Source organism: Poeciliopsis prolifica, unplaced genomic scaffold (assembly GCF_027474105.1).
Source record: "Poeciliopsis prolifica strain line A6 unplaced genomic scaffold, Auburn_PproV2 SCAFFOLD053, whole genome shotgun sequence".
Lineage (NCBI taxonomy): Eukaryota > Metazoa > Chordata > Actinopteri > Cyprinodontiformes > Poeciliidae > Poeciliopsis > Poeciliopsis prolifica.
Genome location: NW_026562428.1, coordinates 3,072,576 through 3,275,633, shown reverse-complemented (window position 1 = coordinate 3,275,633; position 203,058 = coordinate 3,072,576). Strand labels below are relative to the sequence as shown.

Below are 203,058 nucleotides of genomic sequence, written 5' to 3'. Positions count from 1 at the left end.
AGAGGGTTCTCCAACATGAGTGCCAACAGGAATGTTTTACGGAGCTGTCAGGTGTACGAATCAATAACAGGGAGGTTTGGCGCCGGCTGTCATGCAAGTCAAAAGGGCTGGAAATAATACTGGGTCTGATAGCGGTGGGTAGCATGTCGGGTCTACGTTGACAGAACCAATATGTCAATCCAGGAAACAGTCAGATTTAAGAATCTCAAATTCAGACACAAGAAAGAAAAAAAGAAAGAATGAAAAGAGGGGAAACTTTTTATTCAGACACAAAGAGAGCTAATGAAGAAGCTACGCCACATTCAAGGTGCACACCAGGTGCATTCAGTCAGCATCAAACAAAGCGAGATAATGAATAAAAGAGCAGATTTCAAACTGAGTACAAAACACAATGATTTCGGAGCAGTTCGTCTCTCCATGGACACAGATGGGAAATTACATATCGTCGAGCACTGCCTGATTGTTAGCTGAATCGGCCAGACTCAAGCGTCATTGCTCTCTTCGCTGTCGTAGCATCTGTTCCGCTTGATTATCTCCTCCACTGTCAGGCCTTCTTCCTCCTCAGTCCAGACAGAGGTGTCACACCTGTCTGTGCGCTGCTCTGCTCCAGAGCCGACGCCGCACTCCTTCCGCCTCTCATCTCCCATCTCTATCCCGAAATCCAAAAGGTCATCTAGCGACGACACCGCTGGCCTCCCCCCGGCAGGCTGACTGAAACTGTCGGAACCAAAATCAGATTGCAAACCGGAGCTGCCGCCGGCGCTCAGGCCGGCGAAAATATCCTCCAGGAAGCTTGGTGTGCCAATCTTTTGCTCCGCGGCTGGCTGTTTGAAAGCGAGCCCTCCCTCGGCTGCCTCGGTGAGGAAAAGCGCGTCTGAGTCGCAGTTTGTGGCTTCGGAACGTTTGGCATCTGCTGGCACAAAAGCATCATCCCTCTGTGCCAAAAGTAGCAGTTCACTTGGCATCCAGTCCGGATCGGTTTGAACAGAACCTGTCGTGTCGTTCTCAAAAAGAGACAGCTCTTCCTCATTAAGGGCCTGACCCAAGATTTCCAGGTCATGGAAGGTCTGACTATTATTAGCATTATTGTTATTATTGGAATTTCCATTTAGCTCCTGTGTTACTGCTGTCTCCTCGTCTATTAGCGTGACCTTTACTGCCTCCCCGTTGTTCAAGTTGTCATTATTTCCCTTATCTTCCGCCTCCCGGTCCTCCTTCTTAAAAGCCGTGCTTTCCACCTGCCCGTCACGTCCATTCGCTCTCACTTCCTCTATCTTCTCTGCACTCTTCTCTTCATTTGCCTCCAGCACCTCTACGCCGCCCCCACCTCCGCTGACATCCTCTTTGTTTTCTCCTTTCTTCTCCACTCCAACCGGCACTTCAGAGTCCATTTCCGAGCCCACTCGAGCCACAGCATCGGAGGCGCAGTTTGATTCCTCGCTCTCTGGAGTATGAGCATTCGGCAGTGGTTCCATGGGGGCGCCGACGGCAGAGCTCGGAACGTCTAAAACCGGAGGAGACTCTACTTTCGCGTTGTCACCTTTGGCTTCCTGACATCCATTTGGTTCTTGAACAGCAGTCGCATTTAATGAAGGCTTTGTAGGTTGATTTGAGAGGGAGTTCTCTTGGTGTGGTGCATCGGGAGGGGGCCATGACGGCTTAACTAACTTCAGCTCCTCCTCGACAGCGAAGGATTTCTTTGGCGAGTCCACCTGCGGAGGCCAAACCACAGAAATTTTGCTGGTGGGCCTTTTGTTTTCTTCCTCTAATTTGTTGACAGTCTGCGTAGAGGGATACGTGGCGTCTATGACTTTCTTCTCAGGTGTTGGTGATTTAATGGGTGAATTCTTCTGGTTCTTGTTATTCCAAAGTTCTCTGTGTGGCTTTTGTCCAAATCCTTCATCATAATTTCCTTTGGACTTGAACAGTTGCTTGTAGTGTGGCTTGCAGTACATTCGTCCATGGAGAGAGGCGTAGTTGCCGAGGCTGTTAGAAAAAAATGATTAAATTAGAAAACAAAAAGTATGGTAAAAACTTTTGCCTTGCGAGCATGTTCTACCTTAGTTTGCCTTTGCAGTGTTCACAGCGAAAACAGTTTTTATGGAAGTTTTGTTTGTCTGCGATCAGAGACTCCATGGGGTACGCTCTCTTCCGACACACCTTGCACAGTTCGGACTCTGGAACTCGAATTTTCTGCGAAGAGAAGCATAACATTTCTTGTCTGGGCATGGAAATTTCTTACAAAATCATGGGTAATATTCTGGGTAGAATTTTGTAAACTTAAAACCAAAAAAATAAAATAAAATAAAACGGTTCTTTGAACTGAAAATAATTTTCCAAATTGAAAAAAGTGGCCTTGATTACAAACTCAGCCCACCTCTGAGTTTGTAATTAGAGATGAACAAGTCACAGTGTTCAGCTTCGTCAGGAGGTGATAAGTTAGTTTTGTTATGATGTCACAGTCTCTTCTTTTCCTTCAAAACCTGACGAAGGCCTGATTGTGAGTGCCCCCCAGTGGCCAACTCATTCATCAGCAAAGGCAGATAAAAACTGCTGAGCACAAATAACCTTTATAACAGTGCATATTCACGTGAATTCTCACCTCAGTTAAATTTCTTTTTAGAACTCAAAATTCCACTGATAAGGCAAAAGAAAAAAAATTATTTAATTCTGACCAGAATATTTCCCATTATGGTTTTAGATTATTAGTTGAAACAAAAAAACAAAACATTTTGTCAAAGCAAAGCAATTTCATTGCCTAGTTGTAATTATTTCAACAGAGTTTAAGTTCCGCCTGGAGCCACAAAAAATATTAGTATCTGAGTTGCAAAACATTTTATCCGGTTTCTTTCATTTCCTAAGAAATGTCCAGAAGTGCTGCTATTCAATTCTGAATGAAGCTAAACAAAAAATATTTTCGTCATGCAGTTTTCTCTTTCGGTCGGAGAAATCAGCTTTGCACACTCAGGAAAGAAAAACATTAGCTGGATATGTCGACTTCGTTGCCGGCTTCACACTTCAGAGGCATGAATAAACAGACAGAAGTGCGACCGGCGAATACAAAAAGCTGTGAAACTGCCAGTTGCCAAACCGTGAGCTACTCCAAATAAATAAAAAAAAAGAAACAAGAATAAGAAAAACAGGTGCCACAAGCAATATGAACGTGGGAAGAATTATTTTAAACCAATGTAACACATCCAGTTCTTTCACACAGTGTAAGTAACGTCTCAAAGCAAGTTAAACACACCAGGCCCTTTTAGTATCCTCATGCTACACAGTTAAGATTACCCGCCACAAAGGTCTCCTGCTGGTGTGTTATAGTTTGGGAAGTCCTCTGCTCGGTGACGCTGAAGCCCAGGTTCTGGAAAACTCCTTGGCTCTCGGCCCATGACTGCTGGAAGTTTTTCAGCATTTCCTCCGTGGAGGCTTCAGGCGGTACAGAGACAGTTGGAACGTTACCCCTCACCACATCAGCATAGGATGGAGGGTTACCGCGAGTCAGCAGGCTCCCAGAGTGCGTCTCACTCCTCGTCTCCCTGGTCACGTTACCGAAGTCGTCAACACTGCAGTACTGCTCAGAGACTGAAGTTGTTTCGCTGTGACCCACTGGCTCATGTTCCCGCCGTTCTATTTGTTCTCTAAGCTCTCGGGCTGCTTGAGAACCGTGCTCTCCGGTCTCAAAGACATCCTTTATTGCTTTGACATTGAAAGTAGGGATTTCTTCAGTTTTTGGTGTGTGCGCGTCAGCCTCTGGATCCTCAGTATCACTCCCCAGTCTCTCTGATATAACAATAGGATCTTTTCTTGCATATATTTTTGGTTTGGGAGACTCAAATCTGTTCACCAGTCTTGATAAATCAACCCTTGGGAGATCTTCTTTCATAAGGTCTATTGTCATAGGGTCTGTGGTTTCCTCAGTATCTGGTCCCAAACGTTCAGGGATGTCAATGGGATCCTTCCTGGTATACATTTTCTGCACTTCAGCCTTTTGTGCCTCCTCAAAGAAAGACTTTTTGTCCTTCACCGTCATCATGGAATCCACCATCTCCGTAACGTCCACCACTCCACGCTCGCTTCCGTCAACGCCGGTCGCCACGCCACTGAATGAGGATGTGCGCTCTCTTTCAGAGACAAAGTACTCTGGTACTGGCATGGGAGGGGGCGGAGTCATCCCACGTGAAAGTTTCGAAGTAGTATCCCTCAGCTTCATGAGGTTTTCGGAGCGGCTAAGAGTGGGAGATGGCGTGGCTCTGCTGAAAGTAGATGTAGGGGTGTAAGTTCTGCGAGGAGGGGGTGGTGGTGTCCCAACTGACTTGTATGGGGGAGGGGAAGGGGTTACTCTGAGTGGGGAATCTACTCTCCTTGATTCAATTGTAATAAAAGTAGGCGATGGTGTTCGAATGCTCGCTAAGGGGGAAGAAATTCTCTGATCAGTCACTTCCTGATGGACTTTGCTCTCCTGAACAGACCTTTTCTGTTTCACCATCTTTTCTATTTTGAAGGAGCCACCGACAGGCCTGGCATTTTTCCCAGCTGTCCCACAGATGACGTTCCTGTCTGGCTCAGGTGGAGGTGAGGAGACTTGCGGAAGCTTGGGTGGCTCTTTTTCTCCTTTAACTTCCTTTTCCACTACTGTCAGGTTTTTCTCCAAAACTGTGAGTTTTGTCTGAATAATATGCTTCACATAAACCATCATCTCTTTCAGCTTTTTCTTGCTCTGCTGTTTAGCAAGTTCACTGAAATTCTTTTTCTCGACTGAGCCCATTACCCATTCAGGGACTTCCTCTATAAGTATCCTGATAGAGTTGGAATCTATTTTGCTTGGTGCATCCTCAAGTTCTTTTATTCTGGCAACCAGCTTCTGGATCACAATACATTTATCTGAATCTGTAATCTCTTCAGTATGGGTTTCATCTTTACAAGATAATTTACTTATACCTTTCACCAACACTTCCTTTGACTCATCTTTTGACTTCCCTGCCTTTACCTGCTTTTTAGTTGTCTGTGTTGCTTGTAGTTTAGCTACCTCTTGTTTCTCAAAGTCCTGCTGTACCACTCTCTCAGTCACGACAACCTCCTTGTGTGTCTGAATGTGCTCCGTCTTCATGCTCTGCTGACTACGGGAGACAGACACAAGGTTTTGTCCTTGATGGATTGGCACAGATGTTACCATAGCCACCACATTTGCTGGAACAGTAACCGATGGAGACGGCTTCACTTCAGTTTCACTTTTTGCCAGCTGCTTTCCCTTCTTTGTGTGAGCCTTCACTTCAGCCTTCACGGGTGGCGGCACTTGATTTTTATTCTCTTTAACTTCTGTTTTCATCTCAGTTCTCGCTGAGGTAAGCTGGTTGCTTTCCAGATGCACTTTTGATTCAACTCTCTCTGACACCTGACTTTTCTCTCTTTGTGAATGAGTTTCACTTTTCATTATTTCTTTTTGCCCCAAACTGTCAGACTTCTCGTCTGTCTTCTCTATTGGCATTTTAAATGTTTTTACTTTGAAACTCGGAGTTACCTTTGGAATTTTAGTTGGCAGAGAGGGACTCATTTTTCCCTCCTGTGTCAGAGCCACATTAATATTCTTTACATCCTCTGTTTTCAATGTGACCTCAGCCCGGTTGTGAAGATTTACATTATCCTGGACAGCGTTCTGTGAGGCAGTGATAGACTTGGTGCTGGATTTTTTAATAAACTGCTGCTGCTCTGTGACAGAGCCAGCGACCACGTTCGCGCGGGACTGGATTTCTTTTTCTGAGGCCTCGTGATGAAACCGAGACACGTCAGATGATGTGAGGGATTTTTCAGAGGCTTCAGTGCTGGATACTTGCTTTTTATCTAAGGACAGATTTGAAGATCCAAGGGTTGACTTTTTATTTATTACTGAGATTGTCGCTTTGCTCAAAGGGATTTGGGAAGGTGTTTTCTTGACAGGTGAATCTTGTGCCTTTATTTCCTCCTCATTCTTAGCTTTTGTGATACCCAAAGCTTCTTCTTTTTTACTGCCCTCTGGTGCAGACAGTTCTGCACTGGTTTCTGAGGATTGTATGTTAATTTGTGGTGAAGTTGGAGTCAGGACTTTAATCTTTTCTTCTTCCTCTTTCTCTTTTTGCAGGCGGTACCTTTCCTCTGCAAGCATGAGAGGGGTTTTAAATTTTCGAGCATATGGTCGGTCCTTTGGGGCTGGAACAGGGTCTGGAGGTGGAGGAAGTTTGAGGGGAGGGACAAACACTTTTTTGGGTGGCTGTGGACTTTGTTTTTGATCTGGTTTTACAACTGGAATGTTTGAAATTCTTGTCAATGACTGATTCCATGCTTCAGTCTGTTGGATTGCTTCCTGTTTCACTTGTTGAGCTTTAACCTCCTCTTTATGGACAGTCGACACTGCTGTTTCTTGACCAGGAGGAAGCTGGGGGGAAGGTGGAGGAGGCGTTGGCTGTTTTTTCTGCCACTTGGGTTTGAGGTGTGTGGGCTGCTTTGGTGGTTCTGACTGCTTGGGGATTTTAAATAAAGGCTTTCCATTTGGCTTCCCTTGTTTTGCGGGAGGAAGTTGAGGCATTGCATTAAGCTCTTGCTGTGATGGAGGAGGAGGAAGAAAATCATGGCCTCCAACAGAGGATGGTGCTGGTGGAGGGGGAGGTGGTGGGAAAAATTCAGGCTCAGACTTCATGCATTCCACAGGAGGCGGAGGCGGTGGGGGTGGAGGTGGCAGGTCACTGTCTTGTCTCAAGATATGAGGCCTAGAACTGGACAATGTCGGGCTCTCCGTCACTGGTGATGGTGGCGGAGGGAGGGAAAGCTCAGACTCTGATGGTGGAGGTGGGGATGTGGGGGGCGGGGGGAAGTGAATCTCCGGTTTTGACTTTTTAATGACACCCTTCCCTTTCATATCCAGGTTTCGGTGATCATTCTTCAGATTTCTGAAATTCTGCTTTTGTCCTAGAGCCTTGTTCTCCATCTGCCTTTGTGATGTTTGCTCTGATACCGTTACGTTTTGTTTATGCACGACTGTCTTCTCAGTCACCATGGTCTGCACCTGTTTGATTGTTTTTGTCTCACACATTTGCTTGCTTGAAATATTCATCTGTGTTGTGTTTTGCACCTCTTTCATCACAGTCACATCCGCAGCTTTATTCTCTGTTTGATCATTAATAGTCTTCTGCGTATTCTTTATCATAATAGGCTTCGGAGCTTGTATTTTGTGTGGGGGCAGCACTTTGTCTTTTTGTTCTTTTATGCTCTTCTGATGAGAGGACCCAGCAGGATTGTCTGTTTTGACTACAGCAACAGAGTGGTCCTCTTGGGTTATTACCTGTGTTTTCAGCGATTTGCTTTCATGGTTCCTCTGTGTGTGCCTCTGTGACTCACTGCTCTGAGAGAGGTTTTTCACAGTGGGGGTTGGAGTGAGAGCTACATTCTCACTCATGGCTTCATGTGAGCTTTCATGCTCCACTTGCTTTCCACTTGATAGATTTTTCACGGGCCCTTTTGCTTTCTTGGCAGGATGCATACGCTTCTTGTTTGAATACTGTTTCCTTTGCATCAGGGACTTTATTGCCCCTTGAACGTCACCTTTAACAACTTCTTCTTTTTCCACATGTGTCGCTTCCTGGCCTTCATAAAGAGATTTTATGGATGTTTTTATGTCTCCTTCGATGCTTCCTCTACGTTGCATTTTTGGAGAGGTGGTTGGCTCAAGCAGAAGCTGAATGGCGGCTTTAACGTCCCCTTGTTCGCTCACTTGGTGCTGGTAGGTCTTCTTCTCACTTGATGCCTCATGCAAATTTTGCATGGCGGTGAAAATGTCTCCTTTAACTATCTCCTCTTTCTCCAACTCCTTAACAGCTTGCTTAGCCTCCTCTAGGGATTTGAGGGTTCCTTTGATGTTGCCAGGAACTAAATCGTCAACTGTTGCTTCTGGTTTTGAGGTTGCAGATTTCTCCAGTGATTCAAGAGCACCTCTTATGTCACCTTTGATGATTTCAGGCTTTTCCAGTTCTTTGGCTTGACTCTTGGCCTCCTCAAGAGATTTCAAAGTGTTGGGAATATCTCCCTTTACCACCTCCTCTTTCTCCACAACTACTTTCTGGTTGATGGCTTGGGTTAATAAATCAAGGGTTGCAGTAAGATCACCCTTAACAATGTCCTTATCCTCTCGGTTTTTGAAGGCAACAGTGGGCTCCGTCATGAATACCTTAACAATGCTATGAACGTCACCTGGCACTATGTCATCTTCTGCCACAGTGCGGCCAATTTGCTGCTGATTCTTCCGCAACAAGAGTTTGGTTTCTTCAATATCGCCACCGATGATACTCTCCTTCTGCACCTCTTCGTGAACCTCATCAGACTCAGACTTAAGCTGTTTGATGTAGTCCAAGGCTCCAGACTCAATGCATGTTGTGTAAAAGCTAACATTACCCCTTTCAGTGTCCCCAATCCTTATCCTTTTAGAGTCCTCTTCTCCTGAGTTGGATAGAAGACGCTGAAGGGCTTTGCTGACATTACCTTGAATTATATCCTCTTTCTCCATACTAGATTGCTCCACTTTATTTAGGAGAGAATAGATTGTCATCTTAACATCTCCTTTTTCATCTTCTTGAATTAGAATTCCATGCTTAGAAGAGCCTTCATTCTTCAGTAGGTTGCTTATAGCCTCTTGGATGTCACCTCGAATAACTGCCTCTTTCTGAACATTTGTTCCCCTCTCCTGGTTGAACAGCTGTTTCACTGTGGTGTTGATGTCTCCTCGCTCCTCTTTATCAATAGTTATGACCCTTTCAGTCGTCTCTGTGCGATTCAGTAGGTTCATCATTATATTGCTTAGATCTCCTTTAATTATCTCCTCCTTTTGGATTTGAGGAACCTCCTGGTTCATGAGTTTGTACTTGGCCATGCGGACATCTCCGATTTCATCTGCCTCAATGAGGATTCCCTGGGAGTTTACCATTTTCTGACAGTAAAGTTCTTCAAGAGTCTCCTTTATGCTCTTACCGATTATTTCTGTCTTTTCCATGCTACTTTCGTTGAATTCATGAAATGGAGTCGTTTCGAAGAGCCACGTAGTCGTCTTCACATCTCCCTGTGGAATTTCCTCCTTTATCACAGCAGGCTCTGTGCCATCAGTTTCTTTGATTCTATCTAGGGGTTGCCTCTCAAAGAGCCAAACAGATTGTTTAACATCCCCTTTCATCACTTCCTTCTTTGTCACCTTCTCCATTGCATCGTACTCTTCGCTATCACCGCGTATCTCATCAATTGTGCGGGTTTCAAACATCCATGTTGCAGATCTAACATCGCCTTTCTGAATTTCACTCACACTTACAGTTCTAATGTACTTTTGAGACATCTCATCGGTTTCAAATCGCTGCTTGTTTGTCTTTACATCGCCTCCTTGGATATCCGCCACTGTTTTTGACCTTACTTTTATCTCCTCAGTAATTTCATCCAGGGGTTGTGTTTCAAATTTCCACCTAGCAGAGCTAACGTCTCCCTTATTAATGCCTTCCTCAGTCACTGCTTTAATAACATATACCTCCTCTGAATCTCTAATTGAATCCAAGGGTTTCGTCTCAAACAGCCATCGAGCCCCCACCACATCTCCTCTTATGATTTCCTCTTTAGTTACAGTCGTCACTTCATGATAATGCCCCTCCTTATCACGAATGGCATATAGAGGCTGGCTTTCAAACATCATGGTGTAATTTTTCACGTCTCCTTTTTTAATCTCATCTCCAAAGATACTAGTGAGTTTTGAAATATTTGTCTCTGCAGACTCATCTTTGATTTGATCCAAAGAATACGTCTCAAAAATGAAACGGCCCTTGTCGACATCCCCTCCCTGAACATCAGTTACGGTGCGGATCTCCCTCACCTTTGTGCTGTCGTCACATATAGCATCCATTGGCTGGTTCTCAAACTTCCAGGTGCAGTTGACCACGTTTCCTCTTTGGATGTCCTCAGCCTGCTGCTTCTTCAGCTTCAGCATCATTTCCTCTGACGTAGAGCTCATAATGTCAGAGGAACGATTCTCAAAGATGTATTTCATTCTGGAGACATCGCCAGACTGGATGTTGATTTCTGTGACCCTCCTGAAAGAACTGTTGTCCTCACCCGTGATGTTTTCCAGGTTCTCGGTTTCAAAGAGGAAGCGAGCCATTTGGACATCTTTACCCTGAATGTCCCCCTGCTTTACAGTGCAGGTTTTCAGAATTGTCTCGGTTTCTGATTCTGAGTGATCGCGAATGTTGTCAAGAGTCTGGGTCTCAAACAGCCACGTGCATGTTTTCACGTCCCCTTTTTGCACTTCCTCCACTCCTGCCTCACTTTTTTCCACCTTTTCATACAGAACATCCATCGGCTGGGTCTCAAAGAGCCACCTGCATGTTTTTACATCCCCTTTCTCAATCTTAATATCTTCCTTAGTCTTATGTTCTTGATCCTCAAAATTACTGAAAAATTTAATAGCATCAAGTGGCTGAGTTTCAAACAACCACTTGGCTGTTTTGACATCCCCAGATTCAATTTCCTGCTTCGAAATCCCTTTTATTATCTGGAACTTATTGATACTTTCATCAAATTCGTCAATTGGACGTGTTTCAAACATCCACCTGCAGCTGCGCACATCTCCCTTCACAATTTCCTCACGCCGTACAGTCCTCACCTCATGGTAATGACCCGAGCTGTCCTGCATTGCATACATTGGCGTGGACTCAAACAGCACTCTGTTGGACTTAACTGACCCACTTGGGACACCTTCTACCTGGATTCTCTGTGCCCCTTCACATTTACTTAAATCTAAGGTTTCAAACCTCTCTTTGTAGTTTGTCACATCTCCTTTGTCAAGGGCTTCAATGTTCACAGTTCTTGTAATCTCCTTTTTTTCCTCCTGTATGCTCTCCAGTGGCTGGCTTTCAAAGACCCACTTCTGATGTCTCACATCACCCTTCTCTTCCTCGGAGGCAGTCACCTTCTTAAGTTTTCCGACTTCAGGTAGTTCTTTCAGGTTTTCTATGGGTACTGTTTCAAATCGATGTTTGGTTGATTGAACATCTCCTCCTACAATCTCCTCTGGGGTCAAAGGCCGAGCGTTGGCATTATCTTTCAGTGTATCCATAGGCTGAGTCTCAAAAACAAGACAGTGTCTCTTAACATCCGCTCCAATTATTTGCTCCTTCTGAGTTCTTGAAGTTTCCCATTCCTCATCCTTAATAGTGTCAAGAGTCTTTGTCTCAAATAGCCATCTGCCTTTGTTCACGCCACCTTGCGTATTGTCCTCCATGGAAATACCACATATTAGTTTTACTTTTGCAGGATCTTTGTTGATCATATCCAGACGCTGGGTTTCAAACATCCATCGCGACGTCGTAACATCTCCTTTCTCAGTCTCCTCCCGCCGGACGGTAGTAATTTCTAACATTTCACCAGAATCCCCCCTGATGACACACATGGGCTGAGTCTCGAACATACGAGTGGTTGTCTTCACATCCCCCTTTACCTCTTCCAGCTCAGACTTCAGGTTTAAGAAGTGACTCTCTTCAATTGTTTCTGTTTTACCCAGAGAATCCAGATGCTGAGTTTCGAAGAGGTACCTGGCAGTTTTCACATCTCCCCCAGTGATGTCTTTGGTGACCACACACTCATTCTCCTGCTCTTCCTGGTAGATCCTATTCAGGCAGTCCAGGGGCTGAGTTTCGAAAAGCCAGGTTGCAGTACGGACGTCTCCTCGTGCGAGTTCTTCCTGTTTCTGCGACTCTTGGGTTGCATCTGCAGTCTCTGCCCCTAGAGCATCCATGGGTTGAGTCTCAAACATCCAAGCTGTGTACCTGACATCTTTGCCTGCAATAATTTCCTGCTGGGCAATATTTCTTCCCTCACCTTCATCTGGGGAGTCATCTTTGATCGTATCAAGTGGCTTGTTTTCAAACATCCACCGCATTGATTGCACTTCCCCTTTGAGGATTTCTTCCCACTCCAGGTATTCTCTATCTGGGCTTGAGCATCCACTGGAGCTGCTGCCGTCATTTTCAAACATATAGCATGTCTGCTGAACGTCACCTACTGTTTCCTTGCATTCCAAAGCTGCCTTTTCTGCCTCTGTAAGCTGACTCATGAAGTCTTCCTCAAGGTTCTTACGCACTTCTGGATGTATGTGCTTGTAGAGGCGTTTCAGCTCAGCCATGCTTTTGTGTTTGAAGTACTGCTTCTTGTCAAGGATAAACTTCTGTTGGGATCCTTTTTCCTGGGACTGAGAGGAGATGCTATGTTCTTGTGCTACCTGCATTAAGTTTGCAGGTGGGGCAGGAAATTGTTCTGCTGCCACATATGTCACCGATGAGGTCGATGCAACCGCAGAAGCAGTTTTTGTAGTAGAAAATGAGTCATAACTAGTTACAGTTGACATTTTGGATGGTGCCCACTGAAACTGGTTGAAATCAACATCAACCTGTGGTTCATAAGTTATTTTATTTATGGAGAGAGGGACAGTAGAAAGATAAGAAAGTGGTTAGAGAGGATTTCTTTTGTCTTTAAGTGATATAAAATACAGAGAAAATGACAAATAAAAACTGTTTGATACAACTATCAAGCAGACAACCAATGATCTATCTGATTTAAGTTTGAATAAACACAGTACTCACTTCACTTTTAATTTTACACAATTTGTCATGGTAAAGCCTAAAAATTCAATGCATTTTTTGGGGGGTTTATGTGATCCACTACAATAAAGTAGAGTAACTGCAAGAAAATTTTCAATTGTTCTTAAAACTATTCACAAACTATAATCTGAAAAGTGGTTTCACTTCCAGCAGGACAATAAAAGAAGAGAAAACTACAGTGGTCAGTTCAAATTGAAAAAATGAAACTTTTTAATTAAAAAAAGTTTTATTTATTATTAACATTATTAGTAGTAATATATCAGCACTACTAAGGAACACCTTTATTCATTGTAATATTGCTATTAAATCTGTAGAATTTAAAGAATTTTAAATATGCAGAGCATAAACTGTGTTCCAATGTACATTTTTATATTAAAATCTCGAAATCCCTCCACTCATGTTTAGTCTTGACAATGAAAGCAACAGACTGATTTGTTGCGATTAAACGTTAGTGAGAAGTTATATATGAGAACAATCTCTGCATGTTTGAAACACAGTTTGAACACGATTCAGCTGACGTTAAGTCTGGAATTGCTGAGTTTACGAAGCGTCTGCTTCTGAAAGTGGTGCTAAAAAAATACATCACCGGATGCGATAAACTCGGAAATGTTCGGCCTTGCTTAGAGAGGGAAAATCATTTCCAGAGAGCCTGTGAGGAACACAGATCATTGAGACAATGACAGAAAAATCTATGCAAGCTGAAATCTGAACCCTGCCCAGAAGTATGAAAGAACGAGGCTGAAGTTAGTTGCTTGGATGACAAAAATAGTTAAATTCCTGTTTAACAAGTGACTATGTAAAGTTTTCGCTTTGGACCACAGCATTCTGATCGGTGCAAGAACATGTTGGAAATCGGTGATCTAGATCAGGTCATAGTGGTGTTAGAATGATTACAGCGGGGTAGAGATATAAAATTAGGTGGAAATCTGTTGTGAGAATTAATATCCACACTTCCTTCTCACAGTTATGCACTTTTTTATGTTGATCATATAAAATCCCAACAAAATGCATTGACATTAAAAAGTGTAAACATCCAAGAGGTGTGACTAGTTTTGCTAAACACTTTAAATTCACCTACTTTCAATCTGCCTTTTTAGTGATACTAAAATTATTTCTAAACTGCAAACCTTAAAAAAAATGATTGTTTTAGTGAAGGATTTTTCTTTAACAGGGGGAAGAAAATGTTCAGAGTTTCTGTCAGAAATCATTTTTTCAGTCTAATTATTTTCCCCAGTATGCACAATTTCCTTTTGGATGATTCAGTAATGCCACTTCATCTTTCTTTGGATTCTCCATTAAAACAAGAAACTACCATCGGTTTAAATAAACAGACAGGATCATTACCTTAATTTCCTTCGCTGGTGCCGCTTCCTCAATCGTTTTTTCGTACTGCTGCTTCAAAGCCTGGGTGGAAACCTTTGGTAGGTCCTCTCCGCCGACAAGCATAACTGAATTAGACATAAGAAGAAGGCTGCCTCATTAAGTCATTCCAAGTGAGGAGGCTCAGGGGAGCGGGAAAGAGAAATAAATCATTTCATTAAAAACCTGAGTAGTTTTCATTTTCTGAAACCATGCAGCAGTGATTGCCCAATTTCCACTTTCCCATATTTTACCTCCCTGACTTTGCCCTGATTAGATTTGCCGCCATGCGCTGAATGGAGAATCATCTGCTCTGTGACTCGCTTTGAGAGCTCATCCCTTATTCAGCCCGGAGTGTCAAACAATCATTAACATACAGGACCATAAGCGGCGCTGTGATATATATAAATATATATCTATATATATATAAAAAAAATGGCCCAAATTACAATATAAAAGGCATCAGCAGAATAACCTGTTTCATCGTAATGGTTCCCATAACCCGCGGCCACGTTGTTATGGTGGACTCCTTGATCGAGGATCACCTGGGAAGGAGCGACATCAAACTGTTAGCGCTCCGACATCTTTCTAATCAGTCACCCGGAAATGACTAGAGCCGACATTCATATCATAATACACTATTAAGGACAAGATCACTAAAAGGTTTTACTGATCTTGTAACAAATACCTCTTGTTGCGAAATGCTTGTTGCTGGAATCGTCTCTCTGGCGCTGCTTTTTACCGTCACCTCGGAGGAACTTGACACTTCCTGTTAAACGTAGAACAATGGTGTTATTGACATGGAACGACTGGCACAAGAAAGAAAGTAAATAACATTTAGCTGTGTAGTTAAAATACGCTTTTCACGAATAAAATCCCAAAGTGCTTCAGGGTCAAAACATTTTCTCAATAATATAACTGAAAATACCTTGCAATGCTTTAAATTTATTTTTTTGAAGAAAAGTTCAACACTCAAAATGTTTTCTTTGTTTGTGGGTAATGGCTTTTTGAGAGCTCAGAGACACACAATTTAAAACTTAATGTGAGAATTTACTTTTTTATTTAGGGCCAAATTAGCTCAGATAGTTTATTCTCCTAAAAAAAATAAGTCCTCATTGAAAAGTGTGTGCAATGAGAACTTATCCTCTTTTAAAAAGGTTAGAAGAGGAATACAAGACGCATTTAAGTTTTGGATCTCACTTGAGTTTTTTTGTAATATTAATGAGAAATTGCATTTTCATTAATTGGTACGCCTGATTTGAGAAATTGCGACCACAGTTTGAATGATTAAGACCATTAGCAACCTCTGGACTGAAGAGTAGGAGGAAGAAAATTGAAGTTCGCCAGTGATGTTTTGAGGCATATGTATATTTTTTGATGCTCTAAAGTTACAATTTAAGTTTTAAAAGGAGTTTTAACATTTAAAAATAATAGGATTTATGTTGGCTCTTTAATTTGTTCAACTAACATGCATTTTGAATCCTCTTAACTCTACCGAATTGACTTGTTTAAACATTTAAACAAAAAATTACATGGTAATCGCCTTCAGTTCAGGTTTTGATACCGGGAGAATTTATACACATTCCATGAAATGATTGATGAAAGCAATTTCAAATTAACTGTATGGAGTTATTCTCAAATGATTAATTAAACAAATTGTAACAGTCATGAACATAGTGTCATATATTCTGTGAAAGTTTAAATATGTAAAATGAGGAATGAGCAGGGCCGACTACGCAGCCTTGAGGAACCCCACGAAACAGAAATGATTTCTTTTTCTGACGTGACCAGATTTAGACGATGAAAACAGACAAGGCTGGTTTCATTTGACCAATCAGCAGAAATCACTTCTTTTAAAGTAACAGGAGCAAAAAAAAATTAATAAAAAATGAATAAAGCAAAAGCGGAGAGAATGAACACAAGGCTCCACACACAAAAGCACCCAGCACTGCTTTATCACCTCCTGACTGCGAGCTGTAAGAAACAGTGGGCGGGTAAGTAATTTTTATATTGTGGAGAAGCTTAATAAAATCCCCTTCTGCGGCTGGTAACAAATGTTTTTCCATTACCGCGCTGCTTCCAAAGGGAGCTGCTAAGTTTGAATTCTGCCAAAGGAGGATTTCAGCGAGAAACAGCAGTGGATTACGAAGAAAACAGCACAAAGGCGTTTGCTCCTTTGAGATTCATGCAATTTGAAGGAGATGAAAGAGAAATGCATTTCCGCTTGTATGAACGCTGTTAACATGGAAGATACATGGAGGGTCGTTGGGGGCGGGAGGGATGTCCTGTGCTCCTCAAACCACCGGCACCGCATTTCGTTTCCGTCCTGCTGTAAAACAGAGACTGGATGTCACCCGTCACAGTTGCCGCGAAAGAAGCAGCAAGTTGATCAAACAAGTTCTGACGGTTCACCTCGTGGACCCCGATGTAAAATTCACGATTCAGCAAAGGTCCTTTTGCACTCGACGAATCAGGTCTGCCTCTTCGCTTGAATAAGCAAATGGGGGAAACGGGCCTTACTTCGCTAAAAAGAAAATAAAAAATCTGGCTGCAGCCCAGCGCCACCGCTAACACGTTCTGGCATTTTCCTCACGCACAGGATGACAGATTCACACAGCTGAGCTAAGTTCAAGGTGCCCTCTTTGAGCTGATGCGCTGGGAAGGCCTCCGCCGCACCAGCCAAGATTTGTTCATTAAGAGCCGAATGTAAATCATTCATATCTCTCACTTTATAAACAGAGAAAGAACAACAGTAATCTGTCTTTCTTGTTTTCTTCAAGGGAGGAAAAAAGGCCCCACTTTCACCTGCAATCATCAAAACACAATTTTCTGTTTATGGAAATGCTGGAGGCTCTGCATCATGTAGTAATATCACATATTTAGGATCTCAACGTCTATCCGTCGCTGTTAGAATGACAGGCTCTCATAAAATATGAGTCGACCTTTTCCAACTTTGATTTGAAGTTTGCGCACAAGAACTGGGAACAAAGCGAAATTAAACAACCTTGAAATTTCTTTTTGTTACATTTTGATTTTAATTTAGCATGTTCATGGTTTTTTTTTGTGTGTGTTTACACTTGCCTGCACTTATAGAAAATCTGAAATAAAATTGCTGCCCTCGATGAGGCTTTTGGAGATTTTTTTATGCGCATTCAAAGGTATCAGTCAGGATCAGTCACAATGTCCTCACAACTTCAGAGAGAATATCTGGTAATATTTCTTCAGGTGACAGTTGATTACTTTCTGAACATTTGTAAATACCAAATGTCCGCTAGAAAGTTGAATGTGGAGAATTTTATATTCCATTGTTTCACAAGGATTCACAAAAAGATGAGTATTTGGAGTCTGACTCAGTCCAGATAAGAATTTGATGAAACATGACATAAAGACGACTGTAGACAACAGATGTATATATATGTAGCAAGTATATATGTAGCAACACTAAAGACAACTGAAACCTGAACTTAAATTAAAAGGTGATTGAAACTGTTTGGAGTTGAATAATCCATTTTATTGATTATTCTACTCTGACTAAGAGGCAGTTCAGAGGCTGACTAGTGAGAATTTTAAGATTTTGTAAAATGCAAACTATTTTGAAGAGCTAATAAAACTCAGGAAGATCTGAAGCAGATGTCTGCAGTAGGTTGGCTAGTCATGGGAATCACACAGTGCGTACAAATCACTTTTATCCTGCCTGTCACTTTGTCGTCTTGTCTTTTTGTTTCCCATAGAGTAACCAAAATGTTGCCTCAGATGTTTTCAAAGTGGTGGGGGCTTCTTTAATCTATCTGTAAAGTTTCACTCACACTGTTTGCTGTTGTGGAATGTACAGTAATGTATCTAGAGACACATTTTACAAGGGTCTAAACATGAAGAAATGCACCGCATTTTATCTCTGCATCATAGGAGGAATAATAACTGTTTTGTATAATAATGCCTGCATTTTAGGATGAGGGGTAAAAATGTTATCATGCAACAGCTGTACAACACCAGCATGAACTATATTTAGTGTCTCGAAGTTGTGAGTCGCAGTAATTTCATATTAACACTGCCGGACATAAATCGAACGCAACGACCTCGTCACAACAAAGCCGTTCCATGATTACGAAACACAAACGCAGAGATGGAAGACGGTTCAAATCTCACCTGGACTGTTCTCTTCTGAACATGGTACTGGGTGACGGCGGACTGGGAGGACGAAGAGCTGAACTCGTGGCTCTCGAACTGCCTCTTCACGGTGGCCAGACCTCCAGGCAGCGAGCAGGCCTCAGACTCGTCCATCGCCTGTGAGCAGACACAGATACCAGGAGTTACCCACAAAAAAAACACAGTTACAAGCAACAATCCAAGATACCTTCAGATGTTTTCTGGTTTTCCATTTTTCGTCCCACTTTGATGTTTCAGATCAGAGCTAAATAAGAGTGTGGATTTAATTTGGTGAAATTTAGCTTTTGTGGTATTTTTGCAAACTTGTGAGGCGCCAAACACCTTCTGTTGATTAGATGAGGCTGTGGTAAAAAAACATTTACCTTCTTTCATCACCGCCTTGAATGCATATTATCACAGGGCAAAGCCTTGATCTAACAAACTGCAGGCTTTTATTTCTAATAGATTTACTTTATCAATATTATTTCTGAACCAGAGGAACACAGGAGAATAACCTTCGCTAAATTATTCACATTACAGCACTAAAATGCTTTGATACGCCTCCTTTTAGTTTATTATAACATGTCATATGTGAAAGCTTTGTAAGGATAGCAAAGAGCTGAAGACGACTTTGATATGGAAGAAGAAATCTTTTCCCTGTGTGATTTGGGCAATAATGCACTCTATTTGATACAATAATCTCCTTTTGGTTCAGTCAATTACAGCCCTAATAAAAGATTTATGTGCAGGCTTCTGCGTATGGCTTCAAGGAAAGTGCAATATATATGAGACTTTCTATGAAACTTTTCACCTCTTTATGAATATATTTGTGAATTAATACATTTTATATGTGTTTTTTTTATTTTTATTTTTTTACGTCTTTCGTGTTGTTTTTTTTTATACCAAGAAACAAAAGTGACTTCTTTATTTGCAGCAGAAAGCAGGGTTATACATGTTTAGAGGAGATTACTGTCGTGTTCGTACCATCACCCTTTGCATCTCTAAAAGTAGACAAGAACTTAAAGGAGACTTGATGTGAGTCCCAGAGGAAACCTGACCCAGTTCCAGCCGTTTTGTCAAGAGGAATGGGCCAAAATTCCAGAAAACTAACCTGAGACAAAATGTTTGACCCAAATTGTACAAGGCAATTTTAGAAAACGAGCTGAGGAAATTCTCTCGATTCTTACTGTGGAATTTAACAAAGTAAAAAAAAAATATTTTGATAGTCCCGACTGACCTAAATCAGGAAACATTTAGTCCAACTTAATGTCACCTTGTGGCAAAAGAATAAGTTTATTTTGACAGAGAAGCTCCATTCACTAAAGCAGAAGGAAATATGGTAGACATATTTACATATTTTTGCTGTTTATCAATATTAACAGAAAAAAATTAGAGTTGCTGGTGAAAGAAAGTGATCTTTATTCTAGCCGTCACAGGATATAGATTTACAACATCAGAATTTGTCTTTCTTGTAATTTAGCCAGCTGACTGGATAATAATAAATAATGATAAATATTGACATATTTGACCTATCGACGGTTCAAAGTCATTTCACGGAACCCCACTTTAAAAATCCTGAACGACTCCTATCATGGAAAATACGTAAATATGTTTAATAATCCAACTTTTTTCCCCTACTCATTCAATTAACAGAAACCTTAGATTAGTACTAGTATGAGCATGTATTACACTCAGACATGCAGACAGCAGCTGTTTTCAGTAGAAAGCGTAAACCGCGACGTTCTACTTTCCAGACCCCCACTAGTATTCACATATATCCTTCCAAATCCCCCCCATGTCTCCCCTCAGACACATATGGATTACCAACATCAACACTCAGCTGTCTGTATGCACCACATGCTTTAAGGTGAGGCTCAGCTGAGGCTGCCACGCTAGCGCCCCCTACCTGCAACTCAGAGAGCGTATATCAGCGAGTCCTTCCTTCCCAAAGATGCTTTCCCAGAAGGCCAGAGCTCATCTGCTCAGTTTAAATTTACAAGTGCATTGGATTTCTGGCTGTTATTTAAAATACCCTTTTGCGCAACAGGCCTTTTAAAAAAGCAACAAGTCACTCGAGGAGGAAGTTTTAGATGATACTTGGTGTGCCGTGGCCGGAGCTGCTTTTTAAACCGTGTCTTCTATTTGCAGTGTTAGCATTTGCAGAAATAGCTCTCAGAAGAAACCTGCGCATCACCGAGGAGGAATTTTCAGCCCAGCAGAGGTGCTAACTAATATGTTAGCTGCTAGCCCTAAAGCGCTAAACGTAAACATTAGTGCCACTAACCCTAACAACACTTCTATCTTGTTTTCTAGTGTCTATGTTTTTTGTTTTGTTTCTTGTTTGAAATGAAGCTTTAAAAATATATAAAGAGAGAGAAACAGGAAATAGAACTGCTGCACCCACTTCAAAATGAAAGCATGAATATAAACATCAAACTGATTGAAGAATTTGAAAAATTGTAGAAAGTCCATCACCAAAGCTTCGACACTGATGTCAAATTCAAAGTTTACAACCCAGGAAGATTAATTTAGGTACATATACAAAGTGTTTTCAAAATTAGCAAATGCAGATGTGTGCCCACCACAGCAACCCACTTTTCTTTACAATGTCGAAATATATTCAGAATATTCTGAACATCTTTTCTTTTGAAAGTTCAGAAAATTCAAATTATTTACATTCCTACATTTTAAAATCCCAATCAACAGGACTTTAGAGGTATGTCGTAGTTTACAAGTCCAGGAAACACAGCAGCTGCCTCCAAAAAGGTGGAAGGTCGACGTCTATCAACACACCTGTGGGGTCAACAGACGAAGGAAGTTTTGACGGGGAACTAGATGTTGCTGAAGCTGATGCAAAAACATTTAAATTGGGTTATGAAACCAAAAGCAGAAGTTTCCCTACAGGTAAAACTGAAATTCAAAAAATGTGGCCTTTTTTTTTGCCTGACCTTGTTGGCTCATGGTGTTGAATTATTTCCGGCTTAGAGCACAGAGGCTCTGCAAAGTCATCGAGGATTATTTTCTCGTCCTTGACGATAAATAATGACTCCAGTATTCAGAATTTCTTTTTTTCCTGCTGTTGGTGCGCTCAGATAAAGGGGAAATAAAGTGCGAAGTTCTGCTTTTATTGAAAAGTGGGGAGGAGTGTCATTCAAACTTCCTCAGAAATAGAGAAAAAATAAAGTGGTGTAACAGCATGAACTGCCATGTTACAGTTCAGAAATGCGTTTATCCACTTGCTCCTTAAAATAATCGAGACCTGGACCCTTACAGGTTGTTATCTTGCTGAGAGTGGATTCCATATTGAAACTTCTAACCTCGCCCGTCGGGGGGTTTAAAACGAAGCGGTGAGGGGAGCTGGGAAAGCAAAAACATATGGAACAACAAACACAAAAGCCCTGCTCTGTCGAGAAATATGCATTTTACTCCAAGTAATTTGTTTGTAGTGAGCACCAATTAAATCAACAAGTTGTGTTTTGAAAACGCTTCATTATGCTTTGGCGCCACTGGATCAATATTCATTGTGCGAGTTTGTGCGTTTTCTGTCGTTGCCATTAAATGCAGCGAGGCAGAATTTCTCTAAATTCCCTCACGTCGTTAAGGGCTCCGATTTTCAAAAGCCGTTCGGAGTGTTTCTGAGCAGGCGGCAGCACATCGAGAGGAGACAGCAGTCGACGGTATCTCGGCTTTGAAAATCAGGGGACAAAGACGCCATCTTTAAAGGCCCCAAGGCTCAAACCTTCAACTCACTCCTCTAGAAATACTCCATTTTGTCAATTTATAACCACAAATTTCACCAGATTTTCATGGGATTTTATTTGATAAACAAACACAAATGACACCCCATAGTAAAAATTTCTCACATGACTTTTCAGGATTGCCCTGAAACTGGAAGTTGGTGATATGGACTCAGTTTTATAAGGATATTTTGTGTTGTTATTATAATAACAATGAGAAGAACTATTTATTGCTTCTTTTTGAGGTGGAGAAAATTGTAAAAATGTTCTCGACAATACAGATATGATCAATCAAAATATGGTAAGAAATGTATCATGACAAATGATACAATAAATGCCAACCTTGATCTAAAACCAATATAACAATGAAATATGGGGCCTGCATGGGGAGGAAATGGTGCCGAAAAAACGATTTATAAATGACAACGCTTGGCAGAAAATGTTACTTTTGTGTCTGATATGTGTTGACCAGCTTGAATAGATTTTCTTTGATCCCATTTCAGACAAAGCTAGGTGTTCAACTTGTTTTAGTTGGTAAAACCATAAAAGAAGGCCAGGTGAGTGAAGGCCCGTACACAAGTTGACTTGAATTTATCTCCTTTCATTTCTATACTTTAATCTAACAAAAAGGATGAGACACCGAGCCCGTGTGCCTTCGGCCCGACTGCTCCCCACATCCGCGCCTCCGTCTCCAGTTACATACAAGTGGAAGTTCTCGTCTTACCGCCGCAGAGGAAGCGCCGCCGCTCTCCTTGCTGGACACGGCCGCCTGATACATCGCCAGGCGCTCTTTCACCGACACCGGCTCGGCCTCCTGGTTCTCGGCCCTCTCCTCTGAAGACCCGGCTCTACCTGCGGCTACACAAACATGCAAAACATTAAAAAAGTAAATAAAAAAACCCTCTAGACTAAGATAAGTCTTTCATAGGGCAATCAAAAGGAATTTAGACTTAACGGGACTCCTGGATACCTCTCCTCAAAGGGTTTGCTGATATTTGCTACCTACTCATTGCTCTTTTGGCACATCAGGGAAAGCTGTGGAGGAGCTTGCCATTTAATAATTGGTCTTCGGGGACAATTTTGTAGAAAAAGGCCTTTGGTTTTAATAAACTACAACAAGCTGAATAGATGGAATTGATTTTTTTTTTAACTTAAAAAAAGAGCAGCGTCCTTTCAAAATCGTCAAGATTTCTAACTCCATGTGAAGGGGAAAAAAAAGTATTTGCCTTTTGTTTGAAACCTGAATTTGATGAAGACGTCCTCTAACGTTCAATGCTGCACATTCAACAAACAGAACAAGACGCAACAGAGAGGAACATGGCAGAAGAAGAAGAAGAAGAAGAAGAAGAAAAAACAGTCCGCATTTCTTTTTGCGGTTCCGAACGTCCCCGCGGACAGCCAATTAGACAACAGTGTTGATTCTACATTTGACTTTTTGAGCTACAAAGCATCATTAGGCACCAGAGAAGCCTCTGTAAAGGCTCAGCCTCCACCCACACCCAACCTTTTAGCTCTTGGCATGTTATCTCGCTCTGAGCAGCAGCTTCCCCGGGATGAAAGACGACCCTAAATAGAAACAATTCGTCTCCTTTACGTACTCGTCCTTTGACTCGCTGAAACGCTCCTCCTCGTTTTGTTTTGAGGTTTCACATGTTGTCTTTTTCCACACACATGTATGTTTTCTAGTTGAAGGAAAAAAAAAAACAAGGAAAAAAGGAAGGAGTTTTACGTCTTGAAGCAGCAGGAACATCCCCAAAGATGAAAAGCTCACAAAGAGCAGGCAGAATCCTTCGTTGCTTTTTCAGTAATACGAAAAAAAAAATCTAAACAATGAGGAAGAGGTCGCCCTGTTCAGATTTAACGAACACAAAACCTTCTGATCTAACCTGTACCATCCTTACTGCAAGGCATAGGGGTGGCAGAGTCATGTTGTGGGACGAATGGGGATTTTTTTTTTCCCCCAGCAGAGACAGTTGATTTAAATTTACAGTGTCTGACCATTACTGTACTAGTAATGGCCAATACTGTACTGAAGTTTGACCACCAACTTATGTTGCTTGTTAGATGTATGCGTGCAAGTTTCAATGGAAAAACAAGCAAATACACAAAAATACCTCAGCTGTAATTGTTAGGATCTCCACCTGTCTATGTAACATATCTGAATTTTGATGTGGATTAACAGTAAATTCATTAAATAAATTCAAAATTACTCCAAATTTCTCCAGGAGGAGGAGAATGCAAGATCCCGCTCAGGAAAAGTGAGAAACATTAAATAGTTCCCCAAATCAATATCACAGGAGTTGATGCCTAATCAAATATGTGATCATATTTAGATTAGTAAGTTTAATATACACCCCACCATGTGTTCATTTCTCCAATGTAATGTTCTGGTAATATTTTTTACTTGAACAATCGTGTGGTTAACTACAACAGCTGGTCACACCGAGATTAAATTACGACAGTTCCTTTGTTCCTCTACAAATATGGACAAAATGTAGAGGTACGAAAATCTTTGCAAGGAGCGAGATGAGGAGACTTCAGGGTGCTTTGCGGTTTCCCCGATTTCATCTGGATGTCACGTGTTAAAAAAAAAACATCCCATCACACCACTTATAGCTTTTTTGCTACTTTTGGCAAAGTAGTCCAAGGGAACGGGGGCGAAATAGACTGTTGAAGATAGCAGCATCCGCTAAATCCTATAAATATGAGTCAGAAATCCTACACCTGAGGCTGTGGCGCATCCTAATAACGGCTTGGTGACAGAAGCACAAGGATGAGTCCCTCATTTATCACCTGGGATAAATGTTCGCGTCATGGTCTGCCGCTCTAAAGCACGGGTCAGCCACGTGAAGGTTTGAAAGTCTACATGCGATGACAACAGCCTTTCGGTTATCTCCGGCTTTTCAGAATGATAAGTCATATGCAGAGCCGCCATACCACAGAGTTGAGGTAAGCAGGCTTTCGGGGGTTGGGGGCTGGGGGCGGCTGACTGGAGGAGAAAAATAAACCCAGCCTTTTTATAAACCAGCTCTGTCTGCAGCGTCATGTTCCCCCGTAACAGGCAGCTTCATGGGGAGGAGGTGTGTGTAGGAGTACATATGTGGAGAAGAAGAAGAAGTGAGCGCAAAGATTAGTAATATCTTCTGTTAGGATTTTAAACTATTCTCCATATCCAATGTGAGAACTAATTGGTTCTGGCGCCGGCTCATGCTTCATTATCCGTAATACAGGCTGCGTTATGCTTAATGCACCTCAGGATAATGAGGGCAAAGTCTCTGGGTTCAATTTTTTTTGCAGGATTTGTCTTTAAACCGGTTGAGTTTCTTTATTTTTGCGTACTGTTGGACTGCAACCAATTAAATCGGGTTAACAATTTAAGTACAGTTTCTTTAGTGTAGATTTTAATCAGTATTTTTGAGTGACAGTCGTTAAAGTTTAAGACAGTTAAACAATTACAAACTTCTTAAAGCTGCTAAATCACATAAGTTAGTTAATTACTTCCAAATCATTTAGATGATTTTAATTATGGGGTTATATTAAAACAAATGTCAAAGCATGAAAAAGTATTTGAACGCTTACTGATTTCTTCCATTTTTATTTTGTCAAATAATTTTTGTACATGCCTAACATATCCTGTGGGTTTTTATTGAAGATGCTCAAAACTAAATAGGCCTTAATGTATGACAAAAAGTCATTGCTTGCTTGCTTGTTTTTAGTTTTATTTTGCAAACTCAAAAGTGGACAGTATTAGACCCGAAGAATCACTGAAATACAATTTCACTAACAGCATGAAGTAGGCTGAAAGGCCTGAGAAAGCAACTGAACAAAATCCAAGAACAGATGACAAACAGTCGTCTAGGATTGTGGAAGGTAACATCTATCTATTAAAACGACTCCAAGAGCTAAATCACCCAAGAGGTTTAAAATCACCAAGAACAACTCCTAAAGCACCAGAGACCTCACAATATTTAGGGTAAGGTATTTTCATCTCTCAACAAAAAGAAAGAGACCAGAAATGGTGTTCATGGGGGAGTTCCAAGACTAAAAACTATGGCTGGCCAAAAGTAACAAAGACCTGTTTCACATTTGCCAAAAACATCTTGATTATCCCCAAGATTTCTGGGATAATGATCTGTGGCTGTAAAAATATTATATGAAGCTGGACACAACAAAAATGATTTCTCAACAACTCTCTTAATCTTTAACTTAGTTTCTGTATTCATTCATTACATAACCTCTATTTTAATGGTAACTATATTGAATTTTCACAACAAATGTAGTTTTTACCATGTAAATTCACTCGCTTTTACGAGCAAATAGATTTTTCACTGTTTAGATTTATATCCCCTTTGACCAAACACCACAACCAAAGTAATAACACTGGCTGAGAGGGTAATGGAAGTGGGGGAAGGCCATGACGAGTCAACAAGGGAGGCCTTGCTGCTGACAGCGTCCACGACTCGGCGGTTATATTGAGCTTAGCTAAGGCCCGCCAACCTCTAGACCCTGCCTCCATGCAGACGGCTCCTCTAAAGGGATTGATTGAGAGTCGTTTCACTCTTCCCTGGCTAGTGTTGAGGCAAAAGGTGAAGAGTGAAAGATAGGATCCACCAGACTCGAAATGTGAAAGCGATTTCGGTGTTTAAGGACCTGAGAGGCAGTACGACTTGGCAGCACAAAGAAAGTTCAAGGACCGTAGAACTGTAAAAGGCAGAGGCCATACACAAATCACAGAAGCGCCCCCTCCCAGCTTCTCTCATGTGCCCTATCCTCATAATAAAAGCCTCTGGCAACGCAATTTTCTGTTCAGTACTTACTGGCCAAACCTTTTGCCTGGTGAGATTTGACAGGAAAGCAAAAAGAGCTACACTAATTGAAATGTCAGCCTACAGAGGGTGATTTCTATCTCACCGGCAAAGTAAAACAGGCACAATAATTAAGCTGTCAAATTTATCAAAATAACTTCTTTACAAGGAGAGTGAATTGTCCTCAAGCACTTCCTCATGCCGGCTTGGCACTGCGTCTCTGATTAGATGTGCTTTCAGAATATTCCAGATCAGAGTTGCTGCTGGGAATTGCTCACGGAAGGGAACACGAAAAGACCCATGTATGTTTTATGATGATACGCAAATCCTTGTGGCATCATGGACGCAAACTAAAAAAAAATCATTTTCCACCAATTTTGAGCCATGTTGAACAGGGGCAGTACATCAGAACCTTCATTCTCTGGGGTGTCAACCACAGAGGCAGTTCAAGGCACTTACCTTCCAGATGTTCTTTAAGGGAAATACTTATAGAATCCAATGAAGTAGAAGAGGGCCTTGGGTTGTACAGAGAAAAAAACAAATGGAATTAGTTAGCACCCTTCACCCAAACAAAAGAAAGAAAGTGTGTATTGGAGACCAGCTCCAACAGTGAGTGGGACCCGGGCGTCTGGTGACAGCTGACTTTATTTTAGAAGCTCCCCTCTTGAAAAAAAAAAAGGGATGGACTTCTGGGAGTCAAGTGGAGGTGGGCTTGCTTTTTTAAATGCCAACCCTCGAGGTACCCTACATTCCTTTGACGTTATGTCATGGTAGTCTTATAGATATGAATCTCCCACGAGATGAGCTAGAAAAATCACTCACGCTTAGTGTAGCTCTTATTTACAGTTGTGAAAACAGGAAGACATTTGACATTCATAATGTCTTTCAGTTGGATGGAAATCAGAACTGAGCGTCTGCACACTGCCCTGCAGAAAGTATTCATGGTCAGTGGTGCTTCGATGTATTTTATGTGATTCACCACGCACAGTGTAGTTTATTTAAAGATTATTTACAGACAGAGCATGGTTTAAAAAAGAAAATTAAAGCCAAAATATTTTTGACGACATGCTACTTCCACACTAATGTTTGCATAGTAGCCAATCCAGGAATGCCTTTCATTTCTCATCAGAAATTTAAAAGTTTAAGTATATTACACCGGCCACACTATAAAAGCTGACTGAACCATGTTCTCAAAAATAACATAAAAGCTGCAGACGACCCAACTTAACGATAAGGTCAGAATAACTCCTGTATGATCCAGTTTGCCATAAGTAGAACTGTCTGTTCTTGCAGCCAAGCATTATGATTTGTCAACAACAGGGACTTCTAGTGCTTGTCTAGAAAAGGTTTCTGTGTACAAATCACTTCAAAACTCTTACAGGACAAATATATGAACGCTGTAGTGTTTCTAAGAACCAGACTGAGTGTTTTGTTTTTTTTTCCTTTTCCTTTGCTACAATAGGCTAATTTCCAGTTATCATGCAGATGCAGGACTGGTATTGATCCTTCTATTGAACTCTTAGTTGGAGAATCTAATTATAAGAATGTGATTGCAAGATTTGCTGGGAAAAGAATGGGAAGGCGTGGTGGGGATGTTGGAAACAGTAGCTGCTAGCGGACTGGGAGGTAAATGTTTTAATGTCAGCTCTGAACAACTGCTTGACATTGAGTTAAATTAACCCGACAATATGCATAAGCAGTCATGACTATCGTAGATCAATACAAAACAGAACAACCTGCACTTTTTTTCTCACAACTCAATGGCTAAATTGTAAACATCAACCTAAAAACAAACAGAACAAACAGGAGAAATTGATTTGGGGATACTGATGTAAACGATAAAGAGTATCAGCTAAAACCTGGGGCTTCAACAATAATTATTTTGATGTGAGAAAGCTGAGGTATTTGAAGATCTACAGCCACATGGGCTCAATTGAGTGAACACCTCTTACGCAACCTGCTCAACCTTGAGCGATCTCAATGGTTTAAAAATATTCCAACAAATCGTGAGGACCTCTCGTGTTGAAGTTTGTGTTCCCTCTTCGTCTGGTCTCAAGAGATCTTTGAGCCAATTTCAAAGGCAGCTCTTTAGATAGAAAAGCATTACAGCTAATTCAATGGGAGGGTATTCAGCGGAAGGCCTCTGGTGCCCTAATGCAAACAGTAACAACACGAGTCCTCCTCTTTGGCTGCAGTCTGTTTATTTTCTATCAGCTGTTCTTTTCTTTCTATCTGAAGGGATTTCTCTGAAAATTTCATTTTGTGTTTAAATGTTCTGAATATTAAACTCCAATCTTGACCATTTAACCTCCAAGACACCGTGTTCCCCCAGAAGGCCACACCGGAACGCGGCACAGCGAGGAGAGGAAAGCGTGAGTATCGAGCCGTCAAGATTATCCGTCGATAATCCTGCTGAAATTGCGCATGGATCTACGATTTCCCACAGTGGAAAGCAAACGCTTGGAGAACATCTCATGAAAGGGCTCATGCGGATCCTCAAATTAAGATGCGGAGGTTCAGATTTTCCAGAACGTCTCAGAAAAATTGAAGATTGCCTGAGATTTGCATGTTGAATGTGAAACGCCGACTGCTCTCACCGCGAAACTGATATGATCGGAACTAAAAACTAAAGCTGCTTTTCCCTGGTTAAAAAAACAAAACAAAAATCATTTTCAGATTATGAGACAGTAATAACGCCTCAGGACGAGCAGAGAAGACTCACAGTTTTATTTAATCAAAAATATGACAGCTGAAACCACTCTCTGTGTAATCCGCGTTTGAGGACTACAGTCTGCATTTGTCATGTTTCAAAGTTCATCATCAACATAATGATGAAAATGAATTTTTTTAGCCCTGATCTTCTGTGAAGGCAGATTTTTATTTTTTTTTCTCTTACACATCAAAGAGGATGTTGACACACTTCCCATTTGTTTGTAAGGCTAAATGTTCTACCCGGTGATTTTACTCCAGCATCCAATCGTTCTTTCACGTTCTCAGGTAAAGTTTTTGTGAGGCTTAAATGAGTCAACATGTCGGCGCTCACACAAGATACATGATATCGCCGATTTTCAATTTCTAAACGTTTATGCGTTACGGGATCGTTTGCATCCTGTAATATCCGCTAAGTGGATCATGTCTGAAATTAACAGCCAGAAAATTGTTGTTTTTTTTCCACGGGATCCATATTAAAAAGACATCATCGTTTGGCAGACCAATCTGGCAGGAGATTAATCAAAACAAAAACAGCCATTTGGGCAAATCTGTTTCCAGCTGTCAGAATTCAAACACAGGAAAAAAGAGAAAAAAGCTCTTTTAGCACTATCTCCTTCCTGGATATGTAGAGATAGAAAATATATAACTTCTGAATGAAAAAAATGAACAAATTTAGATTTACACGGCGCTACTGCGTTTGCCACAAAGGCCCATCACGGCTTCATGCTGTTATTCTGGTGGTACGCGAGCAGAATGCGTGTAAACAAGGACGCCCGCTATGGAGGAGCCGCAGCGCGGAGATTTGGAAGTGAGCTTTGCATCTGTTTAAAGTGCAGTCACTCCGCGCTTGCGCTTTATTTAAGCGCCGCGGATTTGAAGGAGGCAGTTCTGTTCCTCTCGGATCCTTTTCCTCCTGCTGTCAGTCACTCCGCCTGGCAGAGATTACACGGTGTCTGCGCTGCCGGCTTGCCCGGCGCGACAAAAGCTGTCGCTCGGTCAGGACAACGGCGGGGATCATCAGCCAGCTCTAATTTTAGATGTTGGTGTCGGGGAAGGCAACAAGGTGGATGATAAGGATAGAAGGATATCAGTCAGCATGTATAAATATCAATAGTATCTGTATGTGTGGATGAATTTATGAACGCGTGTTCAGGCGCGGGATTAAGACCTGTCAACAAATCATTTCACATTCTCACCCTCGACTATCATATTGCTCTTATTTCATTTTTATCCCACAATGCGTCTAAAAACAACCGAGATCTGACCTTTCACCTCCAAAAGTGCTCATCTGTTGTTATTTTCTATTCAACAACTCAGAGAGGCGACGCTTCTATCGATATATTGCGTACTGCTAACTTCTTTTGAAGTAAAAAAAAAAAATCCTGATCGACAAGCAATCAGTTCTTCTCTGCCAGTGAAAATAATGTTAACTTTGCCTTTAAAGTCACTTTATATTCAAAGGCCTGTGATTATTTATGAAGACATGTGGTATTTAAGGTGACGACATTCACACTGAGCGCTCTGTGGAAATGTGGATTGCAACAGCAGAGCGCACTTTAATACGAGGATATGTCTTGTCTATGGTTGGTGCATTTTGGAACTGCAGTCTGCAAGATTCATGTGAGAAGATTTTTACGTTCCCTCCGTAGTGGTAATTAAAACAGAAATTACATCCTGCGCTCAGCGAGGCCTGCTGCTCATCCCATAACTCAATTTCTCTTTTAGAGCACAGTCCTGGTGGCTTAAAAGAAAATATTTAAGTTTCTTCTCAGCAGGAAGACTTTTTAATTCAGGACAGGGTATGAGCTCATCTTACAATTTCTTTTGTATCAAAAAAATGTCTTATTCGTCTCATCTGAAAAAAAAAAGTTAAACTTTTCATTCCTGAAAATTTATCATACAACTAGTACATACTATTTTGGGTTGAATGTTGCTAATTTGGATTTTATTGGTGAGCTTTTAATCAAAAACCCAATATAGAAGGAACAAGAAGCTACAAGTTGCTGTAATGAGCCTAAATATGTAGGAGATATCACTGTAAATCCTTGATTACTGATAATCAGAGAAACAAAAAATAAACCAAGGACTATGTAGCGTTTGAAGGATGAAATGACCAAGAACTATACGTAACATTTCACTGTCTCCCTATTATATCAACGCATCTGAGGAAAGAAAGGGCAGCGCCTCAGGCACCTGTCTACCCAGTTCTTATGTTGTTTGTTATTTGTTCTTTGGTTGGGATGTATTGAAATGTCAATCCCCCCCCTGAGGATTAATAAAGTATAGTCATTTTTTCATAAAGATCTTTTTAAAGGTCCATAAAATAGAGATACAGTGAAGAAATGCTCACTAATCCTTTAATGAACAAGTCCATGGATTAATGTGAATTCTTTGAAAATTAATTAAGATATAATCATATATATATATGTTTATGTTCTTTTCAAATAATTAAAACAGGCTAACAACTGATAGTACTCAATTTCTGAATGAATGAAACATCAGATGCTTTTATTTTGAAGGGCCAGAAGAGTCTAGGTAAAATTAGGGCCATTTTGTTCTCAAACCACAAAAGTCGATATGGGCAGCAGTTTTGGAAAATTACATGTCGTCACCGGTGTGATGCTACAACAGACATAAACATGTTGCTGTAAACCAGCAACAGCAACAAGACTTCCTGGTTCACAAATCAAACACACCCTTCTTTACCAGTCGGAGCTGAGGTCTGTGGTTTACTTCCTGTAAAAGCTTTTTACTCATTTTCACATACTGGTGAGAAGCATAACAGAAAACCTCTGACATACTGTGCATGTCATTTGCACACAGTGCGGTATCCCAGAAGTGACAAAATTTATTATTTGCTCAAAAGTCAAGATTCAAGATTCAAGTAAAGTGGCAAGTGTTCAGAGGAAAGTGTTTGCAGATTTTTTTTGTTACACAGATGGACATAAACAAAGGCAGTACCTTGCCTCAACTCCATCTGTGTTTTTTATGGTATCTGCCGTCGGCGGAAAATAAAGTGGAGGTAGCTACTGTACTGGTTCTCTGCCAGAAATGGAATTGCAGCGTCAAGGGAGCGTCCGGATTTTCAGAAAAAAAAATAGAAATAAATAAAAAACGCCAGCGAGGCCTTATCTGGAAATGAACAATCTAGTTTTTCAAAAGCCGCTTTCCGCCAAATGTTTATCTCCCAGAACAAATGGCACGAAACATTGCGTTAACCATCCCGAGGGCTCGGCTGCTCGGCTGACGGAACAGTGTAACCGTGATGCAATCGCAGCACTCAGACCCAATATTAGATCCAATCTTTCAGTAGGATAGCTCTCACAAAGTTGCCAGTCCTGAAAAAAATTGGAAAAGAGTATGCACACTGCGTTTATATGATTCTCAAATACACAAAATCACAAGCAGAGAAAATGAGTTGCAGCTCAATAAATGGAAGTTTAAGGGAAATATGTGGTGTAATAAAATGTTCTAACTGATTTTCAAAGGCATCCAAAGAGTCAGCGAGAATAAGTTATACTAAGTAAATCTACTTTCACATAAAATGTGCGCTACTTTTTTATTGTTGGAAGGACTGATAACAAGCAGATTTTTTTAAAAAAAACTATCACTACGCAATTGACTGAACTATACTATAAATATACTTATTTATATGTGTGTTGATGAAGAAAAAGTTATCTTAAATTCTGCATGAACTCAGAGTGCTCAATATGTTTTAATATAAAGCAATTAGAGCAATTTAGGTTCAGAAATAATCAAAGGTATGCAAAACGTTTTTTCGTTGTTTTTTTTTCGGTATTTGCTCAGTGCTGTTCCAGACCTTGGACCTTATCTCGAAACCAGATTTGGGCTTTTAAACATAAAGTGTGAAAAGCCCACAGTGGAAGGTTGTTGAAAAGGGTCACAAATTGCTGTTTTAGATAATAAAATAAAATAAATACTCACCGTGGGTGGCGTCCTGGGGTGAGGCCATGCTGTGATGTGTTGTTGACGGGGCAGTCTGAGCGAAGTCGATGGATGTCACTTTTTTGGCTGGAGGAGTGGCTGCCACTTCCTGGTTCAGAGAGAGAGAGCGAGAGAGAGAGAAAGAGTGTGAACTATCAGAGGAAGCACCTGGACTGTTTCCACAGCATGGAGAAGAGGCGACAGAAACAGCTGGCACATGCTAACACATGCTAACACACACCTGAAGTTTGGAAAATGACACCACTTGGCGTTTGATGACATTTTAAACTCTGGATTCCAGTGACACACACACACACACACACACACACACACACACACACACACACACACACACACACACACACACACACACACACACACACACACAGCAGGGCATAATCAAAGACCTTGAGCACAATGTGAGTGTTAGGCATTGACTGGAAAGCAAACAGCACTTGGCTGTATTTTAATGGAGCAGACTGGCTAAAACCAGACATGTTTTCAAGCTACATCGGAACATGACATGTCTCTCTGCACGTGCTCAGACACACGTTTTACTTTTTTTTTTTTTAACTAAAGCAGAAGTCAGCTCCAACAACGCTGCAAATCATTCCCAAGGAGAACAAACACACCTGTGTCTGCGTGTGTTTGCAAATGTGCAGGTGATTTTTTTTTTTTTCTGCCATTTGCAAATCAAATGCGTTCCCCTGTGGAGCTTTTTTTTTTTTTTCCCCTTTTCTTTTTTTTAACGACAGCTTCTAGCTGAGTGGCAACACAGAGCGATAGAAAACAAACTCTGCACAGCAAAAAACACACGGTGCAATAGGTCCAGTCGGGTTTCTGTTCGCCGCAAAAACTGGGCTTTTGGACCCAATTAAAAAGTATATATAAAAATAATAATAATTTTTTAAAAAATGCAACACAACAAAAAAAAAATCCCATTTAATCAATCCCCAGTAGATCTGACAGGGATATTTTTGAACACATTCACACATGCAGTTGATATAAAAGTAGCAATGCCATTTTTTTTTTTTTACTATCCTCTTCAGTTATGAACTGACATCTGGACCGTAAATTTGAAAAATAAATTCAGCTTTCAAGCGGGAAACTCGAGATTTTTGGTCAAAACTGTTTTCGAACGATTGATTCTAAAACAATCTTGATTTATCAAGAAAAGTCTGATACTGCCACTACCATGTTTCACTGTGGGTAACTGCTTCTCTCCCTGATATAATAAAAATTTTTATGAGATTGTAAAGAGCAATGCGCATGAGTTATCTTCTAGTTACCGGCCGACACCGGCAACATTTTGTCGTTCAGAAATAAATCAAAAGTCATTGGAGAAAGCAATGATTTTAAGGACGATGACTCCTGCAAACAGGTCATCGCAGCTTCTAAATTTTACCCTCTAACAGATTTGTTTTTCGACTTGCATTGTGCCACAGAAAATGGGTAAAAAAAAAAACAAAATAAATAAAAAATGTAAATTATCTTTTTCGCTCCCCGACGTGGAACGAAGCCCAAACTGGAGCAGAGCGCCGCTTTGAGACTTCACATTAAACCGCAGCGTTTATCCAGCCAAGGATTTCGCTTCGCTCCGCAGCTGATTGACAAGCGGGAGTGTTTTCAAAGGCGGATGCTTGACGAAAGGCGGCGCGTCCGTTTGAGGTGGCGCGAGCTCATTACTTCTCGACAGAACAGCGGAGAATGCCGCCGTCAGAACCACTGTTAAACGATTCAGATGTTTAACCTTCTTCACTTGTCAGATGGGTTCGTTTACCCTTCGCGGACGGCAGGCGTGTGGGGTGAATTATTATATACAGTGGCTGTGGAGGCGATTTAATGGATGAAAAGGCTGCAATTTGATGTAGAAAAAAAAAAGTTATTTATTTGAGAAATCAGTGTTCTTGACATTAATTTAAATCAAACGCTGCTCAACATTTGATTCTTTTTTTGGGGGGATTAGATTAATAATTAATAAAGGATTTCCAGTTATTTGACTGCTTGATTTCGAAAGAATATATAAGAGATGTACAGGCAGCGAAATAAAGAGGTGAAGAATAATGTGTGCCTCCACGCACTAAATAGCTTTTCCATTCATTTCCGTGACAGGCACCAATTAAAGCACTAATCCAAAACACTCCACCTTTTTTTTGGATAATTACTATGTGCTTCACTTGAAGGTGCTGTGAGCATGTGAGCTTAAATTAGGAACTGCTGCCGACTAAAAAAACAAAAAAAGTGACCTTAACTGTGAAGGATGAAAATAACTGAGAAGAGTTAGTTTTCAACTTTTTAGAAAAATCTGGAAAAAAAAGTACCAAAAGGTTTATTTATGCAACTTTGCCTGAGCTAATCCGGTTTGAAAATAGAATTGAGACAAGATTTGAGCAAACAACAAGAGTTAGAAATTGACCTTTAGTTCAGGAATAGGGACAAGGAAGACTTTTTCCTCTTTCCTCAGAGGATATTGATTTGAAGGTAGCATTCAGAATAAAAAAGGGGAAAAATAAAGAAGAAACTGAAGTGTGGAGGGATGCTCTTCTCCAAAGCTGACTGAGGTTGAGCTGTTCCACGACAATCGTTTCGCTCAGCAAATGTGGCAAAGCTGGTAGAGACGGATCACACACACTCCTGTTCTGCAGAAAAGTAAACACCTGCCCCAACAGCGAGTCTTTTTTTTATAGAACTCAAGAACCTGATCAGATTTGTTCTCAGGATGCACCGAAACTAACAAAAGCAATGAGCTGACTTCCTTGTTCAAAACGTGTAAAATTAACAGCAACAAACTTTGCGGGCGTTGAATAACAAAATGAAATTCTTATTATTTTTGACTTTATGAGACATAGCAAGCACTACAGGGAGCAAGCAGCTTGATGGTCCGATGCCTCATGCAACTGTCAGCAAGTGTTACGGAGCTTTGAATCACCGCCATATGTTCTTTTTGCACACATCGGCTGGATTAAGAGGGGAACGGCTGAAGAGCGCTGCTAGACGGGTGAAGGGACAGAGACCCTCTGCATATCTCTAATAAGAGACGCTGCTTGGAGAAATCTGTCAAAATGTTTCTGGCTGGCCCGTCGCACAAGATAATCCCTGTGGGGAGAAATTTAAAAAAAAAAGAAAAAGAAAGCGAGAGAGATCACTGGATCCTCTTAGATGAAGCTTCGCTAATGAAATCAGTGCTGGCCATCTGGGAGCATTTCATGTGTGACAGACGCCTACAAAGGGGACAGTCAGAGCTGTGACGGTGGAAACCATGGTAACTGGAAGTCCTACCACATGGGCCGGCACTGTGATTCCCGCCATGTTCACGTCGGCGCCTATTAGAGCGGCGATCTTACCGGCGCCCGGGCCGGACTGAGGGGCTGAGCTGGGTGTCACATGTGAAGGGAGCGCTTTACATTTTCCTCTAATCTGTTGACACGTCTCCTAACGAGGAGGACTTCAGAGAGGACAGGTCTCTGCCTCGTGATCTGCCCCGTTTCCACGCCGTCATTCCCTGTTAGCAGAACCTATCACTGAGTTGAGTTTGGTAGACATTATGCAAGTCGCTTGAACAGGGTCTACCTTTCTATCAGGTGTGGAAACAGCATTGAAGCCCCAGTTCCTGTTTGGACAGTAGTCCAGAGCCTAAATTCCTAAAAAAATATTCTCTCAATTTGTCCCCAATGGTCAGATGCCATTTCAACCAACTCCATAAAATTGTTTTGTACAGAAGTACAAACATCTACCAGACTGTAGCTGACTGTAGGTGTCCATCCAACGTTGCAAAATCATTTTTGAAAGGTCCTCTCATCCTTGACATGTGCAATAACTAATGGACCTTTTGTAAAATAAACCTTTTTAATAAGTACATTTGGGCTAAAACTTTTAAGTCAACCTTTCTGATACGGTTACACAGATTGAAAACCCATTTAGGACAGGATGTTTGTACCCATTCTCAGAAAAACTTAACATTGATAATGTAAAAGGTGTTCCTTCATTCTGCAAGGAAATGTTGAATGGAATCTATTTAGAGTAAAGAGCGTTCTCTCAGTTCTCAGTTGAGGAGGTCACTGTCAGTCACACACAGTCAAGAGAGGGTCTCCAGTTCATCTTTTATATCAATTGAACTGATGCTGGATCCACACAATCAATGCAAACCCAAAGCACTGAATTGGTTTTACTACAACAAATGTAAGAGCGCAGTATTCTTTATTTACAAAGACAAATGCGCTCTCCTCAGTCTCGCTGCGTGTGCCGCAACCTAATGTTTATTCCCAATGTTTATTTAGTTGATTTGCTATCGAATAATTGGATCAAACCCATATCGGGAATATTAAACTGCATGTAAGTATGACATATATGATTTTGAACTGGATCTCTACTCGCCTCATGGAAAGTGTATTTTTTTGTTGCTATTAAGTGAAAACATTTGCACTATTCATGCAGAAGTTCCAGAATTTCAAAAGTAAAACGGATTTTTGTAACAAATCAAACTGAATAAGGTAAAGTGTGAGGTATTCACTAGTTGCTGTTGGATTTGTGTGCTTATGTTTGGAAATCATTGCTCATTACTCGTTTCAGGAGAACTCAGCAGCTTGCTAAAGCCTCTATAAAGGCTGATCTATATGCTGCTCCTCACTCCTTTGAACTCGGACAGCTCAGGATTTGCTCAGAGGGGTTTTTGCTGGAGCTCCTGGAAGCTCTCGCAGTTGTTCATTCAGAATGTAAGAGGACTCTCCTGAATAGGACACATTGAACTGTGTTGTTTTGGATCACAAATCATTTGCACTGTTACATCTGCATAATCTAGTTTTCCTTTCCCTTGCTTCCTCTATTTTTGATGTACTCTGTCTCTGCAAGAAATTTGTTTTTCTGATTATCTTGTATTTTTGTCACATTAAATCCCCCAAATGTCAATGTATTCTATCAGGATTTTAAGTGACAGATCAGCTCAAAGTGGAGCGTCGTCGTTAAGTGGCTGGATGGCTCTCAGAAATTCTGTGCAAGTTAAAAAATTCAAAACAATCCAAGAAAACCAACCTGTTAGAGGAAAACCACAAACCCCTAACAATAACCAATTTCAGAGACAAACAACACACAGGCTGGCTGTGTCAATTTAAACAAGATTCTTTTTAAAATCAGAAAACAGTACAAAATGAAAAAAAAAAATAAAAGGATTTATCCACTTGAAGACGCATGCAGTGTTTCAGCCGCATGCAGACTCAGTCCAGTCTTCACAAGTCCTCTGGCTGTGACTGCGTTCTTATGCATTTGCTGGCGTGCATTATGGGTGATGGTTGTCCAACAGATCGCTGCTAGTGATGGAGGAAAACGGTCATCTGAGCACGTCTGATGCCTCGCCGACAAGTCACAGTGTGTAAGAGTGCAACAGCGCAGCGGTCAAATGAGTTGTCTGTGCCTGACTTGGCAGTTCTCCATTTGTTTTAGCAAACTGTTATTGTTGAATGATCTAGTCTTTGTCTGCTATCTCCAGAAATGACGTTGTGTTACTAACGCACTACCGTAAAATGCTTGTTTTAAAATCAGTTCATTTCGACTCTTCTTCTTAGGCAATCAATGAAAACAAGACAGTGATTAAAAAAGCAACAGCTTCCATTTAGTGGCCACAATGAAACAGTTCCAAATTACATATATATATATATATAGAATATATTTAAAAAAAACAATACTTGGTTGGACTTACGTCAATCTTGTTACAGCTGCTGCAGCTGCATCACCAGAGGTTCAGCATACATAATCCCAACTGTCTAATAATAACACTAAAAGTTACAGTTTGAATGCATTCAAGTATATACATATAAAAAAATGTAAAAAATAATAAAGAAGTTCCTAATCAGAATGTTATTTTTTAAAATTACTTGTCTGCCTGATTAATCTAATAAATACTGAAGTAGCATATGCTTTAAATTTCCCAGTTTTTACATAATTAGGTCTAAAACTGTGAGCCCATAAAGCAGCCCGAGATAATTAAGAAATAATTCAGAGTACGTCTGCGCTAAAGGGGACGAATATGTGAGAAAACCAAGTAGCCTGTCAAGAATGAAAGCTTTTTAACACAAGAAGGGTCCCTCCACCAAGTCCCAGGAATTGCTAATTGGCCTTTGAAAACAGTTTTATAATGTCTTTAATGTTCTCCGAGGCTCTGCAGGAGCTTAACAAGCCCGAGAAAACGGGACTTTGGAAAAACAAATTCACAACAAAACCACCCAACAGCAGCCAGATTTACACGAAACTGTGTGCGGACGAGAAGGGAGAAAAAAACAAAAATTTGCTCTCCACATTATTGCCTTAAGACCGTCTTGATTTTGGCCCTCGTCTAAGACGTCCACTTATGCACTTCCTGTACATGAGGAAATAACAACCATCTGCCCAGATCCTGCAAGCCTCCATCGTCAGGAATCAGTGTGGAAATGGGCCGCTTTTCTTTGCAGAAGCAAGTAACAATATTACAAAAGAACCACCACAGAATAAAACAACAATATTATTAGAATTCCAAAAAAATGAAGCTGTATCATCTTGTCTACCAAGAATAGTTTATTTCAGCTGATGAGGAACCTTTGACATTCCAACTGGCATTCTTGTTCAATTTTTTTTTTATTTGGTAAAAGAAACTTGAACTTAAATGCATTAGCAAACAGCTAATATTTCAGAGCATTTATTTATTGGCAATAATAGCAAACAATAGTCAATATTGACGTCATGGTTAGATTTCCTCCTGGTTCGTTCAGTTTTATATCTTGTTGACCCATCTGTCCACGCTCACCTCCTCCCAACACAGAGCGTGTGTGACCTTTTCTCTGCATTTCCTCCTTTTTATTTATCATTATTATTTATAACGGTGAAAAACAAAACCATATTTTCCGTGTGCTAAAGTTTCACGCTTCCTCAAACTGTCTTTTATTGCTTTTATTATAATGCAATGCTTGTCCAAAGCTCCCAGCCATATTTTCTAAACAAAAGTAATAGCCAACTGTAAATCTTGCGCTCAAGCTGTTGGTTTTCACAGGGGAAGGATTTATCAACATTTACTGCTTCCTTGTTTCGCGTATCCGCCAGCCTCTGATTTGGTTTGAGCTTCCAGCTGCAGAGGTTGCAGTTGGCTGGAGACGCTGGTTTCTGTCTCAACCTCTAGGCTGTGAATAAATAGATGGGTGAATGAATTCAAGTGTGGCTGTGGAGCGCCCTGGGTAATTATGTGAGGTAATTGTCACACTGAAAGGCACAGCCACTGCACAGGGACGTTGATTTGCACAAAAAAGGAGGATCTAATAAGACTCACTGAGTGATTGGCCGGTTCAGTTTCATCAAATTGATGGATCACAATTACGCCAACAATTGAAATATGTTCACTCGTGTTCTTTCATGAGAACATATTTTTTTTATTTAAAAAAATGAAGACAGTGGTTAGCATGTCGGCTCTACCTGCTAGCAACTCTCTAAATGGTTCTGTTTAACGCTATCACTTCACTCCCAACCATCAAAAGCATAAGTATCCATACTCCAAGTGTGGCTCAGTCTTGACTTTCACGCCGCTTCTCGCACCCGCAAGGTTAAGAACGAAAGATGAATCAAATGCTTCACATCGAGCCAGACACTGGGGAGGAGAGTGTTGACAGAACAGAGCCACAAATACTGCCGAAGGAAAAGTCTTGACTGAATGTTGCATCATGCATTCAGCGCAACCAGCAGGGGATGGGATCAAAACACATCAGACAAGTGTATTATGTCACAAAACTGTCTGAGAGGCAACTGAGGCAGAAGTCTCAATGACCAGACCAGTAATTTACACAAATGTATTCTTTGCTCATATACGAAGACGTTTAAATTGTTAAACTTGTGTTTTGCTTGTGATATTTCTGCGGCCTTGTCGAGTCTATCAGAACGCGACACTTTTGACTGTTTGCCTATTTGTTTTGTAGGTGATCCATTCAGTCTTGACTTGGCTTTGGGGGAGATGAAGCCTTCTGAAGCCCTCTCTCACTGTTCTCACTGTTTTGTATTCCAACAACAAAAAGCCAGCAGTTTCTTTTCCACATTAGTCTTTTTTTTCCCTCCCCTCCCACCTTGTGTCTGGACCGCGCTTTTTTGTGGCCTGAAATCTTGACGTGGGCAGTTCACGCCGCTTCTGGACTTCGTCAAAATCTGAAGTTTGAAAACTTAATAAATTGCTTTTTAACGACTTCTCGGATTATGTAAGGGAGAGTTTGAATACAAGAAGACACAGGAAGGAGGAGTTAATGAGAATCTTGAATGACCTTCAATTGTACAACGGATGTAGCTGCTCTGTGGATTAACATGGAATGGGGAAATGGAAGAGCAGAAAATGTAAAAAGAAAATGAGTGCAGTCTCTGATTCTGTCAGAACAACAGACAAAAAGGGGAGGGCCCAGCAGAGTACATGGTAGTGCTTATTTAATGCGTAAACATCCACAATAACTATTTGGTCAAATATTGAGTCAAACAAATACCATAACCTTTTTCTCGCTCGTCTTTTGAGGGTGAGACAATGCAAGTTTTTCTTTTTAAGTTTCAAGAATAGCTCAAACAAATTCTGATCAAACAGCAGAAAGAACACTAAGTGCAAAACATGCACTTCCTGTCTGCTTGACCTTTACATGTTGTCTAAATTTAACTGCACAGTTCACTGTTTTGGAATCACATATTTCCAATTTAGAAAGCAACATTTTCTCAACCCGGGTTTGACAGAAATTGCTGTTTGAAAGTCATGAGGCCCACGTTTTACAAAAACTGACAGGATGGTTAAATTACTGGCTTATTGGTTAAAATCGGTATCCCAGCAACACCAGTTATGGTGTAGTAGATCCGGTAAAACGCTTCAGCATCCATGTGATATATTTCACCCTTTTCTAAAACAAAACAGTAGTTGGGCACAGACTGCGCTTAACAACACAGCCTTATAACGTTACGCGTCGCTGAAACTATTGCAGAGAGGAGCACTGAATCTGTTGCGGGAGACAGAAATCAATCTATAGTATTTTTCATTTCAGCAGCAACGTGAGCCTATTTCCTGTTTTCCCTATAAATACTAGGCTGCCGCTGACTTCAAGGCGCCAATAACGGCAGGAGTGAGTCTTTGGGTTCTACCTCCAGAGTAGATAACGCTTTCTCATTATAACGGACTCCAATATAATCCATCACATTGACAGGCAAGCTTTATTTATAACGGTCATAAGAGTCATCTTTCGAAAAACTTCAGGGTCTCGTAACGCTGAAAGTGGGAGCGGCAATCGTCAGTGTCTTACAAAAACACTTCATTTGTACTTTTTCATATTCCATAACATTACACACACAAAGAGTGGAAGTTAAACTCATAAAAAACTAACAAAAAAAATCTCACCCTTAGACATGTTGGATAAGAGTTCTGACTATAAAATATGTTCCCATTCAGTCATTTAAAACACCACAGACAGGGAATGTTTTGGTAGTGAAGCTATGTTGATGAAAAATGTAATAAAAGCGTATTAAAGAGCAACCTTTGCTGTGTAAACAGCAAACTCACACGCAGCAAGATTAGACTGTTAAGTGATTTTATTTTTTTTGGATCCATGACAGAAAATCCTTCAAAAACAGAATTTGCATCAAACAGCTACAATTTCAAACACATCCACTGGGTGAACGTTCAGAGCTGAAAGCGCCTTGCTCCGGGACACAATGGGAACACTTAGTCACCACAACTGGGTCCACTTGCGAGTGACAAATCGGGCCCAGGTCTTGTTTGCAGGAGATAATTCAAAGCCTGATAGACGCCCGGGGACTTTGAATTTGAAAGCTGAATGTCAGAGGCTCACTGTGTGTTCCCACAGCTTCAAACCAGCATAAATATTAATGGTTCACCGAGGCAGGCTGGAGGTGTTCAGCAGTTTAACATAACACTACGAGCAAATTACTATTAGATTTCTGCCAAATGTGTTTACATCAGAAACAGCAGCTCGGCATTTGCTACATCCAAAACGTTGAATGTAAATTAACACCGTAATGAGTTGGAAATACTGTGAGATAACCAAACATGACATAAGCCTTTTTGTAAAAAAAATAAATAAAAAAAAAAAGATATGCACTCAACCGAATGTGTTTACTGTGCGTCTCTGGCAGAGGGGATGTATAATTACAGTGCTAAAAGCTCCAGTTCTCCAGGATTTTCATGATTGCCCAGAAAGAAATCTTGCCAACACACCTTCAGGTGAATTTCTAGTAAACAATTTGACAAATGGCAAATTGTTTACTAGTAAAATTAAGCACTGCTCTAAAGCGGAAAATTGAAGCATTTTCTGGTTACTTGTGCTCAGCCATTTTGACGGCTTCAGTTTCATTCTGTATTCCACTGTAAGAGCTAATGAAGCAATGAGACGTTCTGTTCTGGCAACTAAGTTAGAAACAAATTGGAAAACATTTGCAGTTAAAATGTACTTAGATATTTCTCTTGTAGCTGTACTAACAGATTCTGCTTTACTTTTGCAAGGCACTACTTGTCTTTCTGTTAAAATGTAGAATATTATAGTCCACATTTACTAATCATAAAACATTTACAGAGATGTGAAGGAGACTAATACACATCTCTAAAAGTATTCATTCATTCATGCATTCTTCAGTGCATTTGATCTGTAACAATTTTGACCATTCTTCTAGAAGTGTGTTTATGAGGTCAGACACTGATGTTGGACGAGGTAGCCCAGCTTCTCCACCCTATCTTATTCCAATGCTGTTCTGTTGAGTTGAGGTCAAGAATCTGCAGGCTAGTTAAGTTCTTCCACAACAAATTCACTAATCCATATTTTTATGGATCTTACTTCTGCTATTTTCACATGCTCAGTTGCTATTTTTCGCATGGCCGTTCATATTAACTAGCCGCAAAGAGAATTGTGTGTGAAATGCTTACTTCGCCAAAGCGACCCAGAAAAAGGACATTGACGTCACACATTATGTTTGCATAATTGATAATGGAGGGAGTCAATTATCACAAGATTATCACAAGATCATAATACAAAGGAAGCTGATAAAAAGACTTTACTTTTTTTTTGGTGGAGTTTTGACTGCAGTTTCTGTAAGGAAGTCTGTTTGGATGTGTAGTCAGAGCCAAAACTGGCTTGATTGTAATGTGACACACTTCAGTGAAACAGACTTTTTTATTAAGATCATAATTATAACTTTCGGCCACTGTTTACGTCTGGCTTCTTCTGGAGTAGAATTATGAGCTGGCAAGTCTGAGGTCAATGATAAAAAAGTTGTATAAAATGCGACATGACTCTGAAAACAATAGGACACGTATCCCAATTAGTACCACATATAAAACTTTTTAAAAGATTGCAAATGGGCCGTTCAGAATGTGGCAAAAAAAAAAAGTCAGATTTAGGTATCATTCGGATTTTTCATTGCAGCTGGTGATGTAAGGCTCTGTTGCAGAGGGAAGTCATAAAAACAGATGTTTTTATGACTCAGTGGCTGCTGTGATTTTATGTAGCTGAGTTGCAGTTGCTTCCTATTGCCTTGATTCTGTTGTAACACCGCTAACATTTAGTAGTGCAGAAATTTTACAGCTGGGCTCCTCTGAAGTCCCCGAAGTGACTGAGTGGCCCGTTCTTTCAAAAATGTTGTCTCCTTATGCCTTGGTGTTGGATTTTACACACCTGTGGACAGAGAAGTTATTAGATCACTTGAATTTAAGGATTTGGATGAGCGTGCTTTAAACACGTTTAAAAATGTAGTGTATTCAATAATTAATCTCTGCAAGAGACGGCCTCTGTTGACGTAGCTCGCTGTGTTCACTTTGTACAAAACACAGCGACTCCACGCTTAAATCTCTGATTGTCATTCTTTACTCTTGTGAATTTCAACCGGGCTCTTCTTCATTTGCCTGGAACAGAATAAAATCCCCTGATAAAAACGGCATCCTACTTATCTCGCTCTCGTGTTCATATTTAGTCCTGGCGTGCAGCACGGTTCCCCGCGCTGCACCCTGGGCTTTCCTCCCTCAAATTATCGGCGGCCTTAATTCAGGCCGAGACCTGACACACATTCGCTCACGCCCAAAGAGAAAACATTAGAGGCAAGACTCTCCGGGCGTTGAAGCGCTTCATAAAGCTAATTATTACTGAAGTATGGGGTGTAATTTGCTAATCACATTTCTGACCTGACTCACCTATTAAAGCATGAACTCGTTTTTCACGTTGATTTTCCGTCCCCCACTTGTTCGCTCTGAATCACTTCCCTATCTATCTTCATCTTCATTACCATCTGCCGTCCCTCTTTCTGAACTCTCTTCCACAATTTGGTCTCATGCTCGTTGAATATAAATCACATTTCAGTCTCTTTCATCAGGCTCCCTTCGCTCTAAATGTCCACTGAGCATCACCAGGCACTACTATTTTTACACGGCTGTTCTAAAGTGGCTCGTCCTCCGGCTCTGTTTTCAGCTCCTCCAAATATACACCCGGCCACCGGACTGACATCAGCCGGCATTCCGCGTGCCTCGGTCATATTCAGGGGATTTACGTCTATAATTACGCGAGCGTGTAACACAACCTGATACAGGTGAACAAACTTGCTATTAATGTATAATGAACCGAATGTGAACTGAGCCTCACGCAGAAAAACCTAGTATTTATTTTTTCCAGGGACGCTGTAAACTCATTAATACCAATCCCTTCCAACTCATTTTTATGAATTTTCTGACGTTCTCCTGAATGATAATTACAGCCAAAAAGTGTCTCCTGCTCTTCAGCGAACCTGCTGCTCGTTGTCTTCCTCCGCTCTTTTAGACTCATTAATGGGCTGCTTTGATGCCAATTACAGGTAGGGCGATACTATTCTCGTCTATCGGCTAATTACTCTGTCAGCGATCATTCAGCTGGATGCCAAATGCAATTACAGAATTCATCCGGTATTTTTCTAGGATTTGTAACAATTATATTCAAAGAACAAGCTCTCATCTGAATTCACTGACATCCATCTGTCTTTAAACGGTAACAAGTTCCTTTCTCAGGGTTTAGAACTCTAGAAGACCACAAACCCAAACTTGGGACAGTGGGGAACCGTCACAGGAGTGGCAGTCATACAAAGAATGGCCTCTCGCCTTACTTCCAACAACTCTACTTGGATTTTTATGACGCTGACGACTGGCAGAGACGGTCGATAGCATCCTGGTGCCCTCGAAGTTACGCAACACCACAATGAATGATTGAAACGGTAGGCCTTGAAGTCTTTGGCTCATTCTCCAACACATATGGCCTTGTTATTGTTTTGTGTCAAGCTGTGTTAGAGATGAGACCATCTGAGTCACACAAAAAGACTGCATACGGAAAAAGGCTTGGAGAAATGCATTCAGCTACGGTAATGGATTATTTTACATTGGAGTGAATATGCACATGCTACCCAGCACAGAAAACAAGAGCCCATTCAAAAGCTGACAGCAGTGCATACGTTTGTGTCCCTAAGCAAATCGCACGGCGGGTGTGGGCAAATGAGGCTTAGTTCAAATAAGGCAGGGAGTTTCAGATCTGCTTCCTCCTGCCAAACCACATAACAGAACAACTGTTCTCATATCAAAAGGAGACGAGCAACAAGTCAGGATTGCACAGCAGAAAAGCAACGCTGCCAGCTCCATTAGCAGATCTGAACGAGCGAAACTGAGGCGACAAGGAAGAGTTAATGGAATTTTTACGAGCTCAATGGACTTTAATGAGGACAGCGGTGTTCTCATCGAGTCTGGATCAATTTCTTGCAGACACATTTTAGCTTTTAGGTTATTTAACATTTAATTGACTTTCTTTGGGTACGCTGGTGCATATTGATCCAACTTTTTTTTTTTTTCATTTAAAGTGAGGGCGGTCCGATTTTTCATCGTTTAACCTATCATTTAGCACTTTACGGCAAAATCATTAAATGTGGCAAACTGTCAAAAGTACTTTGCTTTAAAAGCTGGAAAAAGAAAAGGAAAAAAGGGTGACATTAAACAGTTGCCGCCTTTTGGATGAGATGCCACTTTTGAAAAACAGTCGGCGCATTGAGAGCGTATTAGAAAAGCTCCGACTCTCTTTAAAACCCTTTCAAATGGCAGGAGAGTGAGGTCGTCCAGGTGATGACTCACGTGATGAAAATAAACCAGACCTGTCTGAATTTATGCAGACACCCCAGTCAGAGTCAGAAACCAAAGAACACGAGACCAAAAAAACAAGAGAGATCCCACCTCTGTCTTCAAGCATGTGTGTTATCCTGTTACCCAGGTGTGACTCGGATTATCCCATTTTATGAAATCCTTTTAGACTCTTTCATGCCGTGTTTGAAATTCATCAAGCGTGCCAGCATAAGACGTCTCACCAATTATGCAAATTAGGAAAACCAGAAAGGGTTGCGGATGAAGAATTTCAAGACTCCTTCGGGCTTAAAAATAAATAACTAAATAATCCTAATTAACACAGGTGATTAGTGATTGTCTCACTGCGATACAGACCTGATTGGGGCATATCTATAATCTGCCTTCACATGCAGCCTAAACACAAACCAGGTTTCCTGAATCACCATCAACTGTTAGGCCAATCTATGCTAGAGTGCCATCCACTGGCTAACAGCAGCCACTACAACAAGAAACCTTGATTGACAACATAAAAAATGCAACAAAATAGTTTGTAATCATGTTGACTGGATATATCTGATTAACAGCTAGGAGGCAAATAAATAAATTAAATGCAAAATAACAATTGCAAAAGAAGTGACTCCTTTCAATGTGACGAAGGAGAAACAGACACAAAAAATAACAAGGTAATTCAAAATAATGAGATAAAAGATTGATTTAGCCAAGTCCCTTGATGAAAACAACTTTAAAAAGCCCTGGTAAGAGTATTTAAATGTCTGCAAAAGACCAGCTCTATTATTTTTAGTGTCAGTGTAATTATAAACCACAAAAATATGGGAATTTTGATCAGCTTGCTTTGCATGTGGCTTAATATTCTTGGTGTACGTATTTTTCCTCATGTGTACAGTCCTGACCAGAAGGTCGGACAGAATCTGGAGAAAAACAAACCAGAGTCCCTGGAGGAGAAGTCGACTGCTCTCTGTTCTCTGCACACAAGTCGAGCAGAGTGCATCTCTTCACAGGAGAGGATGTTGGAACCTGCCTCCGTCTCCTCCCAGCTCCTCTCGCTGAGGATTCTGGCTGCGTCCGCGCCGCCACCTGGGAGTCCGTCGGCCATTGTTATGGCTGGCCATCCGTTCCCGTCGCTCTGCTTAAATAAACTGAATGGGGCACAGACGGAAAAATACTGCGCCCCATCAAATGTTAAGCTCTGCAAAACAGACTATCTGGAAACAAGGTCAGGCTTTATGAGCAGAAGGCTGCAATGTGTCTGTCCGCTTCTCTCTCTGGGAATATGGAGGAACTGCCCATATGCTCCGCTGACACCAACTACACCTTTTTTTCTTTTCTTTTTTTTTTAAGATGAGGCACATAAATCATTTATGACAATGCCAGGATAAGGAATGTGTTGCAGTGGCATCTGACATTTTGGACAGAAGGACAGCTTGTTATTTATTTATTTTCTAGAGAAGAAACTTAAATATAATTTTACCTCCTTTGGGTTGTTAACACTTTGAAACATAATAATATAAAAATAGAGAGGAATTTTTGTTTGTTTGTTTGCAAATGCCGTTAATTCAGACTGCTCTTTCAAAAAAAAAAAAAAAATCACAAAATTCAAACAAATTTAAGCCTGGACTTTAACTATACCATTTAAAATGTCAAAGGTTTTATAGTATATGCAAGATTTCCCTCAGAAAACTTGCTAAGCCCGGTGGTTGGAGCGCTCGCTAATCATTCATCTAGCGGCTTGTCCTGTTTTTAGGTTAAAAATGGTCAAAGTTGACAGGAAATTTGAAAATAACACTTGATAATTATGTGCTATTGAAAGGTTGGAAGATTAATATCTGAACATCAAGTATAAAGTCTTAAAAAATGCAAACATAAAAAAAACTTAAATAAATATGCTATGCTAAGCATGGTGGGGGCACTAATAAAGCCAGGCTTATAATACCCTGATAAGGTCATAAACTTAGGAACTTCTTCATAAATTTTGTGGTAAATAGCAAAATTATTGATTTCCCTCATGTGAACTAGATGAGATCTTGAAACTGTAAATTCGCCACAGACCACCATTATATTTGACTGCATGTATTAAGTCATTTTTTCTGAAACGTTGCGAGCTTTATACCACATCTAACAGGACGCACACCTTTAAAAACTTGAGGCGTTCGTCTCTTTGAGTCCAAAGATGTTTTCTTGGTTTTTTTTCTCCAAAGTTTTAAGGATCTTCAAAAGGTGTTGTAGAAAATGTCAGGCAGACCTTCGTGTTCTTTCTGCTCAGCAGTGTTTTCTACCTCAGACCCAGTGATGTCATTTCCCCACAGTCTATTATTAAGTCATAAACACTGACCTTAACTTAGGTATAAAAAAAAAAAAAATGTTCTCCTCCGTGGCGTTTCTTTCTTTCGTCTTTGTATTTCAGTAGTTTCATGAGTTGTTGAGATAAATGGATAGTTTAATCTACTGAACAGAAATGTGTTACAACCTTTTTCCAAACGGTTCTGACCTGTTTGGTCAAGTGATTCTCATGAACTGTGACTGGAACCGTCTTGGGTTGTATAACCACATTTCCTGACAAAAACCCATGAGCTGAACGTAGAAAATTACTTAATGTCACTTTAGGTTGGAGACAACCCTTGGTAATAAGGCGAAATGACAAATGGGGTTATTTATTAACATTAATTTATAAAAACCTTTACCAGATTCTTTAGGTAGTAAATGCTACATTGATCAGATCTCTGGCTTTACTTTTGTTTTGCTGGGATTTTTCACGAAAACACAATTTAGGTAGAATTGAGATCAATCTTATCCGTTGTTTATCCAAAAACAAACCCCAAATTGGTTCCAAGTAGCTTGAAGACGATGTTCTTCTTTGCGTGCAGATCCAAATTATCTGTAATAGAGCTAAATCAAGGCTCTAGTCGTCCAGTCTTAAAAACTGAACTTCAAAGGAAGCCATCATTTAATCTTGGCCAAAGTAATAATAACCACAGTATTTTAGAAAATTGTTTGATCTGAGGAGCCAAATATGCTTCTGTCCTGACCAACAATGGCGGCTCGGTATTGATGTTTCTTAAACATGTTTACACGATCGCTGTGAGTCTGGCCCTTGCCTTTCCACGCAATTCTGCTTGATTCTCTAAAGGCAAATTTGAAACGCGTGTATATCTCTCAGCAGGTTTTCTTCCAGGATCCCTCTGCTTTATGGTCCATCCATCTTCCAATGAACTGTCTCAAACCTCCCCATCCTCCACAGCTGACATCCTTCAACCTTTAGATGCTCCAACATGCTTGAATCAAATGGCTAATTTACCTCCTTAGCAGGAAGTCAGGCTTCACAAGATTCTGCTGGTGACCTAATTGTTAGATTAAGGCGCGCTGGAGCAGATAAATGTGTGAAGCTGCAGGTCACTAGCGGCCGAGACTCCCGATTGTGAAAACTGAACCGAGCTTGACCCAGAACTGGATCTGCATCCATCACTTTCAGCTCTATCTGGTCATTCAGTCTGTTTATGTCTGCATTCACTATATCAAGCTATTGCACATATCACTTTCATGCTAACTCAGAGACTATAATTCATACTTTACGAACACTCCACACAGACTTTGCCATATATGTAAGTGAGCAAATATAGACAATAAATATGTATATCTCATTTGCCTTTCATTGTTTAAACATGTAATTGAAAACATTGTCATTATTTTTTATTAAATAGAGGAAACGTTGACAAAGAATTACTTTCTCAGACCACACAGCATAGAATTAGACTGAATAGATCTACCCCAATGGTTCAAACACAGTCACAAACACGTGATCGAGAATTTTTTCAATATCAGGACCGATGCAGACACAGCAATGCCCGTCTTTGTGATGCGATGAAACGTTAAGAAAACCTTTAGGGGTGCCAACGCTTTCACGAGGCACGACCTCTGCTCTGATACAGAAGCTTGCAGCGGCACACCGCACTGCAATTACAGGTTTATTTTTGAAAACCTGCTTCACCATAAAGCGCCCATAAATAGGTCTTAAATAACTGGGTGTCGAATGTCTGCAACTCTGTGGATCGCTGCCACCAGTTGCCGCTACTAATTGCTCCCGACTACATTCCCCATAATTCCTTGGCTCCTGTGGATTTTTTTTTTTTTCATGCTGAGCCTTTTGGCAGGATGAGGTAAAAGGTTCCAAAACGTCTTCACTGGACGGGCTCCGACCACATGAGGAGAAAGAAGTAGGTCATCCTGGCTGATAATTGGGACATTTTGGTAACAGAGACTCGTAATGGAACGAGTTCGGTTCCAGCAGAGTTAAGATTTTCCTTCTGGAGAAACCAGCAGGGACGGAAAAACAGAGAAAGAGCAAGAAGGCCGCCTCTCAGCAGAATAGGAGACATGCCCTCCTGTTTAGGTTTAGAAGATTTTGGGAAAAAGGGAACAAGAAGCAAATGAAACGATCGTCTTCAGTCTTATTTTCTATGTGAGTATAAACCAACTTTTGTGGCCTTGGTCAAACTCAAAGTTTACACTTTCTATCTCTCTAGAAACCTATTAAATGTAGGATTCCCAGAAAAAGGAATTTTTAATCCAAAATTTGAGAGGTATGACTTACAGTCGTTGATGCAGCTGGCTTCTCGAACATCCTCTTCAGGCTGTCCAGCTGAATGTCAAACCTCTCCACCCTCTTTGCAGCCTGCAGGTCCTCCCTGAGCACCGACTCGTCTGATGTCACTACCTGCGGCCCGGCGGGAGCGCAGGAAACGAAGCCCGAGGTCACGCTCGCCACCTCCTCTCCATTTCCTGATTGAATTTCCATTGTCGTAGGGGAAACTGGACACCTCTCCGCTTTTCCCTGCAGAGTGCTGCTGCGCAAGGTGAAGCAGGAGGAGAAGGCAGATGTTGCAGGGAGTCCTTCTCCGAACGACAGGCTTCTCTGGCATTGAGCAGAAGTTCTGAGAGGTTGTAGGAGGGAGGAGGAGAAAGGAAAGAAAAAAAAAGAAGAAGTTTTTTTCCCCCCTCACTCCTGTGCCCTGTAATTACTCATGCACATGAAGGCCTATGTAAGCTCACATGTGGGTTTAGGAAAGCACGTTGAGGTACAAGCAACGGGCCGAAGCGGTGACGACAGGCCAGCTGAGAAAACCCGTTTTAAATTTAGGCATCTTGTGTTAGTTCAGTGGAGTTTTTTAGGGGTAACCGATGAAAAAGGTAAACAAAATTGCAGCGTTTTTCAAGTTATTTTCGATAAAAAAAATTTAAAAAATAACGAAACATGCATTAGTTCCCCTCTCCTTCACAAATAAGTGGAACTCAATACACTGAGTTCATTAAAACAAATTCTTAATAATATAAAATCACATTTTGTAACCAGGCAACATGTTCGACTGCTGTAGTAAGAGAAGCTACAATTACGAGAAAGTCATAACACTACAGAAGTGAAGTCATTCAAGAATAAGTTTGAAAAATATTGCAAGAATAAAGTCTTGAAGATCATCCAAACAAGAGCAAAGTCGAACTAACAAAAATAAAGTTAAAGCATGACTTTATTTTCTTTAATACAGCTTTGTGGTAGATATGATAGATGGCAGAGAGAAATAAATGTTGCTATGGACTTTATGCAAAAGTCAAATTATACAGTATATAAGATGCTTTAATAAAATACCACAAGTTAGACCGGGGAATAGACTGAAGCACATGTTGCCATTTCAGGAAAAGAGAAAGTGTGAATTCACGTAGAAACTGTGAGATTAGTCGTGCGCCACGTATCAAACTCAGCAGGATTCCAGGAAACTGACTTCTTTCTCACCCGCTCCTTATTAAACAGGAAAGAGCATCAGCGCTGAACAAATCAAGGCAAGGCCCTACAGCTTTAATCTCTCTGGCCTGCAGCAGGGATTTTTTCCAGGAGTACCGGCTCTGAACAGAGCGTTCTCCGGTGACGGGGGCTCAGCCAGAAGTGAGAAATTAACACGTTGACTTGGTTTCCTGCGCGACTCGGAGACAGGGCGTCTCATCCTGTCATGGTCAACGAGTGAATCTGTGCAGATCAGGGCGAGTCTGAATGTGACGCTCGGAGAATGAGACGCACCAAGAGACTGTCAGGAGGAAGATGACGGAGGAAAAATCACAATACACCGGCCCCTAAGGGATAAGACTGGTTGGAACCAGTGGAGTTGCTAACTGGGGAATTCGCACTTCGACTTAGATTAAAAAAAAATTAAAATTAAATAATTGAAGGGGAAATAAAGAGCGAATCAAAGAATTTGCCCCAAAGCCCCATTGCGCCTTCTCCATTAACTGTCATTTTAATCTCTGAACTGTTTTAATTCTGTCATATTGGGGCATTATTCATACCAACTCAATAAATAAGAATATTACTGAAAAGCCCATTTATTTCTGGAACGCTATCACTAAGTGAAACTCATTATATAGATTAATTACACACAGATGGATGTTTGAAAGTCTATTTTTCTTTCCTGTTAATTATGACCATTTTCTACTTGCAGCTAATAACAAACATGATATTTAAAATTAGATTACAAGACACCAATGAAAAAAAAGTTAATACATAATCGTGGGCTTAGTTTATTAATTGCTTTAAGGATGATTTTCTAAAAGGTACTTTTAACAAGCCTCATCAGAACACATTCTAATTTATGAACTACTATAAATTAGAGCATGGACATCCTGTCTTAGGCCACTAAAACCTTCGCTGTGCGCTGATGACATTGTCTTTCCAGAGAGCCGATTTTTCCTGCTAATTGACAAGATGGTTAAGCAGAAGGGCATTCCCAGAGCATCATACTTCCACCACCATGTTTGCCTCTTAGTATGATGGTCATATTCTCAACGGCGTGCGCTAAATTTGATTGTTAGTTTCCCAAATGGTCATCCAGACTGCGTATTCGTTTTTTTGGCCAGCATTAAATATCGATAGATGTAAATGGTTTTGTTTCTTATGTCTTGCTGTTTGAGATCTTTTCATCTACTAAAAAGGAGGTAAATATATCATTTACCAAAAAGACAGGGGGGAGTTGTTACTTTTCACAAAGTGCCAGGTTGATTTGAACAGATTTTTCCCTCCTTTTAATCAATAAAATCATCATTTCAAAACTACATTCATGTCAAATGTGCAAGTAAGAAAGGCAAAAGCAGAATAAATCTTTCAAAGCTGGCATAATTAATATAGTTTCTCATAGGGTTGGGGAGAATGGAAAGATGAAGCTTTCCAAATCCAATCTTAGGGACTGAGTTGTCATGATATATGCCTCTGATAGCAATTTGGAGAAGCTGGAGGACACCATATCACTGCATTCACAGCAGCCAAAGATGCATTATTCAGAGAGGGCCACAGGTTTGTGTCACTTTCAGCTGGATCCTGTTTCCAACGAGGCCACTCGCCTTACTGCAGTGACTCACATACCAAGAAGACATACATTATGTCCACTCAGGGCCGTTTTTTTTTTTATTTTTATTATTTTTATTTCTGACATTTCTTCCTACTCTAATTATTTACTTAAGGAGAAAACAGGCTCTCAAAGAGCCTGTTTTCTCCGACATGCATACTAAAGACTATGCATGTCGATTTGCTGTGTGGTGAAAGCAGCAGGGAGACATTGTTAAAAGTGAAGTGCAGGATGAATTAGGCATGGGAGTGAACAGAAAGAACTGCAAACCAGAGTCCAGACAAGCTGTTATTTTATGCCAGAAGACAAGAAATGGTGCTGTAAAGATTCAAGACTGCTTTTATTAGGTGAACAGCGGCAGGTTCTTGTTACGTTCCAGTCCCCATTTCTTGAATTTCTCACTATATCTGGCTGTGCATGAATTTCACGAGACAATGCACTCCAGAGCCTTTTAAAATTACTTGTCTTTTAAACCAAATGTTTGTGCTGCTGCTGTTCAACAGTACCAGATGATCAGCTTAACTTTTATTTAGTTTCTATGATAACATAATAGGTTTTTGTGGCATCTTAAAATGTAACAAGGGTACCAATGATTTTATCATTTCACGAAACAAATACATGATAACAGTAAAAAAGTAAGAAGCTGAGTAAGACTGCGCAGCCAATAGCACAACTTTATATGTATTTCAGGCACTGTGCACACAGAGAGGAGTGCGGTGCATTTTTGCCAACAGCTGAGGGGGAAAAAAATGCAGCATCACAGAAAATGATGTAGTTGGTATGCCGGGCCCATCGGTGGCGTGCAACACTGACAAAGGACGACACAGAAAACACAGAACGGCGCCATGGTTGTTGTTGGCGAGAATAAGGCTCAGGTGGGAAAGAGAGAAAGAGAAAGGGAGGGAGATTCAGGGTCGTCGTTATGGCCACACAGAATCACAAAACAGGCGCTCAAATATTTATCCACTCCGGAACCCAGTTTGAAAAATTGTATTGACTGCAACGCTAGCATTTACTAAATATCTTCTTTGTTCAATTATGAGATGCATTTGACATCTGCATTATAAGAGTGATATTCTCGATTTTTACCTGTAACAAACCAGTTCCAAAATAAGTCTGACTCAGATCTACGTTCTTAATTTGAAGAACCAGATTGTTTAGCCACACATAAAAACAGAGATTATTGCACCAGTTTAATTACACCAGAATTAAGACTGACCTGAAGTTGACAGCAAAGGAGAAAGTAAATGAAGAAGACAGGAGAGCAGGGAAAGTACTGTTCTTTGAGATGAAAGCAGGTTGTAAGGGACAGATCTTTATTGAACTTATGCCAAAAGCTTCATTTAGCAAGCATTTGTCAATACTGAGTTGTCAATCGTCTTCCCAATACACTTGGCAGGAATTAAGCTCCTCCAGAGAATCAATAATAAAGGCAGTGCTGCTCAAAAGCACCACTGGATCTCCATTCACCCTGCCCAATTCCTCTACTTGTGGTCCTGGCTACATGTTAGCGGATCTGCTGCTCACTGGAAATATCCGCAGTTATTTGTGGATATTTCCACAAATAAGCATTTGAATTTCATGACCTTCATCTCCATTTTCTTTCTAGAAACTCATTTTTGTGAAACACTGAACGAAAGCCCGTAGTTTTCTACAGATTTACATTGCTATTCTTCCTGCTTATTATAACCTTACTCTTACTAAATCAAATAGTTTCATGCAATGTCTCATTTTCCAGACACGACAGGGTTTTGGGTGCATAATAGTGCAACCAAAGCCCAGTCTTAGTCCATGCTGTGCAGTGAAAGGTTACCTAATTACCTCAGGTGAGGAACTTGAGATTATTGTTGCCTCCTTTACAATCTGGAAATGAATCCTAATGTAACACAAAAACAATGATGCACATTTGCTCTGTGATGCATGAGCATGACTGAGTCGCATAATAAAAGTGTGGCTCTGATGATACAAGGCAAAAAATAAAACCTTGTCTTTAACATTTTATTGTTCTGCGGCAAGAATGAGTTTAATCTGTTGGAACAATATAATGTTTGAAGACAGCTGGTTGTGCGAAATGCTACTTAGGAGAGTCAGAGTTTTTAGATTATTTGTAAAAATAATAAAAGAAGTTGGCTTGTTCCAAAAACACACTGAGGTTTGGCGCTGCAAAGTGCAATACTTCCTAATCACTCTCGAGGCAGACCGAGATGGTGAAGATCAGATTACAGAATCTCCACTCCAGTTACCGAGCTTTTTATTTCCTGCCTCAGTTTCATTAGAGAGCAGCAGACCATCTGATAAGTTCCAAGACCAGCATGGCACTAGATCAGCGTTCTGCGGCACCAGTGATACGGCTGGAAGCCTCCAGGGCCAGAAATTATCTCACGCGGACCCAAACTTGTTTCAAAGTTGAGGGACTTTGCAGAGTGTGAGTGGAAGCCACAACGTCATCCGGGCCGGTGTAATTAGAAGCTTCGCCTGCAGCGCTCTTTAAACGGGCCAGACAGACGGGGAGGCCATCTGCTGTCCTGACCAGTTCTCAACCTCCTCATCTTCTGCCTCCTGTCCGTGGAAGAAACAAGCTCCCAACTCTTAGTCACATTCGCTCCAACCGACAGCCATCTTTTATACCCCACTATGCTATGTACCATTTAGTACTGAGCAGAAGTGGGTAGAGTAGCTCTACTTCAATATCCTACTGAAGTAAATAAAAGCGTTTTTCCCCCACATAACTAGTTATTACTCACCTCTGGAAGGAATGAAACTGACTGCAGTAGCTTTGACCTAAACCTCAATATGGGTTAATCTGGTTCTTCATGATGAGCACAAGCCTGTTATAAAGGACAACTGTGCCCTCTAGTGTTCAGTTGCTAGAAGCACAGAAGAGACTAACAGTGAACAGATACTTGCATATGCTAGAAAAAGAGAAAAAAACAAAACAGTATTTTCACATAACTGGTGACATCAAATTGATGTGGATGTGGCATAACTTTCCTCCAGCCGAACACAAACAAAACTGAAATTGTTATTTTTGGGTCTAAGAGGAACGATCTAGAGTCAGCACACAGCGTCAGTTGTTACAGCTGGAAACGAGAGATCAGGTCTGACATCTGGGCGTAATGATGATCCTGAACCTTCAGATTCACTTAAAGATGGTTACAAAGTCAGCCTTCTATCACCCAAAGAGCTTTTCCAGTATTAAAAGGTCCTTTGTCCCAACAAGATCTCATCCATGCTTTCCCTTTGTCATGCTAATTTCTCAAACACTGTCTTCACAGGTCTGCCTCAAAACATCCAGAATGCTGCTGCTTGCATTTTCACTAAAACCAAAAAGACAGAGCACATCACACCACTTCTAAAGTCCTTACACTGAGAGAACAGATTTTAAAATACTGTTGTTTCTTTATAAATCACTGAACGGTTTAGCACCACAATAAGTTAAAGATCTGTTGCTGTTGTAACAACCTTCCAGACCTCTCAGGTCTTCTGGTTCTGGCTCTGCTCTGCATCCCCAGAACCAAACAGGGAGAAGCAGCTTTCAGCTTCTATGCTCCACAAATCTGGAACAAACTTCCAGAAAACTGCAAAATTGCAGAAATACTGTTACAATAGCTCATTCTTTTCATAGTTTAATTTTGATGTATTTTTTCCTTCCTTTCATTTTTATTTTCTTTCGGATGTGTTGATCACAAAGCTTTATTTAACTGTTGTTCTTGAACAAAACGTGAAAAGTTCAAGTTTTGTGTAACGTGCAGTACTTTTCTAAATTCAACATCAAAATGGAATTGGAAATTTTTTTACAATATTTCAAGCAAGAACAACATTTTCTCTTTGATGGGACTTCTTTGGTTTCGGGAGCAAAGAGAACAACGAATCATTGAACAAACCGCACAATCACACGTCCATACAGTGCAAATTTATCTCTGTGATCACATGAAGTTCACTGATTTTTACTCTCTGATGATATTTACAAGCCTGCTCCATTACAGAAAATAGTCTGGCTCATTAAGCTTTGTTTTTCTGTTTTTCAAGCTGAAGGAGCTCCATACATCTAACTTTATCTCCCTCTCTATCAGACATCCGGGCACTAATCTGTGGCTGATGCTGCAGCGAGACAGCTGAGCCATTCGTTTGGGTCCCAGAGGTATCAATTACACCGAGCCAGACAGCAGAACCAGACAGGAGCTGGGAATTAATGATGGTTTCATGACTCGGGCTGGAGCAGAACACACTGTGGGAAAAAAAAAAAACACTCTCTGAGCGATAACTCCCCCTGGTGGACGCTGGTCAAACTGGACTGATTCAAATCCTTATTCTTTTCTTTTCTTTTTTGTTAAATTCAGTGCTTTTAACTAACCAAATACCCAAATTAAATAGCTGAACTCCCTTCAAAAGCACAAAATTAACAAAATAGACGTAGCTACTTGGAAAAAGACGAACACGAACAGAACCCGGAGCAATGATTATGATAAAATCTAACAAGAAATTCTTAATTCAAGGCTAAAATTCTAAATATGTTCCAGATGAAAAAAATCTATATGAAGAACAAGTCCAGGACCACTATAGATTTGTGCCTGGCCACTTTTTACCGAATTTGTTACGCAAGTCATTCATTGTTACGTTTTATGGATGCCAATGATTTGGTGACAAATAAAATTTGGATGCAGGGGGAAATCAAAAGCGCTCATGTTCATAAGAAGAATCCGTCTCCTGCACAAAAGCGCAGATTCAGTTGAAAGGTGTTATCAATGAGAAAATGTGAAAACCAATTTAAAAATAAAACCTTTTGAACGATTTGGGGATGTTTTCTACAAAGTCCAGCGCTATTTGTATGTAGATTGATTGTTGAGGGTGAAAGTAGAGAAAAAGGTGGATAAATGAACACAGGATGAGGCCATTAGGTCAATGTTTAAAACAAATCCCTAGCTTCATCTCAACTGACCAGAGCATCTTCTGATTTTTACCAGTCGCCACATTTAAGTTTCCTGGTTTCCTCTACTACCTGAGGCGTTGATCTCTGCAGCTCCTCCAGAGTCATGTCAGTTCAGACGGTCGGCCACGTCTTCGTCCATCTCCATGGATCTGTGCAGGACATATTTAGTTTACACGCTGACACACTTTTAATGTTCTCATTTGTAAATACATAAATAAAGAAGAAATTAATGCATTCTTATGCACAATCTTTTGTTGATCTATCATAATGTCCAGTGAAGAACATTGCAGACATTTTAAGGTGCTGCATAAAAAATAAAACCTTCATGATGGACCCACAGCACAGCCCCCCTCCTCCATCTAGCCTCCCCACAGCCCCCCTCCCCCCCATGGCTCGTTGCCATGGAAGCTGATTGGATGGATCGCTCCGTCTCCCCTGCACATCGGTGCCGGAGATGAACAGGACAAATCAGAGACCAAACCCGACAGCCGCTCAAACCAAACAAAACTCTTAGACTCTGAATGAATTTAATATATCATTCAGATTTTATACTCATCTCAACACGCACACGCAACAAGGACAGTTTCATCTCCTTAACAAAACCTCATTTGCTCATTTTCATTTTAAAATTGATATCCTTATTTCTAGGCTTTATTTAAAATCGAAATATGTCCATATTTTTCCTTTTTTTTTTTTTTTTTTAAATAAGGTTGTAAAAATGTATTTGTAAAACCATTTCCTCAGAGTCTGCACTTCGCTTGAATACGAGCAGAAGAAGAAACGCCGTGTTCAAGGCTGCGCCGCTTTAATGAGAGGACCTGACGTTCCAGGTCCAGCATCGCTATGGCAACAACATGTGTGGGGGCCGAGTGGTTAATCATATCGTTTTCATTGACATTGTTGATGTCAGTCATACGATTGATTGATTACAGAGTTTACATTAACTTCAGTTTGGACGATTAATCTGTTGTGAACACAAATGCAAAATGGAGGTAAATTCTGGAAAGTCAGGAAAAAGGTGACAGATTTAAAAGAAATGTTTTACTCTGACGGTGAAACATGGCGATGCAGGTATCATGCTGTGGGACACTTTCTTATGCAGGGAAAGGGAACCCTGGTTCACTTAGTTTTGGAAGTCTTGATATTTTTTTTCTTCACATTTTTCTTTGCAAATTAACTCAAGGTCTGTGTTTTCACCGTGGAGAAAATAATATTCTTTTAATCCCAAAAATTCACAAACTTCGTCCAGTCCACTGGTCATACATTTGCACTTGTGACAGACAGAAAAAAAAAACTACTTAGTTATTTAGCAAGGGAGCCTCAACCGACTACTCATGTAATGTAAATGTCTGAGTGGGACTCAAACTTTTACCTGACAGAAAAATCTGATGAGAAAAGAAAAAAATTACTGAATATATGAGATTAAATAGTCCGTTTGATTCTCTTTTTTTTCAGGTTTTCCTTCTGAGTCTGGAAACTCAACTTTTAAGCAAATTAAAGTTGAGTTGTTTTTATCTATTTGAACAAGCTCGTGAAACTGTTGGTGTGTTTAAGTGTGATGCACTGGGGCAGAGTTATGAAATAAACTTTCAATTTGGTACATTGTTTCTTGTGTTTGAAAGAAAGAAAGATTTTAAGACGATTCAGCATTGGTTTTCTGTATCTGACTTGGTACTGGCGGACACTAAACCTGAGATATCGGTATCGGAAATGAAAAGAAGCAGATCGGTGCATCACTAGACATAACCCGTTTCCTCTTATCCTTTTGGTTCCTGCCTTTGATTTCAGATTCAACGCAACAAGAAGAGTGATCGGATAAATAAAGCCCGTCGCGTTTGCGTTCTAAAAACTATTTCTCTTATTTCCCCTCCCTGCCTCACTGAGCATCCACACTCTCAGAGGTGGAGCAAGATCTCAGCGAGCTTGCTTCACCTCTGTCAGGCTCGAGCGCTTCCAGCCGGCAGCAGCACCAAGCTAACAAGTCTTTGTGAGGAGCGAGGGAGAGGAAGAGGGGAAGGAGGGGTTGCGGAGCAGGAGAGAATCAGACGGCGAGGGAGCTGACAGCGCGAGCACAGAATGAGGGTGCAGCGGGAGCGGGCATAAGACAGCGACGGAGGCGGCACAATAGTGCGAGGCGCTGCTGGAAAGAGATAAATAAGGAAGAGCAGGCATCATGACAGCGCTCACTCCATCGTCACGGCACATGGGGAATTCTGGCCGCCGCTGCTGAACATTGTGTGATGCAGAGGAGAGAGTCGGGAGGACCGCCGGGAAACCAGAAGCAAGAGACGGAAACAGGTCAGTGAAGACGGTCAGAGCAGCAGGGAGCCGAACCAGCTCGGCCTCCGGGAGGTTCGCTTACGTCACATGGTGGCACTGACTTCCATTTGTCAATGAGGAAGATCTCATGTCAGTGTTTGGGATGAGGACATGAATGAGTAGTGGGAGGCTGTGCGTGCATGCAGGCATCAGAAAGTAACGGGGCTCAGTCACTCAATGAGGGATTTCGGGCTAAAACGGGCGCATGGATGGGGATGGAAGGTTTTAAACATACAACACTCATCGCTGATTTATCTACGACGCCGTCGTGCCCTTTCGTTTTCTTATACCTTCGAAAACGGGAAGCGCAGGGACTTTGCACTGATAAAGAAAATTGTATAACACTGTAGGAGGCAGACAAAGCCGGTCCAAGAGGAAAACCTTGGCTCATCATTCAGCCCTGCTGCATGTGATGTAATCCTCAACCAGCCCAATGTCTCTACTGAGTGACTGATTCTGACTGGAAATAAAAACAAACAAAAAGTTGACGAGGGTTGCCCTAAATAAGCCCCTTTTTACGCCCAACAACTGACTGCGTCTAGAACTGCTGTTTCATTGCTCATCAACATAGAATAGGATGACATCTGGTTTGCCCAAATCTAGGTAAGATCATTGCATCTTTGACATGACTCGTTTTCTATTTGCAAGGCGTCACAAACAGGCAAGGTCACCCAAGAACACTCAACGTCTATTAGTGGAAAACCCATTTATAAAATCAGTGTACGAATAAACTCTGTTCTTGCGTAACTTCAACATATTTCAATGAGATTTCAAGTGGTAGACCAATAGAAAATAGAATGTTATATTGAAGCAGAAGGACTGGTTTTCAGGACTTTTCTGGTTCATTTGTGGACAGTGAGGTGGGGAGTCTTTAAAATTTGGAAATGTGTCAGAGGAACATGCTGCAAGACTTGATGCTGCATTTTCAGAAGTCGGTTCCGAGAAAAATAATGACCATGGGGAAATTAATACAAATATACTTTCTCGGCAATTGTCAGAACTTGCCCACAACAAAATCTGGAAAAAAGTTGAAAGGTTATGAATATATTTGCAAGGCGCTGTCTGGACATAATTCTGCCATGCTTAATTCAGAACATTTACCTTACTAATTACTTTTGATGGACTGGTAGTTAAGACAAAGTTTGTTTATGTTTTGGAAACTCCAAAATTTTGATGTAGAAGCATCACATGCCACTACAAGTTTGAATTCACCACAGTTATGCAACGGGTAAACAAAAAGGTGTTTTATTATTAGACTGGATTATGGTGCATTTACTTTTTCTTAATTTTGAAATGTCCAAATACTTCAAATGCGAGCCAGAAGGCCAGGAAAGGTTTCTGTCGTTCTCCCGGTTTAACAGGCTAACCACTATTAGCAAAACATGCCAATAATGATGCCATATCTCAAACAAATATGCCTTTAGATGCTGAGCAAATTGTTCTGCAACTGAGGATGTACAGTGTGTGCAAGTATCAGTGCATGGTAGCAATATTGTACTTTAAGGTCAAACTTATTAACTAGAATACGCAAAGCAAAATTAAGAGTTTTTATTGTCAAAAGCAACAAACTGTATGCTTTTTGGAAATAATGTAGTCAAATATTCACCATTCATAACCACATTATGCTCTTTTGTAGATTTATAACCATGAAATTGGTCTCTTTTCGCAGATAATGTTATGCTACATTTGCTTGACTATCGCTACCTTTTGTTGTCAGTGAGTTGTTGGGAGTTTTGTGGCTCAACAAAGCTGCCTTGAGACAGTGATGAAGATATAAAGTTGTATACTAAAACAAACAAAAAATTTAACAAAAGGACAAAAAGTTGGGGATTTTCCACCCTTTGCAAGCTACACGCTAGCTAGATGGGTAGCTTGTTGTTTGCAAAGAAATATGCTTGATTTTAAGCTAAAAGAGAAAGAAAATGATTCCGGTATTCTGTCTGAAAGGTTTCAACAAATTAAAAAGTTAAATAGGTTTTTGAAAAAAGTTGTGAAGTTTCGTCAGTCTGTTTTATGTCAATGTGTCTGTCGCCCAGGTGTGACCAGCAGGACCTGCTGCAGGATGAGTGGGATCCTGAAGAGAAAGCTGGAAGAGGAGCCCTCCTCTTATTTGTCTCTGCAGGGCTCAGAAGATGACGAGGTTTCCTGCAGCGACAGCGGCAACAGCAGCGATAGTCTTAATAATTCGGTCCCCTCCGGGATTCTAGATCGTAAGATCTCACCAACAAACCTTTCTTGTTTTATTAACCTGATTGGTAAAGGTTTTAAGAATTCAGGAGGCAAAGAGAATGAGCTTTAACAGCGCAGTACATCTGTAGGATACTGTTGAAGAAGTGAACAATTATGAAGTGGAATTAAAGCAGTTTATGAATAAACTATTTTATTTAGTCAATTTTAAACAATTGACTACTTTCTACAAATATAATTAGCGTACATCTGCTCAAGCTAAACTTACTTGTCATAGTTATTTCTACTTAAGCTAAAATTATTATTTATTTAATATTTTAATTTTGAGACTTTAATCAAAAATGTAACGCGATGGTTTGCCCATGAAGAAAAGACAACAAAATTATCAAAATTAAGGTAATGTTGATTGTGATCCTTTACTTTCTAGACAATGACTGTAAATGTTTTTTGCAAGCAGACATACTTCCAATTATCAAAATTTGGTGTTTTGTTGGTCATCTAAGACTGACAGCAACAAGTGGGGGAGGGAAAATGTTACCTTGCTTTGTCAAACGTTGTTCTTTTGGTAATTTGTCTGGCATTTCATTCAAAGTATTTTAAGCTTTATCCGTGGCTTCATGGAAAATGTTTTAGTATTTCTCCTATGAAAGATTTTCCGTTTATGCCACACATTGATGTTTGAGATTTTTCACATAATAACTTTCATTTACTGAAAAGAAAAAGCTCTCCAATATAACATGAATCGGTGTTTTGTTTGGACAGTGGGGAAGAGATAGAGGCATCCTGTCAGACCGTCAGTTCCTGAAACCACAAAAAAAAAAAAACGCAGGGTCCTGTTGGGACCACGCACAGGGTAAAAAGATTAGACCCCAACCTTTAAAGAAATTCAGATGAGACAGATGAGACGGTCAATGATTTCAAGCCATTTGAAAAGAAAGGACACGAAGCAATGTCACAGAATTTGGGACTTTAGTAGACCACAGTAAGATTCACTAGCAACAATTAGGAAATATTTATGTGCAGATATCACAGCACTGTAAATACAGTATATAGAGAATGCATGTCAAATGCCCTTTAAAAAACATGTTTTGCGTCTCCTAAATAAGCGTAGCCACTGCTTCAGCTTTATCATGGATTTGTGTCTCCCTCTTCTATGTCTTACTGTTAGCCTCTGTCCAGCGGCAGTCAAAGCGACTGCGGGGACGTAATGTGCACTTTGAGAGCGTCACCGTGTACTATTTCAGCCGGCGCCAGGGCTTCACCAGCGTGCCGACGCAGGGTGGCAGCACCCTGGGGATGTCGCCGCGTCACAGCGGGGTGAAGCGCTTCACCCTCAGGGAGTTTGCCATGGAGCAGAAACGGAGCCATCGGAACATGCTGAGGGATCATCTCAAAGAGGAGAAACTCAACGCCATCAAACTCAAAGTGGGTGAAACGACCCATCGCCAGCTTTCAAATTTAAATACGTGTAACATTCTCGGTTTCGTATCTCCAGCTAACCAAGAACGGCACGGTGTCCTCCATGGAGGCCGATAGCCTGACACTTGACGACATCTCAGAAGATGACCTGGATGTGGACAACACGGAGGTGGACGACTACTTTTTCCTCCAGCCCCTCACTACCAGGAGGCGGCGCGCGCTCCTCCGTGCCTCTGGGGTCCGCCGCATCGATGTGGAGGAGAAGCACGAGCTGCGCGCCCTGAGGATGTCTAGAGAGGAGTGTGGGTGTCGCTGCCGAGGGATATGCGACCCAGTGACCTGTGCTTGCAGCCTGGCCGGCATTAAGTGCCAGGTAAATGGAAATGTGGTGAGGCACATCTATAATACTAAAGTTTTGTAAATGTCTGTCTGTGTATGAAAACGCATCGAATATAAAATGACCTCTTAGAATCAGGAGGATTTGTTTGTGTGTCCTTACAATTAATCACGATGCAATTATATATGGATCTGATGAGATGAGAAAAAGTTTATACTTTCTTTTTTTTTTCAAAACACAAACTAAGCTGCTCCGCATCTGCCTTTGTTAGCATCGTGTTCTGAGGAACTCGATAAAACAATGTAATTCTACCTGGAAATTTACAACTCTTGTTCCAAACTGAACTTTACCTCTGATGATTTCAAGGTTGTGTCTTGTACTTAGTGCACATGAGTTTTTTCATGAGTCTGGACTATATTTAGTCACATGGAGTTAGATATCGAAAATACTGAATAAACCTGAAATGGATCATTTTTTAAAGCTTTTATAGGACTTTCAGTTATTATCTCAAATATAGACAATAACCAAGGTCACATGAAGATGAAGATGATCAATCTGCCATTTTTAAAAATATCAACTGAATAAAAATCACTCCGAACATGTTTGGACGTTTTGGGTTTTTTTTTTCTGTTTAAAAAAGATTAAAATGATCCTTTCCTTCAATATTTCCTTCAGAATTGCCCCAAATCTAAAACATCAGACAAATCCGGCAGATTTCACAGCAGATTCTGAACTTCTCCCCAACTCATGCCTGGCTCTGATTGGCAGCTGCCTCTCCTGTGTGTGTGATGTTTCCTCCCTTGTCCTCCTCCCTCCAGGTGGACCGCATGTCCTTCCCCTGCGGCTGCACCAAGGACGGCTGCAGCAACGGCGCCGGGCGGCTGGAGTTCAACCCGGTCCGCGTGCGCACCCACTTCCTGCACACCATCATGAAGCTGGAGCTGGAGAAGAGCCGCGAGGAGCAGTACCAGCAGACGGAGCAGCAGCTTGTAACCAGTGGCAACGGTTACCACGGCAACACCACCTTGATCCAGCAGCAGCAGCAGCAGCATAACCCTCAGTCTCTGAAGATGAACAATCCCATCATGCATCTCCAGAGCACGGGTGACTCCGATTCGCAACTAGACGAGAACGAGGAGGAAGAGGAGGACGAGGATGAAGAGGAGGAGGACGAGGCTTACGACGAGGACGGCAGCAGCGTTTGCAGCGGGCTGTCGGACTGCAGCACGCACAGTCTAGAAACTCTCGACCCGGAGGACGCAGAGGAAGACGACGAGGACGAAGAGGAGGAGGAGGAGGACGAAGAGGATGAGGAAGAGGATGAAGAAGATGATGAGGAGGAAGACTGGGAATGTTCATTGCACGGACTGAATCCTCCCTCGTACTCCGTGCCCCTCCCCTCTGTTCTGAGTTACACCAACAGCCCCCTCGGTCTCAGCGGCCCGTTCCACAGCGCCCCCTCCCTGCAGCCCTACCAGCTGGACGGCTCGGCGAGCGACACGCCCGCCTTCCTCAGCGAGACCCTGAACGCTGCCGCGCCCATGCTCCCCTCGGTCGAATCCGCGCTGGAGTCCGAAATGGGCGCCGAGCCGCAGAACCGTTTCTCCGAGCTTGGCCCCGGCCTCCGCAAAAACCCAGACTGCGCCGACTCTCCGCCAGAGCAAGAGCCGCCGCAGCCAACGATGTGTGGAGACATCAGCCACACAGCGGCCTCAGAGGACGCCTGATGAGGAAGGACTGACATGGATTGTTCTTCAGAGAGGAAGTGAAAACATGTTCCACCCATTCCCTTACAGATTTTGTTCACTTTTTACCTTTTTTTTTTGTCGCATGTACATGCTTCAAGATCAAACTAATTAGTAAAACCTGAGTAAATACAAAATGCAGCTCTCAATGATGACATCACAGAAAGAAACTGTCCAATGAGTCACTAATCACTCTTGAACTTCATCACCGAAATGATTCCAAAACATCAACACAGGCTGCGTTTCCATTACAAGGGTGGGCAAATCTTTGACTCCATTTCTCTAACGTCGAAAAGACACAACTTCACAATCGTGGTGTTTTCATCAAGTAACAAATTATATGAAAACCAGGTGTAAATAAGCTTGTTTACGCAATAAGACATGGTAGCGACAACTCCATGAAGCAAATGCGTAATTCAGCAATGGCGCCAGCTGCACTGTCTGAAAAAAACTATTCCAAACATCCTCCTCCTACCACTTCCTGTTACTGCCAGTGGTAACATCTGTCACAGTTTTGCAAGATACATTTATTTCGATACAGCCGACAAACCACAGCGCAAAAACTCTTTTTCAAAAACAGTTTTTTGTTTATTTTGTTGTTTTGAAATTGCCGTTTTTCCATTAAATACATTTATTTTTCTATATTCAAATTGTGCAATTTATAGTTAACAAAAACGCAGCTAATTTATTCAGGCAGTCACAGAATATCATCTTTCATTATAATCTTAACTGGTACTTCTTGCAATAACAAAAAAAGTGACAATAGAAAGTATTTAAAAATACATTAAAGTATTTTTTTCTGTGATTAGATCTTAAGGTTATGACTTAATATCAAACACATCCATTATGAAAAAGGCTGCAATTTGTACTTACTCAGGATATCTGATATCAATATTTCTTGAAAAGTCTAAGACAGGGATGTTCAAAGTGTGGGCCCCGGGCCATTTTTGGCCCTGGAAGTGATTTTGTTCGGCCCGTGACAACCTGTCAACAATGGTAAAAATTGTTTATGACAAACAAAAATGGAGAAATGGCTGTTCTTCTTTTAATAAGGCAACAGACTCAAGCCTTGTTATATTTTGGATATTTAAAGACATCCAATTTTTGTAAAAGCAAACAAACTAAAAACAATCTAACTATATTTTGCATTTTAGATTTAATGAATTTTGACACGCCAGTAGTTCAATTTTAGGTGGTTTGTCAAAGATTTGGACATCATTGATCTGAGACATGCAAGTTTCACTAAATAAAAAAAAACCTGATAACAGTAAAAAGGCAAAGCCTTTTTCACAGCTCAGTACCTATAGAAGTTTGCAGTACCATTGATAAGTGCACTTTGAGGGACGGTCACTCATTTCAACCCAGTATGCACCAGGAGTTGAGTCAATCTAGGTTGTCCTCAAACCCATTTACGATCGTGTAATATGACAAACAAGGAGAATAAAACAATAACACAGTGGTTAGGTCTGCTACTTTGTATTTGCACTCTGTTTTACCGTTTGGGCTCCGTTTGCGACGTGTTTGCTGCATGTTTTCCGGTTGTGTCGGCATCTGTGACGAATCAGAACCGGATTTTGAGGTGCTTGTATTGGTTCGGTATTTTCTGTTGTGCTACTGTTGCTGCCAATGTTTCTGCAGTGCTTATCTGTATCGCATGTGTTCAGTTTACTGGAGATGTTCCTCGGTGTGCGCACTCTGTACGATTAAACATCTGTTGCAGGTGAAAAACACACCTCTATTGTAAAGACACACACCGGTCAACGGTTCGGTCAGAAACTTTGCAGTGCTTTGCGAAAGTATTCGCACAAGTTGAGCTTTTTCATATTTTGTCTCAGAAAATGAATCTAGAGACGTCATATAAAGCCACAGTAAAATACAGTAAAGTTGTGGTGTAAAGGTGACAAAATATGAAAAGGGTTCATATTATAAACACTTCTGGAAGGTACTATATCTTGAACCCATCATTAAAGTGTCGTCGTTTTCCAACGATATCGCTTTAATTTATTTCAACTAATGTTCTTCTCTCCTAAAACCAATCCAAACTGGCTTTATTTAGCCATGTCCTTTGTTTCCTGAAAGGTGATTTAAAAACAGACGTAGCAGGGTGAACTTTACGGTCATTCTATTTATAAAATTAAAGTTCTTTTGTAGAAAGAATGCTAATGTTACTAATACAGTCGTTAGCACTTCCCTCCATCATCAGGTTAAAACAGTGCAGAAATGTCATCGGCATCTGCTTCTGAGAATATTCTTCACATGTTTAAATGTATAAAAGCTCAAGGAAATATCTTGTTATTAAGCGCTGAAAGGAGTTAGCTTTGTGATTAGGCACAACATTTAGCAAATCCCAGTTTGCCACTAGACAACCTCTTGGACGTGAACTAATTCCAAGTTTATCCTTTCAAAAATCAAGACAAAAGGGACACAAGGCAGTTTAGGACGAGACTCATTCCAGTGCTCGACATCTTTAACAAGCAAGTCGAAGCTCTAGTCAATGCAAAACCTGACTAGCTAAGGTGCTAGTCGGGGTTTTAATGCAAATTAGTTAAGTTGCATATGAAGTGTTTGAGCAAGGAGTTTAAGCAAAGTTAAAATCACACTAACTTTTACATGCTCGCCAACAACAAGGTCTGAATGCATACTTTTTACTTACTACTCCAGGTTATGTAGCGTCGCTGACAGCTGCCCCATTCATTCTCCATGGTCACCTATAAAAACACGTAACAGCTTCAGAGGCTTTTACGATTCTTCAGTCCGCAGAGTTGTATCCAGGTAGATAAACTATAGGCAAATAACCTGTAGAAACGTTGGCGAGTCTCTCAGTCTCAAAATGTCGCTAAAAACAAGAGAGAGAAGATAACGGCACAGAAAGAAGCGACCAGTGTTGACAGTCGAGCGCATGCGCAGTGCATATCGGAGAATCAGAATCAACAAGAGGAAAATGTGGAGTCTTGACTAATATCCGAGAAAGACACGCGAATAAAATGGCTGCACAAACTCTTCACATGAATAAAAAGGTGACTGTATATCTACGGACACATTGGCTTACATATAAGTCCATCTGAGCTTGCAGATAAAAGCTACCAGTAGCTAAGCTACCAGCTATTCCCTCTCAGTGTTCTGCACTTTCTCCATCCACGACTTCCAAATTTCTAGTAACACAGATTTATCTGACATTATAGTGTTACATTATTATTATTATTTTAGTTTTTAAACTACAAGAATTTGCACTATACCTTTGTATCTTTGTCTGTTTTTTAATTCTTGGACTTCCGAAACTTCACAACGTCGAGATAAATTCGTACTGTGCTGCGTTTGAGTGCACCTCGAAAAAACTAAATACTGCACCATTGCGCCGGTCCCATGAGTGCGCATGCGTGTTCCGATGGACATATTGCCAACAGTTACTGAAATAATATTTAACTGGTGGCTTTGGTGTTAATTATACCTGAAAAAATAGAAGTTTGCTCTAAAAGGTATCGAGTATTATTTATGGAATGAACAAAAAAAAAAAAAAAACACGTGATTTTTCTCAATTTTTATCCAGCAGATGGCGTCTCACTCCTATCGAACCACTTAATGACGTCGTTGACGTCATTAAACGCGAGGGCACGTAAATTATTCTTCTTGACTTAGGTGTGTTTCTTCCATTGCACTGTTTCTAAGTTACATTTTCAAGAACCTCCAACTGACTGTTACACATTTGCCCACACACCGCAGGGTTCTTGAAGTGATGTTTTGTGGGCCTGTGATTGGGTGTTGTTACGCCTAGGGGCCTCTAGGGTGCACTGCTGAGCTAACCACAGTCATATGGATCCTGTGGGTGAGGCTTGTTTGACCAGCTTGTTTTTAAAGCACTTCATTTATGTATGCCTCATTGTACAAAGCAGGTGATGTGCACAATATGAGCAAATAATGTCAAGCAAAACCAGCCATATGATCCTCCAATGGCGTAACTCACAATGGATTTCATTAGGAATACAAAGCCACCATCTGACCGCATATAATGCACGTCCGGTAAGGTGCGCTTGTTTGCCTTTTTGTTTGCAAGGTATTATGGGTAGGCAGGCTGCTGATCAATCACAGGCAGCAGAGCTGTGATGTTGGGTCGCTAGGCAACAGGAAGGGAGAAGAAGCAGAGGCAGAAGCGTTTGAAGGGAGCATCAGGGTGGGGGGTTGTCTCAGCTTTTTGTCCCCCGTCTCCTTCCTGCCTGTTACTCCATGCAGCTCCTCCTTCACCATCAACATCTGTGTGAGTCTTTCTCTGGATGATTTGTCCACCTAGAAATCTAATCATTCTCAGAAACAGAAATGAAGATCGAGGTAACATCTCCATCTTAATCTAAATCCCTGATTTGATTAAAGAATCTCACAAAAGTGTGCACCCGTTTCACCCTCTGGCAGGGCTGATTGACCTACTTTCACACTCCCAGGACGTCTACATTCTCCACAATGTCTTCATGCCGAAAACGCGGTCAGAGTAAACCCATAGTGTCTTGCAAAAGTACAAAACAACAAATATCTTTCACCTTTTGTCAAGTTAAAATCACAGAACAGGGAGGTGTTTTATGAGAAGCAACGCAAAATTGCGATGCAGAAGTCTCACCTCAATGTCAAAAATGTCACACCTAAATCACAAAATGCCTCTCACCTCCTTCCGTCACCGCTCTCTCCATCAAATGAATGTGTCTGGCATGCAAAACAGGTTTTCCAAAATCAGTTTTATTTTGGAATTCTGGATTTTGTGTTTTGTTGCCACATCTTTGGTTATAACAAATAAATAAATAAAAATAGTCACTTGTCACATTTTGCAAATCGATACATAGGTGCAAGATGAGATTGAGTCACATGAATGACCCTGACTGACCTCTAAAGCAATCGCATTTCATCACGCTCTGGGACTTCGACGAACTCAAACGTGATGTGGGAAATTAAAAAAGGAAGGAGGGAGAAAATAAATAAAACAAAGATTTACAAAAAAATATGTTCTTTATTCTTTTGGCTTGAAAACGATATCATGTGAGCGGGGGAGCAGTCACTTCCTGCATGCAGTTCACTAAAACACCACAAGCGCAATGAGAGATGGCGACGGATTGCTTCATGGCTCCTATCTACAGACATGAGGACCAAACATGTGTTTCATCAGGTGTTACAGTGCAGGAAAAGGGAAGATATCACCTCATAGAAAAGAAATCAAAAATGAAATGCAACGACGTGAAAATGCACTCATATCTACATGAAAAATGTTTTGTATAATCGGCAGAACAGAAGCGACCATCAGAGCCTGGTGGCACACAAATAAGAGACGGACAGTGACATCCTCGCCGAGTCTCGCACAGATGCGGACATGGGCGACAGCCACACGTGGAATTACATAGCAGTGAGGATAAAAAGTGCTCTTACATCAAATGTAAGTGTGATGCATACTGTGGGCCCAAATAGCTAATATTTACAAACCGAACCACCACATTAAAAAAAAAAAAACATTCGCTTTCTCAATTCAAACAACATGAGTGGCGTACAAACATTTTGTGATATTACAGCTTTTAATTGTGATATATTGTCATGTTCTCGCTTGAAAGCAGGTAGAAAGACATCTCTTTTTTTTTCTTCATTTAGAGTCTGTTTCTTAATGACATTTTGTTTTCCATGAGCTCTGTAGGATGGAGAGAGCAGGGGGTCTGGGGGACAAACGGGAGCACAGTGAATGCACCACGACAGCGGGTGAACAAGTAGGTCGGGGTGTTGCCTTAAAAGACAGATTTTTGGGGGGAAATTCGCTTAACTTTGCTGCCAAGAGATAGATGAGGATATTAATACCACTCCTGCAATGGCACACAGTGGAACCTTTTGTAGGGAAAACAACAAAATATTCTACATAGAAAACCACTATTATCCATCAAGGTCTGGTTAACGTATCTGGCACGAGTTGCATCCACCTATTGCTGAGAGGTCTAGTTTCAGTATTTCTTGCCAATATATGAGATGGTGCCAAAAGAAAAGCCAAAATCTCTGACAAGATGTGCAAACTAAATTAGGAAGACCCATTCTTTAATGAACAGAAAATTGCATCTCAGCTGCCTCAGGTGCTGGGGCATTTTCACAAGTTTGCCATTTTGTACCCAACTTTTTGTTTTGCAGGTACGAAACGAGCCGTGAAAGCGCGGGTGTCTCACACCAATTGTGTTTGAAATAGCTGCTTTGACAATCGAGTAACTTTATCATTTACATACATATCATTTACAGAGTCTGCTGTCAAGAAATCGGGACTGTTTTTGGTTTATATTTTCTAAGAGCAGGCAAAGAGTCTCCATAACCAAAATCAATGGAAGAGTAATACAAAATCTTGAAACTAAAATACATTTAAAATAAATTAGTTGTATTTGTACTTTATTATTATTATAATTTGTAAAAATATCTAAGCAGAAAGACAAAGAAATGACTACACAATGGATTAAGCATATTTGTTGAAGGGTACAAAATGGAAAAGGGATGGATGGCATGGTTCTGAAATAGTATAACAAGGATTTGACCACTTTCCTAGCTAACTCTAGCAGCTTTAACTAAGGTCAATGCTTGAAATAAGCAAGACTTTTTTACTAAGTTGATCTTCGGAAAACACAGCTCAGCTGCTATTGGTCAGTTTGCCTTTAACTTTTTTGCACCATTGGTCTTTAACCACAGGACTTTAAATATGTAGTATCAATCTGTGCCCACCAGGGGTACGTTCGGTATCCACTTGAACAACCAAGAATCTACTTATACTCTAATGTAGGGAATTATAGCTATTTGACTCCAGTAAATAATATCTGGACCCATTTAATGTGGTCCAAGCAAACCCATAAATGTTCACACATTTTAGTCATCCATGCACGTGTTTGATATATTCTCTATTTCTCCTCTTGAGCTTCCAACCGCATTCACACTTTGCTTAATCAGAAGACAAAATGATCTCTTCTATGTGTTTATGATGAAATTGAGTTTGGATGGTAATATAAACAACAAGATATGCACTTATGCTAATGACAATAGCAACATTTGTCAGGGTACCTGCCACTCATTAAAAATATATCCACAAGTGGTCGAGCCTTATATTTGACAAAATTCTTGATTGCAGCCACAGTCTGAAACACGAATACTAAACAACGCCACAAAACATTTATCAGCAGTACCTTACTGCCGATAAGGTAGCTAGTACTCGCCAGCAGTTCTTAGAAAGTATCATTTTACTGTTTAAAAAAGTGGATGGTGGTCTTCTTCTTTTTCTCTACACAACTACAACAACAACACCGATGATGAGAAGTGTTAAACATTCAGCACTGAACCTTTTGACAATCTCAAAGTATGAAAATATGATCCAACTGACAGTTTCCATAAAGCAGATATGCTAATGAAGGGAATCCATTATTGCGGTGAGTTCAGAATGGCTCAAAACAATCCATAGTTTAAACCATTACAAAACTAAAGGACACAAAAAGAAGAAGAAGGGGAAAAAAACATTTTGGTGTATGAATATCAACACCTACTGTTAAGGACAGACACATACTTTGACATAAAGACTTGTTTAGTTTTTTTTTTTTTTTTTTTTTACATTTAGATTAAAAACAGGCACTCTGATCAGATCAACAGTCTGATTTAGGTTGAATTCTGCCAGACAGATGACAGATGGGAACACTCCTGGACATAGCTTACCTAGAAAGTCTAGCCTAGGCACAAGAGTGGTGCCAATTGTATCATCAAAATCTTGGCAAAAAAGCAACCAAGAATATTTCCCAAGTTTCTTTAATTGTGTCTTTTTCCTCCAGATTGCATACATTCAGCTTCTCTGTTTTTAGAGAGGGATTTTTCTACTGAAACTGGAACATGGCATTAGACAGTGATTTTAGCAATCACCAATGGGACACAAGTGATTACCAGTTATTCACTCATTGCACTTCGTCGGTATGTTCCAGTTTCACATACTGTAAGAGCCAAGAGCATTTTGGTACTGACCCTGCACTGTGCGAGTTTCAGACAGTTGTAGTTTCCAGCATCGACTTTTTCTGCCCTTGGTGATTGTACGTGAGTGAAAGCTGTGGAGACATTCTCAAAAATAAAGTAGAAAACATTCTTTTCATTAAAAAAAAGAAAATTCTGAACTGAAACAAAAGACAATGCAGAGAACTTGTTAAGTGATACAGCAATTTTTCAATTCAAGACACTGGATTTATAGAAGTAGCAGCAGCACTAGCTACAGACAAATTAACAGTACACTCAAGTGTCAGATAGTAACAACAACCAAAAGGAAAATCACAAGCGTTTTGCAGAGAGGCTGCTCTATGTTCCACTCAACCTCTGGCAGTGTCTGCTGGATAACTTGCTTCCACTTTCCGTCTCTGGGAAGAACCCACATTTTTGTATTTATTATAACAGCGCTCCCATTCTAGGCCTCCCTGGCACAGCGGTCCTCATCTCCAAACAATCAATGGACAAGCACACATCTATCTACCTCCTCTAGAAGCTGTAAACAAATTTCCCCCATATGAACTGATGCATTATTTGTTCCGTTTTGTAGAAGTCTATTTTTTTCTGTCTTTCCCTTTGTTTTCCTTTTCCCTGTTTTCTTTTTCGTATTTGTCCTTGTCCGACTTCGTCACGCTATTGTAGGAGGGTGGGGAGGCGGTAGACGGAGTCATGTCTGTTTTGTCTGAGGTGGAGTTCTCGTTGAACTTGTTGATGACCATCACATCTTTGTCTGGGTCACGGACGCCTTCCTTTAGCTGCTCTTTGTAGAGAGCGGAGGCCTTTTTCATGGCCTGTTGGATCATGTAGCGCCGGAAAGCTCTCTGAATAACTATGGCCGACATTTCCTCCTGCTTGCGGCGCAAGGTTGTGGTAATTGGCTCGTAGGACACTTTCGAGGGGTTGGAGGCCATGAAACGCTCCTCCATCTGTCCACGCAACATGTCCATCTCCCCACCTTCGCCCAAAACTCGTTTGGTGAAAGCGAACAAGATGTCTAGGCAGTGAATGCGTTCGCCACTCACCATTGGCAGATCCATGGCTACGAGCTGGATCATGTTGGGTTTGGCAATGCGAAGCGGTGGATCGAGGGCATCTGCAAAGTCCGAGAGCTTGTTGTACTCCACAAACTGAGTGGCATCAGGATCAAAGCGCTCCCACACTTCGTAGAACATCTCAAAATCGTCCTCGCTTAGAGGTTCGGCGCTCTCCTCGGTGGCCACGCTGAAGTTCTCCAGGATGACGGCGATATACATGTTGACCACAATCAGAAAGCAAATGATGATGTAACTGACGAAGAAAAAGATGCCTACTGAAGGGTTACCACAGTTGCCTTTGTAGGAGTTCCCAGGGTGCTCTATCTTGCTGTCACAGTCTGGCTCTCTTTTGTTCAGGATGGGCGCCAACAGGCCGTCCCACCCAGCTGATGTTGTGATCTGGAACAAGCAAATCATGCTGTTCCCAAAGGTCTCAAAGTTGAACATGTCGTCGATCCCTGACTCTCTTTTGACATATGCAAAGTTGGACATTGCGAAGATAGCATAGATAAACATAACCAAGAAAAGAAGAAGGCCGATGTTGAACAAGGCAGGGAGTGACATCATCAAGGCAAAGAGGAGCGTCCGGATGCCCTTGGCACCTTTTATAAGGCGGAGGATGCGGCCTATCCGGGCGAGTCGGATCACTCGGAACAACGTAGGGGATACAAAGTACTTCTCGATAACTTCGGATAGAAACATACCTGCAAAAGAAAAAAATGATCAAAATGGTCCAAGCGATTTAAAAAGAAAGAAAATCTATGAAAAAGTCAAATAAATCTGATTGTTCTCTTACCTACAATTGAAAGAATCACTACCACAAAGTCAAATATGTTCCAGCCAATAGTGAAGTAAAAGTGTCGCAGAGAAATCATTTTGAGTGCACTCTCCCCGGTGAATAGCACAATAAAAACCAGGTTGATCCAGTAAAGGATTTTGTCCATTTCCTTTGTTTGGTCATCCGTCTCCACCATCATCGTCACCATGTTAAGGCAGATGAGGATCATGATTACAATGTCGAATGCCTGCTTTGTGACACAGTCAAACACAAAGCCTTGAAATGCATTCTGAAAGAAGACAAAGAAAGCAAAACCGTTAGTTTTTCACACCAACATTTGCAGGCCTTTCATACTAACTGAGCAAAGTATAGCCTTACCGTCGGCCGAGGAATCGGCTTTTGTGGCTTCTTTGATCCCAACTTCTTCATGGCATTGTAGTATTTCTTCTGTTCTTCTGTCATGAATATATCTTGACCTCCAAAGTAAATGAGAAACAAAAAAAACTGGTTATAAGCTCACTCTGTAATGTTTCCCATTGCAAAGTAGAAAAGGGACAAACATATAAGTGAGCTAAAAGTAAACGCATTAAAAAGGTGTATTTTCAAATGAATTTTCACAAAGTCCACCATCTGGACGATCATTCACCACCTATTTGCTAGTCCTCTGTTTTGCATTTCGAAAGTATTTGTACACTTAGAAACGTTTAACAATTTCTCTGCTACAACCACAAAGTTTGATGAGTTTTCTTTGAATTTTATGTGAGGGGCCGACACAAAGAAGGAATGCAAAACATAATTTTCTATTTTTCCTTCAAATGAATAACCAAAAGTGTGTGGATTGTTCCCAGTTTAGTTAAAATCCTATGTTAATAATAGTCTTAAGACATCAAAATAGTGTCAAGCAAACAATGTTACAAGTATTAATGGTTTAGCATTCGATATGTTTCGATCCTAAGCAGGCTGATCGGTGCACATTGAGGGATTTCCAGGAGAACGTGTTTACACGGCCAGTTCAGAAAATCAGCTCACCACAAAACTCAGGCTTTCTAATCCACAGCTATGCCTGCTTCTCGCCAAGCTGTATAAATAATTAAATGAAGCATGAATAATTTAGTAGTGTTGACTATATAAGGGTGATAGTGGTGTTTTAGGATGAGATTAACAAAGGAAGTGTGAAAGTCAAGATGAAGCTGGCTCACATATCAAGAGAAAATGATGATTATAACACATTTTTTGTTTTTATCCAAATAGAAAATATGTTGAATTTCTAGGACCTTGGGACTCCACTTTGTATCTACTCCTGTTTTCTTGATCCAAAGGGCAGCAGCATGTTTTTACCAGGCATGTAGTGCTAATTTATAGCATAATGAAGTAACTATACTACCTTTGTTTCTTATAAAAAAAAAATCATATCAAATGTAATTTAAAGAAATTTAATTTTAAATTGGGCTCCTGTCTCTTTAAAAACTCTTGCTCTGACTCAGGAAGACATCACAATATTAACTATGTTTTTACCAGTGTGTCACTGAGAAGTAGTTCCTATAATGAACTTAGTAGATGCCCAATTCCCCCAGGTGTTTGCTAATTGCTGCTGGCTAGTCTGAAGGGGGTGAGTTGGGCAGGAGCGGGGGAAGGTTGCTCTCTGAAGTGGAAGCTTGAAAACCGCAGCTCTGAGGAGGAGCTGTGTCCGGAGGCGGTGTTAGGTTCACCCAAGCATTTTGCACAGCTGTATGGCTGCCACGGGAGATTTAAGGATTTGTCAAACATGCATTGAAGAATAAAAGGAGCAACACTCCAGGTCATTTTGATGCGTGAATAATATTATAACACGATGAAAAGCCCAAAAAAGTCGATTTCACATAATATTGCCCCTTTAAAACACACGAGCATGAAAGAAAAGAAAAATCTGTAAGAAGAAAATACTTTTCCACTATATTCATCTGGCGCACATTTCAACCAGCGCAGAAACTGAGCTGTCACTAATGCAGTTCACGCAGTGCATGTCTGCAGGGAGGACTGGTGTCAACCATCTGTGTGAAGCCGTGTCTGTGGGGTTGGATGCTCCATTCTGACTGATCTTGACTCTGTTAAGTCATCCGGCCAGCCTGCAGCAGACACAGAGCAAGCCCTCCACCCGCCTCTCTCTTCACCTCCCCCATCACTTGGGCGTCGCCAGTCCTTCTTGTTAGGTCCTGGCTGGATGAGAAGACATAATGCCAGACTGCATTTGCTGTTGGGGCTGCATGCTTGGAGGGCACGTGGGGTGTCTCTCAGTGACTCATGCGTCCTCGGTGATCCTCGGCTGCTGCAGGTCCTTCTCTGTGCAGCAGCCGATCATTAGTTTGTGTCTTTCTTGAACACAGCTGTGCATCTGTGAGCTAAATTTGGGGCGCAGGCTGCTCTGTGTGGAGGCTGCTGCCTCTGTTTGGCCCTGAGTGACGCAGCATCGCTACCTGCTGCTGTTTCGTTTCGAAAATGGCAACAACGCAGAGTGAAATAAAAGGCGCCCGTGTCGACGTTAATAGCAGGTAAGCAACCATTTGCTCTTCAGCGTGTTGTCAGAAATGCCAGACTTTTCAAAACTATTGCTGCCTCTGCCCACTGATGTTGGGAACAAGAAGCAGTTTTACCATAGCACTGAAATGTAAGGAGTAGAGATGAAGAGATCTCTTGTGGCATCAAATTTTAACTGCACTGCAAAAACACAAAATCCTACCAAGAATTTTGTAAGATTTTTGGTAAGAATCTTACAAAATTCTTGTTTTTCAGTAACAACATCCACTCTAGATGTCTTTATCTAGTTGCAAATATCTTAATTCCAGTGAATTAAGATATTTGCACTGGAGAGTAGACAAAAACACTTAGTAAGATTTTGCATGAATGCGTTGTATTTTAACACAACAATCAAACAATGATTTTTTTTTTTTTTGCATTTCTACAAAGTAAATTTACCAATTCCTTTACTGAAATATTCACCAATTTGAAATCTTCAACTCAAATTAATTTGTGTTCTCATTCACAATAAACTAATATGTAAATTTTCAGATTTGTAGATAAAATTCAGTTCTGTTTCTATTTAAATCAACTTTCCCGTGTGTGACTGTTAGGAAATGCAACTTATCTTTTTTTTCTGCTGGTTGAAGTTGTCGATGATGACACCAATAAACAAATTTAGAGTGAAGAAGGAGCCAAAGATGATGAAGATCACAAAGTAGAGGTACATGTACAGGTTCACTTCATACTCAGGCTGCTCCTCCAACTACAAAGGAAGAACAAATGAGAAATGATATTTAGAAATTGTGGAAGGTAAAAAGCAAAAGTGGGGTCAGAAAAAAAGATAGACTGAATGTACTCGAATTAAGAGCTGCACTTTTTTTCATATTATCAGAATAGAATTTCAGCACTGGCATAAATGGCATATTTTTGGTTTTTAAACATTATCAGGAGTGAGAAATGTGAATGTTTTAGTGAGTACCACATCAAGCAGCAAGAGCCTTACATTTCTAGAGTCCACAGCAGCATACATGATGTCCATCCAACCTTTAAATGTCGCCTAAGAGCCAAAAAAGGAGAAGACTAGTCATTTCTGGTTTCACTGTGAGAACAAGACAAGGTGACTTTTATTGTTTTATCATTGCTACCTTCTTAGGGAGCAGTCTCACTCCATCTTTTAAAGAGATTGTGTGCACTTTTCAATAAATTAAGTACATGTAATTTAATACTATGCTTATAAGTAACACAGTAAGTCTATTCTTATCTGATTTAATGAGTCGAAAAGAAACAGAAAATATTTTTGTTACATTAATTCCATGTTTTTTCTACAGGGGAAGAGGTTTCTGAATAAAACCAAAATCTGATGAACAAATTTTAGAGTTCACATAAAGGTAATATGAAAAAATACAGTAGGTATTCAAAGTCAAGTATCTAAGACATCTGGGTATAATAAAACATGTAGGCATGTAGAAATAAAAACTTTGCAGGAACTTCTCTCAAATTTGACAAAAGTGACAAAGCTTACAGTGCACAAAAACTGATTGCTCCCAAAATCTTTAAAAGCGATATTAGTCTGTGTTCTGAATAGTAAGACGGGTGGAGCATCTGGGAGAGGAGACGTCACCAGGTCTGCTCAGCCAATCAGACGTGGAATTTAAGAAACATCCTAACCACATCGCAATACACAGAAAATAATATCTTTCTTTAAACTCAGAGAGGAGAATGGAAGATAAGACAGGATGTTGAAGACACAAGTAAGGTCATTTATATCCAAAGGACACTTTGACATAAATTTACAGCCAATCAAAACAGTTCTTAATCATAAATCAGACTTACCACTTGCAGCAGAGCCAGATAACCAGCTCCGACGTTGTCAAAGTTGATTTTGACGTTCTTCCAGCGGGCGCTGTTGTTCACCAAATTCAGGCACTCTGTCTTGTTGTTGACGACGCTGATGGGGAAGAGCTCGTCTGTGGTGGTGTTGACGCAGTGGTAGTACTTCCCCGCAAAGAGGTTGACGCCCATGATGCTGAAGATCAGCCAGAAGATGAGGCAAACCAAGAGCACGTTCATGATGGAGGGGATGGCGCCAAGCAGAGCGTTCACCACAACCTGAAGGCGATGAAGTACATGCCTGGATTTAGTCGTCTGTAGTGGCTCAGCTAAAAGTGATCTGATTTTAAAACTTTGCTAGTTGATTTCGTAGAGCCACAGAGTATATACTTTACTCACAAACATCAAAATTATGCAAAGATTTAGCAAATTATCCAAAGCTATTTGTCATCTATTTTGCATGGACACATAAAGCACTTAACCCCACACACAGATATTTACAAAGGAAAATTATAGGTGACAATTTGAACAAAGAAGGTGAGCAGGTGAAAAAATCTTAACATTTTGATAGGTAAAAAAGCAAAACAGAAAAAACCTTAGAGAGGCGGGATGAAGTCACAACATTTTGTTTGACTGTAAATGAAAAAAAGACACACAACAAAGAAAAAAATACAGGTTAAAGGCACAACACAAGCAACATCAGAAACCAACGGCCGAGGACATCAATAAACAGTAGTCCATTGAGACAGAGTGAGCAAAGTCATGCATGCAGAAGAGCTGTGTTGAATTGCAAGGAGAGGAAATGTGTAGCAGAAGTAGCAGTAGGCATGCAGTCTTACAGGCAGGCGCCCTAACGAGCCATCTAAAAACATTCTGTCTGGAAAACAGGATGCCACAACGGAGATCAAAACATGAGAATGAGAACAGAAATTATTCAGTGTCGTCGTTCCTTTTTGTGGATGACAAGCAATTGCTAAGAAACCGGATCGAAAGCGTTGCGACATGGAAACGGGATGATGTGATAGGAATGCTTGGTTTTGTGATAAAATGGTGGGCGAACGAAAAAAAAAAAAAAAAAAAAAAAAGCAACAAGCAATCTGGCAAACAGGTTAACGGGTTGAAAAGTTACATTGTTAGAAATGAATTCAACAAATTCAAATACTGTGGAGATTATGATTGTGGGCAGAAGCTGTTGTGATATTAGGTTAAACTAAACTACAATTACAATTGTTTATGTTTGATTTAAAATGAGTTTGTTTCAACACATGCCAGCTTAACCCTGGGTGTCTGGAAAGCTTTGTAGTTGATTTAAAAAATGCTTTCCCTAAAACCTTTGATAGAAACTGTGGCTAGTTTATTGGTCTGTGGTTTGAGAGAATCCAAAGTCATTTTGAAGTAAATGGGTTTGAAACGGTTTGATTTAGAAAATGGAAGCTGAAGAAATGTCAGCACAGGGTACAAATTGGAAAAAAGTCAAATTGACCCACAGTCTCTAAAGGTTGAGTTTTATATCTGATAAAATACATTTTAGTGGACATTTATGAGTCATTCTGACTCAATAATCACAAACAGATTAAGTGACAGTGGAGTGTATATTAGAAAGGAAGAGACATAAATAGAAGAGAAACATATTTTCAGTTTGCTCACTGACAATTGTTACAGAAAAATGGTTCTGTGCCGCTGTAGTCCCTGCTGTTCTTACCCTCATGCCCTCAAACCGAGACAGGGCCCTCAGGGGCCGGAGGGCTCGTAGTGTCCTCAGAGTTTTGATGGCGCTGAGCTCAGAGTAGCCCAGAGCGGTTGCGACGAGGCTCACCAAGGACACCTGGGAGACGATAATGTCACAGACAAGCAGGGTGAGGGATCAAAGGAAGCCGTTCGTTTTTCTGAAACTAAAGAATAATAAGATCCTGTTGAGCATCAGGTTTTAAGTCTAATATACTTACATCTACAATGAGGAAGTCAAGCCAGCACCATGCGTTGGTGAAGTACTTAACGAAGCCATATGCCACCCACTTCAGCAGCATTTCCAGGATGAAGATGTAAGTGAAGACCTTGTCTGCGTACTCCAGCACTGTTTTGATGGTCCGCCGCTGCTCAATGTAAATGTCTTCAAAAGCCTGGAAGATTGAATCTCTGGGGTGTAAACTTTGACCTAAAACACACACCAAACAACAGCCCAGAATAGAGAGTTCAACACTCACCAGCGCTCCACTGCTGAGAAGGATCATGAAGATGATGAAGGACTCAAACCAGTTGTGCTCCACTATGATAAAGCAGGTTTTCCTGAGCGTCCACCAGCTCTTGAACCAGCCCACTTCCTCGCTGACCTGGCAGCACTGGAACCTGCTCACACAGCCTGCAGACAAGTACGAGAAATTAGATGACAGGCATTTGAAAAGGTGCAAGTTGACCTAACTGACTAAAGCCATCTAAAAATCCCCACAATTCATGTTATATTTCCTTCACTCAGCAGCAATCTGCTACAGACAGTTGTACAAATCTTGAGTGACAGTGAAAAGCTACCTGCTATCCAAACATTCCTCCATCCACGTGAAGATGCTTCTGCTGGGATTTACGTGTGTGTGTGTGTGTGTGTGTGTGTAAGGTGAGTGATCTTTTACGAAGATTGCTGTATGAAGAAAACAGCTGTGAAATCAGTGCCAAAGCCTTTGGGATTCACCATGCTGCTTATGGTCACGGTACAAGCATAGAGATAAATTGGGGCTAAACACTTTTTCACATGAGAAATCTTCACATGGGAGTGAGTGTGACTTGTGAACTTCTGTCCCCAAATGAATCCAAATTATCATATGAAAATAGCTTTATGTGTTTATTCTTTGTCTGATATCAAAACATTCAAGTGTGGCAAATCAGCAAAAAATAAAAACAGAAGAGATCTGGAAAGCAGCAAGTGCATTTTTGACATTTGTAACACAAATCAAATTCACTGCAGGTGTTTTAGACAAAATGTCATCTTTCGTTCCATCCTGGTGACTATTTCTTGCCTGTCTCGCTGAGCATTTGCGTTCACTGTCGCTCAGCTGCAACAGGCCGCACCTAGGCTAAAGCAGTTATAACGATTTCCTCTTTGACATAAAATGCGCTCACCTATCCCGGTCTAGAATCCCCCGACATCCTTACCTTCTGTAAAGCAGGCCTCAGGGTCCAACGACTCCTCTGGCTCCAGCTCCACAGATTCAGCCCCGTCTCCAGGGGGTCGAATATCCACTGTGCTCCCCTCTGACGAGCTGAGGGGTTGGGGATCTACGTCGAGCTTCTGCATGGACGGAGCAGAAGGCGGTAGGACAGTCACACGATGCTGCTTGGGACCATTGATGTTCACTGGTTTTAGGAACCAACCGTGTGAGCTGCTAATCTCCGTTCATGTGCTCTCCATTGCGTACCTTTACTGAGAAGACTCTCATAGCTCACAGAGTTGGGCTCTTCTGAAACTAGCATCATCATCGTCGCATGCAGCATCGATCAAATGTACCGACAGGCTTTGGCGTTAGCTTTGCCAGATGGCTTCGAATTAGATTATGCGCTGAGGCAGAAGGTTGGGTTTACGGAAATGCACTGTGGGTACGTTTGATGTGACCTCAGTTTGAGGACGAGTGCATGCAGTATTCCAGTGCATCATCAATCAAAGCCTGAAATAGTACCAAGCAGAATGTGGGGTCAAGTATTTTCATGTCCACTGAAAAAGAGATCCCAAATCTTATTTGTTTGTTACACCGATTCCAAAGGTTTCCGTGGCTTACATGATGGAAAGTTTTACCAAGTCTCTTTTGTAAATCTAAAGCCACTCCAATGAGGATACAGAGCTCTTTTCTCAGTGACATGAAAACACATCATTTCCATTCCTTGAAAGCAGTGTAAAAAAGCTTCTTCTGTTTGAGTTGAAGTAGACGGATAACCACATTAGCTTACCAGCAAAAACCAGTACTGTGCACTGTTTGAAACACAGCATGTGCTGTGCAGTTGGTGTTGTGTTTCCTGTTTGGAAGACCTACCGAATTAGCACCGATGCAGACCCAGAAACACACAGAACCTAATAGAGGACTCAAGTACTCATTGGTGGTAGTAAAGGTAACACATAAAACGACAACAGTGACTCCGAGATTCAGGCTTTTAAAAAAGTTATTTTAAAGCCTAAAATACTTTGACTAATGTATAATCTAATATCATCTGCATATTGTGAGACATTTTGGTGACGTGAGGCCTTCTGTCTGTTTTCTTTGGGTGTTTTTTGGCCTCATGTCGGGGGTCTCTGATGTTGAGGGTATTGGAACAAGTAAACCTAGACAGTGCAGCAGCCCTGATTGCCGTGGGACCCAGCTAATACGGCATGGGAATGATGGAAGCATGCTGCTTGCAAGTGCATTGTTTTCATGTAAGGGTTTTCCCCTCCAACTCTCCACTTCTCCTTCGGCACAAACAAATCTGTTTTAGCTGTTTGCCTCACATTTACAGCTGAAAACTAGCAGATTTTTAAAATGTATTTTATTTTTTTAGGAAAGTACCTTTTTTTAACATGATGTAATCACAGTGAGACAAAAGTGGATAACACAAGGATCAAAGCCAAATGCTAATTAATTGTGTTTACATAATTTTTTGTTTGAGATTCTTCTTAATACTCTTGTCTGTAGTATTATAACAATCAGCACTGTGTTATCTCTTTTGAAACTCTGCAAAAAGTTTTTTTTTTTTTTTAATTCATGTTTATGAAAATTTACTTGAATCTTTCATCATTCCACTACAGTTCAGGTCACACAGGTAAATACATACAGATTTTCAATGTGTGTATGCATGGGGTCTGAGCCAGACAAATGAATTTTGTCCAACCGCAGCAAAATTCATTCCTCCATTCCTTCTTGTCTACTGCACATTCTCCTCCGCCTCCTCTCTTCCTTCATTCTCAAGCTCAGAGTGTTGGATGCCAATCAAGTCCCAAAACCAAGTCAAAAACCAAGCAATGAAACCAAAAGCAAACATTATGCTTGATGGGTTTGTCTATCAATGGATATAAAAAGGTGCTCATTCATTAAATGGTTTGTAACTGCAATACAGCCTGATGCCTTGAGGTTAATTATGAGAGGGGAAAGGGGATTAAGGGAAAAGAAAATGATCACAGCATTGGGTGTGCTGCTGAATGGGGCAGGGGAGGGGGATAATAAAGCAAAGACAGTGAAGGTGGGGTGGTGGGGTTGGGGGGGACGGAGGGCAGACCAGGCAAAGAACGAAAATGGGCAATCCATTGAAGGTATGAGAAAAATATGTTTGTCTGTAAATGGCATAGGCAGTCCTCATGGTTAGTGCAATAAAGTGATCTTACAATTCTCTTCTCACTGAAAACCTTGAGAGCGTCTGTGAAACAGCTGGAATAACAAACGAGGAGGGGTTAAAGAGTGAGTTATACACACCAACGCCAGCACATAGCCTCATGACACTGGCCGTACTATAAGGTAACAGTTAGAAGATTTAATCATCTCAGAGACACAAATAGAAACAAAATCTATTCACTGGTTATATTCAGTAAACACATGCTGGTGTCGCTAAGCAAATACACATCTTTTAGCATACACAATGTAAAGAGCAGCAGTGAAGTCAGACAAATGATCCATGCGTGGCGCGTGTGGTGTCATGGCCAGAAATAGACTCCTGGGTTGTTTTGAATCACAGGGAACTGGCACCACACCCACAGTGACAGATTCCCGTCACCAGGGAACTCAGTCCCGATGCTCTGTCAGCCTGACGACGCTCGACAGCAAATCAGGCTTTCAGCTCGGACACAAAAGGCAAGCAGTGGCAAAAAAGGTTAACTGGAAAATGTGTCGTATTCATCCTCCAGAAGTTTTACCTACAGCACAGCCACATATTTCTATGCATCTTCGACTTTTGTGGGATATAAAGCAGTTCAGAATTGTGAAAACCATCAGAGCCACCTGACTTTACCTCATGTGATCAGTTTAACTTTTCACAATTATTCTCTACTCTGTGATGGTCTGACACATAAAATATAAACAGGGACATTTGTGGTCATATTGAGACAAATGTGAGAAAATTTATTTAAACATAAAGGCATAAATCACTCTAATTATGCCGTTAGATAAGACTTAAATATGTGTTTACAAAGCTTACTGGTAAAGCAGCCCTCTCCAAAACAGTGAGTCATGCAGCTTGATGATAAAACATAAACCTGTTATTCTGGACAAAGACTAATTTGAGTCTCTTTTTGGCTGTCATGGCTGCCAGGAATCTAGGCTTGAGATAAGACTCCATTAGCACAACATGATGCATGTACATGATTCAGCACTTGTGTTATTTTCAAACTACTTGACTGTCAGATGATTGTCTGAAAAGGCCATTTCTATGCAAACCTTTATGTATTCACGCTCTCATTTGTATTACGCGTTAAATGATGCAGATTTAATCAAGCTTTAAGAAAATGTGATTTTCTAAAACTGACGGAGACGTCAGCCGCGTGGTCAGCTGTCTTACCTCTTTGCTGCCCTCCACGTCAGAAGAGTCGCTGCTGAAATCCTCCGTGTTCAGGTTTTCAAAGTCCGACTCGCCCACGGCGATGGGCACGGTCACCGTAAGGCTGGGGTTGTGGATAAAGGACATGTAGTCGCATTCTTCCATTGGGTACTTGACCGTGGTGTCTCCGCCCACCCCAACCACCAGCCCCCCTGGCTTCCCGTTGCCCTCCATCATGTATACCCCACTGGGGTCTTTGGTGATCTCCAGTGGCGTGTGGTTAGAAATGCAGATCCCCTTTCCGTTGCTTTGCAGGTCGTCCAGGGGTTTGCTCTCTTCGGCCAGGCCGGAACCCTTTCCGCCGTCGAAGCAGAGGCTCTGGAGGAACTGCCGCGCTTTGGCCTTGACGTAGGAGATGCCCCGCTGGATGCGGCCGACGGCGACCTGGAGGTTGTTCATCTCGCTGTCGTCGTCGGTGGCCGCCAGGTTGTCTGCGCTGAACGAGCTCAGGAGGAGGGCCAGGAAAAGGTTTAGGACCTGGAAGGAAAGTTATAGGTGAAGAATAATGGTCACGAAAAAAAAGACTAAAACCTACGGAAAAGGATTAAAATGATCAGAAATGATTATTTTTCTGAAGTCTGAGATTAAAGAAGAAATTCTATTTAAAAAATGTCAGATATCTGAGAAAAAAAAAATACTGTTTTTTTTTCCTTTGTGCTGCCCTAATCCTCTTCTGAAGAGATCAGAACCTTCAACACAGAAAACAGTTTGTACCACGAGGTTTCCGATCACCATGACCATCATGAAGACGATGATGCACATCGTCTGCCCCGCCACCTCCATGCAGTCCCACATGGTCTCTATCCACTCCCCGCACAGCACCCGGAACACGATGAGGAAGGAGTGGAAGAAGTCGTGCATGTGCCAGCGCGGCAGCTCGCAGTCGTCCGCAATCTTGCACACGCACTCCTTGTAGCTCTTGCCGAACAGCTGCATGCCCACCACGGCGAAGATGAACACGATGATGGCCAGCACCAGCGTCAGGTTGCCCAGAGCGCCCACCGAGTTACCGATGATCTTGATCAGCATGTTCAGAGTGGGCCACGACTTGGCTAGCTTGAAGACCCTCAGCTGTTTAGAGACACAAATTACAGTTCATGTAAGGGAGGAATATAAAGCAGTCTTTCAATTTTACATGACACCTGTCGTCATAGATATTTAAATAAAATGCTAATCTTACCAATCTGAAGGATCTGAGCACAGACAGGCCTTCTACATTAGCCAAGCCAAGCTCCATAAGACTGAGACTGACAATGATGCCATCAAAGATGTTCCAGCCCTCCTGAAAGTAATAGTAGGGATCCAGGGCGATGATCTTGAAACACATTTCTGCCGTGAAGATCCCTGTGAACACCTAAAATGAGCAGAAAGAAAAAGCTGAGCCCAAATCTGCATTTAGAAAGGAAGGCAAAAAGATTCGCAAAATTCTTTACGACATTAAGTGTAGCAAACACTCACTAGGTTTCCGATTGAAAGGAGGGTGTCAAACTCGTCGGTCATGGGATAATGCTCCATGGCCATGAAAAGAGTGTTGAGGACAATGCAGATGGTGATCGCTAGATCCACAAAGGGATCCATGACCACCATGCTGACAAACTCTTTGATTTTAAGCCAGGCCGGACAACAGTCCCAAATCAGGCAGGTGTTGGCGAATCTGTACCAGCAGGGTGGGCACTTCTGTCTCGACTCCTCCAGCTCTGGAAAAGGAGGAGTGTTCTTTGAAAATCAATCAACAAAAAGTGAAAAAAGTAAGCTTGAAACGAGAAGCGCAGAAAGATGCTGACCTTCCATGGTGTTGGTGAGGATACTGGCCACGCTCATGGCTCTCTGGCGCCCCCCTGGTTCATCTAAATAGTCCTCTTTCACATAAGGCTGGAGGAATCCCGATCGGCGCTTCTTCATCTCAGTGTCTGTTGTTGTTCCCTATAAAAAAATAAGAAAATCTCGATCAGCCCAAAACTGGTTTAGCTGTTGGAAATTAGTAGAAAAAGTTGCAGTAAACCAACGCGAACAAACCAAATGCTTAGGAGGGAAATGTTAAAATCATAACCCATAAAACAATAAAGTCACCTCAGGCAGCAGGAGACCTACAGGGGAAGTTGTTACAGGTGTCCCACCGACCAGCGACACCACGCCGTTGCAGTCTACGGAGCAGTGCATCTTTCCGTTGGCGGGCAGCACGATCCGTGGCGCGCCCAAGCTGGTCTGGCTGACGGCGCTGCAGCGCCGCTCCAGGCGCCGCGGCACGAACAGGGACCCTCGGCGACTGTCGTTCTCCTCGAAGGTGCTGTGCTCGTCGTCGGCGAAGTCGTTCTCGGAGCCCATGTCGCGGGCTCGGCCACGGAAGCTGAAGAGGCTGGCGCGGCTGTTCCTCCGCGGCGAGAAGAGGGAACCGCGGATGCTGAGGAGAGACTAGAGAGACGCAGGAAATGTGGAGTTACTGGGATTTGTAGGCCAGTCAAAATCCAGTTTGTGCAACAGGTTGTTGTAAAAATCTTTCAAGTCAGAATACAAGCACAAATAAGAAAATATTATTTCAATATTTGCATCCTTAGCTGATTTTTTCTGTTTCACGGTTCATGTTAGTTTCTACAATCATTTATTTGTATGTGAAAGAAAGATTTATAACACAAAATCCTGCCAAAAATGAATAAAAGGTTGTGGCTGTGACATGAAAATGTTCAGGGAGTGTGAATACTTTGCTGGGATTTGTCTTTTCACTTGTCAAGTTTCATTAAAACAGCTGATCCCTGTGGATCTGCCCTGTAAAGTTGGAACCTACCTGGTTGGGTGAGGAGCATCGTTTCTCATAAGAGAGGCGGTTGGCATCGATGGAGAAGCGGAAGCTGGACCTCTTGATGCTGTCCTCGGACATGGACTTGTGGAACTTGTCGCACATGCCCCTCTCCTCCTCCTCCTCGCGCTGCTTCCTCTTCTTCCGCCTGTTGCGTCGCTCCTTGGCGCTTTTCGAGCTCAGCTTGGACGTCCCCGAGGAGGACTCGGAGGTGGGGCCTCCTCTCCCGCTGTACTCGGCGCTCTCCGTGGCTGCTGCCGCGGCAACCTGCCAGCCAATCAGAGCACAGAGACAGTTGTCATGGAGACCCGGCGCCTGTCTCGGAGCGGAGGAGAGAGCCTGGCATGAAGAGCTGAATCAGCCTCAACGCCTTTCTATAAATGGACGTCTTGAACGTTTTCACCCAAACCAAAACATTTGATACAGATGGTGAGGTACAACAGTTTCTCTTTGCTTCCGAAAAACAAGAGAGAGACAAAAATCTTAGGATCAAAACAGCATTGAACAAAACACCACACATATTTTCCTTCTGATTTACTACAACGTGGAAAGAGCCTCGACGAAATGCCAGAAGCTGCTCCCACATAAAACTGAAGCTGGAACCTTCAGCTGCTGTGAAAGTGAACGCACTGCCAAATATGTCATGCACTTCTTCAAGTATTTAAGCATTCGCTGCAAGAAATGTGTTTTTTTTCTTTCTTTCTGTGGTTCAAAACACAATGCAAACAAAGCGAAGGAACGAGGATTTAGATGTCTGCCCCCAGTGTGTGTATTACAGGTAATGACACACCACTGAATTAAAGAAGCTGATGTTTTCAATACGTGCTAAACTAGAGAGTCAAGCAGATACGTGTTTAAAATTGATTTTCCCTGCAGTATCTTTTCCATTTTGGCTCCATCTTTGTTTTATAAACAAAGATGGAAAATTTTTAGAGTATGTTTTGTGCACTTGGGTTTAATTAAATACTTTCACAATCTGGTAAACATCAAACAATAAAGCCCCGGGTCTCCAAGGCAACTCTGCCTCACGGTGAAAGAATCAGCTACAGCACTTTGCATCTACTGAATACTAAACAAACAAATCGGAGCACTCAGTAGGTTCTGCATACGTTCCGATTTTCAAACCAACAAAAACAAAATGTCTGCCTTGATGTAAAGTTGAATGTGGGGGCGGGGGAGAAGAAGCTTCCTACCTGCGCCTCCTCCTGCTGCCTTTTCAGCTGGTCCAGCATGGCTTGGAACTCCTCCTCCTTCTGCTGAGCCTCCTCGATGGTGGCCTGGTTCTGTTCGTCGTAAGCCATGGCTACCACAGCCAGGATCAGGTTAATGAGGTAAAAGGAGCCCAGGAAGATCACCAGCACAAAGAAGATCATGTAGGGCTTCCCTGCGGCGCGCAAAGTCTGATTCCACCAAAGCAAAGCAGAAAAACTACGTTGGCTTTTATTCTTCTTTTACGTTTCTCTACATCATTTCAGAAGACGATGATGTAAGCGCTGACGGTGAAATGTACTTTCTGACAGACCTGCTGGTAAAGGTTTTCCCAGAAGTCCTGCGTCATGAGTCGGAAGAGGGAGAGGAAGGCCCAGCTGAAGGTGTCGAAGCTTGTGTAGCCGTAGTCTGGATTACGGCCCGTTTTCAGACACATAAAGCCCTCTGGACAGAGTCTTTAAGACACACAACGGATAAGTTACAAATGACTTAATTTGAAGCAAATGCCAGCCAGATTTACAGGAAACCCAAGCAACTCCGACAAAATAAAACTATTGACACCGTTGGTCGCATTACCAGTGGCAGTTTTTGATCTTGGCAGCTGCGCAGAGTGTCATTCAAAGAGGGGGCGCCTAATGTGTAAACAAAGCCGCCCCAAGACATCTGTGAGGTAAGCAACCGCTTATGAATGACAAAGCATCTGGTGGAGACATTTTGGTATAGGGGGACCAAATAAAAATATGCTTGGGACCCTAGAAATGCTTTGGCCAGCCCTGTTTAAAAATATAAACCTGTGCCCTCAACAAGTTTTTTTCTTTTGAATGACCAACTGTAACTCACACTACTTCCATCTCTGAAGCAAAGCCATGTTTTATCTTGAAAACAAAAGCTGTCTTTCTACGTATGAACCAGCAAACCCAGTACATTAGAACGAGTCAATATTAGCCAGTAGTTTGGAAGCTTGCTGCACTTTCTGGAATCCACTCTTAACTCGGTCTGCTCCGCTTTGCTGTGCGTCTAATTGGCCACATAAATAAAACATGTCAAGTCTTACCCGGCGCCGCTGCCGTTTCCACAGAGCAGAGCATCCCTACGGCCAGGGAGGTGATAGTAATTACCTACAGAGGAGGGCAGACAGCGGGACAACAGTCTGAGACGCATCATACAGGATATTAAAGAGACAGAGCTGAACAGGCATCCTGCGGCTTTTGTGAGTGAGGATTAATACGCAGCTATGCAGAAATATTATGACTACTTCAAGCGTCTTCACGTCTTGTGATGTTTTGAAGTGTTTCAGTTGAAAGATCAATACAAGCAGCTGAATGAGAAGAAATTAGACATGGTTTACAGTAAAATATTAAATCTGAAATGTGCCTTTTTGTTCAGCCAATATCGGATCAATTACATTTGCTTCTTTTGGGCTGTGTAAACCAATTTTTTGACATCTAGGAAAAATCTAGGAAACATCGTCCCCCAAACACTCCTTTTCACTATACGGAGAATGAATTTTCCCAGAGCTGTTTGTTGCGTTTCTTGGGTCTTTCTGATTTATCCTGTGTGTCAGTAAACATTTATACTGGTACACAGAAGTGGACTGTATTTATGAAATAATTGATTATTCAAGGCAATTTGGTTGCAGTGGGTTTAATTTAAAGTTTTCAGAATAAAGGGGGCTGAAAACAAATTAATGCCACATTTTTTAAATCGTTCTTTGTGAAGCAATTTTAAAACGATGTCACATTTTCTCACCTTCCTAAGATAAATGGTTTAAGTCATATTTTGGCCCCCCAAAAAATTTTTTCAAAATCATTTTGGCAAAAATGACTTGGAACATTATTTTAGCAAGGTGAGTATTTTCCTTCCACTTCATCATCACGGACTATTTTGTGTCGGTCTGTTACATAAAATCATTACATGAAAATTGTGGAAGAAATATCAAGAAAATCTGAATAAACTCAGCAGATGTAAATAATTTTACATGCAGATCCACTTTTTATATCCGCGTAGATTGGATTTCTTCTTAGAATTTTCTTGTTTCTCTGGCAGTAAATTAAAATCTCGGCCCGCTCCAGCGGCTGAGCTTCATCCCAACAACTTGGTTCTAATCAGCTTTGTCTGCCTCTGTCGCCTTGTTTTCTGCAGCTCTGCCTCGGCTTGTCAGTAGCCGGTGCGTGTCTCCTTGGTGTCCCGCTAGGCGGTCAGTGACTCACTCTCCTGCAGCACTTTAGGCTGCTCATGCCACACAGATGGGCTACGAGAGAATGACGGCTGCTGGTGAGGGGGCGAAGAGCAAAGGCTCTCATTGTCAGGACGATTATCCGCCCGGCGACTCGCAAATTGCTGCGTCTAAACTAACGCCGCTGCATGCTGGCTTACTCTCATCGCTGATGAACTCGGTCCAGTTCAGCGTGGTGTTGAACAGGCCCGTGTCGTTGCCCGTGATGCTGGAGTTGCTGCTGCTGGCGTTGCTGAAGTTCGGCACGCGCACGCACTTCTGCCTCAGGTTGCCCATGAAGAGCTGCAGGCCGATCAGAGCGAAGACGCTGAGGCAGAACACGGTGAGGATCATCACGTCCGACAGCTTCTTCACCGACTGGATCAGAGCGCCAACGATGGTCTTCAGGCCTAAACCGGGAGGTCGGGCAAAGTTAATTAATCGCAGTTTGACCAGAAAAGACATAGTTATGAAGAAATTACAGTAGCAGGCAGTGAATGTTTCTGTATGAATTATTTGCTGTCATCCAGGAATCAAGGTGACAAAGTTTTTGTTTTGCTCAGTTTTGTTTTTTGAAACTTATAAAATATTCCAATAAAATCCACTGATGGATCTAAAAAAAATAAGTGGAGGTCTGAATACTTTTGCCCTCCAGTATTGACTCATTTTCCTTCTCATAATGTCCTGTTGCTACAGCTTCTATTGGTTTCTTAATGTAGAAAACAAATGTACAGGTTCTGGTTCTGTGTGCTTTGTAGTGCAGCAAAGCCAAAACCAAGAGAATTTAAAGTCAGACTAAAGCAAACGTATAGGTTCATGTGATTAAACGTCCGTCTATGTTCCTAAAAATGCTGATAATCTAAATTACTACCTCTAAATATTTGTTTTAAACAGCTATTTAGTAGATATTTGGTTACAGTCACCTTTAAGGAATGATCTAACGCCGCGTTACTGGGCCATTCATGAGGTCATACACACTCATCAAACATGAGTGTCACTGATTGGGAGTCATACATGATGCACTCGAGTTGCTTTTTTTCCCCCTCGCAATTCAATGATGATGAATTTTCAAATATAGAGTTAGATGTACAACTTCTTAAACAAGTATCGAGGGTGCATGTACTTGTTCATGTGTATTTTTTAACCATTTAAAGATCACTTGTATTCAATTTAAATGAAACGATTTTATTAAATCGTTTCATTTATCTCAAAGACGGAAAAAAAAGGCTGAAATGCATCATAAGACAAAACCTATCATGACACCCAATTAATGTATGAGTATGTGAACTTCTGGACCTAGCTATGTGTGTTGTGTTAGTTTGTGATGAGAAGTACCATTTCGTACCACTCACTGTGCATTTTTACAATAAAAACACACAACATTGAACAAGACATGCACAGGAAAACAAGGTAAGGAGGAACCCTGCACACACACAAAAGAGCTTGCCACAAGAAAATTGGTTTTTGCAATGTCTCATGCAAAAAAGGAAAGAAAGAAATAGTGCACAAACGCTACTTGGAAGGCTCCCAAGGCAAGAATAGATTTCAACCAAAAAGAATTCTGCCTTAAAGGATGTGTCTTAAAAGCCGAGAATCCTGTCAATCTGTGCAGATTGGAGCCAGATTCCAGCTTTTACTGGCCTTGGGACGAAGGCAGCATGAGGGACGGCGACAAGCGTCGTCAGGCTTAGCTATAGTGAGATGAGCTGAGAGGAGGGGGCAGGGGCGGGGCGGGCGCATGGGTTTGAATGTTAGCGAAATGTCGGTTAGCCGTTAGCGCTGTATGTTAACCTTATTGGGCTTTGATGGCTCTCTCACCTGGGATGACTGAAATTGTTTTCAGGGCTCGCAGAACCCTGAAGGTTCGCAGTGCTGAGACATTGCCCAGGTCCACAAACTCTGTGACATATCTGTAAGGGAATGCAGTGGAAGGGAAAGGGGGAGGTAGGAGGAAGGGGAGGACGGGTTTTGGTAGGAGGGGGAAAGGTGTAGGACACACACCCCACATACGTACGCACATACACAGATCAGACATCCACACACGAGGCGTTACGAGACAACAAGGAGGACCACGGGGAGAGGAGGGGGCAGGAAGGAGGGGGAGGGGGACGGCAAACGGTCACACACAGAGGACAAATGGCAGGAGTTGCTGGCAGCAGGCGCTGGCGCCCTTACCTGGGATTACTGAGATAGTTTTCAAAGCTCGCAAAACTCTGAATGTGCGCAGAGCTGAAACATTGCCTAGGTTTACAAACTCTGTTATATACCTGCAGGATCAAATGCACAGTTACTGCAAAGCAATGCACAGGCAAACCTACTGCTCTAGTCATAACACATGGGAGAAATAGTCCAATACAAATGTGCACAGAATTTGGTGGAAAAAATACAATCTTGCAATTGTGGCGTTGCCATTAGATAATTAAAATCACTGAAAAACATCATCGCCCAACTACTTTCTGTCAACTTCGTCTCTGTGGTTTCCTCCAATAGTAACATCCGGTTGTCAATCACGTGACTCGTGTGATGTGAAAAAAGAGCTTCCATGGCAGTTTTGTAAAATAAACCATTTTCAGTACAGCCCAAAAAAAAAAAACACTCCTCCATCCTCGAGCCAAAACGTTTCAAAATTTGAAGGATCCTCTTCAACAAATTTATCAGATTGTGAAGCTGTATGGTCAACGGAAATGCATTAGCGTTAGCGTCTTAACCTTTGAAAGCAAACTCCCAAGAGATTTGAAATGAGCCATAAAACTCTGATCGGTGCATCTCCACATGGTAGAATGTAGGAGATGCAAAATCTTTACCAACAAAAGAGCGTGACTGTAACACTCCAGGCTTTGTCTTGCACTTTAAAGACAAGTAGCTGGAATCGCTGAGGCGTGATTCAAATATGGGCCGATGTGCGTGCTTTAGGGGCTCACATCCATTATGACAGAGTACATTTATGATTCCTAGCCATGCTTTCAAAAGCTCCACTACAAAGCTTCAAATTACATTCTCTTTGCAATTTATCTACCTATCTATCTTCTGGGTCGATTAGCATTAAAAACTTTTGACTGCTTAATCTGTGGCAGATCATTTTAAGACGATCCTAACAAGACTTCGTGGTCATACTTACGCCATGAGGATGACGCTGAAGTCCAGCCAGTTCCACGGATCCCGCAGGAAGGTGAACTTCCCCACACAAAAGCCCCTGGCCAGGATCTTTATTAGGGACTCGAAGGTGTAAATCCCTGTGAATGTGTACCTGGACAGCAAGGTGAGGAGGAGAGGAAATGAAAACACACGCAGAGAGAAAAATTGGATCTGGCTGCAGCCGGCAACGAGACAGAGAGAAGCTAAGTCAGACACAGAGCGGAATTCAACCTTCGTGTTGCACACGGTGCGTTGCAAAAGAATGCATCCCCCCTTTTGACAATCACAAATTTCAGTGCCAAGTACTGGGAGATAATGTCACAGACCAACACAAAGTGGTGAATAAATGTGACGTGAAAGAAAAATGATAAAAATCTAAAAAGTGCAGCATGGGTTTGTTGTGTTGATTATAATTAATATTTTGTTAGCTAATTACTTGGCTTCAAACTAAATATTTTGGCAAGTTGAATATTTTGTTACTCTCAGTAGCTGAGTAGTTCACAAACTAAACACTTAGCTTGATGTGACATTGATAAACGAATGAGTGACATGTTGAGAAATGTAAACCCATTTCAATCTTAGTGGACATCTGTGTACTTACTCTACATTCTTTGCCCACTCTGGGGGGTTACTCAGGGTCATGAAAGCACAGTTGGTCAGGATGGTGAACATGATCAACATGCTGAACATCGTAGAAGCAAAGTCAAGGTGCACAAGGAAATTGACAGATTGAAAGAACAATAAAACCAGACAGCATTTAAACTAACACTGATGAGCTGATCAACAAAGCATTCGGAGCCACACAATCTTTACCGGCAGCTCCTTTAACTCCCTCTTTTGTCTCATAAGCCCCTTTAATCCAAATCGAGCCGCGTCCACCGTAAACTCTGAAAGGATATGAGTGCACTAAAACTTTAATAGCTATCCTCCTCAGAGGGTTGAAGGGGTTTAGGATGTACAAGGCAGAAGTGGCATTGAAACGGAAGATTGTCTTCCCACGATTCAATACTATGAAGGTCTGAAAGACAATAAAAAAGACCCAAATGATTAAGATTGCATTGAAAACATTGTACAGAATGTGATGCACAATGACCGTAAACACAGACACCTTGCACATGTCCTTAATCAGAAGGACAAATGAATGTTATGATGGGAATGCGTTTTCTCTTGCAGAGCGCGAATGAAACAGACCTTCTGGTTGCTGTAGAAGGGGTCCAGGTCCTCCAGAGGGGTTGACACCAGGCCTGGAGGGATGTCCCCGTAGATGAGGGGCAGGGACTTCCCCGCCTCCAGGTCGCTGTTGGGCCTGGGCCCGTTTTCATCGTCGTCGTCGCTGCGGCGCTCCGCCCGGGGTCGCCGGGCCTCCTCCTCGGCGATGCGCCTCTCGATGGCCGCCAGCGACTCGGGGACAAAGGGGCGGAAGCTGTCTGGTCCGGGCGGTACAAGCAGCTGCGCCATCTTGTCATCCTGCTCCTTCAGAGGGCAGCGAGGGGCTCAGCTATGGAAGAGAGCTGCGAAGAAACAAGGGGGGGGGGGGGGTGCAAAACACCGGGTTGTTGTCATCACTGCTCTATTAAAAGCTCTTATTTTGACAAGAGAACCTGCCACCACAGATATTAGGAGTGAGAAACAAGGACGCAGTGAGCCGGTTTCACATGCTAATGCTTCAGAGTGACTAACACTCTGGTTGCCTTTCTGTTGAACACAACGATCTGAACATGTTCGGTTTCATAACTGATGACTGATGATGTGAACATGAACCGCTTCGCATTAGTCTTACTGAGGAGAAATATTATACAGTAAGTTCAAGTGTATTTGTATATTACATGTCAGGGACCATTCAAAGGACATTTTGTCCTCCAGTAATTAACTAGTAGACGGCTTCAGATTAGAACAGGAAAACACTGAAACCACATCAAAAACATTTAAAATGAACTGGCGCGGTGAGCGGCTGCCATTTTTGTGACCACTGTCAACACCCAGGCCCGGTTTTCTCCCGCAGGACATGTGGTGAGAAGACACACAAACAAGTTCCTCAACAAAAGAGCAGAAAAATAAAAACCCTAGTGAGCCATTATCAGCAGCTGCTTGGTGCTTCCCCTTGTGTGTGCAGTTTTATTTCTAGAATCCTCCCCATTGGCCAGGACTCAAAAGAAGTGATCTCTGCTTGATTCGTCGCACGCCGTCAGTCAATGGGTGTTTCTGTTTCAAAGACAGACAGACAGCCAATACGAACAACCAGACGCAGTCAGTAAGTGATCAGCAATCGATCCATTGAGCACATCTCAAATGAAAATGAGCGTGAACCTTCACAACAATCGTCAGAGATGCTCCCTTTTAGTGTTGCTGAAAAGCCGCCATTTTGAGATAGTATTTGACAACCAGTATGGCACTACCTGCCACTAGTGCCTGTTTTTCCTGTTTAAGATGAATAACTATTATTTTTTTAAAATACAAATGTGGTCACAGACATTTCGTAATCCATTTTGATTATTGTTGTTTTGCTGTATTTCGGATATTTAAAATGTTTTCTGGTTTCTGCTTTAGAAAGCAGAAAGTTGAGTGGGTGTACTCACATTATCATGTTACTATATTGGCTAAAAATGATCTCAAAATGACAACATTATCATTTATTGTAATCATTTCCAGGACAATTTTAACAATTTCTTTTTTGTTATTTTGGCATCTGATAATAAATACATAATAATTGTGTGAAAAGGGTACATACAGAGTCTCGGGGAAGTCTTCCTCTCTATGGTTTTCCATGGACAGATGGTTCGCTGTCCATGGTGCTGAAGAAGAGGAAAGCAGCTGTCTCCCAAAACAAACAAACGGAAACCTCGATTAAAGTCGCTTATTTTTCTGCTGAGGCTTTGCCTCAACCTGTCACAGACACCCAGCACAGATGGAGAAGAAAAAAAACCCCGGCTAGGTGCGTTTAATTGGCTGAATTTAAGAGAAAGTGACCTTAGAGCGACTTTCACAACGTTTCCACACGCTGACAACACAAGCTAGCAACCAGGCAGAAACTCCGCGCGCTCATCTCTTCCAGAAAGAAGAAAGCGGGACGATACCTGAGCAGAAGCTGTCGCCATGTTGTTCACCTCAAAAGCGTCGCATTCGCCACTAACGAGAAGCGCCCTCGGGATGAAGCGTCCCCACGAGTAAACACCCCATACAGCTTAAAATAAAAAAGGCCCTGTGAGCGTGGGTATTTGCCACGCGCACACAGGTGGGAGACTAACCGAGACGGAAGCAGACAGGCTGTATGGCAAGCCGTTTTAACAAAAATTCGGTTTCGTCTGACTAACCGTAAATACGTTCTAGATATCTAAAAATCCATTTTGACTACTTAAAATTCCTTTCAAGATAGCTCAAATGATCCAATTTGAGCTCGTTTCCGGAATTATGATTTAAGATATCTTGAACGAAATGATCAATAGTCAAAATTACAATTTTAGATATCTGAATTGAGAGTGACGTGAAGCCCCTTTGTGCTGTCCAAACAGTTTGATAAGTTTATATTTCCTGCACAAAATTGTCCGTAAAGAGCTCGGCAATGTTGGAAATGCAGAGAACGCAAAACTTCATAAACTATAAGACTGCTAATCATATCTGCAAAAAATCCTGTTTATTCATTTCCGACGAACCGAATGTATTTAAAACAGCTTTGAAAAGCTAAAATTGCCATTGTCAATCCATTTCAACATGAAAACAGGTTTATTTAAAGCCAGCTAGAAACGGGCTTTAAATAAGCTGAGAGAATTTGGGGCAATACAGGAAGTGGGCCCGAAAAAATAAAAGTCCTTAACCAATTACGGGTTTCACTATTGTCAATCCATTTTTCAAACATCTTTTTTCGTTTTTTCATTATTTTATGAAACTTTCAAATTGCCACGTAAATCAGTGATGCTTTGACTAGACAGATTGCTAATTCAAGATTTCAATAATGTCATTTCGACTAGTCAGAATGTTAATTTAAGATATCTTAAATAGAAAAGTTGAATAATTCAAGATATCTCTAATTTAGTTTTTGTCTAGTCATTATTTGCTTTTAAGATATCTGTAATTTAATTTCCACTAGTCAAAACTACATTTCTCCCATCCAAAAATACATTTGAGATATCTTGAATTATGGACTAATTAGAAATAACTTTGATTTGAATTATGACTAGTCAAAACTACAATCGAGATTTCTTGAATTTACTTTTTGACTAGTCATAATTAAATTGTAGATATCTGAAATGTGTATTTCAGTAATTCGTCGTAGAAATCTTGAATTGAAGTCTCCATACAACTCAATGGTAAATCTGACGTCATTTTGAATAGTCAGAATCTAATTAAAGATCTCAAATAGGTATTTTGTCTACTCAAAATATAATTAGAGATATATTAAATTGCTAAAACGTCTAATCATAAAACAATTTGAGATATCTGGAATGTAACAGCGAAAAAACCTAATTTATGTTAAAATGGCTTGCCATACAGCCGGGTCTTTTTGCCTCCATAGTTATGAAAGTGGGTGAAATAGCCCTTTAAAGGAGCTTCGAATCGCAAGCCAACTTCCCTGTCCTCTAATGAGCTGATCCGTAAAACCCAAAGAACGTTCTTGCCAAGCGGACAGAGAGAGAACCTTATTTATGATACTCTAAACTTAACCATCATTATGAGTTTAAAGATGGCGGCTCTCAAGAATGACGAACAAGGGAAAAAAGCGATTAGTTTATAAATGAGTGAAGTGGACGTGTGGAAGGTGATCTCCAAGTGACAGTAGAACCAGTGGTTCTGAATGGGTCTGGGCGTGGCCTTCCCAGATGTGCGTGTCATTTCCTTACACGCGCACGCACGCACGCGCACTGATTTTCCAAAAATAGACGGAGGAGCTTTTTTTTTTTTTTTTTTTTTCCTGTCACCTCACTCACACGTAGGTCTCGCCTACCTGTTCGAAACCTGGATGAAGCCTCTGGGTCACACACCCTCGGGTATAATTTCAACAAGAAAAAAAAAAAGCAAAAAGATCTCGACAATAATTCTTCCCCAGCACGCGCACGTCTTTATTTTTTCCTCACACAAGGTTTGTTTGTCACGACGAGAAACAAGGGGGCCTGTTTCCTCTTTAATGACTGACAAATAAATACCCATCCACCTTTCGTTTCACATTTTAAACCTCATCACCGACGGAGAAAAATATGAGCAGGAACAATGCTGGACGTGCCTGGCACGCGCGCAATTAGCGGAGGAATATCATAAGGAAAAAAAAAAAGATAAAAGCACCGAAGCGTCGACAATTGATGGATTAATTTATATGTATAAAAAAACAAAAAAGCGCTTAAGGATGACGTCACACAAAATTGGCAATTAAAATGGGAAAACACATGTTGTTGAGTCCAGATAAACTGTCAGGCGGTTATTTTGTATGTCATATAAAACAATATGCCATACTTACCACCATTACGGTGCCCAGCAGGTGGGGACCCTGCAGGCAGATCCCATATCCAAAAGAATAACACAGGGATTTAACGGGTGGCTCAGTCAAATCCCGTTAGGCGAACGTATAATCATCTAATAAGCGACTCTTTGATGCTTTTTGTCCCCCCTCCCCTCCTTTCTTTTTTGGGTTTTCTTTTCTTTTTCTTTTTTTTTTAATCCGCCCTTGCTCGCCGTGGAGAAATCATTCCGCGCTTCCGGTCGGTGAGGCTCGGCTCGGCTCGGCTCGGCGGTCTGGGAGTGAAGCGTCGTTAACACGGGGACCGTCGCGAAATGGCCCGGACGTGCAGCGCTTCTAGAACATTTCTGAACCGCGGTTCGAGATGCGAGCAACCTGTTGTTCATCACCAAAAGCACAAAAAAAAGACCAAACAAAAAACAACAGAATTTCTCAATATTTTAAAGTTCATATTATTATTAGCTATTATTATTATTATTATGTTACATTTTTTATTTTGCTTTCTTTTCACTCATAGTTTTTGACCACATATCTAAAAAATCTACATATGAGTTATGATGTGTCAATGCTGATTTTTTATTATTTTTTTTTCTGATCATCATAATTCACAATGGTTCAATAACGTGTTCGGTGTTTGTTTAGGGTCTTCAGACACGTGCAATCTCACGTGGCGACCACCTGAGTGTCCACAGACCACTCTGTCCATCTTTTCTGGAGAAACACTCCCACCTGCCGGATGATTTGTGCAATTACAAAACCTGTGATTATTTCAATGTTGTAGCTGAAAGGAAACATGGTATTGAGTGACTTGGACAAAAATAAACAATTCTATATCTGTAAAATGTACTAACGCATATTGGAAGAGTTTCTAATCAGTCTGAAACTGACCAATACACGATTCTCGACATGTTTTATATTGATGAGTGCATTAAAAAGCAACTCCGCTCTGCAGCCTACCAGTTATTTGAAGTCCTTTAGTCCCCACTATGCAGGGAAAGTAGGGAAAAAATAATAATCTAGACAGACGCTCTAAGAGCCCACACCATTGTTTCTGAAGCAATTGTTTCTGCCTATCATCTTTGCACACAACTGTACAGCTGCACTTGTGCATAAAGTACTGTGCCTACAATAATAATACCGAAAAAAAAAAAAACATCCAAATATTTTCAGTTGAGCAAAAACACTGTTGCAGAAACAGGGAAGCATCATCCTCAGGGTGGACACACACCCTTGTGCTCAGTGGACCACGACCTTCTCACACGGGTGAAAGGAGTTTCACTTCAGTATATTTGACACCTCAGATAAACACACCCTGATAATCAGGTTTGATGAATGCATTTCAGTTCATACTTTATAACCTTAGACCGTATCTCAATTTTTGCTGCTGTTCTAGAGAGTCATGGGTACAGCAGTCATTCAAAAGTAAGACTGGAGAAAGTATACATAGTCAAAGTCTACAAAACACCACATTTCTGAGGTATTACTTTGTGTTTTGCCGCTATACATAGAACTGTAAGCTATCAACCCCCAAAACATGTCATGTCTTCCTTGATCGTCGTATTTCACAGCTTTTTGTGAACTTGGAGTTTGTTTAATTAGCAGCAGTAAGAGAAATTTTGAAGCCTTGTTCAAACTCCAGCTAAAAGTGGTTTGTACTTCGCATGTCATCGTCCCCGCTGTCTGCAGCTTTATGTACGTTTGAGAGGCTTAAACTGGAGAAAATGTGGAAAAAGACAAATCCTAATATTTACATTGCTAAAAAAAAGCATTTACAGCCTAATATTTAGAGAAAAGCTGGATTGTGGAAGAATGCTGCAGAGAAAATATGAACTATTAAACCGCTTTGGGCCTTTTTAATATTCCATATTTATTTGGGAGGATTTAACAAAAGGGGGTTGAATAAAGTCGCATTCTGCCATTTTCTGACGCATGTCTGTGTGCATTATCTATTTGTTGTGGTGCTGTTCCCAAGGAGAAGCAACAGATTTAGCTGTGACACATGGAAGCAGCCTGGACGGTGACTAAATGGGCTCCTTGACTATTTCACAGTCGTCAAAGAAAGCTCGTTATACCAGACAGTCACACAGAGATCCGTTTACCACAGCCAGCCCCTGTGGAAACCCACCGGATCTCCAGAGACAGACTTCATCACGAGATTATGAGATTACAGCAGGTGCGGGCATGTGTTCCTCACACTTGATTTGATTAAAACAGCTACTTAGAAACCCACATGTTCTCAGATGAAGATCACTTTGTGTTTATGTCCCACAGCTGGACGTCCTTTTCCCCCCCTTACTCAACCAGACTGTTGAACGTTTCCAGTATCATTAACTGAAATATTTCCTTTCGACTGTGATTATCTGTGGTCTCCGCATCATGATGGTACCACCACATGATTTGTACTCCCCCCCCCCCCCCTCCCCCCCCCCCCTCCACTCAGTTGCATTTTTAAGAGTAGAGCAGAGCTTTGCTGCTCTGGGTCACCAGGGGCAGACGCAGCTCACTCTCCACAAACACAGGCATGCAAAGTGCTGTCATGTGACTGGGCAGGGCCTCATAGGTGTGGTAGCCTCAGACTGCTAAACAGGGATTAGGAGGAAACAGAAATTTTCCCCCGTCTCCCTGGACCAACTCTTCCCATCACTTAGCAGAGCAGAAGAGACAGCTGAAGGAGAATGAGAGCAATCGGCAGGTGAGTGACCAGTGCGTGGATGGATTTGTTGGAAGAGTTTCTAAGTGAGACAGCATGGAGAGAACGTCTTCCTGCAGCTCTAATCCCTCTAAGAAACACAGTAAGCTTATTTAGAAGCTGGCTTTACAGGGAAGCTAGCTGTGCTGACAAGAGTTTATCTGATGGTGTTGGTATTTTCAAATATTTCGCTTCTTAAATTTGGTACATTTCTGTTTAATCCTTCATCCAGCTATATCCCACATCATTTAAACTTTTTCATATATATATTTTTTTGTTCTATTAAAATTTTAATGAAGCTTTATGTGACCAATTGCGAGCCTTTTGGTCTCTGTGCAAAACCAACAGATCATCACAAAGGTGGAGCAGGTGGAGCACGGTGGAGGTAGGATTATGCTGTGGGGATCATTTTCCCCATTGAGGCAAAATGATGTTTTCTCCTACATATTATGATGTTTCTAAGTTATTTAAGTGCCCAAAGGTCTGTATTATCATTATTATTATTATTGTTTTCATTTTTCAAATATGATCAATGGGATCATTTTCCCCATTGAGGCATAGAGAAGTTGGTCAGAGTTGGAAACCATGCAAGTCAGAATGTCAGAATGTTCTATGTAAAAAAAAAAAAAAAAAAAAAAAAAAAAAAAAGATATATAAATATATAATTTAAAAACGACTTATTGCCCTTCTTTTTTGCAATTAAGCGCTAGTTTCTGCTGGTCTGTTGCAGAAAACCCCTCTCTATAGTTTGATGTTTGTGGCTTTGTGGCAAAGCGTCACTGATTTGCAGCAATTTGGAAGTTTAATAAAACAATGAAAAATAGAAAAAACAAAAAAAGATGTTTGAAAAATGGATTGCATGATTGGTACGAGAAAGGTATTCTATTTGTAACTGACTTAATGGATAGTAATGGTGTTTTGTTAAATCAAAGAGATTTAACCCACAAATTTAATTTGAACTGTTCTTGTAATGAATATGTAAAAGTATGCAAAGCTATTCCTGTAGCTCTGCTCCATCTCATCCAAAACACCTTAAGATTTTCAACTGTTAGTTCATCTTTACCTAAAATGAAGATTGAAGAATATATTGTGACTGATAAAAAGTGTAATAATGGTACGCTTGTGACTGTCTTCAAATCTAATTTATTTAATGATCACAACAATAATATCTTGGTAACAACTAATTTGTCTTTAATTGAGAAGGCGTTTTCCATGTATGTTAAATGGCCGGTTTCACCCAAGGTGAAAGAGACTCATTTCAAAATTTCTCACAATATTTACCCAGTGGCTGAATTTTTGCACAAACGATTTAAATTTGATTGAACATGTTGTGCCTTTTGTGAATGTGCAGACTCGTCTCTTTTTTTCCTGTCCTTTTTCTTTTAAACTATGGAGAGACATTAAAAACTGGTTGTGCCTTAAAATTGAAGACATCCCTGAGATAAACATCACCCACATATTGTACTATGCTGATGGCCTTGATAATCAAATATCTGATGTGGTAAATATTGTTTTCTTGCTTGTTAAATATCATACACATTGCTGTAAATGGAGAGGTCATTCTCCTTGTTTGGAGAGGTCATTCTCCTTGTTTTGACTTTTTTTTCTTAATCAGTTTAAACTGCATTGCATCTCCCTGAAACATTTGAAATCTGCGTATGCAAAAAAAGTATCTGAGAGTATCTCTACTTTTCTTTTGTTGTAAATCTTGCTCTGTTTTTTATTCATTTGCCTTACTATTTGTTTTTTGTCTTTATTTTTAGCCCCTTGTTTTGTTTCTTTTTTCTTTTTTTTTTGCCTATGTTGCAATGATCTTTGTACCTCTACGAGTCTTTGTATACTGATTGTTTAATAAATAAAATAAAATAAAATAAAATAAAAATAAGGGATGACGGGTGGTCGCGCGCGCGCGCGCGCACTCTGGTTTCCGTGGAAACGGGGCGTGCGCTGATTAGTTGAGGTGACGCTCGCTCGTTCGAGTTCGACCTGGCACGCGACACTGAGCTGACGGAAATCTTGGGTAAGTCCAGTGAGACGGACTGTTGGGTTTAACCGAACCGAACCGAGTTTAAGCCGAGTTCAAAAGCTTAAACCTTCCGAGGCGGCCAACGGTAGGTTTTCCTGGAAACGCTCGAGTTAGCAGCTGCGGTTTGCTTGTTTAACTTTTGAGGAAGTTTACAAAGCTAACATAGCAAACTAACATATTTATTTTGACTTGTATTTGTATAAGTCGAGGAATCACTTCCTTTTCTTGGAACAGCTGCAGTTTAAGTGAAGTCATAGACTTTATGCTTGATTTGTGTGAAGGGCTACATTTCACAATATAAATAATTAGCTTTTCTTATTGAAGTAAAATTATAAATACTTAAATATAAAACATGTCTAAGTTTCTTCAATGTATATAAATAATGTTGGGACTTGCTATTCAAATCATTGAATATATGATTGAATAAATTGCTTCACATTTAGTATTTACTTTTTGTTTTTACAGTCTGCCTTGAAATAATTTAGTCTGTCACTTTAGTTTGTCATGTGGACAAATGGAGACAGAAAGTGATGCATTTTGAAGTTCTTGAAATCCTTTTGCAAATCTCACGTTCTGTGTATGAACTGCTTTTTATTAGGTGTGCAATCTGTGTTTCAGGAGATTAACCTGACACTGGATGCAGTCTCGGATTCCCAGTGGCCCCTGAGTGCTCTGTCCGTCCCTTGAGATGGATGAAATGAATCCGCTGGAAAGGGAACACTCGCTGTGCGTCGTTCTCCCAGCGGGGATCGAAAAGAACATTACAGTGCATGGAAGGTGAGCTTTGTGGCTGGAATCTGTTAAACCTTTATGTGCTACAGCAAATATCACAACTGCATCTTATGTAGGGTGAGAACACCTAATAAAATGAACTTTTTGTTGTTGTTGTCTCTCCCTCTATTCAGTAAGCCGGTGATGGACTTACTCGTGACACTGTGTGCAAATTACCATCTCAATCCTTCTGATCACACTGTTGAGTTCCTGTCGCCTAACAAGAACAACATCAGCTTCAAGCCTAACTCTCCTATCGGCTTGTTGGAAGCCGAGAAGATTTTGTTGAAGCCAAAAGGGACCGAAGAAAAAACGAAGAAGCCGTACATGCCCGAAGTAGGAATTATTAAAAACAAGGCGGGGGGATTCAGATGCAACATGTATTATCATTTACTTTTTGTTTTTACATTTCAGGCAACCGTACGTTTACTGATCAACTACAACAAGTCCCATAAGACAGTGTTGCGGGTGAATCCCAGGGCGCCGCTCGAGACGGTGCTGCCGGCAGTGTGCGACAAGTGTGAGTTGAACGTGGAGACGACCATCTTACTGAGAGACCTGCAGTCCAAAGAACCGCTGGATTTGACCAAGAGCTTGAATGACCACGGATTGAGGGAGGTGTTCGCTAAAGACACAGCAGCTCAGGACTGCCAAAACAAGACAGCTGGAGGAGGTATGTTGAATAGAAGACACACAGAGACCCTCCCCTCTTTTGGTTTTTATTTAAGATATAAGGTGTGTATACCTTGCGTTCATGCTGCTCACCTCCCACCCTCCGAAGGCTAGTTAGCATTGCCACTGACGACGACAGATGAATGTTTTTTTTCCTGTAACGTTGAGAAGTTTCTCCACCATTAGCACATTTATTAGTGCATTCACTATGTTGATTAACAGCGCTATCCTAGTTCTGATTGTTTTGTTTTTTTGTCAGTACCACTGCATTTCTTCAGACGACATTAGTAGAAGCTCCTTCTCTCATATGAAACTGTCACAACGTTGTGTTGGTTTTAACAAATATCTTTTTGTTTACCAACTTGTACTACAGGTTGACTTATGGAAATTAGAATCTGTGAGAAGGAAATTGAAAATAGTCAGACGTTTCTTGATGGAAAGCATAATTTTCTATTTTGAAGAAAAATAAAACCTTTTTTTTTTTTCCTTGTTTTCCTGTTTCCTTGTTGTAACAGCAGGGACACCAACAGAGGTCATCTCACCAACTCCATCACAAGGTTGCACACACACACACACACACACATCATGACTTAACATGCAGTACTGCTAATTATTTAGTGTGCAATATGCCAGCATTTTCTCTACTAATTTCTCAGACTTGCAAAGGAAGGAAAGGAAACAAAGGAGAAGAGGCTTCTTTAGCTTTTTCAGAAGACGGAAGAAGAAAAACGAAACGGTATTCTTTCCGCATTTTCTGGGACGTGACTGAAAATGTTTTGTTTTTATAAGCTCACGTTTTACTTTTCGGCAGAACGGGTCGGTGAGTGCTCCGACGTCTCCCGGCCTGGGGAAGCAAGTGAGAGTCCGTGGGAATTCGGAGAGCGTTTCGTCAACTCACACCCTGCCGGCCGACACGCCTAAAAAACGCCCAGCGCCACAGCCGCCTGTTGCAGTCTCCCAGAGCGTCCCTAGCAACCTGAGCGCCTGTATTCAAGGAGCACAGGTATATCAGGAAATATGCATCCTCTTCCTCTTTTTTTAGCAACTCCAAAACATTTTTTTATTGTATTTTGAAATAAATTCAGGCAAATAAAAACTATTCCCCAAAAAATGTCTTCTGCAGTCATCGGGAGAACTTACCTTAAGGAATACGAAGAGGAAAGCTCCACCGCCCCCCTGTGCAAACACACAATCTGAGCAGAGAGAAGGAACTGATGCGGGAGGTAAGATTTCCCAGTTCTTGTCTTTATTTGCTCCTTGGTGTTTATCAATAAATACCGCTTTTACAGTATTTAAAAATAAATTCAACGGGTTTCAAACTCTCTGAATTACCGACTTTTCCCTCAAAACCTCGCAGCGTCTCTCAATGCCAACAGACGTGACATTAAATCAAGATTAAATGCCACTGCAAATGGCATCAAATTGAAGATTTAGCGGCTAAATCCGTAGCTTTTTATCAGTCCCCGACAGTTTAACCCCCGTTTAGGGCAATTAAAGTGACCCTTGTTCATAGAGCGTATTGGTTCCTTCCTGTTTGGAGATAAATCCCTCTATTGTCCACGCTTTCATTCCCTCTGTATTAATCTGCCTGCTGTTTCCCTACTGCTTCCCCTCTGGCTGCATTGATTCGCTTTTAGACACAGGAGGTTTTGGTTTCCACGAGAAACATTTGATCGTGGCAGTTTTTCCAAGAGCTCCAATTAGCGACCTAATTGCTTGCAACTCCAGCTTTGTTTGTGTTTGAACCAACGTGTCGCTTTGCTTTGCTGAGCTGGTGTTGGTGTAAGTCTGGGAAAAGCGACTCCCAGCCAAGACTTTAAACATCCTCCTTGCACTGTGCAGGCCTCCCGTAATCTAGAACTCCCTCTCTGTAGATGGATTAGCTGGTTATTTGCTGCTGCTTGTTGGAGGTTTGTGAGCGTCTTCATGTTCAATGTGGAAACCTTTCAGACTGAAGCTGAGCTCTTTCTCCTTCCTGCTGCAGACTCTGTTCCCTGAAGGGGGCGATTTGAGGGATCTGCTCTTCCTCTTCTCCTTCCACCACCCCCCTCTTCCTCTCTCCGTCTACTTCCTGCGTTGGCTTCTTCCTTCTTCCCATTCGTCTGGCTTTCATGGATATTGCCTTTACATCATAAAATCCGTTTTAAACCTTTATGCCCTGATCATATCTGATCTTTTTTTTACTTCAGTTTCATTATGATGGGATTTTACAAACGCATCATGGTGCCTCTTAATCAACAATTTTGACAAAATATGAGAGCATTATCATTTCAAAACGATACATATTTCTTCATACAATTCATATTTACTTCTGTCATTACAACTTGTCATTTTAATTTTTGTTCTTGATTAAAAGTAATTTTTTTTTATTATTATTTGCTTTCAAAATCAAAGTAAACAGAATTTCATTAGTTCAGATAACGCGAATGCCTTTGTTTTTAATTTTTGACAAAGTGTTGAATTGGCAAGCATCTCTCCTCCATTGCATTTTTTTAAAGATTTAATTTCAAAACGAATTGCTAAAATAACAACTTATTGTGGCAGCAAGCAAAACTGGGAAAAAGCTTTTCTTTGTAACATAATTGTTGTTGTTTTTTAAAGATTTTTTTTCAATAATGTCTCTTTTTTTAATTTTTCTTGCAACTTTTCCATAAATACCAAAATGTTTTTAAACACACACTGGACTCCTGATAGGTCATAAAAAAATAAAAGGTGTGAAAGCAGTAAAAAAAAAAGAAGGTAATTCTATCGACAGTAGTATTTAAATCACGAAGCTCTTTGTGGAAACAATTTCACCCAAATTGGCAACATTTTTTTTTCTTCCAAACTTCCCTTTTCGAGAAGAGATCATATTTCACTAAAATTCTTCAGATAAGTGTTTTCTGCTTTTAACCTTTAAGCGACTTGAAGAGAGCTTACTGAGAACCTTCTAAGGCAATACAAAAATAATTTTTCTTTTCTTTCCTTTTTATAAATTGTCGATTTTTCCCACAATCCCTATTGTCCAAAGAGTCCCTGAAGATCCTGGAAGGGCTGAGAGAGACTGACGATTCCTTGTCCTCTTCAAGCCCATCACTGACTCGTCTGCAGGAAGCGCCCGACTCGTATCGGCCTTCGTTTCGAGGGAGAGACCTATCCGACGCCCGCTCGGCTCTCGCTAAAGTCCTCACGTCCTCCGTCTCCAAAGGGACGCTGGTGAGGCGTTTGAGAAACTCCGCCGCCTTCCCGAACTTTAACGTTGCGTCCTGCGTGTCCACAACTTCAAAGTGTCTGGATGAGGGAGACCGCTGTGCAGAGCACGAGTCTGCTTTCAGATCTAACCTCCCGACTGAGAACGAGTGGACGGAGCCAGAACACAGGACTGGATGGACTACCTTTAAAGTCGTGCCCCTGAAGAAACCGGCTTCCTCTGATCAAGAGGTGATGCATGACACTCAGGACTGCTCCGACTTACCTGTAATTGATGACAAAGAAACAAACGAGAAACGGAAGGAAGTAGATCCAGAAGATCCTGCGCCAGTAGATGGTTGTGATAACTCAGAAAATCAGAGCGAGTCTGGTTTGAGTCCTGACGCAGACGTTGTTCCATGTAGTTCATGCACTGTTGGAGAGAATGTTTCACATGAAGAAATTGAAGAGGATGTTTCACATGAAGAAGACGAGGAAGCTGTCTTCCCTCCCCCTCCTCCACCTGTTGTTTTTACAGAGGACATGGAAACTGTGGAGAAAGAAGATTCCCAAGCTAGTCCCGTCTTCAACGGGCACAAGAAGGCATTTAGCGTAGCTCACAACAACGCTTCCTCCGCTGCATCTGACCAGCCGACTGTGGCGCCGTCCAGATTTGCCCAGGCTGTAGCCCTGGCCGTGCAGAGGGCCCGTCTAAAGAGACGGGGCCTCGGCGAGAGCTCAGGCCCTCAAGCCTCCAGCGGTCCAAACGGCACTCATCCATCGCCTTCCAGGTCCTCATATCAGTATGGTATGTTCCTACCCGTCAGTGCCTTGCAAAAATATGAAAACCCTTTTTCAGTATAAAACAAACTTCATTATTATCTTAAATGCAAAATGTATATTTTGTAGTTTTGGCTTAATTGCTGCTCTGCATATGTTGCTTTTCTGGCAAATCTCCTTTTGTGATTCTGTACTCTTGTTCACAATTAATTGATTTTATAATTAGTTGACCAGTATTTCAATAATTAATCACAATTACTTCACTGCTGTATTACCTGTTGGTTGACTCTCCACTTCTTAAACATGTTAGTTTTCGTTTGTTTTTTGTTCTTTAGGTGCCTGACCTGCGTCTGTGTCCAGCTTTCAGCACGGACGAAAGACACCGGACCCAGACCAGCTCATAGTTTTCAATAAGCTGTGCAGTTTTTCTCTTTTTCTTTTTAGTTTTCACTTAATGTTCATGTGTTTAAACACAAATGCTTTGCTCTGGAGAATGCCAAATGTACAGGTTAGAGTTGCTCCTATATATATATAATTATAATTAAATTTTTCATGTGCCAAAGTGGATGTAATGCTGATTTGAGAGCTTTTTCTTGTTTATTTAAAACAAATGAGAAGTAACCTGTATTAATAGTATTTTTTTGGAAAAATATTTTGTTTTAGGGTGGTTTGGTTTTCAGCCAGCAGGTGGCAGAGGAGTGTTTCTTGTAAATTTAAAATCCAAACGTCTTTTTTTGTTTTTGTTTTTTTGTAAGATTTTCATATCATCCATTCTAGTGGATTTATCCCTGAAAATATGCCGCACAATTTTATTGCAATTTTAGCCAGAAATGATTTGTTAATTGTTTTCATCAAGGAGCCATGAAAGCAACCTCTGTTTCAGGGACACGCCTACAATAAAAAGACTCCAACAACGAGCTGCATGTATTATTGCATTTTTGATCATTCCCAGCAACAAAATAAGGGGGAGGTAAAAAAAAAAAAAAGAAACTCCAACATTCTTGTTGGAAACATCAGTTTTATGCCAAGCATTTCATCGCCCTTGTGAGTAAACTCGGTCCACTTTGCTCACATGCACTCGCTGTTGTCTTTAGCGGACCCATACCTTGGGGCAATGCTGCGCAGCTATACTTGGGTGCCAAAAGAATCCGCGCTACTATATGTATTGATCCAGCCGTGGCCTTGGAGGAACAGCAGGGAGCTGTGTGAGCTGGAGACCCAGCCAGAACCGCCTGTGGCTAAAGCTCCCAGTTTGCCAGGCCTGGACTGAGTGGGCTCGCTTCAAGACTCCCTCTTTCTCTCTCCTTGCTCTATCTGAAGGCACAGAGAGAAAGAGAGGAGGGAGGGTTGCAAGAGGATGATGGGAGGTGACCATTGACCCTGTCGTGTTTCTCAAGTGCTCCCCCCAGAGGGGGCGCCTGGCCCTCAAGGGCACAGTTGTGTTGCACTGCCGTTGTCATGAAGAATGCCATCATGGCCCCTGAGGAGGAATGCCACACCGAGCATTTTATTTAAGATGTGTGTGTAAGTATGTGTTTTGTGGTCTCTGGAGCCTCTTTATACTTGTATCTTGGTCTAAACATGTGAAAAAGTTTCGACTTCCAGCTCAGAATTATGACGTCCAGCGTAGCTGACAACTTTGGCATTATCGTTTTACGCATGAAAAGGTTGAATCCCAACATGAGCACAACTATCTCTGATCATACAGACACAGGAAAGCCTGGTCTGTAATGCAGGAGAACATTTAATGCTGCCCTGTCATGGAGGATTACAGGAATGCTACTAATTGATGAACAGTACTAAGAGCCTATTTAAGAAATTGAGTTAATATCAGGTGAAAAATCTCACAAAGTATTTTTGTGTAGTTTCCAGTGCAAATGCATTAGTTCACCTGAACTAATAGAAGCTTGTTTTAAGTCTTTAATATTGATCCATTGGCAGATTATTTCACTTGCAACATGGGGAAATGTGATAAGTAAAATCTTAAAACAAGCTCCTATTTCTTGCTTAAAAGTTACTTGTAAGTCAGTTTTGTCTTATTTCAAGTCTGGTAAGATATTTGCACAAGAAACTAGACAAAATATATTGAAGATTTTGTGTTTTTGCAGTTTTTGGATGGACTATTTAGATGTATAACAAGGTTTTTGAAGAGTTTCAGATAACAGTTCTGATAGATTGGATTCCCTTCGGTGAAATGTCAACTAGAACGTGACTGAATCCCTTTTCTCACCTGTTGCTGCACATTGCTGGTCAGCTGGTCTGCTCTTTTTAAATATCTTTGGGTGGAAAAAAAACAAGGAAAGTTAAGAGTAACATTAATCGTTTTGTTTTCTTTCGCTTTCGTCTTTTAGGGTAATAGTCTTAAAACTGTTGTTAGCATGCCGTAAGTAGGATGGCTTTAAATTAACTCTCTGCAAACTAAGTTCTACTTGTTCTCTTGAAAGTGTAGAAGAGACAAAACAAGTTCTTGAAAACGAATTAATGGAAGATTGCATGCTTGCGATCACTGCACTGGAATCTCATGTTTTCATGGACAGGAAAACCTGTCCATAAACAGTGAAACTAACTTATTTAAGCTCGCTGTAGGAAGCTGCACCACCTCTCTCTAAATTGTAAAGATTTTCTGTTGTAAAAGTTTAGAGGTTATTTTAGTAAAAAAAAAAAAAAAAAAAAAGGAAAAATCTTGATTTGACTCACACACTGCGCTGTGAGTACTCTCCAAAATCTCGAACTTAAATCAATACCATAATAGCCGGCCCACACAACTTTAACCCATCAATACACCATTAATGACAGTTTATTTATTCCTTCATCTTTTCATTCATCTTTATTTAGTTCTCCATCTGATGTATCTGGCTTGTGGTTTGAGAATGCCCACGAGCTGCTTGGAGTCGGAATCTGATTATAAAACAGCAACCAGGCCCGGGGCGCGCTTCGCTGGATCCACCATGTCTGATGTGTGTCCGGGGCGCACATGTGCAATCCGCAGACTGCTAATATATGTGTGTTTACATGGCACCTTCCATGCCAGGGTAGAAATAATCAATAGATGAATCACCCAAAGCAGTGCAGCTCTCCCCAGGCAGTGTGGTGCAGCTTAATGCTATTCTTTTCATTCACCTTGGGAGCGGCATCCATCAGGCCTCCCCCCAAATTGAGGCGCTGTTGCCTAAAACATCACCAGCGCTTGAGGGGCTGCTTGGAAAGTGATGCAGGGAGAGCGCAGTTGACCTCTCACCTCCTCCATGTTTTCGCTTGCTTCCCTCCTCTTTGGCGGAGCGGCAAATCACAGAGTTCCAGCCTCATTGGCATTGTCAGGCGCTTACAGTAGTGTTTCTCCGTATTGTGCTGGTGGTTAACTGGTTCAAATGTTATGGAAATGATATTTACCTCTTCTATGATCCCGTAAACTCCAAACAGGCAGGCTTCGTTTCTTGTTTCTTTTTTTTTTTTTTCTTTTACCCCCAGATGAGGGGGGAAAGTGCTTAAAGGAGGCACTATGTGTATGATAAGAAATAAAAAAATAAAACAGGCAGGAAAAAATAGAAACGGAGCAGCGTGGCGTTGAGCAAAAATCAAATCGTTTGTGAAACAGGCTCTGCAGAGTCTTGGAATAGCTATTCATACCTTGTTAATTTGTCCAAATTATGTTGTTGCAACTTTAAATTATTATATAATGCTACGTGGCTCCTTTTTTTTTTTATAGATTAAAAATCTAAAAAGCAGTTTGGGGTTGTAGCCCCGAATAAAATCCAGTACAATCATCTGCCTTCAGAAATCCTTTAATTTGCTTAATTACACCTTATTTTAGTGCCATAAAACCGAGAAACAGAAATTGACAATATTAATGATAAAAACAGGCTTTTAAAATTCAGTAATACAGGCTGGGATTGGTGGCAATATTATTTAGAATAAACTGCAAAAAGTGAAATTGCAAATTGGTTCTTAAACATATTAGCATTTTTTCTTTGGATGGAGAGTTGAGAAAGTATCACTTATATTTTATATCATTTTCTTTCAGGAATCCATCATGTCCCAAAATGTTTAGGGGGGACTGCAATTTTTTTTTATAGTAAAAGTATATACTATAAAATATAGTATAATTTATAGTACTACAATCTGTCCTTTCATTGAAACAGGTGCCATCTTGTTTATTTGAAACTGAATCAAGAATAGTTAAAATGGAGAAACAAATGTATTGATATTTATCCAAATAACTGTATTCTAGCCTGCTGAGTCAGATCTGGTTTAAAACTAACTGTGCTTATTTTGTCCTGAGCTCACAATTGGAATATCTGGAATAAGGTAGTGGCAGCATTATGCTGTGGGGATCCCAAAAGTCCAAACCTAAAACCCAATAAAAATCCGTGGTAAGGCTTGAAAGCCCCGTCGACTGATTGAAGTTGAGACAATTTCACAAAAAGGAATTAACAAAACTCCTTCTTTGATTTGAAGTGCATGCCACACTTTTCAGATCAAAATGTTTCCTAAATATGAACTATTTGGTCTATTTAGAGTCCCATTAAGGGGGTATGAATGTTTTAGCTAACCACTGGAAATCAAATTCCAGTTCTACCTGCCGGTCGTGTCAGTTTGGACCGAGAGTTTGATGGCTGCACGTCCGTGGGCCAGTCCGTGTTCTGGTTGACACACTTTATCGCTCAGTCATTTTTCCTCATACATCCCTTATCACTGACTCCTCAGAGAGAAGGAGAGGGGGGTAAACACAGCTTTCCTCTCTGATAAATAGGTCTGTGTCTCCTCTTCTACGCAGTGACAAACTGACACAATCATGGCAGTTAATTTGTCACCGGCAGCTCCTCCTTTGATCAAAACAGATGCCCCTGCCCTCTTATTCTGTACAATAAAACAAATGAGCACTCGAATGCAAAACAGTATCCTTCCCCAATCCCCCCCGCCAAGCCTCTTTCCACTCTGATGTGCCACCAGCGCGCTGTATCTTTGATTCTAATCACTCTGTGGCCGACTCCTGAAATCATTAATCTCTCTGAGAGCTTGCTGGGAAGCTGGACAGGTCGGGTGCAATGACGGTTTGCAGCCAAAAGGTGGCACAGTAATCCCTGGTTGGGATTTGGTTTACGTGGGACCGATTCAGCGGACCGTTCAAGCACAGGCCCGGGACGGCTAAATGAATGAAATATGAAAAAAAGTTGTTACATATTTGTTTTAGATTTGAAAGAATTTCTCCTGTCATCCTAAAATCCTTGTTTTCTGCCTTATTAGATATTTTCTAGAGATGGGATCTGCCTCAGTCCTTAAAACACACACACACACACACAAGAAATCTTTATTTTGTTTGTCATCATTAATAATTCATCTCCTTTCTTGGATACTAAAACAACAACAAACAGAACAACAGCTCGGATAATGTATTCAGTCAAAAGCTCCATGTCTGGGGGAGGCGGCGAGGGGGGGACAGCGAAAATGTGCAGCGGAGTGAGACAAGAGAGCACCCCGACAGGGAGAGGCTCAATGTCACTCCGCAGCATGGCGGGAAGGAAGAAAAACAAACGCCAGAGGGGGAAAAAAAAGAAAAATAATAATAATAATAATGAAAAAAGAAACTAAGAGAGTGGAAGACACAGTTTGTAAGTCATAAAAGCCCAATTAGAAGCTTTAGGCTCCTCAAATGGAGGATTACAGTGAATAATTTGTGGCTGCAATTTTTTCCAGACTGATTGTGCCATTAATGTGGCTGACAAAAACACATTTATTTTTTGAGGAGGGCTCGCAAGGAAAGCTTTCAAAGCAGAAGAGGGGGGGGCGAACAAAACAATAATTCAAGGTTACATGTATGTGGTGCCAAATCTGCACCCCAGCTGTCCACTGACTCAGCCTCCTTACTTTAAATCTTGTCAACCTCCCCCTTCACACACACACACGCATCCAGTCACCCCTTCATTTGGAGTAGCTCGACCTTGAATGTCTCTGGTGTGAACCGGTGCCCCGGCTTTCACATTACGGCAGAATGGATCCTGACTCATTCAATTTAAACCCATCAAGAAAGCACAATACAAGGCAAATTAGCTGCCATTATTTGGACACGTTCTTAGCCCCCAACGCGAGGTTGCGTGACAATTAGTTACATTTGTCTCCGATGTCTTCTTGGCTGTCCGGTTCTGCTCTAACATCTATAAGCTGCTAAGATTATGACCAGATTTTGGATTATGCAGCATAAGAAAGGCTTAGAGCCTAATTATCACACTTAAGCCCATCGACCTTGCTTTTTATTTTATGTCTAAAAAAGTAATTCACAATCTGTGAATTTGTCATTAATTGGCTCTTGCAGGTGATTGACCGGTCAAACACTGACCATGTAAAATTTCAAAAACCTGTGTTGTGCTTAGAGAGAAAAAAAGTAAAGAATGAAAATTGAAAAAAAAACAACGACAAAAAAAACTTTTTAAATTGTTCTGTAGAAAGAAAAAGAAAAATCCAACTTTTGGTGAGCACATCGTCAACACTGCCAAAACAAAATCTTTCCAAGTTTGGTCTAGTTTCTAGTGCGAGTATCTCATTATGTCTGAAGTAAGACAAAGTTCACACAAAAGCAACTTTTCAGCAAGTTTAGAGTCAATAATCCTTAATACTGATTGAAAAAATACTCACTCCACTGCCAGATTATTTCACATTTAACTTGGGGAAAAAAAATTTCCCCAAGAAAATAATCCACCAATGGAACTAACATCTTTTTGTTAGTATTAAGGAAATGTTTACCTAAAACAAACTTCTATATTTGCTAAAAAGTTACTTGTAAGATAGTTTCGTCGCCATCCCAAGTGTACAAAGGCAGACCGCAAGATGCTAAAAGAAAGTCTCCAATACCTATAATATATTACCACTGTGTCAGGAGTTCACCATCATAATATCCACCATGAATGAATATGAAAAAAAGAAAAAAAATGTAGTTGATCTGGAACTTGAATCATGACAGTAACCCAAAACAACTGTAGAAGATGCAGTGCTAGAGAATGCTATGTTTTCTATGCTTTAAAATTTTTATTTTTTTTTTAAGTATAATTAAGGCGTTTTCTTTCCCAATTGCTGGAAAAAGGAAATTAGAAATGGGTATGTGAACCTTTTCTGAATAGCATCTATTCAGCATATCGCAACAAGTCAGTCAGCGTTTGAAATCATCCCATTTCTATTTATCAACAGGTCAAATGCTGCAAGATAAATAATTTCTAACAAAAACCACAAAATGCAGAATTACTAAAAACTTTTTTGTCACCAAGCAGAAAGTTCTCTGGAGCATGTTTTGTTTTAGTTTTGTGAAAATATGGCAAAGGTTAGGGACAGATGCTTTGATAAATAAATGGGACGTCCTTGGATTCCTGTTATTGGCTGCTGGATTCAACTACTACTTGACACACATTTATTCTTTGTATGGTTTGTGTTTGCCTTGTCAAATTATTCATTTATTTTTTTCGGTAAAAGCCTGATTGGTGCATCCATAAATAATCGGAGTACAGTTTAGTGGAGATGGAGCATAAAGCTCTCAGAATGAATCACAGACCACAAAAAAAGATGGAAAACAACTTTTTCTTTTCTTTCCTTTTTACAGGAATATAGATATAGAACGTTATTTCTTCTGTATGGTGAGTGTGTTAATCATATTAGCTGATAGTCCAGGAAAACATTTTAGCTCCACCAAAGTAAATCAGCTTTTAATAAACACCACTAATTTATCACCGTGACAAATTGTTCTGGACTATTTTGTGATAAATGATAATATTGTCGTTTTGACACCATTATCATCAAGTTCCATGATGTTAATGACGTAATAATCCATAGCTTTATTATACATTGTGAAACAACTACAATAGCCTTTCATTCTAGAGTGGCGGTCACCAGCAACAGGTGTGGGAGGGGAAATTGAGTAGAGGCGTGTGTGTTGTTGTGTTCTCCTTCATTTGGGTAAGTAAGTGTTATATATAGACCAAAGATCATGACTCTAGTTTGAGATTTATTCCCTAAAAACCTCAGACTTGACTCGATGACACTCGAGTCTCATCATGATTTATTTAGTTTTTTATTTCCAGTCAACCTTTACAACAAGCATCTATACACCTGTTACTTTCTTTTCTTTTTGTTGTTGTTGTTGTTGCTGTTCTGTGGAGAAACGCTGGTAAAGCTCTCGAGTTTTGTTGAAGAAGAAGAGCCGTCGGGGGTGTGGGGGGGCGCGCCATTAACAGCGCCTGTTCTTTTATGGACACTTTGGGTAAACAAACATGAAATCCATGCAGCAGCGGCGGGATTCTGCAATTCTAACTCAAACGCACTTCCAGCACAAAATTGTTCCGCATTATCTGGGGAAGCTTTTAGAGTTGTGGCACAAAAAAAAAAATGCTATATGTTGAAAAAGCTGTAGTTGTTGGGGGGGGGGAAACAAGCAGACGGTGTCTCCGCGCATCTGTCAGAAGCGTTTCGGTGGAAGTTAAATCTGTATTCATGATTTCCACACGCCTTGTTTCATCCAGGAGGAGTGAGCTCGGCCTAAACGCTTCTCCTTTCCAAAACCATTTCCGGCTTGAAGATGAAACCTCCATCGTTTTCCCTCCTCTTAAACTCCGCTGGCATCTCTCCCCCTTTCCTTTTGTCGCCGAAAAATAAAAATCACATTATCGGGAGAGAAATAGTTAGCAAAGGAGCCATTAAGAGATTAGATGTTTTCAGGCGCTCGAAGGAAAACCTCTCTTGCGTGCCCTTCATTTGTCAGTGTCAGTAAAAAGAGATGTTTTCCCAGCCAATTGAGTGATACATGCTGGAGCCATTGATTTCAGAGACTACAAAAATAGCACCTGGCTGCTTGTGTGCGTGTGAGTGTGTGTGTGTGAGAGAGAGAGAGAAAGAGAGAGAGTCTTTACGTTTTGTCCTCGCGTCTATTTTCAAGGTAATAACTAAAGTTCCACATTGAAGCACGCGCTTTGAACTCGTTCTTAATTGTACGTGTTTTTTCGGATTATTGTAAAGATGGCGACGCGTCGAGAAGGGGGAAGTTGGCTCTTTCTGTCTCCGACGTAATATGAATTCATGGTATGATACCTGGAGTTTATTAATTCAGGGCCGGGGAGACGGCTGAATAATGAAATTTAATGAAAATTTTAGACGGACTAAAAGTCAGAGTGCTTCTGTCATTAATTTTAAAAGCTCACATACCGTCGGGCTCCGCTCAGTAATGATAAATTCCTCCTGCAGATCTCATCCTATATCCTAACACTTGCCAGCATGTATTCAAGGCTTTATTAAGATAAAAAATAATTTCAAGAAAATTACATATTTGAAAACGAGTCACCTTACAGAAAGGTTAGACAAAGAAAAGTATTTGTGACGAATCTGCCGCTAACGCTCTTTGTGCTTCTTGCACTTCCACCTGGAAGTGTCTCTTCATGTTCCAGCTGGGCAAAGTTTTATCCTTCAATAAAACATATTAAGTAACTCCTAAAACAACAGACGTCCTCTCTTCAATACCTTGTGCCGTATTTATTCCTTTGTGTTTAATGACTTCGTTTACATTTTTGCTGTTTCTCGTACTTCCGGATTTACCTCCGTTATCTTCTGACTTTTTTCCTTTAGCTTGTTTCTTTGAGTTAGGTCAGCTGCCTCTGTTTTACCTGTTCCTTAACTCCTCTGATTAGTTAATCTGTTTCTTTTATCACTTTTAACCTTTGCCTCAGTTGGTAGTTCATTGTTTTGTTACATTTTTCTGTGACACTCACTGTGGTTCCATATCCTGTTTCCCATATCCTGTTTTCACAATTTAAAGAAACAAAACAAAACAAAAAACTCTTCGCTTTCCTGCCTGCATTTGGCATTTCAAGATGATTTCCTGATACAAAAGTCCTACAAGCTTCCATATTTATTCAGTCAAATATCTCACGTAAATGCCATTCAAGGGATATATTAAACTCAATAAAGCAAAGCAAATGGGATCCTGAAAATATGAACAAATCAACTAATTTCGCCATCCAGTATTATAAAACTAGCTATCAGCCTTCAACGTTTTTAAATTAAAAATAAAGGTGCATTCTCTGCATTGCACGCCTCTCCAGTTAATGGGGTTATCAGCTTCTTTTCACACATGTTCAATTGCGTTCTGATTGAAATTAAACACCTTTATGGCTGAAGCTTCCTCCTCAGTGCCTCACAAATAACATTTCCCTTGTATACTTCTTTTTTTTTTACCCTTTGCTAGCAGGAGATTGCAGCTTGTTGCATATTATCTAAAAGCACCACCTTCAAGTTGTCTGTTTTTGCTATCCCTCTTTGTCTCATTGCTTCATGTAAGATATTGAGCCCATCGTTGACCAAAGAGGAGTGTAAATCCAGTCAGATCCCTGTGGTTTGATCATCCCATCTCATGTCCCGCGTATTCGCCGCTATACCTCAGCCCCAGCATGGGCCGCATTCAGCCAGGCATGGTGCTTTTGGACCGGCCACGGAAACCCGAGGTTCTTTGACCCCAGAGGAGATTGACTGCTCGGTAGCCCCGAAACGTATCGCTGTATGCCTTTGGGGACCGCAGTACGACTCCATACAGTGGGACAATGTGTTAGTTGTGGAGACGTAACCAAATAAAAGACTCAGTATGGGGATAAAAGATGATCCTCTTTGCTTTTTTTATTTTTTTAACTTTTTTATTTTTTTTTATCATGGCTTGTTGTTGTAGTGGATTAAGTACTCACACTGGTAGTGTTGTTCCTAGAGAAACTAATTATAAAATTAGATTCAATCAATTTTTGCTGCAAAAAAGCCCCAGGGAAATATGTTGGACCAAAAGTCGTCTTCTGTAAGATGCGCTGTAGTCTAGAAGGAAAGCTTTTAGTTGGTTTTTGATATTCAAATTAATCTATAATTTATATCCAGATGTGAGTTCCTCTTCAAGTTTTGACCATTTTGACTTTCTCTCCTCTAATAATGTCTTTGTGACCAAATAGCTCAATCTTTGCCTCATATGACCATAAACATTTTGCATCCTGGTCTTTTTTTGTGTTTGTTTTCATTAGGTTTCTCTCACTCCAATGTGATGTGCAAACTATATTCCTATGGTGAATTACAGTAGCTTCCAGTTAATGTCTGGGTGTTGGTTCCTATTTCCAACAAATTTGATTCAGTCTAAGTGGTGAAACATCTCATAAGTTTGTGTCAGAACCAACATTGGACTCAGGAGTTGTTCAGAAATACCTCCAAAAATGTTCCCATCTCAAATTAGTTAGACTTCCTCTAACTTCTAATGTATTTGTTTAGTGCAAATACCTAGTTGTGTGTATTTTTGCCTTCAAATGTGAACTTCATCTCCACAGATAGCGGGTTCCTCTGGTCACCCAGGCTTCCTTGTCACCACCACCAACACTCACATATTCACAGCAAGTACCCCTTTTATTTTTAACAGTCTGTTAGGGAGGTGATGTTGCTTTAAGGCTAAGCCTGAATGGAAACCGAGCATTCTGGGATTTGCTGATCACCCAGAATAACAAAAACATTCTTCCATGAAAGAGTTGCAGCAGAAACATTTTCTAGCTTTTTTTTTTTTTTTTTAAAGCAAAAGCGGAGAAAAAAGTTGCATTCATCGTCGATGTGATGTTGAAATTTAAGTCTGATGTCCTGGAAGAAATTTTATTCAGTCAGATCTTTTGAACACGACTGTTTTGTTCCCCGCCCAGAAGATTTTCTTTGTGACTGCTGTGAACGTTTGTCACCTCAATTTTGCCATGTTTTTGAACACGTTCAGAGCAGCTATAAAAACTACAACGCCAAGTCAAAAGATGTAGCAAAAAAAGATTTGCAGAGGTGAATGGAAATTATTTGTTTGAATCTGAGGATGACAAAAGTCGAGAACTAGAGTGAGAGAGAGTGTCTTCCAGAACTGATTATGCTTCTTTATTCCACTACATATATTAAAACAATATCTGCATTTTAAAATTTCTGATGATATTTACATTTCATTTATTCCCTGCCTGGAAATGTTTTGGCACTTAAATCATTAAGATTAGGTTAAAAAACCTCACGTTTACCGATTAGAAGGTTTTGTGAGGGATAAAGTGGTTTTTCAGCCATATCAAAATAGATTTATTTTGCTCACATTTGAAATGGAAAGGCAGCCAGTGAGACAGTGTGTTTACTTTGAGTCTTTCTCTTGTGTATTTATTGTAAAAAGCGATGATAGACTGCTATATTAGAAAGTCAGTCGTACAGTAAGTTGAGGTAAATCTAATCCAAATGATGTTTGAAGTAAACTCTGTTTTTTTTTTTTTTTTGAAACATAAAATTAGCCCGTCAACTCTGTGTACATTTCGCAGCAGATAGGTATCCCTACACTTAGTGGGTTCACTGTCGGTTCTTTTGAAGGTGTTTGTCTATGGACTGTCAAATCTGTCAAATGATGTTGTCACATAAACATGTCACTAGCGAGATCCCATATCTCGCCTTCCCCCCCCAAACCCCATCCGCTGGCTGACAGAGCGACGCCTCCTCTGTTAAATCCTCGCCTTGGCAGCACAGTATGACTCTTCATAAACAAACAAACACAGACAAAAGACGGCCCAATTTTTACATGTTGAGACGCGGCTCTTTGAACGCCGAAAAAGAAGGAAGAGCTTCCATGTAAGCGACCGGGCAACTGTCTTCCCACTTAGCTACCCGTAGCTTTTGAATTGCATTAGAATACATGAGGACTCAGAGACAGAGAGGTTCTCTCCCCTGGTTCCTAATGTATGACTATTTCATATGGACAGGAGAGGGAGGTGTTGAGAGGGGAGCTGTCTATGGGGGTGATTGACATGGGCCCACATTAGGAGCAGCTTTTGGAAATGGGTCCGCAGAGACTTGGCGGATGGGGTCTGCCGAAGGAACGGCGTCTCCGCGAGGAGCCGTGCCTTCTTAACCCCACTCATTGGTATGCCGATGCGCGGGTAGCGGGCCGTGCTCCAAACGACACAGCCTTCCAGACTGCCACTACTGCACCCCACCCCGCACCACCTCCGCCTCATTCCTTCCTCACATCCTACACACACCGCAACTTGGACACAATCCCACTGAGTACCGGGTGACGAAACCCGGCGCGGAATACTGAATCCAAACACGGGCATCGCTAATCATGGCTCATTTTGAGGCCTGCAAGTAGCAACTTTCAGCGGGGAAAAGTTTGACACACACACGCACGCACATATGCACACGCAAGGCGTCAAACACGTCAAGTTTCAACTCAGTGCGAATAAGACGACACGGGCCCTCGAGCGCGTCCCTCCCACATGTGACAGAACAGGCAAAGTAAAAATGTTTAAATTTGGTTTCAGATCTCACTTCTGGTCTCCAGAATGAGAGGAATAACATGTCAGCATTGAGACATACTCTGCTGTCAGCTCAGAAGACAGAAGCTCACTTTACCCTATTGTGACTTTGAACTATATGACGGTAAGCAGACAGATTGTTTTTGTCAGAGAACCAACTGACCTTGAACCCGACTGTTCTCTTTTCAAACTCTTCCTCCGTACATCTAAAAATACTCCCATCAGAAGCAAACTGATAGAATTTACAAGACCTAATGTCATTGCAAAGAAGTATTACCACAAACATACAGTACATATTTTTGTCTTTATCATTCGGAGGGAGTTATCATTTAGTAAGCTCCGAGGTCCAAGGTGAGACAGGATTATTTGAGTACGCCTAATGAAAGGCAATATAAAAGGTGCCTCTCGTGTTGTTTGAAATCAGCTTGTTTTGTTTTTACGGCTATGTTACATGTGCTGGCACTAATTATACAAGCTAGGTAGTCCTCGCATATTCAAAAAAGAAAACTCGACCATTTTTGACATGTTCATTTAAAGTTCCTAATCAGATGTAAATATGCAAAGCAGGTCCCAATGGGATTTCTTTGATATGCAAATAGAAAGTGCAAACAAAGGTGGAGGAGATGAAGGTTTTGTTCTTTTTTTTTTTAAAGGGGAAAAAAATCCCTGAGATGTTTTTTTTTTTTTTGTATGACATTCTGCTTGGAAGAGAAAAATGTAAGATTCTACGACTGATAGTATTTTTGTAAGACCAAAGTCCAGTTCTGGATACATTTTGCCACTTTACAACTTTTGATTGATAAAAATCGGAAAACTGTGGTGTGTGCACATGTCCCCTTCTTCAATTTGAAAACCTATTTATAATAAAACCCAGTGCAATAAAATGCTTTGGAAATAAACTGACATGGGGTGGAGAAAAAGAGAATTAAATGGGGTTTACAAGATAATACCAGAAAAATGTGGTGTGTAGATAAATTTAGTCCATCTTTACTCTGATGATAGATAAAATGTGCAACCAAATATTTCTTTTAATAGAGTGCATCTACTCTATGGAGGCCTCAGAGTTTGAAAAAAATGATGAGGAATATCCATGTCTTAGAATGGTCCAGTCAAAGTCCTAACTTCAAATAAAAACCTTCAATTGGTTAAAGAATAAACAGAAACCCCCCTAAAGTATGGACTCAAGTCCACTGCAAACAGTCCATGTTGTGTTGGTATTTTCTGAGATCAGTATCCAGTTCTCGGTACACAGGTCCAAATAGTGCACTATGAAAAATTCGCCAGCAAAACATAAGACGGCAGTTCATAAATCAAATGGTAGCATTCGATATGGATCTAGTCCTGTTTGCCTTCTGGCTACGGCACGACATGCAAACAGGCATGACAGTGATCTTACCCCCCTCCTTCCAACATAGCAGCAACTTACTGGCCGGTTATCTGTTTGATGGGATGTAAATGGAAGGTCAGTGTTTCCATAATTTACTCCCGCACCATAAATCACATTATATGATCTCTTCTGCACGTGGGAGCTGGCGTGTGTCGTTGATGAATGCCGAAAAACAACCAACTCACCGAAGTATAATGGGATACTTACAGGCCCAGGTGGAGTATTTAAAGGCTTTGTTTTCTCCTTTGTGTCACTTATTGTCAGCTGGCGTGTTCAGAGTAATCGGTGAAAGCAGTCGTCATTTTCTGCATGCGGGCACGACGCCAGCCGTCCTCCTCTCTTACTGTACGCCGACAGAAGTCCCTTTGTGGTCAAGCAATGGGAAGCAGTGGAGGGAAACTGACTTTTATTGACACAAGGCTGTCAGAATGGAGACGGCACCGCTGTTCATTTCCAATTTCAGCCTGCAGATTGGAATCTGCCACTGGGCTCTCCAGTGTCTCAAGCACCATTTTCCGAACCTATGGTGTGGAAAACATGATTTAATTCCTGTTCAATGCTTTTCATCAGATTCTCCATCTCTCCAAATCGTCTTTCAGTGGCATCATTTTGAAGGAGTAATTGTGCATCACTGTGGATGGAGGAGTGCAACATCCTCTGGTAAAGCATAAGGTAAAATTACAGCTGAATGCCAGGAAAAGGACATAAGAAAGTATAAAGATAAAGAGAAAAGTTAAGGCTTCATCTGATATTTCAGACCTTATTGTACACTTTTCTTCGACCTAATGATATTCTTTTTCTACTAAAAGTGACTCAGAAATTGGAAAAACAGGAGTGAGCACAACCATAACTTATGGATCATTTTTGACCATATTTTAAATATATCTCTGCAGAATGATGCATTAAACTCCTTCACCAATTACTTTTAGGAAGAAGTTACAATTTTTGTAAAGATGCACTTTTGTCATTCAAACATAAAACATTTTTGCACGACAGTTTCTGAACAAAACGTGAAAATGTGATCGTTTCACTGTTCTATAATAATCAACACCAATCTAAGAATTGAAAATTAAGAGGTTAATTGGAATTTACCAGCTTAAAAATTATTATTATTAGTTTTATTAATAACAATATTAATATGGTTAATATTAATGTTGTTATAATTATTAAATAATAGGGTAGAATCTAACATTTCACAAGAGAAGTTGATTTTTCTTAAAGGTATACCTTTTTATAGCTGCCGATGTTAGCATAGTAAATGAGGGGCTTTCAGGTGCTCCAAAGCCCCTTTTGTGGTAGCAACTTCAATCAACACTGAAATGATAAATGTTATCCTCTGTTTTTGTCCAGTTTTTGTTCCTGGTTCAGTAAAAGCTAGCAGGAGTGCCAGTTTAACTTAGCAGCTAAAGAAAGTTAGCAGTGAGCCACTTTTTCTTGAGGCTGTTTGTGATTCATCAATTGATTTTTGCCATTTAGAAACCATTGTGGCAGTGAAGAAATTATGATGTGTCTTTTATAGCATAGCTGTTGGTGTGGATGTTGTTTGAGCATTGATCTTTATAGTTTCTCCAAAATTAGTGATAGCTTGCTTTTTTCTCAAATGAAATCAATGCAATTACAGATAATTGTGCTGTGAGCATTTCCCCAATACCAGCGGACTGGTACAAGTGTTTACTTGATTCAGTGGAAACCCATGGAAATTGTTTGATCTTCAACAGAATGTCAATTTGATGTGTAGAGCCATCTGCCTATCTTGTGGGAATGCTTTCCTTCTCCAGGGATAGAGAAGCTGGAAGAAATACATCATTTAAGAATCATCTAATATATTACTCAATTTGGATTAAAAGCCTACGTCCTGAATGAAGTATGGAACTAACATTGTGTGTTGTCCTACTTGTTGACTTACTATTGTGGCTCTGCCAGGCCTGGAAGTATAGGAAGAAAAATAGAGAGAGGGATTTATTATCCTGTATTGAAGTTCACCCCAAAAGAGCTAGCATTTCACAGGAGCTGCATGCTGACCTTTCCAACAGCCAAAAATGTCATTGAAGGTTTAAGGCAAAGAAATCCAGTCGTATTTAACCAAGCCTTCAAAATCTTTGACATTTCTTCTGATGTTGCCACAGGATGGCACCCTGAAGACTGAGTGCTGGCCTCCTCATAGAGAGCTATAGCTTTCTACACATACAGGCTTCACATGGAAGCTGCTCTTGTGCAAACACCAGTCTCCTCTATGAAAGGAAAGGATTTAGAGATATGGCATTGTGGCTGATAGGAGATATGATTTTATTCTTCTCCTAAAGCCTCTCTTTGTCCTTTTCTTTTCTTGCCTGAATGGATTACTAATTACAACAGACTTTGAGTGTTTTAGAGGTTTTATATTTCTGCTGTCTTTTCTCTTTTCCTTTGTAACATACAGTCTGTAAACAAACTTAATATTTACCTTACAACTTTGTTTTTATTTTTGACTCTCTCAGAGTTGATCCAATATTAATTACGCCTCTGAGTCTGTCTGAGAGCCTCATATTATGTTTACCTTGGGGAACAAATACCATTGTTTCACAGCATGAACATATTCAGACATCTAAAATAAAAAAGGACTATGTGATCGAAAAACTTTTATTTAAAACAAAAAAAAGCAGCGATAAAACACAGCCAGAACTGCAGTACAACTGGATTACTACAATTATAGAAACGTTTTAAGATTAACCCAAGCAAAAATGTAACATATAATTAGCTTTAAAGTCCATTTATCCATCCATTGCTGTCCACTTTCCTGAGATTGAGTCATGAAAGTAACTGGTCTGTGAGGGAAACCCCGGCTTCTCTCTCCCTAGTGCCGTTCTCTGGCTCATATTGGGAGGTACCAATGGGTTCTTTGGCAGGAAAGCAAAAGTGGTCCCTCCAACTAGTCCTGGCGTTGTACTAGAGTGTCCTTCCAGTACGATGTGCCCTGAAAGCCTCAAAAGGGAAGTATCAAGGTTAGATTCCTGTACCCAACTCAGCAGATTCCTTTTGATACAGTAGAGGAGCAAACTATTACTAGAGCTCCTCAAGATGATAGAAGACATGGTGGAAAGTGATTCTATCTGGGATCTTATTCTTTCAGTGATTATCCACATCTCATGTCCGTAGCTGAGTCTGTTTTTCTATGACAGAGTGAAGAAATGCTAGCAATACTGCAGATGGGACCCCAGTCTGCCTAACCATTTCACATTTTGTCCAACTATCACTTGAGACATTTGAACTGATCCCTTGACCCAAAGGAAGTAAATAACCTTTCTTCCTGGTAAAAGACGTTGAGAAACTGACTCTCATATAACGTCTGTGTCAACCTCATGTCCCTGGAACATTTCCCATGGTGTAAGATTTCTTCAAAACCCAAAAACACATACGTTAGACAACAAAAAATAACCCGCTTAAACAAATCTGCATTGATTCCCTATTACCTTTCCAGGACAAAAGCTGCTGTGATCATCATACAGTCCGAGGTTGGGCAGTACAAGTTGGTTATTTGTTTACTTCGATTGCCTTCGTATCTGTTTCACTTACAATCCTATCAATGTCCAGAGCCTTCAGCGTCTCAGGGTGAATGTCCACTCCTGTGTCCCTGTCAGCTTCTTACAAACCTCTGTAACCTTTCCATGGTGATAGACTCGCCTTCCCCCGAGACCTCGTGCTGCTTGCACCACCTAACATTGTCCTCAATAAGATGTCCACTTCCCCCACAAACCATGCCAAGAACAACATGGTCTTAACTTTCTTGTCTTGTGTCTGTCCAGAACTTCCGTAAGGCTAACCAAAAGCCTTTTTCTGTAGCTTTTCTGTACACAAGAATTAAAGATGGTTATTTAGTCAGACTATCTGTTGGGAAAAAGGACGTGCCTCTTGTTGTTGGTATTAAAATAACTTTGTAAATGATGGGTGGTGCTTTTTTTAGATTCTAAGTAATGATGTATATTTTGCAATTGGAAATATTTTCAAACTACTAAAGTTGTCTTTCTTGTAAGACAAGGCAAAAAAGTGTTTAAGCATTAGTTCAGCCAGCTGACCAGCATTATGCAGCAACAGGTGGGGAAGGGGCAGCTCTTCCCTGAACAATAGAAATTAAGTGATGGAAATTTCTACCGGTTTTGAAATTGTTTTGCTTGCGCTTTAGTGTACCTTGATGTCCGTTACCGTGGCATACTTGTCCATGCCTTCCCACCTCAACCGCCTCCACCCAAAGAAGCACACACTTACAAAGTCTCCCACTGAATCAGTGTGGTGTCAGTCCGCATCTTCCCTGCCACTCACTAAATTGGAGAGAGAACTGCTCTGCGCTCAGGCAGAACTAAACTCGGATGTGCTAAAGCTGGAGGCAGAAACAAGGGATGGCGATGGGGGAGACAGGAGGGGAAAGGGTGGGTTGTGAAAGAGAACAGAGGGGAGGAGGTGGTGAAGGTGGAAGAAGAAGGAGTTGGGGCGGGGGGGTGACACACACTCTCAACACCACTGGATACCTCCACGGTGGTCCCTCAACGATTCACATTCCCCTAATCTCAGTTGGCAACCTCTTGGACAGGCACACTAAACGCTGACATACACACACACACACACATACACACACCCACTCACAGACACACTCACCACCCCCACACAGTTCTAACTCTCTTTCTCTTTTAGAAAATGAAAACAATGGAGTGGATGCTCTAAGGAGAGGCAGAGCTGCAGATTGAAGTCTTTCCTCTTGTGCAGTAATCTCATAGGATTGAGAACAGCTCAAAGAGACTGACAGCAAGTGACAGAACCGCTGAAGAGTTAACCCTCAATCAAAGAACATTTAGTATAAAGCTATTCATCTACTCACCTACACACAAGCAAAATACTTTTTTCATCTTTAAATTTGTTGACACTCTGCTGTTGTCATTGTTAGTTGGATTTACCCTGTATAGTTTTTTATTTTTATTTTGGATGTCTGGCAGCAAAATCAAACAAACATATTTTTTAGGTGAGATTTCGATAAGCTCAACCTCTTAACCCTCACCCTAACTCTCTGCATATGTTTGGTAATACTGTCCATTTCGTAACTGTGGCCTGCTTGAGTTTTCATCCCATACCTTTATTCTGATTGATAAATTAGAAAAGTATTATGCCAGATATTTTTATATTTTAGCTGTCTTCTTTGACTTCTTTATCACATATGGAGTTTCTCAGGGCTCCATTTTCGGGTTACTTTTGTTTCCATTGCTCAGCTTATGGAGTACTTCAACATATTTTATGATGCATATTGAGTTGACACTCAACTTTCTATTTCAGTTCCGAAGAGTCGCTGAAGATGTATGTCCATAATGTCAATTAGTGGCACTATGGATAAAGCTGCATTTTAAACTGTATGACTTGGTTCAAGCACTTAGTGTATTATTCTACATTGCGGAATTTTGTCCCAGTTTTCTTGACAGGGTTGTAGGACACTTTGCTTAAATATTGACACATCTGTAGCTTTCATGCTGATGTACTTCAGCATGTCCAGATAATGTTCTGTCCTCATGATAGTTTGCGTTGTACCTCAGAGCCTCCTGCAGCAAAACAGCCACAACATGATGCTTCCAGCTGCCAGTGGTGTTCTGTCTTTACATTTTATTGTCATGACTTCTTCTTTGCTGACTGGTGTTTCAGCTCATGTGGGTAAATGACTAGTTTGACTTTGTAAACTGGCTTTTTTTTGTTTTTTATATCAACTTTAGGTAACATCGTACTAGCTTTTTTGTTTTAGCTCTGGGGTTGATGTGCACTTTTTCTACCAAACACTTTCACTTTCTTCTTCTTTCTGAAAGCTGTGAAGACTGTGTTTAAACTTTAGAAAATCCACTTTAACAAAAACACTTTAAAAAGTTACAAATGTTTTCATAAAGTCATGTGTTTCTGACACAGAACCAGTGCAGAACTTGCATATTCAGTCTAATCCTTAAAATCCCACTTACCCCATCCTAGATATTTTTTTTTTTTTTGTATAAAGATGGAACGTGTTAATTTTTTCAAAACAGTATGTTGGCATCGCCAGCTTCCTAAGTGTGTCAAAAGCACAGTCTGATGCTGTAAAGGCAAACATAATCGTCGAACTACCACAAACACACAGCGGCAGCCGTTCAGTCCAGTGGCCTTCCTGCAAAATCTATCACATCGGCTTAAAAAAAAAAAATTGGCTTTAATCAGTTCATAGGAGGTAAAAAAAAAAAAGAAGCTAGATCTGTTCTCTGAACTAACGGGCAGTTTGCCTTCTTCCTGGTAATCAACATCTTCCAGTCATAACTTTTGCGATTTGAGCTTTTCATGTTGATTTCCTCTGAAGTTCTCCCTCATTTTGGGCAGCTTTCTGCCCCCACACTGTACACAACTGCCTGTGGACTCTCGCTGATTACCATGCCGCAGAAACCAAGCTACTGGCACGGCTCATCCAGCATCGGGATTAAAACGGTCCGTGTGCATCTGATGACTGGACATCGAGAACATATTGTTCTCCAAGCTCTCTTTTATTTCCACCACACACTTTGGACGGTCACGTCGACTCCATTGAGTATCCACAAACCCTCACCCTGTAGGCCTACGGGTTTTTGGCACAAGCAGACTCGTGTTGTGCTAATTAGTTGCTGTTACTGTAGCAGCAGAATCTGTGAGCCAACTGTTGCTCAATTGAGCTGTTTACTGGGAAGTGCTGGAGGCGCATTTTGATATTTATGACTTCACCAGCAAAACAGCTAAAACCTCGAACTTTTTCGCAGTGTGTCTGTCACTTTGCAACTCTGACCTTTTGTGGAAGAGTGGGAAGAAGGAGGCCTTTGCTAAAAGAAACCCACAAGGGAAAAAAGTGTTCTGGTCAGATGAGAGAAGTTAAACATTTTGGAGAATATTGCGGAGCATTGGCTAGCAAAAAACTAATGTGTTCATTTTGCAGGAACACCCCATTACCATCCCCAAAGGAAAACATAGTGGTGGCATAATCATGATTTGAAAAAGGGTTTTCTTCATTAGTGACAGAGGAGCTGATCAGATAGGAAGATGAATGGAGCTAAATACAAGGAAATCCATGTATAGCCTCAGCGAAAATATTTATTCAGATTGGTATTTGTAAGGTCACCTTCCTAAAATGATGGCTTTTGATAAAAAGTGATTTTGGCAACAAAAAAAAAAAAAAAAAAAAATATATATATATATATATATATATATATATGTATATGTATATATAAGTAAGTATAAATAAAAAAATATCACCAACTTTTTCTTTCCAAAAGATTTTTCAGGCAATTTTGGCAAAAAAAATAAATAAAATAAAATACTTGAGCCATTATGTTAGGAAGATGATGATATGATAGAGTGGGCTAGTCAAAGTCCAGACCTATTTCTAAATTTGCAGTTTTTGATTCCTGACTCAGAATTTTTATGAAATCCCAGTAAAATGTCAAAATTGAATACTTTTGAAAGGCACTGAAGATAGTTTTTTTTTTTCAGTTTTCAAGATATTAAGAATATCTTCTTTCCTTTGTGTCGTGCCAAGGAAAGTGGCTTCAGACTTGATGGATCCATCACACAACAAACTGCGTAAAAAGCCTGTGTTTTAGGGATTAATGTCAGGACTGTTTTCTTAATTAAAATGGATACGAGGTCTGACAAAGTCCAACGCACACCTGCAGGCTTGGCTCCCTGTCAGGAGCGCTGACATGCGGAGACACGCCAGTCTCACCCATCTGGACGAGCTCTCGCATCTTACTTTACCTGCCGCATCTTTATTCCCGTTCAGAATCCCAAAACTTCCGTGATCGTATTCAGAACCCGACCGCCTGCACCAGCTCATACCTCGGAGCTTGAATGCGTGACACGGCGGCGCCTAGAAAGCTTCGACTTGAATACATATACATAAATAAGAGAAGGCATCATAATTGAATTTTATGCGAAGTATAGGGTGTAATTTTAACATTTTTGTCCTTTGCAGAAACAATAGCCAGACGAGAAAAAAAAACAGGCCAGATTGTTCCCTTTTGATATAGACAGTTCGTGGCCAGTCATTTAGGCAAAGCTGGGAAAGATTTTCTATATGAATTAATTACAAATGCTTGGAAATGTCAAGTATAGATAAAGCTTAATACCCTGTCTCCTCCCTTCTGCAACAGAGAAGCTTTTAAATGGCTCTCTGCCAGCCCCTATCTGCCAAACGACACCAAGGTTACTGGGAGAAACTGAAATATTCATAATATATGCAAAACCACCGCCGTCCATGGACAGTGTTCATTGGAATTCAAGAGCGAGCTTCAAACCTTTGACAACTGCTTAAGTAATTAGTTGCTGGGAGAGCGAACGAACCCCTCCACCCCTCCACCCAACCCCTCTTCCAGCTCCACCAACCCGGCTCCTCTCCTCCCCCTCCCTCCCCATAGTGCCTGAATCTGGCAAGTAAATATTAGAGCATTTTATCTTTTCAGTTTGATAGCATAATTGAATGTGTTAAAGAAAGGTTGTTAGGCATCTTGTAATCTAAATTCATCTAAAGATTGTTTGATACGAAACAAGCTGCTGTTTAGGGTCTCAGATTAACTGGCTGAAGGGACTCCGCTGATTTAAGTTACAAAGATGGCAGACATATTTTCAACATTTTTTTTTGAAGAACTTCAAAGAGACGCTCATTTGTATTCAAACTTAAATATGCGATCAAAGTAAATGACTGGAATTAGCAAATCTGCATTTTTGATTAATGGCGGCCATCTTAAAAAAGAAGAAGCAAACAAAAAAAAGTGTCCCCTGCTTAGTGTTTATTTGACTTACAGATTTTAGCCAATGTATTATTAATAGAAGACAACAAAGAACAGCATGTTTTTATGCTGCAACAATAGCAGAATCCGGTGTCAAACAGGGCCCGGTAGGCTCGTCTGCTGCATCTTCACCCCCTACCCAGCCCACCCTCCTCATCCTCCTCCACCACTGCTTCTCACCGGTCACTTTCGTCAAGGCTGGGGAGCCGCTGCTCGCACAATGGGAATCATGCCCGAATTGGAGCCGAGCCAGAAGCCCATTCAGAGCAACTCCCCGTGCCTAAAGCATTACCCCGGCTTATTAATCTGAAGAGATCGTGGCTTTTTTTTCTTTCTTTCTTTTTTTTTTGGGTGTGTTTACTAAGCACGATTCGCTCCTAATTACAGTGAAATAATTATACTTCAAAGGAGCAGGGAGGCAGGATAACTGTTCAAAGACGAGAGCATCTCTCGATTTGCTCGCCACAACAATACGGGGCAGCAAAATTAATCACATGGCTTGCCAGGGATATTAAACACTATTTAGTACAGTAACACAGTCAGAGAAATTCTTGTAACAAACACCTGGACATTCTAATTATTCCACCGCCCAGCCTTATAGCTATTAATAATTATGATTTTATACTAAGTTAGTATAAAATAGCCCCTGCAGATTTAGATTTAGAATTATGTTTGTTTTTGATAGAAAATCACTCCAAAAATAATAAAATAATGAAGTTTCCTTAAAAAAATAGAAGAAAAAATCGAATTGATTAAACTCCACTCTGGCAAGGCCAAGACTATCAATAAAAGAAAAACTTGTACAACAATTGTTTTTTCTATAAATATCTGCAAATAATTGCTCGGGGCAATTATTAAATGTGCAAATATTGTGCAAAGTTGAGATTCACGAGCTTTATGTCATGTTATAATGCCATTCCTTCATCAAACACATAGACAGAATGTTGCTTTGAGTCATTTATGCCTGTTCAAAAAATGTTTGAATCTCCCATAGCAATCGTTCGGTGCTGCCTTACCGCTTGCTCATGCAGTGCACCACCTATGTACTAAAGCTCTGCCCTGGCGCTTCCGTTCCCAGCAGATCTCCTGCCCCTTTTTTCATGTTACATGAGTTACATGATTAACAACTGGATGTTACTTCTGGCACAAGCCACAAAGAAGATGACAGGAAGTGGCGTGTTTTTTTTTTTTACAGAACAAGCTTATTCGTGTGTGATTTTAATTGTGTTTAATTGCATTTTTTCAACATTAGCGGAATAACAAATAAGTCTTTACGTGCATTTGTTATGGAGACACAGCAATTGACTGTTGCAGGCAACAACCCACTAAATGTAGAGGCGCCTTAAAATTAAAAAGAAAAAAAATAAATCTGCTGAGTAGGAGGTGACCAATTGGGCATAACACAGACATATTAAGCCTAAATCCAAGGCTTCATTCAGCAGCCACGGCTGGTGTGAACAATCGGACCTCCCCTTTTTATGAGCACAAGTGTCCTTGTCCTTGGTGAGGCGAAGGTCGATGCGTTCCCTCCTCTCTCCCCTGCTGTGGTGCTTCCACTGGCCATTCAGTTGGGCCGGTGATGGCTCTAATAACATCTTCATCGCATTAAAGCCCAACCAGGCTGAGGAGATGTTAATACTCCCCTGCACTCGCTGCCGGCAAATTGGTCATGTATTACAACAAGTGCTTTTTAAGAGCTGCCGTGGCCAAGTCTGTGGTAGCGACAGATATTCTCGGCTGCCTGTGTGTGAAGCTCTTAACACGGTGGATTTTCAAGTTGTGACAGTTCAAGGGAAGTGGCGCTGTTAACATATTCAGAATGGTGCTGTAGCAAGGCCATTTCTCCAATTCCTCTTTGCATCTCCTCTGCTCGTCTGACAAGGTTGCCTGGGCTTTTTCTTTTTTTTTTTTTTTAAAGAAGATTACACAGGAATGCTTAAAGCACTCAATTCAAAGGCAGGGACCTTTAACAAGCTAATATTAAGGTAAAAAGATAAAGACCATGTCAACTTTCTTATACTTACAGCAGATTTGCTTGAAACGTCTTTAATTAAAGGTATATTCAAAAATGTAAATTTGCGAATTAAAAAAATTAGAAAAACAACATGTACAATATTCTCAATATTGTTTTTAAGGATCACTGGTGGAAGTGCCCAATCCTGCCCATCCTGGAAATGTTTCCAGTCCATAACAAGGCACACAAAACCAAGGAGTATGCACACACACACACTCTCGCACAGTTCATAGAGACTTGTTAACTTAAGAGTCATTTTTTCAATCTTGTGGGGTGGGGGGTGGAGTACTCAAAGAAAATGCTTGAATGCACAAAGAGAACATGAAAACATCCTGCAGAAAGATTCAAACTCGCTACATGGCAATTTTTTGACCAACTGCATCACTGTGCGACCTCTCCCTGCACTTTGTGTGCGTCTCTAAAATGTTTGGATTTATGGATATATAATATATATTAGAGCATTACTGGAAAATCCAAGGAATGTACATCAGAAATAGAACTAAAACTAAAGAAAACCTTTTAACAATTTCTACACAATCCTGTAAAAAGTTGAGAAATCAATTGTCACAACTCTTCCCATTTAGAAATGGCTAAAACCAGACACAGGTGTACACATGATGAAAACATTGTTAATCAGCATTTTGTTGAAGGTTTGTCCTGTTCAAACCCGACACATTTACTTTGGTGAGCTCCTGATTGTTGATCTGACAGTCAACCCCATGATGAGACTGAAACGACTGAGATGACTGTAGGATGTGTTTAGCAAAAACAAAATGTAGCGTTTCAGAAAAATAACCTATTGTTTCTAAATGCTAACTGGGAAACATGGAGTGGAGATGTTAGGGTTTGGGGATGGTTTACTAAAGTCGGACCAAGCTAGCTCACCATCATAGAATCCACCATGTGTCATGACCTGGCAACCGTGGAGTCCACTGAGACAATAAGCTCTTGTTATGGTCAAGGAAGACCTTGAAACAGTTTAATTAGTATGAATGGTGCATTCTCCTGCTGGGAGTGGCCATCACATTGGTACATAAATGTGGCCATAAAGGGATGGATGGTCTGCAACATAACTCAAATAGCCAATGGCGTTTTACCAATGCTCAGTTGGTAATAAGGGACCCAAAGTGTCTCCAGATAATATTCCTCACACCATTACACCATCAGCAGCCGCTTATATGAGTCCAAATCTACGACTAGCACTGACCTTTCTTCAGTTTGTGGAGTTTATCATAGTCAAACATCTCTTCACCACCTCCAAGGTAGTCTCAGACTTTAACTCTTTAACCATGTGCTCACTATCTCAACTCCTGATCAGGAATATGACTTTGTGATTAATTAATTTACAGTGTTCATCAGTAATCCCTGTAGTTTTTCATTTAATGTACAGCCTGATACAGAAGCCGTCTGTGAAAAGCTAAAGAGATTTTTTCCATTTGCTTGTTTTTTTATTATAAAGAACTGGCTTTTTTTGTTGCTGTTGCTTCCATTAGTTTGAGGCTGTGGTCCTTGGCTAGCTGTCACTGACGGTCACCATGGTGAGGGAGGGATTGATGGCACCCGTTTGCTAGTGAAGACGTATACATCATGTTGGTCCAGGGCTGCTGCCTCCAGATGGACCTGGGCCATCCATTGTCTGTCAGGGACACAGCTGTCTGAGGAGCTTTGTCCTCCCTTCTCCTTCTTTCTTGTGCCGCAAACGAGTCTTTCATTCGCTGCGTATGATGAAGTCATGGAGACTAGAGTTTTTTTGTTGTTGTTTTTTTCCCATTTCTGTCAGTCTACAAGGTTTTTCAACATTAAAATGTGCTCCTTTGGTTTTCTGACATCTCTTTACATCATCATGGCTACATTTTGTTGCAGACGTTTTAAAATCTGAGTTGTGGAAGAGAGATTAACATTTATACTGAAAAAGCTTTGAGTCACGTTCCACAACAATAAAGCACAGCTAAGTGGATTTTTTTTAAACCTCACAGTGATGCTCATCACTCGAAAATATCACCTCAGGGGTCTTGTTTTCATACAATGAGCCTTATTTATTTGGGATAAATAAAACAGAATCCATAGTGTTAAGGTGATAGAGCGATGATGTGGTGTGTGTTTTGGTTAATCTCATTCACATAGCACAAAGTTTACAGGAAGATGAATGAAGAGAATGCAGAAGACCCAAAACTCGGGTGGAAGTTCAACTTCCAGTAAGACAACATTTATAAACATACGACCAGAGTTGCAGTAGAATAACTTGGAGCAAACTGTATTTATGTATACCATATTCATACATTCATCATGGATTATATTATTTTGTGGGATCAACCAGAGTAGAAAAGTCTGGGTGCTCTATGATGATTCCTTACTTTCTCTTTAGAAATAACAACATTGCCACTTCTAACCTAAACCATAATATCATGACACTACCAATAGTTCCCTCTAATTCTTGCCAAGAAATTGAAGATCAGGCTTAAAACGTTGAACCTTTTCTTTAACAGAAGTATGTGGGATAACTGTAAACACACACACACATTCCAGCCAGTCAGCCAGCCAGCTAGTTCATCGCTTCCCCCCATGGTGTGAGGTGGGACCAGGGAAGCATGGAGTTATTCACTGTCTGCCTCCTTGGTTCTAATAGTCTGGCACAGCGTGACTGACGCTGCCCCTCTCAGCCGTGATTGAGTGTATTGATCCTGAGCTTCTGCCGCCAGCTCGCTCCCAGGACGCCATGCGGAAGGAGACCGACAATCAGATCCTTCACTGGGGGAAAAAGCCCTCCTCATCTGCCTTAATCATCCGATCGATGATTAGCGCGCCGGCCCACTCCCTTCTTCCTCTCGCTGACAAAGACATCTCCTCAGCCTCTGCTCACTGTTATTTTCTTAAATCCCCACTTCGCACTGTTTATTTTCTCCTCTCTTCTTCTTCGGTTGGCGTGTGTATGTGTGTGTGGATCCTGACGCTAAATAACAATATTCTTCGATAAGACAGCCTTTTGCTGACCAGTGTATTTGTTTGAGTGAAAGTGAGGATGACAGAGAGAGAACTTGATTAGGATGGGGGGAGGATGGAGGAAAACCAGGCAGGTAACGATGAAGAAGGCTATTTGGGGGTGTATGTGTGTAATGAAATTTAACAACAGGAACTGTTGAATTGCCTGCTGCTTTCAGGGGCTGGGATGCTTCCAATCCCCTCTCCTCACCATCCTCCCTGCCAACTGTAGCCACTGCCGCAATTCTCCCTTGTTCCTTCGCCGTCGATTGGGCGGCAAATTGCTCCCATCACCTGGCATTACTCACCAGTCAAATCTCTTAATCTGATCATTATCTGGGTACTAAGCAGTGGCGCCACAGATTGGGTTTGCTGGAGCAAGACGCTAGAAATGATTGAGCGAGGTGCGATTTCCAGCTCCATCACAGCAGAGCCGTCGAAACGTGGGGACTAGAAGAGGCTGGTCTTGGGAAGTACCTGCTTCCAAATCAGTTTCAGCGTCGAATGTGTTTTGTTATGTCCCTCTTTCTCATATGAAGTTCTCATCCGACTCTCTAGCTTTGGGGTCCAGACAAAGGGGTCTTTGGGTTTCATTCAGGATGTCCCGGAAATTGATTTTTAGCTTGCAAAAACTGAGCTGACACTTTATCTAGGGAAGGAAAAAGCGCATTCATTCAGTTTTGATCTTTTTTACTTCTTCAACCATGTCTTTATGGGGTGTTATGTGACAGATTAACATAAAGTAGTACATAACTATAAAGTGGAAAGAAAAGGGTATAGTTTTTAGAGCTGCACAACATAGTGAAACCCAGCCATTGTAGCTGCAGAACTGCAAGGATGCAATATTTGGTAGACTATAATATTTAATGTCCCATGCATTCAGACTCTCCTCTTCAATAACATATTCAGGCATTTTTTTTCAGGCCTGGCATACATTTGAGAGAGAACATGGTGCATTTCAAGGAAAGTTTTTTTTTTTAAAAGAGAGAAGTAAAAAGTGTGTTAATCACAGTTGATGTTGGTATTGTGAAAATGTCTGACAATAAAACTCCAAAAGTGTGGAGTGGGTCACTTTCAGAAGCTTGGTGAGTTCCAGCATGGTACCCTGATAGAATACCAAGTTACTAGCTACAGACGTTGAGATTAGCACAAGAGCAATGTCAGGACACCTTCATGGAATGGTTTTCCATAATTGACCTGCTGCATCCAAGCTTTACATTATCTAATGCAAAGAGTCAGAGGAAGTGGTGTAAAGGAAGGGCCACACTGCAGAACCAATTGGAAAATGTTGGCCTCATTTTCGAGAGTTTACCTCTGCCTATTGGTTCTAGTGAAGGAAAGTCAAAGTGTCATAGCATACCAAGACATTTTGGGAAATTTGATACCAAGTTTGCTGGAACAATTTCAACAGAGGCCTCTTGCTGTTGCAACATGACCACAAAGGCATAGATGACCAAGTTTGATGTGGAAAAACTTGACTGACCAATACAGCATCCTGACCTCAACCTGATAGAACACCCTTGGAATAAATTAGAGCACTGTGAGCTAGGGCTTCTTGTCCAACGCCAGTGTCTGACCTCACAAATAGGTTTCTGGTAGTAACACCCATAGTTCCCCAAGCAGTTGTAGCCCTAAGGAGTGGCCTGACATCCACATTACATGTGGAGGACACTACCTCACTACCCCACTACCCTATATCAGGTACAGAATATAGATGATGGATGGATTTTATGTTGAGGGATCAGAATAACAGGGCATGAGTACAAATGCATAACACTTTTAGATTTTCATTTGTAAAGAATATGAAAAATCCTGCATCAAACAGAACGTGAAAAATGTTCAAGGAGCATAAACAGTTTTACAAGGTGCTGTAGCAAGACACGGGAAACCAGTGGAGGCACTGACAGATTTAGTAGAAGTGCTTTGTCTGAGACACCCACTTAAGGTGCTCCATCATCACTTTTTGTCACATTCCAGTGAAACTTTTCAAGGCTGTTGCTTTTTGCCCAGGCAGCAGAGACAAAAAAAAAAAAACTTCAGTGCTACATCTGTGAAAGAAAGTTGAAGGAATAAACACCTGCTTTCTTTCTTATTACTGCTTGGTACGAATGTGGACCCACACAATCCTCAGTTCCCACTAATGAGACCTTCCACTGCATGCTGAGTACAACAGAGCACATGATTGCTGTGGCCCTTCATCGTGCGCAAGGACAACATCAACCAACGGCCTCTAAGTGCTCATTTCAATTACTTTCTATTAGAAATTCCAGCATGTACAGGCCCCAGCAGAGAACCCACTCCTCCTGCCCACCCACTAACCTACCCACTCTCAGTTCGGCACCCGAACAGGCCAAGAGCCCGTGAAACATGCCGGCCGGCAGAACAATGTGTGATGTAAGTTTTGAGAGCGTCGAGTGCCACTTCACGGAGAAAATCAGCCCGCACCGTCTCTCGAGGCGTAAGGGCCGCAGGGTGGGGGGAAGACACAGGGGAAACAAAATGACTGTTTTTAGAAGATCCACTTCTTCTTGATGAAGCAAAATCATTCTTTCCCTCTGTGAAAACGGCTCTCGTGGAACCAGAGGATAACTAACACTAGAGATGGGTTGTAATTGTTCAAGTGGCATTCTCTAACTTGCAAATAGCCCCTCCAATCTGGGTGGAGGGCTTTTTTCTTGAATATAAATGGTGAAGTGCTCCCTCAAAGCAAATGAAGTAAAGAATTTAGAAGCAACAGTAGACAATGGAGATATTTGCAGAGTGTGAGAAGTTAATCTAACACTTGCTGGAAGCAGAAGCAACTGATGTATGTCTGTTTTATTTTTATAATGAGGCCTGAGGTGTGGAAACCTAACAAAAAGGAAGATAAAGACGGAGCAATGGACAGAAGTGGACCTCCTTTGTAATTAAAGCGCAACTGCAGTCTTCCCTTGTGTGACAAGGTCCAACCATTCTGTTGTTTTTACACGCCGCTGATTGCTACATGGTTCCAATGACAGAAAGGAGGCTGGGGAACTCATTTACTCAGATGCCTTCAATATTTCTTTAAATCACAATGAGACTCAGACTTGAACAGACTTAGCTCAAGTCTTCCATAGGGATATAGTGTTGGGAAAAAGTATTTGCCCCTTTACAAATCTCTTCTCAGCTTTCTGAGAGGGCTGAAGAGATGCAGTGTATAGTAAAGATCGAGGTGGCAAAGGCCAAATGAAGGGTGTATAATGACCTGTATGTTAGGGGAGACTGTAAGAATGGAGAAAATGATTTGTACAGGTTGACAAGGCAGAGCGATAGAGATGGAAAGGATATGCAGGGGAACTAAGGATAGGGATGGAAATGTACTGACAGGTGCTAAGTGTGTAACGGGATGATGGAAAGAATGAAAAAGAAAAGTGATAAGAAAGAGAAATGAGAGAAAAACGAAAAGTACAAAAAAAAAAACAGGCAATCGAATCATTCAGGAGGTCAAAAAAAAAAAAAAACTCTCCTCAGTTCAGGCCAGAGTTGATTATTGAATTATAAGAAAGAAATTGGGGAAAAATGAGAGAAAACCTCAAAAACCTTAAGAAAGAATATTAAGTACATCTTAGTGATCCACAGGAAAATATTCTGAAGTGGAAGACAAAAGGGGAATGCTTTAAAATGTCTTCATCCCATTTTATGTGGTGTCCAACCAAAACAGTGTGTAAGTAAACATGGTGGTCAGGTCTTGAATAACTCCAGATTTGTTCAGCAGCTTAAATTCCTCTTGTCCTGTTGGAATAAATTCTGGAGGATGAATAAAAAGGTTCATTTAAAGAAGTAAAGAGATTCATTGACATTTCTCGATTACGATTTATTTTATATCAATAAATTATTAAACTAAATCAAGGATTATAAAAGAAAAAAACAACACCAGAGATTATCTTTTATTGTTAGTCAAACCTCTTTCCCCAAAATACATATCATGTTATTATTATGGATTTCTTTCAGCCCAAATACAAAACGGTTAACTTTAAAAATGCTGCCTTTTAGTTTTAAATGCTTTTTTTCTTCTCTAAGAAATCATCTGCTGGGGCTGTTGCTGACTTGCTGGACTTTGCTGTGGAAATGGTTCACCACATATGGCAGCTGCAAGCTCATGGGCCGACTTGCTGAATTTGATGGATAGTGAAAAGGCCTTTGGGCGCCGCTTTTTTGGCCCTCTCTGCACCGAGCATCCGCTCCCCTTCCCTGTCTCTGTCTCTTCCTCTACGACTTCCCCTCTGCGCTTATTGATTATCAGAACTTCTTCCCAACAACTTCCTCCTCTCCTCAGCGTGTCTTCCCTCCGCTCCGACTGTTGGAGTTTCTCCAGCTCCCCCCGAACAGGTCTGATCCCTAACAAAGGTGAGGGATGGGGAGGGAGGGAGTGGAGGCTCGAGCTTGTTGTGTTCCAGAACGGCACAGACGAACGGAGAGAGGTCTGTGTTTCTGGCACATGATTCCTTCAGCACACTGTCATGTCTCTTCAGCTCTCCCCTCCTCTGATGTTACCTGACAGGTTAGAAAGTGTGCACAGGTGGGTGTATGTGTGGATGTTTCATGCATTCTGCAGTTGGAGGGGATGGGAGGCGGGGGGGCATCAGTGAGGAGGACTTGGGGTGAGGAAGGAAGGGAGGACAAACATCAGGATATGGACGGGGTCGAACTGGAGGGGGCACAAGAGGAACAGATACTTGGAAGGGATGAGGTGAGAAGTATGCCGAAGATAAGGAAGTGAATACGTGCAGTGAGGTTGTATGTGTAAGTGTGCGGGCTTATGTGTGTTTGTCTATTGATTTGTATACTTGCGTGTGTACCATAGGCAGGGTGGGTGTGTGATGGCAGCGCCTTCAGGCTCCTCCAGGCGTAAGAATCAGTGAGCAGGTGGAGCGCACCGGCGGTGCTGTCTTCTGACGAGTCCCCGCCGTCTCCTATTTTGTCAGGACCCCTGGAGCGAAGACCGGTGGAGTGTGTATGTGTGCGTTTTGCGTCCGCGCGCGTCTGTGTTTGCGCGTTGCGGCGCTGAGATCTGCTGTGATCATTAGGATTCGCAGTGGCTTTGACAGCAGGACTCTGGAGCGGTGGACACAGCATATGTCCAGGGAGATAACTGGTTGGCTGACTGGTTATGTTACAGACTGGCGTCTACGTTAACTGTGTCCACCAATAAATCCGAAGCCTTTGATTCCAACAGACTTCACTCTGGATGCGAGGTCAAGGCCAGGAAAAGCCCATGAGTCTGAATTATTTGCGCGCTCTCGCAGTTGTGATTCATTTTGCAGCAGCCTCGCTTCTCTTCAAGAGATTTCAAAGCAACGGACAGGAAGCACGTTTTTAATTTTGTATCGTGGATATTCGGAGCGTCTGCAAGAACATAAATTAGGCTTCAAGTTCGTCCAAAACACTTAAAGCAAAGGATTCAGATTCAATATGTTTAAACATATTGATCATATTGTTTGAGTTGTATGAGCTGGTTTTGCCTATTGCTCCTCAAATAATAATAGAATCCTTGAATAATGACCAAACTGAGTACCACTCCCAGTGTTGTTAGCTGTCAGCCGTATGTGTATTTTTGCCAAACTAGATAAACCCCAAAAACTTTGTCCCCCTTTCAAGAAATAAAAAGTTGTATGTTTGGAAACTTTTATTGCAGGAAAAAAAGAAACACTTTTCATATGTTAATGCAAGACAGAAAGCAAAATTTCAAATACAGAAAAAAAAAGTAATTTAGTGTCACATGCAGAGCCAATGCAATGTCAAAATTAGGCTTTAATTTTTCATTTAAAGTGATAAAAATATCAGATTCAGAACAACTTTAATTTTCCGTAATAATGTTCCAGTGGTATATGCCCTTTTTACTTATTCCTACTCTAATAAAGAAATTCCTCAAACCATATGCAGCATTGGTTGCTACTCCCCTCCTCCCAGTGGCGCTGGCTGTCAGTCAGCTGTGTATTAAAGCTAAACTAGTTGCACCCAACAAACTTTTTCCCCTCAAAAAAAAAGAAAGAAAAGTTGTATATTTGAGAACTTGGAGTACAGAAAAAAACACCTACACACTGTCTACAAAAAAAAAGCTAATCCAGGGAGTAAGATGCAAATAGTTTTCAGCTGCAGGATGAAAAGTTAAATAAATAAATATGTTCATGCGTTCAGGTCTGTTTTGTTTGCTTGCTCTTGCAGAAATGACTATCTTCCAGTAATTTCACCTCTAATGAAATAACACGCAGAAAGCTGTTTAGTTCGTCTTTTATTTTTGGAGCCACTGTAACAAAAATAAGTAGATATTAAGGTTTAATAAAAATGTTTAAAGATCACCAAATAAAAAAAAACTACTTAAATTTCAGACCTACCTTTTCATAAGTATAAATTATAACTCAGGACTAAGTCTTGCTATTGCTGACCCTCTTTGTACGTCTCAGGAAAATATTGCCTAAGATGATGGAAAGTGCATTTTGTGGAACATCGAGTTTTGGCACAACTCTAAAGTCTGTGTTGCGTTTGACTTACAGTGATTCTGTTGTGGAGGTGGGTTAGCTATCTCCAGCTAATGTTCTGAGCGAGAAGCACACACACTCATACCTAGGGAGAATTTGCAGAGACCAATAACCTGACAGTCATGTTTGGGACTGTGGGAGGAAGCTGGAGTACCCAGAGAGAACCCCTGTATTCACAGGGAGAACATGCAAACTGCAGAAAGACTCCAGGCCGAGAATCAAACCCTGCAAGGCAACAGTGCCACCAACTGCGCCACTGTGCAGCCCTCCTTTATATCTAGTTTGACTTTTTTTCAGCCATTCCTCATTTGATACTCAAGGAGTGTTCTCGGGAGTTAGCCTCTGCTGTTTAAGGAAGGAACTGCATTAAATAGCGTAAAGTAAAAACAGAAATTTCTGGATCTTTTCTATTCTTCACGGTCGTGTGGATCAACTTCTATTTATGAAAAGCAGCTTATTGTATTTCTACTTTGTTGGACATTTAAAAACCCCTCTCTGAAAGCCAAACCTTTTTTTTTCTTTCTGTAATCTAAAAAATAAACATTTGTGCTCTTGATTGAGCTACTGAAAGGATTCGTGTCGCATGGCCTTCTTGTTAAGAGCTTTTTTTTTATTATGATTTAGTCACTTCGGTTTAAAATATAATTCAGTTGCTTGCTCCTATATATCACACAGTTTAATGAAAGCCTTGGCACTCTTCTCTAATAAGTTGATGTGATTGGAAATATTTCAAATAATTTTTTGTCTTTGTGAGCCAGTCAATGTTATATTCTCTCTTTAGAAAGAGACTGTTCTGATCCACAGCAACAGGTAGAGAACTTTCTTCATCATCCCATTTAAACTGAGTTACTTTTTTACTTTTTTTAATCAGATTTGATGCATTTGAAATATTAATTTTTGTGTTTGTACCTAATTGAGACATTTTAGCCGTTCTGTTTTTGTAAAACATTTTCACAAGCTTCTCCTGGTCCATCTTCACCACATAGGAATAATTAATTCCTCTCAATAGAAGAGACGTCTTTAATTTTGCGGCTTGGGCAAGAAGGTGACCATCCTAAGCCTGTAAGTGGCTCAGGTGGTAAGGAAAGGACATCCTGATAATAGCCCCTTGTCTCCAACTGGTCCACAGGCTGTAGCCGTATCGATCCTGCCTCTCCATCCTCAGCAGCAGCATCGTTATAGACCGGATAACTGAGGGTTTACTCTGAATCCTCTCACAGTGCGGAGCAGCAATTTCTCCGACCCGAGCGGGGGTCTTTGGGACAGTGGGAGGAAGCCCACAGTTCCCCCCCTCAGGGGGCGGAGGAGTTGGCGGCCGCGGGGTTTTTTAATTGTTTGTACTGTTAGCCGGCCACGATGGAAGCGGCGCTCTCTGGGGGACGAGCCTCGAGCCCGGGGTCCCGACCTCGCCACTCGCATGTAAACACCGGTGACAGCAAGGAAGCACTAATTCACACAGTGTGTCGAATAAATACGGAGGCAGGACGCGAACAAATACAAATATACAAAGTCATATTCGTGATCCGCAAAGCTTTTCTCACAAAGCATTATTTCTATAGTCCCTTTATAAAAATTTTTTTAATTGTGCAAATTGTAAGCATTAACATTGATGATGTTTAAGTGCTTCTTAATAGTTCAGGAAACGGTACCGATTCGCCGTTTGAATCCAAATGGATTTCTCAGTAAAGAACATCTAAAATCTTCAATGCACTTCACTATTTTTTCCCCCTCATCTGCACAAGTGGATGTTTTATCCTTTGATCTACAGTACATTAAAGTAATACTGATGGGTTGAAAAACCATTAGATGGCCTTTTGCAGGGCAGCAGGTCTCTTTTAAAAGCACAATGAACCTCTGTACAGATCGGGTTAGAAACTTAGTTAAAGGCACAATAACACATAGTCTCAAATTAGTCTTAAATGGTGTTAGCCCTCAAATAAGACCATTGACTCTTGACCTGTGCTGCTGCAGTCCAATTACACCTACGGCTTTTTCCCGGGTTTTTAGCCGTTTGGAGCGAGACGGCGAGTACTCGGATTAAAATATGCACATGTGGTGTCTTTTGTCTCTCCGCCTGCCTGTCTTGCTGTCTTGCTGTCTGTCTGTCAGCGTGGCAGGTCTTGTTGAAAAGAGAGCGGGTCATCTCCCTGACAGAGCTCAACTGGTAGTTATGGCAGCCTTGCCACGGCTGGCTGGCTTCACACAGTCACCAGGAGACAGGGGGATCATCAGGTCTGTCCTCCTGCTGCACCACACACACACACACACACTTCAGGGTCCATGTGCTGTCATAAACACACAACATCCACCCGTAATTGTCCTAAACTCCCTCTGAATGCAGCACTGGGCAAAAGTTTAAGATTTAGAGATGCTGCATCCATCGTCCTTCTGGACGTGGAGACAATTCTGGATAGAAACATGTGAGAGGCGGCAAAAATGCCAGCAAAACTACAATTTAATAGTTTGGATCACAATAAGTGTGGAAGGATGGCCAACTCAAAGTTCAGGACTAAATCCAGAAGAAAACAAATGTTCACAAACACCCTGTCTGATCTGACAGGAGAGGAAAAAAATGACAAATAATAGTTTTGTTTGTGAAACAATTTGAAACTTCTGTTTTCCTTCACAATTATACACCACAAATTTTTATTGTGTTCTAAATGTACAATTTCAATAAGATCCATGGAAGTTTGTGGTTGTAGTTGGAACAACGTAAGAAATATTAATAATCTTTGAAAATAAGCAATTGCAGCTCAAAATAGCAGCTCTTAATCATTTGTGTTCGATTACGTCTCAAACTGCTCTTTGAACTTAATCTTCTCTCACACTTTGTAAAATATATCTATTATTTTTTAGCATAATTTGCTTTTTATGTAGCACCAATATGTGACTTTTTAGGCTCACAGCATTTCCACATTTATTTCTCAACTCAAATGAAACCGTTTTGTGCACAAATCACCGCAAAATTTCTGGTGAAAATTCAAAATTGGGGGAAAAAAAGAAAAAAAAAATCTTGAGTCCTTTTAAGGAGATTGATTGATTGACTTTAGTCACCAACGTCTGACAGCTGATACTAAGTAGACTCTTATATCAGTGTTTGCAGGCTAAACATGATGATGTCCTCCGTTTCACCCGCGTGTGACTTGACAGTTTGTTGACAGCTGACAATTGGAAAGCATCCCCCAAGCCTCAAAAGCTGGGGGACTGAAAAAAAAAAAAAGGCTCAAAAGTCGCATGGCATTATCATAATTCATATTCGCTTTCATAAAAAGCGAAGAGAACTAAAATTCCAGCTTGACTTTAATATATTTTGATGCAGGACGCGTTTAAAAGGGGAAGGAAAATAAAAGAGCCATAACTCGGCTGGCGAACGTTCCAGTTATTCCACAAAGCCAATAGTGTTTTAATATTCTTTGCCACTTAATGTCCCATTTAAACGTTCTGCAGCCCTCAAATATGAATCATGAATATCTACACCCGGAGGTTGGCCGGCACAGTCTATTAGAATACATCACTACCCTACCAGGGGACCACTTTGTGCATCCCACTAAAATGTATCATATCTCCACTGTAGAGAAGGAGACATGACTTCATGTGTCTTGTGATGTAAGTATTATTACAATTCATGAAATTCAAACACTTATGGCAGGGCCATTAATTTGAACCATAAGCCATTGGGGAGAGATTTACAGTGGAGTTAAGGGCGATCACACCATTAAAGGACTGGGGGAGGAAGACGGAGAGAGATTAAAGCCGGAGTTCGGCAGCGGCCGCTCCAACGCCTTCGTGTGTTCGGCGGCTGGCGAGGCGCAACACGTCGCTGATGAAACGGCTACATTTTGGGGATGTAAATAATTTAGATATTCACCCCCGTCTCTAGTGCAGTTTACCTGAAAAAACAGATCTTAAAGGAAAATTTATAAAAAGGCGTCAAACTTGGTGGCAGGCAATTGTGAGAAAACTACAGGGACATCCTGAAAATGTTCAGTTCTTTAAAAAACAAAATGTTCACATGTTGGTGTCAAATTCTTTCTTATTTTTCTCTGGAAAAAAAAACTTTTTTTTCCTTTTTGTCACCCAAAAAAACCCCAAAAGATATCACCAAAATGCACGTTTCCTAGCTTTTTCTTTGCTTTGATACCCGGTGTTAACCCCCGTGACTGAAATGACACTTGTTGCCATCTATCAGTCTAAGCTAAGTGTCTTCCACTCTTCATTTTCAGCTGTTCAAACGGTATCCTTCATCTGTAGCCAGCCTCCTTTGATTCTATGATTTGACTAGGCCCAGACTTTTTCCATTTCTTAATTCTCAGACAGACTTTGATGGATTTATTTGTGTGTTTTGGGTCATGTTTCACGGTCCAGGTTAGCTTTAGTTGTATATTTTTATTACAGATGGTCTCACCTTTTTATCAAGCTGTGTCTAAATCCCAGTAGAATTGATGGTGGATTCTGTGATGGTGAGTTTGCCATGTCCTTCATCAGAGAAGAGTCAAATATAAGTGATGTAATTGGTGAAGCTGAATCAGAGGGTGCTTTGACAAGTTCAGGATGCTTTGTCACATTTAATGTAGGAAAAAGTCTGGAGAATGATTAACTATTGTTTTATTTCTTAAAATTGCTTCAATACCAGAAAGACCTGGCATTTTAACAGGTGCGCGCGCACTTTGCAGAGCCGCCAGAAGTGCAGCAATTAGTATTTCTGTTTCACGCTCCGAGGTCACCTTTCGGGAAAATTACGGCTGGGATTAGGTCGGAAATTGCTGAGTTCTGAAGCTTTCCCAGTTAAAACATGACCCCTGCCTTCTGCCTCGCCTCCCTCTCAGTGTACGTACGAGAGCGCTGAATTTTGCATGAGCGCCTGAGCGTATAGCAACTGGAACCCTATAGTGTTGTTTACTGATACTTCCTCAAGGCGTCTCATTCGCGCAGTCCATTCTGATAAGAGCGCGAGCAGCTGAGACCCGTCTCCCGTCGGTGCTGCGTGATGGTCTTGTTATACAGCCGAGCATGAAGAAACAACGGGCAGAGGTCAGGACATGCAGGCGTACTCCTCTGCTTCAAAATGGCCAATCAGGAAGTGTGCTCCCAGCCAATATTTAGTTCTACAGAAGTGTAACAAATTGACATGTGACTCGCAGCAGAAACGGACCGGGCAGTCCTCCATAGTGCAACACAATTCCTGCAAAACTTTTTTTTTTAAATTATGAACAATCACATAGTCTGACAAAGTAATTTGTTTTAAAAAGGCAAAATACAAAGAGTAACTTATTGGTTGTTGTTTTGAACCTTGAGATATTTAGAGTATTCAGAACTATTAGCCAGATAGTTGTTCAGGTAGATAAAATGGTTTGTAGTGGTTTATCTTCACTAGGGACAGGGAATCTGGTCAGAATTGACAAGAAGATGGATAGAACTAAATGCAGAGTAATGTTGAAATAAAATCTGGAATGATGGTAGAAATCCAGCTGGATATTAATTATAAAACATGCATCCAGAGCATATTTATGTATGCCAATGTCAAGATCAATATTTTGCAAGAGTTAAAGAAACAATGTCTCTATCCAATCAGACTTAGTTTGAGGTATTTTACAAAAACAATTTAGGCAAAATTTCAGATATGTAACTCCACAACATGCTTAAGTATAAAAATTAGGTATGTTTTTATTACTCTTTACAATTACAAACTACTTTCTATTCATCTACCACATTAAAGTCCAGTCCTTTTCTACAGATCATTTTTGTATCAAAAAAATGACCTGAAATGTTTCTGTTTTCTCATGTATGAGCCTGACTTTAATTATGGCACTGCAGTTGCTATCAAAACTATTAAAGACGGCCAGATTGCATGAACCGTCCCGAGGACATTCATTCATTCAACTTAGCTTAACTTTGACGAGCAACAGAGGGACTCCAAAGAGACTTTCTGCGCCTTTTTTCTCTCTCTCTCTCTTTTGAGAGAAACAGATGTTTCAAAGCGACACAGTGCGTTTTGTGCAAATTCCCATTTCAACGATCACAAAAGCATCATTTATGGCCACTGATGGAAAATACGTCAGGTTGAAATAAACTGAAATTATCCTTGAAGGTTACCTGACTTGATGGGTTGTTGCAGAAATACAAATAAAGTGTGGTCAGCTGAACAGGGCCGAGAATGTAATTGCAAACATGAACAGTGAACACCTGGAGCTGGAAAAAGAAAGCACCTTCATGGAGAGGGAAGGGGGAGGGGCTCAGTTTGTGTCCATCTGACTATAATCTTCCTCGAATGGCTCAGGCTCTGTGTTTGCTATCATTTGTCACATGGGCACAGTGTTATGGGTTCAAACAGAAATTTGCAATGGCTCAGTGCACTCCAACAGCACGGTTTTCCATCTCCGCTCTCCTCTAGCCCACTTTCATTATCCTCAAGGTATTCAAGGAGTAATGGCTTCTTGGAGTACGAACCTACTGGCCATTCCAAGTACTTCGGCCGGACCTTCAAAGTTATTGTTCAATACCTGCGCGCAAATGTTTGGAGAGGCGGGACGGCCCCATATGTTGAAGTCCACGGCATCCTTTTGTGTTATTTGCGGTGAAAACGCTGTGATATTTGCTTTATGCAAGTATTTCCTCCTTTATGGGTTTGACGAATGAGTCGTTTTGCTACGCTGTGGAGGAATGTTGGCCCACTCATCTTTGTGGTATTATTTTAAAGCAAACACAAAGGGTTGCTTGCTTGGCCACTCCAAGATTGAGGTTTTATTGCTATTTATAGTTGAACCTGCCGGGATGCTTTAGTTAATTGTCCTGCTGCATATTCAGCTAAATAAACCAAATTATTGCTGTTATTTTTTTTATTTTTTATTGTTTAGGTTTATAAATGTAATTGGTTTCAATTTAAGTGCTTTCCTGTCAAAAACTAAACTCGCCTTTCCAAAAAAATGTGCTTAATCAGAGTTAAATTACCATTTGATCAAACGGATCCTGTATTTAGTCAGATTATCTTTGTCTGATATTCTAATTTGTTTTATCTGAAACATATAGGGGAGACAATAAAGCCAAAACAGACAAAAACTAGATTTTTGCAGCGCTATATTTATGTCCGTTTGCTTTCAATTACACCTGTTCTTCCTTTTCTTTAGCTTCTGAGAATCGCCTGATAATTTCCACACTGAAGAAACAACAACTTTGCTTTCTTACTTACTCTCCACCCACTGACATAAAGCGTGCTTTTTAATTTAGAAATCTGCATAATGTAGATAATAATCCGTTCACTCGTCAACAATAACTGTATTTCATCAAGATAAACTATCTTTTTTTATGTGGTAAAAATTCAGGTCTGTGTTGTCTTTACATGTAAACACCGTCTGAGAACCAGCCTGTGTTTTCTCAGAGGAGCTGCTGTTGAGTAACTTCAGCTCCACTGAACATCACCCTTCACTGGGTCTGAGGTATCTGATTGAGTCCGTCCATGTGGAGCACTATTGAATCAAAGGAGTAAACCTCAAGGACATGGTCCGCCACACACACATACACACACACACACACCAGCCGTGTGTGAGCCAGAAAAAGTTCTCACTCATGTAAATCAGAGTCTATGAAAGTCGGTGTAAAGTGAGCAAAATAAATGTGTTAAACAGGCATGGGATGTTACTTACTCTTTGGTTAAGAGAAGGCAGAGAAGCAGGATCTGTTTATCTTTTAAATGTATTTCTCTTTGCTGGTCAGCAACACGGATAATTAAAAATGAACGGAGAGATGGTGTCATCAGCACATAGATAGGAAACGTCACCAATGCATAGCTGCTGCAAATTGGATGTTTTTGAACAGCAAGAGACATTTTCAGTCCTTACTGCCATTTGTGATATATGTTCTCTCTTTTCTTGCTCTACTGCTGGAAAAGAGGTACGTTTTTATCCCTAACGGGGTCTTTTACAGCACTTCAGAAAGTATTCGCAACCATTTCATGTTTTTTTCTTTGCTGAAGCTGTGACTACAGATGTTCAGTTGGATTTGGACCATAAATGTACTTTATTTTGGCCATTCTACTGCACATAGCTAAACAAATTCTGTCGCAAACAACTTTAATAATGTCATGTGATGTTTGTACATCAGCGCATGTACTCTGATTGGAACATCCCCTGGTGCCTGTTCTCCATCTCACTTACCAAGTAAGCAAAGGGAAAGGTTGTGCGAAATACACCCAAACACAAACAATGGAGCAAAGAAGGAAGGACACGGTGATGCAAGGCAGGAAAGAGAGATGTGAAAAAGAACACAAGCAAGAAAGGAAAGTAGAACAGGATAAAATAAAAGCGTGAGGAAGGAAGAGGGGACAAAATGTAAGTCAGAAGGAAGGATACAAATAAGTGTGGAAGGACACAGAGAAGGAATGGAGGAAAGAGAAAAGTTGGGTTGTAGGGAAATACACAAAGGAGGCGGTAAGAAAGAGAAAGAAAAGATAGATTAAGAGCAAGATAGGAACAAAGGAAGGACCTGAGGAAGGATAAAGGATGATAGGGCGCATATATTTTAGCTTTGCCATGACACCAAGTTTTATTGAAGCGTTTTTCTGAATTTCTTCCATTGTACAATCCAGCCAATTTGTCGGAAAGGTTCCCCTGCTTAAAAAGTAATTCTAATTAAGACATTTCTACTGTTTGATTTCAGATTCTGTTTTTCTTTTCTTTCCCCCCCTCAAACTGCTGCTTTTGACTTGGGAGTTGTACGACAGCCTGTGATTTATCATTTATTCCCAGCATGTGTAATCTGTTCCTGTGCCGCCGTGGTGAGATCATTTTCTGATAATTTTATTACACTTGATTGTCAGACGTTGGCTCGCATTAGCGTTACGAGGGAAATATTCCCACTCTGAGGGAGATTTATCTAATTTCAAAGAGCCAACAGAGAGAATCGCAGAGATGGACTGGTCAGCAACAATCACCGCCGCTTTCCCCGCTGCAGGACACAACGGAGAGCCACTGCAGACTCTGCTACACCTCTCAAGTGGTTAATTAAATGAATCCACGCACAGAGCGCGCACACTACGCTTGGTTTACCATAAACAATGTGATTAAAGCGTCTGTGGGCCAGCCAGAACACAGAGTTGGTGAAAAAAGGAATTCAGATCACCATGGAGATGTGTGAGGAAAAAGAGGTATGAATGCAGGCAGGGATGTCATTATTACTTTTTTTGTTCATTATTTTCATAATGACTATCATTATGTGGAGGCTCTGATTGAATTCTATTTTGTTAGTCAGGTTTGTGGTGAGCAGAAATAATTATCACTTAAGTGATATTAAGATTCATGTTGAACATTGTCGTAGTCGGAGCCTGCGTGTTTGGCAAATAGGTTCTCGCTTTCATTGAAGAGACGAGGAAAGTATCGCAGATGAGGGGGAAAAAAATCCCCAGAAAACTCAAATGCAATATTTTTCTATTTTAATTCGATTGCTGCATTCTGACCTCATATACCAAATTTTAATATGGTATAGAACTCATGATTACCTCATTGGGGATGGAATCGTCAGCGGACTTATTCATTTGCAGCACGTGAAATATAACAATTGATTAAATCTGCGCAGCGATAAAAGAAGATAATATGGCCTATTAGCTGCAATGAGACTTTGTGGATCTGACAGAACAATCCAGGGGGAAATGGTTATTGACGAACTTAGAAAGTTTAGACTCATAATCGCTCCTTAGCTCCACATCCCTTCCTTATTCCTTAGCTTTTTCCTTTACGAAAGTAAAACTAGTTCTTGCTGTAAGAAGTCTTCTGTACTTACTTACTTACTCAACTTAGAAATTAATGTTAATTAATTTTATCAATGCGACTTAACTTCTTTGCAGTTGATTCACAGATATACCGCCGCACTCAATAAGTCTGCGTGTGACTGCCGTTCCATCTTGTCCCATCTCTCTCCACCTTGAAGAGCGGCGGCAATAGCTAGTGGGGCCTGCCGCCTAACAATGCGCTCTGTTGGGTGGGGGTGGGAGGGTGGTGAGGATTTGGCCGGACTCTAATCAATCACTGACAGATTACCTCCAAAGCCACTTCCACGGCCATTAAAGTAGGACAAATGCAGAATTGCAACTGAACAAGTTGGAGTTTTTAAGGCAACACCAGGACTTCCTGGTTATTTGTCAAAGTCAGTGCAGCCGGGCCGCATGAGTGGCCGCGCTGGTGTGTGTGCGGGGCGGCGAGCCGAGCCAGCCAGCCGTTCACACTGGGTGTCGGGGAGAATGAGCGAGAGAGCAAGAGACAGTAACAGAGTGAGTGAGTTATTGTTAGTGTTTTTATGCTCTCAGGCGTGTGTGCGCGCGTGTATGTGAGTGTGCAGATGCCGGCGGCTGCGTTGCTCTTGGCCCACTGGAGCTTACAGTAAATCACATTCCCTTCATTGCCAAATTTAGCAGCTTACGCTCAATAGGCTCTGCTCAAATCTACGCCGAGTCCCATCAGGGCGCTAGTCTGGGCTCATGAAAGGGGATTGGCCACACTTGAGCCTCTAAGCACAGGCGACTCATCCCTTCTTCTATTTTCCTACATTATTCTCTCTCCTTTATCTGAGCTGCTGGAAACAGTGTCTGGGCTTTTCTAATCTCTCCTCTTTTTTTTTTTCTCCCCATGGATTTCCTGGCTTTGAGATTCCTCCTCCATTGTCCCCCCATTCACGCAGGGCTTTGTTTACATGGGGGTATATTTGATAGAAGGTACTATGAAATTGGATATCATCATTTTCATTGCCCGTATTACCAAGGGAACACATCCTGCTTCAAATGTAACATAAGAGAATAGGCATTTTATCCTATAAGCTCACCTCGTTATCCAAATGGATTCTGGCATTTTTACGTCTTGGCAGACATGACAGGTTAAGTGCTGATAATTATTGGGAAGATGAATAGAAAAGATGAAAAACAGAAGAGGCGACATCAAAGAAGTTTCAGTTTTTTCTCTCCCCTCTTATATGTGGCAAAAGGTAGCACAGGTTTGATTTGTGTGACGTTCGGGGATTAGACGTTTTGTTTCTGCCTTGCGTTTAAGATCATTCTCCTCGCGGTGCTGCGCTTTCGTAAATAAATCCGATCTCTGTGCTTTGCGGTCTGTTTTTAAACTGTGCGTCTGAAGGAAATTTTGCTGGTCATGTAGCTCAAGCAGCCCCCTCCTGTTTTTGACCCCAGATCGAGGGAGTGAGGTAGAAGAAGGGCGAGAAAAGAGAAGAAGAAAACATTCACCACAGGAGGCAGAATTGTATCTGTAAGTGGATGTGTGCACTATTTATATATATATATAGATAGATATATATATGTAATCCTATTCATATATAGATGCGTGTGTGTTCTTCTACCCCCTCCTATTCAATTAAGAGCTTAAGCTCATTAGTGACAGACCTACATCATTACCTCTCCAACGGCTAATGAGTTAGAATCTATTTAGATTTATGTTGTCATTAAATCAGACACACGACGCATCACAAATCACAAAACCTAAAAGTATTCTGACACAAGGCTTTTCCATACCTGTGTGGGAGCCTTTTATAGCATAACTGCATATTCAACACTCTCGAATTATACCTTTCTGCCTTCAGTATGGAAATCAGGAAGGACGTAACGCGGCGCCCGCACACCGCAATATAACACAAAGGGCTGTTTCCTCTCGCTTAAACATTACGCGCTGAATGGCGGCTAATGTTTAGCAATGCGGTACAAAAAGAAAACCCCTTTTCATGGCGCCATTAGAGGGCCATTAACTGAGTTTTCAATCAAATCTAACTACTGGCAAATCACTGTTTGCATTGTGGGCTGGGCTAATTTAAATATAACAGCAGAATAGACATTGAAAGAGGTTCATCACTGCGGTCGCAGACCTTCATGAGTCCTTCAGGACAAATGGAGAGTTGTACTAATAATCCATGGCATTGGAAGAATACAAATGTTGGTTAAAATCAATCGTTTCCCAAAATCTGTGCATTAAGTGCATAAAATAATATCACTCTGAAGCAGGCTCTTTTAAAACCCTTGTGTTGACTGAACACTCGATTACCAATTCTTCTGCCCATTTGATGCATGATTGGTGCAAAAATTCCCACATCCAGGTCCAAAACAGCAGGTGGCTTCGCTTTGTACCTGAATAACAAAACAACTCCCGATGTGTTTTAATTCATGTAGTTTCCAAGCCTGCTCAGTACATCTGGATTGAGTATTTTACAACTTCGTATTCCTAAATTGCCTTCTTTTGAGACGTTTTAGGGAGTCTTTTCATGATTTATTTATTAAATTAATCATTAATTACATAAAGAACGTGGGCACATTTTTCTCATTTATCCAATCCTGCATTTTTGTCACGCCTTCATGATCAAAATGATGGGCAAAGAGAAGCAGGTGGAGAAATAAAAGGTGTAAGAAAGCAAATCACCCACTCGGGGTAATTCAAGGACATCATGCTGAGATGCGTTTGCCCGCATGCTGACCTACGCGCTGATAAACAACTAAGCCAAAAAGGTACCTATATATAAATATGTATACTTTGTTTGTTGTATTAACCATATACAATTTTGCCATTAAGAACTTTTCTTCTTCCTTTCCGCCACAGAACCCACACACACTCGCAGGCTGTCAACCTAATGGGGGTGTTACTTGTACCAATGAACTGACAGCGCTTCCATCTTTGATATCTTGTTCAAACCTGGTCTCCCTGCTGATGCTTTGATAAGCCACTAACTGGGACATTTCCATTCTAATTAGAGCCTCATTTGCTAATTCCATCTAGCCTCGTTGTAATTATCACTGGGAAATATATGATTTAGGCTGCCGCCGAATGGTTTTCTCACCTTATTCTGAGGTAAGTGCCCATGCTTGGCTTATGTAACTTTTTTAATGCAAAGATTACAGCACCCACATATATTTAAATTTAGATGAAGACTTGTTGAGGTTGATGAAAAGGGCGAAACCTTTGGAAATATTTATTATTACTTATGCGCCGATGATATTCAGTTATTCGTCGAATGCTTTGCCAAAGTGCAGAGACTTTGTCAGAGAACATCCTTGTTTGTTCTTGGATAAGAAAAACTCTTGGACGTCTCGTCTCTCATGCTATATTCTATAGGGAACCCTCGGGTTTATTTTGATTAACATTTTGATTTAGATCAATTGATAGATCATGGTGTTACCATCGTGATATCCGCTTTAGTTGGTTATGAGCTTTAGACTACATTTTAAACTCTTTATTCAACACAGACAGGTTATTGACGTTAAAAATTGCTATTTCAAAAGCAATAACGTTGTCCGTCTTAACAAAGAGAGACAGGTTTTTGTCCGTTTGTCTGGTGAATAGTGGCAGTCGCTGCATACTACTGATGAGCTGGCTGGGAAAAAATAGTTATAATCCAAATCTTATCCAATTCAAGTCTGGATAAGCATCGTAAGAGTGCGTCATCTGTTCACCCATCCATTAATAAAAAGAACAACAAATTTAGCAGTTTCTAAGTGTTTTTTGTTGGACTTTTATATAGCAGTTCAAGGGCAAGCAGAGTTACGCGCTCCAGATCTTTTCGATCTATACGTCTCTGAGATTTTGTCAGCAGGTCTGGTTGAACACAAAGCTCAGACAGAGCTTCTGGAACCTTATGAAATCCAGAACTTTCTCAAAATAAGATTGGGATTTGTAGATTAGGCATTTTACTGGAATCCTGAATTATATTTTCCAACCTGTCAGATGTTTTTCACTTTCTTTTGTCACCAACTACCTTCTACAAGCCTTAGAAAATATTATAAGTGTTAGAGAATCCTTTTTCTCCTTTCCTTTTATTTAATGGTAATTCGATATTTTACCAGATAACAATCGACTAGATTATTCAGTGTTTTCCCCTTTAGTATCTCATTTGATACGAGAGACTTTTGAAAGTCATAAACTCATGCATTTATTCTATAAGCATTTTTCATTTTGTAGATGATGAGGGAAATATATTTAGCTGTACTTGACGGAGTGGGCTTTCGAGGAAACAACCACAACTCTGAGGTGTTTTGGTTTCCATCTGTGTTTATGTTTCGATTATTTATTTGTCTTGCCTTTCCAGTTGATTCCTTTATATTTAATTTATTTCTTTGTTAGTATTCTTTGTGGTACGGTTGGTTATTGCACACTTTCCTCTCAGCTTTCTTCATGTTAGCTTTCTTCCCTCAGTCTGTCTCCACCATTGTTTCATACTTGTGTCCTTGTGTTAACTTTAGTAAGACAGCTTACCATTTGTTTTTGTTTTTGTCATTTGTCATTGTTAACATGCAGTGGCCACAGAAATACCTACGAACAAAAATTGTAAAAACGATCAAGAATCTTTTTGTTTCTTAATATAGTCGGCCATCATAAGGGATTTGGTTTGGAAGCACGTAAAAAAAATAGTACTTGACACTTGAATTTTCAACACTGTTTCAACTTTTTGACACAACACAACAATGATGGAAGCATCGTGATTTTTTTATTTTTACTATGATTATTTTTGTTTTTATTTTTGCTTGTTTTGGTCGGTCAAAACAGCCAATCAGTTGTGACCCAAAACCTTCTAGTGTCTCCTAGAAAGTTGTAGAAGAATGGAAAATTCAGTTTTCTGCATTAGTTCATGAACTGCCTAACATGATATAAAGAACAAAAATCTGCACAAGAGATGACAGATTTAGGAATGCATATAATAAGGAATGTGTAAAAAGAATGATTGCTGAAATGTGAATTAGTCAAAGTTTAAGACGTCTGCAACCAGGTTAAGCTACTTATTCCCTTTTTTTACAGTTTAAGTTCTTGTTCAATTGCATAGGATACTAAATGTTTCACAATCTAATTTCTTTTTCTCATCTTCAAAATTGAATTTCAGTCATGCCATGTGTGATTTTTCGATCCATTTTTGCCTAATAAGATCCCTGTTACTCTGTTATGGCTTTTGGTTTCGGTTTGACAGCTAAAGATTATTAGTTGCTCTCCTCTTCACATCTCTCTCTCTCTCCTTCTCTCTCCTCTTACTGGCGCAGGCGCATGCGCACTGGGCAGCGCACTGGTCAGTGTGAGAAGCAGCTGTTCGGGGCTGGTGAAATTCCAACATGGCAGTGGCTGTGGTCAGTGTTTCCTGCGTTAACTTGGGATGGTTTCAGCTCGAGCGCAGCCCGGCTTAACCTCCACACCCGGCAGAAGCCCCCTCCTCGGGATCGATGCGACCTCAACTCACCCCTGCGTGAGGGGTCAACCTGTCGCTGAATAAGAAAAAAATATATTTATTTAAATAAAAAAAAGGAGGAGAACACGCAGGTAAGGGAGGACGGTCCGGCTGGGCATCCGCCGCTGCGGCGAGCGCGCGCGTCTGTAGAAAAGCTGGAAGCGGCGTGCGCACGCGGCTTAATTCGGACTAGTGCGCGCACGGACAGGTTGGCTATTTTAAGAAGTTTCCACTCGCCTCAGGTGTGCTAAATGTTTATATATATCTTTTCCTTCTATTTAATTTATTTAATTGTACCGGTTCACCTGCGCGGCGGCGAAATTAGAGGACAGACGCGTCTAGACGCACTGGCCGTATTCTGTGTGTGCGTGTGTGCGTCGGCCGCGCAGCTCTCTCCCACTGGAGCGAAAGACGGAGACAAATATCCCCAAGTTGTGGCTTTGGCTCCACCGCGGACAGAGCGGGCGTCCAGGAGGGGCTGCAGCTGCTGCGGCGCGGCCACAAGTTGCCCCGCTCTCCTCGCATCGAGCCTGGACATTTTGAGGCGCGTCATGGGGAGATTTAACTCCGACCTGCGCCGCACCAGTTGATTTATTTCCCCCTCCTGTCGCTGCCTGTCGCCCCGGTTTCCACTTTCTAATCATTTGCATGTAGGTTCGAGTTGCAAGGGCCCACCTCGCACATCACACACTGCTGCTGCTGAAAACAGCAATAAAATGTAATAAAAATATATATATATATATATATATTTTTTTTACTATAACATGCTTTGTTGTTTTGTCTTGAAATGTATTCAAGTTGTCCCCCTTTTTTTGTTTACAGCACGACATGATCAGCAGCAGCAGCGTCTATGGTAAGTGATCATTTACCTTTTCATTCCTGTATGTATATATAAAACTAATAATAATTAAAAACAAAAGAGTGCGCTTGCTGGAAGAAAATAGCTCATTTTTTACTCATACATGAAAAATGCATTGTGCTCAAATATGTGTACGTGGAATTAATAATCAGTGACAGTACGTGTGGTGCAGTTTGCTGTAATCCAATTAGATTTTTGCAAAGCAACAGAATCTCACTCGGGAAATTGGACAGTTTTTAGAGAAATCGTCAGACCTGGATCTATTTTTCTTCTTTTGTGGTATTAAAACATCCACATTTCCACTAGCAGGTGGGTTTCTTTGAAAGAGGCCTTGGCTGCTGCAAAGAATTTAAAATTAATCTGTTGTATTTCACGAAACCTTTGCCCACTTATCACTTCAAAACATCCTCACGCGAACTAACAAAGACTCAGCAGTAACATTTACGAACAAAATCGCCGCTGCAGAAATCTGCGCAATTCTGAGGGGCAGGTATTTTGTGTGTGTGCGTTTAAAAAGAGACGCTGCTCGGTTCCATCCGTCCACGGCGCCCTGCTGATAGCGAGACGGCTGTACTTTTTGGTTTGCAGCGGCCATTAGCCGAGACTCGACCTCTCACCTTTGATCTCACTTTCTCCTCCCGCACAAACATATTTATTCGCTTCTTGACACGAGCTCTCACCTGCTGCTGCTCCTGTGCTCCGGTTTGTATGTTGCAACCAGCGCAGCAGCACTTTTTTCCGCATTGCCTGGTAACCCTCCTGTTTTTTAATCATACGCCGCATATTATCGTTATTATTATTACATTCCTCCTTTTAAGTGTAAAATGTAGCGTGGATCTTCCGGGTTTGAGAGAGCAACAGGTTAATGGTGAAGGATTAAAACTGCAGCTGCAGCTCTGACTTGTGGACATTTATTGGGAAGACTTTGGCGGAGTGACGCAGAATTTTTAAAGAGTGAATAGTTTATATATATTTTTTGCAGTCCCTTTTAAAGAGAAGGTGACTGCGCCTTCTGTGCACTGCAGGTCAGCTGGCTAAAATCACGTTGCGCTTACGTAGAAGGGAGAAAAGTTTGGCTCTTGATGTGTCACAGAAAGATGAGTGGAAGCTAAGAGCGTGGAAGTGGCAGCATCATGCTGTGGGGTTTAAAGCAACAGCGTATCTAAGTAGTTTCATATTAGTACTAGATTTAGGCGACATGTACTTAAAGTTTCATGATATTTTGTGGTGTTATTGTGATAACAAATGATGATAGTAACTATTTTATTTCTTTTTTATATGCGTTATATGAATGCATGAAGCAGCTTTTATAGTCCTACAAAAGCAAATGCTGTTCTTAGAAAACAAACTCTTTTGTTTTGCGCCTCTTCAGGACACCAGTCACATAAAGAAGTGCAATTTGTATCACTAAACAGCACGCAGTAACTGAAATTAATCATTTTCTCAAATTTATTGATACTTTCATTGAACAAACGGCGGCGGAAATATTAAAGCTAGCAATTTTGACTTTGAGGACATTTGTTGGGGTGCATTTAAAAAAACATTCATTGGAATTTATCAAGACAACGCTAAATTAAAATTCATTTATAATAATAAAAGATGAACGAAACAACAAATGCCTGCTCCCAATTTGAGGATGTTAATTTATTAAATATCTTCGTCTAGTTGCTGCGTTGAAAAGGAAAGCAGTCAGATGGTGTTCCAGATTTTTTTATTTTTCGAAATTACTGGCCGACTGTTTTTACTTGACATTATGAAAATCACCTGGTGTGACGGAAGTGTTGTTTTTTTTTTGTTGTTGTTTTTTTTACGTGGACAATCCGATTTGAGTTTGTTCCTTTAACTCTGACCTTCCGTGGCTTCAGATCTTACATCTGCTGCGTGTGAGTGTACCAGTGACAGTAGCAATAATCCCCCTCATTATACACATAACGTATTGCCTCACATCTCTGGCGGACCTCCAGTACAGTTAATAGGGACAGAGGCATAATAGGCAGTGAGGAAAAAGTGCCGCCTTTATTTATCTAAATGTGGACCCTCAAACGAACACGGAGAGAGAGAGGGTGCCTCGGCGTTTCCCAGAGGGGCCGTATAAATAAATTATTCTGACACTTCCTATCACTCCGTAATGTTTACCGTTAAAAAGCCGTTTCACCGTCCCGGAGCCATCGGCGCGTGTTGTGTCGCCAGCCACCCATGGGACTTGTGGCGGTCGTGGGGAAATATTGTGTTTTATTTTATTTTATTTTATTCCACACACACACACGCAGATGGAAGGAAAACCTCGGCCGTGTCCGTATCAGCATCCTGACAAAGGGGCCCCTTCAAACGAGATCCAGGCAGGGTTGTCATCTTTTAGCAAATATGTTAAGTGTTATCTTTTGTGCTCTCGGCTTGCCGAGCCGAGCCCGGACCCCCATGGGAGCCCGGCGCATGCAAATAGAACAAATCCCTCTCGGAGCTGTCTGTCTGTTTCACTCTCCTCCGTCTCCCTCCTCGCTGCCCCCGTCTTTTTTTTTTTTCCTCTTTCCTCCTCTCTGCATGTTTGCTCGACAGTGCGTCAGCCTGTCTTGTCTCCTCGCTGTTTCCCTCTTTGTCCACTTATTTCCCCCTCTCTCCATCCCAGAAGACAGAGCCTGGGCTTTGTGTCAGCTAACTGTAGCGAGGCTTGCCGTTAGCCTGCCCCTCTCCACCCTCTTCGCCTCCCTCTCCTCACCGATCTAAGTTCTCCTTCCCAGAGATGGCAAGCAGCTGTCGGTAACACCGCCACCTTCGCTTGCTTCTTCGTAGCTGAGCGAACGCCAATTCCTAAAAATCCTTGACACCGTGATCCTCTCTTCTTCCCTTTCACTGTATTTTATGTAGTTTCCTGTTTGTCATGACAGCTTCTCTTTCTCTTTTCTTTGTTTTTTCCCTTCTTTTTAAACCATTTCCACACACTCCTCTCTGATTTCAATTCATTACTCTTTCACCACTCTCTCTCTCTTTTTTTCTCTCTCTCTCTCTCTTTTAGTGCTGACAGGTCAAAATCTGATGGCTGTATTTAAAGCTCAGGGTATCTGCACCAGTCCGGGATAAAATAATGCTGTCGGCTTACCTCAGAGGTACGTGTAACCTCTGACGATTGGTGCCACGACATCGCTTTAAAACTTGAGAAATCGGGTCGTTTTTTTAATTTAATTTAATTTTTTTTGTGCAGAATTCCCTCTAAGTTGTACAAAAAACATTTAAGATCACTTTCCGTAATTCCCATTGATCCCCACATTTTTCCTCCATCCCACCCAAATTTATTGCCGTGTTAATTTCCAGCATTATCTGCCTCTCTTTGAACTCCCGATTCCTTCTGGAAGGTTTTGAAGTCCCCCCGTTTTATGCAACGTGTAAATTTCGTCTGGTTTTAATCAAATCAAAGCGCCGGATAATATTTTAAATATTTCTTTCTCTCCCTCCTACCTTCTTTTGCGAAGAGCTGCCTTTTTTTTTCTCTTCTTTTTTTTTTTCTGAATTTTAAACAGACCCCGGCTCACCTCCCTTTTACTCTTCAGCAGCAATCTTCACCACCCATGGCCCGGATTCTCTGGTAGATATTAAAACATTTGGCTGGTGAAAGTGTTAAATATGCTAAGGACTTATTAAAAAAGGCACACAAAAAAAAGAAAAACTGAATATTACATGGCGGCAAAGAGCTTTATCCTTTACATTGTGGCTTCAAATGAGAAGGTGGCGTTTCTAATTAGGTTATTGCCATGCAAGTCTTAAGTTAAATTGTGCATTGATATGCGTAGAAGCTTGCCAGCCGTTTGGCCCGTCGACGGAGGAGGCCGTCGAGAGTCTCTCTTCCTTTTTTTTTTTCCTTTTTAAAGGAAGACCCACAGGAAAAGACAGAAAGCGAGAAAAGAGATGAGTGTAATCTCCGCTGCTCCTCTCAGCGGCTCAGGAACGTCTGATGAACAGCGAGCTTTGGAGAAATGTCGCCCCCCAGCCCCACTCGCATCCTGATTAGCGGATGGCACAGAAAAGCTGGTCACTCATTTCTTTTTCAGCATTTTTTGTTGATGAACGTTGTTTTGTTTTTTTCTTGTGAATTTGCTGGATTGAGGCTGAATTGCTGCTTCCGATAGGCCACTTGTTGTGTTGTTCTCCAAAAAAATGATTATGTAGTTTTGAAATTAGTTTATCCAAAAATATACTTCTTGATTCCGCTTTCTGCACATTAGAATCCATTTCTCTTCCCTCCATTATGACTATATACTCATAATGCTTTTCACCTTCCACTTCTCAGCCACATTGAGTCCAAAGTCGACTTTTTTTTCTATGCATTTGCAACTAGTTTTTTTCAGGTCAAAGGTCATTTGAAGTATTGTCGGTTTTATTGACTTTTTGGACCGCGACATCAAACAATCTTTAAATTTGTCTTGTTTAACTACTTTATAACTACTTATTTTTTCTTTTATTGGTGCACATCTCACCTGTCACAACCAAAGAAATTCTCAGTATAACATTGTGTAAAAATACCTTAATATCAGGCAAAAAAGAAAGAAGCAAAGCATCTGCAAATATCTAAACTACTTTAGAATAATCCATTGTTATTCTAATATCACTACCTATGATATTTTAGTGCTAAGCAATAGAATAAAAAGGTGAAAAATGTTGATGAGTTTGCCTTACCTGTTTGGTGTCTTTCCACCTGATGACCGGCAGAAACAAGTTGGGGGAGGGGCACTGCTGTATTGCACTACTCTCCATGTAGTTGGAGAGAGAAAAAGCAAAATCCAGTAATTGCTGCTCTTTCTGACTCGCTGAAAGATATCAACCGGCGTGAATGCTAAAAATTCACAGTTCTGATCCCAAAACGTTTTCAAATCTTAGCGTACTTTAACACCGTAACCCGACCTACATGCCACAACAAGCAATAAATCAATTAATTGCGTGATAAATTAAATTATCAGAGATATTATTGGAAAGCTGCCATTTTGGGAAATGCTGCAAACATTTGACACCAGTATTTAGTTAGTTTGCACTACCTGTCACTTGTGCCTGTTTTCCCTGTCAAAGCTGAATAATTACTGTTTTTCAAACTACAATTGTTTTTTTCTCAAAGACTTCATAATCCATTTTAATTGTTGTTTTCTTTTATTTTGGACGTTGTAACTATTTGGAAAAAGGAGAATTTTTTTCCCCATTTCTAATGGTTAATAATACTGAAGCCACTCCTTTTGGGAAAGGAAGGTGTTAGTATTCATACACGTGATTATGTTGTTGTGTGCGCGTGCGTGTATGTATGCGTGTGTTGGGCAAGATTCCCCACAGGAAGCAGGCGAGAGCATTAGGATGTTTCTTGTATGGCTCCGCTGGCAGGACGGACACATGTGGTACATAGCTAATGATAGCACGCAGCGCATAATGAGATCCTACTCTCCGTCTGTCTCCACTACCTGGCATCATGCATTAACCATACCAGAGGAAGAGGAGGCACGCATGGTATTGACTTTTGAGTGGGTGTCTGCTTGTCCATTGCTGGGTTTTGTTTAGCACTCGGAGGTCAGCATGGCTGCAAGCGCCGCACATTTATAACAAGTTATTTATTTATTTATTTCGGTGGTGTTTTCTGGTTTTGTTTATGCATTTTGTTTCCTCCCTTTTCTCTCTTTCTCTCCTCATCCACACCTCCTGAGCTCTGTTAAATGGTTGTAAATTGATTTTGGATGCGATGCAATGTGTACACTTAACAAGCCAAATGGGTTCAGTTTGCGGGTTAGTTTGTGTGGTCGGAAGATTATGCTATTAATGTATTCCTCGCACTGTAATCCACAATATGTTGTGTGAAGGAGGGGAAGGCCCTGGCAGCGCTCCATCTTCTTACCCAGTAACATATATTTATCCTCTTCACTACACAATCCTCTAGGCTGCTCAAATCCCTCAGGGGGTCCCAATGACATGCCTACTAATGTGTGCTTTGGAAACCGAGTGCTATTGTATCCCCTAAATCTCACAAAGCACTGTATGATTTGCCCATTGTCGCTAAATCGCTTTGCTTGTGCCAAGTACTTGCATCTCACAGAGGCTTAATGCTTTGAGGGTTTCAGGGACAGTTTCGAGTTCCTCTTTTGTTGCTTTCGGGGAAAAGTGCCAAGACTGCTGCGCTGAATATTGTTTTGAGTACTGGGGGGAGGAGGGCCACTGCCAAGCGACGGCATTGAGCCTCGTGAATGGGCCATTCATATTTAGGAGAATCACCCAGATGCCATATTGTTGGCTCAACAACGCTAAATATTCTCCAACAAGGATTGGATTGTAACAGGTTTCTGAATTGTGAAATTGTGGAAGAAGGATGGATGGATGGTGGGGGAGGAACTCAGAGGAACTCTGTCAGAAAAAGTAAAACAGAGAGCTTTTTTTTTGTGTGTGTGTGCAGTTGTGTTCCAGTAGTGGGAGAAAGCTTTTTGTGCAATAGATTTGTTTAATCCTCATAGTCCAGTATGAGATTCTCACGGTGCGATTACATTGATTCAAAATATAGTACAAACAGGAAATTGAAAACAAAAACGACTGAGTTATGTTATCAGAAACATTTATATTGATCCTGGTACATAGACGGAAGAAACAATTGGAAGAAAATTCTGATTTTTCTGATACTTAGATGTATTTTCAACTGCAGGAATGAGAGGGAATACATTATTTTAGCCATTGCGAAGCTTTTACTTGAAAAAACATTCTGAATCTCTGCTATCACGTTCAAAGAAAAGGTAGGCGCACTGTCAAAATAATCCATTTCTCGATATAATCGATACTAGAGAAATAAATTATTCATTTGCATCAAAATCAATGCAAACTGACCCATTCACATTTGCCCAAATTGTTGCACTTCGGCCAACAGGAGGAATGTAATAGCAATCAACCTTTCCGTTCACCTGTTCAAAGCCGAGAGCTGCTGAACATTTTAAACTCAGTTGGCCCCAACAAAAGAAAAAAAGTCAACTGGCCTCTTTAGCTGCTTTGGTTAGACTTTCTCTGTGAGGCAGATGGACTGGAAATGCTGAAACTGTGCTAATACTACAAGCTAATGCATTGACACTAAGAGCAGCTTAAGAATGTAAAGTTCCTGCATCTGTGAACCTCCCAGACAACTTAACCCCTGCTACCTGGTTTAGCATTAGCTTCACGGGTTTGAGATCCTTCGTCTGGAGGTCCTGAATCCTGCAACGACCCGTTCTGCTGTGGTACGAATAGATACGCAATTTCAAACATTGATCTCCTCAAGAAAATGTTTTGCAAAATTGCCAGAAAGAAAATTATACATGGCAGGTGTTCAATACATCTGCATGGACCAGATATTTGTTTGTACTGCGAAAATGGTTTTGTTTGCTCCAGATCCATGTTTGTTTTTGAAACAAACATGAAACAGTTCATTTTTAGCATAAAATTTGCCCCTGGCAGTGAAAAAAAAAAGTCACAATATATTAGTAGACAGATGATACTGTGAAGCACAGGGAAGATAAACATTTCTAATAAAATAAACTGCAGAACTGAGTCAAATGTACACACTTCCTTAAAGGATATTAACATTTATATTAACTTTTTTGGATGAATGGAAAGAAACTTCCTGTCATTCGGTTCCAACAGTCACTTTGTGTAAGATATCAGAGCGAGTTTTCTGTGGAATGTCACTTTTCACACCTTCATGTTGTACCTCAATGTTCAAAATTTGTGGACATATAACTGAGAATGTCAGTCAAGTTCATATCTTATTTTCCAGTTTCAGTATTTAGTCGTAATATTGATCTGTTAAAGACAATAGAATTGAGGGCGTGCCGGCAACCTTTGAGGTAAACAGACGTACCGGCGACATTTCACACCCAAATCTGCAAGCCTGGACAATATAAAGTTTACAGTGTTTTCTTGAGGCTCTAAAGTAGCCACAATATTGTCCCCGAACCGTTAGCAAAATGTCATTGTGTTCCTTTATGTCTTGCATGCACCGGGTATTAATCACGGCTGGATCTGCGCCTGAGAGGCTGATCAAATTTATTGTTTGGCTGCATGGGACAGTAATGGGTGTTTAATTACTCAATAAAAGCCCTTTTATAGATTCCTAGCCCTCCTGTGTGTTGAGCAAATGGTATTGATCTGTCTCTGGGCTGCAACACGATAGGCTGTGAAGGAGAATTAGAGCCGCTAGCCTGCTAGCTCCCTCATTCATTAGTTGCATTAGCCAGAGGGTGGTTAATACGCAGCATCGCCGTTAATACTGACGTCTGCCTTGTGCCGCAACGTGCTCTCTCTCTCGCCAGCTCATTTAGGGGACTCTATATCAGATCAGATGAGTGATAATGTCTGGAAAGAGAGTAAATAATTTCCTGGAGTCATTTTCTTTTAAACTTAGCCATCAGTAGAGGCTTGTCACTTCAGTAACAACAGTGTAATCCACGGGACTAAATGCAACAATGCTCTTTCGCTGAGCTGTGAGCTGTATTAGTCGGGCTGCCTTCTAGTCTGCATGTTTAATCCCACCACTTCCCCTCCCTCTAATCTGTAATCTGACTGCTCCTCCTCCTCTCTCTCCTCATAAGCCTAATTTCGGATCTCTGTCCTCCGGCTCAACTTTCCGTCTCAACACTCACAAGAGTGATAACAACAGGCAGTGATGTTGAGTTTCCCTTCGCTTTTCTTTCGTCTGTGCGTTTGCAAAAATGCAGGTCTGCATGGTTAAGCCTGTCAATGAAAGCAATAAAACAATTAGTCACACAATAAATTAAGATTAGCACGATGATTTTCATATCCACAACCATCGTCAAAGAGATGCTGCCCTTAAATATTGTTGAAAAGCCACCATTTTGAGAAATGGTCTGATGTAGTTTGTCGGCGCTACCTGTCATTTGTGCCTGTTTTTCCTGTCAAAGCTATTTTGTTTTTTTAAATACAATTTTGGTTACAGAGGCTTAATAATCCTTATTTCAATTATCATCATCTTGTTTTAGTTTGGATATTTAAAATCCTGCATATGTATGTACTTGCATTAAAATGCCATTATTATTATTTCATCAGTTGAAAAAGGCAATATTACAGGCCCATGCACAACACTTTCTGTTGTTTAGTTGTTGTTTTTTTGCATAACTGCATCTAACCTTGCATCCATTGTTCTTTTATGTTCAGAGCATCTCTCTTCCTCTGTGAACCAGCTCCACTTTTCTTGATGCACGCTGAAACCACTGCAACATCTCCCTTGATGTCCCTATATCAAATGAACGTAGCCTATTACAGACGTGGCGGAGTCAGTTGGGTGGCTTTGTGGAGCAAGAAAAAAAAAAAGAAGGGCCCCACCAGGGACCATGAAAGAGACATTGTCCGACACAGACCATACAGTCGCTTTGTAGATAAATGGATTTTCATGCTTCTCAAGCGGGACAGTAACATGAGTGAAAACTGTGGAGAATGTGGGATTATTCTCTCTGTTCGCTCGTACACACGTACAACCGGAGCTTCGAGAGTGTGTGGTCTCCTTTTTTGTCTCGGCGCAAGTTTTTTTTTTGCGCTCGCTGCTAAAAATCACACGCTGTTAATGCAGCAAACTTGCGACACGAAACATCAGCTGTACGGCACGCATGGGTTTTATGATTTCTGTGGGGAGCTTGTATTTCTTGAGTGTCATTGTGTAGGAAGCAAAAGTAAACAAGACGATAGATGACAGTGATGAATTTAGTGAACCGTTTAATGAAATCTGAGAAAGTATGACATAATATCAAAGAAAATGAACATCTAACGCCCACTGCTTTCATTTCCAAATGAAAACCAAGAACTAATTAGCGAGTCAGAGCCCAGATAATTAGTTTGTTAAACTAAAATGGGCTGGTTTAGATTTTTTTCCAAGCTCATTTCACCAGAGAATGCTTTAATTAGGGTTGTTTATTTACATAAAGTGACGTCACTTTTTCTTATAAGAATATTTGGCTCTGATGAATTGAATATTTACCTTATTGAAGTCCAATTAAAATAATTACGTCATTTTTACAACGCAAATATGTATTTTTTCTAATTTCCTTACTTTCATCAACACCAGCTTCAGCAGAAAGCCTGTGACATAAACCATGTAGAAACTTTCAGCAAATTAGGACAACTGCAGACAACTGTAATTTATGTCTATAATTTACATTGTAGACTGTGAAAAGTTGTGAAATGAGATAAAGTTGCTTAAATTTTAGGAAATTTAAGCTTTTTTTTAGCTTTTTTGATGTCAGCTATAATGTTATAAAAGGCACTGTATTCAAACAAAAGACTTTTTTTTTAAGTGGAATGTAATATTCTTACTATTAAGACAATAAAATATTGTATTGGCGTATAATACTTGTACGATAATACTTATGAAGAAAACAATAAAATTCTGGACAATTTAATCAGGAAGTTTATATTTTACATACATACATTGTTTGTTTTTTACTTTGGTTTTTGAGAAAGCAGTTAAAAAACAAATATAACATTTTCTCAGGATTGATATATTCATCAAAACTGTACAAGACCCAAAATATTAGCGAGGATATATTAGGGAAAGAATCAGATCAAGGCAGATTTCTATATTAAAATCGCCCAGTTAAAGTCGAGCTGAATCCAATCGGAAATCTGTGGCGTTCAGTGACACACTTCATCCAATATCACTGTCTTGGAGTTGTTTTTTTTGAAGAAAGAGGAGGAGAAAACGTCTCAGTTTAGCTGGCAAAGACTTGAATTTGTAACGGGGAGATTTACATTTTTTATGAAAGAAAACATCTCCAAACATATCTAGCAGTACACAAGCTGACCCACACACATTACAAACCCTGTCCACATTCTGTTGCCCGTGGGGCGCGAACAAGAAGCGATGTCTACTCGATGCAGAGCCAGTGATCTAGGTAATCTGCTTGTGCTGTGGGACAGGTCTATTGGTCCACAAATCAATTGGCTTCATGTCCGTACCATTAGGCTAACATGGTGCTGCTGAGGCGCTGAGAGCAGTAAGCAGCCTGTTTAATTCCCCTGGACGCAGGCCAGGTGGACACTCCTCCCGCTTCTTCCTGATCCCTTTGCTTTGCTTTCCTCTTTCCACCCCTCATTCTATCATCCTCTTACACTCCTTCCTCCTCTCCACTTCAGTCAATGCGGTTATTCTCAGTGGACGAGTGCTTACAGGAATATTGCTTGGAGGGATTGTGTGAGTGTATGTGCGTGTAAAGAGGAAAGATTTTGGCCAATGAACCCTTGTTGTGCTCTGTCCTCCAGTACTGTGTCTATACTGAGTAAGTGATCCCTTGGGATGCAGAACACACATCCAGCATCCCTCCCTATCTCTCCTTCTGTGTCTCCATCTCCCTATCACTGTATGTGTTTGTCCGAGTCTTTGTTTCTCTCCGTATATCTGCTTGGCATTCTGTCTCTGTCTCTATTTCTCTTCTCTTTATACATTTCCTACCCATTGTGTTTTTCTTTCTGGCTCCAGACAGGGAGGGAAAACAAGTAAAGTAACGCAAAAGGGGGCTCCATCAAGCACAAACGCACTCCTGACCGGAAAAGGCTAATTTAGGTTTGGGCTGCAAGACGTTTAAGCTGCTCAGCTACTCCAAATAAAATATCATCTTTGTCCTGTTGTCTGCTGTTGGTTTTCCCTCTATGACGAGGACTAATGACTTGGCTTGTTCAGCGTCAGCTGGTCAATTTAAACTCGCCACTAGTTTGCTGTGCTTTCTATTTGCAGCAGATCTGCAACAGTGTGCCTGAACGAGTGCGTTGTTTTGCAGAAAGGCATAAGGCAGGATTGGATTTGTCGATCATATTTGCTGTGAAGTCACGGATTGACCTATGAGATAACTTTGCAGGGACTTGATGTGCACCATGTCAAGACAAAATGTCTGCACTCACAGCTTTCTTCACAAGAAGAGCCTGAGACATGAAATGTCATAAAAACACAGCTGGTCAAATAGTGTGTTCCTGTTGCTGGTTGTCATCAACTCCTAAAGTGTTTGCTTGTTAACTTCCACCTTTAAATTATTTAGATATGTTCTCTGTGGCTGGTGTTTAATGCCGTACACACAAAGAAGTTGGTTATATTTGTTTGTTTACTGTGCAGCAACAAATGGAGTACAAATAACTTAAAAATGTCAGCATACAAATTCATCAACGTTTTCTTTTTGCGCTCTTCTCTGCTCGTCCTAACAAATTTTACGTTTCCTTAATATTACATATGTGGACATAAAAAAAATGTTGAAACAGAAATGATATCTGCAGCTCCTGCTGTTTGTTGTTGCTTTTACGTATTTGTATGAATTTCATTTATCAACCTCATCCCTGTGCATAATCGGTTAATCTAGCCCTAAAAATACAGGCTGGCCTGAGCGTCGGCATCATCTGAAGTTCTGCTGGCCAGTAAAGTCCAACAAATTACAGCATTGAAAGTCGGATTCAGGCTTCAGCTTTGCCATAATGTTTCCCAGTTGCTAGGAGACGCTGCAACCCTTGGACACATCTGGTCAGTCGTTAACACAAGTTGTTGACAACAGTCGGGGCATCTGCAGCAGCTCGATATTGTTTACAAAATGAAACTGTTTATATACTGAATGTCAATCCGTTTTCTGTCTCTGAATCCATGTCTGCAGCTGGAGACGGTGTAATCTTTAATAAATACAACATTTTTTCCCGCTACCTTACCACCCAATCATATTCCGATCTTCTTTTTAGTGCACAGTTTGCCCATTAGAGTCAGAGAAGCAGTACAGAAAAACCCCTTCCAGAAGGTACCAGTCAGCTTAAAAAGACACACTACAATGTACAACACTTGGCTTCACACATCCACACAGTTAACAGGGTCTTGGGACCTAAGGGAGAATGCAAAGTTGTACTAAAATCAGATTTTCTGTTTCTTCTGTGTTGAGAAGTGATTCTCTCCTGAAGGGATGTGTTGCTGTTATGGTCTATAATGGGTCTGGCTTGGCTTCTACCCTTTACCCTATTCACACACAAAGCTGTTGTTTTGGCAAGGAATATGTTTTAGAAACTTGAATAAATGTGAGGATTAAACTTTTAAAAGCTATAACATGGTCTAAAGTTATAAAAAAAAAAAGTTAAATATAATGTATGAGCTTACTCTGCTATGAGATTAGGGATGCATGATATCTTTTTCAACACTTTTCTACAAAAAGAGAGCGCCTTCAGTCAGAGGCTTCTTTATATTTGCTGTAATACAGACTCCTACAGGAGATCCTTCTTGCCTTCTGCCATTAGCATCTACAATAACTATTTGAAGAACTTTAAATATAAATTACATTTAATTTTTCTTTGAGATCAAGAAAGTATTTTTGAATTTGAAATTACAATTATTAAAAAATGTCCAAAATTTCCATTTTTTAAAAATTGTTTCTAAAATAAACTGACAAATGATCTATTCAATACTATAAACAATAAAGTTATAAAAATGATAACACCAGTGATTTGAAACATTTAATTAAGTTTGGAACAACAATGTCTTCATAGAACTTGAAAGTCAGTGAATTGCTTTGAAGGATGGAAGTTTTTGCTGATATCTTCTTGAACTATGGTCCACTTAGAAACCTGCAAGTCGCATAGGACAAAATATATACGATTTTTAATGTCCTTCTTGACGCTAACTGTGAGGGGGGGATCGTCCAGTATAGGGTTTGCACCTGTGCAATGGGTTTGCAGTCTGGACATGGAGGGAGCCCATCTAGCTCCAGCTGGGAAGAGAGTGCTGCGCGAGGATTCAACCATCTGGAGAGCTTTGGGACTGGGAAGAGCCGCTCGGCTGGTTAGGAACACTAAAAATGATGTTTTCACCAGCCTTCATAGGTTTCCTATAACAGATCTGTCACTTTTAAAACTCCTAAAATGGATTTTCAAATGATTGGTTACATCACCGCAATAAACTAACAAAATTAGCATGTTTTTGTTTTACTTTCTATAATGTTATAGATTTAGCAGAGATGTTTAATTTAATATGGTTGCTTGTAGTATTTAACCAAATGCTCCCTCCCTAAGAGCCTCATCTCAGCCCATGCATAGTTACATTAGCTCTACTGTTTTCATTAGCCAAAATGTGACAAGTCATTCCCAAGAGTTTGATTTCATCCACGGTGGCCGAGCCCACGGCGAGACTGAGAGCTTTTATTTACCGAAGAGAAACTCTGTGCGTGTTTTCATTTCCTCGCCGTCGCCTCCGCCCGTAAAATCCGGAGGGGGGGGGGAATCGGACGATAAACCGAGAACCGTACGTGTGTGCTCCACCGCCTCGTTCCCCCCGCCCCTGAATGTGATTACAGCTCCTGATCGATACAGAATGACACGATGCTGCTGGATGACACCTAAAGTAAGAGGGTGGGTGTGCGTGTGTATGTGTGGACGCCTCAGAAACAGAGAGGGCAGTGCATTCGAGCCCATATGTTAGTGTGTGTCCCTCCATATGCTGGGGTGTGTGTGCGTGTGTGCACCTCCCGGTGTGTGCGCATGTTGAGCCTAGATCCAGCACGGTAATGTGAGATCAGACGTAGCCTGTTACATCTGCTGTCAGCCAACTCGCTCTAACTCTGTTAAGGACGTTATTGATTGCTCATTATTACCCCGTTCCCTGAAAGATGAGCGTCCCCTATGATCACATTAAATCTCTCCCTCGTCCAATTCTCCCGAGACGCCTTCTGCTCAACGGTGCCCATCAAATTTCTCCTCCGAGATCTGATATCAAGAAGCAGCCCAAAGTTCTTTATCGTCTTTTTGCTCCGTTTGATTTTTTTTCCTTCCTAAATAACCGTCTCCTTTCTTGTCGTCGCTTTAAAGAGCTCCGGCTTGGCTAATTGACGTCTTTTGGTCTGCGTAATGGAAATCAACCGCGTTACAAATTATTTGTTTTCAGTCGCGGCAAAAAATCCGCCCGAGGTTTTCATGTTAACTTTGTGATCCTCGTTAAATGCCTTGATTGCAAACAAAGAGGAGCTGACAAGAACGTCGTCACGTTCTGCCATGTTTCATCAGCTGCGAAAGGAACGTCTGGACGTCTAAACTTGGCTCCCTCTCGTGTCGTTTTCGCTGACGATAAGCAGTCGTTGAAGGTGTCAGGCATCCCACACCCCCCCAACCCCCGTCTCACCTCCCTCTGCTCGCTGAAGTTTGGGACGGCTGAAACCCAGCCCTCAGCGAGAGGCCATCTCATCCGTCCCCCCCCATGAATAATGCAGAGCTATTGACTGTGTCAGGAGACGCGGCCGGCAGCCAGCTTTGTATTCTGCCGCCGAAGCTGACTGGATGCCCTCACTTTGAGACAAACTGCCGGCAGTCTGCTCGGACTCCTACAGACAGGACCCGAATCTGCTGGTACGAGATGAGGGCCGTCGTCTGTGTGGAGGTAAAACCAGGCGTCGTCTTCTGAGGCAGAAGAGTCTGTAAATATGTTTCCAGTCCTCAAATGTGAAATAGGTGTTCATCAGTCTGCACTGTGTGTGAGAGTTCTCCAGCAGGCTGCTGCAGAGAGCTCTAGTGAGAATCTCCTGGCCCCTCGACACGACCAGTTCAGTCTCAATGCCGCCGATCGATCGGTCGTATTGATCCGCTGTTTGACTGTTTAGACAACCTGTGTGAATTCCAACATATTGCAAAGCCACAGTGGATTTAAAGATGCATGTGCAGACTTCGCTGGCTCATGTCCGCATGTGATGCACCATTTTGGTTTATAAAGTGTCGTGCCCTTAAAGTATTCCTCCTTGAACCTGCTGCTGCACACTGCTGGTCAGCAGGCTGAAGACAGAGGATCAGAAAATGTTTCTGATTCCGATGTTGATGCGTCATTTCCTGGATGTCAGTAATATATTTATTCTGTTGGAAAGACTGACCATGCTGCATGCCCATGGTCAATGTGATATGGATGAAAGAGAAAGAAAAGAAATTGCGAGTCATATATCTATTAAATGCAAAATAACGTCAAACTAATCTTCAATCTTTAAGATCATTAGGTGCAACTTTAGCAGTCAGCTTGTCGTATTATTGCAGTAGTTGAAAAAAGCAATGAAATCAAATTTAAGTATTAGAATAATATCATACTGTAAAATTAGATTATTTTACCTGATACCACAAATATCACTGCAGCAAATTTAGCAGTTAAAAGCTCAGTGCTTACTGCTGTGTTTTTTGTTGTTGGTTTTTTTTTCATTTGAGAACTAAAGAGGAAGCTAATTTCTCCAGTTTTCGCGGGTCAACCCTGAAACTGCGTCACACGTTGCGTTGTCAGTAGCCCTTGTCAGAAGTGTGCTTCATTTGATACTTGAAACACGCATGTGCATGAGGGATTCTGCAAGTTCACAGGCTGGGGGTGGAGGTTATCCCTGCAGGCCTTCCTCCGTAATTCACACACTAGGCCCGCACGAACACGCACACAGACGTGCAGCCTCACACGTGCACCACTCGGCCGGGGCGTTAATCTCCTCCAACTGCTGCGGATCTCTAATCTGCCTAACTTGCCAGGTGTTAAATTGGCTGCAAAATCCATCTTAATGAGTTGAAGAAGTGTTTTTATATATATATATATATATATATATATATATATATATATATATATATATATATATATATATATATATATATATATATCGGTTTTTGCTTGTGTGACCAAAATAAAGTTGGACTTCTTCTGCTTTGACTAGAGCTTGAAAACATGTGTAAATATGAGCAGAGCAGCGAGGGTACGAGAGGTCTGAAGAGTCAGAGCGCTGACTGGGCTGTCGTCCAGTCTGCTGGGGTTGCTACGCTGTTTTAATGTCTCCAATTTGACCTTTGTCTTGACAAATTCGAAGGAACAAACAAGAGAAATCAATTCGCATTTATCTCTGATGTATTTCTATAGAGTTATCAACCAAAAACCAGTGATGGGAGAATGGATAAAAGGAAGGGAAAAAATAGCAAAAGAAAGAGGATGATGACGGAACAATGTAAAGCAAGAAAAGAAGAGGGAACTAAAGTAGGAAAGAAAAAGGAGGAAGGATGGATTAATGTATGAAGGGAGGGAGGCCTTAGTATATAAAATGTCTTTTAGCGAGGCAGATAAGATCAGTGGTTAAGATCAGTTTCCCGTTTAAGTATCAGCCAATCAGCGATCTCCCAAAATAAAAAAAAATCTGGGCCAATTTATCGACGCACCACTTTTGGAAAGAGGGATGCAGCTCACCGGTAGAAACCAGAGAAACCACTTTTACATACAAACATTTCAAAATATTTCCACCTTCCACCTTAAAACTCAAAAAAATATTCCAGACTTTTCCAGACTGTGTAGGAACCCCCTGTCTGCGTGTTTGCACGTGTGTGTTTGTGTGCGTGTGTTCCATCTCTGCCGCCACCACAGTTCGCCCAAACACACACAAATAAGCCCACTGCAGACAGACATAAATGAATCCACAGATGGTGGCTCTCCGGCAGTCACTCCTGGACTGTCTGTCTACGTGCCAGCGATGATAACGCACACACACACACACACGCGCGTGCGCGCACGCTTGCAGATGCCTGGCGGCCACAAACACAGTGATGCATCATTGAGCATCGGCTGGTTTTTCTCTAACTGCTGAGGGGAAATCAGTGTGGTGTTAAGTAACCGTTCATGTGGAGCCGAGACCACACACAAACAAACATGGCACCTACTCTTCTAAAAATACATCCGCCTCCCTCTAGAGTAGCGTTTTATACAGGCTGAGGAAAGTATTGACACCCTCGCAGATTACTTTTGCTTTTGCTTTTTTTGGTCACGCTTGAGTGGTTAAAATCATAGCTCGATGAACTGAGTAAATACCAAAAGCAGTTTTCAAATATTCCAACTCAACCTAGCTCTGTGGGAATAAGTTGTCGACCGGGTTTTTGGGAAAAGTCAGGTAATATTTATACGCTTGCCAGATTCAAAATTATTTTGATTCAAGCAAGAAGTTTGATTCCTGGTCGTAAATAAGATAGGCTTCTGTAAAAGGATAGTAAAACAATAAAAAAGAAGGATTGTCTGGAAAAAATTTTAATCATGTTTTTTAAAAAGTCATGTCAAAAATGATCACCTTCCTCCATAGCCAGTGGAAAAATGTTTACTAGCATTACAGCAGTGAATCTCTTCTTATAACTAATGGCCAGGTTCTTTAGGTGATGATTTATGCTGATGATTTGCAAATCTTTGGCGCTGAAAGGCCTCCTTCAAACTTATTGATTATGTTGTACGTGGGAACTCAGTCCAAACCGTTAATATCACCTTAGGACTCACAAAATATATTAAAAGCAACAAGAGTGAAGAACTGAGTATGCACCTAAATCCAATTATGATGCTGCACCATGACCTTAAATAGGCTCAAAAATCCTCAAATTCCTCCACAGATGAGTTGCCAAAATTGCTCCACCATCATGCGAAAGACTTACAAGTATCACAAACTCTTGCCAGTAATCCAGATTTGTTTTTATCACTCAGAAGTGTGACTAAAAAGCAAAACAAACAGAAGAAATCTGCATGGTGATTACTTTTTTCACAACACCGTGAGATTGAATAAAGTGAAAGTTTTCCCACTCGCCAGACTCGTGTTTGTGCTGCCTACTTCTTCTTCTTCTTCTCGCATAAGTGATCATTAATATGTTAATACATCTCGAGTGTCACCATTTCATCCCAGTGACAAATATCTCTTTCAAATCCTAACTTGGATTGTGATATATTCATTTGTTGATGCATTGTTAATGCCTCCTCTCTGGTTCAGAGCGTGCTGTGCAGGTAATCGCCCACTCTGGGGCCGCCGCGCCGACTGTTTGTGATGTGGATCTTTTCTGAGGATTGTATTTGAATAATGAGGGAGGCTGGAGCGTTTCTCTTGTGCGGAGTGTCTCAGCGCAGCCGCTGCAAGTGACCTCTGAATAGTTGTTTTGGATTAGCCATCAAAGTCTTCTCTCGAAGTGGCCAATAGACAGGTACTTCCAGAAATGAGTCACTTGAAAATGATCATTGCCGCCATTGCTGTATAAGATAATGGATAACCATTACACTCCATTTTCCCCCAGCTCCTCACCCACACAACGCCTGCTCTTGAAATATGATGCATCCACTGTGCTTAGTGAGCACTTAATGTCCAAAAGCACCGTGTTTGTTGAGATTTACAACTGCGCCGGCTGGAGGGGGGTAGAAGAAAGAGTATGTCGTCGGCGTATAATGTTGTTCGCTCAATAATTATCTCATTTTATTTACGAAGACAGACAGCTTTAGACGAGGTTAGAGGCTTCCTCTCTATTATCTCCACCTGCGTCCCGCTCAGAGTCTCCCCCCTCCCCCGCCTGCCACTAAATGACGCCCTTCATGTCGAGGACTTTCCAAAGTTTCCACACAGGTGGAAGGAGGGAGTAGAGATGACAAAATTACACCCTGGGTCTCTTCAATTGGAAGTCGGATCAATGTCATTTCTAAAAGGATTAGACCTCCTCTCAGAAATCTATTTTAATTACTGAACACACAGGTAAACAAAGTAGTGTTGGTTCACCGGTATGGATTCGGACGTCAGCGGGGTATTGATAGTGTGTGGCCCCATGTTAACCTCTGAGCTGCTGTGAAAGATCCTGCTTGTTCCACCTTGAGTGAACGCAACGGAGGACTTTTCGTGGGGAATACCGATGTTGCCGTAGAAATGTTCCTGCTGTCGCCAAAAAAAAAGCTCTGCGGACGCGAGGGAACCGGGTCATCTGACACCAGAGCCGGTGTTGCTCGCAGGAAAGAGGAAACTGTCGGATTGGTTTCCTCTTCGAGATGAAGAGATGTTGCACATGTCGGTGTCCACAGTTCATATTTCAAAAACAAAGTATTTGTAAAAACATCCAGTGAAAGATGAGAACTTCCTGAAATACTTTAAAACCTGAGTGGGTGGAATATCACCCATTTTGATTGAGTAACCTAATTAAAAGATCAAATGTCTTGACATTGTATTGATATGTATCTACTCAATAATTAAGCAGCAAAAAGAGAGTTTTGAATCGAGGATGTAGCCTATTTTGTCTATATATGTTTTATTTTTATAAAAGTGTGATTAATTGTGAATAATTAATTAAGAACCCTGCAATTAACTCAATCAAAATGTTTCTAAGAGTTTGACCACAATATTTGAGGGTTTCAGCATAGATAAATGAACGAAATTATTATTTTAACTGAGACTGTAAAGTAATTAACGAGTTTACTGCATCTTCAGGCTTCTTTGTCTGATTATGTTCATGCAATTAAGATCTGATGCAACATGTGAAATATTTGTCATTGTATTTGAGTTTGGTTTGTTCATAAATACATCTGTCTGTAAGCTCAAGCAACCAATCAAACTTGTTTGCTTGTCTGCTATTAGTGGTGGTGATGCTCACAGCAGGAAAAGGGCCCAAAATTGACTTATTACAAATTATTTTTTTGTAAACTCTACTTTTATAAAGGATTTAAAAGTGTTATTCTTGTTTTAGGTCATAGCTGGAGGAGCATTTTCTCTTGTTCTTTGTAAGTACTTAATGATTTATAAAGTGTCCATAGCTAAATTAACAGATTTGCACATTTATTACGGTATTCTTAATATTCAGCCAGTTTTAACTCAATATTTTGTTTTGCTGAATCAAATACTGCAGTGAGTTAAATCTTAAGTGTCAATGTCTCTCCTGTGGGGTTCATTATGGTCTTAAAGCAGTTCAACAATATGATTTTAGTTACTTTATAAGCAGTTTCCTTGTCAAGCTTTTAAAAGTGATAACTTTGTAAGTTTTAAAAGTTGTTTTCTATATTTTAACTCGATAAATAATTCAGTGAAAGCTTTCCAGATCAACAGCGAGCTTGAGGTCATAGGACAAGTTTCGATCTGACTGCTTTCTGTTCAGACTAAATTTACATAAAGTTTTTCTTTTCTGCTGTTTATTTGGATTTCTTTCGTCTTTTTTTTTTTAAGTGGATGAAAAAAGGGAAAATTGTGCCAACGTAGCAGCCAGTTTAAGTCACATGAGAGTATTTTTATTTTATTTTTCTCCCTTCCTGATGATGTGTTGGTGGGTTTTTTGTTTTTTTTTTGCCCGCTTTCCTTTTCTGAGTGATGAAACGGAGCTGTGGAGATGCTGTCGGGGTCGTGACACTGTTAGAGCACAGTTGTGGTGCTAGTCGTTACAGATGTTTTGTCTGCCAGATAAGAATACTCCGTTTGCCTCAGCGGGCCTGATGCGTCTGTGACTGTCTCCATTCTCCCCTGAATGTGTGTATGCATGTGTGTGTGTGTCTTTGAGGAACGAATCTCTGTGTGGCGGCGGGTGATTAGGCACGCTGCGCTAGTCACAGGAAATGGAGTATCTGACGGACAGGCCGAGTGCATTATAGATGAATGCCATGCGTTAGTGGCTCGGGGCCCCCGCCGAATATCTCTCAATTTCCTTTCTGAATGACAAAAGAAGCCACGCACAATTTCCTTGATCCGGAGCATTTGTTTAACTGCGCCCTACCCATTTAACCCACCCATTCAATAGTCTGTCTTGTAAAAGGAAATTTAGACTGTGTCAATTTATACAGCTCTAAAGAAGATCTGATACCCGCAGTCAGGGGCACCGATGATACCACGCTGGAATTAAGTTACAGATTTATTGTGCTTAAGCCAGATTTCTTTAAATTTGGATCCATCTTTAAATATACTGGGTTTTTTTTCTTTCTTTCTTTCTGTATATATGAAGCTCAATCGTGGCTCCACAGACATTTCAAAGTTTTCTGGTCAAAGCTGTGCAAACTTATCAGACGGTCAAAGATCACCGATTACAATGAATATTTGATTTTCTTCTATAAAGCTGCTGTCATTTGTCAAATACTCTTATATCGTAGCTCGGAGCTGTCATCTCTGCAGCATCCGAAACCCACCCACCCGCCCCACACCCGTCCCCCCCGGCCCCTCCCTCCGTTTACTGTCTTTGAGTTAGTGACAGCTCATCTCTCCTGGTCACTGCTCGCTGCCGAGACTCTGAACTCCCTCAGCTCCCTCCCTTTTCTCTTGCTGTTGTTGTTGTTAGTCGCTGTAGCACTTTGCAGCCTCACTTGAATAGAACAGTTGGACCGAAAGGAAATAGTATGAGGATTTTGGAGATTTTTGGTAAAATGTGTAAAAAATTAAAAAAAAGAGTGTAACAAGCTGAATTTGTTGCTCAAATAATAATAAAATCATGTTACATTTTATTTATAAAGCACAGTACAGTTTATCTTCTTCACACACCCTTGAACAAAACACATGTATGACATAAATTTCAGCCAGTTCAATTTAATCTGAACATTTTAGGTGTAAGTGAAATTTCTTGCTTAGAGTTAAATCAAATTGTCTCTTGAACAATAAAATATATTCTAGATTTGCTTTGTCAGCATTGCTAATTTTTAGGAATTTAGTAAATTAAAAATATCCTAAAAAAAGGTGATTTCTTATTTTTAGTGTTCACACAGAGTTAAATAAAATTGACAATTGCCCTTTATTTGATATGAACAAACTTACCCTGTTGTTTTTACAAAGTATTAATGTTCAAGTCTCTTATTGTGAAGGTTTGAAGAATGTTGTCTCAGCTGATTTGCTGTAGTAATGCTCCTGACTCCTGATGACTCTATTAATTGACAAGAGGTAAAAATTGGACAATTGGCAAGACTGAAAAACGTAGAAAATGAATCCAAACTCAGCATTTTCAATAAATAAATGCAATAACTATTAAACAGCTAGGGACAAATACTTCAATTCGAGTGATTCCATCACTTTCTATTAAGAACCTTCATTACAGTTCTTCTTTTCTTTTTATGTGTTACATTCATTAGAAAATAACAGAATTACAATCTGAATCAGCAGGTCAGACTTCAAGGAAAGCCAGTCTGGGTGGTGTATTTCTACTTCCAGAAGCTTTTTGGGTAGCTTCTGGCATAACAGTGATTATTTTTATTACCCTGGCAGGTATTAGCAGACCCTCAGATGCAGTTACAGTAGTCCATGATCCCCAATAAGTCAGTAACTGTGCACAAACCAATATTACTGTGTACAAATGTTGCAAAACAAGGCAGATTCAAAACGACTAAGATTTCCCACAATATTGAATCTGTGGTTTTATGTCCCTTCACTTTAAGTGGTAGAGAAACTCCTATGGAGTTAAATGTTTCTCTGCCTGCCCCCACCTGTTTCTGTTGTTTAAAAAAAGCCTCTACTTTTTGATTGATTAAAAAAAGACAGATGTGGGTGTTTGGAAATATCTACAATATTCCACGGCTGACTGCGTCAGTGTGTCCCATCTTAAACTCATCAAATTGTGAGGATATTTCTGGTCCTCTCCATCTCCAGATGAGCCCACAGAGTGTCACTGAACGCTGAGTGGACCGTTTCAAAATGTAAAATGTTCTCTCTTAAGAGCGTTTGGACTTTTATTCTGAAAAGAATTAAGATTCTTCTTCATTTCCATGTTTCTAGCAGACTGCTAAAGACTTTGGGTCAAAACTGACTGCATTTTAGCTCTGTTCATGATTTCATCTTGCTTAACAAAAGGTCTAGTAACATCTGAAGAAAAGTAACCCCAGAGCATGATCTTACCACCACTGTGTTTCACTGTAGTTGCATGTGTTGTTGTTGCTGTGTTTGTGCCAAATATACCAATTGTTCCGCTAATGTAGTAGCAGAACTTTTTTTTTTTTTTTTTAACTTAGCGCCATTTTTGCTTAGTTTGAAAATGCTTAGTCAGCTTCCCCATAAATACATTTTTCTGGATAAATTCTAAAGTGCTAATGACATTTTTTGTGAACCTTCATTTGAATAAAGTTAATCTACTCTTAAAAATCTAAGTTGCTAAGTGTTTATATTTATGCTTTTATTTTGAAGCGGATAAAGACTATTTACAGTTCTGTTTCCTTTCCATAAACATAAAATATGTAAAGGCATTATAGAACATTATAATGTAAATGATAACATCGAAATTAAACTGGTGCTCAAGGGTTGCAATTTATCAAGGACTTCCACTACGCACCGTTTAGGTTCAGTTATTTAGTGTTAGTGGAGCTCATGTTTATTCGAGCTTTGTTGTGCGTTAGAGATGTCCTGCATGTTGGAGTTGCTAATTTGATTCAGCACAATAGAATGGTTCATTAGCTGCTTCTTCTTAATTTTGTTTTGACTAAATCCATTCCAACTTTCATGTTACTGATGTGTGTTTTTTTTGTTGTAAAATTGCTTGAAAGTGTGTTTCGCCTCTGTGACATATTTTATCTAATCATGCGAGGAATATCTTTCGTTCTCTGTCGAACAAGTCTGACCTGACACTGCAGGGCAGCCAGACCCACCATACGTTTGCCTCAGCCCCAAAAAAAAACACAACAACACAGTTTTAATCATGTTTTTGTTTGTTGGCTGCCACTAAGAAAGGAAACATAATTGTATTTGTTGTGCTTATAACAAACAAAGCTCGTTAGCGATGATTCTGAGGGGACGGATGAACCCCGTTTGGATTCTTGTGTGTGTCAAGCGAGTCACATAAGCTCATGACTAATTTGATAATTAATTGCCTTTTGGAGGACCTAATCACATTATTTGACTCACTACGGCAGGTTGTGTTCCAGCACCGTGTTGCCTGTGGCTTAGTCACAGTGTGCCGGACTCATTAACAAGGTTGTTGAACACACATACGTACGAAGAAGTCATTAAACAAAAGCCGCGTACTGTATGGCACGTGTTGAGGTGTGGTGATTGAGAGGTTAAAAGATGCCCTCTGGTGTATTTGATAAGGATTTGAATAACTGGCTGCTTAGATTTCCCAGGTGGTGTGTGGAAAGCGGGTCTGTCTTGATGAAGTTATCGCTTGTCACGCAGCTCCTCCTCCTCCTCCTCCAACGGCCCGACGTACAAATAAATAAATAAAAAGTCCGACGTGATAATTTGTTTCTGAAGGTCTCCTGTGTGTGTTTATGTTAAAAAGACAAAGAAGGGCACACATTTATCTCTCCGTGTACGCCTGTGTGTGCGTGCGTTTCTTCCTCCTAACACATACGGCTTAATTATGACGTTACCAAAATGGGCAGTTTGCTCCGACACCCCGCTTGCAGAATCACACAGCAGACAGACTTAAAAGAGCTCATTAGCTCTCTCTAAAGAGCTGTTTACTGCATATACACACACGCACAGTAATGGGCAGCTCTGTTGATGCAGATGGACGCCGAGCATAATGAGAATGATTAGGCTTCTCTATGCGGAGGCCTGGAGGAGGACGAGGAAAGCGCTGGCAGGCTTCAGAAGGTGGAAAAGATTTTTTTCTGTTAGATGTTGTTTCAGCTGAGTGCACCATCTCACTCCCTCCCCCTTTTTCTCCTCCTTTTCTCTGCAGCACACTGATGCCGTGCCTTTTTTTTTTTTTTTTTTTTTCCGGAGGCACACACATACACACATGTTCCTGCATGTGTCCACTTGTAAAGTCGCTTTGAAGAAAAGGGAAATTATTAAATGTAAACGCATTGAAATTACCCACCAGGACCTCTTACTTTTCAAGGAGTAATCAGAAAATAAATACGATGACCAGAATGACACCTCTAAATTCTTATCTGCATGGAAAGCCCCCAATTGTTAATAAAACCCAGATTTGCTCCAAAAGTAACAAATTTATTAGTGTTTTTTCTTTTTCTAAATAAGCCCAGGGCCTTGATAGTTTCAGAAATAATAGCAGAAAAAAAAATTCCTTCCTAGAGGCTGATTTTTGATCTATGTCTTTGAATCATTTGACATTGGATTCAAGGCTTTTATTTCTTTTCTTTTTTTCTTTTAAAGCGACTTTCAAGGATGCAGAAGGAAAGTAAAGGGGTGCAGTAAGTCCCCACACCCAAGCCTTCACGGTCACAATAAGTGACATTGCTCGCTCGTTGCCCCTGGTTTACATCACATTGAATTAGCGGCTGAACCCCTGAACAATCCTTAAGTCAATCCTCTCTGCCATATGTTTTGGAGAAGGAGCAGCGAGTTCAAAGCGGCTCCGTTCAAAGCGCCTGTCCTCATTTGAATAACGTAGAGTAATCGCTATTACCTTATTTAAATAGTGCAAGTTATCATTTGGCCTTCATTTGCATTGCTGGGGTAATCACAGCGTCTCTGCATTAACCTCATTAAAGACGAGATGAAAGCGTTGATGGAGCCTGACACTCTTTTATATACATTATCTTTATTAATGACGGTATTAGAGACATTCGAGTTTCTTGAAATATGCTGGAAATGGAGTTTTTCTTGTCGAACTGAGCAGACAAAAGGCTTGGACAGCTTGTGTTTCTGGTTCTTCCCTGTGATTGTGACACTTCCTTCATCTTGTTTAGACTTTTCTTCTCTTATTTCTTTCTTGTCTGAATGCAAATGCTTTGAGAAATGATCTAGTGACTTAAACTGAACAGTTTTCAGATTGACTATATCGTACTGGTGCCTGGACTGAAATAAAAAGATCTGTTTCTGATCAGTCATCATGGAAGCCTGGGTGACACTCTTCATTGTGGAAGTTGATACTGAGAAAAGACAACTCGGTTTTCTTATTTCAGTATCAATTGGCTAATTAAACAGAATTCAAAGGAAGTACACAGATTGTAAAAGTTGTAAAGCTATTTTTCACAACATGTTAGGGCGACTGTAATTTACTGAGGCTGCAAGACAGTAAGGAAAGGGAAACATAAAAGAAATAACAGGAATTTGAATTTCAGAATATTATTAAAGCCACGTTTTGCTAGAAGGCTAGTTAGTATTTTGTACTGTAGTTCTTCAAAAGTGATAGAAATTTGTCTCAATTGATCAAATTGTGCTGGCCATTTTTGACACAGCTAAAGGAAGGCTAGCACTTTTACAACTCTAAATTACAGTTGAAAATAAAAAATATAAAAGCAAAGTCATCATGATATAGAGTTGAAACTGCTCAGGCATCTTACATAAGTTTTGACAATACAGTAGCATAGCATTACAGCACAATAAAGGTCAGCTGTACTTTACTTAGCCTTCCTGGAAGTTGGTTTCTGGTTGATTCAAGTTTTCTGCAATTCCACAAAATTCCCGTGTGGTGGCTACAGATTCATGTCCTGTTAAACGACTCCATCACAATAGAAAACAAACTACCAAACGGGTAACATGATGAAGGAGCATAATTCTTAGCAGCAACGTAAACGTACAGCTGACCTAACTCTGGAGAAAATAGTTTCCTTTTTTAATGGCTTCATCACAAAGAATCTGGAAATCCTCTGTTCTTTGTACAGATTTCTCCTGGGTCTTTTTTCATCTCTCAAATGTTTAAGATAATACAATAACAGACCAAGATAACATGTGAATAACCACATCCTTTTGCAAAGCTGATATCAATTTAACTGCCAAACCTGTAAAATCAAGAAATGTTTCAATAGGACCTGACTAACAGCATGAAAATAAGCTAAAAGATTTCAAAAAGCTGCACACAACCCACCGATCTAAAGAAATTTAATAACAGATGTGTTGATGTGAAAACTCTTCAATATGGCTGAATTAAACAATCCTGGAGAGCAGAGTGAGTCAAAACTCCTTCAAAGTGATGTGGGATATCCATTGACTCAATGTTTAATTGCTCAATTGCTAGATTTCTACCTCAGATAATCTCTTTCTGATTCATAATTATTGGATTGTAATTTGGATCCGCTGTTGACATTTTCTGATTATTGTGTTTCTGGTTCTGCATACGATAAACTGTTTCCAGATGCTGTAACTTCCTGTTGTGCGATCAGATGGTATCGTCACCCTATTGTGTATAATGTTGGACACTGAGAAAACCAAACTGAGGAACAAAGCTAAATAATTTGAGATTCTATCATTATGTTTTCTGTTTGTTTTATGGTCTGTTGCTTAAAATATACTTAAAAGTAGATATTTGAATTTAGATATAGCTGTAATTCACTTTTTGACCTGTACATTTTCGGAAATATTAGAGAAACGTAACGTCTTAAAACGTGAAATAAACATTTGTGTTGAATCGGCTCCATATAAACTGACTGAAGTACTTCACAGGCAGAGGTAAAGTGCATGACTCCCTGATCATTCTCGGCCAATATCCTGATTTCTGCTCGCGTAAAATGACATAAAGATGGATGTTCCTGCAGAAGCATCACTGCGGATTGACATGGAATCAAGGGAAGGTGCTTCATAGCCGGCCTGTTTATCTGCAGAGAGGAGAGCTGCTGTGAGAACACATGCAGTTATTAAAGCTCCTGAGTCAGATGGGGAATACACACTTAGTTTGATAGAGAGCGTGTGTGTTTACTGATGCAGAGGACGAGGCTGAAACTTGCCGAGAGCATTACCTCATGAATGTTATCCTTGCTATCTACAGCTATATATTATTTAGTGGTGCTGAAAAGGTAATGTGAAAGCTATAGAGAGTTGTAGCCGAGCCGACATATAGCTTTTGGCTACAGATCAGATGGTACAAGAACACAGAAAACCACTTGCTCACAGAGGAGTTGTATCATTTGGCTGAAATTATTGTCTCATTGGAAAATTGAGTCTTCTTTAGTGTGTGTGTTTTTTATTTTTTATGAAACCACTGAATGTGGTGTAATAAAACCACGCTGCTCATGCTCCCTGTGAGCAAATTACTGGCCTTTAAAACATACAAGGCTGCTCTAAAAAAAATCTACCCTATGAGAAATGCCGGTGTTTACTTTAAGATCATATGTGAAAGTAAGTTTAAAACTGAAAGCTGCCTGAATAAAAACCCCATTGAAAAAATATACTTTTTGGACTTTTCAGCTAGTTCCCAGAAAAATAGCTTAGTGTTTGACCACAAATGTAATTTTTTTTTCTTGTTCGATGTGAAAGTATTACTTTAGAAACAGCTGCATAGACTTTAATGTCAATTATTGATTTATATATTTGAAAAAAATAGAAAGACTGTGATGAAAAATGTGACACAAACCTGAATTATGAGGCGGAATGAAAGTTATTACGTGTTTTTTTTCAAATGCTCTTGTAAATATGCATATGAGAAGTGTAGCACACAAATGTTCTGCATAGCATCGGACTGAGAAATAGTTCCTATGATAAGCCCAGCAGACTCATAGTTACTAATAGCTGCTGCTGCTAGTCTGTAGGGACTGTGCAGGCGAGGGGCACTTTGTGAGGCAGAATCTCAACTGGAGAGTGCAGCTCCAAACATGTAGGCACCCCAATGGCTAAATGTTTCATGACAGTAATGAATTTCTCCAACATCTAGAACGAATCAAGGCAACACACCAGGTATGTTTCCGATGAAGGAATTACATTGTAACATCATTTAAAGCTCAAAAACATCAATTTTATATAATACCTCCTTCTTAAATTAAGCATGTTGGATAGATGCTTCAAAGCATTCCAGGCTATTAACCCTTGAAGACTTTTTTTTGCTGTTTTACATAAGTTCACCATGGCAACATACCTGCTATTAAAAGAATATGCCGCGGCCAAGCTAATTTATTTCAAGTCTGCAGTTAGCAAAAATATAACTGGTGCATAGTTTAGCTTAAAATCAAATCCTGATGGTGACATTTTTGTCAATAAATTGAAGCAACCTTTTTCTGATCTTTCTTTTTCCTGTTAATAAATGTAAACACTCCTGAAATGATCCTCTTAATAAAGTAATAAAGAAGCTCAGCAGCTAATAGAAAACTTCAGATCTGCTCTTGATTCCTTGCTGCTCTGGGAGGGTGATGAGCTCGCCAGCCCCCCTCCCCCATAAGACTCCCCTCGGCTAAAATGTCGTAAATTAACACAATTAGCAGATCGCCATTCTGCTAATTAGCCACTGGCGTCTGCAGAGGGACGGTTAAGAGAGGCGAATGAGAGAGGAAATAAGAGTCTGGGGACAGGATCCCCCCTTATTCACTCCCTGCCCGCATTGTTACCAAACAAACACAGAACCTCGGCGAAGGCAGCAAAAGAGTGTTAATGTGTCGGCTTTTTCCTCCCATGTGTCTGTGTCTGCAGAAGCATAAACGGATGGCAGGAGGGGAATAGATTTTATTTGGCGTGCCTGATTTACTCTCGCAAATAGACGCATGGCAAACCAATTCCGGAGCCAGGGATTGCTCAGCGGACCCCCAGCTGTGGGTCTCTCCGCATGCAACTGCCGCCAGTCAATAAGTCGCAGGAAGCAGCCTAAATGACACCGATATTATCCTTTATTTGTGTGCACTAAGTCAAATCAAACAGGGTTCAATCTGCCGCCGCGGCTGCTGTGATTACGCCCCGTCCAGCCTTTGATAGCATCAAGGCTTTGATAGCGAGACAACGATGGAGTCGCTGTGTGACTGTCAGTGTTTGCAGATGGCATTGGCTAGGATTAAAGGAAACAGTGGCTCTCCAGCCTCCCGAGGCAATAAAGGGGAGAGCCAGGTGAGCGTGTCTGAGATGAGATGGAGCAAGGAAGGAGGGGAGGCTGAGAGGAGGGGAGGGAAGCGACGCGAGCACAGGCGGAGTAAATAAGAGGAGGGGCGGATGCACAGAAAAGGGAATGAAAGCAGGGAGATATATATCGAAATAGATTGAGTCAGAATAAAAGAAGGTGAAGAGAAATAAAGAGAGGGGTGGGGACAGAAGGAAAAAAAAGCAAAGATGGAAGCAGGAGTGAGGGAAGACGAGGCAACGGGAAGGTAACGAAGAGGAGAGGTAGACGGAGAAGAGGAGGTCAAGGTGGAGCCGTGCAGACAGGAACTAAGCTTGAGACACAATGTGTTGTAATTCATAGCTCGCCACAGTTGCTGTGTGCGTGCCTGTGTTTGTCCGTCTGGGTCAGTGGATGCATGCGTGTGTATGTGTGTGCACCACTGCATGCTCGAGTGAAGGCATAGGGCTTTTTTTTTTAAGTGTCAGTGTGTATGAGCACAGGTTTGTGTGTGTTGAATGAAAGCACTATGAGCAAATCGGTGTGTGTGTGTGTGTGTGTGTGTGTGTGTGTTGTGTAGTTGTAGTGCGAGGCACATTTTCAAACCCATCTCCAGCCACCTCAGATGAGCTGGGGATTATAGAGTGACCCTCAATGCCTCTGTCTTATTGGTCTGACTGTGGTGCATTAGGCTGCCAGAAGCAGCCATCCCACTGTCCTTCTCTGCCGCAATACACTGAGCCCTGCAAAAGTATTCACACCCAGTGATTTTTCCCATATTCTGCCATGCTACAACTTCAAACTTTAAGGTATTCTGTCGTAAGCAATAACAGCAGTTATGCACTCTGCAAATCTGACATTTATGGAGAAGTGGCAAGGAAATGCATTGCTGAGGGAAAGTTACAAGTAATCTAGTTTAACGTCGGTGACGGCAGCGTCATGCTAAGGGCATGCTTTTCTTCAGGGACTGGGAAATGTGCTTCCAACAAAAGCAAAGCACCTTTTTCTCTCTCGCTCTTTAGTTTCTTGTTTTGTAAGTCTACAAACACACTGAAAATCACATTTGGATTCATATAATGTGAAAATTTTTTGCACTCCAACTGGCAGTAAACTTAATTTTGCTCAAATCATGATTTGCATTATTTTGTAATAAGCCAAATCATAGATTTTTATGATGGCAGATTTGATTAACTGTGGATTTGTGTGTCTCGACTTCAATGTAGGATTCAGATTTGTTTCAGACAAGTTGATGGTCTTTTTTAATTGAACTCAACATTGTCTTGTTATGACTGTGTGGTAATGTCTCTGTTTCGTTTTTCAGGCTTGAAGATGCAGTGGACCCCAGAGCACAGCCAGTGGGCCGAACAGCATTTTGACATCTCCTCTACCACCCGCTCCCCAGCCCACAAAGCTGAGGCCTACAGGGCTGTGTCAGGCCACCTGCAACGGTCCGCCACCTACCAGTACGCCTGGGCCAACGACGACATATCTGCCCTCACCGCCTCCAACCTGCTCAAGAAGTATGCTGAAAAGTACTCTGGGATCCTCGAGATGCCCGCCTCTTACTCTGAGGTGCCTGGGGTCCCTGGGGTGATGAACGGCCGGAAAGGCGAGTCGGAGCCCTGGCAAGATGGCGTCTACCCCATGAGCTGCATCCCAGAGGGAGTTTCTGTCAGAAAGGGAGGTGTTGCCGCTGCGTCTGAAGTGGTCTCTGGGATCTGCAGCTCCCCAGGCCTGGCTTCCAGCACCCTGAGTGAGCCCAGCTACTCCAGCAGCAGCTGTGGGAGCCACTCAGCCACGGCGCTCCACTCCTCCTCCATGACGTCTCAGGAATACGGCCCCACCTACAGCGGCTCCTACCTGCACAGTAGTTACAGCTCCCAATCTGCCCCCGCCGCTGCCCTTCCCTCCCCACTGCACAGCTCTGGGCTCCTACAGCCCCCTCCACCTCCTTCCCACCCCACCATTGTTCCAGCTTACAATGGAGGCTCCCCCAACTTGTCTAGTTATAATTACCCCCAGCTGGCTACCCAGCTCAGAGCTCAGTTGGGCCGGGATACAGCCCTGGAGGAGCGCCCCCTCCTTCCTCGTACCTCCCCTCAGGCATCGCCGCTCCTACTCCTCTCCCCCCTTCTTCTGCTTTACCTGGATACCCATACCAGAGCCACAACCTGACCCCAATTGCCCCCACTCCCCTCAACAGCAATTCCTCCAACACGTTGAAAAGGAAGGCCTTCTATATGACAGGCCAAGGAGAGATGGACTCGTCTTATGGGAATTTTGGCTATCCCCAGGCACGGAGCTCAACAGAGAGTCCTATGTACAGGGTGGCGGACAGCAGCAGTGCAAACGGGGGTTCTAACAGCGGGGGTGGGGGTGGCTTCGACAGGAATCCAGAGAAGTCATCCTTACCATTTAATCCTCAGAAACAGTCCGCAATGCCATCAGAGCAGCAGCAGAGAAAGTACGGCAGCCAGGCAACAGGTGGGTCACTTACCCCACCGGCCTACGTCTCCTCAACCCTGGGGGGCTCACGGTCAGCAGACTCTCTTGCCAGCTTCACCTCCCCCTCCCTTAGTGAGCAAGGTGCTGATGATCACCGCCTCCACCTTTCCCACTCAGCACCAGGGCCTACCTCCTCCTCCTCTTCTGCTTCTTCCCGCCCTGCCGAGGAGCAATTAAAAACCTGCGACCCTCACCTCCTGGACCTTGTGACCTCAGAAATCATTCAGCAGGGACCTCCTGTGGACTGGAGTGACATCGCAGGCCTAGAATTGCCCAAAGTTACATTGAAGGAGGAGGTCCTGTGGCCCATTTTGCGTCCAGACATGTTTAGTAGTTTAGGGCCGGCACCTCGCTGCGTGTTGCTGTTTGGCCCGAGGGGCAGCGGCAGGACGTTGCTGGGCCGCTGCCTGGCCAGTCAGCTAGGAGCGACGTTTCTCCAGCTCAGCGGCTCTACTCTGGCCACCAAGTGGCTGGCGGACGGAGAGGAAATTATCCGTGCGTCATTCCTGGTGGCCCGTTGCCGACAGCCATCGGTGCTCTTCATTAGCGAGGTGGACATGCTCCTGTCAGCTCACGTCAGTGAAGAGAGTCCAATCACCCGACTGAAGGGGGAACTACTCACCCAGCTGGACTCTCTCCTTATGAGCTCAGGTGAAGACGGAGGCAACCAAGTCCTAGTCATTTGCTCCACAAGCAGACCTCAAGATATGGATGAAAGCCTCCGGAGGTACTTTACTCGGAGGGTACTAGTGCCCCTACCGGACAGCGCAGCCCGACACCAGATCATGAACCAGGTTCTGGCCCAATCCCAGCACAAGTTCTGTTTAAGCGAGGAGGAGCTGGCACTGCTGGTGCAGCGCACCGAGGGTTTCTCTGGACTGGATTTGGCCAGACTCTGCCAGGAGGCCCTTGTAGGCCTCTTACATGTCTCAGCACAAGGCATGGACATGACGGGCATGATGCCCCGGGGCCAGATCAGGCCCCTCACCTACCAGGACATTGAAGGTGTCTGTTGTAAATTTCAAGCAAGTATATCGCAGAAAGAGATTGACACTTACACCGAGTGGAACAAAATGTTCGGCTGCAGCCAGTGAGCAAAATAGGCACTGCCCTTGAGAAATAGAGGCTTCCACGATTCCTCCCCTCAGGGCTTAAGCGTTGTGCTAGAGGAAAAAGCCAACAGAAGGCTGACGCGAGCCCGCTGTGTCCTCACAGAGACCTGGTTTGATTCAATTACAAGCAGTTTTGCTGTTAATGAGACGATTTTCAATCCAAATGCTTGACAAGCCAGGCGCCGTTTACACATTTCAAACAAGTCAGCTTTGCGTGAGACGCCCTGGTGTCCGTGTACATATATCGTATGTCGTCGTTTCTTGAGATTTAGTTGGCTTTCCAAGTGCCTGAAGTGGTGCTTTCTGAGTTCTCTTAATTTGCCTCACAATCGAAATTCATGGCATGAGCTGATGATTATTAAGAGCTTTAAGCCTTCAGCAGAGAGTCTGGAAAACAGAATGACAGTTAGCGGCGGGGGTGGCTATTCGTCCTTTATAGTCTTTTGTTGCGGCAATCCATTTTGGTGGCAGAAGTCTGGGCCCTACGTCGCGTGTCTGCAAAACAAACCAACGTAACAAACAAGCAAATAACACTCAGGAAAGCATTTGTAAATTGTACAGTACCTCTGGAAATCTCGACAAAAAGCACTAAGATTTGAGAAGAGAATCTTTCACATTTAGCTGGACCTCAAGAGGCTGGGATAAAAATCACAAAGAGGTGACAATGAATGTATTAGATGTGTTCTGATTGGTGGAACATGATCTGCATTGAGAGTAAAGCATTATGTCTTTATTTTCCCAACAGAGCAGTCTCTTTAGTTGCCTGCATCTTCTTGACCAATCCTGAAATGTATTTCCTTCGTTCTGCAAACACTGTTCTGCTGCCTAGTCGAGTTTGAGACTTTAAAATCAGGCAGGTGAGTTGAGGCTGTTCATATGACACACACTATCATGCTGCTTGGAAGCTCCATCAGTTTTTCAGGCATTTATTTATTTTTTTTTGTTTTATTTTTGTAATTCTAATTTTAATATACAAATGAGTGAGCTTAATGGCTAACTACAGCCATATATGAGACCTTATCACCCCATTTTTAATATAAAATGAACTCCACCATCTTTCTAAAGTATCTGAACATTTCCACAATTTGTCACATTACAATAGTTTTGACCCCCAAAAAAACAAAATCCCCCCCAAAACTGAAAAGTGTGGCGTGCATTTGTATTTCACAACTTTTTATTTTAGAGTCATTAAAGAGTTTTCCAATATGCCATTAAACCCATTTAATCTCATTGTAGGTGCAGTTGTTCTGTGAAACACGGTGGTGGCAGCATCATGCTGCAGAGATCCATGTCTTCAGGAGGGAAAGGGAAACCACCCTGATCTGATAGAGAATGGACGTAGCATGTTCACATGCAAAGAGATACCATTAAAAGCATGGGGAAGATATAAATGCATGCCGCACTTTTTAGAATTTTACATGTAAAACATTTGAAAAAATTTTCCGCCCGCCTCCTATTTATGCTCTATTCTTTGTCAGTTTATTTCAGTGAAATACATTACACAACAAACTTTTATCAGTTTTATAGTTGAGCTTTTTTTTCACAAGACACTGCTCATGTCTTAAAGTGAAATATTAAAAATAACAAATGACATCATTTGTTACCATCCAGGTAGTTGATGTTTGGCAGCTGATTCGCTGGAAATGTTGCTGAATTTTACATCGATAGCATTAAAACACCTGCTCATTAAAGCCCATAAAAAAGTCAATTAAGTTGCATTAGCTGGTTAAGTTGACTTGTTTTGCCTTGGGTAAATAATTTTAAACAATACCAACAGTGGGGAAAGGAGTACAGTGAGGAAGCAAAGGCTGTTGGCTCTCTTTTCTTAAACTAAAACATGATTATTTTCATGTAAGAAAAACATAATGTGGTTCTGTTATTGGTTTGAAGTTCCAATATGCCATTAAACCCATTTTGACCAAGTCTTATGGAAGATTATTTCGGTTGCCTTATAATAAACAATTTTATTCCCACAAATGTTTTGACCACCACAAATAAACTACCCCGGTTATTAAATTACCGTCTTGCAAAAAATGTTCACAGCTCTTGAGCTTGTTCGCATTTTGTCACGCTACCGTGCTGTGATTTCATGTGACAGAACAACACAAAAGTAATGCAACTCGTACTTGTGAAGTGGACGAAAATGTATATGTGGTTTCCAAAATGTTTTCACAAATAAGCATCGGAAAAGTGAATACATCAGTTTGGCTGTTTATGGAATCCTTACAAAGTTATTAGGGAGACAATTCGAACTGGTAAACTGGTCATCTTGTTATATTAGATGGAAATTCAACTGTTTGGTTTGCATGCAAGACATTAAATGGGATCCAGAATTAAATACAAATGGTGAAACATGGGGGTGGCAGCATCATTCTGTGGGAATCCTTTCCAACAGAAAGGGAATCTGTGGCTACAATAAAAGAACTTGAAGCTTTTTCTTACATTGGCTCACAAGAGTACGCCACACTTTTTAGATGCATAGTTACAAAAAATAACTAGAATTACAATTCCCAACTTTGCACTACTTTGTGTTTGTCCATCACATCCAGTCGCAACAAAAAAAAACACCGAAATGTGAGGAAGTTCAAGCAAGACGCTGTCGCTTCTTTCTTCCCTCATAGTCGCGTTGTCAGTTGGATTTGTTCATATTTTTCAGATGAAAACAAAGAGAAATTAGCACAAATCTTCAAGGTCCTTTATAACAGCGAGTCCTCCGTTATTCACTGTATTCCATTAGGAGTGTGTGTCCTCTCCTTGCCAGCTCCACTGGGAGACCGTATTTTTGTGTGCAGTTATCCTGACGTCATTTTTCCCTTTTTTTTTCTTTTTCTTTTTTAAGTTTAACCAAACATTTACGGTTATCTGTAGTGTATGATCGGCCCCACTTTCACGAGCACCGGCGGTGCAGCACCTGACGTAGAGGGTGGGAGAGTTCTGCTGAGCATCAGCAAAACCGACGGCGAGGAGAGAGATAGGCAGGCGGCGTGGCAGCAGCACAAGGGGGGAAGCAAAGTAGTCCGTCAGAAAACCACCCTCAAAACAATCTGTGCGAGAATTCCTTCTGTCAGCAAATCCTCTGGAGAAAGAGTCTCTTTGGACAGAAAAAAAAAACCCACTAATGCACTTCAGAGCGCACAACAGCAGCGCAGGCGTTCCCTTTCTCCCCTTGTTCTCTACAGCGGACCAACAAACGACTTGAAACGCGGCGGTCAATGCTGCGCTTCGCTTCTAACATGCGCTGTGATCCTTTTCACGTTTAGTCTTATTTTCCCTCCATGCCGTGCAAACCTGGGTTGTTGTGTTTTTTTTTCTCTCTCTCTCTCTCTCCTCCTGCCTTTTAAATTATTACTTTAAGCGTTTCTACCTCATAGCTGCAGAACACTTGTGCTTTTTGATCTGCGTGTTTCCAAACGTCGACATTTCAGAGAAAACGACTGGAGAAAAAAAACAAACAAACGGAGAACAGGAGCGAGTACCACCGTAAAGTTTGCGCAGTCTACCTCAGATGACTGTACTTAAAAAAAAAAAAACATTTAGCTGATGGTGCAACCGCAGGCTGCAGCATAGCCTAGACTGTACGCGCACATATGTGTGTCACCGTTTGTCCGATCCGAGCTATTTCCAGCACACACACACACACACGCTCAAGACGATGGGACGTGACAAAATAAATAAATAAATAAATAAAAATAGAAAAAATAACCTCGCAAGCAATTTGTGAGGAGTTGGGGGTCAACTTAAAGGTGACCTGGAAATGTATAATCCAATACATTTGCTTTAATCCTTTGTGAACTACTGTGGTTGTGCGCGTGTGAATGTGTATATACGTGGGCACACTCCTCTTTAATTTCCTTTTTTTAATTTTCATTTAGTGTGTGGAATTTTATAAATCGTTAGTATATATAACACACTTGCACAACTTTAAAACAGAGTGTAACGTGTTTCTGTTGTACATACCTATACATACAATACAAATGCACCACTTGTTTATATGTGTGAATATGTTGCCATACTTGCAGTCAACTTAAATGTATTTTCATGTAATCTGAGGTACAAACAGCAACAAACGATTCATTAAAGACGTTTTCTTGGGAGATTGTATCTTGTTTTCTTTTTCCGCGTAACAATGATACTCTAAGGGATGAACCGGGGTAAGGAAGATTAATAACAGAATGTATTTATCAGTACAGTGGATAAATAAATGTATTGTCCTGCCAAAAAAATAGCCAAGCTGATAAATCGCCTTAATGAGCCTTGAGTTAGTCACCCTTGTGTGCAATTAGAAACCCATCCGTGTTGCGCAGGAAGCCGGCGCTGTCGCTTCTCTCATTAAAATGTAACAATTCATTTCTCTCGCCGTGCTAAGAGTGGCAAGACCAAAACATTAAAGCATTAATTATATTTCTCGCACACGACGAATTTGGATTATGCAAGCGCTCTTAATGAAAATGATGTGCATTTGCCCGCTCCATTTCCAATGTATCATTATATAGCTGCCGGTGAGGTGTGGGAAGCTGCTGTATAGCCTCTGTAATTATCTGTGAAAACTCCAAATGCCTTCACAAGAGGTTAAAGTTCACCAAGAGCTGCTGTTTTCTTTAGTTCCCACTTAGAAATATGCTATAGCCATCAGAAATCAAACTCTTTGTTTCCCATATCCATGGCAAAA

General features: G+C 41.1%; 4 protein-coding genes and 1 pseudogene across 20 annotated transcripts; 3 read left to right on the top strand and 2 right to left on the bottom strand.

Annotated features, from left to right (window-relative positions):
* Positions 1 to 1,872: 1,872 nt before the first annotated feature.
* On the bottom strand, positions 1,873 to 71,115 carry xirp2a (xin actin binding repeat containing 2a). Of its 7 annotated transcripts, none has more exons than XM_055058984.1 (14): positions 71,032 to 71,115; positions 70,592 to 70,631; positions 70,438 to 70,503; positions 59,858 to 59,937; positions 52,065 to 52,404; positions 33,358 to 33,466; positions 22,620 to 22,753; positions 18,159 to 18,296; positions 14,701 to 14,781; positions 14,488 to 14,557; positions 13,998 to 14,101; positions 3,289 to 12,442; positions 2,060 to 2,193; positions 1,873 to 1,986 (listed from the first exon to the last, which is right to left on the bottom strand). In XM_055058984.1, exons 5-13 carry the CDS (start codon positions 52,266 to 52,268, stop codon positions 2,099 to 2,101), a joined length of 10,089 nt encoding a protein of 3,362 aa, XP_054914959.1. In that variant the 5' UTR covers positions 52,269 to 52,404; positions 59,858 to 59,937; positions 70,438 to 70,503; positions 70,592 to 70,631; positions 71,032 to 71,115; the 3' UTR covers positions 1,873 to 1,986; positions 2,060 to 2,098. The 7 variants fall into 7 exon arrangements, with proteins under 7 accessions (XP_054914959.1, XP_054914962.1, XP_054914960.1 ...); XM_055058987.1 differs by lacking the exon at positions 71,032 to 71,115 and adding an exon at positions 70,845 to 70,902; XM_055058985.1 differs by having other exon boundaries at positions 70,449 to 70,631.
* Positions 61,670 to 69,784, top strand: LOC129378628 (cysteine/serine-rich nuclear protein 3-like). 2 transcript variants are annotated; one of them, XM_055058992.1, is made up of 5 exons: positions 61,670 to 62,086; positions 64,144 to 64,317; positions 65,463 to 65,719; positions 65,790 to 66,101; positions 66,869 to 69,784. In XM_055058992.1, the coding sequence occupies exons 1-5, from the start codon at positions 62,029 to 62,031 to the stop codon at positions 67,775 to 67,777; spliced, it is 1,710 nt and encodes a 569-aa protein (XP_054914967.1). In that variant the 5' UTR covers positions 61,670 to 62,028; the 3' UTR covers positions 67,778 to 69,784. The 2 variants fall into 2 exon arrangements, with proteins under 2 accessions (XP_054914967.1, XP_054914968.1); XM_055058993.1 differs by having other exon boundaries at positions 61,671 to 62,086; positions 65,790 to 66,086.
* A 1,384-nt stretch (positions 71,116 to 72,499) lies between the features above and the next one.
* scn1lab (sodium channel, voltage-gated, type I like, alpha b) lies at positions 72,500 to 103,547 on the bottom strand. 7 transcript variants are annotated; one of them, XM_055059002.1, is made up of 28 exons: positions 103,280 to 103,547; positions 100,562 to 100,644; positions 99,025 to 99,344; positions 98,734 to 98,851; positions 98,435 to 98,525; positions 97,817 to 97,945; positions 96,517 to 96,608; positions 94,860 to 95,108; positions 93,538 to 93,601; positions 92,797 to 92,938; positions 92,468 to 92,674; positions 91,263 to 91,541; positions 90,551 to 90,892; positions 90,265 to 90,403; positions 89,939 to 90,177; positions 89,661 to 89,834; positions 89,195 to 89,551; positions 88,442 to 88,957; positions 85,082 to 85,217; positions 84,142 to 84,296; positions 83,884 to 84,057; positions 83,640 to 83,762; positions 81,941 to 82,216; positions 81,111 to 81,164; positions 80,733 to 80,870; positions 77,990 to 78,094; positions 77,630 to 77,900; positions 72,500 to 77,537 (listed from the first exon to the last, which is right to left on the bottom strand). In XM_055059002.1, exons 3-28 carry the CDS (start codon positions 99,289 to 99,291, stop codon positions 76,354 to 76,356), a joined length of 6,021 nt encoding a protein of 2,006 aa, XP_054914977.1. In that variant the 5' UTR covers positions 99,292 to 99,344; positions 100,562 to 100,644; positions 103,280 to 103,547; the 3' UTR covers positions 72,500 to 76,353. The 7 variants fall into 7 exon arrangements, with proteins under 7 accessions (XP_054914977.1, XP_054914978.1, XP_054914976.1 ...); XM_055059003.1 differs by lacking the exon at positions 103,280 to 103,547 and adding an exon at positions 100,908 to 101,103; XM_055059001.1 differs by lacking the exons at positions 96,517 to 96,608; positions 100,562 to 100,644 and adding an exon at positions 96,874 to 96,965.
* Positions 103,548 to 105,855: 2,308 nt separating this feature from the next.
* On the top strand, positions 105,856 to 114,302 carry cobll1a (cordon-bleu WH2 repeat protein-like 1a). Of its 4 annotated transcripts, none has more exons than XM_055058972.1 (10): positions 105,856 to 105,971; positions 108,613 to 108,771; positions 108,900 to 109,101; positions 109,180 to 109,438; positions 109,956 to 109,994; positions 110,094 to 110,173; positions 110,249 to 110,440; positions 110,561 to 110,660; positions 112,448 to 113,413; positions 113,721 to 114,302. In XM_055058972.1, the coding sequence occupies exons 2-10, from the start codon at positions 108,683 to 108,685 to the stop codon at positions 113,726 to 113,728; spliced, it is 1,935 nt and encodes a 644-aa protein (XP_054914947.1). In that variant the 5' UTR covers positions 105,856 to 105,971; positions 108,613 to 108,682; the 3' UTR covers positions 113,729 to 114,302. The 4 variants fall into 4 exon arrangements, with proteins under 4 accessions (XP_054914947.1, XP_054914944.1, XP_054914945.1 ...); XM_055058969.1 differs by having other exon boundaries at positions 109,953 to 109,994; XM_055058970.1 differs by lacking the exon at positions 105,856 to 105,971 and adding an exon at positions 107,961 to 107,988 and having other exon boundaries at positions 109,953 to 109,994.
* Positions 114,303 to 164,147: 49,845 nt separating this feature from the next.
* On the top strand, positions 164,148 to 202,483 carry LOC129378631 (fidgetin-like; annotated as a pseudogene).
* The last annotated feature ends 575 nt before the right edge of the window (positions 202,484 to 203,058 follow it).

Bases quoted from the DNA above. Each gene is read 5' to 3' on its own strand.
- scn1lab (XM_055059002.1), bottom strand. From the start codon at position 99,291: ATGGCGCAGCTGCTTGTACCGCCCGGACCAGACAGCTTCCGCCCCTTT. The intron at 80,871-81,110 runs GTAAGGCTCTTG...CTTCCTTTGTAG, and splicing joins CTGCTGTGGACTCTAGAAAT to TTGGAGGAGCAGCCTGAGTA. The intron at 77,901-77,989 runs GTAAGGCTATAC...GTCTTCTTTCAG, and splicing joins AGCCGATTCCTCGGCCGACG to AATGCATTTCAAGGCTTTGT.
- xirp2a (XM_055058985.1), bottom strand. From the start codon at position 52,268: ATGGAAATTCAATCAGGAAATGGAGAGGAGGTGGCGAGCGTGACCTCG. The intron at 22,754-33,357 runs GTGAGTATTTAT...ATGTTTGTGTAG, and splicing joins ACCCCAGGACGCCACCCACG to CCGCAGGTAGAGCCGGGTCT. The intron at 14,558-14,700 runs GTATTTGTTACA...GCTCCTTCCCAG, and splicing joins CAAGCATTTCGCAACAAGAG to GTGATCCTCGATCAAGGAGT.
- LOC129378628 (XM_055058992.1), top strand. From the start codon at position 62,029: ATGCAGAGGAGAGAGTCGGGAGGACCGCCGGGAAACCAGAAGCAAGAG. The intron at 62,087-64,143 runs GTCAGTGAAGAC...TCTGTCGCCCAG, and splicing joins GAAGCAAGAGACGGAAACAG to GTGTGACCAGCAGGACCTGC. The intron at 64,318-65,462 runs GTAAGATCTCAC...TCTTACTGTTAG, and splicing joins CCCCTCCGGGATTCTAGATC to CCTCTGTCCAGCGGCAGTCA.
- cobll1a (XM_055058969.1), top strand. From the start codon at position 108,683: ATGGATGAAATGAATCCGCTGGAAAGGGAACACTCGCTGTGCGTCGTT. The intron at 108,772-108,899 runs GTGAGCTTTGTG...CCCTCTATTCAG, and splicing joins AACATTACAGTGCATGGAAG to TAAGCCGGTGATGGACTTAC. The intron at 110,174-110,248 runs GTATTCTTTCCG...ACTTTTCGGCAG, and splicing joins GGAAGAAGAAAAACGAAACG to AACGGGTCGGTGAGTGCTCC.